The sequence below is a fragment of the Thalassophryne amazonica genome, chromosome 10 (genome assembly GCF_902500255.1).
Source record: "Thalassophryne amazonica chromosome 10, fThaAma1.1, whole genome shotgun sequence".
In the NCBI taxonomy this organism is placed as follows: domain Eukaryota; kingdom Metazoa; phylum Chordata; class Actinopteri; order Batrachoidiformes; family Batrachoididae; genus Thalassophryne; species Thalassophryne amazonica.
Window position 1 is genome coordinate 3,917,412 of NC_047112.1, and position 268,023 is coordinate 4,185,434.

The 268,023-nt window shown below is 43.3% G+C and overlaps 7 protein-coding genes and 1 long non-coding RNA gene across 19 annotated transcripts in view; 7 read left to right on the forward strand and 1 right to left on the reverse strand.

The window, feature by feature from the left end:
* patj (PATJ crumbs cell polarity complex component) overlaps positions 1-101,842 on the forward strand; it is a 254,271-nt gene extending 152,429 nt beyond the window's left edge. For 8 of the 9 annotated variants that reach the window (XM_034179316.1, XM_034179318.1, XM_034179317.1 and 5 more), the window contains 22 exons: positions 262-552; positions 629-734; positions 814-877; positions 1,421-1,501; positions 2,169-2,240; positions 2,368-2,545; positions 2,624-2,734; positions 2,816-2,875; positions 3,265-3,361; positions 47,965-48,161; positions 49,028-49,119; positions 64,928-65,003; positions 71,324-71,416; positions 72,022-72,105; positions 72,564-72,629; positions 75,593-75,683; positions 79,867-79,973; positions 80,650-80,733; positions 81,291-81,484; positions 81,585-81,732; positions 81,992-82,083; positions 82,379-82,508. In XM_034179316.1, the coding sequence (XP_034035207.1) occupies positions 262-552; positions 629-734; positions 814-877; positions 1,421-1,501; positions 2,169-2,240; positions 2,368-2,545; positions 2,624-2,734; positions 2,816-2,875; positions 3,265-3,361; positions 47,965-48,161; positions 49,028-49,119; positions 64,928-65,003; positions 71,324-71,416; positions 72,022-72,105; positions 72,564-72,629; positions 75,593-75,683; positions 79,867-79,973; positions 80,650-80,733; positions 81,291-81,484; positions 81,585-81,732; positions 81,992-82,083; positions 82,379-82,382 (2,388 nt within the window). In that variant the 3' untranslated portion in view covers positions 82,383-82,508. Of the gene's footprint in view, positions 1-261; positions 553-628; positions 735-813; positions 878-1,420; positions 1,502-2,168; positions 2,241-2,367; positions 2,546-2,623; positions 2,735-2,815; positions 2,876-3,264; positions 3,362-47,964; positions 48,162-49,027; positions 49,120-64,927; positions 65,004-71,323; positions 71,417-72,021; positions 72,106-72,563; positions 72,630-75,592; positions 75,684-79,866; positions 79,974-80,649; positions 80,734-81,290; positions 81,485-81,584; positions 81,733-81,991; positions 82,084-82,378; positions 82,509-93,924; positions 94,048-94,225; positions 94,331-97,570; positions 97,663-99,121; positions 99,246-101,539 lie in introns of those variants that run through there. The other variant, XM_034179321.1, reaches the window with a different exon arrangement.
* LOC117518243 lies at positions 92,366-108,380 on the reverse strand. Its single transcript, XR_004562926.1, has 3 exons — positions 106,483-108,380; positions 100,572-100,574; positions 92,366-92,377 (listed from the first exon to the last, which is right to left on the reverse strand). It is a non-coding gene; the product is annotated as an uncharacterized LOC117518243 (long non-coding RNA).
* A 7,266-nt stretch (positions 108,381-115,646) lies between these two features.
* On the forward strand, positions 115,647-171,147 carry thop1 (thimet oligopeptidase 1). 3 transcript variants are annotated; one of them, XM_034179323.1, is made up of 14 exons: positions 115,647-115,752; positions 118,324-118,533; positions 127,268-127,416; positions 127,548-127,655; positions 135,109-135,211; positions 135,287-135,444; positions 142,408-142,543; positions 142,815-142,957; positions 145,677-145,900; positions 146,149-146,350; positions 146,437-146,623; positions 149,462-149,590; positions 164,906-165,042; positions 170,871-171,032. In XM_034179323.1, the coding sequence occupies exons 1-14, from the start codon at positions 115,740-115,742 to the stop codon at positions 171,030-171,032; spliced, it is 2,061 nt and encodes a 686-aa protein (XP_034035214.1). In that variant the 5' UTR covers positions 115,647-115,739. The 3 variants fall into 3 exon arrangements, with proteins under 3 accessions (XP_034035214.1, XP_034035213.1, XP_034035216.1); XM_034179322.1 differs by having other exon boundaries at positions 115,664-115,752; positions 118,315-118,533; positions 170,871-171,147; XM_034179325.1 differs by having other exon boundaries at positions 115,682-115,756; positions 118,331-118,533.
* A 5,630-nt stretch (positions 171,148-176,777) lies between these two features.
* On the forward strand, positions 176,778-205,601 carry LOC117519420 (NACHT domain- and WD repeat-containing protein 1-like). The gene is made up of 19 exons (XM_034180769.1): positions 176,778-177,017; positions 178,736-178,821; positions 178,903-179,019; positions 179,518-179,872; positions 179,947-181,252; positions 181,355-181,558; positions 184,832-184,985; positions 186,267-186,384; positions 186,577-186,741; positions 196,042-196,239; positions 196,422-196,544; positions 199,239-199,410; positions 199,915-200,054; positions 200,167-200,206; positions 201,736-201,946; positions 202,223-202,496; positions 203,723-204,273; positions 204,355-204,460; positions 205,333-205,601. The coding sequence occupies exons 1-19, from the start codon at positions 176,801-176,803 to the stop codon at positions 205,599-205,601; spliced, it is 4,806 nt and encodes a 1,601-aa protein (XP_034036660.1). The 5' UTR covers positions 176,778-176,800.
* A 4,464-nt stretch (positions 205,602-210,065) lies between these two features.
* LOC117518241 (small integral membrane protein 24-like) lies at positions 210,066-214,287 on the forward strand. Its single transcript, XM_034179330.1, has 4 exons — positions 210,066-210,199; positions 211,965-212,076; positions 212,941-212,994; positions 214,007-214,287. The coding sequence occupies exons 1-4, from the start codon at positions 210,133-210,135 to the stop codon at positions 214,068-214,070; spliced, it is 297 nt and encodes a 98-aa protein (XP_034035221.1). The 5' UTR covers positions 210,066-210,132; the 3' UTR covers positions 214,071-214,287.
* Positions 214,288-214,579: 292 nt separating this feature from the next.
* Positions 214,580-241,918, forward strand: LOC117519421 (NACHT domain- and WD repeat-containing protein 1-like). Its single transcript, XM_034180770.1, is given in 27 exon segments — positions 214,580-214,675; positions 215,884-215,971; positions 216,044-216,145; positions 216,148-216,404; positions 216,406-216,640; positions 216,643-216,856; positions 216,858-217,272; positions 217,274-217,314; positions 217,316-217,339; positions 217,444-217,487; positions 217,490-217,590; positions 217,592-217,647; positions 220,906-221,070; positions 222,162-222,180; positions 222,332-222,449; positions 222,642-222,776; positions 222,779-222,805; positions 232,088-232,285; positions 232,466-232,588; positions 235,252-235,454; positions 235,988-236,251; positions 236,622-236,712; positions 237,856-238,004; positions 238,281-238,554; positions 239,781-240,334; positions 240,416-240,521; positions 241,398-241,918. Coding segments are annotated over 27 exon segments (4,404 nt in total). The 3' UTR covers positions 241,703-241,918.
* A 4,155-nt stretch (positions 241,919-246,073) lies between these two features.
* On the forward strand, positions 246,074-250,360 carry LOC117518240 (small integral membrane protein 24-like). Its single transcript, XM_034179329.1, has 4 exons — positions 246,074-246,273; positions 248,036-248,147; positions 249,012-249,065; positions 250,080-250,360. Exons 1-4 carry the CDS (start codon positions 246,207-246,209, stop codon positions 250,141-250,143), a joined length of 297 nt encoding a protein of 98 aa, XP_034035220.1. The 5' UTR covers positions 246,074-246,206; the 3' UTR covers positions 250,144-250,360.
* Positions 250,361-252,437: 2,077 nt separating this feature from the next.
* sgta (small glutamine-rich tetratricopeptide repeat (TPR)-containing, alpha) overlaps positions 252,438-268,023 on the forward strand; it is a 50,265-nt gene continuing 34,679 nt past the window's right edge. The window contains exon 1 of one of the 2 annotated variants that reach the window (XM_034179328.1): positions 252,438-252,559. The gene's annotated coding sequence lies outside the window, so the exon portion shown is untranslated. Of the gene's footprint in view, positions 252,581-268,023 lie in introns of both variants that reach the window. The other variant, XM_034179327.1, reaches the window with a different exon arrangement.

Consider the following 268,023-nt stretch of genomic DNA (forward strand, 5'->3'; position numbering starts at 1 on the left):
ATGAGTCAGGTCGAGCTCTGTTTAGGCTTCAGTCAACATTTATGTTGTCTGGTTCAGATATGCACCAAGTGTGTTTCTGACAGATGCACATGTGATATAACCTTCTTACTAGTCACTCAGGTCATGCTTTCCATGTAAATATAATCCACATACTGATCAACGCTATCACGATACAGGAAATAATTTGTGCAAAAATCTTGAATTTGTGGCTTTTGTCTTTGACCTTTTAGTGCTTTATTTCTTCTCTTATGTCCATGTCAGAGTTCCAGTGACAGCGTCATTCTACCCGAAAACCTTCACAAAAATGAGGAGGAGGAGGAGCCAGAGCTGATCTTGGATGGAGGCGTCCCCCGTTACACCTCTGTGACTTCTGACCTTCTGCCTGTGACAGCGGAGGAAGATGGGAGAGAGATGGCTGTGGATGAGGAAGAGGTGGAGGAGCTGCAGGAGGAGAAGGTGGAGAGCACAGTGGATTCCCTCCCCAGGAGAGGCCCTCCATCGTGGGAGGAGTGGAAGCTGGCCTCCTCGAGCGGGTCAGTGGGAGCAGAGGAGGTCAGCGCACCACAGGGTTTGTTTAGGAGCTGGCTGGATGTGGACTCGGCTTTCTTGAGCTGGTTTCTCCTTTCAGATTTTGAGAGAAAAGGAGCATCAGGAGTTTGGTGTGGAAGAGGAGATAAAGGAGGCCCTGCAGAGCTCAGACTACGAAACCAGCTGGACTCCTGGGAATCGTCTGGGTGAGATGGGATTGCTGCTTTATGAAGGCCAGACTTCAACAACCTGGTTCATGCTCTAACACCTTCATGTCTTTTCCAGGATTTCCAGACTTCAGAGACAGTGAAGCCAACTCGGAGCTCACTCTGACGGACACAGACACCGAGTCGGTGCCTCCTCCTCCTGTCAACACTTACATCTGTTCTTCTCTGTCTCCTCCTCTTTTTTCTTTCCCTCATTTCTTCCTGCTTCTGCTTGTCCTCCATCTCATCTCTTCCCCTCTCTTGTTTTGTCCTCATGCTGTCTCCTCCTGTGCTCCTTGTTGTTCAGCTGTTTGCAGTCCTCTGTCTCCCTCTGCTGGTTAAATGTATCTTGAAGTTTTGATGTGTGATGAAAATATTTGTCTTTTTTATTCGAAACGTTAAATTTTGTCAAATTTTAGCTGGAGATATTTGGACATATTTATAGAAACTTCGGGGTCTAAAATTTTAAGTTAATTATTTTCCACTGACAGACTTTGGAGATGAATAATGATGGATCTCAGTGTGGGAAATTCTGATCCAGACTTTGTCAGTTGGCTCACGTTACCTCTGAGTCACAGTCTGATATTTCTACCAGCATGTTGATTAACCTGGAGAGTGTGAAAATAGATTACTGTTCATCAAAGGAGGTACACTTTTTAATTTGGTTTTGATTTTTCTTTTTTGAGGTCTGTGAGGGTTCCTGACTCCAGCAGGAGGAAGAGGCGGAGCCAGGCCAGAGTTTCTCTACCAATCGGAGGAGTCCAGCGGTAGGACTTAAGATCCACCTGACATCAGTCAGTGCTGGTTTTTATTTCACACGGATACAGCTTTGGCTGGTTCTGGTCACGGCCCGCCTGTGAACAGCACTCTGGGTCCCCTGTGGGTCATCTGTCCAGGTTTCAGTTTGCGCTCTGTTCAGTCCTCATGAGGTTTTTGTTTGTTTGTTTTTGTTTGTTTGAGCAGTGAATTCTGTCCTGGGGTCTGAAGAGAACGTAGAAAAGAACCAAACTTTGTGGACAGATGTTGACATCATCAACAAAACTGAATTTATCTGAACTTTTAAAGAGGAACCACATGAACTAAAGTTTGCAGGAGAAGTCCGAGGACATGCCCACGTATCACCTGATACAGATGTGGCTGGTCCGGTGGTCTGTCTGGGTGGTTCTGTATTGTGGCACTTGACCTTTGCTGATTTAGATTACCAGGATATAAGCGATGAGTGCTTTCTTAACTTGGTAACGGTAACTTGATGCTGAATTGAGGGTTTTTTTTTAGTGGGGAGGTGATGGTCTAGTGGCTAAGCGTTGGGCTTGAGACCAGAGGATCCTCGGTTCAAATCCCAGCCTGACCGGAAGGACAGTTTGTGGTTTCAGCCAAGAAACATTCTTTCATTCTTTCGTTGCCTCTTATCCGGGCCGGTGTGTGTGTCCACAGTGACCTTCCTGAACGAGAGGATGGGGAAGGGGAGGAAACTCCCACTTTCAGCCACTGGGGGCCCCCACGCAGGTACCACGTCCATGTCTATCCATCAGTATTTGTGTCCTCGTGGGGACCTTCATCATGTGTCCATGATAACTGTAAGTGTCTGTCTGGGCTCATGTTGTTGTTGACCAAGTGTCTCTGTGCTCCACAGGGTGGAGGTGTGGCTGGAGGAGGACCAGTCTCTGGGTCTAAGCATCGTGGGGGGGCGTGATGTCATCAAGCGTCTGAGGAACGGGGAGGAGCTGAAGGGAATCTTCATCAAACAGGTTTTACCGGGCAGCCCCGCTGCCAAGACCCAGTGCCTGAAGACTGGCGACAAGATCCTGGAGGTGGGGCCAAGTCTGTCACCTGGGTGTCTGAGCCGGGTCCAAAGCGCCGTCACAGTTTCTTTAAATGTTTGTACGCAGGTATCAGGTGTGGACCTGCGGGCCGCCAGCCACGAGGAAGCAGTGGGTGCCATCAAATCAGCTCCCAGCCCCGTGGTCTTCATCGTGCAGAGCCTGTCTGCCACCCCGCGGGTACGAATACACACCTGAACATCAGCACGCGGACGCCACGTGCACAAACAGGCGGTGTAATCAGTCTGATGTGTGTTACAGCCTGTCTCTGTAATGGCTTCCAGCTACAGCAAACACAAAGCAAAGAGGACAGACTCTCCGGTGAGACCACGACTCTGCTCCTGCATCCGTCGAGTCACCTTTCCAATGAACCATCGCTCATTCCTGCCATTCCCATTGAAGGCTGTTCCTGAGAAACACCAGCAGTTCTGTGTTCTGGTTCTGGTTCTGGTTTGTGATCACAAACCAAACCTGAAACTCAGAGTCATGTGGTGTCCTGCAGAGGGTAGCAGAGCTGCAGCGCCTTCTCCAGGAATATTTTGAAATTATAAAATACATTTTTACTGAGATACCAACGATGAAACTATTCAGTGTAGTTTGAAGATGTAGAAATAAATTAAAATACTTTCATGTTTGATTATTTTACTCGTGCAGCTGTAGATTATGAGCTGATGTTCATGTTTAATCGCTCACTGTTTGTTTGTTTGTAGAAACCAGCAGTGTTGCCCCCTCTCAGGCAGCCCCCACCCTACAGACCGCCCATGCAGGCAGACCAGGACCCTAACCCTGATCTGGAGCAGGCCAAAGGTCAGCACCACACACACACACACACACACACACACACACACACACACACACACACACATACATACACTGGTGTCACGGTCTATGCAGAACCCTCAAGCAGACCAGACTCAGTGGGGTGACCCTCTGCACAGGCCATGCTACCGACACAATAGACACCACAAATTTACAGGAAATTTTTTGGCGTCCATGCACAGGACAGGAGGGTTTCAGAAACAGACTCCACACCCATCTCTGGATGGAGCTGCACCTCAAACAGAGAGAAAGAACAGAATCAGGCATCAGAAAGACAAGAAATACAGTATAATTTGTCAGCATTAAACAACAAGAAAAACAGGAAATACTAAGGTGATCGCCGGCCACTAGCCCTAAGCTTCACTAAAAGACCCAGAATTTAGATAAAGTTGAGGCCGCGGCACGCTCGGTGCACTTGCTGTGGTACTCAACACCAAGGTACCTGTGTGCTGGATCATGTTCAGGGAAGGAGACTACATGGTCATAGGGTCATAATCAGTTTCCCTTCCGAGTCTTTAAGTAATTGCTAAGTTGACACTAAGTTGTTCCAGCGGTACTCGAGGATTCTGGTGGAGAGACAGACAGCAGCCCTGAATCCTCTTCACAATGATCCCGGCACAGAGACCAGTACAGTCCAGAGGGTCATTGTTTCCTTTCCACACAGTAATATCGAGGTCTTTCCTCCAGCCTATGTGTTTAAAACAGTCTTGACAAATTAAATTTGGGATGCCGTGTCAGTGACAGTCTGGAAAGCAGTGAGACGTCTGTGCTGATTTCTGTAGAAGTCACAGTGCTGCAGGATTCAGTCTGTTTCATCACCGGTGTGGGAGTCCCGTGTCCATGGTGCTGTTCTGGTGGCTGAAACCAGACTGCAGCAACTCATAGTCTTCACATTTTACAATGTCGAGGAGCTCTGACCTATTTTTACTGTGGTTAAGATATCTGTGGGGGTGACTGGGCAGTGCATGGATGCATAGCTGCTGAGCTCTTAACAACCGATTAAAATATACCCCCTAAAAACTCAAGGATCTATCAGTTTGAGTTTAAAAAGCAGTTATGAGTGGGGGTAGACATAAAAGAGGACCGAGAAACACAAAGAAAACTGAATCCGATGAAGATATGTCAAAGAAAGACGAGGAGCAAATCCAAGAGGAAGATGGCGACGAGCTAGCTGCTGATAGCGAACAAGAGGCTAATGCTAACGCTAAAAGCACTAGCAATGAAGGAGAATCCCCAACGCTATTTGAAATTCAAAGGGATCTTCAAAGCATTAAGGGCGACTTTAGAGAAGCACTTCAAGAAACTAAGGTTGAAATGTTCAGAGACCTTAAGGCTGAGATGGTGACGATCACTCAGAGCATAACTAAAGAGCTGTCTGACCACGCGGCTAAACTCGAAAAACACGACAATGCCATTGTCGAGGCCGAAGGACACATCGCAGAAGTTGAAGAGAGCTGTGTTGTTAATAAAGACGCCTTACTTGATATACTGAGGGAACAATGCAGGCTTAGGGAGAAGGTTATCGACCTACAAAGCCGATCCAGGAGAAATAATATACGGCTATATCAGATACCTGAAGGGGCTGAAGGAGCCTCCATGGTGGATTTTGTAACGAGGTTGCTAAACACGGAGTTACAGCTACCGAAGGGTATGTTTCTCCAAAGTCAAAGAGCCCACAGAGCATCTCCACAAAAACCTGGTCTTGGCGCAACTCCAAGGTCAGTGATTGTAAATTTCTTACAGTTCGAAGTAAAGGAGACCGTCCTCAGGCTGGTGTAGAAGAAGAAGATTATGATAAACGGGAAACAGGTTTATTTCGACCATGATTATGCATATGAGGTACTGGAAAAACGTAAGGCGTATGGAGACATTAAAAAGGCGCTCAAAGAGAGGGGCATTCGCTTCCAAACGCCCTTCACCAGGATCCGCATCCACTGGAACACCGGACCGCGAACGTACAGCGACGCGGAAGACGCAGCGAGGGACAGAGAGTGAGATCATAGAGGATAGGATTCGTCGTGCTTTTCCTTGGGAAGCAGTGGACAGAGGAGACACCATAGAAAGCAGAGTGAGACACAGACTTCAAGAGTTTAGACGAGGAGACGGCTCATAAACGGGCATTGGGTATGCTCCATGGTATTTTTGCACAATTGAGGTAATAGATTAAGTTTTCTCGGTCTGTATGTCCATCCATCCATCCATTTTCTTCCGCTTTATCCGGAGTCGGGTCACGGGGGCAGCAGCTCAAGCAAAGCTGCCCAGACCTCCCGATCCACACACACCTCCTCCAGCTCCTCCGGGGGAACCCCAAGGCGTTCCCAAGCCAGCCGAGAGATGTAGTCCCTCCAGCGTGTCCTGGGTCTTCCGCGGGGCCTCCTCCCAGTGGGACGTGCCCGGAACACGTCTCCAGCGAGGCGTCCAGGGGGCATCCGGAAAAGATGCCTGAGCCACCTCAACTGACTCCTTTCGACGTGGAGGAGCAGTGGCCCGACTCCGAGCTCCTCCCGAGTGACCGAGCTCCTCACCCTATCTCTAAGGGAGCGCCCAGCCACCCTGCGGAGGAAACTCATCTCGGCCGCTTGTACCCGCGATCTTGTTCTTTCGGTCATGAGCCAAATCTCATGACCATAGGTGAGGATCGGAACGTAGATCGATCGGTAAATCAAGAGCTTTGCCCCCCTACTCAGCTCTCTCTTCACCACGATGGTCCGATACAGCGACCGCATCACTGCAGATGCTGCACCGATCCGTCTATCGATCTCACGCTCCATCCGTCCCTCACTCGTGAACAAGACCCCGAGATACTTAAACTCCTCCACTTGAGGCAAGGACATGCCACCGACCTGAAGAGGGCAAAGCACCTTTTTCCGGTCGAGAACCATGGCCTCGGATTTGGAGGTGCTGATTTTCATCCTGGACGCTTCACACTCAGCTGCAAACCTCCCCAGTGCACGCTGAAGGTCCTGATTTGACGAAGCCAACAGAACCACATCGTCCGCAAACAGCAGAGACGAGATTCTGTGGTTCCCAAACCAGACCCCCTCTACACCCTGGCTGCGCCTAGAAATTCTGTCCATAAAAATAATGAACAGAACCGGTGACAAAGGGCAGCCCTGGCGGAGGCCAACGTGCACTGGAAACAGGTTTGACTTACTACCGGCAATGCGAACCAAGCTCCTGCTGCGGTCGTACAGGGACCAGATCGCTCTTAGCAAAGGACCCCGGACCCCGTACTCCCGGAGCACTCCCCACAGGGTGCGCCGAGGGACATGGTTGAATGCCTTCTCCAGATCCACAAAACACATGTGGACTGGTTGGGCAAACTCCCATGAACCCTCGAGCACCCGATGGAGCGTGTAGAGCTGGTCCAGTGTGCCGCGACCAGGACGAAAACCACACTGCTCCTCCTGAATCCGAGGTTCAACCATCGGTCGAATTCTCCTATCCAGTACTCTGGAATAGACCTTACTGGGGAGGCTGAGGAGTGTGATCCCCCATAGTTGGAACACACCCTCCGGCCCCCCTTCTTAAACAGAGGGACCACCACCCCGGTCTGCCAATCCAGAGGCACTGTCCCCGATCGCCACGCGATGTTGCAGAGGTGTGTCAGCCAAGACAGCCCCACAACATCCAGAGACTTAAGGTACTCAGGACGGATTTCATCCACCCCAGGAGCCTTGCCACCGAGGAGCTTTCTAACCACCTCGGTGACTTCGGCCTGGGTAATGGATGAGTCCGCCTCCGAGTCCCCAGTCTCTGCTTCCTCTTCGGAAGACTTCACGATGGGATTGAGGAGATCCTCGAAGTACTCCTTCCACCGCCTGACAACATCCCCAGTCAGGGTCAACAGCTCCCCACCCGCACCGTAAACAGTGTTAGTGGAGAGCTGCTTCCGCCCCCTGAGGCGTCGGACGGTTTGCCAGAATCTCTTCGAGGCCGACCGATAGTCCTCCTCCATAGCCTCCCCGAACTCCTCCCAGACCCGAGTTTTTGCCTCTGCGACCGCACGGGCTGCGGCACGCTTGGCCTGCCGGTACCTGTCAGCTGCCTCTGGGGTCCCACCTACCAACAAAGATAAGTAGGACTCCTTCTTCAGCTTGATGGCATCCCTTACTTCTGGTGTCCACCACCGGGTTCGGGGATTGCCGCCGCGACAGGCACCAGAGACCTTGCGACCACAGCTACGAGCGGCCTCATCGACAATGGAGGTAGAGAACATGGTCCATTCGGACTCCATGTCTCCAACTTCCCCCGGGATCTGGGAGAAGCTCTCCTGGAGGTGGGAGTTGAGGACCTCACTGACAGAGGGTTCCGCCAGTCGTTCCCAGCAGACCCTCACGATACGTTTGGACCTGCCAGGTCTTACCGGCTTCCTACCCTCCCAGCGGATCCAACTCACCACCAGGTGGTGATCAGTTGACAGCTCTGCCCCTCTCTTCACTCGAGTGTCCGAGACACGTGGCCGAAGGTCAGATGATACGACTACAAAGTCGATCATCGACCTCCGGCTCAGGGTGTCCTGGTGCCACGTGCACTTATGGACACCCTTGTGCTCGAACATGGTGTTCGTGATGGACAAATTGTGACTAGCACAGAAGTCCAACAACTGAACACCACTCGGGTTCAGATCGGGGAGGCCGTGCTTCCCGATCACCCCCCTCCAGGTCTCACTGTCGCCGCCCACGTGGGCGTTGAAATCCCCCAGGAGAACAATGGAGTCCCCAGTCGGAGCGCTATCTAGTACCCCTTCCAGGGACTCCAGGAAGGTCGGGTACTCTGCACTGCTGCTCGGCTCGTAGGCCGAGACAACGGTGAGAGACCTGTCCCCAACCCGAAGGCGTAGGGACGCGACCCTCTCGTTCACCGGAGTGAACTCCAACACTTGACGACTGAGCTGGGGAGCAATAAGCAATGCGACCCCAGCTCTCCACCTCTCCCCGTGTGCGACGCCATAAAAATGAAGCGTCCAGCCCTTCTCCAGGAGTTGGGTACCAGAGCCCAAGCTGTGCGTGGAGGTGAGCCCGACTATCTCTATCAATCAATTTCAATCAATCAATTTTATTTATATAGCGCCAAATCACAACAAACAGTTGCCCCAAGGCGCTTTATATTGTAAGGCATGGCCATACAATAATTACGTAAAAACCCCAACGGTCAACGGTCGGTATCTCTCAACCTCCCGCACAAGCTCAGGCTCCTTCCCCCCTAGCGAGGTGACATTCCATGTCCCAACAGCTAGGGGCTGTGAGCATGGACCGGGCCACCCGCCCTCGACCGCTACCCAATCCTCTCTGCACCCGACCCCCATGGCCCCCTCTGCAAGTGGTGAACCCTTAGGAGAGCGGGCCCACGTCATTCTTTCGGGCTGAGCCCGGCCGGGCCCCATGGGCTAAGGCCCAACCACCAGGCGCTCACGCACGAGCCCCAACCCCAGGCCTGGCTCCAGGGTGGGACCCCGGCTCCGCCATACCGGGCGACGTCATGGTCCTTGATCTTTTACTGGTCATGGAGGTTCTGAACTGCCCTTAGTCTGACCCGTCACCTAGGACCTGTTTGCCTTGGGAGACCCTACAGGGAGCACAAAGCCCCCAACAACATAGCTCCTAGGATCATCCGGGTACGCAAACTCCGCCACCACGATAAGGTGGCAGCTAGAGGGGGTCTGTATGTAAAAAGTTTAAATATAAATCAGTTGATTGTACATAGAGATTAAGAGTTGTTGGACATATTGTGGCCACGGAATGCATTTGCTGGTTCAGCATTCCACCACAAGGGGGAGCCCCGACCCTGAAAACGGGCTTTTCTTCTTGCTCTCCAACAGAGACCCACAGGTGTCAGATGACCCTGAGGATAGGGAAGACCTTTTTCTCTTTTTCTTTTTTATTGTGTGTTCTTTGTTCAGGTTTAACAGTGGGAGTTATGTTGGTGCATTTTATTTGTGAGAAGATTATAGAGAAAGGTTGGATAAGTATAGAACAAAATTATATTAAGGGTTGACAAAATGCTTAAACGTTTTTCACTCAATGTGAATGGGCTGCAAAGTGTAATTAAACAAGGTAAAATATTGGCTAAATTAAAAAGGGAGTACATAGATATTGCATTTCTACAAAAAATGCACATGACAGCGCTGGAACATGAAAAACTCAGAAGACAGGGTTTTAATTATGTATATTACTTATCAAATGGCGTGAAACATACAAGAGGGGTGGCTATCTTAATATCCAGTAAAGTACAATTTGAGCATATGGCAACGATTAAGGACAAGGAAGGCAGATACGTTATGGTAAAAGGCAAAATTCAAGGGGAACTGATGACATTATATAACATATATATCCCACCTGGTACTAAAACTGATTATGTTAATATATTAGAAAAAGCAGTGACAGAGAGTCAAGGAATACTTATTTGTGCTGGTGATCTGAACATTTCATTAAATCCGCATATTGATTCTACTAGTAATAGATTGTTTCAATCTCAGAAAATAACAGAAGATCAATCAATCAATCAATCAATTTTTTTTTTTATATAGCGCCAAATCACAACAAACAGTTGCCCCAAGGCGCTTTATATTGTAAGGCAAGGCCATACAATAATGATGTAAAACCCCAACGGTCAAAACGACCCCCTGTGAGCAAGCACTTGGCTACAGTGGGAAGGAAAAACTCCCTTTTAACAGGAAGAAACCTCCAGCAGAACCAGGCTCAGGGAGGGGCAGTCTTCTGCTGGGACTGGGTGGGGCTGAGGGAGAGAACCAGGAAAAAGACATGCTGTGGAGGGGAGCAGAGATCGATCACTAATGATTAAATGCAGAGTGGTGCATACAGAGCAAAAAGAGAAAGAAACAGTGCATCATGGGAACCCCCCAGCAGTCTACGTCTATAGCAGCATAACTAAGGGATGGTTCAGGGTCACCTGATCCAGCCCTAACTATAAGCTTTAGCAAAAAGGAAAGTTTTAAGCCTAATCTTAAAAGTAGAGAGGGTGTCTGTCTCCCTGATCTGAATTGGGAGCTGGTTCCACAGGAGAGGAGCCTGAAAGCTGAAGGCTCTGCCTCCCATTCTACTCTTACAAACCCTAGGAACTACAAGTAAGCCTGCAGTCTGAGAGCGAAGCGCTCTATTGGGGTGATATGGTACTACGAGGTCCCTAAGATAAGATGGGACCTGATTATTCAAAACCTTATAAGTAAGAAGAAGAATTTTAAATTCTATTCTAGAATTAACAGGAAGCCAATGAAGAGAGGCCAATATGGGTGAGATATGCTCTCTCCTTCTAGTCCCCGTCAGCACTCTAGCTGCAGCATTTTGAATTAACTGAAGGCTTTTTAGGGAACTTTTAGGACAACCTGATAATAATGAATTACAATAGTCCAGCCTAGAGGAAATAAATGCATGAATTAGTTTTTCAGCATCACTCTGAGACGAGACCTTTCTGATTTTAGAGATATTGCGTAAATGCAAAAAAGCAGTCCTACATATTTGTTTAATATGCGCTTTGAATGACATATCCTGATCAAAAATGACTCCAAGATTTCTCGCAGTATTACTAGAGGTCAGGGTAATGCCATCCAGAGTAAGGATCTGGTTAGACACCATGTTTCTAAGATTTGTGGGGCCAAGAACAATAACTTCAGTTTTATCTGAGTTTAAAAGCAGGAAATTAGAGGTCATCCATGTCTTTGTCTGTAAGACAATCCTGCAGTTTAGCTAATTGGTGTGTGTCCTCTGGCTTCATGGATAGATAAAGCTGGGTATCATCTGCGTAACAATGAAAATTTAAGCAATACCGTCTAATAATACTGCCTAAGGGAAGCATATATAAAGTGAATAAAATTGGTCCTAGCACAGAACCTTGTGGAACTCCATAATTAACTTTAGTCTGTGAAGAAGATTCTCCATTTACATGAACAAATTGTAATCTATTAGACAAATATGATTCAAACCACCGCAGCGCAGTGCCTTTAATACCTATGGCATGCTCTAATCTCTGTAATAAAATTTTATGGTCAACAGTATCAAAAGCAGCACTGAGGTCTAACAGAACAAGCACAGAGATGAGTCCACTGTCCGAGGCCATAAGAAGATCATTTGTAACCTTCACTAATGCTGTTTCTGTACTATGATGAATTCTAAAACCTGACTGAAACTCTTCAAATAGACCATTCCTCTGCAGATGATCAGTTAGCTGTTTTACAACTACCCTTTCAAGAATTTTTGAGAGAAAAGGAAGGTTGGAGATTGGCCTATAATTAGCTAAGATAGCTGGGTCAAGTGATGGCTTTTTAAGTAATGGTTTAATTACTGCCACCTTAAAAGCCTGTGGTACATAGCCAACTAACAAAGATAGATTGATCATATTTAAGATCGAAGCATTAAATAATGGTAGGGCTTCCTTGAGCAGCCTGGTAGGAATGGGGTCTAATAAACATGTTGATGGTTTGGATGAAGTAACTAATGAAAACAACTCAGACAGAACAATCGGAGAGAAAGAGTCTAACCAAATACCGGCATCACTGAAAGCAGCCAAAGATAACGATACGTCTTTGGGATGGTTATGAGTAATTTTTTCTCTAATAGTTAAAATTTTGTTAGCAAAGAAAGTCATGAACTCATTACTAGTTAAAGATAATGGAATACTCAGCTCAATAGAGCTCTGACTCTTTGTCAGCCTGGCTACAGTGCTGAAAAGAAACCCGGGGTTGTTCTTATTTTCTTCAATTAGTGATGAGTAGAAAGATGTCCTAGCTTTACGGAGGGCTTTTTTATAGAGCAACAGACTCTTTTTCCAGGCTAAGTGAAGATCTTCTAAATTAGTGAGACGCCATTTCCTCTCCAACTTACGGGTTATCTGCTTTAAGCTACGAGTTTGAGGGTTATACCATGGAGTCAGACACTTCTGATTTAAAGCTCTCTTTTTCAGAGGAGCTACAGCATCCAAAGTTGTCTTCAATGAGGATGTAAAACTATTGACGAGATACTCTATCTCCCTTACAGAGTTTAGGTAGCTACTCTGCACTGTGTTGTTATATGGCATTAGAGAACATAAAGAAGGAATCATATCCTTAAACCTAGTTACAGCGCTTTCTGAAAGACTTCTAGTGTAATGAAACTTATTCCCTACTGCTCGGTAGTCCATCAGAGTAAATGTAAATGTTATTAAAAAATGATCAGACAGAAGGGAGTTTTCAGGGAATACTGTTAAGTCTTCTATTTCCATACCATAAGTCAGAACAAGATCTAAGATATGATTAAAGTGGTGGGTGGACTCATTTACTTTTTGAGCAAAGCCAATAGAGTCTAATAATAGATTAAATGCAGTGTTGAGGCTGTCATTCTCAGCATCTGTGTGGATGTTAAAATCGCCCACTATAATTATCTTATCTGAGCTAAGCACTAAGTCAGACAAAAGGTCTGAAAATTCACAGAGAAACTCACAGTAACGACCAGGTGGACGATAGATAATAACAAATAAAACTGGTTTTTGGGACTTCCAATTTGGATGGACAAGACTAAGAGACAAGCTTTCAAATGAATTAAAGCTCTGTCTGGGTTTTTGATTAATTAATAAGCTGGAATGGAAGATTGCTGCTAATCCACCGCCCCGGCCCGTGCTACGAGCATTCTGACAGTTAGTGTGACTCGGGGGTGTTGACTCATTTAAACTAACATATTCATCCTGCTGTAACCAGGTTTCTGTTAGGCAGAATAAATCAATATGTTGATCAATTATTATATCATTTACCAACAGGGACTTAGAAGAGAGAGACCTAATGTTTAATAGACCACATTTAACTGTTTTAGTCTGTGGTGCAGTAGAAGGTGCTATATTATTTTTTCTTTTGAATTTTTATGCTTAAATAGATTTTTGCTGGTTATTGGTAGTCTGGGAGCAGGCACCGTCTCTACGGGGATGGGGTAATGAGGGGATGGCAGGGGGAGAGAAGCTGCAGAGAGGTGTGTAAGACTACAACTCTGCTTCCTGGTCCCAACCCTGGATAGTCACGGTTTGGAGGATTTAAGAAAATTAGCCAGATTTCTAGAAATGAGAGCTGCTCCATCCAAAGTGGGATGGATGCCGTCTCTCCTATCAAGACCAGGTTTTCCCCAGAAGCTTTGCCAATTATCTATGAAGCCCACCTCATTTTTTGGACACCACTCAGACAGCCAGCAATTCAAGGAGAACATGCGGCTAAACATGTCACTCCCGGTCTGATTGGGGAGGGGCCCAGAGAAAACTACAGAGTCCGACATTGTTTTTGCAAAGTTACACACCGATTTAATGTTAATTTTAGTGACCTCCGATTGGCGTAACCGGGTGTCATTACTGCCGACGTGAATTACAATCTTACCAAATTTACGCTTAGCCTTAACCAGCAGTTTCAAATTTCCTTCAATGTCGCCTGCTCTGGCCCCCGGAAGACAATTGACTATGGTTGCTGGTGTCGCTAACTTCACATTTCTCAAAACAGAGTCGCCAATAACCAGAGTTTGATCCTCGGCGGGTGTGTCGTCGAGTGGGGAAAAACGGTTAGAAATGTGAACGGGTTGGCGGTGTACACGGGGCTTCTGTTTAGGGCTACGCTTCCTCCTCACAGTCACCCAGTCGGCCTGCTTTCCCGGCTGCTCGGGATCTGCCAGAGGGGAACTAACGGCGGCTAAGCTACCTTGGTCCGCACCGACTACAGGGGCCTGGCTAGCTGTAGAATTTTCCACGGTGCGGAGCCGAGTCTCCAATTCGCCCAGCCTGGCCTCCAAAGCTACGAATAAGCTACACTTATTACAAGTACCATTACTGCTAAAGGAGGCCGAGGAATAACTAAACATTTCACACCCAGAGCAGAAAAGTGCGGGAGAGACAGGAGAAGCCGCCATGCTAAATCGGCTAAGAGCTAGTAGCTACGCTAAGCTAGCGGATTCCTACAAACACGCAAAGTGAATAATGTGTAAATAATTTAGAGGTGATTCAGCAGAATGAGTGCTTTAGTTAAGGCACGTAAAGATTACACTGGGAAACAAATCGTAATCTAGATAACTAGATCAATCTAACTGCGCAGATTAAACAGCTAACAGATACAGAAAAACACCGCTGTGCTCCGGAACAGGAAGTGATACAATACCGCAGTGAGAGCCATCATTAGATAAACCTAATGATGTCAACTGGCTTAGTGGATATATGGAGATTTTTAAATCCAACCATTAGAGACTATACTTTTTATTCTGCTCCACATTCTTCATACTCAAGAATAGATTATTTCATTACTTTTGGTACAGACATGGATAGGATACAAAAGTGTCAAATTGGGGCAAGATCACTCTCCTTTATATCTGTTTGTTACCATGTCTCAACAACGGAAATTAACATACTGGAGGCTGAATAATAGTATATTAAATGATCAGATATGTGAACAAATGTCTAAAGAAATAACTGAATATTTAGAAATTAATGATACTGATGAAATAACTCCACCAATACTGTGGGATGCATGTAAAGCAGTGATGAGGGGGAGAGTGATCTCTATATCCTCTCATTTGAAAAAACAGAGGATTGAAAACTTTAAAAATTTACAATTAGAATTATTGATGTTAGAAACTAAACATAAAGGTACGTTAGATGATCAAACAAGATTTGAAATAAAGAAAAAAGAAATCAGATAGATGAGCTATATAATCAAGAAATACAACACAAGTTACTATTCATTAAACAGTTATGAAGAAGGAGTTAAACATATAAAACAACTCGCATACAAATTGAGGAAACAAAAATCAGAAAATACAGTTTATAAGATAAAAGACCCACTGACTAATGAAATTCATAACCAATCAAATAAAATTCAGGAGTTTTTTAAAACAACAACCTCTCATAAACAATGATCATATAATGGAAAGTTTGTTGGAGTCACTGAACTTGGCCTCTGTTTCAGAAAAAGAAAATGAGATCTTAACAGCACAGATTACGAAGGAAGAGATCTACTTGGCCATTGGACGACTTAAGAGTAACAAGTTGCCTGGCCAAGATGGATATACTGCAGAGTGGTACAAGAAATTAAAGGATGCACTAACACCATTATTATTAAAGACATTTAATTGGGTTTTGACAAATGCAGAGACGACTCCTTCATGGAGGGAAGCTGTCATTTCCATGATACCCAAAGAGGGAAAAGACAAGGCAGAATGTTCCAACTATAGACCAATAAGTGTGTTGAACTTGAATTATAAAATTTTTACATCAGTGTTAGCTAAAACATTGGAAAAGATTTTACCGGGGATTATAGAATTAGATCAAACAGGATTTGTAAAATCTCATCAAACTCATGACAATACGAGGGCTGTCCATAAAGTATAGGTCCTTTTTATTTTTTTCAAAAACTATATGGATTTCATTCATATGTTTTTACGTCAGACATGCATGAACCCTCGTGCGCATGCGTGAGTTTTTCCACGCCTGTCGGTGACGTCATTCGCCTGTGAGCACTCCTTGTGGGAGGAGTCGTCCAGCCCCTCGTCGGAATTCCTTTGTCTGAGAAGTTGCTGAGAGACTGGCACTTTGTTTGATCAAAATTTTTTCTAATCCTGTGTGACACATCGAAGTGGACATGGTTCGAAAAATTAAGCTGGTTTTCAGTGAAAATTTTAACGGCTGATGAGAGATTTTGAGGTGACACTGTCGCTTTAAGGACTTCCCACGGAGCGAGACGTCGTGCTGCGCTCTCAGGCGGCGTCATCAGCCTGTTTCAAGCTGAAAATCTCCACATTTCAGGCTCTATTGATCCAGGACGTCGTGAGAGAACAGAGAAGTTTCAGAAGAAGTCGGTTTCAGCATTTTATCCGGATATTCCACTGTTAAAGGAGATTTTTTTAATGAAAGACGTGCAGACGGGTCCGCGCGTCGGGACGCAGCCGGCGCGGAGCGATGGCACAGGAAAAACACCTCTGTGTTGATAACTATTTGTAAAATCCAGGCGGCTTTTGATGGCTTTCAGTGGAGTGAGTATATGAGAAATTGTTTAACAGCTGGACATGTTCCAACTTGTCCTTAAGGCTTCCAACGGAGGTGTTTTTCCTGTGGCGGAGCGTCGCGGCGGATGCACGTCTTTCATTAAAAAAATCTCCTTTAACAGTGGAATATCCGGATAAAATGCTGAAACCGACTTCTTCTGAAACTTTTCTGTTCTCTCACGACGTCCTGGATCAATAGAGCCTGAAATGTGGAGGTTTTCAGCTTGAAACAGGCTGATGACGCCGCCTGAGAGTGCTGTGCGACGTCTCGCACTGTGGGAAGTCCTTAAAGCGACAGTATCACCTCAAAATCTCTCATCAGCCGTTAAAATTTTCACTGAAAACCAGCTTAATTTTTCGAACCATGTCCACTTTGATGTGTCTCACAGGTTTAGAAAAAATTTTGATCAAACAAAGCGCCAGTCTCTCAGCAACTTCTCAGACAAAGGAATTCCGACGAGGGGCTGGACGACTCCTCCCACAAGGAGTGCTCACAGGCGAATGACGTCACCGACAGGCGTGGAAAAACTCACGCATGCGCACGAGGGTTCAAGCATGTCTGACGTAAAAACATATGAATGAAATCCATATAGTTTTTGAAAAAAATAAAAAGGACCTATACTTTATGGACAGACCTCGTACGTATTAGAAGATCACTACAAATTATAAAGCATATAGATGAGAATAAAATACAAGCTGTGTTACTGAGTTTGGATGCCGAAAAGGCATTCGACTCAGTGAGATGGGAATTTTTATTTAAAGTTATGCAAAAATTTGGATTTAATGAATTTTTTATTAAAGCACTGAAGGCTCTTTACAATAAACCAATAGCTCGGATCAAAATTAACGGGGCGCTCTCTGACTCTTTTGGGTTGGAAATATCTACAAGACAGGGTTGCCCATTAAGTCCACTCTGCTTTGCAATATTCATAGAGCCACTTGCTCAATGGATCAGACAGAACAATAAGATCACAGGAATAAGGCTGTCAAACACTGAACAGAAACTGGCATTGTTTGCGGATGATGTTTTAGTTTATTTGTCTAATCCTACAGAGTCACTGCCAGAGCTATTCACGGTCCTGAGAGAATACAGGTCATTATGAGGATATAAATTAAATGAACAAAAAACCCATGTTCTAAGTTTTAACTATAAACCCTCTCAATATCTAAAACAAACATATAGGCTAAATTGGGATAACAAATGCATTAAATATTTGGGCATATATTTACCAATTGATATATCTAATTTGGAAGAAATTAATTATGGTCCCTTAAAAAAGGAAGTAAATAAAGATATAAATAGATGGAATTTGATACCCTTTCTGAGTTTAACATCAAGGGTGGACATTATAAAGATGAATGTTCTCCCTAGAATGCTGTACCTATATCAGTCAATCCCAATTAAGAAACCAGATAAATATTTTGTGGAACTGGACAAGATTATCTCTAGATTTGTGTGGGCAGGGAAAAAAACCAAAGGTGAAGTATAAAACTTTACAGCTCTCCAAAGAGAGAGGAGGATTAGCACTTCCATGTTTCCATGATTACTACAGAGCTTCACAATTGCGCCCCTTGGTAGGTTGGTGCAAACCTAACTACAATTCTAAATGGAAGATAATTGAGTGTAAATCAACACATAATCTGCCAGTCTGTATGTTAATAGGTGACCCATCATTACTGGATAGTTTATCAACTAACGCTAAGATTTTACTTGGCTTGGAGTGATGTACTAAAAAGATTTAAGCTTCATGAATATGCAGGACTCTTCAAGTGGTTTGTGTATGACCCGGAATTTAATCCGACCAGACATGACTCAAGCTTTAAAATGTGGTGTAAAAGCGGCTTAACAACATATTGTGTTGTGTGGGCCGCTGAAGAGGAGGTACTGCTGGCCCACTACCACCAGAGGGCGCCCTGCTTGGAGTGCGGGCTCCAAGCATGAGAGGGCGCCAGACCCAGAGGAAGTGACAGCTGTCACTCATTACTCCAGCTGTCACTCATCTACACCACCATATAAGCCGGACTGCAACTCCACCTCCCCGCCGAGAAATCGACTACCAGTACCAAGGTAATTTCTCTGCTGACTGACACATTGTGTAACCAACTGAACTTCTGTTGCAGCCGTTTTCCTGAAGTGTTGCCTTGTCTGGAGGATTGGCGTTTGGTGTGACAGTGACGGCTTCACCTCGCACCCCCTCCCAGATAAGTGGTTGATCAGGAGCTGCACGAGTGTGTGTGATTTGGAGGTGGAGGTGCTCCCTCCTAACGGTGTCTGGACTGTACATTACTGAGTGTGCGGACTCACACTCATACATCCTCTTTCTGTTTTCTGCCAGCAGTACCAGGGTTGACAGCCGAAGACAGAGGCCACCTGGGGACTCGGGACTTGGCGGCTCCGGTGTTCTTCAGACCGTTGGTGGTGGAGGCCGTGTGGGACGCGGCTTCTCTCTCGTCGGGCATCTTCTATCTTCGAGCCTGCCCACACGTCACCTGGTGTTTATTGACTGTGAAAATTACGACACATTTCGTTGTGTATTATCACAACATTAAATTGTTACCTTTTGGCTTACTCATTGTCCGTTCATTTGCGCCCCCTGTTGTGGGTCCGTGCTACGACACCTTCGCAACAGGATTTCTCGGCCTTCGTCATGGACTCCGAGGGGCGTCAACTCCAGCTTGAACGGCCAATGGAAGAGCCAGGAGCGCAGGCGTCAGCGGGAGGCGGGTTGAGTGAGCTGCAGCAGATCTTAACCGCCTTCAAGGCCCGGTTAGAATTAGTGACCGAGCAGAGTGTCCTCCTTAATCGGAGGGTGGAGGCTCTCACCGCCAGGGTGGAAGCGCGCGATCAGGGCGCTGCTGCAGCCACTCCTCTGGCTGGTCCTGGGCCTGTATTAGACGTTCCACTGGTCGTTCAACGAACCCCCCCACCGTCCCCTGAAGCATACATAAGCCCTCCGGAACCGTACGGGGGCTGTGTCGAGACGTGCGCGGACTTCCTCATGCAGTGTTCGCTCATCTTTTCACAGCGCCCCGTCATGTACGCATCAGACGCTAGCCGGGTAGCTTATGTTATTAATTTGCTTCGAGGAGAGGCACGCGCTTGGGCTACGGCGCTTTGGGAGCAGAATTCACGGCTCCTAACGTCTTATACTGGGTTTGTACGGGAATTCAAACAAGTGTTTGATCATCCCAACAGAGGCGAGACCGCTTCGAACGTGCTGCTGTCGATGAGACAGGGGCGTCGTAGCGCAGCCGAGTATGCAGTCGGGTTCCGCATCGCGGCAGCGAGGTCCGGCTGGAATAACGTTGCGCTCTGCGCCGCCTTTGTAAATGGACTGTCCCCGGTCCTTAAGGAGCACCTACTGGCCAAGGAGGAACCGCGGGAATTGGACGGGCTGATCGATTTGGTTATACGTTTAGACAACCGTTTAAATGAGCATCGTCGGGAGCAGGCCGGGAGGCATGACCGGGCACGAGTCGTCCCTCCCCCTTCCGGTTCCGATAAGATGACGTCGTCCCCACGCTTCACTGCCAGAGAGCTCCGTGTGGCTACAGCTCCCCCTGCTGAGGAGGCTAGGGACACGAGCAGGGCCAAATTAAAATCAAACATCAGACAAAGGAGGCTGGCCCGCGGGGAGTGTTTCGTCTGCGGCTCTTGCGAGCACATGCAGAGGGACTGCCCTAAAACGGTCAAACTACAACGCCCATCCTTAGAAACTGGGCTAAGGGTGGGTCATAACACGCACGTGGGAAAACCCCGCAAATCTGCACGAATCCCAGTAACAATCCTTTGTGGGGATTTAACCCTTCATGCCCCAGCACGGGTCTGAAGGGAATCTGCTGGACAGCAGATGGGTAAAGGAAGTAGGGCTCCCTCTGGTGGCTCTGCCGGCACCATTGCAGGTGCGAGCACTAGATGGCACCCTGCTTCCATTAATCACACATCAGACACAACCAGTGACTTTGGTTGTGTCTGGGAATCACAGGGAGGAGATAGTGTTCCATGTAACACCTTCTACCTCCCGCGTGATTTTGGGCTTTCCATGGATGGTGAAGCACAATCCCCGGATAGATTGGCCGTCTGGGGTTGTGACGCAGTGGAGCGAGACCTGCCACCGGGAGTGCTTAGGATCCTCGGTTCCTCCCGGCACTACGGCTAATGAGGAGGTCAAAGTCCCCCCCAATCTATCGGCGGTGCCAAAGGAGTACCACGATCTTGCTGACGTTTTCAGCAAAGACCTGGCACTCACTCTTCCCCCGCACCGACCGTATGATTGTGCCATCGATTTGGTCCCGGGCGCTGAGTACCCGTCCAGTAGGTTGTACAACCTCTCACGTCCGGAACGCGAATCAATGGAGACCTACATCCGGGACTCCTTAGCTGCCGGGCTGATCCAAAACTCCACCTCCCCGATGGGTGCTGGTTTCTTTTTTGTGGGCAAGAAAGACGGCGGACTCCGTCCATGCATTGATTACAGAGGGCTGAACGAGATCACGGTTTGCAACCGATACCCGTTACCTCTGTTGGATTCAGTGTTCACGCCCCTGCATGGAGCCCAAATTTTCACTAAATTGGATCTTAGAAACGCGTACCACCTGGTTCGGATCCGGAAGGGAGACGAATGGAAGACGGCATTCAACACCCCGTTAGGTCATTTTGAGTACCGGGTCATGTCGTTCGGCCTCACTAACGCCCCTGCGACGTTCCAAGCATTGGTAAACGACGTCTTGCGGGACTTCCTGCATCGGTTCGTCTTCGTATATCTGGACGATATACTCATCTTTTCCCCGGACCCTGAGACCCATGTCCAGCATGTACGTCAGGTCCTACAGCGGTTGTTGGAGAACCGGCTGTTTGTGAAGGGCGAGAAGTGCGAGTTCCACCGCACTTCTTTGTCCTTCCTGGGGTTCATCATCTCCTCCAACTCCGTCGCCCCTGATCCGGCTAAGGTTGCGGCGGTGAGAGATTGGCCCCAACCAACAAGCCGCAGGAAACTACAGCAGTTCCTTGGCTTTGCAAATTTCTACAGGAGGTTCATTAAAGGTTACAGTCAGGTAGTTAGCCCCCTGACTGCCCTGACCTCCATCAAGGTCCCCTTCGCCTGGTCGGATCGGTGCGAAGCCGCGTTCCAGGAGTTGAAACGCCGGTTCTCGACTGCACCAGTTCTGGTGCAGCCTGATCCTGATCGCCAGTACATAGTAGAAGTGGACGCCTCTGACTCAGGGATAGGAGCCGTGCTGTCCCAGAGCGTGGAGGCTGATAAAGTCCTCCATCCTTGTGCCTTTTATTCCCGCAGGTTGACCCCAGCTGAACGGAACTATGACGTCGGCAATCGGGAACTTCTTGCGGTGAAGGAGGCTCTTGAAGAGTGGAGACACCTGCTGGAGGGGGCATCGTTGCCCTTCACGGTTTTCACAGACCATCGGAACCTGGAGTACATCCGGACCGCCAAGCGGCTGAACCCCAGGCAAGCCCGCTGGTCTCTGTTCTTCGGGCGCTTTGACTTCCAGATCACGTATCGCCCCGGGACCAAGAACCAAAAACCAGATGCATTGTCCCGGGTGCACGAAGAAGAAGCCAAAGCGGGGCTGTCGAACCCCACCGAGACCATCATCCCCGAGTCCACTGTCGTGGCCACCCTCACCTGGGACGTGGAGAAGACCGTCCGGGAGGCCCTGACAAGGAGCCCGGACCCGGGGACTGGCCCCAAGAACAGACTGTACGTCCCACCAGAGGCAAGAGCTGCCGTATTGGACTTCTGTCACGGGTCCAAGCTCTCCTGTCATCCCGGAGTGCGTAGGACCGTGGCAGTAGTCCAGCAGCGCTTCTGGTGGGCGTCCCTGGAAACCGACGTCCGGGACTACGTCCAGGCCTGTACCATCTGCGCCAGGGGCAAGGCAGACCATCGGAGGACGACGGGACTCCTCCAACCCCTGCCAGTGCCTCATCGCCCCTGGTCTCACATCGGCCTGGACTTCATCACGGGCCTCCCGCTGTCCCAGGGCAACACCATTATTCTCACGATAGTGGACCGGTTCTCCAAGGCGGCCCACTTCGTGGCCCTCCCGAAGCTCCCGACGGCCCAGGAGACGGCAGACCTCCTGGTCCACCACGTCATGCGGCTGCATGGGATACCATCGGACATCGTTTCAGATCGTGGTCCCCAGTTCTCTTCGCAGGTGTGGAAGAGTTTCTGTAAGGAGCTGGGGGCCACCGTGAGTCTCTCGTCCGGGTACCACCCCCAGACCAACGGCCAGGCAGAGCGGGCTAACCAAGAGTTGGAACAGGCCCTTCGCTGCGTCACCTCCGCGCACCCGGCGGCCTGGAGTCACCATCTGGCCTGGATCGAGTATGCCCATAACAGCCAAGTCTTGTCTGCTACCGGCCTCTCCCCTTTTGAGGCATGCTTGGGGTTCCAGCCCCCATTGTTCCCGCTGGTGGAGGGAGAGGTCGGTGTGCCCTCGGTCCAGGCCCACCTCAGGAGGTGCCGCCGGGTGTGGCGGACCGCCCGCTCTGCCCTGTTAAAGGCCCGGACGAGGGCCAAAACCCATGCGGACCGCCGACGTTCCCCGGCCCCACATACCAGCCCGGGCAGGAGGTGTGGCTGTCAACAAAGGACATCCCCCTCTGTGTGGACTCACCCAAGTTAAAGGACAGATACATCGGACCATTCCCCATCCTCAAGATCATCAACCCGGCCGCAGTGAAGCTCCGACTCCCAGCTTCACTGCGGGTCCACCCTGTTTTCCACGTGTCCCGTATCAAGCCACACCACACCTCGCCCCTCTGTGCACCTGGACCTACGCCGCCTCCTGCCCGGCTCATCGACGGGGAGCCTGCTTGGACGGTCCGCAGGCTCCTGGACGTCCGTCGTAAGGGCCGGGGGTTCCAATATCTGGTGGACTGGGAGGGGTATGGACCTGAAGAACGCTCCTGGGTGAAGAGGAGCTTCATCCTGGACCCGGCCCTCCTGGCCGATTTCTACAGACGACACCCGGACAAGCCTGGTCGGGCGCCAGGAGGCGCCCGTTGAGGGGGGGGTCCTGTTGTGTGGGCCGCTGAAGAGGAGGTACTGCTGGCCCACTACCACCAGAGGGCGCCCTGCTTGGAGTGCGGGCTCCAAGCACGAGAGGGCGCCAGACCCAGAGGAAGTGACAGCTGTCACTCATTACTCCAGCTGTCACTCATCTACACCACCATATAAGCCGGACTGCAACTCCACCTCCCCGCCGAGAAATCGACTACCAGTACCAAGGTAATTTCTCTGCTGACTGACACATTGTGTAACCAACTGAACTTCTGTTGCAGCCGTTTTCCTGAAGTGTTGCCTTGTCTGGAGGATTGGCGTTTGGTGTGACAGTGACGGCTTCACCTCGCACCCCCTCCCAGATAAGTGGTTGATCAGGAGCTGCACGAGTGTGTGTGATTTGGAGGTGGAGGTGCTCCCTCCTAACGGTGTCTGGACTGTACATTACTGAGTGTGCGGACTCACACTCATACATCCTCTTTCTGTTTTCTGCCAGCAGTACCAGGGTCGACAGCCGAAGACAGAGGCCACCTGGGGACTCGGGACTTGGCGGCTCCGGTGTTCTTCAGACCGTTGGTGGTGGAGGCCGTGTGGGACGCGGCTTCTCTCTCGTCGGGCATCTTCTATCTTCGAGCCTGCCCACACGTCACCTGCTGTTTATTGACTGTGAAAATTACGACACATTTCGTTGTGTATTATCACAACATTAAATTGTTACCTTTTGGCTTACTCATTGTCCGTTCATTTGCGCCCCCTGTTGTGGGTCCGTGCTACGACACCTTCGCAACAATATTGTTCTCTTTTTAAGAATGGCGGTTTTAGGAGCTTTCAGGACCTTAAGGACAAATTTGGATTGACAAATCACGATCATTTTAGATTTTTACAAATTCGAGATTTTGCTATTAAAAATTTCAATCAAAATATTAATTTTATCAAAGGTAATATTTTGGAAGTTTTTCTAAATGCATATGAAGATGTTCCTTATCAAAAAACTCTTTCAAAATTATATTTGTGTCTTCAAAGTTTAAGAAATCTTGATACTTATTATATTAAGACAAGATGGGAAGTAGAGGGCAACATGTCATTCACAATTGAAGAATGGGACAGAATCTGTAAACAACAGTGGTTGGTAACAAGTGCCCCATGTTGGAGGGAATTCAGCTGGAAAAATTTGATTAGATTTTTCTGTACTCCAGCTCAAACATCTAAATACTCAGGTCACAACAGCTGCTGGAGGCATGTGGTCAAGCAGAAGCTAACCATTTTCATATCTTTTGGAGTTGTCCCTCTGTGGCTCCATTTTGGAAGAAGGTTCATGGGGTCTTGGAAAAGGTTTTTGGAAAAAGGGTACAATTTAATTGTTGCATAATGTACTTAGGAGATTTGTCTATACTGCACCTCTCACAAGCAGATTTTTTTTTTAATGAGAGCATTACTAGTGGCTGCTAAAAAAGCTATAACCCGAAAATGGCTGAGATCAGAAACACCCACAATAAATGAGTGGATTGACCAGATATACAATATTTACAAAATGGAAAGGATTACTTTTAAACTCAGGTTGGAGATGGATATATTTGAAGATTACTGGTCAAAATGGTTGACATATGTATCGACAAAGAGGTCCGACTTTGTATGATGTCATATTTGGATATTGCCCCCACTGTTCTTTATCTGTTCTTGGTTTTTATAATTTTGTGTGTCTTTTTATTTGACAAAAATTTAATAAAGAGTGAATGGGGGAAAAAAGATATCTGTGGGGACAGGACTGTCCCCTCTGGGACAGTCATCACACTGGGACCACAGACAGTCACCCAGAGATTCCCTGAGGCGTGAATCCTGCCAGGTGCCACCGCGTGGCCTCAGGGCTCTAGGCGAGTCAATGCCTGTGATTCCACCTGCAGCGTGTTTCAGCCTCGTCCCTGAAGTGCATCTCCACTCTGTCGAGAATGTGGGCGGAGTCTATTTTAGCTGGAAACCGCTCATGTCAGGCTGCACAGAGCAGATCAACTTTACAAAATAATTCCAGTTTATTCCAAACCAAACGCAGCTGCAGAGCTGAGTGTAAGAACTGTGAAGACACCAGTACACAGGCAGGATGAGGATCCAGACACCTTCATAAGTCATTCTGTGGTCTGACGGAGAGCCGAGTTACTCCCACAGAGTGCAGAAACTCCAACTCTTCTTCTTTGGTTTCAGGCTGTGCAAAGGTTTTGTTTTGGCTGGATGTGACTGCCGTGACGTGTCCTCTCACACAAAGTGCATGTTCAGATCACAGCTTCTTGTTTGAGAAAATCCTTTGATGGAATATGTGAGTGTGTAAATTGGACAGGAAATGATGTTTGCTGATGATGCTGTGCTCTGTGCCTGGAGAAAGAGCTAACCTGAAGATTTAGCACTGTGGAGAGAAACAAGGACGATTAGACAATCAAAATCCAAAACCAAATGTCATAGATTCTGAAGTGTAAATTGCACTTGTCAAAAATGCCTCATGGAGAGGAAAAAACATACAGAAGTCGCATTTATTTTTGAAACATGATGCTACCACTTAATGCAGCAAGAAACAAAGAATTTTTTCTGCACTTTTTTCTACAAAACAAATACCGCGTTAAGCAGCACAAGCTAACAAGCTAAATAATATTGTATCAGGCAGAAAACCTGAGTAAACAGACAATCATGTGAGGCAAATGTGCAATGTAATTAAATGTTTGAAATGAATGAATGAATGGATTTATTCGGCACACACACAAATCTGAAAGAACAGAAACATACCAATAATATGAATGTTATATAAACAAGCCTGTGAGTCCGAAAGGGTGTGGGCAGAAGCAAAGCTAATCAACGCCCACCCCTGCTAGAATGAGTCCAACAATTATAATAGTCATAACCACATATACACAAATTCACAACACACTACATATCAACACAGACATACACTTAAATATTCAATTACATTTCAATTCATGTATAAGTAAGTTATGTATAAAGCGCCAAATCACAACAAACTTGGCCCAAGTCACTCCATATTAACCCTGCCGACCCCCAGAGCAAGCACTAGGCAACTGTGGTGAGGAAAAACTCCCTCTTAGGAAGAAACCTCAAGCAGACCAGGCTCTAGGGGGTGACCCTCTGTTTGGGCCGTGCATATATACCTCTATATGTACAAACATACACACACATTATATACGTATATACACATACACACACATATACACACTCACATATATACCTATATACATACTCACTAACACATAAATATACAATACATATATATACACATACATACATTTATACCTACATATACATACCCCTACACATATACACATATATATACACGCACACGTATACATACATACACACACACATGTATACATATATACACATACATACATTTATACCTACACATACATATACATACCCCTACACATATACACATATATATACACGCACACATATACATACATACACACAATGTATACATATATACACATACATACATTTATACCTACACATACATATACATACCCCTACACATATACACATATATATACACGCACACATATACATACATATATACACACACGCACACATATACATACATATATACACACACGCACACATATACATACATATATACACACACACACACACACGTATACACATATACACATACATACTACATATATGCATATACATATATACACACACATATACACGTACATATACATACATATTGACTGATTGATCATTTATTTTGAGTTTTACAAAATAAGCATTTCTTTGACATCTACATTTACCCACATTGGGTTGAAAAGAACAGGAGATACAAAATACAGAAATCTCTGTGTACTATGTATATGTGTATATATATATATATATATATATATATATATATATATATATATATATATGGCAATCTATGCATGCATGTGGCACGGTTTGTGTTCGCTTTGCACAGCCACAGTTATTAAGCAATTGACAAATTTGCTATGGTGGAGGTTACTGGGGCCCTTAGGTTGAAAGCATATGTGTGCGAACACACACAGCCTTATATATTAGATCACAACCCGCTCACTGGAGCCCTTATTTTCACAGTTCATGTGGTACTCAGGTCAGGTTGCAGCATCACACGTTCCTTACTATGTAGTAGCGGCTGGCGAGGATGCACTTTAATTATAATCTGAACGGTCCAACACACACTGCGTGTGCATATTTTTTCAATAAAATGCACCTGCTGTCTGTCAGTGTTGCAGTGATCTGACCTGCTGTCACCTTTTATCATCATTCACTTCATTCATTTGAGTCTCATGAACGTCACAATTTGCTCTCGGAAAATTAATGATACATACAAACAATGCAATGCAATTTACTACACCTTAACTAAAGGGACATGAAATATACAATGACATGGATAAAATTCAGCTCTATGACATGTGCGTGAACACTGATTGTGAATAAATGGAGCACTGTGACACTAATAAAACTTTTTCAGCTTTTAAAATAAGTGATTTTTTTTTTTTTCTTTTTGTTGGTGGCAGGATGAAGCAACAGGACGAAAAACACAGTTGAAGCACTGAGGGGCTTCTTCAGAAACACTGCATTTATTCACAAAGTTTCCACAATAAGGAATTAAAGTATTTCCAAAACAAGGACGTCTTATTTGGACACCAGTGTGTCTGATGGTGGATCCAGATGAAAGGAGGCAATAACAGGTCTACTCTGTGTGAGCAGGTCTGCTTCACGTGAGGCAAACATCAATTTTTGTTCCTTAAAAAGAATGAAAATACAGGATCTAAGGGCTTTATTCCTGTTTGTGGGTATTTGTTTCAGATGGAAATAACAGGTTTTGACAGAAAATACAGTATATGTGCCAACATGGAACATTTTAAAGAAATGATTTAATGCAGAACATGAAACTGTCTGAAGTCCAGAAATCCAGGAACCTCCTCAGAGTTCTATAAATTAAAGAAGGCAGAACAAGTGAGTGTGATTTGGATGGAACATGTGGAAGAAAATCACCAGAAACAAAAGGAAAATCATCACAAGACACCAGTAGAACCGCCCACGTTGACCCCAGAAATCCAACTACTGTCCAGCAGAGACGTCACCGATGGAACCCGTAAGAGGACGTTAGCGACAGACCACACAGTTTGAGTGTCCGCTGGGACACGTGACACGTGGCTGTCACAGCCGTCTGAGTGCACGTGCACGTTAGAGCATTGTGCTCCAGACCGCCCTGATTGGTTCACGTCCCTGTGTCCATTTCTGTCTGTCCGTCTCCTCAGTTCTGGTTTTATCTGTTATTATCAGCAGCGGATCAGTTGGAGCATTAAAGGACGGTCCACGTGCGTACCAAAGCTGTAATGGGTTTTCCGGCTGACCTGCTGGTGTCACGGCAGTGCCTCGCTGCTTTTTACAGCCCTTCCATCACGCTGCTGGAACATGGTTATCTACAGCCTGTGGGTGTTCTGTGTCTTGCTCTGAGGCACTTAGGCAGCCATTGTTATGGCTCAGCAGCTGCAGTAAGGGGAGAGTTTACTAGGTTATCAGTGGATGGTCCCAGTTTTGCCTCTAAGTGGGCTCAGACACCATCAGTCTTTAGGCTCTCAGGAGGCTGTTTTTTGTATTTATAGTTACGTCTTTCTTCTCTTGAAGAGGCCGATGTTTCTGATGGTCTGTCCCAGCGCCCGGGTCTGACCTGGATAAGCCTCAGGAACTGAGCGAGTGGCACTGATGCACCGGGGTCGGATGGTTCTGCATGTTGTAATGTGTTCCTCAGAGTCTGTTTGGTCACCAGTCACGTTGACTGAGGTCACAGAGGTCAGACATACGTACAGTTATGAGCCACATGTTTAAAATCATTTTTATTTACGTTTATTTAATTTTAAACATCTTCAGAGTTCCAGTATTGTGTCTGATGTTCAGAAAGTGTCCTGCTGTAAAACAAGCTTCAGTTTGTGGAGTGTCCATGATGCTCTTTATGACACGCCCACACTCTGAGGGGAGAGGTGGCCGTGGCTAATGGCAGCCACAAAAAGTTGTTACCGTGTTTTCCAGATTATAAATTGCAGGGTTTTATTTCTACTAGTTTTGGAGGTTGTGCAACTTACTGTGCATCCAGAAAGTATTCACAGCGCCTCACCTTTTACACATTTTAAGTTATGTTACAGCCTTATTCCAAAAGGGAGTAAATTCATCATAAAGTGCATTTCTCTCATCACGTCTGGAGCTGATGAAAGCACGAGTGGCCGTCTGGAAGATCACGTCTACTGAGGAAGGATTTTGCTTTAGCTAGAGATGGAGCTGGAAAAACAGTTTACTCCGGTGTGACTTACACACCAAGAAAAAAAAGAAACAAATATCATGCATTCGTTATTCATCCTTCCTGCAAATGTTTGTATCTTAAAACTCAATAACTGAAAACGTCTTCAAAATCCAAATTTTTAGAAATGCCTTTTTTTTCCCTTGAATTTTGGGCTTCAACAAGGAAATGTACCAGAACCCCTGAAATGCTCACATCGCCCGCTAGAAGGTAACAAAAGCTGCTCAAACATGTAGCAAAGTGTTGACTTTTTATTCATTTGAGAAGTTAAGTTTTGCTGAAAATAAGACAGGCTGGCCAACAAAAAATCAACTTACAGATGTGTTCTTGATCTTATGAGAAACTTGCTCAATGATAACAATGATAAATAACTATTTATAAAGGGCTTTCCAAAGAATCAAAGCATGACACAAAGTAAACTCCAAAAATAAAAAAAATTAATGCAGTAATAAAAATAGCAGCAATGCACAAAAATCTCAGATCTGATTAAAAAAAAATCTACTCACTTTGTCTTATTTCCAACACAATGGGTCAACGTTCAGTGCTCACATGAAGATTTATTTAGTCCAAACGGTGTCAAATAACATCCAGTGTGTTGTCCATCACACATTTATTTATCCGCCTTGCTTTTTTTGTAGTTTAAAAGTCATTATATTATGAGTAGCAGCACATGCTGTGGTGTGCACATGTGCCTGTCTGTTGTTAAACTCGCCTCCATGGAATCACTGTGTTACAATGTGATTTGTGCACACACACACAGAATGACTCCAGAGAATGCGGTCTGTGGAGACCTGGTTTGAATACTTGTCCAAGGTTCTTGGGGTCTGTGTGGCGTGTTGATGGTCTGTGTTAGCTTGTTGAAGAGGTGGACACGGTGTGACCCCTTTAATGTGTGTGTTTGTGTCTTTGCAGGGCTTGTTTGAACCAGCGGTCCGTCTGTCCGTCCACAGGCCCGTCACAGCACAAAGTGGACCATGGGGTTTTAATGTGCTTGTGTCTCTGTCTGTTGTGTCTCTTTTTGTGGTTTCCGCTGGGTACGTTTGGTGCTTTTGAGGCGGGCGGGCGGGCAGGCGGATGGTTTTCTGAGGGCTTTTCTGGCTGCTGGTCTGAGGGTTTAGTTCTTTGAGGGAGCAGCTGGTCTGGTGTCTCCTCGTGTTTTTGGCCAAAGATCTGCTGGACTTGTTTTAGCGATCATGTACGTTAGTGTTGTTAGCATAGCCAGAATGTTACTGGCAAATGTTTGGTAACTTACTTCTGTTGATTCTTGTTGATGCGCCAGTTTTGCTGCGAAACAGAAGCTATGCTAACGGGGACCAGCGGTGGTTCTGATTTCAGTGAAACTTGTAAAGCTGCCAGAGAAAATCAGCTTCTCGGTGACTGTTTTAAACCTTCATGCAGTGACGGCAAAGGCTCAGATAAAAACTCTTCTTCTGAAATATTAAGTGTGTAAGCAAACTGAAAACATTAGCAGACTAACCACTAAATTACTAAAGTTTTCTAAAAACAAACTTCAACATTTTCAGTCATTTTCTTTGATTGTTCAGAGCACAGTCAAAGAAAGTGATCAAAAACATCACGTATCGGATCCTGGAGCCGGTCCACTGAAAAATGTAGCTGGTTAGTTTTAATATGAATAATTTGCAGTATGTTTTTAATCTGTTTAAACATCAAAACAGTCCAGTTGATTTTTTTTCGGGGGGGGGGGCTCTTTTCTTTGTGGTGTTTTCTGCCTGTTTTTCCATTTCCATCTGTCGCACACAGGATTTTTTTTTTTTTTTTTTAATTACTGTGACTCGCTGTTTTGTGTCATGAGGACGAATCGAGGCGTTCAGGAGCAGACTGTTGTTTTTTCCTCTGCAAATAATTCATGATTTTTGGTGCAGCTCTTCTGTTTGTCTCAGTGAAAATCTGCTGCAGCAATAATAAATGATTTAGTGCAATTCCACATGATCTAGGTTTTGTCCGTGTGTGTGTGTGTGTGTGTGTGTGTGTGTCACACTGCATCATGTGGTACAAACATCACTTTGTACTGAGGTCGACAGTGAATTAAATTTTTATTGTTCCTCCTAATTTATCATTTGTTGAAGGACCTTGAGCCCTGGTGTCACCGACCGAATGGCCCCCCCAAAAATTGGTCCCCCCGTCTTCACTGTTCATGCGTCATCAGCCACAGTTCACCGATTATCACCTCGTTTCTGCTTCAAACTGCCTCCAGTCATGTCTCAGCCACAGATATCTGAAGCTTTTGTACAACAATCATTTCCACATAAATTCAGCTTTATTTCATCAGAAAAAACAGAAGATGCGATCAGAGCGCTGCAGCTATGATGAGCTGCTCCTGCTGCATTCACTGCGCCTCCGTCATTTCAAAGCGTCGCTGATTATCGCCTTGTTTCTGCTTAAAATGGCCTCATTTCTCCTTCAAACTGACTTTAGAATGATTTAAGAGGTTTCACTTTGTCATCTGATGGTTAATAATCACTTTAATCCGTTTGATTGCTTTGGGTGAAGAGAGTCTGCCTCAGACAAGCTGCTGACGCTCCGAAATGACACATGCACGGTGGAGGCAGGGCGGGCCGATTTTTAGGGGGTGCCCACTCGGTCTGCGACAGCGGTCTTTGATCTGAATCCACGTTACCTTTTTTGGGGATGGTTTGACGTCTGCTGCTGTTGGACCTCTGCAGGTGGTTCTGATGTTGCAGATTAAAGTTTTCTTTGAATTTGCAGACAGAAGATTGTGGAAATGTTCTGAACATGATGTTCGCTGAAACAGAAAGCAGACCTCCACTTTTCTAGAAACACAATAAGAAAGTCTGTGGCAGCTGATGAAACCAGATCTGGTTCTTGGAGAGGACTCTGGTTTCTCTGGAGCCATGTGACCACCACTGAAAACTGAGACAACCTGCGGCTGAGCATCCTTACCTCCAAGGACTCTGGGTCACATCCTGCCCCAGACGGATGAGTTCCAGTGTCCTGTGGTCTTAGTCACTGTCCGGGCAAACTGGATGATGGGATTTGGGGCAGTGATACAGGATACAGGAGTTGTTTTAGAGTTCTGTGGTTTGACCAAACTGCAGCAGGTAGTGCTGGGTGAGGAGGTCTGATGGCACAGTGGCTTAGTGGTTAGCACTGATACCTCACAGCAAGAAGGTTGTGGGATCACTTCCACACTTTGTGTGGAGTTTGCATGTTCTCCCCATGTTTGTGTGAGTTTTCTCCTAAAAATAAAAAAAAACATGCTTATTTTACCTCTGACCAAGGCAGCGTCTCTACATCCGGAGTTGGTCCCTGGGCGCTGGACTGTGGCTGCCCACTGCCCCTAGTGATTGGATTGTGTCTAGCTGTAATTAGGATGGTTAAATGCAGAGGACAGGTTTTGTTGTATTTATGTATATGTACAATAACAACAAAGCCTATATTATATTATTAAAGGTGCTCCGGTGTGTGTAAAGGTGCACAGTACGGTGGTCGTGCGTTGGGCTAGGAGTCCACTTGGGTGCCTCCCTCTGGAGGTTTTGTGGGTCCACCTGGGAGGAGACCTTGGGGTAGACCCAGAAAATCTTGATAAAACAGGTACCACTGTGTTTGGACATTCTGGCATCCTCAATGTTGGACCATCAAACTTTGGTGTTCTGGCTAATTATTTAAAACCAGCTGTCAAGAATTTGTGATATTTGACAGCTGTTTGAGGTTCAGTCAACAGATAAACTGTTTTTTCCAGCGTCGTCTTCTGTCTAAAGTAAAGTCCTTCTTCAGTAGACGTGATCATCAAACTGTCATTCATGCTTTCATCAGACTGGTTCCTGTAATGCACTTTGTGCTGGTGTTAGTCAGTCTTCTCTTACATTCCTCCAACTTGTGCAAAATGCTGCTGCTTGTCTTTTAATGAACACTTCCAGAAGTGAGGATATGACTGCTGTACTTAAGTCACTCCACTGGCTTCCAGCTCATTTTAGAATTGACTTTTAGATTTTGTTTTTAAAGCTATTCTTGCACCTTCCTATTTGTCTGAAATTTTAACTCTCCTCACTTACAGTTGGACATTACAGGTATCTGGTCAACTTTACTTAAATAATCTGAGGGCAATATATAAACCCTGGGGTGATGGTGTTTCCACAGTGTTTCTGTGGTCGCTGACCTCCAGACTGTGGAACATGTTACCTCCTGATTTAACGCTTGTTTTTTAAACTGGCTTTTAACACCTGGTGGTGCTGTGACATGTTTTGTTCATGCCTTTTTAATTCTATTGTACTTTTGTTTTATTTTTATGAATTCTTGCTCCTTGATTTTACTGTGAAGCACTTTGGACACCGTCTGGCTGCTGTAAAGGGCGATATCAATAAATGTTGATTGGTTGATTAGTTGAATGTGCAGATTATATATATATGGATGGGTGGATGAGATTTATTGTCAGTGTCATTATACGAGTGCAACAACGAGATTACATCCACACTCAAATTACCACAGACAAGATACAGCAATTAATCCACAATTATTACTTGTTTACCGTAATAATGGCACACACCAGAATTAAGACAACACATATACATTTGACATTGTTTATGTGCACTAAACTTGAAACAGTCCGTTTTCCGAATTGGAGTGATGTGTGTGTGTTGGGGGGGGCAGCAACATGTAGTCACGCCACCACCAGCTTGGGGGGGAATGGGGACCTAGAGTACAGCAGCTAAAACTGCGGAGCACCCTGGAGGGGGAAGGGAGTGGCGTGAGCGGGGGCCGGGATGGGGTGTGGGATGAGGACAGGAGGGGGTGTAGGGGGGAGGTGGGAGCATGCTTTCAGTCTCCTTTCCATGTGTGAGTCAAATTAGTCAGTTTCTGTCCATGTGTGAGTTGGAGAAAATAAGTAGGCAGCCGAATGTTCACCAAGGCCGTAGAAATTCTTCTGTAGGAAAACAACGGGGCATTTTGTCCTTCAGAGGCTGATAAGTCTTCCATGTTTATGGTTGAGCAGTGAAAAACACCTTTACAGCTTCAGATGAACAACCAGATCCAATTCATGAGTGTTCCCTGGTCTCCGAGATGTTATCCATTTTGCATGAGTTCATTAACGCAGTCTGAGAATGTATCCCCTTGGCCAACTCATTAATCATGACGGACAAGTGAGGGGTCGTGGTTCTGGTGGCAGCCATCTTGCCAATTTTCTGGTAGGCCAGGGCAGCACATAAACCAATAAGTTCCAGCCCTCCTACAATGAAACCAAATATAAATAAATTCTCGACGTCCTCCACAGAGAGTGGCGCAAAGCATGTGACACACAAAGTCTCCCATGCATCAAGAACATAGCCCGCAGGGTAGGTTCCATCTCGGCACACAGGGTCCCCCGGCCCTGATCTCCTTGTTGAAAAAATGGTGTCAATAGTATTCAGAGACCAGCTGATCAATTCCATGGTTAATCCAATATACTTTGAAGATTTCACAGTCTGGTGAAGTAGGGGACTTGAAGGTTGGAGCAGAGATAGAAGAGAGAGGAGGAGATGCGACCGCCCTCGCTGGCGTCCCAAGCTATATATGTCGTCTGTTCTAGCAACATTGGAGGATCCACCAGGAGGAGCTGGAGAGCACACTTACAGAGGGGACCCTTTGGGAGATCTTACTTATCCTTCTGCCGAAGCGAGTCCATCCCAGATAAGAGTTTGAACCTGGAGGACTCTGATGACCATTTCTAACATACATATGTTCAGAGAAGCTCCGCCTTAACTTTGAAAAAACACAGACCCACCTAAAACCAGCTGCACACTGGAGTAAAAGCTTCTTCAGCCAACAACAGGAGGGCACTCAGAATTCTGACATATTGAAAATGGACGTTTACGACATCATAAAGCAAGCTTTCTAGAGACAGAAATCAAAGGGAATATTTTTAGTTTCAGATTGGTACCACAGTTAGCTAAACTTTTGTCATTTGGACTTTGTGCAGACACAAAGCAGGCTAAGGTAAGTCATTGTCTGTGTAATCAGTCATTTGAAGAGTTTTTGCATTTACTGAGGTCCACACACACACACACGTTTACCTCCGTATGTGTGTGTGGTGGACATACCATATACCTAATTTTATATATCAGAAGAGTTTTGCTGCATGGACGCTGAATTCTCTTTATTTTAATGGTGTAGTGGTTTTTACTGGAACATATTTAATGTTGGCTGTTCAAAATGTTGTTTGAATGTTTTTAGCACTCAAGCTGGTAATCAAAGATTTTTAAGTAACGGCTGCTCTTTGAATGTGAAACTGTGCTCACAGTCGTTCGTTAATTAAGCCAGAAGGATCCGGGTTGTTCCTGCCACACACGAACTAGAGTGAACCCTGATGGAAGCGGCTCGCACCTCGAGACTTGTTGAGATCAATTCCTGACACACTGCACCTCCTCTTTTATCATCTCCTCCTCTCTGTTTAATCTGTTACAGTTGTACGTAAAAGTTTGGGCCCCCTGATGATTTCCATGATTTTCCTTTATAAATCATTGGTTGTCTGGATCAGAAATTTCAGTTAAATATATCATATAACAGACAAACACAGTGATACTTGAGAAATGAAATGAAGTGTATAGGATTTACAGAAAGTGTCCAATAATTCTTTAAACAAAATGAGGCAGGTGCATAAATTTGGGCACCCCAACAGAAGAAATCAATATTTAGTAGATCGTCCTTTTGCAGAAATAATAGTCTCTAAACACTTCCTATAGCTTCCAATGAGAGTCTGGATTCTGGTTGAAGGTATTTTGGACAATTCTTCTTTACAAAACATCTCAGGTTTGTTGGTTTCCGAGCATGGACAGCCCACTTAAAATTACACCACAGATTTTCAATAATATTCAGGTCTGGGGACTGAGATGGCCATTCCAGAATGTTTTACTTGTTCCTCTGCGTGAATGCCTTAGTAGATTTTGAGCAGTGTTTAGGGTTGTTGTCTTGTTGAAAGATCCAGCCCCGGTGCAACTTCAACTTTGTCACTGATTCAAGAATCTGCTGATATTGACTGGAATCCATGTGACCTTCAACTTTAACAAGATTCCCAGTACCTGCACTGGCCCCACAGCCCCACAGCATGATGGAACCACCTCCAAATTTTACTGTAGGTAGTAAGTGTTTTTCTTGGAATGCTGTGTTCTTTTTCAGCCATGCATACCACCCATTGTTATGTCCAAATAATTTTAGTTTCATCAGTCCACAGCACCTTATTCCAAAATGAAGCTAGCTTGTTAAAATGTGCTTTAGCATACCTCAAGCGAATCTGTTTGTGATGTGTACACTGAAAAGGCTTCTTCTGCATTACAGCATCATACAGCATCTCTGTGTGCAAAGTGCGCTGTATAGTTGAATGATGCACAGAGACACTATCTGCAGCAAGATCATGTTGTAGGTCTTTGGAACAGGTCTGTGGGTTGACTGACTGTTCTCATCATCCTTTGCTTCAGCTTATCTGAGATTTTTCTTGGCCTGCCACTTTGGGCCTTAACTAGTACTGTGCCTGTGGTCTTCAGTGTTCCTCACAGTGGAAACTGACAGCTGAAATCTCTGAGATAGCTTTTTGTATCCTTCCCCTAAACCATGATGTTGTACAATCTTTGTTTTCAGATCATTTGAGAGTTGTTTAGAGGCTCCCATGTTGCCACTCATTAGAAGAGATGCAACGAGGGGAAACATTTGCAAATGGCCACCTTAAATACCCTTTCTCATGATTGGATTCACCTGTGTAAGGAGGTCAAGGGTCAATGAGCTTACCAAACCAATAATTGTCTTCCAATAATTTGTGCCAAATGTATTCAAATCAATAAAATGACGAGGGTGCCCAAATTTTTGCACCTGCCTAATTTTGTTTAATTAATTATTGCACACTTTATGTAAATACTAGAAACTTCATTTCACTTCTCAAATATCAGTGTGTTTGTCCGCTATATGATATATTTAACTGAAATTTATGATTCAGACAACCAATGATTTATAAAGGAAAATCATGAAAATGATCAGGGGTGCCCAAACTTTTACATACAACTGTAATTTAAAGTTAATTTACACTCTGCATTATGTTTTACATCCATCCATCCATCCATTTTCTTCTGCTTTATCCGGAGTCGGGACGCGGGGGCAGCAGCTCAAGCAAAGCCGCCCAGACCTCCCAATCCACACACACACCTCCCCCAGCTCCTCCGGGGGAACCCCAAGGCATTCCTTATGTTTTACATTTTAGTTTAAATTTATCAGCAGTTTGTTTCACTGACTCTTTTAAGAAAACTGGGTTTCCGAGTGCTGCTTAGCCTGCTAATGTTAGCTAACAGCAAGGCTATCAAATGCTAACTTGTGTAAAATGTTACAGCTGGAGACAGAATGGAACCTGACATGTTAAGACTGGACTGTTAAACATAAAATACCTTTATGATACTATACTGTCTACAAATTACTTGGATGTGATGTCATCAGTGAAAACATATCAGCTAAAGGAGATGTTCACTTCTTTTTTTCTTTACTATCTAATGGCCCTGTCACACCTTGATGATTTAGCCAGTATATGCTGAGTGTATTAAAATGCCGGCATACTGCTGTACATCTAATAAATTATGGACAGGTTTTGTATAAGTTAAGAGTGCATTGAAGCTCGCTGATCTACGTCGTGGTACGGTGAGTCTGTGAAAACATTTGGGTATACACAATATTTTTGATGTATGCTAGTGTATGTCTCATAAGTTGTAGGTAAGTTATGCCATTGACACATTTCTCGTAAGTTACTCATAAGTTGAAATACGTCCTGAAATACTGATATGAACTTATCTGCACACATTATGTGTGCTCCCGTACCCCTCTTTTGTGTTTCTGTCTCCACCCCCTGGCCCACCCTGGCCTCCGCTCTGCCACTCCTTCCCGCTCCTGGAGGCCACGCAGCACAGCTGCAGCGTCCTCCCACCTCCACCCCCCAAACTTGGTTACACGGCATGAAGCTGCTGCAACCCACACTCACATTGCCTCAATTTCGATGACGGACTGTTCCAAAGTTTAGCGTAGATAACAGTCAGATGTTTATGTGCAATTGTTTAATTCTGATGTGTACCATTATTATGTTCAACTAGTAATAATTGTGGTTTAATTGCTGTATTTTTGTCTGTGGTAATTGGGTGTGATATGAATTGCCCTTTTAGAGATCCATAAAGTTGTTTGAATCTTGAATTGAGTCCATGGATGCTGTCCATTGTTTGGCTGAAAACTGTAGTCCTCATGTGAACAGACTGTTTCAAATATTAAAACCAGTCACACGCAGTAAATATAAAGTCTTAATCTGACCTGTTCATTTCAGTCAGATTCATCATTACAGCCTGAAGAAAATGTATCCACATACAACATCCTGATTTTGGAAAACGACATCTGAAAATACTTGAGTTCCTTATCGTGGCTGAAGAAACGCAGCGTTTTTAAAGAAGTCCCTCTGTGTTTTGTGAAAATTAACTTATTTTAAAAGTTGAAAGAGTCACAGCACCTCATTCATTCACATTAGCATTTACCATAGACATCATTCAACTCTTCAGCATTCTGCGTGCCATGAAAATAAATCCCATGATCCACCAAGACTAAAATAAATAAATGTTAAATGACTCTGTTTGGCCTCCGTGTGAAGGGTTGGGGCCGCATGACAGTGTACATGTGTTCGATAACATGCATGTCCACGTCTACATGCTCCGCCTACCAGACAGAAGGATTCGGATGGCAGTGGAAACGCAAGCCAAACCAGACTTAACTGTTCCAACTCGTACCATACTCAACTGGACTACTCGATGAAAACAGGGTTGTTGGCATACACTGGCTAAATCGTTAAGGTGTGACAGGCTTAGTAGTCATATTAAAACATTGCTAGCAATCCCCAAAATGTTCTGCTCAATTTCAGTAGTTGGTTTATTTGCAAGAAATTCTCGTTGAAATATCAAAGTCGACATGTATGCATTACATTTCTGCTGTTTGTGGACGATGTGGTTCTGTTGGCGGTGACCTCTGACGGACTCTGAGGTGGTTTAACTGGGGTGAGAATCAACACCACCAGACCTGCGACAATCGACTCTGGAGCAGGGGAGAGTTACTGCCCTGAGTGGAGGAGTTCAGGGATCTCTGGGTCTTGTTCATGAGTGGGGATATGTTGGAGTGAGAGATTGATAGAGGAATTGGGGGCGGAGTCTGAAATCTAACAGACACTGTGGTGAAGGAGCAGCTGAGTCAGAAGGTGAGTTCTCAGTTTACCAGTCCGTTTACCCTCCTGTCCTCACCTACGATCATGAACTTTGGGTAATGATCAAAAGAACAAGATCGCAAGTGAGGTTTCTCCCTCCCGGTATCTGGACTGTCTGAGAGGGTCTTACTGTGTAATCACTGGCACATTAGTGGTACAACGGGAAACCTCTCCGAGCTTTCAGTTCATCCAGATGGCAGTTTGTAGCACAACCAGCCGGCATGTTTGACTCCCCCAAAAAAAGTCCCTGGTTCGAGTCCAGCTTGTCCTCGTCTCCCTGTACATCTAGAGTAATCTTAGCAAGGGAATCTGGTGCAAAACCAGATCTGCTGTAAAAACAGCCAAAAGAAACTGGTTGACTTGTTTATTTAGTTAACCCTGCACTGGTGTTTGAAGGTACCTTTGGTTAGTTGGTTTAAGCACACTGTTAATAGCCCGTACAGTTTATAATAATATCACCAGCATCTGATTAACGATATTTCAGTGTGACTCAGACTGCGAAACAGTGAATGTGTCCTTGGGGGAGAAAGAGGGTTGGAGGAAGGGGGGACTAGGAGGGAGAGGGAGCTTTGGAAGGAGAGCGAAGGGGGAGAGAATTATAACTGAGCTGATCTGCTTCAGTATCACAGCCGTCGTCTGGCAGGAGCACATCCATCTGTCTCTGTCTGTCTCTCTGTGTCTCTCTATCTGTCTGTGTCTATTTTAGCCTCTTGAAGCTGTCTCTCTCTCTGTCTGTCACTCATGTCGTTTCCTGGACGTCTGCGTGCTGACAGAAACAGCTTGTGTCCTTCTGTCCATCGTGCTCCTCCGTGCACTTGCTCCATCATGTGGATTTGTCTCGGCGGGTTGTGAGGACTGAAGCATGGACAATGCTGCCGCTGGGTTCGTACGTTATCTCTCTGTCTCTGTGGTTATTTCTCTGCTCTCTGTCTCGGCTGCAGTAGATGAGCATGACTTCACTTTGATGGAGGTCGTTTTTATGTTAAACAGCACTTGATCCGTTCCATCGTGTCAACCTCAAAAGAAGTTCAGTCTTTCAGTGTTCAGGTCAGTCGTGCTCGTGGAGGGAATCCCAGGCCGATCTTCAGCCTCGACAGTCTACATATGAGGCAAAGTAGGAGGACAAGTCTCAGAACTGAATCATGGACTGAAGAGATGTGCAGTGAATTCGTTTGTGTCTGAATGTGGCTCTTCTACCTCGAAATGTTTGAAGTCTACATTAGAGCTTTTGAAGCCCAGGTGGTACTTACGGAACCATTCTGTGGCTGGTTGAAGATGCATCAGGTTGGAGTGAGAACTGATTCAGTGACTTATCCTGCATTGATGAAATCACTGATTTTCTCATGCAGCTTCTTTGTCCAAGATCGCGGTCTCAGCCTCCTGGTTGTCCTGTCAGCCAGCTGTCATTGTGGACACTGTTTATTTAGGTCCAGCATTTCTGTCACTGCATGTTCTGTTGTTTTAGATATGGAGAAAGCAAATAGTCACCTCACTGAGTCTGGGTGATGGTCCTGCATCCAGACTAAGATCCAGGCTTCAGTGACTTCTTGGACTCGTGCATCAGATGTTTCTCTGTATGTGATGAAAGTGTTGAACTTGTAAAAACATTCACTGATCTCAGCAGTGACATTCATATCATATGGAGTCATAAGGTCAAACATCAGAGATGTTTGGAGATATTGATGTCTTTGCAGGTCAATAAAAGTCCAAGTCTTTAGGCTCCTGGTGCTTCCTGTTTGAGTGTCAGGCTTAGACTCCAACCTAAGGTGGAGTCTTGACCTTAGGTCACAACATCCAGATGGCTTCATGTCTTTGGTTCCAGGTCTCTGTGATCACGCTGGAATGACTTTGTTTCAAAGGAACGATTTCTGAGACTCAGATGAGGAGGATCATTGACACTGTGAGGGAACATCAGTGACCACATTCTCCATGTGGTGTGTTTCTCATGTGCATTCCTTAGTGCACAGAAACCCAACAGCTGGAGAAGGCCAAGTGAACGCCCATGTCTCACCTGGCAGCAGCAGGTAAATGTTACCTTTCAGAATTAGGGATGAACTGCTTGTGGCAGAGTTGATGTGTGATATCGGTACAGCTCGCTGACCTGGTGATGGTGCTGAGGGCATCCCTTGTTCACATTCTGGCAGCAGCTGGAATGTTCCTGTTGATGGTTCCTACAGTGTTTGCTGTGCGTGCATCAGTCCCAATGGTTCCTGTTTGTGATTCCTGCAGTGCTTGCTGTGTATGTAGCAGTCACAGAGGTTCCTGTCTGTGGTTCCTGCAGTGTTTGCTGTCTGTGCAGCAGTCACAGTAGTTCCTGCGGTGTTTGCTGGCTGTGCAGCAGTCACAGTTGTTCCTGTGTGCGGTTCCTGCAGTGTGTGCTGTCTGTGCAGCAGTCACAGAGGCTGCTGTCTGTGGTTCCTGCAGTGTGTGCTGTCCATGCAGCAGTCACAGTGGTTCCTGTGTGTGGTTCCCTACAGTGTGTGCTGTCCATGCAGCAGTCACAGTGGTTCCTGCGTGTGATTCCTGCAGCGTGTGCTGTCCGTGCAGCAGTCACAGTGGTTCCTATGTGCGGTTCCTGTCCATGCAGCAGTCAAAGTGGTTCCTGCGTGTGATTCCTGCAGCGTGTGCTGTCCATGCAGCAGTCACAGTGGTTCCTGTGTGCGGTTCCTGCGGTGTGTGCTGTCCGTGCAGCAGTCACAGTGGTTCCTGTGTGCGGTTCCTGCGGTGTGTGCTGTCCGTGCAGCAGTCACAGTGGTTCCTGTCTGTGGTTCCTGTGGTATGTGCTGTCCATGCAGCAGTCACAGTGGTTCCTGTGTGTGGTTCCCTACAATGTTTGTTGTGCATGCAACAGTCGCAGTGGCTCCTGTCTGTGGTTCCTGCAGTGTGTTTGCTGTCTGTGCAGCAGTCCCAGTGGTTCCTGTGTGTGGTTCCTGCAGTGTTTGCTGTGCATACAGCAGTCCCAGTGGTTCCTGTGTGTGGTTCCTGCAGTGTTTGCTGTCTGTGCAGCAGTCACAGTGGTTCCTATCTGTGGTTCCTGCAGTGTTTGCTGTGCATGCAGCAGTCCCAGTGGTTCCTTATTGAAGATATTCTGGTAGATCCTATAGACTGTTCCGGACGAATATTAACAAATTGACGTAATGGGGAAGGAGCCAAGCCATTTAAAATCTTAAACATAAGACACAAATTAGAAAAGTTTATAATTCTCAAAACTAAGCAGCTGAAGCTTTTCTAGAATCCTCCAGTGGTGATATTGAACAGATTTTTTTATCTAGAGTTTTTAAGGTTTGTTTCTACAGAGATTTCAGTGGTTTAATAGTTGTTTCTCCATCCTGACCCCAACATATGACACAATATGACAAATGAGAAAAAAATCATAGCATGCATGAAGGTCTTTGCCGCTTCCATTGAGAGACAGCCTCTAATATGTCTAAAATGGATTAAATTATATCTGATGGTTTTGGTCATTTTTTCCACGTTACTTAAAATTAAGATTTGAATCAGTAACTACTCCAAGATATTTAAACTCCCTCACAGTGTCAATCCTCTCAGCTTTTATAATGATTTCATCACTCGGAAACTGGTTGGTTTTAGAAAAGAACATATCGCTTGTCTTACTTATGTTAAGGCTGAGACATGACCGGTCAAGCCGCTCTGTGATACTTTCCATAGCAGCTGTCAGCTTCCTGGCTGTTAGTTCAGCAGTTTTTGCATGTGTGTATAAAACAGTATCATCAGCATACTACATTTGCAGATCCATGCCCTAACACACCTGTGGCAGATCATTAATATAAAGACTAAATAGGAGGGGTTCCAAAACAGAACCTTGTGGCACACCCACTGTACACTTAATGTTATCAGAGAAAAGTAGAGAAGCTTGAATCTTCGACTGGACTGGGTTGTCGTGAGGGCGTTTTGCTTCAAATCACTGAAGCTTCCTCAGCTAAAATTCCAGCTTTTGTTGGCTTCTGGTTTATTCTTCTCTACAAGAGTCAAGACAGAAGTCAGACTACCAGAGCAAGAATTTTAGCTGAGGAAGCTTCAGTGATTTGAAGCAAAACGCCCTCACGACAACCCAGTCCAGTCGAAGATTCAAGCTTCTCTACTATGGAAACCACCTGGACAACTGAGAGCCTACACAGAAACATTATCAGAGAAAACATCATTAACTTTAAGACACTGCATCCTATCAGATAAATAAGAAGCCATCCATTGCAGCCTTTTTGATGAAATATTAAAATTTGAAAGTTTTGAGATAAGAACATTGTGATTTATCGTATCAAATGCTTTTCTCAAATCTAAAAATACGGCACCAACTACCCCCCCGTCTAGTTTAAATTTTATCTGCTCGATCAGCTGTAAAACAGCTGTTTCAGTGGAGTGATTGAGCCTAAAACTAAACTGCAATGGATGTAAACAGAACCTGCTATCTGCGAGATATGTAGTCAGTTGTTTAATTACTACCTTCTCAGCAACTTTCGAGAGCACTGGAAGTATACTTTTTGGTGTGAAATTACTGGCTTCATGACGGTCACCAGACTTAAAGATAGGAGTGACAATGGCTCGCTTCCAAGCACTTGGAAAAACATTGTTTTATTGATAAATTGATTAAGTGAGTAATTGGTGGCACTAATGGGGTTTGGTGGTTTTTAACAAACGTGGTATCGAGCTGAAAAACATCCCTACAGTTGGAGTTCTTTAAAGAGCTGATGATTTTATTCACTTCTGTGACATCTGTTGGAGCCAGAACAAAAGCTTCATCAGGAGAAGTAATGGATACAAAATCCAATTCCATTTCAGTGAAGTTTCTTCCAGGATCATTAACTGAATCAATAAAATAATGATTCAAAATTTTAGCAACAGCAGACTTGTCATCTGTCAAAATTCCATCAATGTTCAATTGAATATCTTCTGGGACAAGTGGCTCATTCCTCATCAAATTATTCATGCCCTGTCATATTAGTTTGCTATTACCTTTGGCATTATGTAGAATATTAAGATAAAATTGAGATTTAGCCTGCCTCAATTCAACCTTATTAAACCCTTATTAATTCCTTAGGCCTTTAAAAATCAGCAAGTCTGTGCTCACTTTAGATTTAATGGCTTTTTTTTTTTAGCACAGCATCCCTTTCGTTCATGAGTTTCCACACATTTTCATTTAACCATGGTAGATTTTTTCTTTTACATTTTTTCTGGATTTTAACAATAAAATGTTCTCTTACAGAGTTAATATTATTGACAAATATATTACAGTACTACCACTTTCCAGATCATCAGAGGCTATTACATCATCCCAGCTTAGATCACTGATTTTATTGTCAAACACAGCTTGTCTACTTTTGGTATGCCTGCACTGCCTTTGGTTCCTGCAGTGTTTGAACTGCTGTTGCGCTGCAGTGACCTCCAGGACTTGCTGCAGTGCTGCTGCACTCGTCCTCGTCTCTCGGTGGAAACACTTCAGCACATTTTGTCATTTGATGGATGAAACGTTTTGTTTCTGAACTTCTCTTGCTGATGTCACAGTGTGTGATGTCACAGAGAGTGGGCGTGGACGCACTGCATCAGATAAATGAACTTTAAAGGACATCAAAGCTCAGCGACATCCTTAAAGATTTTTCAGTTTCACAGCAGTGTGATGGTGAACTCCAGCTCAGTATTCATTCCTGCTGCCACCATGAGGAGAGTGACACTTTATGATGCCACCTTTGCCCTGTGGGATTTGGGACCAGAGGTCCAGTGAGAGTTCCCAGTTTGTGGATCTTATTGATGTCAGCACATGAGGCCGTTACAATACGACACCTGCTTATTAATACTTAATTAAATGAATCAGGTCTGTTCAGTCAATCATGAGCAAGCAACCATGAGGATTTGCTCACTGGTCTGGTGTAACACAAACTCTGCTTCAATTTCAATTTATTTTCATTTATAAAGCGCCAAATCACCACAGAGTTGCCTCAAGGCACTTCACACAAGTAAGGTCTAACCTTACTAACCCCCAGAGCAGCAGTGTTAAGGAAAAACTCCCTCTGAGGAAGAAACCTCAAGCAGAGCAGACTCAAAGAGGTGACCCTCTGCTTGGGTCATGATACAGACACAAATTACAGAACAATTCACAAAACGAATATACAGGAAATGTTACCGGTGCACAGGACAGGAGGGCTTCAGAAACAGACAACACACCCATCTCTGGATGGAGCTGCACCTCAGAGAGAAAAGAAACAGAATCAGACGTCAGAAAGACAACAAATACAGTATAATTTGTCAGCATTAAGCAACAAGAAAAACAGAAAAAATACTAAGGTGATCGCTGGCCACGAGCCCTAAACTTCACTAAAAGACCCAGAATTTATGTAAATTTGAGGCCGCGGCACGCTCTGTTTACTAATAAAATGAATTAAAAAGAGTAAAAAGCATAGTAACATACTATACCAGTATGCTAGCCATATGAAAGGGAAAATAAGTGCATCTTAAGTCTGGACTTGAAAGTCTCTACAGAATCTGACTGTTTTATTGATGCAGGGAGATCATTCCACAGAACAGGGGCACGATAAGAGAAAGCTCTGTGACCCGCAGACTTTTTATTCACCCTAGGGACACAAAGTAGTCCTGCACCTTGAGAATGCAGAGCCTGGGTCGGTACGTAAGGTTTAATTAAGTCAGCTAGGTAGGGAGGTGCCAGTCCATGAACAATTTTATAGGCTAGTAGCAGAACCTTAAAATCTGATCTCACTGGGACAGGAAGCCAGTGAAGAGACGCCAAAATGGGTGTAATGTGGTCGAACTTTCTGCTTCGTGTCAAAAGTCTGGCAGCAGCATTTTGGACCAATTGGAGACCCCTAATGCTGGACTGTGGTAAACCAGAAAATAGAACATTGTAGTAGTCCAATCTAGAAGAGACAAATGCATGGATCAGGGTCTCAGCATCAGTCATAAACAGAATGGGACAAATCTTCACTATATTTCGCAGGTGGAAGAAAGCAGTCCTCGTAATATTTCTAATGTGGAAGTCAAAGGACAACGTAGGATCAAAAATTACCCCAAGGTTCCTCACTTTCAGTGTGATATATGACACACAAGCCTAGGCTAAGCGTTAACTGGTCAAATTGATGCCGATGTCTCACTGGACCAAGAACCATCATTTCAGTCTTATCAGAGTTTAAAAGTAGGAAGTTGCTAGACATCCAGCTAGACATTCAGTCTTCTAAGGATTTTATGTGGATGAGATTACCAGCAGTTTTCGGCACGTATAACTGAGTATCATCTGCATAGCAGTGAAAGGTAATCCCAAAACACCGTAATATGTGCCCAAGGGATGCTATATAAAGGGAGAAAAGCAGGGGGCCTAAGACAGACCCTTGTGGAACCCATGTCAACCATGCAAGGGCACTCCCAGTAATCCCAAAATGATTCTCCAGCCTACTGAGTTAAATATGATGAGCCACAGTAATCAGACTGCTTATTTATCCTGTTATAAAGAATCCAAACAGATTGAAGAAATTTGGTGATTTTTATCACAAATCAATACATTTGTGGTCGAAACAATTAATGTGTGCAAGAGTCCAGTGTTTCTGTTGTACTGCCACCCGCTGGTCTGATGAATAATGACACCCAAGGATGTACCAGTATATGAATGTTTCACTCTGTGTGGATGTGCACGCCCCGTCATTCACCTGGCAGGAATCATGTGAATTCCTCTGAACCTGACGTGCTTGTTAAAGTTATTCTGCAGTGTTGAATTAGAGAGGAAATAAGGTGTAAATTAAAGTATTAAATGTGCGGCTGTGCACCACTGTGATAAGCCCGCTGACCTTTTAAATCTCAGAGGAGAAGCTTTTTACTGCAGATGTGACATCAGCGTGTCACAAAGCGGCGCTCCCAAAAGGTCACAAACCACACGTTCACTGAATTAATTTGTTTGTTTCTGTGTTAAAATCTGCTGATAAATAAAGTCATTGATTAGTTGCATGGCGTTGAAACGTCTGTGTGACTTTAGGTGATTAACTCGACTCCTCCTCTTCATTCTCCCGTAGAGCATTGGTGTGAGCAGGATTTGGACCTGCAGGGGGAGCTGTTGTACGTGGAGCTGGAGAAGGATCGGCAGGGTTTGGGTCTCAGCTTGGCCGGGAACCGGGATCGTTCTCAGCTCAGCATCTTCGTCGTGGGACTTCACCCCGGAGGACCTGCTGCTCGCGATGGACGGATCCGGGTTGGAGATGAGCTGCTGGAGGTGAGACCAGATTGATCCTGATTGTCCTTCAGGCATCACCTTACGGGGTGGGATGAGTCACGTTCCTAGTATGTGTTTGTCACTAACTTGACCCCAAATTGTGTGCTACCATCCAACCTATATAGTCTCTGTTGGACCCACACAGTGGTGGCTTCATGTCGCTTGTCCAGGCTCATGGATCTACTCTGAGTACCCAGACACTCGCCATCAAAGCCCCGTCAAAGGTTAGCTCCAGGACGGGGCTCCGGTTCCACCTGTTCTGGGTGAAGGTTCAACAGAATAGTTCAAAACTCTGAGTCTTTGGTATCTCAGCTGAGGTTAGGTGTCTTCAGGAGATCTGACCCGGACAGCCCAACATTTAAACAAGGACCTTCCAGAAACTGGTTGGGAGTTGGTTCTCATTCCGATGTGAGGTTAAAACGGAGCACAGGGGTTGACCGGCGCCATGCGCAGTGACATGGGTGTTGGTTTGCACCTCGCTGTTGATGAGAGACCCAAAAGGGCCAGTGAAGTCCTCAACTTGGGAAACAAACAGGGATTTCCATGGTTACAGAGTAGATCCGTTTACGTTTGTCTGCTGAGATCCTGGTGGATCTCAGAGGTGGATCTCATTTGTTGGTTTTGTGTCATTGTCACATGTGAGACACATATCCTCCAAAGGTTCATAGGAGACAGACGTAACATGTCCCCACGGCGGTTTGAGGTGGAAATGTTTGTTAGACTGTATGAGCTGAGTCAACCTGAAAGACTGAAGTTCATGAAGACCTGCGGGTTCCATCTCCAGAAGCCTCCAGAAGACTTTAGTCTGCAGACATGAGTGTTTACTGTTTGTTTCAACATGTTGCTGTTGTTTGTCTGTTTGTCAGATTAACAGTCAGGTTCTGTATGGGCGGAGTCACCAGAACGCCTCTGCCATCATTAAGAGCGCCGCTGCCAAGGTGAAGCTAATCCTGCTCAGGTAGGACCCAGAAGCATCCTAGATCAGTACTTAATCCTATGCTGTCTGTCTTCATTGGTTTATTTGTTGTTTGTCCCAAAGCTCTGGGTTTGACCCTGTCAAATGCAGCCAGTAAACACATCACAATAACTCCAAAACACTAAATGTTCTTATCTTATTAATCTCCACATTAAAAGGACACATAATGAAGATAATCTGATTAAGATTTGGTGAACTTTGGTGTGTCATAATCAGGAGAACAAGCAGTTCATATTTAATACACTGTATTCACACGTCTGGGCTCGCCGCACAAAATTCTGCCTGAAGTGGCGATGGGCATTTGCACAAACTTAGCCAATTATTCGGTTTGTTGCACCGACCATTTCAATAAAATGTCTGATTTCCTCACAAAGAATAAATCACCTGTCTGCGTCTCTTTTTTTTTCTTCTGTCCTTTTGTCATTTATTAATTATGTTTCTTGTTAGCTGATGTCTGGCGAAAAAAAAACAAAACCCTGACGTGCACAGTCAGTTTTAAATATTAACCACACAATGATTTACTTCACTGAAACATTTTTCACTGTTAAATTTACCTCTCAAAGCTTTGAAGATGAAGTGGCTTCCATCCCACACAGCTGACTTTATTTTCCCAAATTTTTCATCTGTTGGGATCTGAAGGGAATCTGTACATCTTGAACTCCTTATGTCTATTTGTGCATCCAAACGCACAACAACCTGGTGTCGCCGACCGAATGGTCCCCCCTAAAAATCGGCCCACCCTGCCTTCACTGTGCATGCGTCATTTCTGAGCGTCAGCAGCGACTCACGATTATCACCTTGTGTCTGCTTCAAACTGACTTTAGAATGATTTAAGAGGTTTTACTTTGTCATCTGATGGTTAATAATCACGTTAATCCCCTTGATCGCTTTGGGTGTGGAGAGTCAGACTCAGAGAGTCAGACTCAGATGTGCTGCTGTGGCGCTCTGATCGCTCTCCTGTCTTTTATTATGAAATATTGCTGAATTGATCTGATTGATGGATTGAATTTAAATCTTTAGTATGTTGCTTAAAGATGCATGTACCAAATCCTCTGCAAGGTTCTAAAAATCGATCACTGGTAAAGTCGTCATGCTGATTGAATGATTTGCATTCAGTCACAATAATGATATGATGAACTTTGCAAACTGTGTTGGGAGGTCAGACTGTTGGTCCCCCTGGAAGCATCTGAAGATCCTTTGTGGGCTCTTCTGCTTGTTGTCAGTGTTTGTTTGTTTGTTTGTTTGCTGTATCGGAGCAGCAGGTCCTGTTAGCGCTCGCTGTGTTCAGTCAGGTGCCAAAATCTCATTAAAGTCGTGTCCACAGGACACCCTGAATGATTTATCTCTGGGTAAAGGTCATTGGAGCCCTGAGCAATGGGATGTTGACGGGGCAGGAGCCTCACAGCCCATCACCATGGAAACCGAGGCGGTTATCCAAACGCTGCTCCCACAGCTGATTGACTGCGTAATGAAGATGGACCTTCAGCAGTCAAACGGTTAAAGCAGAAGTCAGAAATAATAATTTAAAAAAGCACTGTGGTCCTTGAGTCAAGATCATTTCACAGACTGAGGTGTCCCTGAGTTCCATGGTGTATGACCGAGCTGGTCCAGTAAATCAGGACTGATGTCTGCTCGTGGGACGGAGCCACCTCATGCATAAACTGTGCAGTGTTTTATCTCACAGCCTGTCATGATTCAGCCTGTTCTGGGCTCTTGTTATTATCTGGACTCATGTGTATCAGTCTTTGATCCTGTGTCTTTAATTTTCTGTTTATCATGATTCCAGTCCCTGGTTTGGCCATTGTATTTTAGTCACTTAAGTTTTGTTTTGGTTTTGTTCTGTATATCTCTTTTCTGTGCACATTACTTTTGTCATTGGTTTTATGCTCTGTTTATCCTTTATTTTCTGGGTAGTCATTAGTTGTATTTTCTGTTTTACTGTTGCCACTTGTTGGTCCCGTTCTAGTGTGGTTGATCACTGTCTTATGTTGGCACTCTTTTCTTGTCTTCTCTGCGTTAGGTTTTTCAGTTTTTATCACAGTTGGTTGGGGTTTGATTTTCAGTCACTGAGTCTGTTTCTTTTACTCACACTCACCTGTCACTCTACTCCTGCCTCACCTCTGTCTTGTCTGACCACGCCCCTTCCAGCACTTTCCCTGACACCTGTGTCTTGTTTTCCTAATTACTGCACCTGTTATTTAAACCCCTCACTTCCTCCTCTCCCTGCCAGTTCATTTGTGCTTTCTAGTTCACGTTCCAGGCCTTTGTCTTGCTCTGTTTTGCTCTGCAGTGTTTTTGACCATGTTCTGCGTTTGACCTTGCTCTGGCCTCAGCCCATGACCATTGCTGCCTTGTTTTGACCAGTGCATGTTTTTGGACCTCGCCTTAGCCTGTCGCCAGCTTGTACCGCCGCCTCTCTGACTGTCTACTTGTGTACCGAATCCCTGCCTGCCTTTTTGAGATAAAGCCTTTTTACTATCACACCAGTCTCTGTGAGTTTTGCATTTGCGTCCATCCACCTTCTGTGCCACGCCTAGTCTGATCCCGACAGAACGAACTGGCCAGAAATCAATCAATCAATCAATCAATTTTTTTTTATATAGCGCCAAATCACAACAAACAGTTGCCCCAAGGCGCTTTATATTGTAAGGCAAGGCCATACAATAATTATGTAAAACCCCAACGGTCAAAACGACCCCCTGTGAGCAAGCACTTGGCTACAGTGGGAAGGAAAAACTCCCTTTTAACAGGAAGAAACCTCCAGCAGAACCAGGCTCAGGGAGGGGCAGTCTTCTGCTGGGACTGGTTGGGGCTGAGGGAGAGAACCAGGAAAAAGACATGCTGTGGAGGGGAGCAGAGATCGATCACTAATGATTAAATGCAGAGTGGTGCATACAGAGCAAAAAGAAAAAGAAACAGTGCATCATGGGAACCCCCCAGCAGTCTACGTCTATAGCAGCATAACTAAGGGATGGTTCAGGGTCACCTGATCCAGCCCTAACTATAAGCTTTAGCAAAAAGGAAAGTTTTAAGCCTAATCTTAAAAGTAGAGAGGGTGTCTGTCTCCCTGATCTGAATTGGGAGCTGGTTCCACAGGAGAGGAGCCTGAAAGCTGAAGGCTCTGCCTCCCATTCTACTCTTACAAACCCTAGGAACTACAAGTAAGCCTGCAGTCTGAGAGCGAAGCGCTCTATTGGGGTAATATGGTACTACGAGGTCCCTAAGATAAGATGGGACCTGATTATTCAAAACCTTATAAGTAAGAAGAAGAATTTTAAATTCTATTCTAGAATTAACAGGAAGCCAATGAAGAGAGGCCAATATGGGTGAGATATGCTCTCTCCTTCTAGTCCCCGTCAGTACTCTAGCTGCAGCATTTTGAATTAACTGAAGGCTTTTTAGGGAACTTTTAGGACAACCTGATAATAATGAATTACAATAGTCCAGCCTAGAGGAAATAAATGCATGAATTAGTTTTTCAGCATCACTCTGAGACAAGACCTTTCTGATTTTAGAGATATTGCGTAAATGCAAAAAAGCAGTCCTACATATTTGTTTAATATGCACTTTGAATGACATATCCTGATCAAAAATGACTCCAAGATTTCTCACAGTATTACTAGAGGTCAGGGTAATGCCATCCAGAGTAAGGATCTGGTTAGACACCATGTTTCTAAGATTTGTGGGGCCAAGTACAATAACTTCAGTTTTATCTGAGTTTAAAAGCAGGAAATTAGAGGTCATCCATGTCTTTATGTCTGTAAGACAATCCTGCAGTTTAGCTAATTGATGTGTGTCCTCTGGCTTCATGGATAGATAAAGCTGGGTATCATCTGCGTAACAATGAAAATTTAAGCAATACCGTCTAATAATACTGCCTAAGGGAAGCATGTATAAAGTGAATAAAATTGGTCCTAGCACAGAACCTTGTGGAACTCCATAATTAACTTTAGTCTGTGAAGAAGATTCCCCATTTACATGAACAAATTGTAATCTATTAGACAAATATGATTCAAACCACCGCAGCGCAGTGCCTTTAATACCTATGGCATGCTCTAATCTCTGTAATAAAATTTTATGGTCAACAGTATCAAAAGCAGCACTGAGATCTAACAGAACAAGCACAGAGATGAGTCCACTGTCCGAGGCCATAAGAAGATCATTTGTAACCTTCACTAATGCTGTTTCTGTACTATGATGAATTCTAAAACCTGACTGAAACTCTTCAAATAGACCATTCCTCTGCAGATGATCAGTTAGCTGTTTTACAACTACCCTTTCAAGAATTTTTGAGAGAAAAGGAAGGTTGGAGATTGGCCTATAATTAGCTAAGATAGCTGGGTCAAGTGATGGCTTTTTAAGTAATGGTTTAATTACTGCCACCTTAAAAGCCTGTGGTACATAGCCAACTAACAAAGATAGATTGATCATATTTAAGATCGAAGCATTAAATAATGGTAGGGCTTCCTTGAGCAGCCTGGTAGGAATGGGGTCTAATAAACATGTTGATGGTTTGGATGAAGTAACTAATGAGAATAACTCAGACAGAACAATCGGAGAGAAAGAGTCTAACCAAATACCGGCATCACTGAAAGCAGCCAAAGATAACGATACGTCTTTGGGATGGTTATGAGTAATTTTTTCTCTAATAGTTAAAATTTTGTTAGCAAAGAAAGTCATGAAGTCATTACTAGTTAAAGTTAATGGAATACTCAGCTCAATAGAGCTCTGACTCTTTGTCAGCCTGGCTACAGTGCTGAAAAGAAACCTGGGGTTGTTCTTATTTTCTTCAATTAGTGATGAGTAGAAAGATGTCCTAGCTTTACGAAGGGCTTTTTTATAGAGCAACAGACTCTTTTTCCAGGCTAAGTGAAGATCTTCTAAATTAGTGAGACGCCATTTCCTCTCCAACTTACGGGTTATCTGCTTTAAGCTACGAGTTTGTGAGTTATACCACGGAGTCAGACACTTCTGATTTAAAGCTCTCTTTTTCAGAGGAGCTACAGCATCCAAAGTTGTCTTCAATGAGGATGTAAAACTATTGACGAGATACTCTATCTCCCTTACAGAGTTTAGGTAGCTACTCTGCACTGTGTTGGTATATGGCATTAGAGAACATAAAGAAGGAATCATATCCTTAAACCTAGTTACAGCGCTTTCTGAAAGACTTCTAGTGTAATGAAACTTATTCCCCACTGCTGGGTAGTCCATCAGAGTAAATGTAAATGTTATTAAGAAATGATCAGACAGAAGGGAGTTATCAGGGAATACTGTTAAGTCTTCTATTTCCATACCATAAGTCAGAACAAGATCTAAGATATGATTAAAGTGGTGGGTGGACTCATTTACTTTTTGAGCAAAGCCAATAGAGTCTAATAATAGATTAAATGCAGTGTTGAGGCTGTCATTCTCAGCATCTGTGTGGATGTTAAAATCGCCCACTATAATTATCTTATCTGAGCTAAGCACTAAGTCAGACAAAAGGTCTGAAAATTCACAGAGAAACTCACAGTAACGACCAGGTGGACGATAGATAATAACAAATAAAACTGGTTTTTGGGACTTCCAATTTGGATGGACAAGACTAAGAGACAAGCTTTCAAATGAATTAAAGCTCTGTCTGGGTTTTGGATTAATTAATAAGCTGGAATGGAAGATTGCTGCTAATCCTCCACCCCGGCCCGTGCTACGAGCATTCTGACAGTTAGTGTGACTCGGGGGTGTTGACTCATTTAAACTAACATATTCATCCTGCTGTAACCAGGTTTCTGTTAGGCAGAATAAATCAATATGTTGATCAATTATTATATCATTTACCAACAGGGACTTAGAAGAGAGAGACCTAATGTTTAATAGACCACATTTAACTGTTTTAGTCTGTGGTGCAGTTGAAGGTGCTATATTATTTTTTCTTTTTGAATTTTTATGCTTAAATAGATTTTTGCTGGTTATTGGTAGTCTGGGAGCAGGCACCGTCTCTACGGGGATGGGGTAATGAGGGGATGGCAGGGGGAGAGAAGCTGCAGAGAGGTGTGTAAGACTACAACTCTGCTTCCTGGTCCCAACCCTGGATAGTCACGGTTTGGAGGATTTAAGAAAATTGGCCAGATTTCTAGAAATGAGAGCTGCTCCATCCAAAGTGGGATGGCTGCCGTCTCTCCTAACAAGACCAGGTTTTCCCCAGAAGCTTTGCCAATTATCTATGAAGCCCACCTCATTTTTTGGACACCACTCAGACAGCCAGCAATTCAAGGAGAACATGCGGCTAAACATGTCACTCCCGGTCTGATTGGGGAGGGGCCCAGAGAAAACTACAGAGTCCGACATTGTTTTTGCAAAGTTACACACCGATTCAATGTTAATTTTAGTGACCTCCGATTGGCGTAACCGGGTGTCATTACTGCCGACGTGAATTACAATCTTACCAAATTTACGCTTAGCCTTAGCCAGCAGTTTCAAATTTCCTTCAATGTCGCCTGCTCTGGCCCCCGGAAGACAATTGACTATGGTTGCTGGTGTCGCTAACTTCACATTTCTCAAAACAGAGTCGCCAATAACCAGAGTTTGATCCTCGGCGGGTGTATCGTCGAGTGGGGAAAAACGGTTAAAGATGTGAACGGGTTGGCGGTGTACACGGGGCTTCTGTTTAGGGCTACGCTTCCTCCTCACAGTCACCCAGTCGGCCTGCTTTCCCGGCTGCTCGGGATCTGCCAGGGGGGAACTAACGGCGGCTAAGCTACCTTGGTCCGCACCGACTACAGGGGCCTTGCTAGCTGTAGAATTTTCCACGGTGCGGAGCCGAGTCTCCAATTCGCCCAGCCTGGCCTCCAAAGCTACGAATAAGCTACACTTATTACAAGTACCATTACTGCTAAAGGAGGCCGAGGAATAACTAAACATTTCACACCCAGAGCAGAAAAGTGCGGGAGAGACAGGAGAAGCCGCCATGCTAAATCGGCTAAGAGCTAGTAGCTACGCTAAGCTAGCGGATTCCTAAAAACACGCAAAGCGAATAATGTGTAAATAATTTAGAGGTGATTCAGCAGAAGGAGTGCTTTAGTTAAGGCACGTAAAGATTACACTGGGAAACAAATCGTAATCTAGATAACTAGATCAATCTAACTGCGCAGATCAAACAGCTAACAGATACAGAAAAACACCGCTGTGCTCCGGAACAAGAAGTGATACAATACCGCAGTGAGAGCCGACCACCAGTAGAGTCAAGTAAAAAAGTAAAAAAAAAAAAAATAAAAAGGTAAAAAAGTAAAAAAGTCTTGAAAAAGACTATTAGTTCAAAGTCCAAAGCAGCAGGTAGCAGTCTCTGTGTAAACAGTCCCAACAGAGAGCCAAAATTAACAGATACAGCAAAACACCGCTGTGCTCCGGAACAGGAAGTGATACAATACCGCAGTGAGAGCGGTGTTGAACTGTTCTGAAATGGACACAGCAAGCTCATACCTAACCGTTATGATCCCAGACATGGCCACCATTAAGGACATTTTTTCTCAGATCAACTTTTTCTTCAACTGTTTTCATTTCTGCTACCCCCAAAGAAGATGTTTGATTTTTTGGACAAAGCTTGGAATCTGGTGGAAGCCAATTCCTGGCTTTTTGAATTTTTTCCTGACCTAGAAGACCTGGACAGTATGTTTGCTGCAGGGCGTCTCCCAGCCTGGGTGAGTCAGCCTGAATTCCACCTGTCATCCAGCCTCCCACTCTCAGACTGTGAATCAGATTGGGAAGACATTGAGGACGACACGTCATCTGATACAGAAGGGCAGACACTGCAGGACACAGCCATGTTTCTGTTCAAGATTCAAGACTTATTTTATGAATACTGGGACAGTACTGATTGGCTGGACAGAAAGCGAGTCCTAGCAGCATTAGACCAGATCCTGCAGACCGAGCCTGAGGTTGTATCAACTTTTCCTGATCTAGGTAATATCAAGTTCTTTTTTAGGCAAGGTCAGATGCCTCCATGTGTTGAAGATCCCATGGACTTTCTGATTGAATGTGACATTTATGAGGCCTGTTCAGACATGCCACACTTCATAACCCTGTCTAGTGCAGCAGTTTCGCCATCTCAATTGGTCACACCGAGCATGCTCTGTCTGCCACCGACACCAGCACCACGATGCTGTGTTACGTGGAAGCCGGTTGTGCAGTGCCAAACAGGAGAACCAGCTCCACGGTCGTATGCCAGCACCACGTAAGCTTCGTGTGCCATCATCTGTTGCTTCCTCATCTGAAAGAGAAGCCTTGTTGTTGCCTGACCCCTCAGCCGAGATTTTACCTTACAGATCATCCGCTGAGCCGTCAGGAAGATCTATGTCTCCACTGCGCACAGCGCCACCTGCTGTGACGCCTCCAGAACAAGTAGAACCTTCTGGAAAAGTCACACCCACACAGCATTACACCATATACGTACCACAGGGCTTCCCCACAGCATGCACACATCAGGATTCCCCAGCTCTCCACACCCTATGGTGCTCGCTGTCATCAGAGAGCACTGTTCCGATGCACGCCTCACTGACAGCGCTTGCTGAATCCATCACGACACGCGCTTCCTCACAGTCAATAAATGGACTGCATTTATATAGCACTTTTCCATCTGCATCAGATGCTCAAAGCGCTTTACAATTATGCCTCACATTCACCCCAATGTCACTGCACATCGGGAGCAATAGGGGATTAAAGGCCTTGCTCAAGGGCCCTTAGTGATTTTCCAGTCAGGCGGGGATTTGAACCCATGATCTTCTGGACTCAAGTCCAACACCTTAACCACTAGACCATCACCTCCCCTCCGGGGGAGCCTGCTGAATCAGCCATGATGCGCGCCTCTCCACCATCAGTGGCATGGCCTGCTAAATCAGCCATGATGCGCACCTCTCCACCATCAGTGACGGAGCCTGCTAAATCAGCCATGATGCGCACCTCTCCACCATCAGTGGCATGGCCTGCTAAATCAGCCATGATGCGCACCTCTCCACCATCAGTGACGGAGCCTGCTAAATCAGCCATGATGCGCGCCTCTCCACCATCAGTGGCATGGCCTGCTAAATCAGCCATGATGCGCACCTCTCCACCATCAGTGACGGAGCCTGCTAAATCAGCCATGATGCGCACCTCTCCACCATCAGTGGCATGGCCTGCTAAATCAGCCATGATGCGCACCTCTCCACCATCAGTGACGGAGCCTGCTAAATCAGCCATGATGCGCGCCTCTCCACCATCAGTGACGGAGCCTGCTAAATCAGCCATGATGCGCACCTCTCCACCATCAGTGACGGAGCCTGCTAAATCAGCCATGATGCGCGCCTCTCCACCATCAGTGGCATGGCCTGCTAAATCAGCCATGATGCGCACCTCTCCACCATCAGTGACGGAGCCTGCTAAATCAGCCATGATGCGCGCCTCTCCACCATCAGTGGCATGGCCTGCTAAATCAGCCATGATGCACACCTCTCCACCATCAGTGACGGAGCCTGCTAAATCAGCCATGATGCGCGCCTCTCCACCATCAGTGACGGAGCCTGCTAAATCAGCCATGATGCGCACCTCTCCACCATCAGTGGCGGGGCCTGCTAAATCAGCCATGATGCGCACCTCTCCACCATCAGTGGCGGGGCCTGCTAAATCAGCCATGATGCGCACCTCTCCACCATCAGTGACGGAGCCTGCTAAATCAGCCATGATGCGCACCTCTCCACCATCAGTGGCGGGGCCTGCTAAATCAGCCATGATGCGCACCTCTCCACCATCAGTGACGGAGCCTGCTAAATCAGCCATGATGCGCGCCTCTCCACCATCAGTGGCGGGGCCTGCTAAATCAGCCATGATGCGCGCCTCTCCACCATCAGTGGCGTGGCCTGCTAAATCAGCCATGATGCGCGCCTCTCCACCATCAGTGGCGTGGCCTGCTAAATCAGCCATGATGCGCACCTCTCCACCATCAGTGGCGGGGCCTGCTAAATCAGCCATGATGCGCACCTCTCCACCATCAGTGGCGGAGCCTGCTAAATCAGCCATGATGCGCACCTCTCCACCATCAGTGGCGGAGCCTGCTAAATCAGCCATGATGCGCACCTCTCCACCATCAGTGGCGGAGCCTGCTAAATCAGCCATGATGCGCACCTCTCCACCATCAGTGGCGGAGCCTGCTAAATCAGCCATGATGCGCACCTCTCCACCATCAGTGGCGGAGCCTGCTAAATCAGCCATGATGCGCACCTCTCCACCATCAGTGGCGGAGCCTGCTAAATCAGCCATGATGCGCACCTCTCCACCATCAGTGGCGGAGCCTGCTAAATCAGCCATGATGCGCACCTCTCCACCATCAGTGGCAGAGCCTGCTAAATCAGCCATGATGCGCACCTCTCCACCATCAGTGGCGGAGCCTGCTAAATCAGCCATGATGCGCACCTCTCCACCATCAGTGGCGGAGCCTGCTAAATCAGCCATGATGCGCACCTCTCCACCATCAGTGGCGGAGCCTGCTAAATCAGCCATGATGCGCCTCCAGCGTGTCCTGGGTCTTCCCCGGGGCCTCCTCCCAGTGGGACGTGCCCGGAACACCTCTCCAGCGAGGCGTCCAGGGGGCATCCGGAAAAGATGCCCGAGCCACCTCAACTGACTCCTTTCGACGTGGAGGAGCAGCGGCTCGACTCCGAGCTCCTCACTCTATCTCTAAGGGAGCGCCCAGCCACCCTGCGGAGGAAACTCATCTCGGCCGCTTGTACTCGCGATCTCGTTCTTTCAGTCATGAGCCAAATCTCATGACCATAGGTGAGGATCGGAACGTAGATTGATAGGTAAATCAAGAGCTTTGCCCCCCTACTCAGTTCTCTCTTCACCACGACGGTCCGATACAGCGACCGCATCACTGCAGATGCTGCACCGATCCGTCTATCGATCTCACGCTCCATCCGTCCCTCACTCGTGAACAAGACCCCGAGATACTTAAACTCCTCCACTTGAGGCAAGGATACTCCACCGACCTGAAGAGGGCAAAGCACCTTTTTCCGGTCAAGAACCATGGCCTCGGATTTGGAGGTGCTGATTTTCATCCCGGACGCTTCACACTCGGCTGCAAACCGCCCCAGTGCACGCTGAAGGTCCTGATTTGACGAAGCCAACAGAACCACATCGTCCGCAAACAGCAGAGACGAGATTCTGTGGTTCCCAAACCAGACCCCCTCTACACCCTGGCTACGCCTAGAAATTCTGTCCATAAAAATAATGAACAGAACTGGTGACAAAGGGCAACCCTGGCGGAGGCCAACGTGCACTGGAAACAGGTTTGACTTACTACCGGCAATGCGAACCAAGCTCCTGCTGCGGTTGTGCTATAACTCCATCATGGGCTAAACAGCATGTATAATGTAACCAGAAGATTGAGCTCCTCATGGACCTTTGACTTGTTCACCAAACAGTATGGCGTTGTCCTCTTTGGCTTTAATTTGATTTTTATGCTGTGACTTTGACTTCAATCATCCAGATCCTGTTGTGTGTTTATCTGAGTTTTTCTGTCCTGATGCAGATTATACAGCAGTCTGACGATGAATACCGTTAGAGTGACTTAATCATTTTGGAAATGAGCAGTGATATGCCAAAGTGAATTTCAGAACACCAGGTCATTATTGTAAATAAGAATTTTTTTCTTAATAACTTACCTGGTTAAAAAAACCCAAAACAAACAAAAGTCTTTGACACGACCCTTTTCACATAAATGATATTCAGCTCATTATCGTGGTTGTGGTGACGTGTCTGAAGGACGGTGATGGTGGAACTGTCTCCTGTCAGCAGACTCCACCTCCTCTTCCACATCTGTCCACAGGCCTCAGTGGACTATTGATGATTTGTGTTGTTGCTGCTGAGTTCCTCCAAAAAATATAATTTCTTCCACCGTTGGCCCTTAACAGTCTCCTGATGTTGGATTTTTAGAAATCTGTCTGACATTCCAAGACTTTATGAAAAAACAATACGTTGTCTTTTATCCTGTTCTTAAAATAACGAGACAAAATGTGTTGGACAACAGTAACATAAACTGAGGGACAGCGTCACTGGTAAAAGAGATTTAAAGCTCTGCACACACTCGCCTCATTGAAAAATTTCATTTTTGAACTTAGTCTAAAATGACTCAAACAAGATGATTATAATTTTTTCCAGAGGTTGGACCTCAGCATGATTAAAACAGCAGAACCATCCTGTTTGTTTGTTTCTGCTGCTCTGTTAGTCTCCATCTCACAACCTACCTGTGGGGCATAAGCACTGACGACATTCATCATCACGCTTCAATTTCCGACTTCACACTCATCACCCTGTCAGATTTTCGCTTCACCTTCAACACACACTCAACATACTCGTCCTTTAAAATGACCCCAGCACCATTTCTCCGCCCATCCACACCATGATAAAACAACTTGAACCCACCTCTGATACAAAGTCCTGACTCTCACCTCCACCTGTCTAACGGTCCTCCTCTCCCGCTGCCTCTGGACACATTGTTCACCTCCTCTTCAATAATTATCTCAGTACCTTCAGAAGGAATTGGTTCCAAACTACAAGATCTTTATATGCTACTGTAACTTGACAGTAATGTTTTACACACTTCATATTAAAGACATGAGTCCATTTGGTTCATGTTGGATAAAATTATTCACAGAATTCTTCTCAGAACTGTCTCTTTTCTTTCTCTCGTGGCCCTGTCACACCTTGACGATTTAGCCAGCGTATGCTGACAGCCCAGTTTCCACCGAGTGGTTTGGGTCGGTACTGCACGGTGTGGTGCGGGTCAGAAGAGTTAAGTCTGCCTTGGTTTGCGTTGCTACCGCCAGCAGAGCCCTTTTGTTTGGCAGGTGGAACACTTGAATTTTGACGAGCATGTCATCGGGTGCGTACACGCTGTCGAGCGGTGTCTCTTCACATCAAAATCAGAATCCAATTTATTGCCAAGTAAGTTCTCACATACAAGCGTGTATGTGTGATCTGGTGTCATTTGTGCATAAACAACAATCAATCAATTCAATCAATCAGTTTTATTTATATAGCGCCAAATCACAACAAACAGTTGCACCAAGGCGCTTTATATTGTAAGGCAAGGCCATACAATAATTACGTAAAACCCCAACGGTCAAAATGACCACCTGTGAGCAAGCACTTGGCGACAGTGGGAAGGAAAAACTCCCTTTTAACAGGAAGAAATCTCCAGCAGAACCAGGCTCAGGGAGGGGCAGTCTTCTGCTGGGACTGGTTGGGGCTGAGGGAGAGAACCAGGAAAAAGACATGCTGTGGAGGGGAGCAGAGATCGATCACTAATGATTAAATGCAGAGTGGTGCATACAGAGCAAAAAGAGAAAGAAACACTCAGTGCATCATGGGAACCCCCCAGCAGTCTAAGTCTATAGCAGCATAACTAAGGGATGGTTCAGGGTCACCTGATCCAGCCCTAACTATAAGCTTTAGCAAAAAGGAAAGTTTTAAGCCTAATCTTAAAAGTAGAGAGGGTGTCTGTCTCCCTGATCTGAATTGGGAGCTGGTTCCACAGGAGAGGAGCCTGAAAGCTGAAGGCTCTGCCTCCCATTCTACTCTTACAAACCCTAGGAACTACAAGTAAGCCTGCAGTCTGAGAGCGAAGCGCTCTATTGGGGTGATATGGTACTATGAGGTCCCTAAGATAAGATGGGACCTGATTATTCAAAACCTTATAAGTAAGAAGAGGAATTTTAAATTCTATTCTAGAATTAACAGGAAGCCAATGAAGAGAGGTCAATATGGGTGAGATATGCTCTCTCCTTCTAGTCCCTGTCAGTACTCTAGCTGCAGCATTTTGAATTAACTGAAGGCTTTTCAGGGAACTTTTAGGACAACCTGATAATAATGAATTACAATAGTCCAGCCTAGAGGAAATAAATGCATGAATTAGTTTTTCAGCATCACTCTGAGACAAGACCTTTCTAATTTTAGAGATATTGCGCAAATGCAAAAAAGCAGTCCTACATATTTGTTTAATATGCGCTTTGAATGACATATCCTGATCAAAAATGACTCCAAGATTTCTCACAGTATTACTAGAGGTCAGGGTAATGCCATCCAGAGTAAGGATCTGGTTAGACACCGTGTTTCTAAGATTTGTGGGGCCAAGTACAATAACTTCAGTTTTATCTGAGTTTAAAAGCACGAAACTAGAGGTCATCCATGTCTTTATGTCTGTAAGACAATCCTGCAGTTTAGCTAATTGGTGTGTGTCCTCTGGCTTCATGGATAGATAAAGCTGAGTATCATCTGCGTAACAATGAAAATTTAAGCAATTCTGTCTAATAATACTGCCTAAGGGAAGCATGTATAAAGTGAATAAAATTGGTCCTAGCACAGAACCTTGTGGAACTCCATAATTAACCTTAGTCTATAAAGACGATTCCCCATTTACATGAACAAATTGTAATCTATTAGATAAATATGATTCAAACCACCGCAGTGCAGTGCCTTTAATACCTATGGCATGCTCTAATCTCTGTAATAAAATTTTATGGTCAACAGTATCAAAAGCAGCACTGAGGTCTAACAGAACAAGCACAGAGATGAGTCCACTGTCTGAGGCTATAAGAAGATCATTTGTAACCTTCACTAATGCTGTTTCTGTACTATGATAAATTCTAAAACCTGACTGAAACTCTTCAAATAGACCATTCCTCTGCAGATGATCAGTTAGCTGTTTTACAACTACCCTTTCAAGAATTTTTGAGGGAAAAGGAAGGTTGGAGATTGGCCTATAATTAGCTAAGGTAGCTCGGTCAAGTGATGGCTTTTTAAGTAATGGTTTAATTACTGCCACCTTAAAAGCCTGTGGTACATAGCCAACTAATAAAGACAGATTGATCATATTTAAGATTGAAGCATTAATTAATGGTAGGGCTTCCTTGAGCAGCCTGGTAGGAATGGGGTCTAATAAACATGTTGATGGTTTGGATGAAGTAACTAATGAAAATAACTCAGACAGAACAATCGGAGAAAAAGAGTCTAACCAAATACCGGCATCACTGAAAGCAGCCAAAGAGAATGATATGTCTTTGGGATGGTTATGAGTAATTTTTTCTCTAATAGTTAAAATTTTATTAGCAAAGAAAGTCATGAAGTCATTACTAGTTAAAGGAATACTCGGCTCAATAGAGCTCTGACTCTTTGTCAGCCTGGCTACAGTGCTGAAAAGAAACCTGGGGTTGTTCTTATTTTCTTCAATTAGTGATGAGTAGTAAGATGTCCTAGCTTTACGGAGGGCTTTTTTATAGAGCAACAGACTCTTTTTCCAGGCTAAGTGAAGATCTTCTAAATTAGTGAGATGCCATTTCCTCTCCAACTTACGGGTTATCTGCTTTAAGCTGCAAGTTTGTGAGTTATACCACGGAGTCAGGCACTTCTGATTTAAGGCTCTCTTTTTCAGAGGAGCCACAGCATCCAAAGTTGTCCTCAATGAGGATATAAAACTATTGACGAGATACTCTATCTCACTCACAGAGTTTAGGTAGCTACTCTGCCCTGTGTTGGTATATTGCATTGGAGAACATAAAAAAGGAATCATATCCTTAAACCTAGTTACAGCACTTTCTGAAAGACTTCTACTGTAATGAAACTTATTCCCCACTACTGGGTAGTCCATCAGAGTAAATGTAAATGTTATTATGAAGACGAAGATGAAGAAATGAAGACGGTGGATGAAGAACCTCCTGACGTTTCCTGTTTGTGTTTGAAGCTCTGCCTTCATAATGCACATGCTAATGTTAATTCTCTCCAGGAATGAAGATGCTATAAATCAGATGGCCGTCCTCCCTTTCCCAAAGCCACCACCGCCGCCCACCGTAAGCCCCGAGGTAACTCATCACACACACACACACACACACACACACACACACACACACACACACACACACACACACACACACACACACACACACACACACACACACACACTCTTCACCCATCCATCATTTATATTAACTGACTTCTTCCTTTTTTATCTTTGTGGGTCAATGATCCTGAACCTCCTTTTCCTCCTAGTCTTCCTTTCTTCTGTCCACCCACCTCCACTTTGGTCTTCCTCTCTTTCTCTACTGCTGTACTTCCGTCCTTAGCACACATTTAGCACCGTCTTCATCTCGCCTCATCACATGTTCAAAGCACTTTTCTGGACTTTCTTTGATATTTCTTTTACTTCTTGTTCTTCTGAATCTTATTTCTTATTCTGTCCATCTTGGTAGCTCCACACATCCATCTCAGCATTATCATTTCTGATGCATCCGTCTTCTCAACAGTCTTTCTGTGCATCTCTGGTTCTCCTTCCTCCCTTATGCACTTTCTAACCTCTTGATGTATCACTTCTTCAAAGCTCTTCACCAGATATCAGCCTTTGTGGGGGGTTTTTTCTTTTGACTTTTCCATGAGTGACCTCAAATGTGAATGTTCTTGACACCAAGCTAAGCTGCTCCTGAATTATGGTGGTCTTCTCCCGTACCTCCTCCTTTATGGTAGTAGTCCCCCTCCTCCCTTGGCTCCTCGCCTGTGGTTGTTTCCTCCCTCAGCCTTCATTCCACCATCCTTTCTCAGATCTTCTTAGGATGTGATGTCCGTTTTATCTCTCTGTAGTTTTCACAGTCCTGAATGTTTTGTTTCTTCTTGCAGACGTACATTCACCTTTTCTCTCTCTTGTGTCATCCTCAGCTCCTCCTTCATTTAAACCGAAAGGTCATCCTCCCCTTCATATCCAGCTTAGAGGAAACGTGCACGAATGATCCTAATATCAGTAAATTCCAGCAGAACAGACAACACCTCAATCATTCTACTCTTTCTTTTTTTTCTGTCACTGTCCCGATATGTAAGGTCCTTACCCCTCACCTCCAGTTTACCTCTTTCTTGCTTATTTTGGACTTTTTTTTGTTGTTTTGTTTTTTTTAGCTGTTTTCAGTAAAGGTCAAGCCTCTGTGTGTCACTTACAGCTTATGTTCTGGCATGTTCCCAGACTGAATTGATCCAACTCATCATTTTTGGTTTTGACAGAGATTTTACCATCTGGGTAAAGTTGGGCTGATTTTCCTCCCTGGTAGCTTATTGCCGGTCATGCCCAGCCCCGGCTCAGGGGCTAGGTTTTCTTTCATTGCCTTATTTTCTCTTTGAGTCTCTGGTTTTACCTTTCATTAGTTAGGCTGTTTCCCATGTTAGTCTTGAAAAAGAGTTTGTTGCTCTATAAGAAAGCCCTTCGTGAAGCTAGGACATCTTTCTACTCATCACTAATTGAAGAAAATAAGAACAACCCCAGGTTTCTTTTCAGCACTGTAGCCAGGCTGACAAAGAGTCAGAGCTCTATTGAGCTGAGTATTCCATTAACTTTAACTAGTAATGACTTCATGACTTTCTTTGCTAACAAAATTTTGACTATTAGAGAAAAATTACTCATAACCATCCCAAAGATGTATCGTTATCTTTGGCTGCTTTCAGTGATGCCGGTATTTGGTTAGACTCTTTCTCTCCGATTGTTCTGTCTGAGTTATTTTCATTAGTTACTTCATCCAAACCATCAACATGCTTATTAGACCCCATTCCTGCCAGGCTGCTCAAGGAAGTCCTACCATTATTTAATGCTTCAATCTTAAATATGATCAATCTATCTTTGTTAGTTGGTTATGTACCACAGGCCTTTAAGGTGGCAGTAATTAAACCATTACTTAAAAGCCATCACTTGACCCAGCTATCTTAGCTAATTATAGGCCAATCTCCAACCTTCCTTTTCTCTCAAAGATTCTTGAGAGGGTAGTTGTAAAACAGCTAACTGATCACCTGCAGAGGAATGGTCTATTTGAAGAGTTTCAGTCAGGTTTTAGAATTCATCATAGTACAGAAACAGCATTAGTGAAGGTTACAAATGATCTTCTTATGGCTTCGGACAGTGGACTTATCTCTGTGCTTGTTCTGTTGGACCTCAGTGCTGCTTTTGATACTGTTGACCATAAAATTTTATTACAGAGATTAGAGCATGTCATAGGTATTAAAGGCATTGCGCTGCGGTGGTTTGAATCATATTTGTCTAATAGATTACAGTTTGTTCATGTAAATGGGGAATCTTCTTCACAGACTAAAGTTAATTATGGAGTTCCACAAGGTTCTGTGCTAGGACCAATTTTATTCACTTTATACATGCTTCCCTTGGGCAGTATTATTAGACGGTATTGCTTAAATTTTCATTGTTACGCAGATGATACCCAGCTTTATCTATCCATGAAGCCAGAGGATACGCACCAATTAGCTAAACTGCAGGATTGTCTTACAGACATAAAGACATGGATGACCTCTAATTTCCTGCTTTTAAACTCAGATAAAACTGAAGTTATTGTACTTGGGCCCACAAATCTTAGAAGCATGGTGTCTAACCAGATCGTTACTCTGGATGGCATTTCCCTGATCTCTAGTAATACTGTGAGAAATCTTGGAGTTATTTTTGATCAGGATATGTCATTCAAAGCGCATATTAAACAAATATGTAGGACTGCCTTTTTGCATTTACGCAATATCTCTAAAATCAGAAAGGTCTTGTCTCAGAGTGATGCTGAAAAACTAATTCATGCATTTATTTCCTCTAGGCTGGACTATTGTAATTCATTATTATCAGGTTGTCCTAAAAGTTCCCTAAAAAGCCTTCAGTTGGTTCAGAATGCTGCAGCTAGAGTACTGACGGGGACTAGCAGGAGAGAGCATATCTCACCCGTGTTGGCCTCCCTTCATTGGCTTCCTGTTAATGCTAGAATAGAATTTAAAATTCTTCTTCTTACTTATAAGGTTTTGAATAATCAGGTCCCATCTTATCTTAGGGACCTCGTAGTACCATATTACCCCATTAGAGCGCTTCGCTCTCAGACTGCGGGCTTACTTGTAGTTCCTAGGGTTTTGTAAGAGTAGAATGGGAGGCAGAGCCTTCAGCTTTCAGGCTCCTCTCCTGTGGAACCAGCTCCCAATTCAGATCAGGGAGACAGATACCCTCTCTACTTTTAAGATTAGGCTTAAAACTTTCCTTTTCGCTAAGGCTTATAGTTAGGGCTGGATCGGGTGACCCTGGACCATCCCTTGGTTATGTTGCTTTAGACGTAGACTGTGTTTCATAATTATTGTATGGCCTTGCCTTGCAATGTGGAGCGCCTTGGGGCAACTGTTTGTTGTGATTTGGCGCTATACAAGAAAAAAGTTGATTGATTGATTGATTGATAGTCTGTTTGATTCTGTTTATTGCTTTATTTACTATTTAGTCACTGGTTTCATTCGTTACCTTATTATTTAGTTTGCAGTCATTCAGTTATTCATGGCTTTTCTTTATGTTACAACGTTAGTCCAGATTCTTTCTTTGGTTTTCTTTTATTCTGTAGTTGGTTATTGTTTGTTCACTTCTGGTCCTATAAGTCTTGTTCTGGTTTCTGTGAAGGCTCTCAGTTGTCCAGGTGGTTTCCATAGTAGAGAGGCTTGAATCTTCGACTGGACTGGGTTGAGGATGTTTCGCTTCAAATCGCAGAAGCTTCCTCAGCTAAAATTCTTGCTCTGGTAGTCTGATTTCTGTCTTGACTCTTGTAGAGAAGAATAAACAGAAGCCACAAAAGCTGCAGTTTTAAACCTAACCAGACCCCTCCTACTGAAAGGCAGACTGCTATAGGCTAGTGACTAAACAATAGCTCTAATTAGCACCTATTGTGCTCTAGTAGCACCCTCCTTCAGTCTTTTGTTTCATGGTACTGAGTCATTCACAATCATTAGGAGAGTCGTCAAGGGAGCCATCAGGAGAGGCGTTCGTCCCATCCTTAGGAGGGACAGCTGCCTGTCTTAGGAGGGTGCCAACTAGAGCCAATAGGTGCTAATTAGAGCTATTGTTTTAGTCACTAGCCTATAGGCAGTCGGCTTCTCGGTAGGAGGGGTCTGGTTAGGTTTAAAACTCCAGCTTTTGTGGCTTCTGTTATTCTTCTCTACAAGAGTCAAGACAGAAGTCAGACTACCAGAGCAAGAATTTAGCTGAGGAAGCTTCTGCGATTTGAAGCGAAACGTCCTCACATCAAGCAACCCAGTCCAGTCGAAGATTCAAGCTTCTCTACTCTTGTTCTGGTTATCACATTTCTTGTATTTGCTTTAGTCACAGGTTTTGGTTATTATTCACCTTCAGTGTTTCTTTTCATATCATGTTCCATTTGTTATTTATTCCATTTTCTGTTTATCAGTTATCTTTTATTATTGCATTATTCTGTAGTCACTGGGTTTGTTTATTCTCTGTTTATCATCTATTTTGTGTTGTATTTTATGGTTACTGAGTTTTTTTTATATTAGTTATTTTCTGCTTAGATTGTAATCAGTATCAGTCCCTGTTCTAGTTTCAGTTATAATCAAAGATCTGCATGTTTCCCACTATTTGGATTAGTCACGTTATTTCAGAGTTTTGTTTCCCCTTTTGTTTTGCTCAGCATTATTGCTTGTCTGGAACACGTCACGTTATACACTGTTAGTTTTATGCTACTTACTTTACTTGCTTCGCACCATTGGTTTTTCAGCCACTTAGTTATCTTGCCCCAGTTCACTTTGCTTTTGCCTCACTGAACTCTCTTGCACTTACCTTTGTCTTCCCCGGTCACGCCCCCTTCCAGCACCTTCTGCACACCTGCTCCTCATTTCTCTTAATTACACCACCAGTTACTTAAACCCTGACTCTCACCTACTTCACTGCCAGATTGTTGATTTCATGTCACTCTCTTGGCCATAGTTCCAAGTACTCCTTTGCCTTGTTTTTGCCTGCGGATTTTTGACCTTTCTTTGTCCTTGACCTTGAGTTTGCCTTTGTCTCTGATTGCCTCCTTGCTGTGTATTTTGACCTGTGCTTGTCTGTTGAACTATCTGTCTGTTACCGTTGTACTACTGCTGGATCACCATTGTACCGACTCTGTGCTTGCTTTGATGATTAAACCTTTTACTTACTCCATCCTGGTGAGAACCGCATTTGTTTACCACTGTTAGAGCCATGCTGTCACCCATGCCTGACATACCGGTACATTAATTTATGCTTCATTTAATATGATAACTTGAGATGCTTTGTGAGGAGAAGTAGTATTTTCATAAATGAGAACACAGTGACACTAGGAAACCAGTCTGGCCTTGTGAATTGGCAGGATCCCCGTTGAATTGCTGGAACTGCATAACTAGCCTGCACACAGGCAGTGTGGGTGCTGTGTGCAGCAGAATCTCTGACTTCTTCCCAATGTGTTCTGGCATTTATCAGGTTCTGGCTCTGTCTGTTCAGTGCCTGCATGGACTGGGTGTTTGGTAGGTTTGTTGAGTCCAGCAGCTTGGGTGGCTGTGTTGGTGAGGAAAGACTCACTGAAATGACTTTGCAGATGATGCTGTGATCTCTGTGGAATCCATGGATGCCCTGAAACTGAGTGAGATGTTTGGTGTCGCCCTGATCTGAAGTTGCTGAGAAAGTCACATATTTCGGCAGTGGCATTTATGCCTTTGAGACTGTGGCGTTTGAAATAAAGTGACATCTGGGAAGAGCTTATGAAGTCATTAGGTTGCAGTTGAATGAATGTTAGTCTTTAGTGTTGTGCTACTTCCACTCTTTACTGTCTGGTTGTGAGCCATGGATTCTAACCTGTAACACTCGGGTGACAACTGGATGTATTTGGCACTAGATCACTCCAGAGGATCCTTGGTTATCTCTGGAATGACTCGCAGCCAAAGAAGCAGTACTTAGGAAAACTTGGACCAGGTGTACTACTTGCATTCTCCACTCAGCTTGGACAGTACAGTTATGTGGTTCAGTTCTGTGAGTATGGTCAGGGACATCACCACGGACAGGCCATGAGGCTGGCCATGGATCACTTAGCTTTCAGGAGGTGGGGAATGATCCATGGTCTCCATGGGCACTTCCCAGTTGGCAGGCAAATGGGAGATGCCACAACGTGCACCAAGAGCATGTGCTCACAGACTTGAATGTCAATAAGTGGAACATAATGGTCTTCAGACAGGAAGCTTCAAACCAGTTTGACTGAAATGTTGTACCTATGAAACGGTTTGTGGAAAGTCGGCACCAGGGGGTCAAAGTGGCCACTGACAAACAGACTAATGGCACGGGTTTGAAAGAGCTTTGGATAAAGGTTTGTCCTCTATGTGTTAGTCCGTGTCTGCAGCTCCTGTCCCTGCGTCTGTCTCCAGAGAGCGGTTCCTCCTTCCTGACAGTCTCACCCTCCACCCTTCATCAGACTCACCGGTAAGTCTGAACTCAAACAGCCTTTTGTTACAGAGAATGTAAACTGAATTGATCTCTGTAAAGTTTGCCGAATGCTAAACTGATAATGGCACAATGTCTGGTGTCTTATTTCCCCTGAAACAACCTGATGTTCGCCTGCCTGTAGTTCCAGTACCTGGTTCTCTTATTGCCATCTGTGTTTGTGGCAGACCACAGCGTTGTGGTGCAGCGGTTTCCATGGATCCTGATCATCTGTCACATTCATCCGCTAACATAATGTCCAGGATGGATTGTGTGATGTTGTACCCTGGAGGACAGTCCAGAGTTTACCCACCAGTTCCTCCTTTGTTCTTGTATCTGGGTCTTCTAATCAAGCAATACTCACTAATAGCAGAACTCAGAAATCTGCAAAATGCTTGTAACATTTAAGTGTTACTGTTGGTTGGATTTTAGACTAGTTTTAAATCATCCAGAAGGTGGAAGGTCACTGGGCTGGTTGTCCTCCTGGAGAGGTTATAGGCATAAGAAGATGACCCTTTTGGTGGAGGGACAATAAAACGTCTTTGCTGTTTGAGATTTTGAGTGGCTCCTGCTTTCTTTGTGTTGATCTGTGATCTGTCTGGCAGGAGGAGGCCAACGAGCACCAACAGAACAGCAGAAGCAGCAACAGCACCCCCGAGTGTCTGACAGATTCAGATGTTTGTACCAAGGTACTGAGCTCACTAATGGCTGCTGCCAGTTCAGTTTAATAGATGTCATGTCAGAGCATCATGGACAAGAGGAAGGTCTAACTTTTCCTTGTAAGCAGGAAGCAGGCATGTTGGAATTTCGCGGATCCAGTGACCCAAATATCCATCTCTGTGATCCATGCTAGTTCATGGATGTGTGGTCGGCAGTGCAGGGGTTCCACAGTGTCATAATACCTTGTAAAATTATTGTGTGACCCATATATTAGCATGGACACATGAATAAAGTTCATGTTTCAAATTCTGCACGTGACACCTGCTTTGGAATGTGTTCACATCTGAGTGATGGGATGAATCATAGACTCAGGAGAAATGTGTGTTGCTGTATGTTGAGATGTGATGATAGATTTGATCAGTTTTGTTCTTCTAAAGGTCCAGACCTGGTGGATCTGATCATCTTTGCTGGTGTGTTACATTTGCAGGTGCTGGCTGAAGCAGAGTCTCCAGAAAATGGGCTGCAGGCTCTCAAGGCTCCACTGGAACAGCAGGTAATGAAAAAATAGCCTCTGAATGCAGATCCAGCCGGTCAGCAAAGTCAGCCAAAGCCAAATGCAAAGAAATTGTACAGCATGGCTTGTTGACCATTCTGTACCTTGAGGAGGAGGACTGTGACAGCACTGAGAGTAGAGGGAGGAATTGGTTAGAGGAATGGTGAATGATGGTCTGGAGGTTGGATCGTTGTTTTTTATACGTGCTTAGTCCAGTTCAGGGTCACGGGGGTCTGGAGTTCATCCCAGCGGTCACTGGTTGAGGGGCAAGGTTCACCATGGACTACTGCAGGTCCCAGTGTCCGGTCACACACCTTTCATGACAGCACCCTGACATCAGAAGGTCAAGTAAACACCCACTCCTCACCAAGCTGCAGCAGATAGATGGTGGCTTTGGAGAGGTGGGGATGGACCAGTTGTCTGCCTGGATGGTTGTCATCTAGGACCCAAAGTGGTTCCATGGTGGATGCAGTAAGGTGCAGCACCAGCTCATGCTGTCGAGCTTGACTTGATTGTCAGCAGGATTGTTTAAAACCATTTGAGTCTCACTTAACGTGATGTGTGAGAGATCCTCAGAATTTGTATACGAGGTCTGTCCATAAAGTATAGGTCCTTTTTATTTTTTTCAAAAACTATATGGATTTCATTCATATGTTTTTACGTCAGACATGCTTGAACCCTCGTGCGCATGCGTGAGTTTTTCCACGCCTGTCGGTGATGTCATTCGCCTGTGAGCACTCCTTGTGGGAGGAGTCGTCCAGCCCCTCGTCGGAATTCCTTTGTCTGAGAAGTTGCTGAGAGACTGGCGCTTTGTTTGATCAAAATTTTTTCTAAACCTGTGAGACACATCGAAGTGGACACGGTTCGAAAAATTAAGCTGGTTTTCGGTGAAAATTTTAACGGCTGATGAGAGATTTTGAGGTGATACTGTCGCTTTAAGGACTTCCCACAGTGCGGGACGTCGCGCAGCGCTCTCAGGCACCGTCGTCAGCCTGTTTCAAGTTGAAAACCTCCACATTTCAGGCTCTATTGATGCAGGACGTCGTGAGAGAACAGAGAAGTTTCAGAAGAAGTCGGTTTCAGCATTTTATCCGGATATTCCACTGTTAAAGGAGATTTTTTAATGAAAGACGTGCGGACGGATTGCAGCGTCGGTTCGCAGTTCGGTTCTCTGTTGGAAGCCTTAAGGACAAGTTGGAACATGTCCTGCCTGTTAACAATTTCTCATATACTCACTCCACTGAAAGCCATCAAAGCTGCCTGGATTTTACAAATGGTTATCAACACGGAGGTGTTTTTCCTGTGCCACCGCACCGCGCCGGCTGCGTCCCGACGCGCGGACCCGTACGCACGTCTTTCATTAAAAAAAAATCTCCTTTAACAGTGGAATATCCGGATAAAATGCTGAAACTGACTTCTTCTGAAACTTCTCTCTTCTCTCACGACGTCCTGGATCAATAGAGCCTGAAATGTGGAGGTTTTCAGCTTGAAACAGGCTGACGACGGCGCCTGGGAGCGCTGCACGACGTCCCACTCTGTGGGAAGTCCTTAAAGCGACAGTATCACCTGAAAATCTCTCATCAGCCGTTAAAATTTTCACCGAAAACCAGCTTAATTTTTCGAACCGTGTCCACTTCGATGTGCCTCACAGGTTTAGAAAAAATTTGGTTCAAACAAAGCGCCAGTCTCTCAGCAACTTCTCAGACAAAGGAATTCCGACGAGGGGCTGGACGACTCCTCCCACAAGGAGTGCTCACAGGCGAATGATGTCACCGACAGGCGTGGAAAAACTCACGCATGCACACGAGGGTTCAAGCATGTCTGACGTAAAAACATATGAATGAAATCCATGTAGTTTTTGAAAAAAATAAAAAGGACCGTTACTTTATTGACAGCCCTCGTAATTCATCAAGTTCCTCGTGGATGCTCCTTGATGGACTGGGTGTCAAGTAACATCATGTAATCCAGACACTTGGATGCCTTTATTGACGAGGAAACGTTCAATGAACTTGACTTTGTGGACATCACTGGATCCAGGACAGTCAAGCATTGACTGCACTACTCACTGTCTGCTCAAGGGCTACCACCTGACTACCCCCTGACTGCCATCTAACTACCACCTGACTACCCCTGACTGCCACCTGACTACCCCCTGACTGCCACCTGACTACCCCCTGACTGCCACCTAACTACCCCCTGACTGCTATTTAACTACCAACTGACTGCCACCTAACTACCACCTGACTGCCACCTAACTACCACCTGACGACCCCCTGGCTGCCACCTGATGACCCCCTGGCTGCCACCTAACTACTACCTGTCTGCCACCTAACTACCACCTGGCTGCCATCTGATTGCAACCTGACTACCCCCTGACTGCCATCTAACTACCACCTGGCTGCCATCTGATTGCAACCTGACTACCCCCTGACTGCCATCTAACTACCACATAACTACCACCTGACTGCCATCTAACTTCCCCTTGACTGCAACCTGACTACCCCCTGACTGCCATCTAACTACCCCCTGACTGCCACCTAATTACCACCTGACTGTCATCTAACTACCCCTTGACTACCACCTGACTGCAACCTGACTACCCCCTGACTGCAACCTGACTGCCATCTAACTACCCCTTGACTACCACCTGACTGCAACCTGACTACCCCCTGACTGCCATCTAACTACCCCCTGACTACCATGTAACTACTTGACTACCACCTGACTATCACCTAACTACCACCTGACTGTCATCTAACCACCCCCTGACTACCATGTATCTACCCCTTGACTACCCCCTGACTGCCATCTAACTACCCCCTGACTGCCATGTATCTACCCCTTGACTACCACCTGACTGCCATCTGACTGCCATGTAACTACCCCTTGACTACCACCTGACTCCTCGCTGCAGGTTGTCCAGCACCTCTGTTTTTCTGTTTGTGTTCTGTTGTCTTGTTCAGTCCTGCAGGTCGTCTAGTGACTCCAGGAACCAGACGGCACCGGCACCTTCACCTCCCCTGATCAGCCCCGACCTGCAGACTGCCAACAGAGGTAGGTTCAGTTTAAAACGTATTTTATTAACAGAGGTACGTTCACTTTAAAACACATTTTATTAACAGAGGTACGTTCACTTTAAAACACATTTTATTAACAGAGGTACGTTCACTTTAAAACACATTTTATTAACAGAGGTACGTTCACTTTAAAACACATTTTACTAACAGAGGTAGGTTCACTTTAAAACACATTTTACGAACGGAGGTACGTTCACTTTAAAACACATTTCATTAACGGAGGTACGTTCACTTTAAAACACATTTTCCGAACGGAGGTACGTTCACTTTAAAACACATTTTCCGAACGGAGGTACGTTCACTTTAAAACACATTTTCCGAACGGAGGTACGTTCACTTTAAAACACATTTTCCGAACGGAGGTACGTTCACTTTAAAACACATTTTCCGAACGGAGGTACGTTTACTTTAAAACACATCTTACGAACGGAGGTACGTTTACTTTAAAACACATTTTACGAACGGAGGTACGTTCACTTTAAAACACATTTTACGAACGGAGGTACGTTCACTTTAAAACATTTTACTAACGCAGGTATGTTCACTTTAAAACGCATTTTACAAACGCAGGTATGTTCACTTTAAAACGCATTTTACTAACAGAGGTATGTTCTGTCATGATCCGGCCCTTTAGGGCATCTGCCATTAGTATGGAACTGTATCCACATTTGTATTCGGTGCCTCCTGTGTTTTATCCATGCTTTGTCATATGTTATCATTAGTTTTGTTTCTGTTAACCTTGTATTTGTTCACTCTTGGTCACTTAGTCACTCCAGTCTTAGTTTGATTCTGTTTATTTCATTTCTTGTGTTACGCTTTGGTCACCGGTTCTGATTTCTTTTGAGCATCTTGTATTCTTAGCTTAGTTCTGTTATCACAATTTGTATTATGCTTTGGTCACAGGTATTGGTTATTATTTATCTTCAAGTGTTTCTTCTGATTATGTTCTGTTTGTCACATATTGCTCATCAGTTAGTTCTCTTTATTTATTGCACTATTCTGTAGTCACCAGTTTTGTTTATATGCTGTTCTTATTTCTGTTGTTTTCTCTTGTACTTTTATATTGGGTTTTTGCTTTCTGTTAATTAGTCAGTTTCTGTTTAGTTTTGCTTCAGTATTGATTCTCTGATCAGTTCTCCTAGTTTTTTCTTTTGTACTTATTATATCTTGTTTGCTTTTAGTTCCCATGATTCTTGCTCTGTCCTGGTCCCCTAGTATCTATCATATTCTGTTTTTGCTCTGTTTTCACGTCGTCCTCATTTGTTTGTGTTCACTCCACTTCCTGCACCCACCTCATGTCTTTGTCTCCCACACTTTGATTTTGTCTGTTTTACATTTTCATTCACTCCCGCTCTTGCACCTGCTCACGCATCTTTGTACCTGACATCACTCCACTTTGTGCACTCCCTTCCCCATTATCTTGCCCATGCTTAATCTTTGTTCACTAGTCACACCCCCTTCCAGAACTTTCACTGACACCTGCATCTTGTTCCACTAATTACACCACCAGTTATTTAAGCCCTCACAGTCTCACAGCTCACTGCCCGATTGTTGAATGTTATTCACTTTCCAGCCGTTCCTCGTCTTGTTTTGCCTGCTAGTGTTTGACCTTGCTTTTCCCTTGACCTTGAACTTGTCTTTGCCTCTGGACACCTCCACGCCGTGCTTTTTGACCTCAGCCTGTTTTTTGGACCAAGCCTCAGCCTCACGTCTGTCTGTACCTTTGCTTCACTGCTGGACCTCCCATGTACCAAATCCCTGCTTGTTTAATTAAACCTTTTTTTTCACCAGTCTGCCTGTGAGACTTTTGCATTTGTGTCCTCCTCTGTTTGTGCCTCGCCTGACATGTTCACTTTAAAACACATTTTACGAACGGAGGTACGTTCACTTTAAAACACATTTTACGAATGGAGGTACGTTCACTTTAAAACACATTTTACTAACAGAGGTACGTTCACTTTAAAACACATTTTATGAATGGAGGTACGTTCACTTTAAAACACATTTTACTAACAGAGGTACGTTCACTTTAAAACACATTTTACGAATGGAGGTACGTTCACTTTAAAACACATTTTACTAACAGAGGTCGTTCACTTTAAAACAACATTTTACGAATGGAGGTACGTTCACTTTAAAACACATTTTACTAACAGAGTACGTTCACTTTAAAACACATTTTATGAATGGAGGTACGTTCACTTTAAAACACATTTTACTAACAGAGGTACGTTCACTTTAAAACACATTTTACGAATGGAGGTACGTTCACTTTAAAACACATTTTACTAACAGAGGTACGTTCACTTTAAAACACATTTTATGAACGGAGGTATTTCTTTCTTTTATTAACAGAGGTGTTCCGTTTAAATGCATGTTATTAACAGAGGTACATTCACTTAGAACACATTTTACGAATGGAGGTACATTCACTTTAAACGACACATTTTACACGGAGTACGTTACTTTAAAACACATTTACGACGGATGTAGTTCACTTTAAAACACATTTTACTAACAGAGGTACGTTCACTTTAAAACACATTTTACGAACGGAGGTACGTTCACTTTAAAACACATTTTATTAACCGAGGTACGTTCACTTTAAAACACATTTTATTAACCGAGGTACGTTCACTTTAAAACACATTTTATTAACCGAGGTATTTTCACTTTAAAACACATTTTATTAACAGAGGTAGGTTCAGTTTAAAACGCATTTTATTAACAGAGGTACGTTCACGTTAAAACACATTTACAAACGGAGGTATGTTCACTTTAAAACACATTTTACTAACAGAGGTACGTTCACTTTAAAACACATTTTACGAACGGAGGTACGTTCACTTTAAAACACATTTTATTAACCGAGGTACGTTCACTTTAAAACACATTTTATTAACCGAGGTACGTTCACTTTAAAACACATTTTATTAACCGAGGTACGTTCACTTTAAAACACATTTTATTAACCGAGGTACGTTCACTTTAAAACATGTTTTATTAATGGCTGCTCCTCAAATAAATCAGACTGAGCTGAAGCTCATGTTGTCTCTTCCTTCTCTAATTCTACTTTATTCTTTGCCTGGAAACCTGCATAAAAATGTCTCTGCCGTCTGAAGGCATCTTTAACCTCTGACGGAATAAAGGATGGGTTCCTCTTGGAATTTTACTGTAGAGGGCAGCGCTTTACCCTCATTTTTATATATAAGAGGGTATTTTCACCGTCTCTTCAGGGTGATTTTGTGTGTTCAAATAAAAGTAATTTGTTTAATTTCTGCACATGCAGCTCAAACTTCATTACTGTAATAACAAGAATTCTATCACCTTGAATTTTTCTCAGGCCTGTTATACTCCCCCCCCCCCCCCCCCCAAAAAAAAAACACAAAACAAAACGGAAGAAAAGTCACAAGGCTTGCTGCATGAAAAATCTCAGATCTCAGGGTGCACGTGCACTCACTTTTTCTTAAAAGTGTAAGTCTACACATCCTGGTAAATTATGTGCACACAGCAGTCCCACAAGTCGTAACTCAGACCACATCAAGAATCGCACATTTTAATAGTTGAGGTTTTTTTTGGTTGGGGGCCGGGGGGGTTGTTTTGTTTTTACTGATACATTGGCTTTAGCAGCACAGGTATCTGGTGTGAAGCAGGAGGCACTGAGGAGTTTTAGCAAACTTGAGAGTGTTTCATGAAAAAAAATCTGAGCAGTGCACACGTAGAGGTGGAGGGTAAAGTCCGGCTTCTTTTTTTAACTAGTCAAAATCTGTGGAGCAGTTGTTAGATTCTGACACCTGACACTTGCTGTTAAAAACTGACTCTGATGATGATGATGATGATGGACAGCAGTGGGAGTGTTTATGCTGTGCTACTGTCAGGTGACCAATCAAGATGGTGTACCAAGTGAGAGGCTTGATGACCGAGCCAAAGGATGTTTGCACCAGAACGAATGTAAAGGGTTATTACACCAACAGGTTGGGCTTGTCGAGGGTGTTTTCACACCAGCGTGGCATGTTAAAAGGGGGAAAGTGTGTGTGTGTGTGTGTGTGTGTGTGTGTGTGTGTGTGTGTGTGTGTGTGTGTGTGTACATGCAGCTGCAGTTATTTTGGGAACCCTGTTTGGATTGGTTATGTTATGCTCCTGTTCCTCCTCTTCCTCAGACCCATCTAGTTGTGCCATTGTTCCTGGTCAGGAGACTGTGTTGGAGATCTGTAAAGGTCGATCGGGGCTGGGTCTGAGTATTGTTGGAGGAAGAGACACTCAGCTGGTAAGAGTTCAGTCAAAGCACATTTACACTGAAACATTAATGCTTCAAGCAAAGAGTCCCATTAAACTTTACTAAAAAACACCAATGGACAGGACACCAGCAGTACCTGTCTGCCCTCTAGTATGTTTTATGATTAGTCTTACCAATAACCAAAGTACGACTGCAGGACAGCAGGTGATTTTTACTCATCAGCTTGGTTTGTGCTCCATCCGGGCCCTTCTAACTGCTCTCGCCCACCCTGAATCAACTTAAAGATGACTAACAGCAGGAGCCTTAGACCTGGTAGTGACAGTAATTAACCTGAAGTTAAACTCGGCCATCATCATGAAACATGTTCCATGGAACAGGATGTTGTTGTTCTACAACCTCTTATGTTGTGTCAGATAAGACTTTATTGATCAGTATTTTGTCCCCTGAAGAACACTGGGGTCCTTGCTGCAGTAATACAACGCAGCAGTAATTCTGGTCTGTGTAGAGTCTGTGACAGCCTGTCGTGTGTAAAGACGTGACTGACGTGTGCTGAGTGTCGGCAGGATGCCACTTCCTGTTGGTCAGTTAGCTTCCACACAGAATGACCCGTGGCTGTACCTCAGCGTGAGCCTAATGACTAATGTTCGGTCCAAATGTGTCTTTGTGGCAGTTCATCACATTGTTGGGAATTTTGTCTTTCCACCAGGATGCCATAGTGATCCATGAGGTATATGAGGAAGGAGCTGCAGCCAGAGATGGAAGACTCTGGCCTGGAGACCAAATCCTAGAGGTACTTCACACACCTATAGTTCTGTTTTAACTAGACAATATTGCTAACTTATTAAAATAAAAACTGGGCTAGGCTAGTTAGCATTTTTTTAACTGGTTCATTTGCTAGTGAAATTACAGTATCCAGTATTAGAGTGTATGCAGTGGACACAGGGAGTCTGGTGTGCGTACAGTGAAGCAGATTTAACAGAAGTACTGCACAGTCTGCTGACCTGGAATAGACATGAGTAAATATATACACACTCACTGAGAGCAGCGCAGACTGTCCATGCAAACACTGAACAGTGTATGACCCAAAACACATCCCTGATGAACGGCAGAAATCCCTGAGAAGAAATCAGAGATTCTTTACCGTGCTGATATTACCCAAGAGTTCAGGATCTACAGACATTCTATGAACTCAGTGCCGTGCTACAACTCAAATATCTTCAAATCTAATGGGTGCTGATCCAGACAAGCTCTTAAATATTGACATGAAGTGATAAAGTAAGAGTGTGTGTGTGTGTGTGTGTGTGTGTGTGTGTGTGTGTGCGCGTGTGTGTGTGCGTGTACACATAGGTCAACGGCGTGGACCTCCGCAGTGCCTCTCATGAGGAGGCCATCAAAACGCTGCGGCAGACCCCAGCCAGGGTGCGTCTGGTGGTCCTGAGGGATGAGGCTCAGTATCGTGATGAGGAGAACTTGGACATCTTTAAGGTGGAACTACAGAAGAAGACCGGCAGAGGGCTGGGACTCAGTATTGTCGGGAAAAGGTCAGCCTTAAAAAAAAAAAAAAAAAAAAAATAATACAATTTTTAGTAGATGAAAACATAAATACACAGGACGTGTGTGTGTGTGTCTGCCTGCCTGCAGGAGTGGCAGCGGTGTGTTTATCTCTGAGGTGGTCAGAGGGGGCGCTGCTGAGCTGGACGGTCGTCTGATGCAGGGGGATCAGATCCTGTCCGTTAACGGCGATGACATGAGACACGCCTCACAGGAAACTGTTGCTGCCACGCTGAAAGTACTTAACTATTTGTGTACTGATGATTTTATTGAAGTAATGAGTCCTATTAAACTAAACCAGGACTGGAACTGACCCCAAAACTAACCCTGAACCCAGTGCGAACCTTACCCCTAAACTCAGTCTCATTGTGAGCCTGATGACTGATGACTGGCCCTAATGTGCTCACGATGACGGACACCACTCGTGAAGACAGTTGTTCAACAAGCAGCAGTTTTCGGTTCTGGAGGTTTTGTTAACATGTGTTTATCTTGTGCAGTGTGCTCGGGGGTCCAGTTCTGCTGGAGCTCGGATCGCCCTCAAAGCTGCTACCTGGCATCTCATCCAGACACACCCTCCAGGGAAAGCCCGGTGTGTGTGTGTGTGTGTGAGACTTTACCTTTTTTTTTTTTTTGTCCTGTTTTTCACCACAAAGTATTCATATAACCCGTCAACTGGTTTCCTGCCTTGTGGACTTAAAGCTTTAATTCAGAGTGTTTGTTAAAAAATGACCGTTTGGGGATTTGAAGTTTGTGTTTTTGGTTCCCATTTTCAGAGCCGTTGCAGTACTGTGGTTGGCCACTGGGGCAGCCTACACTCTGGTGTACTTTTCTGTCTCTCCATCCAGTGACTTCAGCAGATTCTTTTCTTCATATCTTGTTCTCAGATGAGTCATTTTAGTGGGAACAGTCCCGGCATTGTGGCTCCGCCCCTCATGCAGAACGCAGCATCATCAGGCTCTCCAAGCTTGACATCAGCTGACCCCGTACCCACCAATGACGGCGGTGACATCACCTCTCCGTCTTACGACGCAGGTACTGAAACATATGAACAGGAACTTTTTAAAACATCTGCCGCAAACACGGCTGAAGTGACGGTGGCTTCAAGCTGCTCGGTGGCGGTGCTGCGACAGGCCGATGTCCACACTGTGCACGTCGAGGTTCTGTGACCGCCGTCACAAATACTCACTTTACATCGTTTTATTGTCAGCAGGGGTGGTGGCCAAGTGGTTAAGGCACTTGGTTTCAGTGCAGAAGGTTCCCGGTTCAAATCCCACCCCTGCCACATTTCTCCATGTAATGTGGAGTTGCTTCAGGAAGAAGTTCAACATGCAGCTCCACCTTGGATTTGCTGTGGAGACCCTGAGTGAAAACAAGAGAGCAGCTGAAGGGACTTACTTTACATCATTTTATTGTCCTCAGATAAACAAGAAATCTAAGAATAAAATTCAGTCTTCTTTGGCAAAATGTTGATATTTATGATCTGACATGTCAAAGTAAAAGCAGATATGATCTGAATAAATAAAAACATACAGTGAGCATCTACAGTCAGATGGTGGCGCTGTGACTCTGATGACATACTTAGAGCGGAGACAGTCCGTGTTATTGGGTTTGGACTGACAGGCTCCGTATTGTTTCCAACCCCAGCGTGATGTCACATTCTAAATCAAAGACAGCAGGGTGTTTGTTTCATGGTTTTACTCTGCAAAAGTGTCTAACTGGCTCCTGCCAGTTCGTCATGGATATGGAGGCAAAAATTGATGTGAAAATTTATATCAAATGGAATGATTTCCCGCACACACAGAAATGAGAAAAATGTGGAAAATAAATAAACATCCAGCTGATGTGTCCATCAGGCGGGTTCACGTTCCGGCTCAGACACCATTAGGTTCTAACTCTGAGCTTCAGGCTGCTAATTTTGAATTCACTTATTTTGCCATAAAGTCCCGTTCAAAATTAATATAATAACATAAAATTAGCAAGATAAAGTCCAATAAAAATGAAACAAATATCTGCACATTATTATTGTTGTTGTTGTTATTGTTGTTATTTCCATAGTGGACCTTACAACTGTCAAAATAACAGGTTCATTTAGATTAAGATAACATAAGATAAGAAAAGCCTTTATTCATCCCTCAATGGGAAAATTTCAGTGTCACATCGCAGCATAGAACAGTAGGAATAGACAGAAGGGCATGAAATAAAACAAACAAGTATCTCTTAAAAACAAGAACTAAAAAAGCACTGAGTGCCGGGTAAAGCTGAGGCTACCATTGTTCAGTCCAATGCTGCACTGCCGGGATGTAAAAGTGATCAGATAAAGTGACTTCTAATGTAAAATAATGAATAAATAAATAAAAGCTCATCAGTTCTAGAATGATGTATTTTTTAATAGTGCAAATGAAAAATACCTGCATTAGCATTACTGAGGAAATAAAATTGTTTTCAGCACATTAGCAGAAAGCAGCAGAATAAAAATCTGCTTTACTATCTTGACAAAACAAAGTTTATATTGGTCAATATGTATGTTTGGGGTTTTTTGGGGGGTGGGGGGAGGGAGTTGTTTGTTTGTTTGTTTGTAATCGTTGCATTTTTCACCTTTAACTCGTTGTGCAGCACACAGTTCACATCACAGATTCTAGCAACTTCGCATATAGCAGCCCCAGCAAGATACCTTTCAACAAACAAAAGGATCAAAGTCTAAGGTCAAGGTCACAGTAAGGTCAAACACTAACTTCAACGAAACAACTTTTTGGGTTGCAGTTTTTGAGATTTTGCCTCCTAATTGGGCATAAACACAGTGCTAGGCCTCGTCCATAGGCTGTTACCTGGGATAAGCAATTGACCTTGACCTTCAGGGTTTCGCTTGAGGTCAAAGGTCACCAAAACTAGGTCAAACATCAGATTAAACCAAATTAAAGAGGTCAATATGAGCATCCAGAATATAGCAAAGGTTTTAAGATATGACATAATTTGATGACATCATCATGAAAACATGCAGAATTTAGATTTTTTTAAGGATTTGTCAAAGCATGTAAATCATCATTGCAGACTCTTGTAAGTTCACATATAGCAGTCGTATCGACATACCTTTCAGCACACAAAAGGACCAAGGTCAAGGTCACAGGAAGGTCAAACACTAAAATCACCAAAAACAAGCCTTTGCTGCTCGCAATTTGTGCTTTTTATGCCTCCAAATTTGGCATGAATGTACAACCCCAATTCCAATGAAGTTGGGACGTTGTGTAAAATGTAAATAAAAACAGAATGCAATGATTTTCAAATCCTCTTCAACCTATTTTCAGTTGAATACACCACAAAGACAAGATATTTAATGTTCAAACTGATAAACTTGATTGCTTTTTTTTTGTTGCAATATTTGCTATTTGAATGGATGCCTGCAACATGTTTCAAAAAAGCTGGGACAGTGGTATGTTTCCCACTGTGTTACATCACCTTTCCTTCTAACAACACTCAATAAGCGTTGGGGAACTGAGACACTAATTGGTTGAAGCTTTGTAGGTGAATCTTCCCATTCTTGCTTGATGTACGACTTCAGTGTTCAACAGTCCGGGGTCTCTGTTGTTGTATTTGTGCTTCATAATGCGCCACACAATTTCAGTGGGCGACAGGTCTGGACTGCAGGCAGGCCAGTGCTAGTACCCGCACTCTTTTACTACGAAGCCACGCTGTTGAACACGTGCAGAAATGTGGCTTGGCATTGTCTTGCTGAAATAAGCAGGGACGTCCCTGAAAAAGACGTTGCTTGGATGGCAGCATGTGTTGCTCCAAAACCTGGATGTACCTTTCAGCATTGATGGTGCCATCACAGATGTGTAAGTTGTCCATGCCATGGGCACTAACACACCCCCATACCATCACAGATGTTGGCTTTTGAACTTTGCACTGGTAACAGTCTAGATGGTCTTTTTCTTCTTTTGTCCAGAGGACACGACGTCCATGATTTCCAAAAACAATTTGAAATGTGGACTCATCAGACCACAGCACACTTTTCCACTTTGTGTCTGTCCATTCAAATGAGCTCGGGCCCCAGAGAAGGCGGCGGTGTTTCTGGATGTGTTGATGTTTGGCTTTCACTTTGCATGGTAGAGTTTTAACTTGCACTTGTAGATGTAGCAACGAACTGTGTTAACTGACAATGGTTTTCTGAAGTGTTCCTGAGCCCACAAGGTAAGATCCTTTACACAATGATGTTGGTTTTTAATGCAGTGCCGCCTGAGGGATCGAAGGTCACGGGCATTCAGTGTTGGTTTTCGACTTTACCGCTTACGTTTAGAAAATTCTCCAGATTCTCTGAATCTTCTGATTATATTATGGACTGTAGATGATGGAATCCCTAAATTCCTTGCAATTGAATGTTGAGAAACATTGTTCTCAACATTGCTCCTTTTATACCCAATCATGACACTCACCTGTTTCCAATTAACCTGTTCACCTGTGGAATGTTCCAAACAGGTGTTCTTCGAGCATTCATCAACTTTCCCAGTCTTTTGTTGCTCCTGTCCCAGCTTTTTTGAAACATGTTGCAGGCATCCATTTCAAAATGAGCAAATATTTTGACAAAAACAATAAAGTTTATCAGTTTGAACATTAAATATCTTGTCTTTGTGGTGTATTCAATTGAATATAGGTTGAAGAGGATTTGCAAAACATTGTACTTGTATTCTGTTTTTTACATTTCACACAACTTCATTGGAATGGGCTTGTAGTATGTTCCGTTGCAGGTCAGTCCATCTTCATGGTGGTTTGTTCCTCATGTTTGTCTCTGTTGTTGATCTTTTGGCAAGATACCGGTCACTCGCAGGGTGACAGTTTTCATTTTTCCGTAGCGTTGCTGCACACTTTCTGTTTTTGTGGCTGCTTTCATTAGGGGCACCACAGCAGATCAGTTGTTTCCGTCTCACACTGTCCTCTGTATCTTTCTCTGTCTCACCAACCACCTGCATGTCCTCTCTCAGCACATCCATAAACCTCCTCTTTGTCCTCCCTGTTCTCCTCCTGCCTGGTGGCTCCATCCTCAGCATCCTTCTCCCTATATACCCTGGGTCCCTCCTCTGCACATGTCCAAACCATCACAATCTCGCCTCTCTGACTTTGTCTCCAAACCGTTCCACCTGTGCTGTCCCTCTGATATATTCATTCCTAATCCTGTCCATTCTCATCACTCCCAAAGAGAATCTCAACATCTTTAGCTCCGCCTCCTGTCTTTTTGTTAGTCCCACCGTCTCTAAGCCGTATAACATAGCTGGTCTCACTACTGTCTTGTACTGTCTTTCCCCTTCACTCTTGCTGATATTCTTTGGTCACAAATCCCTCCTGCCACCTTTCTCCACCCACTCCACCCTGCCGCTTCTCTTCTTCTCCTCTCTACAAACACTCTCCATTACTTGAACCATTACACCAAGGATCAACTCGAGTGGTCGTAGTGGTGATGGACAGGTTGACTGATGAGATCAGACAGGACTCTCCATGGACTATGATGCTTGCAGATAACATTACGATCTGCAGTGAGAATAGAGAGAAGGTTGAGTCTTGCCTGGAGAGGTGGAGATATGCTCTGGAGAGAAGGGGAATGAAAGTCAGTAGGAGTCAGACTGAGTCCATGTGTGTGAATGAGAGGGAACCCAGTGGCTCACATACTTCTGTACTACAACCCCTGCAAAATTATGGAATCCACCGGCCTCGGAGGATGTTCATTCAGTTGTTTAATTTTGTAGAAAAAAGCAGATCACAGACATGACACAAAACTAAAGTCATTTCAAATGGCAACTTTCTGGCTTTAAGAAACACTATAAGAAATCAGGAAAAAAATTGTGGCAGTCAGTAACGGTTACTTTTTTAGACCAAGCAGAGGGAAAAAATATGGAATCACTCAATTCTGAGGAAAAAATTATGGAATCATGAAAAACAAAAGAACGCTCCAACACATCACTAGTATTTTGTTGCACCACCTCTGGCTTTTATAACAGCTTGCAGTCTGAGGCATGGACTTAATGAGTGACAAACAGTACTCTTCATCAATCTGGCTCCAACTTTCTCTGATTGCTGTTGCCAGATCAGCTTTGCAGGTTGGAGCCTTGTCATGGACCATTGTCTTCAACTTCCACCAAAGATTTTCAATTGGATTAAGATCCGGACTATTTGCAGGCCATGACATTGACCCTATGTGTCTTTTTGCAAGGAATGTTTTCACAGTTTTTGCTCTATGGCAAGATGCATTATCATCTTGAAAAATGATTTCATCATCCCCAAACATCCTTTCAATTGATGGGATAAGAAAAGTGTCCAAAATATCAACGTAAACTTGTGCATTTATTGATGATGTAATGACAGCCATCTCCCCAGTGCCTTTACCTGACATGCAGCCCCATATCATCAATGACTGTGGAAATTTACATGTTCTCTTCAGGCAGTCATCTTTATAAATCTCATTGGAACAGCACCAAACAAAAGTTCCAGCATCATCACCTTGCCCAATGCAGATTCGAGATTCATCACTGAATATGACTTTCATCCAGTCATCCACAGTCCACGATTGCTTTTCCTTAGCCCATTGTAACCTTGTTTTTTTTCTGTTTAGGTGTTAATGATACCTTTCGTTTAGCTTTTCTGTATGTAAATCCCATTTCCTTTAGGCAGTTTCTTACAGTTTGGTCACAGACGTTGACTCCAGTTTCCTCCCATTCGTTCCTCATTTGTTTTGTTGTGCATTTTCGATTTTTGAGACATATTGCTTTAAGTTTTCTGTCTTGACGCTTTGATGTCTTCCTTGGTCTACCAGTATGTTTGCCTTTAACAACCTTCCCATGTTGTTTGTATTTGGTCCAGAGTTTAGACACAGCTGACTGTGAACAACCAACATCTTTTGCAACATTGCGTGATGATTTACCCTCTTTTAAGAGTTTGATAATCCTCTCCATTGTTTCAATTGACATCTCTCGTGTTGGAGCCATGATTCATGTCAGTCCACTTGGTGCAACAGCTCTCCAAGGTGTGATCACTCCTTTTAGATGCAGACTAATGAGCAGATCTGATTTGATGCAGGTGTTAGTTTTGGGGATGAAAATTTACAGGGTGATTCCATAATTTATTCCTCAGAATTGAGTGAGTCCATATTTTTTTCCCTTTGCTTGGTCTAAAAAAGTAACCGTTCCTGACTGCCACAATTTTTTTTCCTGATTTCTTATAGTGTTTATTAAAACCAGAAAGTTGCCATTTGAAATGACTTTAGTTTTGTGATCTGCTTTTTTCTACAAAATTAAACAACTGAATGAACATCCTCCAAGGCCGGTGATTCCATAATTTTTGCCAGGGGTTGTACTCTAGACTTCTTCATACAATACCGCAACTCTTCTCTTGGCACCCTGCCAAAAGCTTTCTCTAAATCCACAAACCTTGTGCTCCTTCCTTTTCTTAAAGTAGGTATTCACCACAGCCATTTCCTTCCTTTTTGCTAAATCAACTACCATCTGTCCTTCCACATTCCTGTCCTTGATACCATATCTACCCATTACTTGCTCATCAGCTCTGTTCCCTTCATCAACATGCCCATTGAAGTCCACTCCTATCACCACTCTTTCATGCCTGGGTTCACTCTCCACCACCTCATCTAACTCACTCCAGAAATCTTTCTCCTTCATCTCACAACCTACCTGTGGGGCATATGCACTGATGATATTCATCATCACCCCTTCAACTTCCATCACACTCTTCACCCTGTCAGACACTCACTTAACCTCCAACACACTCTTAACACACTTTTCCTTTAAAATAACCCCATCACCATTTCTCTTCCTATCCTCACCTTAATGCAACTTGAACCAACCTCCTATGCTCCTGCTCTTACTTCCCTTCCACTTGATCTCTTGAACACACATTATATCTTCATTTCTCCTCTCCATCATGTCTCCCTTTACCAGTCAAACTGCCAACATTCAAAGTCCTGACTCTCACTTCCACCCTTCTAGTTTTCCTCTTCTCCCGCTGTCTGTGGACACATTCTCCTCCTGTTCTTCTTCCCACCAGCACCCTGTTGGGCAACGGCACCGGTGGCAGTTGTTGTTAACCCAGGCCTCCACTGATCTGGTCTGGAAATTCGATTTGTAATCTGCATGGTAATCTTGGCTTGTTTTACGCTGAATTCCCTTCCTGATGCAACCCTACTCATTTACCCGGGCTTGGGACGCGCACTCAGAGTGTACTGGCTGCACACCCCGTGTGGCTGAGTTGGCTCTGCTGCACATATTCATGTTAATTACTCTCCTTATTGAAGTAATGCTTTAATCTCATGGAATTATCTGAAATGTGCTTAAGTCTTAAACGACCATTAATTAAACACAGTCACAGATCTCTGAAACATGTTTTTTTTCTTCAACTTGAAAGTCAGATTTCCATACTTTCTGTAGCTTAAGCCCCACGTGTTTAAAAAATGCCTGTTGAAGAGGAAAACTATGTGAGTTGCACCTTTTTTCTGTTTTATCAGCTCATTAATTAGATTTTTTTTTTTGCATTGTTGTCATGTACGTAGTTTTTATTCTTTGTATTTATTCTTTTATTATTTGTTTACTGCTTTGATTCCTGTGAAACTAAACTGTCATTATCGTTGTTATTATTATTATTAGTCCTGGTGGTGTGATTTTTCGGTGTAAGTGCCACGACCTCCCAAACTAGTGAAAAACCATGACTTATACTCCAGAAAATATGATGTGTAAATATGTTTTCAGATGTGGTTTCTGGATCTAAATGAACCCTGTTGCATGATGATGAGACTTTTATGACTGTGAGGTTTCGGTAAACGCAGTGTGCAGTGGATCGAGCTCGGAAACAATATGGCTTCAGATCGCAAGTTGTTGGCGTGAAGCTGTTAAAGAAATGTCCAGCACAGTCGCAGTATAAGGGTTTTTTATTTTGCCTTATGTGTATGTTTTTATATTGATTTATTTAGAATTTATTGTTTTTTTTGTTTGTTTTTTTGTTTTGTTTTGTTTGTTTTGTTTTGCTTATTTTTGCATAAAAAGCTTAATTTATGATCTGACTGTATAAAGTCTGTGAACTCCAAAAGTCCATGTGTTTTTTTTGTTTTGTTTTGTTTTTTTTCCTGGTTAATGTTCATGACTCTGTTTGTGTGCAGGTGCAGACACGGACATTCGTACCGTGACCATCTCGAGGGTAAAGTCCACACACACACCTATGTCTCTTCTGTCATAAGACTTTCTGTAAAACAGCCTGACTACTGCTGTTGTGTCACTGTGGAGCTTCACAGAGCTTCACCTCATTTCTTTTTTTGTAATTCAACTTTCTGTTTTATTTTCACATTTAAAAAAACAAAACAAAAATAAATAAGAATGGTACACAAAAATGACATTAAATTGTACACCATTAGAATAGACAGCATTTGTATTTTTAAGTAACATGTCCCTGATTCCACCATAAATATAACCGAACAATGAGAGAGATAATAAAAACAGCAAACAAACTGAGCAACCCTTTAACAACCTCCTCACAGCACAGCCACAATTCCATGCAGAAAAATGTGGTCCCATAACATCTTAAAATTCTCATTTTCATTGTTGATCTCCCTAATACGTGTTCATAAGACACTATCTCTAACACAAGTTCCAGCCATTGTTTACATGTTTTTTTTTTTTTTTTGGGGGGGGGGGGGTACGTTCACTTAATCTAAGCATCAGTCGGGTGGCTGTTATATCCCCAACCTTAATTACACCAGTCATACTTTGATGCCTTTGGCAACTCTTTGTAATCTCCTAGCAGGCACAACCTTGGAGATTTAGGTATTAAAGGGGATAGAGAATCAAAATCATCTTTTTCTTGTTTTTGGTGTTAGTTCAGAGTCTCCCCGCTGTGGGGAAAACACACGAAGTGCCAGCAAGTTTCAGAACCTCTGTTTCAAGTATTTCTCCTTTTTTGAATTGCCCCTAGAAAACAGGCCAATCTGTTTTTGAGAGAAAACTTGCGTCACTTTTTCACCAATAGCCCCCCCCCAGCACACACACACACACACACACACACACCCACCCCCTTTCACACACGCCCCTTCGAAATTAATTATTCATAAGGTTGTGCCCACCCATTCGTAACACTCGAAGAGAAGCAATGGCGAGCTACAGGTGTGCTTTCCCAGGCTGTTTTAGCGGACTACGATCTTCCCACGGAAAGTAATGTACGCGATCACTGGCTTTTATTCATTTTTAACCGCATCCCCAGTACATACAACCACCGACTATTTCTTTGCTCTGCGCATTTCACGGAGGACTGTTTCACAAACCTTGCATGATTTCGAGCTGGCTTCAGTCAGCATTTAATACTCAGTAGAGGGTCAGTTCCGACTCTGCGACAAAATCAACCCCATCAATCAGAACAGCCTGTGAGTATCACATTTTCTTTTGTTTTAAATTTGTGTTGCGCCATATTCCTGTTGTAAGAATTGCACGTTAGAATGACACGTTAGCTCTGGTTTGTTCCTCTAAAGGGAATGAGCTAACCCCTTAGCAGCTAGGGATGTGTATCGAGAACCGGTTCCTTTTGGGTATCGTTAAGAAATGACTCGATCCACCGACATCAATAAGCTTTGTGCTTAACGATTATGTTATCGGTCCTTCAGAGTGGCCGTTGTTTTTGGGGGTGTTTGTCAGGAAAATGATCATTTCTGTATTGATTACAGACCCTGCAGCGGGTCCGTAAACAACTTTTCTGCAGCGCGGCTTTGCTTTGAACCTTGAACCAATCGAAGCAGTGCTTCGCAGATTGAAGCAATGCTTCGATTATTCTTTCTTTGTTTTGCTTAATTTTCTCCTGCTAAAACCCTAAAGAGCATACGTCTGTGTGCTTTTCTATGTTAAACCGACCTGTTATGTTCTTCTGAAACAGTTGATGTATTTTATAACTTAAAAACGGGAGCGATGCTAACTTGTGAGCATGTCTATGGCATTTTCAATGTTAAAAGTTAGCATTGCAGCTGTCATCACGTTCGGGTGCATTTGTTTTCAAATTGTAATATTTCTTAAATTTATTTTTGTTTTCTAATGATTATTATATACAATTTTAGAGAAAGAGGCAAAAAAAAAAACTGAATAGAAACACAACAGAAAATATAAAAGCAATGAAAATAAATAAATGCTTTCTTTTCAGTGAGAGCAAGGGCAGCCAATCAAACAACAGCAACCGATCAGCGCCACCTACTTGCAATTCATAATGAGGTTGCCAAATAAGCTCCAAAACGACGCCATTAAAGGCAAACAAGGCATTCTATACCCAGCATAGTAACATAGCTGTTTCAGAGAGCCTTTTAGGAAGGTTCTTAGCCATTACAGACCCAACCAATTTTTTGGGGGCTACATATCACATCACAGAACAAGGATTAATGCCCCATTCAACCTCTCTCTGTCACCTTTAATGTACCCGGCCCTTTCCCCGAATGTTCTATAACTTTTTCCCAAAATGGGTTTATCAGTTTGCTTTCCCAGAAAGTGTGCACCAAGGTTCCTGTCTCTGTATGACATTTCCAACATAAGTTATTGGCCAGAAAACCCATCCTATGGAGTTTAGGAGTAAAGTAAAACCTATGTATGAATTTGAATTGTCTTCACCTCTTAGAACTCAGAACTGATCAACTTTATGCCTCTCAAAAATTTATCTTAAAAATCAGACCAGCATACTACTTCTCCACTTCTCACGCATCCGCTCACATTCCAAGATTTTATTAAACAGTGTGGTTAGAAACTCCACTGCCATCTCTCTTAAACATTTTCATGTACCCACTGGAATGTCATCTGGGCCAACTGCTTTTTCACTCTTCATCCTCTTCATCATTGTCCTCACTTCATCCTTACTATCTGTCAACTTCTTGATTCATTCTCTCATCGTCCTTCTTTCTCTATTTTCTTCATTTATCAGTTCCTCAAAGTACTCCCTCCACCTTCTCGACACACTCACCTCACTTGTCAGCACATTACCATCTGCAGTTTAACTTCACAATTCTAAAAGTTAAATTACATAAAGTCTGTCTGTCAGAAGAATATGTCATCTGGTCACACACTCAAGCTAACTAGTTCCATGAGCTGGAACTGTGAACTCCCATGATGCTCTTCTTTGTTGCTATTCTTCTTTCATGCAACTGATCTCCTGAGTTGCCAATAAGGTGCAGGTAAGTGCTTTGGGCCAGAAGTTATGAGGAGCAACTGGACAGTTTTCTTCTGACAGACTCAGAAGCTCTGATTAAGCATGTTGTGTGTGTGTTTTGTTCGATTGTCCTGCATTCTCCACTTTCAGTGAGAAGCAACAAATTCTTATGAGCGACAGCCAGTAAACATGAAGAGGAGAAAATATGAAATCTACACTTTTTTTCCTCTCTGCCATCATTTTCTTTCGCTCAAGTTGATTTTTCTTTCTTCAGGGTGTTGGTGACTCCCTTGGGGTGAGTATAGCGGGAGGAAAGGGCAGTCCGCTGGGGGATGTGCCCATCTTCATTGCTATGATTCAGGCTAACGGCGTCGCTGCGAAGACACACCAACTCAAAGTACGAAGAAGTTCTGTGTGATGTACAAGTGTGTCAGTGTGTGTTTTTGCCTCATGCTCTGTGTGTGTGTGTGTGTGTGTGTGTGTGTGTGTGTGTGTGTGTGTGTGTGTGTGTGTGTGTGTGTGTGTGTGTGTGTGTGTGTGTGTGTGTGTGTGTGTGTGTGTGTGTGTGCATTCAGGTGGGCGACAGGATCGTCAGTATAAACGGTGACTCTGTGGATGATCTCACACACAGCAGTGTGGTCAACATGCTGAAGAACAGCTACGGAATCATCAGTCTGCAGGTAAAACTCCCGTTTGAGTGAGTTCTTCCACTTATGCAATCCCATGATTCTTGGCTGCCATGTTGTTGGTGAAAGCAGTGGATTTCCACCGCTGAGCGAGTAACATCTCAGAAAGCAGCCCAGCCCAGTGTCACACATTTTTTTTGTGCTCCCGTAATGAAATGAGTCACATTTTCGTGACGCAGTTTTTTTTTTTATTTTATTTTACTATTTCTAACATTTTCCCTAACCATAACAATAAAGCCCCAGACCCCCCCGCATCACCCTTCATTTTATGGTCCCATCATGAAATGGCATGAGATTGAGTTGGAAAGCGCCTTGGGGCAACTGTTTGTTGTGATTTGGTGCTATATAAATAAAATTGATGATGATGATGATGAATCATCCGGTCGAGCCACAGCAAACTGGACAAAAAAATGCTGTTTGTCGGGGAACCAAAGCACATGTTACTCTGCTTTCTGTGCCAGGAAACATACTCATGAGCAGGGTTCTAGCTAGAACCATTTTAGTGCCGGGTGAATTACGTGATCACAACTCACGGCCGGAGGTCCAAGGGGCACCGGCGGGGGTCAAGGGGGCAGAGCCCCCTATACCAAAGTTCTTTTTTAAATATTTCTGTCAAAATCTAAGTTAATAAAATAAATAATGTTGAAAAGGTTAAAAACAGATTAATATTTGATGGACATATAGCATTTGCTCTCTTGTTCAAAAATGACACACTGTACCTTTTAATCCTGTGAAGCAGGAGGAGTTTTTTGTCATGACAGTTTTTTTCCAACAGCATTATTAATATTTTTTAAACAATATAACCTCTAATTGCCTTGTGAACAAGAGCTGAACCTGGACAGTTTTTCATCTTATTTCCTCCCCCGCCCCTCCTCTCCTCTCGCTCTCTCTCCTCTGCCCCCCCCACTCTCACCGTCTGTTTTCCTTTGACCTTTTTGGAAACAGGGAGCCTTTAAACTGTAGAATAAGCCATACATTTCTGAGTATATTATCAGCATCTGTTGACACAGAACTCTGGATTGTGAAGTATTTTTTTGGAGGATTTTTTTTTTTTCCTTAAAGTCAGAAAAGTCAGAGCGGAATGCGCGTCTGTCCGCTCTGATCTCTGCTTTCAGTGTTCTGCGGCTTCATAGAGCTTATCTTGGGTCTTTAGGTGTACTGGCCTCGTAGAACCCAGCTCTACTATCCAGGAGTTAAACACCTCCACACAATAAGTCACTGACACCAGGATGGGTTTAGACTGTTCTTTATATGGCAGGTGTGAAACTGTAATGACATAATATAGTATATAATATAGTATACATGAGTGGAAATGCACAGAAAAACAGCAACCACGTTTGTTTATGCTAATGCTAACCAAATGTACTTAAAAGAACCACACATGTTAGCATAGCTTGTAAGTTGTAAATAACTTGTAAATAGTTTTTTAACCTCATGAAATTACCTTTAAACACATCTTATTTATGTAAAACCTTAACTTAAGACTTATTTATTGTATACTCACAGGGAATGCCTGTGAGTATATATATATATATATATATATATATACGAGGTCTATTAGAAAAGTATCCAACCTTATTTTTTTCAAAAACCATATGGATTTGAATCACATGTGATTACATCAGACATGCTTGAACCCTCGTGGGCATGCGAGAGTTTTTTCACGCCTGTCGGTTACGTCATTCGCCTGTGGGCAGTCTTTGAGTGAGGAGTCGTCCACCCTCTCGTCGTTTTTTCATTGTTTAGGAATGGCTCAGAGACTGTTGCTTTGTTTGATAAAAATTTTTTCAAAACTGTAAGGCACAACTGAGTGGACACCATTCAATAAATTCAGCTGGTTTTCGGTAAAAATTTTAACGGCTGATGAGAGATTTTGGTCTGGTAGTGTCGCTTTAAGGACGGTCCACGGCGCCTGACGGCGATCTGCGCTTCGAGGCGGCAGCGTCTCGCCGTTTCAAGTTGAAAAGTTCCACATTTCAGGCTCTGTTGACGCAGTAAGTCGTCAGAGAACAGAGAACTTTCAGAAGAAGTCGGCATGAGGAGTTTATTCAGACATTCCATTGTTAACGGACATTTTGTAATGAAAGAACGTGTGGGCAGAGTCGCATGTCGGGCCGGACCCGACCGCGGGGGGTCGCGGCAGGAAAAACACCTCCGTTGGAAATCTTAACGGGCAAGTTGGAACATGCCCAAGCTGTTAAACAATTTCTCAGTTACTCACTTGTTGAAAGCCATTAAAAGCCGCCTGAATTCTACAAATGGTTTTCAACACGGAGGTGTTTTTCCTGTCGCGGCGCACACAGATTTGCCGAGTCGTCACGGAAACGACTCGGCGAATTTGCGCGTACGTCTTTCATTAAAAAATGTCCTTAAACAGTGGAATGTCCGCATAAATTCCTCATGCCGGCCTCTTCTGAATCTTCTCTGTTCTCTCACGATGTCCTGGGTGAATTAAGCCTTAAATTAGGATGTTTTCAGCTCGAAACAGGCCGACGACAGCGCCTGGAAGCGCTGCAGGACGTCCCGCTCCGTGGGAAGTCCTTACACCGACAGAAACACCCCATAATCTCTCATCAGCCGTTAAACTTTTCACAGAAAACCATCTTAATTTCTCGAATAGTGTCCACTCGGATATTCCTCACAGGTCCAGAAAAAATTTTGATAAAGCAACGCGCGCCGTCTCGAGCAGCGTGTGAAACAAAGGAATTCAGCCGAGAGGGCGGGACCACATCTCACTCAAGGCCTGCCCACAGGGAAATGACGTCACCGACATGCGTGAAAAAACTCACGCATGCGCACGAGGGTTCAAGCATGATTGGTGTAATCGCATGTCATTCAAATCCATATAGTTAAAAAAAAAAATAAAAGGGTCGGTTTATTATCTAAGAGACCTCGTATATATATATATATATATAAGTGCGGAAACACACACGCACACACAGAGCCACTAAAAACAATACTTCACTCCCCCTCTGGAGGGGAAGTAACAAAGTCTGAATCAGCCTCAAAATGTTGTGAAGTCTTTGCTGACCCAAGAACAACCAAATCTTGGTTTTGAGGTCTTGAGGACACAAACAGAAACAGTCACATGACCTCCACCTGCCTGGTGGTGGGTGGAGTTAATGACGGAAAACAATGAGGGGCAACAAATTGTCTGATTATTGATGGTAAAAGTCGGTGAAGTGATTGTTAGCTGTGATTTCAAGCAGTCACCTGTTTGTTTGTTGGTTTTAGGTGGTCGCAGACACAAACATCAGTGCCATCGCCAGTCAGGTGGAGAGTTTGACCAGCAGCTCCAACACAGACGCACACACAGCAGAGCCTGAGTGAGTGCACACATACACGCTCCTCATACACACCGTCAACGTGAATCCAAGTGTCCATCCACACCGTCAACGTAAATCCAAGTGTCCATCCACACCGTCAACGTAAATCCAAGTGTCCATCCACACCGTCAACGTAAATCCAAGTGTCCATCCACACCGTCAACGTGAATCCAAGTGTCCATCCACACCGTCAACGTGAATCCAAGTGTCCATCCACACCGTCGACGTAAATCCAAGTGTCCATCCACACCGTCGACGTAAATCCAAGTGTCCATCCACACCGTCGACGTGAATCCAAGTGTCCATCCACACCGTCGACGTGAATCCAAGTGTCCATCCACACCGTCGACGTAAATCCAAGTGTCCATCCACACCGTCGACGTGAATCCAAGTGTCCATCCACACCGTCGACGTGAATCCAAGTGTCCATCCACACCGTCAACGTGAATCCAAGTGTCCATCCACACCGTCGACGTGAATCCAAGTGTCCATCCACACCGTCGACGTGAATCCAAGTGTCCATCCACACCGTCAACGTGAATCCAAGTGTCCATCCACACCGTCAACGTGACTCCACCTCCTGAGTGGAAACAGACTGAAGAAAAAAAAATCACTTCAGTGAAGGTCAGGTCACAAACCCACGGTGACTGTTTCAGTGTTTGAGTGTCCAGCTGACTGAGACCCAGATGGAGAACCTTATTAGCTTCACAGAAACTCACGAGATAAACTCTTTCCTACATGCTGATTCCTTCCTTCCTTCCTTCATTAGGAGGAAGCTGTTTGTTTCAGGCTGTGTTCCAATCTGGCGGCTGCACACTTCGAAGGCAGCTTGTAAAATGACCATGTTCAGCCTTCTTTCCCCCCAAAAATGTGAAATACACCAAGTGGCCCAAGAGTCACTGTGTGACACCACCCCCCCCCCCCCCAAAAAAAAAGCACGCAGAAAGACACTTTTACGCCTCATATATACTCTTGTAAATCAGTAATATTCATAAGTGTAATAAGTAGTGTAAATAGACCTCATTTATAAAGCGCTTTTCCATCCGCATCAGACACTCAAAGCGCTTTACAATAATGCCTCACATTCACCCTGATGTGAGCAAAAGGGGATTAACGATCTTGCCCAAGGAACTGAGGATCTTCTGGTCTCAAGGCCAAGGCCTTAACCACTAGACCATCACCTCCCCCAGTGTAAAATGATGGCTGAGGTACAGGTTAGGCCCACTACACCAGCTTGTCCCCTGCGGCAACAAAACAGCAGGTGGTAGAGCCGAAGAAAGTTCATGTCTCAACAGTAACACACCGTGGGACAGATGTCTCCTTTCAGAACTGTTTGTTGTGGCCTCCGCTGGCTCCACTGATGACCTTAGAAGGGTGCAGACCCTGAATTGGGACACAGCCACTGTGGTGCTGATGCAGACAGGAAGTTCAGGTCTAACTTTAAGCTCCTCCTCCTCAGGGGTCCACAGCCCCGTAGCATCCGTCTGGAAAAAGGTTCTGAGGGCCTCGGCTTCAGCATCGTCGGAGGCTTTGGGAGTCCACACGGAGACCTGCCCATCTACGTCAAGACTGTCTTCAGCAAGGTCCGAACTCTGGATTTACTGCTCTCACACAGTTTTTTTGGTGTCACCTGTAATTTAATGAAAACAATATGTTCATATGCAAACAAAATACAGGTTTCAGCTGTTTGTTTCATTTAAAGTTATACTCAACAAAAATATAAACGCAACACTTTTGGTTTTGCTCCCATTTTGTATGAGATGAACTCAAAGATCTAAAACTTTTTCCACATACACAATATCACCATTTCCCTCAAATATTGTTCACAAACCAGTCGAAATCTGTGATAGTGAGCACTTCTCCTTTGCTGAGATAATCCATCCCACCTCACAGGTGTGCCATACCAAGATGCTGATTAGACACCATGATTAGTGCACAGGTGTGCCTTAGACTGCCCACAATAAAAGGCCACTCTGAAAGGTGCAGTTTTGTTTTATTGGGGGGGGATACCAGTCAGTATCTGGTGTGACCACCATTTGCCTCATGCAGTGCAACACATCTCCTTCACATCATCCATGAAGAGAACACCTCTCCAACGTGCCAAACGCCAGCGAATGTGAGCATTTGCCCACTCAAGTCGGTTACGACGACGAACTGGAGTCAGGTCGAGACCCCGATGAGGACGACGAGTATGCAGATGAGCTTCCCTGAGACGGTTTCTGACAGTTTGTGCAGAAATTCTTTGGTTATGCAAACCGATTGTTTCAGCAGCTGTCCGAGTGGCTGGTCTCAGACGATCTTGGAGGTGAACATGCTGGATGTGGAGGTCCTGGGCTGGTGTGGTTACACGTGGTCTGCGGTTGTGAGGCTGGTTGGATGTACTGCCAAATTCTCTGAAACGACTTTGGAGATGGCTTATGATAGAGACATGAACATTCAATACACGAGCAACAGCTCTGGTTGACATTCCTGCTGTCAGCATGCCAACTGCACGCTCCCTCAAATCTTGCGACATCTGTGGCATTGTGCTGTGTGATAAAACTGCACCTTTCAGAGTGGCCTTTTATTGTGGGCAGTCTAAGGCACACCTGTGCACTAATCATGGTGTCTAATCAGCATCTTGATATGGCACACCTGTGAGGTCGGATGGATTATCTCAGCAAAGGAGAAGTGCTCACTATCACAGATTTAGACTGGTTTGTGAACAATATTTGAGAGAAATGGTGATATTGTTTATGTGGAAAAAGTTTTAGATCTTTGAGTTCATCTCATACAAAATGGGAGCAAAACCAAAAGTGTTGCGTTTATATTTTTGTTGAGTGTATTTAAATTTATAATGAAAATGTCAAACAGTTACCAAAACATTATGATGTAGTACTAACAGAAGTGTGTACTCCCTACCTGAGTACTCCCTGTTGAAGTACACAGCGCTCAATGTGGTGACCAGCCACAAATATCGCCAGCGCATCCATTTCCAAAATAGATCACCAGTCAGTAGTTTGTATTTTTTGTCTGAACAGAGTGCCCTGTTTTTCTTTTTTCTTGTTTTTTTCTGGCTGCACTGAGCACTTTAAGTTGAACTTCTCTGACAGGCAGCGTGTCATTACCGGGCGTCTCTTCAGGCAGCCAATCAGAGCAGAAAGGGAACTGGTTTTGCCGTTTCTCTCTTCAGTCATCTGATTTGCTGAAACTCCTACTACAGCTGTCAACAGATGGCGCCAGACGTCAGAATCTGTCATCAACTCCACAGATTCTGACTCGCACCAACATATATTTACAGAACACCTCCAAATATATTGTTGCTCTGCAGATGTTTGTTGATGAAACACTGTTAGCGCAATCAGCTGGTTTTATTAAAATCAGACAAAAAAGAACCCGTTGGTTCATGGGAGGACGTAAGTCTGATCTGAGCCCTGAGTCTCCCTGGTGATCATCTATAGATTGGAATGACACAGACGGGCCGCATGAGCAGGATTCAAACCCATGTCTACCTATTGGCAAGCCGACTCCTTACCCACTCATCCACCTGCTCCACTCACGGGAGGATGAGGTTGTTCTTTTTTCTGTAATTTCACCTCAGGAGGAACCCTGAACACGAGGGGTTTGGTTTTAGTCCCTTAGTGGTTCCTTGAATCGCTGAGTGGCCTCTAAATGTTTCGAGCTGTGAGCCAGCTGAAAACGTTTGAATCGAGGTCTGAGAGTCCACATGCCTCTGTGGACGACGTGCAGCGCTGCACGTCTCTGATCCTCCAGGTGAAATGTTTTCTTAAATTTCAGTCCGACTTTTGTTGACTGAACATTTGATTCTTTCAGTTTGTCGAGAGCACGATCCGCTGACCTCACTGTTTGATTCTGACATAAACGCTGTGTGTCGCAGGGCGCCGCAGCCATGGATCGGCGGCTGAAGCGTGGAGACCAGATTCTGTCAGTGAATGGAGAAAGCCTGCAGGGGGCGACACACGAGCAGGCTGTTGCCATCCTGAAGAAGCAAAAAGGAAGCGTCACGCTGGACGTCCTCTCCTAACACACACACACGAACACGGATGCTCACAGATGGATTACAGCGAAACATGACTACAGCACGATGCTCCATCATGGATCCGAGCGCTCAAGTTACTAACATGCAAAAAAAAAAAAAAAACAACCTTCTGACCGTTTCCAGCATGGACATACTGCTTCTTTTGGGGGGGGGGCAGAACAGTGCTTCCATAGCAACGCAGACTGACATCTGTCACCCCTTTAAAAGCTGCTGGTTAGTCTGAAGGTCAAAGGTCATATGAGAGGTCACGCTGCTCAGTCAGAGTTCAGATGTTCGTGTTCTCAGACTGAGTTTGAGGAGCACTCAGAGAGCGCACACCTCCACCAAGACCACCGGCTCAACCTGAAAGTTCATCAAAAAAGAAAAAAAAATGAAACAACGAAAAATCCACAAACAGACAGACGTCAAGATTCTGACATGTTCCCGTCATTCCGCTTTACTGACAGCACAATCATCCGAAACCTCACACAATCAAATCCGACGCAAAAGGAAAATCCGCCACAGCCAACATGGACAAAAGGGATTTTATTTTATTTTATCTGTTTTAAATTCTGTTTATTGCTTTAGTTTGATGCCACCGCGCGGAGCAACAGGAAACGCACCGCCAGCTCGGGAATCGAACCGCCAGCTGTGATTGATATGATGATCTTATTCATGCCGCCGCCTGATTCTGAGCTGGAGACACATTAATCGGAATTAACGGGAAAATTTGCTTTTAGCGCACAAATTTGTAACCGTGAGGGAAAAAAAAAAAAGACATTTTCAGAAAAACCAGCAAAAAGAAGATGTTCCCAGTGGCTTCAGTGCAGCTAAACTGGGAAAAGAAAACCGAAATATCGTTATCGTTGAACGTGGGCGTAGTATGGTTTTCCTCTGCTGCTGTTGCCTTGGTGACCACCATGTTTTGGAGCGTTGTGGCGGTGGGGGTATGAGCTCAGAGTCCTCAAAAACCTGAAGACTGACCTGGTTCCACTTAGATAATTAACCACATGGGGTGGAACAGAGATGGACTGTTCGTTTGCTAGTTAGCATAGCGACCCCAGGTACGAGGCTTGTTAGCTGTTAGCCGTCGATTAGCTAATCCTGTAAATGTGAAGATGATGGAGGAGGACAGGTGGAAGCTTAGAATTTGGGTTTTGTTAAAAACTGTAACACTACACTCTGTTTCAAACCTCATTAATGTAATTTGTTCACCGTTAAATCAGACAAAAGGTAGTTAGCAAGTTAGCATCCAGAAATAAATTTTGTGCATGTTGTTGCTCATTGGTCTCGATGTGTCAAAAAATGAATTATACTTTAGTTTTTGCTAAATATGTGTAATTATATTGATGACTAATGCAGATGTTGAAATCAGATAAAATTAGTAGAAATTATTGATGAACTCTGAATTGTAATTACACCTTAATTGCTTCAAAATTAAAATTTATTAAGTCTGTAAGTAAACATGACAAATCATGTTGCTTTTTCCTAACAGAGTAGAGAAGCTTGAAACTTCGACTGGACTGGGTTGCTTGACGCGAGGACGTTTCGCTTCAAATCACAGAAGCTTCCTCAGCTAAAATTCTTGCTCTGGTGGTGACAGAAGTCAGACCACCAGAGCAAGAATTTTAGCTGAGGAAGCTTCTGTGATTTGAAGCGAAACGTCCTCGCGTCAAGCAACCCAGTCCAGTCGAAGTTTCAAGCTTCTCTACTATGGAAACCACCTGGACAACTGAGAGCCTACACAGAAACTTTCCTAACAGATTTTCTTCCATGCCTCTGACTTTGTCCACCAGGGGGCAGATTAGTGCAAATCGTCCTCATTGTCTCAGTCCGGTGTGAGGGACTCAGCGCCTGCCTAGACTGAGTGATCCGCTACACTAGTCTGCATATGCGCGAACCTGGTGTTACAGTCTGATCGGTCCCCCTGCCGTCAGTGCACCTACATCATGTTGGAGCGTCAGCAGCAATTTTACAGATTATCGCTTTGTTTCTGTTTAAAGGACATGTCGCACTGAAATCATAGCCATTTAGATTTAGGCTGTTAGTGACCATCCCATGATCCACCGGGATACTTTGTGCACTTTTGTGACCGGTTTCAAAGTGTACGGCATTTGCAGCAAACAGCTCCGGAGACGTCTGAAAACCAAGTACTCGTGTGTTTCTGACAGGTGACATCACTACTAGAAGCGTCCCAGCATGCGCTTCAATGGAATGTAGCTGATAACGTTAAGAACTGAGGCACAGATTAATTGCACAGTTTACATAAGTAGGGATGGGTATCGATAAGATTTTATCTATTGATACCATTACAATTCCGCTTATCGATCCGATTCCTTATCGATACCTCTTGTGAATTTTTTGTGTACTAAAAGTAGGCTTTACAGGTTTTCTGTGTCAGCGGGTCAAAGAGCTTTTTCCTATCATGCACCCGCTCTGTGGAATGGTCTTCCTGCAACCGTGAGACAGTTGGAGTCTATGGACATTTTTAAGACAAGACTTAAAGCCTATTTTTATCTCTTTCTTATGAATAATTTTTATTTTTATCTGTTTTATTCTTTTACTTTTACTATTTGAATTTTTTTATTTTTATTTATTTATTTTAATTTTCTTTGTGAGGCGCCTTGAGACGCCGTTTATTGTGATTTGGCACTTTATAAACCAATTAAATTGAAATTGAACAACATTTATTGAGTCTTAAAGTAAATAAATGTGAAATTGGTCACTGGATCCTTAAACTCTGGACATAATAAACTCTACATGGTGGATCCTTGATCCCTCAACATAAATAGAAATAAACAAAATCTGTAGTTTTTGTCAAAACCATTTCCTTTCAGACATTATTGGCATGAATGTCTTTCCATACATCTGAGCTGAGCTCTTGCAGCTGTGCTTCATGTCAGGATGTAATTCATAAAGAAAGCAAGACGTCTCCTTTTGGGAGGAAAAAAATGTTTTAGTCAACTGTAGTTTCTTGTCTGTATTACAGTGTTTGTAAGAGGTGTCATTTTATTTAAAACAGCGATTTGTTTTGAAGTTATTAATTCTGACCGGACTGTGTGTCTGCAGAGAGCCGCACAGCATTTGGGCCTGTTTTAATGGAATGAAGGACGGTTCTCGTTTCTTGACTGCAACAAGACAAGAGTCCCAGTTAGTGACTTTAATCCACACAAAAGTGACTCACGATATTTTAATGGCTTTGAGAGGGGTTAAGAAGTGGACTTTCTGCTTCTGAAGAGCAGCAAATCAAAGAACCAACGAGCTAGTGGATTGAAGCACTGCTTCATTGGTTCACACTTCAAAGTGGAGTCGTGCTGCAGAAGCGGTTGATTACAGAGCCGCTGCAGGGTCTGTAATCAATGTAGAGAAATGATCATTTTCCCGATAAATACTCTCAAATACAATGGCTGCTCTGAAGGACCGATAATGAATCGTTAAGCAAAAAGACTATTGTTATCAGTGGATCAAATCATTTCTTAACGATACCCAAAAAGAACCAGTTCTCGAAACCCAACCCTGTACATAAGTGTGATGTTGTGTTCTGATGACTCGTTTTTAAGTGATAACTCTTCATTTTGATGCAGTCACAGTAAAAGCAGCAGCTGTGAGAAGGTTTTTTGCACCTGCACGGCCACAAGTCATAAACGCAGCCTGTTAAAAACACTAGTAACTGTTGTATATAACTGTGAAAAATCTAATATGTGTGTGTGTGTGTATGTCTCATCACAAAGACATTCCATGTCCATTAAGCAGCAATAAACAGCTGACGTGGGTTAAAGCAGAGTAACAGCCATTTGAACCCACATGTCTGCTGTTTTTTAAAGGATTATTCAACATTAATTCTCTTTTAAAAGTTCCTTATAGAGATTGACAGTTTTATGACATTTGACAGAGTCTACAAGCTTAATACTGATTATATATTGTTTAAATTCATCCGAGCTGCTGCTTTCAAAGAAAAGCTCTGAAGCTTTGTGATCGGACAGAACTGTATTTGTTTCCCTCAGTCTGTCTGTCTGGGATGTTTCTGTTTTGCTCTTAACTACGTCACAAGCAGAGAAATGCCGAGGATTGCAGAGTGAGACATTTTCTGGAAATGCACCTGTTTCCTCACTTCAGGAGAGGAATAAAAAAACATCAGAAACCACTAATTATGAGCGCATGTGCGCAGAGAGACGTACAATCATGAGAACTTTGATGTGTTGCTAACTGGGACATTAAAAAACATCCGACATGTCCTTTAAAACTGTCTTTAGAATGATTTAAGAGGTTTTACTTTGTCACCTGATGGTTAATAATCCCATTATTACCTTTGATCAGCAGAGAGTCAGACTCAGAGTCAGACTCAGACGTGCTGCTGTGGTGCTCTGATCACTTCCTCCGTCTTTTCTGATGAAATAAAGCTGAATTTAAGTGGAAATGATTCTTGTAGAAAAGCTTCAGTTAACTGTCGCTGAGACAGATGATGACAGGAGGCAGTTTGAAGCAGAAACGAGGTGATAATCAGTAAATCGCTGCTGATGCTCCGAAATGACACATGCGCAGTGAAGGCAGGGGCAGACCCATCAGACGGGGGGGGTGCTGAGCCCCTCATACTGGGTCTCCCCTCAAGCCTTTACACTGAACTCTGTGTTTGTAGTTTAGCATAAAAACTTAGATTTTGTTTGCTTTACAGCTCTTCTTCTTCCTCCGTGTCGTGATCACACAGTTATTTCTGCCCCCTGTGTTGGACAAGAGAATTACAGCTGTTAAACTTGAAGAGTAAAGCGTCTCACATCCATCCTGCGTGAACTGAAACATTTTACTTTTGCTGCTTGCTCACATTCAGGAATTTATTCATGCGGTCTGGAGGACGCCGGGCCGCGCCAGCACCACCATGTGGCATGCTCTCCTGAGCGTGAACCTGCACACCTGTGTCCCATGGCTGAGATATTTACTCTCAGGACAGGGTTTTTGACCCTGGTTCTGTTTGGCTGCTTCCAAGTCTAGACCCAAGTCTGCTCTGAGATGTGATGGATCCTCCATTTTCCCAAACCTTCACTGGTCTAAGGACCTGAGTTGGACTGGGAGTCTGGAGACTTTGTGACTTTTTGCTGGTCGTACAGTGACCTTTGTGATTTGATCAAGCTGGGCATGTCTCGGTGCCAAACCAAAAATTCACCGGGAATGAACAAAAGAATACAATCAAGATCATCAGGAAGACTGAGAGTGTTGTGATGTCAATTACAATCGATAGGACATTCTGAGAGAACAGACCTCGGCCAGCCAGCAGAGGGCAGTCACAGTTCTCGCTTCTGTGAAACATGAAAAAACAACCCTCTATTTATTCTGGTTTTTCTGAACTCAGAACATTTTTCTGTAAAGTGCCACTGAAATGACACTTTTTCAGCTATCGTCCTCCGTGTCTGGCTTCTGCTTGTTCCACAGCCACAGGGGGGCGCACACCTGTCTATTTTTGTGTGTCTTTCGCCCCGCACGAGTGACTTCAAGTGGTTTTTTTTGGGGGGGGGGGGGCAGCGGATCCTGAACTTGGACTTTTGTTCATTCTGATCAGGTTGTGTTGGTCCAGGTCCTCCTGGCACATGAATAAAATTCCCACTACAGTATTCCCGATGTGATGGAGCCATTGGATCAGTGAACCCGTCAGGATCCAGTTCTTCCTACATAATCAGTCCTCGTGTAATTACAGTCTTAATTTTTGTGATTTGTTTTTAGATGAATGTAATTTATTTCACTCAAGAGTTGATGCATTTTTGTCTTTTGTTGTTTGTTTGAATTATTGATTTGTTTGCTCACGTACTTTTGTACACGTCCTCAAACCTTTAGAGAACAAAAACTAGAACCTGCGCCATGGACATGGAGAGCTTCCTGTAAAATGTGCACAGCACCGCGTTCTTCTGACCAGCTTCACGGTGGAACAGAAGCAGATTAAAAAATATATATATACATTTCAGCTACAGTTTTCCAGAAGGCACATGGGAGAACAGAGCCTCAATTAAATCTGTTTTTTGCTCTGTGAGTAAATGCAGCCAGAATTCTGATGCTGAGCCTTTGTTTTTGTTTTTTTCAAGATCAAGAATGTAAATGAAATAAAAGTGAAACTTCCCTCATTGGACAGTTTTGGCAGTGATTTGACTGTGAAGATGATGTGCAAAAAAAAGACCTTGTAATTTGAGGAAAAGCAAATAAAAAAAAAAAAATTATAACATGAATATAAAGTTATTAAAAATGAAAAAATCATTTCCATCATTCAGGAATGAAGTCAAGAATAAAATCAATTTGAGTTTATAGAAATAATAAAAAACTCATAATAAAGTGACATTTGTTTAACTGAAGAAGGAATGTTTGTTGGAAATAATTATCGCCACTTTGTTCTCAGCAAATCTTTATTATTATTATTTTATTTCCCAAATCTTTGTTGATAATAGAACTTTTGTATTGACTCGATTTGTTTTTTTTTTTGTTTTGTTTTTTCCCAGTTTGAAATTCTGTCAAAACAAATATGTTGAAGCATTTTGTAGATTTTCAATTAAGGTTTTTATTTCTTTTTGTGAGGTCAAAGGTACGTTAGAGAGGAACTTCACAAGTCTGGAGGAACTGCAGTACCACAGTTCCCCTCAGAGCTCCGTCCAGAATGACTTTAGTTCTGATGGTCTGAGTCGGTTTGTTTGTAGCGGCGCCCGCGGGTTTTTCACACCTTCATTTTAACACCAGAAATAAAAAGTCCCCATTTGGATCCATATGAAGAGTTGATTTTTTTTTCCCACTGGTGTAGTGAGTCTGAGTGTTTTAAAAAGAAAAAAGTATCAGTTTCTGTCTGTAAGAGCAGTTTGAGAGACTGATCCAGATCCTGAACCTTCAGTCTCGACCAGCGTGCACGTCATTGCTGGTGTCACTCCAGGTTTTGTGTTTCGGGGTCATCTGTCTCACACAGTCCGGTTTGGCAGCCATCTCGGATTGTATGGTGGACCCAGTGTGGATCCACAGTGTCCATGAGGACATCCAGAGCTGTGAGGAGAAAGAATCTGAGGTGCCACGTCCTTGTACACGAGGCCCCTGTGGTCATCTTCAGATTCAATGGCAGCATTCAGCATTTCACAAAGCAAATCACCGTATTTGATCAGGCCAGTCCTGAAAAAGAATTCTATTAGTTAACGTCAGAACACTGGGACAGAACAGGGAGGTTTAGCGGTTAAGACGTTGGGCTTGAGACCAGAAGATCCTTGGTTCACATCCCTGGAAAATCACTAAGGGCCCTTGGGCAAGGTCTTTAACCCCTTATTGCTCCCGGTGTGTAGTGAGCACCTTGTATGACAGCACCCTGACATTGGGGTGAATGTGAGGCATTATTGTAAAGCACTTTGAGCATCTGATGCAGATGGAAAAGCGGTATATGGAGTGCATTAATACAACCCCTGGCAATAATTATGGAATCACCGTCCTCGGAGGATGTTCATTCATTTGTTTAATTTTGTAGAAAAAAAAAGATCACAGACATGACACAAAACTAAAGTCATTTCAAATGACAACTTTCTGGCTTTAAGAAACACTATATGAAATCAGGAAAAAAAAAATTGTGGCAGTCAGTAACTGTTACTTTTTTAGACCAAGCAGAGGGAAAAAAATATGGACTCACTCAATTCTGAGGAATAAATTATGGAATCACCCTGTAAATTTTCATCCCCAAAACTAACACCTGCATCAAATCAGATCTGCTCGTTAGTCTGCATCTAAAAAGGAGTGATCACACCTTGGAGAGCTGTTGCACCAAGTGGACTGACATGAATCATGGCTCCAACACGAGAGATGTCAATTGAAACAAAGGAGAGGATTATCAAACTCTTAAAAGAGGGTAAATCATCACGCAATGTTGCAAAAGCTGTTGGTTGTTCACAGTCAGCTGTGTCTAAATTCTGGACCAAATACAAACAACATGGGAAGGTTGTTAAAGGCAAACATACTGGTAGACCAAGGAAGACATCAAAGCGTCAAGACAGAAAACTTAAAGCAATATGTCTCAAAAATTGAAAATGCACAACAAAACAAATGAACAAATGGGAGGAAACTGGAGTCAACGTCTGTGACCGAACTGTAAGAAACCGCCTAAAGCAAATGGGGTTTACATACAGAAAAGCTAAACAAAAGCCATCATTAACACCTAAATTGAAAAAAAAAAACAAGGTTACAATGGGCTAAGGAAAAGCAATCGTGGACTGTGGATGACTGGATGAAAGTCATATTCAGTGATGAATCTCAAATCTGCATTGGGCAAGGTGATGATGCTGGAACTTTTGTTTGGTGCCTTTCCAATGAGATTTATAAAGATGACTGCCTGAAGAGAACATGTAAATTTCCACAGTCATTGATGATATGGGGCTGCATGTCAGGTAAAGGCACTGGGGAGATGGCTGTCATTACATCATCAATAAATGCACAAGTTTACGTTGATATTTTGGACACTTTTCTTATCCCATCAATTGAAAGGATGTTTGGGGATGATGAAAACATTTTTCAAGATGATAATGCATCTTGCCATAGAGCAAAAACTGTGAAAACATTCCTTGCAAAAAGACACATAGGGTCAATGTCATGGCCTGCAAATAGTCCGGATCTTAATCCAATTGAAAATCAATCAATCAATCAATCAACTCTTTTTTTATATAGCGCCAAATCACAACAAACAGTTGCCCCAAGGCGCTCCACACTGCAAGGCAAGGCCACACAACAACCACGAAAAACCCCAACGGTCAAAACGACACCCCGCGAGCAAGCACCCGGCAACAGCGGGAAGGAAAAACTCCCTCCCAACAGGAAGAAACCTCCAGCAGAACCAGGCCCAGGGAGGGGCAGTCCTCCGCTGAGACTGGTTGGGGCTGAGGGAAAGAACCAGGAAAAAGACATGCTGTGGAGGGGGGCAGAGATCGATCACTAATGATTAAATGCGGAGTGATGCATACAGAGCAAAAAGAGAAAGAAACAGTGCATCATGGGAACCCCCCCACAGTCTACGTCTAAAGCAGCATAACCAAGGGATAGTCCAGGGTCACCTGATCCAGCCCTAACTATAAGCTTTAGCAAAAAGGAAAGTTTTAAGCCTAATCTTAAAAGTAGAGAGGGTATCTGTCTCCCTGATCTGAATTGGGAGCTGGTTCCACAGGAGAGGAGCCTGAAAGCTGAAGGCTCTGCCTCCCATTCTACTCTTACAAACCCTAGGAACTACAAGTAAGCCTGCAGTCTGAGAGCGAAGCGCTCTATTAGGGTGATATGGTACTACGAGGTCCCTGAGATAAGATGGGACCTGATTATTCAAAACCTTATAAGTAAGAAGAAGAATTTTAAATTCTATTCTAGAATTAACAGGAAGCCAATGAAGAGAGGCCAACACGGGTGAGATATGCTCTCTCCTGCTAGTCCCCGTCAGTACTCTAGCTGCAGCATTTTGAATTAACTGAAGGCTTTTTAGGGAACTTTTAGGACAACCTGATAATAAAGAATTACAATAGTCCAGCCTAGAGGAAATAAATGCATGAATTATTTTTTCAGCATCACTCTGAGACAAGACCTTTCTGATTTTAGAGATATTGCGTAAATGCAAAAAGGCAGTCCTACATATTTGTTTAATATGCGCTTTGAATGACATATCCTGATCAAAAATGACTCCAAGATTTCTCACAGTATTACTAGAGGTCAGGGAAATGCCATCCAGAGTAAAGATCTGGTTAGACACCATGCTTCTAAGATTTGTGGGGCCAAGTACAATAACTTCAGTTTTATCTGAGTTTAAAAGCAGGAAATTAGAGGTCATCCATGTCTTTATGTCTGTAAGACAATCCTGCAGTTTAGCTAATTGGTGTGTGTCCTCTGGCTTCATGGATAGATAAAGCTGGGTATCATCTGCGTAACAATGAAAATTTAAGCAATACCGTCTAATAATACTGCCTAAGGGAAGCATGTATAAAGTGAATAAAATTGGTCCTAGCACAGAACCTTGTGGAACTCCATAATTAACTTTAGTCTGTGAAGAAGATTCCCCATTTACATGAACAAACTGTAATCTATTAGACAAATATGATTCAAACCACCGCAGCGCAGTGCCTTTAATACCTATGACATGCTCTAATCTCTGTAATAAAATTTTATGGTCAACAGTATCAAAAGCAGCACTGAGGTCCAACAGAACAAGCACAGAGATAAGTCCACTGTCCGAAGCCATAAGAAGATCATTTGTAACCTTCACTAATGCTGTTTCTGTACTATGATGAATTCTAAAACCTGACTGAACCTCTTCAAATAGACCATTCCTCTGCAGGTGATCAGTTAGCTGTTTTACAACTACCCTCTCAAGAATCTTTGAGAGAAAAGGAAGGTTGGAGATTGGCCTATAATTAGCTAAAATAGCTGGGTCAAGAGATGGCTTTTTAAGTAATGGTTTAATTACTGCCACCTTAAAAGCCTGTGGTACATAGCCAACTAACAAAGATAAGTTGATCATATTTAAGATTGAAGCATTAAATAATGGTAGGACTTCCTTGAGCAGCCTGGCAGGAATGGGGTCTAATAAACATGTTGATGGTTTGGATGAAGTAACTAATGAAAATAACTCAGAAGGAACAATCGGAGAGAAACAGTCTAACCAAATACCGGCATCACTGAAAGCAGCCAAAGATAACGATACATCTTTGGGATGGTTATGAGTAATTTTTTCTCTAATAGTCAAAATTTTGTTAGCAAAGAAAGTCATGAAGTCATTACTAGTTAAAGTTAATGGAATACTCAGCTCAATAGAGCTCTGACTCTTTGTCAGCCTGGCTACAGTGCTGAAAAGAAACCTGGGGTTGTTCTTATTTTCTTCAATTAGTGATGAGTAGAAAGATGTCCTAGCTTTACGGAGGGCTTTTTTATAGAGCAACAAACTCTTTTTCCAGGCTAAGTGAAGATCTTCTAAATTAGTGAGACGCCATTTCCTCTCCAACTTACGGGTTATCTGCTTTAAGCTACGAGTTTGTGAGTTATACCACGGAGTCAGACACTTCTGATTTAAAGCTCTCTTTTTCAGAGGAGCTACAGCATCCAAAGTTGTCTTCAATGAGGATGTAAAACTATTGACGAGATACTCTATCTCACTTACAGAGTTTAGGTAGCTACTCTGCTCTGTGTTGGTATATGACAATAGAGAACATAAAGAAGGAATCATATCCTTAAACCTAGTTACAGCGCTTTCTGAAAGACTTCTAGTGTAATGAAACTTATTCCCCACTGCAGGGTAGTCCATCAGAGTAAATGTAAATGTTATTAAGAAATGATCAGACAGAAGGGAGTTTTCAGGGAATACTGTTAAGTCTTCTATTTCCATACCATAAGTCAAAACAAGATCTAAGATATGATTAAAGTGGTGGGTGGACTCATTTACATTTTGAGCAAAGCCAATAGAGTCTAATAATAGATTAAATGCAGTGTTGAGGCTGTCATTCTCAGCATCTGTGTGGATGTTAAAATCGCCCACTATAATTATCTTATCTGAGCTAATCACTAAGTCAGACAGAAGGTCTGAAAATTCACAGAGAAACTCACAGTAATGACCAGGTGGACGATAGATAATAACAAATAAAACTGGTTTTTGGGACTTCCAATTTGGATGGACAAGACTAAGAGACAAGCTTTCAAATGAATTAAAGCTCTGTCTGGGTTTTTGATTAATTAATAAGCTGGAATGGAAGATTGCTGCTAATCCTCCGCCCCGGCCCGTGCTACGAGCATTCTGACAGTGTGACTCGGGGGTGTTGACTCATTTAAACTAACATATTCATCCTGCTGTAACCAGGTTTCTGTTAGGCAGAATAAATCAATACGTTGATCAATTATTATATCATTTACCAACAGGGACTTAGAAGAGAGAGACCTAATGTTTAATAGACCACATTTAACTGTTTTAGTCTGTGGTGCAGTTGAAGGTGCTATATTTTTTCTTTTTGAATTTTTTTGCTTAAATAGATTTTTGCTGGTTATTGGTGGTCTGGAAGCAGGCACCGTCTCTACGGGGATGGGGTAATGAGGGGATGGCAGGGGGAGAGAAGCTGCAGAGAGGTGTATAAGACCACAGCTCTGCCTCCTGGTCCCAACCCTGGATAGTCACGGTTTGGAGGATCCAAGAAAATTGGCCAGATTTCTAGAAATGAGAGCTGCTCCATCCAAAGTGGGATGGATGCCGTCTCTCCTAACAAGACCAGGTTTTCCCCAGAAGCTTTGCCAATTATCAATGAAGCCCACCTCATTTTTTGGACACCACTCAGACAGCCAGCAATTCAAGGAGAACATGCGGCTAAACATGTCACTCCCGGTCTGATTGGGGAGGGGCCCAGAGAAAACTACAGAGTCCGACATTGTTTTTGCAAAGTTACACACCGATTTAATGTTAATTTTAGTGACCTCCGATTGGCGTAACCGAGTGTCATTACTGCCGACGTGAATTACAATCTTACCAAATTTACGCTTAGCCTTAGCCAGCAGTTTCAAATTTCCTTCAATGTCGCCTGCTCTGGCCCCCGGAAGACAATTGACTATGGTTGCTGGTGTCGCTAACTTCACATTTCTCAAAACAGAGTCGCCAATAACCAGAGTTTGATCCTCGGCGAGTGTATTGTCGAGTGGGGAAAAACGGTTAGAGATGTGAACGGGTTGGCGGTGTACACGGGGCTTCTGTTTAGGGCTACGCTTCCTCCTCACAGTCACCCAGTCGGCCTGCTTTCCCGGCTGCTCGGGATCTGCCAGAGGGGAACTAACGGCGGCTAAGCTACCTTGGTCCGCACCGACTACAGGGGCCTGGCTAACTGTAGAATTTTCCACGGTGCGGAGCCGAGTCTCCAATTCGCCCAGCCTGGCCTCCAAAGCTACGAATAAGCTGCACTTATTACAAGTACCGTTACTGCTAAAGGAGGCCGAGGAATAACTAAACATTTCACACCCAGAGCAGAAAAGTGCGGGAGAGACAGGAGAAGCCGCCATGCTAAATCGGCTAAAAGCTAGTAGCTACGCAACCTAGTGGATTCCTAAAAACACGCAAAGTGAATAATGTGTAAATAATTTAGAGGTGATTCAGCAGAAGGAGTGCTTTAGTTAAGGCACCAGACAGGCCATGAAGCAGCACAAGTAACGCACGGCAACAGCGAACGCACGACAACGGTGCAAAAATAAAATAAAAATCCACTGGACAGGCTGTGGAGCAGCACAGGTAACGCACGACAACAGTGGTAGAAAATAAAATAAAAATCCACTAGACAGGCTGCGGAGCAGCACAGGTAACACACGACAACAGTGGTAAAAAAAATAAATAAAATAAAATAAAATAAAAATCCACTAGACAGGCCGTGGGAAAACACCAAAATCTTTGGTGGAAGTTGAAGAAAATGGTCCATGACAAGGCTCCAACCTGCAAAGCTGATCTGGCAACAGCAATCAGAGAAAGTTGGAGCCAGATTGATGAAGAGTACTGTTTGTCACTCATTAAGTCCATGCCTCAGAGACTGCAAGCTGTTAGAAAAGCCAGAGGTGGTGCAACAAAATACTAGTGATGTGTTGGAGCGTTCTTTTGTTTTTCATGATTCCATATTTTTGTTTTCCTCAGAATTGAGGAATTGGTCTAAAAAAGTAACCGTTACTGACTGCCACAATTATTTTTCCTGATTTCTTATATTGTTTCTTAAAGCCAGAAAGTTGCCATTTGAAATGACTTTAGTTTTGTGTCATGTCTGTGATCTGCTTTTTTCTACAAAATTAAACAACTGAATGAACATCCTCCGAGGCCGGTGATTCCATCATTTTTGCCAGGGGTTGTAGTACAGGGTTATTTCCTCCTCCTTTGTTTCTTCCTCCATCTCTCCATTTCATTATTATCAGACTGTTAATGCTGCACACCGAACAGTTGGTGGCGGTAATGCGCCGTGTCGGTTTGCAAACCCCCCAAAAGAAAAGAAAAGCTCGAAAGAAGATCCTGATTCTGCTCGTGCTTCTGATTCTCATCTTCAGCTTTGTCAGATTGTTGGACGGATCATCAGTTTGTTGGATTATGGCGCCGACAGGTGAGTTTGGTACCGGTTTGTTTCGGCTGTTCTGATCGGTCGCCGTGTGTCGGTTAGCTAACGGAGCTAATGCTCACCGGTGTTCTAATTCAGATGTTTGTTCGTTACGTATTAAAACTTTTGACAGCAAAGTTTTCGCTGCCGTTACACCCGCCGCCTTTAAAATGTGACATCCGGCTCTTTTTCGGGCGTCAAATGGTCAACGGGTCAAATCATGCAAGACTAAAATTGGAGTGCTCCCATATTCGAACCTGCATGGTAAAAGAGCGCCAGAAGGCATTTCAAATTAAAAGTCCCACACTGGATCATTATTTATGAATACAGAGCTTTTCATTAAAACTTTTGTATTTGTTTATCTCGACAAACCCCGTTTGTCATAATCAATTTCAGAACAATAATAAAGTCAGCTGTAAAATCAGGCATTTCCCAGCACTGATCCTGGCCTGCACCTGCGTGTCTGCATTTGTCTTTGTTCGAATATAATGAAAATAAATAACAGGGTGGTGATCTGGTGATCTGTGGATGCAACATGAAGGAATAATTTTGTCTGAAATGAAATGAACTTTGAACATATATGCAGGTTATTATGCAAATTCAACACAAGGAAAAAAATCCAGCTGAGAGCAAATAAATTAAAACAGAAAAGTTAAGGCCTAGAATAGATAAAATATAAGGCCTTGAATTAATCAGTCTTAAGAGTTGTTAATGTTAATCACAGTGGCTGATGCTCTCACTTATTTTATTCTAGGGTTTCATTTGCCAGAAATTATGGAGTAATAGTGCAGCAGATTATACAAATAATGTTTTTTCAGTCATGCAATGGAAAGTATTTCAAGAGGTGAAAGAAGAAATGTTCCATTCCACTAAGCCACCACAGTAGCTTTGTGGTTAACAGTGTTGCCCCACAGCAAGAAGGTCATGGGTTTGATTCCCACCTGTGTCCTTTGTGTGTGGAGTTTGCATGTTCTCCCTGTGTGTTTAAAGACATGTAGGTTTGGTGAATTGGAAACTTTATAATTTAGATAAAGTTGCTCCAATTTTGGCAAAAAAGTGGTGCAAATTATTGGTTGAGCTACTAGGATTAATAAATGGAATAATTTTGACTGTGTTGAATGTTTAGTCTCCAAAGTAAAGGTCAAACAAGGTTGATGTCCATTGGATTCTGTGACATGATGTGACATATTTTACCCCATAACATAACTAAGCATGACACGTGGTTCCCTCTTTAAAACTCTATTAATTCAATCAGTAATTTTCAGCACTTTTACTAAAATCAGAGCAACTTTAACTTTGTCCCCTGACCAAACTGAAATTGACCTTTGTCACCATTTTAGCTATTTTTACCTCATAACTCCTGAATGTCCTGCATAATTCTTCAGTTTGACCCCTACCTGGCTGAAAATTCAAGTGGACAACGTTTGTTTTGTCTTTTTTTGTCAAGAGTTAGTTATCTTTTCCCCTATAAATGTGTTTTTACAGAACCCCAAAATTGTTTGTTTCAAAGAAAGCCCAGTGTGGGACTTTTACTTTTAAATTTCTCTAAATTGGTGCAGTTATGTTTTTGCTTCTTTTGCTTCTTCTTCAGATTCTGGGTAGTTATTTGTCCTGATTCTGATAAATCAGTGTTTGCCAGAAATGATAGTGAAATTTTTTAGTTTTAACCCTGTTTATCAGCTCGCTTTGGGTCGTCTCGGTCCATCACATCAATTCTGTATGTAGCCATGGCAACGATGCCAAATTCTCTTCCGTGTTAGTGGTCATGGTTAAGATTTGGTTTCAAATGCTTGGTTTCAAAAGCTTACTGCTGGGGGGTTCCCATGATGCACTGTTTCTTTCTCTTTTTGCTCTGTATGCACCACTCTGCATTTAATCATTAGTGATTGATCTCTGCTCCCCTCCACAGCATGTCTTTTTCCTGGTTCTCGCCCTCAGCCCCAACTAGTCCCAGCAGAAGACTGCCCCTCCCTGAGCCTGGTTCTGCTGGAGGTTTCTTCCTGTTAAAAGGGAGTTTTTCCTTCCCACTGTAGCCAAGTGCTTGCTCACAGGGGGTCGTTTTGACCGTTGGGGTTTTACATAATTATTGTATGGCCTTGCCTTACAATATAAAGCGCCTTGGGGCAACTGTTTGTTGTGATTTGGCGCTATATAAATAAAATTGATTTGATTTGAAATGTAGTTTAAAGTTTGTCCACTGGCATGTGATGATGACTTTAGGTTGTGACTTGTTGACCTTTTGAGCAGTGTCACAGGATTATCTCTCAATCATATTAAAGGGGTCATTTTCATTTAATTTCTAAGTAAAGATCTTACATCTGGAGGAGGAACCTCGGGATTTGGGAATGTCTGTGGGTTCCAGCCTTCTGTCAGTGACTGCAGGGTTTTCATCCAGACGTTAACAATAACTCCTGTATTTACATTTCATTGTTTTTGTCACATCACTCATGGACTTTGAAAATGAGAAACGGAATAAAATGTTGCTGCAACTTTTTGTTTTTTTTAATCTTTCAAGCTGATGGTCGACACTGGGAGACTAAAGGCTGAACTTCTGTCTCGTTTGTTGTGGTTCTTCAGGTCAGAGGGTGGTGATGAGCAGTCAGGTGTCCACCTGCTGTAAGAACAAGCTACGGTGGAACCTGAGTCCTGAGCAGATCCAGCAGCATTCTGAAGAGCTCATCACCAGAACCAAGAAGGTCTATGACCAGGTTGGTGCGCTGAACCTGGATGAGGTTGCCTATGAAAACACTCTGAAGGCCCTGGCTGACACGGAGGTGGACTACACGGGTCAGTACCTCAAACCCACAGCAGGTGTTTACTTACTGTTCTTGTGGTAGAGCAGGGAGCTCAGCGGTCTGCCAGTCTGTAGACCTGGGCTTGAACAGGATCCCAGTTAACCAGCTTGAGTCATTGACCTGGAGCCGGTACCAAACCATTGTCCTTTTGCAACATGAACACTCATTTAAGCGAATTCTGTCCATGCAGTAAAAAAAGGAGGTGTGGCTGGACCAAAGGTCATCATCCTCTTCCAAAACCCTTCAGAAAGACCCAGGTCAGGAGGCTCCGGGCCTGGATTTGGTTTGATGTTTGGTGTCGCTGTCCTCCTGGGAGACAAACCCTCGGAGTCTCTGGTTTCTTATAGACGACGGCAAGATTCTCATTGATGTTGGAACGTTCCTGCTCACTGGGTCTTTGCTGTCGTGTTGGACTTGGACCTGATTTAGTTTTCTTGTACAGAGGTGTGCGTGTGTGTCTCCTCGTGGTTATCGTGCATGTGGAATTCACAGAAACATGGTGACAGACAATTTGGCAGACACATTTGTGGACACAGGTCCGCGGTCCATGGTCGACCTGACGCCCTTATGCTTATTTAATGACAACCTTGTGGAGGTGTGAAGGTTTTCCTTCCCTTGTGTTTGACATAATGGAACCATCCAGAACACCAAAGTCTTCATCGCTGGTCAAGTCCCAGATCAACAGACTTGAGTTGCGGGAAATCATTGCGTCCAAAACACGCACGCAGTCAAGGAAATGTTAGCAAGTTTGACTTTGGGTGACATGGAACCATTCAGCAACTGGAAGTGATAAAAACATCAGGAGCCTCATTCATAACAAAATGGGACCAAAAAGATCCAAACAGTTTTAACACAAACATTGATTTCTAAAAACAAGCTAGACAGTAGACTGTGACCACACGTACCAACATTCTGAAGTGTGGAAGAATTCATTCATTTTCATTTTAATTCCTCTTAATATAGAATAGAATAATTCTTTATTATCCACCAATGTGGAAAATTGTCTTGTAACACATCACACATTCACATGCTACGAAAACAATCTCATTTCTGATTGTGAGTCATAATTAAATATTGGTCGACTCGGTGACTGAAGCATAAATGTCTCAGTGGACATGACCAGAACATCTCCAGTGTTTGAACCATTATAGTCCTGCTTGCTTAAGTGACATAAAGTAATACAGATCTCTTCCTTCCTGTAAATTTTTATATATATTTAAAAAAAAAAAAAGGACTCATTTTTACTCATCAAACCTATAATTATTCATGATTAAAGCTGAATAAAAACTGCAGCACAAAGGATTCTGGGACAGCTGTCATTACGTCCTTTCATCTTCTCCCTGTCTTCACTCAGGGTCCACAGCAGATCCACAGTGGTTCTGTAGGTTGATTTGGCACAAGTTTTACACCGGACGCCCTTCCTGATTCAGCTCCATGTTACATGGAGGATGGGCAGGGGTGGGGTTGTTCCAGGAACCTTCTGCCCTGGAAAAAACGTACTTACCGGCAGTGGTGGGCAAAGATGACCAAAAAATGAACTTCAGTAACAGATAATCAGATAACTGAAAAGTTATCTTTGATAAAGATAAAACGATAAACCACCCAAAAATGTATCGGAAGTTACAGATAACCGATAAATTCCAGTATTGTCTCCGGTACACTTGCAACTACTAACAAGCTGATTTCGAGTTTTAACACCATGATCGCTTTTGGAAACATCAAAAGCGACAACAGACCCAAATAACGAGTCATCACATCTGTCTTTGAGCGTCCTGCCCCCTGCTGGAAGCTCCAGTTTACTACATGGCTTCCAACACAGAAGGAGCTGAGAGGAGCCACAAAGCTCAACTCTCTCCCCAATCACACCACTGCCATCAGGCCGAGGTCTTCTAAAATAAAGCAGTGCTGAGTTATGGATTGGTGTACAAATAAAATGAATACTGATAGAATAACTCCATTAATGTCAATTCTGTCATTTGTGCAAAGTTAAGATATAACATATATCTTTTAATGTTGAATAATGCACTAATTCTGAAGTTTTGTAACAAACAGACAGATGGCATTCTGGGTAAAATGTGCCTCCGCTAACACTGATTGGCTGATTCATTCTATGTAAACCAACATGTTAATGTGAGGTGTGTCGTGTGTTGGTGTTTACAGATAAATGTGCTTTTTAAAATATGCCATTTTTTATTTGTTAAAAAAAAAAAAAAAAGCCAAGTTGTAATTAGATAACAGTCTGATATAACCAGTGTCAAAATAAATAGAACACTGCCATGATCTACTGGTGCCAGTGTGAGTTTTGGCCCTTTTTCAGCTGATTTTTCATTCGTGCGAGAATTTTTTGGATCGCACAGAGTTTCAAGTTGATCGCGCATCCTGCATCGTTTAGTATACATGGAGTAACGAGCTGCGTTTAATAGCTCACCACCACCTCCTCAACGCCAATCATATGTTCAGATGAAAATCAAACCTGTTTGGTATTCTGTTCGGCCGTTGTGAGGGTATCCTGCTGCTGAAGAGCTACAAGTGTCCAACCGCTGGCACTGTGAATGTGCAAACACCGCAGTCCTGTCTTGTAATGTTTTTTTTTTTGTTTTTTTTACTTTGATGTTTCCCACTAGAGTTTAATGCTGTTGTCCGTGGAGCCTGATCAGAGTGTCTAAAATGCATTTTTCCTGTCGTGAATGTACTGAGATTACCCTATCACCCATAATGCATCTGGACACAGCATGTCCACACTAAAACCTTAAAAATTAGCGCATTGCTTTAAAACTAAAACATATATCTGATATTTTCACTTTATAAAACTTCAGATGTGATGTTAATTTAAATAACTTGTCTGAAATAAGTTTGGTTAAAATTTGAACCATAAGTTAAAAATGTATGCCTCTGGATGACTTGGGTGATATTGCCCTCGTATCAGTATGGGGTTAAAAGAAATTAGTTTTTTTTTTGTTTTTTTTTTGGTGACCAGTTCTCCTTTGCCTGCAGAGGATAGAGCATTTTTTTTTTTCTAGAAGCAGCTCTCCTCTGTTTGCAGAGGGTAGAACTACACATCTGTTCACCTTTGTTTCCCATGTTAACAGTCTAAAAATGATCAAATTATCAAGAACAAAGAGACCAGACAAACAGGAGATGGAGCCAAGAAGAAGAGTGTCTCTTCCTTATTTAGCAGGAGTAGGGGAAAAACTACAGAGGATCTTCAGACAGCACAAAATCCCAGTTTACTTTAAACTTAACACCTAGAGACAGAAATTGGTTCACCCTAAGGACAGGATCCCTAGTTACAAACAGAGCAATGTAGTGTATTCTATCAGATGTCAGGAAAACGGTAATGAACACTACATAGATGAGACTAAGTAGCCATTACACAAAAGGCTATACCAGCTGTCAGGTTTGACTTCGCCTAGACATACAAGAAAGAACTCAGAGTTGAGATGTCTTTAGTGAGCTTTGCAAAGGGAGACACAGCAGAGGCTGGCAGCTTGTGCAGTTCTCCAACTGTGACATCCTCCGCGAGGCTCTTTTATTGCGTGTAAAAAACAAAGATAAGGGTGGCTACATGAGTCCACGGTTACAACATGTCATGTGCAGATATGTTTGCAATCAACTGAATCATTCCAATCTTAGGTACAGAGTGAGCGGTTTTGTTGAAGCTTGCTAAATGTCAAACTGTAAACAGGCTGACCTGGCTCCTGCAGCTGTGCTATCTATCTGGGAATATCTGAGAGAAAAAGTTTGCAGAATTTAAAAGAGCAGATGTAATAATATGATAATAAATGAATCATGTTTGTACAGTACATTTTATCTAACACCAGCACCGCAGAGAGGGCACCAGTGGACCTCAGTCTGCAGTTCATCTCCACCTTAAAGACACTAACCACACATTTGAGGACAAGGAAGTTAAAATCTTAGTCAGAGAAAAGAAATGGTTTGAGAGAAGGGTGAAGGAGGCATTGTATGTGAAACAGTTGAAACCCAGCCTTAACCGGGGAGGGGGTCTGAGACACGCTTTGTCCCCTGTTTACAATGGGGTACTCAGGTCTAAGCAGTTTCGGTCCTTTGTTCATGGTAATGAGTCATTCACGCCATCAGGAGAGCCGTCAGTCCCATCATTAGGTGGAACAGCTACCCTGTCATTAGGTGCTAACGAGAGCACAGTAGGTGCTAATTAGAGCAATTGTTAAGTCACTAGCCAATAGCAGTCTGCCTCTCGGTAGGAGGGGTCTGGTTAGGTTTAAAACTCCAGCTTTGTGGCTTCTGTTTATTCTTCTCTACAAGAGTCAGACAGAAGTCAGACTACCAGAGCAAGAATTTTAGCTGAGGAAGCTTCTGCGATTTGAAGCGAAACGTCCTTGCGTCAAACAACCCAGTCCAGTTGAAGATTCAAGCTTCTGTACTATAAAATGATAATGAAAACTTTATCTTCGATAATTATCGTTTATCGTAACTGTGCCCACCACTGCTTACTGTTCGGCCGCCATACTGTAATTTGGGTCAACTATAAGGAGAAATAATTGTCCAGTTGCTGTTATTTGGACAGTTTTCTGCTGGTTCTTGAAGTGAGTTTGTTAAAATTCTGCGGCAGAATCAGTGGTTACCAGTGGTTGGGTTCAAAGCTACCCACGACCTTGCCGTCGCCACCTGGTGTTGCCACTTGCTGCATGTATTGTTTATTGTCATGTCACTGTTGTTCTTGACTTCTGTTTCAGAAACGTTTCTTTTCCTGCTCTCGGTTTCTATATGTTGATGTTTTGGGCTTCGTGTGTCTTTGAAGATTTGTGAGATGTTTTGTGTTGAAACATCTTGTTTTTGAATGTGGACATATAGAAGGCGGGGCATGAGGCTCCGGGACAGCTGCAGGGCAGCAGATGCCTGTGCACAGGTTTTCCCTCCAGGGCTCAGGCAGCTGAATCCAGAGCCATGGATGTGCCTGGAACCAACACCCCGCCGTGCCGCGGCTCCATTGTGGAAGCTGCTGGAACGCTCTGACTGTGCAGAACTTCATGATGTGGTTTTTGTTCACAAAGCAGCTGAATCAGCTGCTGCTGCAGTCCGACCTGAAGCTGACACACAGAGACCACGAGGACCAGGATCACATGTCCATGAGGACCAGGTTTCCCCAAAACACACACGAGCGCTGACCTGCGGCACCCTCAGGCCTTGGTGAACTGGAACTACAACCCCTGGCAAAAATTATGGAATCACCGGCCTCGGAGGATGTTCATTCAGTTGTTTAATTTTGTAGAAAAAAAGCAGATCACAGACATGACACAAAACTAAAGTCATTTCAAATGGCAACTTTCTGGCTTTAAGAAACACTATAAGAAATCAAGAAAAAAAGATTGTGGCAGTCAGTAACAGTTAGTTTTTTAGACCAAGCAGAGGGAAAAAAATATGGAATCACTCAATTCTGAGGAAAAAAATATGGAATCATGAAAAACAAAAGAACGCTCCAACACATCACTAGTATTTTGTTGCACCACCTCTGGCTTTTATAACAGCTTACAGTCTCTGAGGCATGGACTTAATGAGTGACAAACAGTACTCTTCATCAATCTGGCTCCAACTTTCTCTGATTGCTGTTGCCAGATCAGCTTTGCAGGTTGGAGCCTTGTCATGGACCATTTTCTTCAACTTCCACCAAAGATTTTCAGTTGGATTAAGATCCGGACTATTTGCAGGCCATGACATTGACCCTATGTGTCTTTTTGCAAGGAATGTTTTCACAGTTTTTGCTCTATGGCAAGATGCATTATCATCTTGAAAAATGATTTCATCATCCCCAAACATCCTTTCAATTGATGGGATAAGAAAAGTGTCCAAAATATCAACGTAAACTTGTGCATTTATTGATGATGTAATGACAGCCATCTCCCCAGTGCCTTTACCTGACATGCAGCCCCATATCATCAATGACTGTGGAAATTTACATGTTCTCTTCAGGCAGTCATCTTTATAAATCTCATTGGAACGGCACCAAACAAAAGTTCCAGCATCATCACCTTGCCCAATGCAGATTTGAGATTCATCACTGAATATGACTTTCATCCAGTCATCCACAGTCCACGATTGCTTTTCCTTAGCCAATTGTTACCTTGTTTTTTTTTTTTGTTTTTTTTTTTAGGTGTTAATGATGGCTTTCGTTTAGCTTTTCTGTATGTACACTCAACAAAAATATAAACGCAACACTTTTGGTTTTGCTCCCATTTTGTATGAGATGAACTCAAAGATCTAAAACTTTTTCCACATACACAATATCACCATTTCCCTCAAATATTGTTCACAAACCAGTCTAAATCTGTGATAGTGAGCACTTCTCCTTTGCTGAGATAATCCATCCCACCTCACAGGTGTGCCATACCAAGATGCTGATTAGACACCATGATTAGTGCACAGGTGTGCCTTAGACTGCCCACAATAAAAGGCCACTCTGAAAGGTGCAGTTTTATCACACAGCACAATGCCACAGATGTCGCAAGATTTGAGGGAGCGTGCAGTTGGCATGCTGACAGCAGGAATGTCAACCAGAGCTGTTGCTCGTGTATTGAATGTTCATTTCTCTACCATAAGCCGTCTCCAAAGGCGTTTCAGAGAATTTGGCAGTACATCCAACCAGCCTCACAACCGCAGACCATGTGTAACCACACCAGCCCAGGACCTCCACATCCAGCATGTTCACCTCCAAGATCGTCTAAGACCAGCCACTCGGACAGCTGCTGAAACAATCGGTTTGCATAACCAAAGAATTTCTGCACAAACTGTCAGAAACCGTCTCAGGGAAGCTCATCTGCATGCTCGTCGTCCTCATCGGGGTCTCGACCTGACTCCAGTTTGTCGTCGTAACCGACTTGAGTGGGCAAATGCTCACATTCACTGGCGTTTGGCACGTTGGAGAGGTGTTCCCTTCACGGATGAATCTCAGTTCACACTGTTCAGGGCAGATGGCAGACAGCGTGTGTGGCGTCGTGTGGGTGAGCGGTTTTCTGATGTCAATGTTGTGGATTGAGTGGCCCATGGTGGCGGTGGGGTTATGGTATGGGCAGGCGTCTGTTATGGACGAAGAACACAGGTGCATTTTATTGATGGCATTTTGAATGCACAGAGATACCGTGACGAGATCCTGAGGCCCATTGTTGTGCCATACATCCAAGAACATTACCTCATGTTGCAGCAGGATAATGCACGGCCCCATGTTGCAAGGATCTGTACACAATTCTTGGAAGCTGAAAATGTCCCAGTTCTTGCATGGCCGGCATACTCACCGGACATGTCACCCATTGAGCATGTTTGGGATGCTCTGGACTGGCGTATACGACAGCGTGGACCAGTTCCTGCCAATATCCAGCAACTTCGCACAGCCATTGAAGAGGAGTGGACCAACATTCCACAGGCCACAATTGACAACCTGATCAACTCTATGCGAAGGAGATGTGTTGCACTGCATGAGGCAAATGGTGGTCACACCAGATACTGACTGGTATCCCCCCCAAATAAAACAAAACTGCACCTTTCCGAGTGGCCTTTTATTGTGGGCAGTCTAAGGCACACCTGTGCACTAATCATGGTGTCTAATCAGCATCTTGATATGGCACACCTGTGAGGTGGGATGGATTATCTCAGCAAAGGAGAAGTGCTCACTATCACAGATTTAGACTGGTTTGTGAACAATATTTGAGGGAAATGGTGATGTTGTGTATGTGGAAAAAGTTTTAGATCTTTGAGTTCATCTCATACAAAATGGGAGCAAAACCAAAAGTGTTGCGTTTATATTTTTGTTGTGTAAATCCCATTTTCTTTAGGCGGATTCTTACAGTTCGGTCACAGACGTTGACTCCAGTTTCCTCCCATTTGTTCCTCATTTGTTTTGTTGTGCATTTTCGATTTTTGAGACATATTGCTTTAAGTTTTCTGTCTTGACGCTTTGATGTCTTCCTTGGTCTACCAGTATGTTTGCCTTTAACAGCCTTCCCATGTTGTTTGTATTTGGTCCAGAGTTTAGACACAGCTGACTGTGAACGACCAACATCTTTTGCAACATTGCGTGATGATTTACCCTCTTAAGAGTTTGATAATCCTCTCCTTTGTTTCAATTGACATCTCTCGTGTTGGAGCCATGATTCATGTCAGTCCACTTGGTGCAACAGCTCTCCAAGGTGTGTTCACTCCTTTTTAGATGCAGACTAATGAGCAGATCTGATATGATGCAAGTGTTAGTTTTGGGGGTGAAAATTTACAGGGTGATTCCATAATTTATTCCTCAGAATTGAGTGAGTCCATATTTTTTTCCCTCTGCTTGGTCTAAAAAGTAACCGTTACTGACTGCCACAATCTTTTTTTCTGGGTTTCTTATAGTGTTTCTTAAAGCCAGAAAGTTGCCATTTGAAATGACTTTAGTTTTGTGTCATGTCTGTGATCTTTTTTTCTACAAAATTAAACAACTGAATGAACATCCTCCGAGGCCGGTGATTCCATCATTTTTGCCAGGGGTTGTATTAATTATAGAACAATTGAACAAATGACCATATCTGGTTTAAAAAAAAAAAAAAACCTGAAATCTGCTTCTTTTTTTCCGTTATTGAATTTCAGGTGTGATTCTTTGTGTCTGTTCTGGAAGATAATTTCTGACAGGAACATTAAAACAATACAAGGTTCAAACGTGCAGGAAGGCGACATTAAGATCTCAGTCTGGTGTGTTTGTGGCCCCGCCCCCTCTGTCTCAGTCCAAAGGAACATGCTGGACTTCCCTCAGCACGTGTCGCCCTGTAAGGAGGTGCGAGCGGCGAGCACCGAGGCGGACAAGAGGCTGTCCGAGTTTGACGTGGAGATGAGCATGAGGGAGGACGTCTACCAGAGGATTGTGGCTTTGGAGGTGCAGTCTTGCTTCCTTCATCCTCTCGCTCCTCATTTCCTCCCATCTCTCTTAGACCAGTTTTCATGAACTACAAAGTCCAAATCTGCAACCATGTCCTGGTTCTTACTGTGTCCCTTCCATTATTGCAGAAGAAGATCAACAGTGAGAGTTTGACTGCAGAGAGCAGACGCTACATGGAGCGACTGCTCAAACTGGGGAAGAGGAACGGCCTGCACCTGGCCAGAGACACGCAGGAGGTCAAACACCACACGTCTGACACACCATGCTCCCCATGCACGACCTTCTGCTCACGTCTGCTCATGTTTGTTTGCGGTTTATAGCGTAGCAGTTTTTGGCGACAGCATCATTTGTGTTTGATGTAATTAAGAAAAGGAGAAAAACAAAACAAATGTGCAGTTTGAGCAGCAGGTCAAAAAAATGAAAAGGACTCCCAGAATATCCAGCGGGTTCCCGAAGGACGGCGGTAGAAGTTAAAGTAAGAGTTGCAGCCACGACGGACTCCAGAGCCGACTTAATGAACGCCGATAATACGAGTAAATCTGACATCGGTGCACTTTATTTCCTCAGTGGGACTGAGTGAGTGCGAAACCCGTTCAGTGTGTTTGAAAACTTTGAGCAAAACGTCTGAAATACTTAAACCTCATGGAACAGAGTCCATCTGCTGAAGGTTGAGCTCCTCACAGATCCTCAGTCTGATAAACTAGGCTTTGGGTAATTTCTTATCATTGACAGTTATCTCGTTTTAACGCGGCTAGTTTTTCTCTTGATGAGCGCTCCTGCTGTAGGAAGAATGGGAACGAAAACCCTCTTTATTTATGTTACAAAACTCTCCAAATGACTGATCCATCCATCCACTTTATGAACCTGCTCATTCTGGTTAAGGGTAACGGGGTGGAGCCTATCCCAGTGGTCATTGGCCAAGTGGCGGGTTTTAACTTGGACAGGTCACCAGTTGATCGCAGGGCCGACAGATGAACACGTTCACACCAAAGATCAGTTTAGAGCGGGGGGGGACAGCGAGGGCCGAGACAATCAAATCAATTTCATTTATATAGCGCCAAATCACAAACAGTTGCCCCAAGGCGCTTTATATTGTAAGGCAAAAGCCATACAATAATTACGGAAAAACCCCAACTGTCAAAACGACCCCCTGTGAGCAAGCACTTGGCAACAGTGGGAAGGAAAAACTCCCTTTTAACAGGAAGAAACCTCCAGCAGAACCAGGCTCAGGGAGGGGCAGTCTTCTGCTGGGACTGGTTGGGGCTGAGGGAGAGAACCAGGAAAAAGACATGCTGTGGAGGGGAGCAGAGATCAATCACTAATGATTAAATGCAGAGTGGTGCATACAGAGCAAAAAGAGAAAGAAACACTCAGTGCATCATGGGAACCCCCCAGCAGTCTAAGTCTATAGCAGCATAACTAAGGGATGGTTCAGGGTCATCCTAAATGAACGGTCAATGGGAATGCAAGAATAACAATTTAATGTTGTGAAAAGTGCACAACGAATACAGATACAATTAATACTACAGTCAATCTCAAGTTGGTGTAGTGTGGGCAGGCTCGAGAATAGGAGACGCCCGTCCAGAGAGGAGTCGGAACCCACACGATTTCCACCGCCAACGGATCTGGAACACCCCGGAGCCGCCAATCCTGGGTCCCCAGGTGGCCACCGTCTCCAGCTGTCAGATCGGGTACTGCTGGCAGGAAACAGAAACAGTTAAGAGTGAGTGTGAGTGAACACACCCAGCAAACAGTCAGCAAATGACTCCTTTTTGGGAGGAGAAGAACGCCTCCACCTCCTGCTTTCACAAGTCCTGTGAGTTACCGTGCAGACCCAGTATACACTTGTCGAGTGCTGGAGTGCAGAGTTGAAATGCCGGCTCCAACCAACTCCCTCAGACTTGGACACAAGTGGATAAGCTGCAAACTCAAAAGTCACTGATTATCAGCTACCAGCTCAGATGCAATGAACGTCACAACAAAAGCTTAGCTGCAAAGACGGCTGAGAGTCTACCTGTACGGGTAGACGATTTCTCGGCGTGGGTGTGGTGTCTTCTCCAGGCTTTTATGGGTGCGTCATGATGAGTGGATGAGTGACAGCTGTCAATCCGAGTTCCAGATGCTCCTGGCGGCGACTGCGCCGTCTGGTGCCTGAAGCCCGCCTTCAGGCAGGGTGCCCTCTGGTGTTGGCCAGCAGTACCTCCTCTTCGGGCGGCCCACACAATAGGGTTGTTGAACAGCGTCAGCATGTTGACGGACTCGTGGTTCTCTGACTTTGTGTCGATAGCGAAACTGTGCAGACTCGTTATTCCTGTTGAAACCAGCTGGTTACACCTCTTTCTGTGTTGACTCAGTCATTCCCCAAATAATTATTAAGAAATACCCGAATAATAAATCGTATGTCACACAGGAAATACGGGAATGTATTAATAGGAAGAAAGCTGCTTTTAAATCAAGGGACATTGCAGGGGTCAGGGTCACACAGAAAGACCTGAACCAGAAGATGAGAGTTGCTTGATTGCAGCATAAGGAGCGCACAGAACGGAACCTTTCCAGAGCAAACAAGAGACTGTGGGATTCTGTTTGGGGCCTGACACACATGGACACAAAAAGGAAACCTGTCATTGACAGTAATGAATTTGCAAAAACCAATGAGCTAAATGATTTTTACTTGCGTTTTCAGAGTGATAACCAGGAAGAGTGCAGGGACATTTTAAGAGATTAGGTGTAATTTGCATGAGAACAGAATTTTAACTGACCCACAATCAGTTACTCAAGTTTTTAAATCAATGTATACTAATAAAGCCACAGGGCCAGACAGTATGTCTGCTTTTCTTTTAAAAACATTTGCAGAGGAGCTCACTTCAGCCTGGCATCAACTCTTCCAGCTCTCTATTGATATTTATTCAGTACCTGAGCTTTGGAAGAGATCAGTTATTATTCCAGTCCCCAAGAAATCACACCCTCAAGTGAATGATTTTCGGCCAGTGGCCCGAACCTCTAATGTAATGAAGGCACTGGAGAAACTGTTAATTCAGGAGCTTACTGCAGAGGTGGAGCCACACCTGGATCAGTATCAGTTTGCGTACAAAAGGAAGCGGAGTACGAGTGATGTCATTTTAACTATAATGAACTTGGTTTTAAAGCATCTTGAGAGTTCCTCTGCATATGCAAATTAGTTTTTATTGATTTTAGTTCTGCTTTTAACTGTATCCGGTCACATATCCTTCTTCAAAAAATGATTCGGCTGAATGTGAGCCCTTTTTTAATTAAGTGATGTTACTCTTTTTTGACAAACAGGTCACAGCAGGTGAAGGTCAATTCTGTCTGCTCTGATATTGCATTAAGCAGCACTGGAGTCCCTCAGGGCTGTATTAGTTCACCTTTTTTATTTACACTGTATACCAATGACTGCATCAGCTATCAGCCAAACCAGTATGTTGTTAAATTTTCAGATGACACTGTAATACTCAGTCTGCTAAACTTCTTTGTCTTTTGGCTGTTCCCGTTAGGGGTCGCCACAGCAGATCAATCGTTTCCATCTCACCCTGTCCTCTGTATCTTCCTCTGTCACACCAACCACCTGCATGTCCTCTCTCAGCACATCCATGAACCTCCTCTTTGGTCTCCCTCTTCTCCTCCTGCCTGGTGGCTCCATCCTCAGCATCCTTCTCTCTATATACCCTGGGTCCCTCCTCTGCACATGTCCAAACCATCTCAATCTCGCCTCTCTGACTTTGTCTCCAAACTGTCCCACCTGAGCTGTCCCTCTGATATGTTCATTCCTAATCTTGTCCATTCTTGTCACTCCAAAAGAGAATCTCAACATCTTCAGCTCTGCCACCTCCAGCTCTGCCTCCTGTCTTTTTGTTAGTGCCACTGTCTCTAAACCATACAACATAGCTGGTCTCACTACTGTTTTGTAAACTTTCCCCTTCACTCTTGCTGATATTCTTCGGTCACAAATCACTCCTGCCACCTTTCTCCACCCACTCCACCCTGCCTGCACTCTCTTCTTCACCTCTCTACCACACTCGCCATTACTTTGAACAGTTGACCCCAAATATTTAAACTCATCTACTTTCACCACTTCTACTCCTTGTAACTGCACTATTCCACTGGGCTCCCTCTCATTCACACACATGTACTCAGTCTTGCTTATACTGACTTTCATTCCCCTTCTCTCCAAAGCATATCTCCACTTCTCCAGACTAGACTCAACTTGCTCTCTACTCTCACTACAGATCACAATGTCATCTGCAAACATCATAGTCCATGGGGACTCCTGTCTGATCTCATCTGTCAACCTGTCCATCACCACTGCAAACAAGAAAGGACTCAGAGCTGATCCTTGGTGTAATCCCACCTCCACCTTGAATGAGTCTGTCATTCCGACTGCACATCTCACCGCTGTCACACTATTCTTGTACATGTCCTGCACTACCCTAACATACTTCTCTGCCACTCCAGACTTCCTCATACAATGCCACAACTCTTCTCTTGGCACCCTATCATAAGCTTTTTCTAAGTCCACAAACGCACAGTGTAACTCTTTCTGTCCTTCTCTGTACTTTTCCAACAGTATTCTCAGAGCAAACATTGCATCTGTAGTGCTCTTTCTCGGCATGAAACCATATTGTTGCTCACAGATCTTCACCTGTTTTCTAAGCCTAGCTTCTACTACTCTTTCCCATAACTTCATGCTGTGGCTGATCAGCTTTATGCCTCTGTAGTTACTGCAGCTCTGCACATCACCCTTGTTCTTGAAAATAGGAACCAGCACACATCGTCTCCACTCCTCAGGCATCCTCTCACTTTCCAAGATTTTATTAAACAATCTGGTTAGAAACTCTAGTGCCATCTCTCCTAGACATTTCCATGCCTCCATTGGAATGTCATCTGGACCAACTGCCTTTCCACTCTTCATCCTCTTCATAGCAGCCCTCACTTCTTCCTTGCTAATCTCTTTTACTTCCTGATTTACTCTCACCACATCATCCAGCCTTTTCTCTCGCTCATTTTCTTTATTCATCAACTCTTCAAAATATTCCCTCCACCTTCTCAGCACACACTCCTCACTTGTCAGCACATTACCATGTGCATCTTTTACCACCCTAACCTGCTGCACATCCTTTCCAGCTCTGTCCCTTTGTCTGGCCAATCGGTACAAGTCCGTTTCTCCTTCCTTACTATTCAACTTCTTGTACAGCTCGCAATATGACTTTTCCTTTGCTTTTGCCACTTCTCTTCTCGCCTTACGCCGCATCTCCTTGTACTCCTGTCTACTTTCTTCATCTCTCCGACTATCCCAAAACTTTTTCGCCAACCTCTTTCTCCTTATGCTTTCCTGGACCTCTTCATTCCACCACAAAGTCTCCTTGTCTTCCTTCCACTGTCCAGATGTCATACCCAGTCTGCCCTAGCTGTCTCCCTCACCACATCTGCAGTACTTTTCCAGTTGTCCAAAATTGCTTCTCTCACCTGCTCGCTAAATTTCACACGTCTTCCTCCTTCAGCTTCCACCATCTGATCCTTTGTTGAGCTCTCTCTCTTCTTCTTCTTTACCTCTAAAGTCATCCTACAAACAACCATCCTATGCTGTCTAGTGACACTCTCTCCTGCTACCACCTTACAGTCTGTGATTTCTTTTAGCTTGCATCTCCTATAAAGAATGTAGTCCACCTGTGTGCACCTTCCTCCACTCTTATGTTACCCTGTGCTCCTCCCTTTTCTTAAAGTAGGTATTCACCACAGCTATTTCCATCCTTTTTGCAAAATCAACTACCATCTGTCCTTCCCCATTCCTATCCTTGATACCATATCTACCCATTACTTCCTCATCACCTCTGTTCCCTTCACCAACATGCCCATTGAAGTCTGCTCCTATCACCACTCTTTCATGCTTGGGTTCACTCTCCACCACCTCATCTAATACACTCCAGAAATCTTCTTTCTCCTTCATCTCACAACCTACCTGTGGGGCATATGCACTGATGATATTCATCATCACCCCTTCAATTTCCAACTTCACACTCATCACCCTGTTAGACACTCGCTTAATCTCCAACACACTTTTAACATACTCTTCCTTTAAAATGACCCCAACACCATTTCTCTTCCTGTCCTCACTATGGTACAACTTGTACCCACCGCCGATGCTCCTGCTCTTACTTCCCTTCCACTTGGTCTCTTGCACACACAATATGTCTACCTTTCTCCTCTCCATCATATCAGCCAGCTCTTTCCCTTTACCAGTCATACTACCAACATTCAAAGTCCCCACTCTCATTTCCACCCTTCTAGTTTTCTTCTTCTCCCGCTGTTCGTGGCAACGTTTTCCTCCTCTTCTTCGTCGTCTTCGCCCAGCAGTAGCCCAATTTCCACCAGCACCCTGTTGGGCAACAGCACCGGTGGCGGACGTTGTTAACCCGGGCTGCGACCGATCTGGTATGGGAATTCGATTCTGAGTCTGCGTAGTTGGGTTGGCTTGTTTTACGCCGGATGCCCTTCCTGACGCAACCCTCCTCATTTATCCGGGCTTGGGACCGGCACTCAGAATGTACTGGCTGCACACCCCATGTGGCTGAGTTACTCAGTCTGCTAAACACTAGTACTAATTCAAGTTGTCACAAATCTGGAGTGGACAGGTTTGTGAACTGGTGTGATGTCCATCATTTGCAGATTAATGTTAATAAAACAGTGGAGATGTTGGTGGACCCTCGGGCTGTTGGAGACCGTAGTGTGGTCACCATACATGGACATAACATTGAACAGGTGGATTCATATAAATATCCGGGGGTTTATATCGATAATAACTTAAGCTGGCACATGCAAGTGTCAAGTGTTTGTGCCCGAATCCACCAGCGTTTGCACTTTCTTCATCGACTCTGAATGTTTGGTGTATGTAGGAATATTATGTTGATTTTCTACAGTCAATGATTGAGTCCGTGTTACGGTATGGTATTACTAGCTGGTTTTGTAATTTAACGGTTAAATCAAAAACTCAAATATTTAATCTGATTAAGACAGCTGGCAAAATCATGGGTATGGTGGAACCTGTAACTCCCCAATATTTTAACAGATGTGTCTCATGTTCTGCACACTGAATATATTTTACTGTACTCAGGAAGGAGGTTCAGGGTTCCTCTTTGTAAATATAATCGATATAAACATTCATTTATTCCATCGTCAGTGAAGCTCATAAGTCAGCAGATAGTTCAGGGAAGATAGTATAAGGTTATGTATTGAAGAGTTTGCACAAAGATGTTAATGTTGTGTATTTATATTTTAACATGATTTATTATGTTGTTATTTTTGATGTATAGGTGCTATGTATCGGATGTGTTGTTTTGCAGCAGACCCCTCTGTCCAAGGCAAATTTCTCCTTAGGGAGACAAATAAAGACACTTTGACTTTGAGCTGTGACGGCTGCTGGACACGATGTCCGGGTCCGTCTGTGCAACAGCAGTCACCATATGACCTGTACAATTATTTCTGAATGTGATAAAACTGTTGATGTAAATTTCTGTCAGTAATTTATTTCCGAATTATTAGTTTGTAAATTCTCAACAAAAGACATGGTTAGTAAATTGTGACATCAGGTTTTTTTTTTCTTAATGGTGATTTAAATCTGGTTTGCCCAAAGTGTTTCCAGATCCTGAAGTTCTCACCACGTTAATTCTCAAACAGGAGATCAAAGCCATCAAGAAGAAGCTGAACAACCTGAGCATCGATTTCAACAAGAACCTGAACGAGGACACCACCAGCTTGTCCTTCCTCAGAGACGAACTGGGTGAGCCTGGACTGACTTAACGCACGCCGCAGCGGGTTTCCTGACCTGTTAACATGTTAAACATCTGTGATTCAGGTGGACTCCCTGAGGACTTCCTCAACTCTCTGGAGAAGGACGGTGAGAAGCTGAAGGTCACACTGAAGTATCCGCACTACTTCCCCACTATGAAGAAGTGCTTCGTCCCAGAAACTCGCAGGAAGCTCGAAGAAGCCTTCAACTCCCGCTGTAAAGAGGTGAGACAGGCCGACGTTTGGTGACAGTCGCATCTGCTGCCATAAGCCCTGGAGGTGTGGCCCGGGTTTCCCAATGCTGTGTGTGTGTGTGTGTGTGTGTGTGTGTGTGTGTGTGTGTGTGTGTGTGTGTGTGTGTGTGTGTGTGTGTGTGTGTGTGTGTGTGTGTGTGTGTGTGTGTTGGGGGGGTGCTTTGTGATTGTCATTGCTAGGAAGTACCTGTGTGGGCGTGGCCTGTGTGCCCTGCTGGGGGTGCCGGTGGCTGGTTGCCTTGGTGACAGGAGTGCTACACTCTAGGGCTGGGCGATATTGAAAAAATATGTGATATAAGTGCAGAATATTGCGATATCGATATTATTGCGATAATCAACATGCCCCTAAAGAAATATTTTTCATTATTTGTAATAAAAAATACATTTTAATGTAGCAAAATAAGTATGTGATATGTATTATTCATATTATGTATTAAAACATTCTGAAACGTTTCACGGGCAAGATGGGCAAGATAGCGCCAGCAGTGTGCACGGCGCTCCGTCTCCCTGCTCTATTCTTCTTGGTGTTCATTCCATGGATTTGGTTCTGCTGTTCAAATGGATCTGCTCTGCTTGTGTATGATCGCCAGACTCTGCTAAATATTCAGGTATCACATGAAGCTTTCTGGAAGAGCTGTAATTTTCAACAATTTTCATGCCCCCCGCCGCCACTCCTGGCATCTCTTCCAAGTAACCTGCGTATTACACCTTTTGCTGTGCCACAGAGGAGACGCCCACGTAGGAGGCGTAAGCGTGGTGGAGTGTTGGTGAAAATCAGAACTTTCCTGCGAAAGAATTGCAGTTATGGATGCCCTGTAACAGCGATATGGATGAAGCGCTGGCTTGTTCCTGTTTTGCCCAGTGGTACCGATGCCGGGTATCAGAGGGCGCCGCTGTGGACTTTGGAGCGGCTCGACACTAGCAGGTTTCAAGCGAGTTGCTGCGGTGTCAACCAGGAAAACCTCTGTATGCCAGCTCGTTCTTCATCCATGAAGGAGGACACACTTCGTTAAATGTTAGATCGTTGGCAAATAAGACTTTCATATTAAACAACTTTTTACGCTCTCGGCATTTGGATGCTATGTTTTTGACTGAGACCTGGATTCGCACGGGTGAGTGTTCGGCTTTTTCTGAGCTCTTTCCACCAGACTGTTCTTTATAGCTCTCCCCGTACCTGTGGAAAGGGTGGGGGGTTAGCCTCGGTGTTTAAATCCAGTCTTAAATGCCATCAACTAGGAGTAAACGCTTTCTCCAGTTTTGAATTGCAGTTGATTGAGCTACAGAGTAACTTGCCTGTCCTGTGTGCGCTGGTGTATAGACCTCCAAAGTTTAACAAAGATTTTATTATGGATTTCTCAGACTTGTGGCTGAAATTGTTCTTAAGTGTGACCGTTTTTTAATAGTTGGTGATTTTAACATACATGTCTGTTGTGAATCTAAGCCTCTGGTCAAGGACTTTTTAAATACTATTGATTCTTTTAATCTTACACAGTGGGTCACTGGGCCCACGCGCATGAGAAAGGGCACGCTCTTGTTCTGTCTTATGGCATGAATGTTTACATTGAGGACCTCTGTACAACGCAGATTTCAGACCACTTTCCTGTTTTATTTTCGGTAAAATTGCCTTGTGCTCCATCTATGCCGTGCGCCCTGACGTGTATGCGGCGCGTAATTAACTCTTCAACGGCAGAGAAATTCTCGAGCGCATTTATTTCCCTGGTGCCGACTTTGGATTTGTCATCTAGCTCAATTGAAGAGACTATGGAAATGTTCAATTCAACTTGCATCTCTATTTTGGATTTGCTTGCGCCTTTGAAAATCCAAAAGGCTCAGTCTGCAGCTGAGCCTTGGTTAAATGACACCACTCGTGCACTGAGGCGAGAATGTAGAAGGGCTGAAAGGAGGTGGAAAAAGGATAAACTTCGTGTGTCATTGGACATTTTAAGGGACTGTTTGTCAAATTATCAGAGAACAGTCAAATCTACGAAAGCTGATTACATGTCAAATTTAATTGTGTCAAATATTAAGAGACCCCAGGTCCTGTTTAATGTTTTAAACAAATTAGTGAATCCTGTGGAGTTAAACAGTGTTGTTTACTTTCAAGCATTGTGTGATAGCTTTCTTAACTTTTTTTATTGATAAAATATCTGCCATCAGGGCTTCAACCTCTGTCTCTTTTGAGGCAAATCCCTCCGTGAACATAGTCTGTTCTACGGCTTTTGAGTGTTTTGAGCAAATTACTCTGTGATCTGTCTGTTGCTGTGCAAAAGCTCTGACCCTCTAACTGTCCACTTGATTGTCTTCCTCCCAAATTGCTCAGATATGCATTTGATGTGGTTGGCCCTTATTTACTGAAGATCATGAATCTATCGCTGACTTCTGGCTGCGTCCCTAGTTCTTTTAAGCGTGCGGTTGTTCAGCTCTTGCTTAAAAAGCAAAATTTGGACTCTGAAGTCCTTGCAAATTATAGGCCAATTTCTAAGTTGCCTTTTCTGTCCAAAATATTGGAAAATTTGGTTTTTAAACATTCAAACTTACTTGGGGGCTAATGGCATTTTTGAAAAATTTCAATCTGGTTTTAAGTTGCGCCATAGCACTGAAACTGCACTTTTAAGAGTTTTTAATGATTTAATTTTAACTGTTGATTCTGGTCATTGTATTGTTTTAATTCTTTTCGATTTAACCGCAGCGTTTGACACAGTTGACCATAAAATTCTGTTGTCGCGCCTTGAAAACCATGTTGGCATTAAAGGTACTGCCTTACGTTGGTTTACATCCTATTTGGAAAATCAGTCATTTGCTGTGCACCTTGGCCCTTATTCGTCTGATGTTGCCCCACTAAACTGCGGAGTACCACAGGATTCCATTTTGGGCCCTTTGTTGTTTTCTCTGTATATGCTGCCACTCAGGTCAGTTTTTAGAAAATATAATATTCCTTTTCACTGCTTTGCAGATGATCTGCAAATTTATCTTCCACTGTACCCGAGCAGAGACAATTTTAAACTTTTGAATAATTGTTTGAAGGAAGTGAAGGACTGGTTGACCCATAATTGTCTTAATCTTAATGACTCTAAAACTGAGATTGTGGTATTTGGGAACTCATTTGATGCCACTGCTCTGGGCTCACTGAGTAACCACTGCCACCCATCTGTAGTTCTTTTAAATTTGAAAAGCGAATTAACTCTGTAATCAAGTCTAGCTTTTTTCAGCTTTGTCTCTTGGGTAAAGTTAAACTCTATTTGTCCCGGGCTGACTTGGAGAGAGTGATTCATGCTTTTGTCACCTGTCGTTTGGACTACTGTAACTCCCTGTATTGTGGGCTAGATCAAATGTCCATTCACCATCTGCAATTGGTCCAAAACGCTGCAGCACGGTTGCTTACGGGCACCAGAAAGCGGGACCACATAACTCCTGTACTGGCCTCTCTGCACTGGCTTCCAGTCAGTTACAGGATTAATTTCAAATTGTTGCTGTTGGTTTTTAAATGTTTAAATGGATTGGCTCCCTCTTACCTCTCCGAGCTTCTGTCGGTTCATGCTCCAGGTCGAAATATGAGATCGGCCAATCAACTGACTCTGGAAGTGCCGAGATCCCGGCTGAAAACCAGGGGAGACTGTGCATTTTCAGTGGTGGCTCCGAGACTCTGGAACAGGCTTCCTTTGAATGTCCGTATGGCCCCGTCTTTAAACATCTTCAAGTCTTGGTTAAAAACTCATTTGTTTGCTCTGGCTTTCGACTCGGGCTAGCTGATTCCTGATTTGGTTGTGATTATCATTTTAGCCATTTTGTTCCTGCTGTGTTTTTTATTATTATTATTATTTTTCGTGTGTGTGCAGCACTTTAGGCAGTTTTTCTGTATTAAATGTGCTATATAAATAAATTTGACATTAATCAATCAATCAATCAATTTTTTTTATATAGCGCCAAATCACAACAAACAGTTGCCCCAAGGCGCTTTATATTGTAAGGCAAGGCCATACAATAATTATGTAAAACCCCAATGGTCAAAACGACCCCCTGTGAGCAAGCACTTGGCTACAGTGGGAAGGAAAAACTCCCTTTTAACAGGAAGAAACCTCCAGCAGAACCAGGCTCAGGGAGGGGCAGTCTTCTGCTGGGACTGGTTGGGGCTGAGGGAGAGAACCAGGAAAAAGACATGCTGTGGAGGGGAGCAGAGATCGATCACTAATGATTAAATGCAGAGTGGTGCATACAGAGCAAAAAGAGAAAGAAACAGTGCATCATGGGAACCCCCCAGCAGTCTATGTCTATAGCAGCATAACTAAGGGATGGTTCAGGGTCACCTAACTATAAGCTTTAGCAAAAAGGAAAGTTTTAAGCCTAATCTTAAAAGTAGAGAGGGTGTCTGTCTCCCTGATCTGAATTGGGAGCTGGTTCCACAGGAGAGGAGCCTGAAAGCTGAAGGCTCTGCCTCCCATTCTACTCTTACAAACCCTAGGAACTACAAGTAAGCCTGCAGTCTGAGAGCGAAGCGCTCTATTGGGGTGATATGGTACTATGAGGTCCCTAAGATAAGATGGGACCTGATTATTCAAAACCTTATAAGTAAGAAGAAGAATTTTAAATTCTATTCTAGAATTAACAGGAAGCCAATGAAGAGAGGCCAATATGGGTGAGATATGCTCTCTCCTTCTAGTCCCCGTCAGTACTCTAGCTGCAGCATTTTGAATTAACTGAAGGCTTTTTAGGGAACTTTTAGGACAACCTGGTAATAATGAATTACAATAGTCCAGCCTAGAGGAAATAAATGCATGAATTAGTTTTTCAGCATCACTCTGAGACAAGACCTTTCTGATTTTAGAGATATTGCGTAAATGCAAAAAAGCAGTCCTACATATTTGTTTAATATGCGCTTTGAATGACATATCCTGATCAAAAATGACTCCAAGATTTCTCACAGTATTACTAGAGGTCAGGGTAATGCCATCCAGAGTAAGGATCTGGTTAGACACCATGTTTCTAAGATTTGTGGGGCCAAGTACAATAACTTCCGTTTTATGTGAGTTTAAAAGCAGGAAATTAGAGGTCATCCATGTCTTTGTCTGTAAGACAATCCTGCAGTTTAGCTAATTGGTGTGTGTCCTCTGGCTTCATGGATAGATAAAGCTGGGTATCATCTGCGTAACAATGAAAATTTAAGCAATACCGTCTAATAATACTGCCTAAGGGAAGCATGTATAAAGTGAATAAAATTGGTCCTAGCACAGAACCTTGTGGAACTCCATAATTAACTTTAGTCTGTGAAGAAGATTCCCCATTTACATGAACAAATTGTAATCTATTAGACAAATATGATTCAAACCACCGCAGTGCAGTGCCTTTAATACCTATGGCATGCTCTAATCTCTGTAATAAAATTTTATGGTCAACAGTATCAAAAGCAGCACTGAGGTCTAACAGAACAAGCACAGAGATGAGTCCACTGTCCGAGGCCATAAGAAGATCATTTGTAACCTTCACTAATGCATTATTAAGTAATAATGGTTAAAACCTAAAGAAATGTTACCATATAATCCTGCTAAGTACAAAAATAAAAAGACATTTCTCTTAGTCAATTATTTTATTCTTGCATAACCATTCAAAAATATACCAATATAAAATATAAGCACTCACCAATGGCCAGATGTAGGCGATGGCCAAAGTACTGTAGTCTGGTCCACTTTTTCAATTCTGTAGCCTTTACTACATTAGCGCCATTGTCTGTTGTGATAGCCACTTGTTTGTCACTTGTTGTCCCGGTTTACAAAAACATCCCGCAGAGCGCTGGCTATATTTTCCCCAGTGTGTGATTTGGGGAAATATGCAACTTCCAGACACCGTGTTGTCAGTTCAAAGTCAATGTTGAGAAAATGAACAGTAAAGCTCGTAAAGGGCTCACTTTTGCGACTGGACCATAGATCCGTAGTGCTGGCGTAAAAGTCCACTTGACTCAGCTCAGTCTTTACAGTCACTACACATACGTTGGAGAAGTATGTTTGCGACTGAACTTGATATCTGCGGTCCACTTCCTTCATTAGATCCAAAAAACCTTCTTTTTCCATGGTGGTATCATGCATTTAGCAATGTAACGTGCAACAGCTGCGGTAATAGCTTTGTGGCACTTTGAAGTTTTCTCATACGGGGTGATACTTGCAAAACTGTCATTTCTGGTTTGGCGGTATTTGACTTGAAAACTGCATATAGCTTCTTGTGGTTGTGCTCCATGTGACTGTAGGTTGGTTGTATTTCCTGTGGATGTAGCCACTATTTTTCGACATGACTTGCACAGTACCTGCGTCTGTGCTATGTCCTCTCTCCTGAAGCCGAAATAGTCCCATATTCCAGACGTGCTATTCTTTTTAGGTACAAGTTGTTCGCTGTTTTTTTTTTTTCCTCGCTCAGTTCATCCAATCCCGTGTCCGCCATTGCGTCTATCTGTGCTCTGCTGTTGAGCGGCTTTAGCCAATAGGAGAACAGTACATACGAGGGTGGGAGACTGGGAGCATTTACGGGCGCATCTGATTGGTCAAACGCAGAAAAACACAAAACTCGTGCTACAAAGCAAACAATAACATATACAATTCCAAATTTATCGCACGTGTCTGTGATAGACGTGTTGTACGTTCCATCATCGCAATGACGATATTTTTGCGATATATCGCCCAGCCGTACTACACTCCACCCCTTAGTTCCAGCGGGCTTGTAGCGCTGCTCCTGAGTGTCGCCTGCATCGGGCTCGTTTGTGGGTGAATGTCGCATGGTCTTCATCCTGCTGGTTTTAGAACCCGGACTGTGGAATCTGGTTGAGTCTGCTCCTGCGTGAGTGTTGGGTCAGTGTACTGGTGTAACGGAGTGGTGTCCTTATGACAGAAGTCATCATGTTTTATCCTGAACTGTGATGTGTTCTCTCAGAGCTGGTTCTGTGGGTTTTCAGGAGAACTCCGCTATCCTGAAGGAGTTGGTGGAACTTCGAGCTCAGAAATCTTCTCTGCTCGGCTTCAGCACGCATGCCGACTTCGTCCTGGAGATGAACATGGCCAAGTCTGGAAAGAAGGTGGCCAACTTCTTGGGTGAGTTTCTGCAACACTGAAACAGCTGCCTGTGTGTGTGTGTGTGTGTGTGTGTGTGTGTGTATATATATATATATATATATATATATATATATATATATATATATATATAAATAACAGCAAAACTCCACCAGGCTGTGTGCGGGTGAAGGGCCAGGAAGGAGAAGGGACAAACGACTCCACCACACAGAGGATCTTCAGTTCAAGTAGCTGTCAGAAAGAACCTCGCTCCCGCTGAAAGCGCCTCATGAATCGTGTGTGTTCATTTCAGAGGAGCTGGTCTGTAAACTGAAGCCACTGGGTGATGAAGAACAATCAGTCATTCTCAAACTAAAGGAGAAGGAATGTGAAAAAAGAGGTTTACCTTTCAACTGGAAGCTGTATGCTTGGGACACACGCTACTTCATGACCCAGGTAAGTCCTGCATCTGGGCAAGACTGACTACATCCTATTAGTTCCTGAAGCAGGTTAGTTAGTTAAATCACTTATGCATCCACAGTTCATTGATCATGTAAGAGCTGCTACACCTGGTACTCCATCAGCAAGGAAAGTCCTGGTACACCTGGACCACTTCTTTGAGTCTGAGAAAGACCTGCTGCTTCCACCACCTGGGTGCCATGAAGGGCCCATGTAATGGCCTCATCGCACTGAGCTATCTGCTCTTTAACATCCTGCTCTTACTTCATGTCCTTTGATTCCTGCTGATGGTATGCACCTCAAAATACCACCTCAATGTCACCCAGACTCCCAGGGTCAGCTCTTTCCTGTCTCCTCCATCTGCTGAATCTGTTTTTGTGCTTTGGCCTTGATGTGTATCTGCTGTAAAATGTCATGGTTTCTATTCCAGATATGGATTATATTTAATGGAAAACTATTCATGAGCTTCTGAAGAACTAAACAATACTTCTTGTTTTAGCTGCTGCCATTAGGGGGCACCACAGCAATCACTCGTCTCCATTTCACCCTGTCCTCTGGATCTTCTGTCTTTCCAACCACCCACATGTCCTCCCTCAGCACATCCATAAACCTCCTCTTTTCCTCCTGCCTGGTGGCTCCATCCTCAGCATCCTTCTCTCTATATACCCTGGGTCCCTCCTCTGCACATGTCCAAACCATCTCAGGCTCACCTCTAACTTTATCTCCAAACTGTCCCACCTGACCTGTCCCTCTATGTTCATTCCTAATTTTGTCCTTTCTCATCACTCCCAAAGACAATCATAACATCTTCAGCTCTGCCTCCTGTCTTTTTGTTAGTGCTGCCGTGTCTAAGCCGTCTAACATAGCTGGTGTCACTCCTGTCTTGTAGACTTTCTCCTTCACTCTTGCTGATATTCTTGAGTCACAAATCCCTCCTGCCACCTTTCTCCACTCACTCCACCCTGCCTGCCCAGATTGAGGGAGATTATCAATGGTCTTGTATGTCTTCCATTTTCTTACAGTTGCTCCCATAGTTGAGTTATTCACACCAACCTGCTTGACTATTGTAGATTCACTCTTCCCAGCCTGGTGCACATCTACAATGTTCTTCCTGGTGTCCTTCGACAGCTCTTTGGTCTTGGCCATGGTTGAGTTTGGAGTCTGACTTTTTGAGGCTGTGGACAGGTGTCTTTTATACAGATAGAGTTTAAACAGGTGCCATTAATCCAGGTAACAGGTGGAGGACAGAAAAGCTTCTTAAAGAAGAAGTTACAGGTCTGCTTGTTTGTGGGTGACCAAATACTTATTTTCCACCACAGTTTACAAATACATTATTTAAAAATCCTACAATTTGATTTCCTGTATTTTTTTTCTCGTTTTGTCTCTCATAGTTGAAGTGTACCTATGTTACAAAATTACAGACCTCTCATCTTTCTAAGTAGAACTTGCACAATCAGGGGCTGACTAAATACTTTTTTGCCCCACTGTAACACACTCCAGAAATCTTCTTTCTCCTTCAGCTCACATCCTACCTGTGCGGCATATGCACTGATGATATTCATCATCATCCCTTCAACTTCCATCTTCACACTCATCACCCTGTCAGACACACGCTTAACCTCCAACACACTCTTAACACACACTTCCTTTAAAATGACCCCAACACCATTTCTCCTCCTATCCTCACCATCATACAATGACTTGAACCCTCCTCCTATGCTCCTGCTCTTACTTCCCTTCCACTTGATCTCTTGAAGAGACAGTATGTCTACCTTTCCTTTCTCCTCTTCATCATGTCAGCCAGTTCTCTCCCTTTACCAGTCATACATTCAAAGTCCTGACTTACTTCCACCATTCAGCCTTTCCTCCTCTCCTGCCTCCTCTGGACACGTTCTCCTTTTCTTTGCCCAGCACTCACCCAGTTTTCACCAGCACCCTGTTGGACAGCAGTACCAGTAATGACCTCGTTAACCCAGGCCTTGACTGATCCAGTATGGAAATTTGATTCCAACTCAGAAAGCACCGGCTGTACACCCCATGTTGTGGAGTTAGGAACCACTCACTCACTCATCTTCAACAGCTTACTCCATTTAAGGGCCACAGGGAGCTGGAGCCTATCCCAGCAGTCACAGGGTGTGAGGCAGGTTCACCCTGGACAGGACCCCAGTCTGTCACAGGGACACATGTAGACAAACAAACACACCTATGGACAATTTAAAGTTTCCAATCCACCTAACCTGCATGTCTTTGGATGTGGGAGGAAGCCAGAGCACCCGCAGGGAACCCACACAGACACGGGGAGAACATGCAAACTCCACACAGAAAGGCCACAGGTGGAAATTGAACCCATGACCTTCTTGCTGTGAGGCAACAGTGCTAACCACTAAGGCACCGCACTGCTCAGTTAGGAACCAAATATAACAAAAGTCAAATTTGGAGGGGAAAAAGTAAGAACAGCTGATGACCAACAAACTGAGAGGAAGACAGCATTTAGACTGTCATGTCTCCTGAGGTGTGCACAGGTTTTCTGGCTTTGTGCTGCTCAGATTACAAAATGAGCACTTTAAAGTTCTGTTCTTATCTTCATTTTTGTCATCGTCTTCTCTCTCCTGTTCTTTCTTCTTCTCTTCTGCTTCATCTTCCAACTTCTACATGGCTGCTTCCTTCACCTCCTTTCCTTTCTTTTCTCTTTGCTGTTTGTGTCCTTTCCTCCCAGGTCGAGGAGCTGCACTACGCTGTGGACCAGAACAAGTTAAAGGAGTATTTTCCCATGGAGGTGGTGACTCAGGGTCTCCTGGACATCTACCAGGAGCTGCTGGGTCTGAGCTTTGAGCAGGTTGAAAATGCTGCCGTCTGGCATCCTGACGTCACGCTGTACTCTGTGAAGGACTGCAGCAGCGGGGAGATGATTGGCCAGTTCTACCTGGACCTGTACCCCAGGTGAGGAGCCCAATGAGTCGAGTCTCGTGGAGATGATTAATGACTTATGCTTACTTCCCAAACTGTTGGTCCAGAAGACTGGATTCTCTTGACATTTGGATCAAGCGTTCATGGATCTCTAAGAATGGATCTTCATCACTATTGATTTTGTTGCTCTCCATCCGGCACACAGTTTGATCTTGCTGTCATTGTCTCTGTGCTCGTATCTTCTCTGCACTGATCTGTGTGTTGACCCTGTGTGTCGGCAGAGACGGTAAATATGGACATGCCGCCTGTTTTGGACTGCAGCCGGGCTGTCTCCTGTCCGACGGCACACGTCAGATGTCTGTGGCAGCTATGGTGGCCAATTTCAGCAAGCCCATGGCCGATGCCCCGTCGTTGCTCCAGCACGATGAGGTGGAGACCTATTTCCATGAGTTTGGACACGTCATGCACCAGCTGTGTGCCAAGGTGAGCTCTTGAACGCGTCGTAACAGCAGCGTAATGTTTGCAGATAGTGTTGGAGGATTCACACACAGTCGGTGTTTGAAATGCAGGCAGACTATGCCATGTTCAGCGGGACGCATGTTGAGCGGGACTTTGTGGAAGCTCCGTCTCAGATGCTGGAGAACTGGGTTTGGGAGAAGGAGCCGCTGCAGAGGATGTCCCGACACTACAAGACCGGCGACGCCATTCCTGACGACTTTCTTGACAAACTTATTAAATCCCGCCTCGCCAACACAGGTGGGTACTACGCAGTGAGCAGTACTACTACATAACCAGTACTACACTGGCTGTAATCCAGAGGATAAACTGACTGAGAGCTCTAAAGTTCAGAGGGTCTTGTGGTTTAAGGAAGGACCGTCTGAGATACAGTAGTGTTCAGAATAATAGTGCTATGTGACTAAAAACATTAATCCAGGTTTTGAGTATATTTCTTATTGTTACATGGGAAACAAGGTACCAGTAGATTCAGTAGATTCTCACAAATCCAACAAGACCAAGCATTCATGATATGCGCACTCTTAAGGCTATGAAATTGGGCTATTAGTAAAAAAAAAAAGTAGAAAAGGGGGTGTTCACAATAATAGTAGCATCTGCTGTTGATGCTACAAACTCAAAACTATTATGTTCAAACTGCTTTTTTATCAATCCTGTGAATCACTAAACTAGTATTTAGTTGTATAACCACAATTTTTCATGATTTCTTCACATCTGCGAGGCATTAATTTTGTTGGTTTGGAACCAAGATTTTGCTGGTTTACTAGTGTGCTTGGAGTCATTGTCTTGTTGAAACACCCATTTCAAGGGCATGTCCTCTTCAACATAAGGCAACATGACCTCTTCAAGTATTTTGACATATCCAAACTGATCCATGATACCTGGTATGCGATATATAGGTCCAACACCATAGTAGGAGAAACATGCCCATATCATGATGCTTGCACCATCATGCTTCACTGTCTTCACTGTGAACTGTGGCTTGAATTCAGAGTTTGGGGGTTGTCTCACAAACTGTCTGCAGCCCTTGGACCCAAAAAGAACAATTTTACTCTCATCAGTCCACAAAATATTCCTCCATTTCTCTTTAGGCCAGTCGATGTGTTCTTTGTCAAATTGTAACCTCTTCTGCACATGTCTTTTATTTAACAGAGGGACTTTGTGGGGGATTCTTGCAAATAAATTAGCTTCACACAGGCGTCTTCTAACTGTCACAGCACTTACAGGTAACTCCAGACTGTTTTTGATCATCCTGGAGATGATCAATGGGTGAGCCTTTGCCATTCTGGTTATTCTTCTATCCATTTTGATGGTTGTTTTCCATTTTCTTCCATGCGTCTCTGGTTTTTTTGTCCATTTTAAAGCATTGGAGATCATTGTAGATGAACAGCCTATAATTTTTTGCACCTGCCTATAAGTTTTCCCCTCTCCAATCAACTTTTTAATCAAACTACACTGTTCTTCTGAACAATATCTTGAACGTCCCATTTTCCTCAGGCTTTCAAAGAGAAAAGCATGTTCAACAGGTGCTGGCTTCATCCTTAAATAGGGGACACCTGATTCACACCTGTTTGTTCCACAAAGCTGACGAACTCATTGACTGAATGCCACACTACTATTATTGTGAACACCCCCTTTTCTACCTTTTTTTTACTAATAGCCCAATTTCATAGCCTTAAGAGTGTGCATATCATGAATGCTTGGTCTTGTTGGATTTGTGAGAATCTACTGAATCTACTGGTACCTTGTTTCCCATGTAACAATAAGAAATATACTCAAAACCTGGATTAATCTTTTTAGTCACATAGCACTACTATTATTCTGAACACTACCGTAAGTGACACGACAGAGTTACAAGATCCTCAAGAAGATGTAACTTAAGTTTTGTATTTTGTTACGTTGTGTGCAGCTGAATGATTTAAGTGTGTCCACCAGGGGGCAGCGTTGAACTGTCTCTGGCAGCAGAGTATCTTCATGCTGATAATCTGACAGCAGTTATTCTGACATGTTTCTTAAAACTGCATATCAACAAACTCACTCAGTATCTCACCAAAACCACCCGCTGTTTTGGTGGTCTTGTTGGTTTCGCGGACAGATGACGGGATGGTCTGTCCACCATGTCTTCAATCTACGTGTGATCAGCTGAGCTGTTTGCTTGTTTTTACTCAATCTCTATAATAACTTGAAGTCTTTTCCTATGACGCCGTTTTTCTGAGCAGCAACAGATAACAGCCGCTGAAGTTAGCATAACGTCGTCCTATAGGTTCCAATCAATGTTTAGCAGAACGTATTTGGATGACGACAGACGAGAGAAGGTCCGCAGAATTTCTTCTTATTCTCCAGTTAATAGTAGAGTTTGTTGTTGGACTTGTTGTGTATTTTTCATTGGTATCTATAGCGATAAGGAACGACATCATGACTTTTCTGTAATATGTGAGGATATTTTATGCCCTCTGTGTTTTTGAAGTAATCTGATTACAGTTTGAACCGTGGACAGCGGTTACTACAGTTACATCAAGTAGGTTACAGCAAATAGGTCCTTGGTTCAATTACCCCGATGACCACTTCCTGTGTGTGGGCGTCCTCTCGCCATCTGTGTGCGTTTCCTCCAGTCATCAAAATGTGCACATTAGGTTCGTGCGGAGTTCAGCAAGGCGTCATGTGGAGACCTGGAGTCGGACCCCGGCTGCTCCCCCTTGTGGTGGGATTGTGTCTGACTGTAAGTTGGGTAATTAAATGCAGAGGACACCTTTTTAAAAAATAAAACCTTACTTCAGATCCTTCAGCATCGATTTTAAACTGCAGTAAAGTTAAAAATCATGTTTTTTGTACATGTGTGTTGCTGTTCATTTGACTGTCAGACCTTCTGTTTTTGTGTGAACATCTCACTGCTATTGCAGAAATATTTGAGTTTTCATTTATTTTTTTTTAAGTTTAACTTTGTTTTGGATCTCTTGACTGGATTGTTTCCCAGATTGCACCTGGGTGTATGTGTGTGGAATTTCCTGTTTTTCTGTGGGGAGGGAGTCCAGACTGTCATGGTTTTGGGTCCTGATGGACGGGTTCACTGTTCCCCTGCAGGACTCTTTAACCTGAGACAGATCGTTCTGGCCAAGGTGGACCAGGCGCTCCACACCGGGAGCGGCCTTGATGCTGCCGAACTGTACGGACATCTGTGCCAGGAGATCCTGGGAATTCCTGCTTCTGCAGGTGTGTGTGTCTCACGTCAGTTTGTGAACACTAAAACAGATATTTAGGAAAATGAGAGAAGGCTGTAATTTTTTGTTCTGTTACAAGATCCAAATCAAATACAGGTTAGAATATCTAAAATGAAAAGATCAGTAACCCTGCAAAAACAGAGTGAATTTACAAAAATATGTTAACAATTGATAACTCACTCAACTACATTTGGAGAAGAGCTCATGCCCATTTTCTTTGCGCTTGATTTTATGTTCTCAACTTCTACTCTAGCGGTTAGTTGGCTGTCCGGTAGTGTTGACCTCCTTAAAAATCTGGAACCAATTAAGGAAACAATTTGGGCTTGTAGGCCCCTCTGTTCTAATTTCTGTATACAGAAATTGTCTTTGAACCATCGAGAACAGATCAAGCATTTCGGGCCTGGCACAGTAATGGTATAAATTCAGTGAATGACTTATACATAGGCAATATATTTTCATCATTCGAACAACTGTCTACTACTTCTAACCTCCCAAATAGTCATTTTTTCCGTTTTTGTTTTTTTTTTTCCAGATCAGGGCCTTTGTTAAAAAAAATATTCCCACATTTTCCGAACCATCCTCCAGAAACCTTATTAGAAGCCCTACTCTCTACAGAGCCGATAGCTAAAGGATGTATCTCGGTTTTATATAAGTCAATCTGGTCAGCATCTTCAGCGTCCCTCAACGCAATCAAGAATGCATGGGAGGAAAGCCTTAATATTACACTTACTGAGCAACAGTGGAAATCTGCTTTGTCTCTTATTCAAGCATCATCTATTTGTTTCCGTCATAGATTGATTCAATGCAAGGTCTTTTTTAGGGTTCAATTATACGAAGGCGAGATTAGCAAAAATGTTTCACTCTGTTAGCGATACATGTGACAAGTGCAATATGACACTAGCAAATCATACACATGTTTTGGCTGTGTTCCAAGCTGGGACCATTTTGGACATACGTTTTTGATGTGCTGAGTAGGGCCTATCATTGCACTATTACCCCCAATTCCATTTCAGCAATCTTTGGTATTCCCCCTATTTCAGGCCTGCCAAAAGCACTTAAACGGGCCCTGGCGTTCACTACGCTTCTGGCCCGGATTCTTTTGAATTGGAAATTGCCCCATGCCCCTTCACATGCCCGCTGGGTTCGTGAAGTACTTTACAACCTTAGATTAGAGAAGCTGAGGTTTTCAATTAATGGCTCTGTTAAAACTTTCCATAACACCTGGGATCCTTTTTTTTTTACAATATATTGACTCACTGAATATTGTATACGTTTTGGAGGATGATTAGAATGGATGTGTTTTTTGTTTTTTGTTTTTTTGCGATGGGTGTCTATTTGGCCCTTAGAAGGGGAGAGGTGGGTGGGTGGGTTTTGACATGTAGCGATTTTTGTAAACTGAATTAATGTTTAAATTGTTCTGTGCTATATGTTAGGTTCAATTTAAAAATGTTCAATAAATAAAGTTGGAAAAACAAAAAAAAAAACAATTGATAAAACTCAAATCCCACCCCTGCCACATTTCTCCATGTAATGTGGAGTTGCGTCAGGAAGGGCATCCGGCGTAAAACTTGTGCCAATTCAATATGCAGAACCACCTTGGATTTGCTGTGGCGACCCCGAGTGAAAACAAGGGAGCCGCCGAAGGGGCTTACTAGGACAGGAGGGTTACAGAAACAGACACCACACCCATCTATGGCTGGACCTGCACCTCAAACAGAGAGGAAAAAACAGAATCAGGCATCAGAAAGACAAGAAATACAGTATAATTTGTCAGCATTAAGCAACAAGAAAAGCAGAAGAAATACTAAGGTGATTGCCGGCCACTAGCCCTAAGCTTCACTAACGAACCCAGACTTTAGGAAAGTTGAGGTCGCGGCCCATTCCGTTTACTAATAAAATTAATTAAAAAGGGTAAAAAGCATAGTAACGTACTATGCCAGTATGCTAGCCATACGAAAGGGAAAATAAGTGCGTCTTAAGTCTGGACTTGAAAGTCTCCACAGAATCTGACTGTTTTATTGATGCAGGGAGATCATTCCACAGAACAGGGGCACGATAAGAGAAAGCTCTATGACCTGCAGACTTCTTATTCACCCTAGGGACACAAAGTAGTCCTGCACCCTGAGAACGCAAAACCCGAGCCAGTACGTAGGGTTTAATTAGGTTAGCTATGTAGGGAGGTGCCAGTCCGTGAACAATTTTATAGGCTAGGAGCAGAACCTTAAAACCTTAAAAAGACAGGAAGCCAGTGAAGAGACACCAAAATTGGTATGATGTGGTCAAACTTTCTGCTTCCTGTCAAAAGTCTGGCAGCAGCATTTTGAACCAGTTGGAGACCCCTAATGCTGGACTGCGGTAAACCAGAAAATACAACATTGCAGTAGTCCAGTCTAAGAGACGAACGCATGAATCAGGGTCTCATCATCAGCCATAGACAGGATGGGACAATTCTTCACTATATTTGGCAGGTGGGAGAAAGCAGTCCTAATAATATCTCTAATATGGAGGTCAAAGGACAACGTAGGATCAAAAATTACTCCAAGATTCTTCACTTTGTCAGTGTGATGTATGACACACGTACCTAGGCTAAGTGTTAACTGGTGAAATTAATGCCGACATCTCACTGGACCAAGAACCGTCATTTCAGTCTTATCAGAGTAAAAGTAGGAAGTTGTTAGACATCCAGCTTCTCACTGATGCAAGGCGATCTTCTAAGGATTTTATGTGGATGAGATTACCAGCAGTTATCTGCATGTGTAACGGCGTATCATCAGCATAGCAGTGAAAGGTAATCCCAAAATGCCACAATATGTGCCCAAGGGGAGCTATATAAGGGGAGAAAAGCAGGGGGCCTAAGACAGGCCCCTGTTGAACTCCAAATTTCATGTCACTAAGGTTAGAGGTAGTGTTACTGTACAAAACAGGTAGAACGACTGGTCAGGTATGATGTCAGCCATGCAAGGGCACTCCCAGTAATCCCAAAATAATTTTCCAGCCTATCAAGTAGAATATGATGATCCACTGTATCAAATGCAGCACTGAGATCTAACAGCAACAGAACCGTAGTGGTGTCTGAATCCATTGTAAGCAGAAGATCATTCACCACTTTAGTGAGAACCGTCTCTGTGGAATGATATTTTCTAAAAGCAGACTGCAGTGGTTCAAAGAGATTATTCTCAGTAAGACAGTCCACGAGCTGCCGTGACACCACTTTTTCCAGAATTTTAGAGCAAAATGATAGATTTTATATCAGCCAATAGTTTTTCAATACACTAGGGTCAAGATTAGATTTCTTAAGTAATGGTTTAATCACTGCAGATTTGAAACATTTAGGAACAGATCCAGAAGTTAAAGAAAGATTAATTTCCAGCACAGTCGGCCCAAGAGTGGACCACAGGTCCTTAAACAGTTTTGTTGGTATAGGATCAAATAAACAGGTTGTGCTTTTTGCAGATGTAGGAGTTTCATCAGCATGCCCAGTGTGATACTATCACATTTTGTAAATCTAGGTAATACTTCAGTAATTGTGCCCACCTCAATAGCAGGGTGTAGTGGCTGGGTTAAGGCATGCTGGGATATGTTTAACCTAATGTCTTCTATTTTCTTCTCAAAGTAATCCAGGAAATCCTGTGCTGTTAAAGGAGAGTGAACTACAGGTGGTTGTCCATGAATAATTGTTGCCACTGTGTCGAACAAGAACTTTTAGTCGTGCTTGTTTTTGTTGATCAAATCAGAGTAGTAGGTCCGGTTTGTAGCCAATAATGCATGCTTATAGTCTAAGATAGCATCACGCCATGCAAGGTGGAATACTTCTAATTTTGAACTATGCCATTTCCATTCTAGACCTCTAGCCTTATGCTTGAGGTCATGCAAGTAATCATTGAACCAAGGTGACTGTGTTTTGGGGGGTCATGGTTTTAATAAAGGTGGTGCAATCGTGTCAAGTGTAGTTTTGAGCACTGAGTTTAAACTATCCACAAGACTGTCTACTGATTGGGCATTTTCTAAACATGAAGCAAAGATATCAGGCAGTGTAGCTTTGAGTTCAGTCATAGTTGAGGAGTTGATGCATCACAGGAGTGATATATTGTAAGATTGTTGTTCCACTAAACATGGCAGCAAAAGTGTAAACCTAATAAGTGAGTGATCAGAGGCCACCAATGCAAGAGGGGTGATATCGATATTCGTGACAGCAATACTACGTACGAGAACCAAATCCAGGGTATTTGCACTAATGTGCATCGAATCCTGAATGCATTGCTGAAATCCTAATGCATCCACAATTTTCATAAATGATTTGCAGAAGGGATCAGAAGGCTTATTTGAATGTTAGTCACCAATAATCAGAATGTTATCTGCACTAGTTGACAAGTTAGAGATGAATGCACCAAATTCATCTAAGAATTCAGAATATGGGCCAGGAGGCCTATATACAGTGACAAAGTAATACGGCTGATTTTTATTCTTCTGACCCTGGCAATACGTAGCATCGTGAGCAGAGCAGAGAATCAGATGCTCAAACAAGTTATGTTTGTGAACCCCAACAGCTAATAAACTAAACCTAGATTTATAAATAAGAGCAACACCCCCCCCCCCCCCCTTGCTTCGCATCATGAGGGACGTGACTAAATGTGTATGCCGGTGGGCAGGCCTCATTTAAGGGGAGGACAGCTCTAGGTTTAAGCCAGGTTTCACGTAACCCAATCATATCTAAGTGATGATCAATAATTAGATCATTAATCAACAATGATTTTGAGGATAGTGATCTTATGTTAGTGAGACCCAGACTAAGTACCTCAGTGGGGTTGACAGTTGGACTGTTTGTATTTAGGGGTGGTTCCAGAGTAGCATATATAAGATGCCTGTAAGTAGGTTTAGGTTTGAAACATTCCATGCGGGTTGTATGTAGCAGACAAAATATTTGATATTGCTGGAACAATTTCAACGCCATCCAGTGTAGTAATGGGTATTACGTTTTCAAAGCATATCCCTGTCTGAATTTTATGGACACGTCTACGGAAACAGGCCAGAGTCTCAACTTGTTGAGTTTCCCTCCCTGGCTGATAAACTGCACTATCACCATTGTGGATTATCTGCACTAATTTCAAACACAAAGTGGAATTACCATTTAATAGAAACTGAATAAACACAAATGGTTCCAGAACATTGCGTTGGGACAGTGCTTAAGGAGTGAAACTGGGGTGGTGGTCCCCATATTTTAAAAAGGGGACCAGAGAGTGTGTGCCAGTTATGTGGGCATCACACTACTCAGCCTCCCTGGTAAAGTCTACTCCAGGGTGCTGGAAAGGAGGGTTCAGGCGATAGTCGAGCGTCTGATTGAAGAGGAACAATGAGGGTTCCGTCCTGGTCGTGGAACAACCGACCAGCTCTTCACTCTCACAAGGATGCCTGTCCAGTCTACATGTGTTTTGTGGAATTGAAGGCGTATGATCGGGTACCGTGGGAGATACTGTGGGAGGTGCTGCGGGAGTATGGAGTGAGGGGGTCCCTTCTCAGGGCTGTCCACCCTCTGTATGCACAAAGCGAGAGCTGTGTTTGGGTGCTCAGCAGTAAGTCGGACTCGTTTCCGGTGGGGTTTGGCACCTGCCAGGGCTGCGCCTTGTCACCAATCCTGTTTGTGATATTCATGGACAGGATATGGAGGCGTAGTCGGGGGGAGGAGGGTTTCCAGTTTGGGGGGCTCAGGGTCTCATCACTGCTTTTTGCAGATGATGTGGTCTTGTTGGCTTCATCGGCTGGTGACCTCCAACACTCACTGGATCGGTTGCAGCTGGGATGAGGATCAGCACCTCTAAATCTGAGGCCATGGTTCTCAGCAGGACACTGATGGATTGCCTACTCCGTATAAGGAATGAGGTCTTGCCCCAAGTGAAGGAGTTCAAGTTGTACCTCGGGGTGTTCACGAGTGAGGGGACAATGGAGCGTGAGATTGACCGGAGAATCGATGCAGCAAGGGCGGTGTTGCATTCACTCTACCATACTGTTGTGACAAAAAAGGAGCTGAGCCAAAAGGCGAAGATCTTGATCTACTGGTCAGTCTTTGTTCCTACTCTCACCTATGGTCATGAGGGTTGGGTCATGACTGAAAGAACTACATTGCAGGTACAAGCGGCTGAAATGGGCTTTCTTAGGAGGGTGGCCGGTGTTTCCCTTAGAGATAGGGTGGGGAGCTCTGAGTAGACCCGCTGCTCCTTCACGTTGAAAGGAGCCAGCTGAGGTGGTTCAGGCATCTGGTAAGGATGCCCCCTGGGTGCCTTCCTAGGGAGGTGTTCCAGGCACATCCACCTGGGAGAAGACCCTGGGGAAGACCCAGGACTAGGTGGAGAGATTATATCTCCACACTGGCCTGGGAACGCCTCGGGATCCCCCAGTCAGAGGTGGTCAATGCGGCCCGGGAAAGGGAAGTCTGGGATCCCCTGCTGGAGCTGTTGCCCCCGCGACCCTACACCAGAAAAGCGGTTGAAGTTGAGTGAGTGGTTATAGAGAAACGTGTTCACAGGAGACAACAAACAATAGCAGCTGGCATGTTTAGGGCTTTAAGAGCTGCCACTTGTGAAAACATCATGACCTCACAGCAGCGTGACCATACCAGCTTTATTTATAAAGCACCCTAAGACAGCCAGCTCTGACAAAGTGCTGTACACTAAAAACAAAACAAGTTAAAATACAATACAATGAAGATAAGAAGCAATAAATGCAACTTAAAACATTATCAAACTCAGCCTCATTTGTGTCAAAAGCCAAGGAATAAAAATAGGTTTTTAAACAAGCTTTGAAACTGACCAATGAGCATGTCTCCCTCATACCCAGAGGCAAGCTGTTCCACAGTTTGGGAGCAATGACAGACAAAGCCCTGTCCCCTCTGAGCTTTCTTTTCAACTCGGGCACTAGTAGGAACAGCTGGTCAGCCGACCTAAGAGACGGACTAGGTGCATAAGGCCGAAGAAACCCAGAGAGGTACAACGGAGCTTGACCATGGAGAGACTCAAAAACGAACATAAGAATCTTAAAATGGACCCTAAAATGAACCAGCAACCAATGAAGTGTGGCCAGGACAGGGGTCATATGTTCCCTCCTCCACTCTCCTATCAGAAGCCGTGCCGCAGCATTCTGGACCAACTGTAGATGGGAGAGAAGTGTATGATTTCCTCCCACATAAAGCGAATTGCAGTAATCCAGATGAGATGATACAAAAGCGTGAATGACCGTCTGGAAATATTGCCTGGAAAGAAAAGTTTTCAATGTTATACGCCGCAAGTGATAAAAACCAGATTTCACTACTGCTGCAATTTGACTGTCCAGTTTAAGATCATGATCCATCTTAAAACCAAGATTAAGAATAACTGGCTTAAAATATGCCTCCAGGGGTCCCAAAACAACAGAGGAGGACTCACAAAGCATACTAGGTCCAAAAACCGCCTACTCTGGTTTCTTTTCATTAAAACTCAGAAAATTCAGGGCAAGCCAGGCTTTAATATCTTCTAAACACTCCAAGAGCCGTTTTAAAGACTGACCATGCCCCTGAGCCACCGGCAGATAAATCTGACAATCATCTGCATAGCAGTAAAATAAGATCCCATGTCTTCTGAAAATAGTCCCGAGAGCCAGTAAATATAAAGTAAACAGAGGCCTCAAAATGGAGCCCCATGGGACACCATGTGCCAAAGGGACTGCAAAAGATTCAAAGCCATCGACATACACAGAAAATGACCTGTCTGTCGGACAGGACCAGAACCATTCAAGCACGGTACCACCAATGCCCACCAAGTGATGTAGTTGGGATAATAAAATACTGTGGTCAGCTGTGTCAAAGGCAGCCGTTAGATCCAGCAAAACCAAGACAACAGAGTTACCTGCGTCACATGCAAGAAAAATGTTATTAAAAACCTCAAGTAACATGGACTCTGTGGTATGAAGTGGCTTAAAACATGACTGAAATTCTTCCAAAATTCCATTTTCATTCAAAAAATTGCTTTGTTCACAATAACCATTTTTTTTCTGAAACTTTAAACAGGAAAGGCAGTTTAGAAATGGGTCTGTAATTGAGCAAAACAGAGTGATCGAGACTGGGTTTTTTCAGCAAAGGCCGGAACACTGCACATTTGAATTTTGCCGGAACCACCCCAGAAGACAAACTATGACCCATGTTTATATTATAAGCCAATACTGGGGTAGGACAGGGAATGTCTTTCACCGTCCAGCGTCCATCCTTTTTGGAGGACACAGACACCTCCCGTGTATCAATCCACTTTAGAAACACCAGAGGCCCCCATCTTATAGATCTTTTTTCAGATTTTTTTATTTATTTATTTATTTATTTATTTTTTATGAGAGCATTTGCCCTTCCTCTGGGGCATCCTCGTCTGTTCTCACTGTATGTGCCACATGCCCCAAACTTCATGTTAGCCAGGTCCATGAACAGTTTAGGACTCGTGTAAAAATTGTCCATGTAAATGTGATACCCAGTACCAAGCGAGGATGGCTGGATCAGGTTCATGACCACATCATACGACAGCCCGTGCTCACTTGTGGTGAGCGTGTCTCTGCTGCGCATCTGAGCGTAGATCTGGATGTGGAAACAGAAGCGCACGCTCCAACCCTCTGTTCAGATCTCCGTGTGCATGTTGGTGGATCCACCTGTTTTGGTTGCTCCTCCAGCACCAGAATCCTCACTGTCTGTTTGACTCTGATGACGCGCTGCACGATCCGTCTTCCTTCAGTTCAAAAAATAACTGAAGTGCTTGCTCCACATTCATAACGCCTCAGTTTTACAAAAAAAAAAACAAACAACAACAAAAAACTAACCACACACACTTTCCACCAGTAACAAAGAGAAAGCGACCACACAATCAGACCCACGTGGGGTGGGTCGGCGGGCTGTGATCAAACACACATGGGGTTAGTGAACACATGGGGTTAGTGACTTCTGATCAATCAATCAATCAATCAATTTTTTTATATAGCGCCAAATCACAACAAACAGTTGCCCCAAGGCGCTTTATATTGTAAGGCAAGGCCATACAATAATTATGTAAAACCCCAACGGTCAAAACGACCCCCTGTGAGCAAGCACTTGGCTACAGTGGGAAGGAAAAACTCCCCCTTAACAGGAAGAAACCTCCAGCAGAACCAGGCTCAGGGAGGGGCAGTCTTCTGCTGGGACTGGTTGGGGCTGAGGGAGAGAACCAGGAAAAAGACATGCTGTGGAGGGGAGCAGAGATCGATCACTAATGATTAAACGCAGAGTGGTGCATACAGAGCAAAAAGAGAAAGAAACAGTGCATCATGGGAACCCCCCAGCAGTCTACGTCTATAGCAGCATAACTAAGGGATGGTTCAGGGTCACCTGATCCAGCCCTAACTATAAGCTTTAGCAAAAAGGAAAGTTTTAAGCCTAATCTTAAAAGTAGAGAGGGTGTCTGTCTCCCTGATCTGAATTGGGAGCTGGTTCCACAGGAGAGGAGCCTGAAAGCTGAAGGCTCTGCCTCCCATTCTACTCTTACAAACCCTAGGAACTACAAGTAAGCCCGCAGTCTGAGAACGAAGCGCTCTAATGGGGTAATATGGTACTACGAGGTCCCTAAGATAAGATGGGACCTGATTATTCAAAACCTTATAAGTAAGAAGAAGAATTTTAAATTCTATTCTAGAATTAACAGGAAGCCAATGAAGAGAGGCCAATATGGGTGAGATATCCTCTCTCCTTCTAGTCCCCGTCAGTACTCTAGCTGCAGCATTTTGAATTAACTGAAGGCTTTTTAGGGAACTTTTAGGACAACCTGATAATAATGAATTACAATAGTCCAGCCTAGAGGAAATAAATGCATGAATTAGTTTTTCAGCATCACTCTGAGACAAGACCTTTCTGATTTTAGAGATATTGCGTAAATGCAAAAAAGCAGTCCTACATATTTGTTTAATATGCGCTTTGAATGACATATCCTGATCAAAAATGACTCCAAGATTTCTCACAGTATTACTAGAGGTCAGGGTAATGCCATCCAGAGTAAGGATCTGGTTAGACACCATGTTTCTAAGATTTGTGGGGCCAAGTACAATAACTTCAGTTTTATCTGAGTTTAAAAGCAGGAAATTAGAGGTCATCCATGTCTTTATGTCTGTAAGACAATCCTGCAGTTTAGCTAATTGGTGTGTGTCCTCTGGCTTCATGGATAGATAAAGCTGGGTATCATCTGCGTAACAATGAAAATTTAAGCAATACCGTCTAATAATACTGCCTAAGGGAAGCATGTATAAAGTGAATAAAATTGGTCCTAGCACAGAACCTTGTGGAACTCCATAATTAACTTTAGTCTGTGAAGAAGATTCCCCATTTACATGAACAAATTGTAATCTATTAGACAAATATGATTCAAACCACCGCAGCGCAGTGCCTTTAATACCTATGGCATGCTCTAATCTCTGTAATAAAATTTTATGGTCAACAGTATCAAAAGCAGCACTGAGGTCTAACAGAACAAGCACAGAGATGAGTCCACTGTCCGAGGCCATAAGATCATCATTTGTAACCTTCACTAATGCTGTTTCTGTACTATGGTGAATTCTAAAACCTGACTGAAACTCTTCAAATAGACCATTCCTCTGCAGATGATCAGTTAGCTGTTTTACAACTACCCTTTCAAGAATTTTTGAGAGAAAAGGAAGGTTGGAGATTGGCCTATAATTAGCTAAGATAGCTGGGTCAAGTGATGGCTTTTTAAGTAATGGTTTAATTACTGCCACCTTAAAAGCCTGTGGTACATAGCCAACTAACAAAGACAGATTGATCATATTTAAGATCGAAGCATTAAATAATGGTAGGGCTTCCTTGAGCAGCCTGGTAGGAATGGGGTCTAATAAACATGTTGATGGTTTGGATGAAGTAACTAATGAAAATAACTCAGACAGAACAATCGGAGAGAAAGAGTCTAACCAAATACCGGCATCACTGAAAGCAGCCAAAGATAACGATACGTCTTTGGGATGGTTATGAGTAATTTTTTCTCTAATAGTTAAAATTTTGTTAGCAAAGAAAGTCATGAAGTCATTACTAGTTAAAGTTAATGGAATACTCAGCTCAATAGAGCTCTGACTCTTTGTCAGCCTGGCTACAGTGCTGAAAAGCAACCTGGGGTTGTTCTTATTTTCTTCAATTAGTGATGAGTAGAAAGATGTCCTAGCTTTACGGAGGGCTGATTAGTGGAAAATTCACAAGCCAGCCAAGCATTGAGGAAGAACGAGTCATATTTCTTCCCACCGCTGTTGCTGCTTGCAGTAGAGAAGGAAATGATCCTTTTGGCTGTGTGTGTGACATAAACGCGCAGCGAAAAATGACAACAGTATTCATGAAAACGAATGGCGTAAAAAATACTCATAAGTCAAGTTATACTAGGCCTATTAACAAAATTTAAAAAGTGCTATAAAGGTTGAAGTCTCCACGTTCAACACGCATTTAAAGGGAGCCTCAGAGTGCAGCAGATTGAGTGTTATGTCAACTTAATTAAGTCATGTGACTTTTTACATGAGGGTATGTCATTTGACTCCAGAGGGTTAAAAAAATGTGGAGAGACAGGATCATAAAAAGAACCAGATTTAATATGCCCTACCACAGCCTCCAAAAATGAAAAGGTCACCAGTTCAAAATGAGTAAAAGTGACAGGACAAGAAACCAAGGCCTGAGGGTCAGACGTAGGATCCAAAATAGAAGCCCTAATATTATCAGCTTTTTAAACTTAAAAAAGCGGGCAAACTTGTTGCATGTATGAGGACAGGCAGCTGGTAGGGCAGGCCCAGAACACACATCCTGTGCAGTATCTAGTACAGAATCAGTGATCTTACACGACACGTGGGTTGTGGCCATGAGAGGAAATGATATTCCCTTCTTGCCTCCTTTACTGTGGTCTGATAACAATGCCAACAGTTTTTCAAGGTTTGAAAACAGTCCTGTAGTCTGTCCTTTTTCCCCACTGCCACAGTCTGAAGTCCAACATGACCTCTGACCTTCTCCTTTAAAGTGTCCCTGCCACGCTATGACGTCTTTACATATTCTTGAAGAATAAAAAAAGCTTTTTCCACGTTGTCTTTTTTTTTTTTTTTTACCATAAAATTACACTGAACAAGGATTTAGACGTTTCGTTAGCCATATGAGAATTTGAATTTTCCGCCTGTGAGTTGACCTACTTTTTCGCTGCGACGGAGGTGACGTCATTCGAGTAGATGTCTCGCAGTGCCGCTCTGTTTACCAACACGGCAGACACGGACAGCGAAGGCATAGTGCGCGGTTATAGCGAAGATTTAAGTGACATATCGATTGTTTTTGAAGAAGATGAAGTTTCTGATGAAGATATTAACGATGTAAATAATGAGCGGCTCCAAACCGTGTATGTTCCAGCCGAACGCGACAGAAAGAGGATGAAGCGCAGCTGACAGCAGCAGCGTTGTGGAGGATGGCACAGAATGGTTTGTTCACTCACCACTTTCTTATAAATGATCATTTATTCCTGACACGGTGTGTTTGTGTATGAACAAATATTATTTCAGCAGCACAGCGTGCTTAAATTCAGGAGTTTGTTCTAAAATCACTGAAAATAAAGTTTCTGTACATTCTGTATATATTTAATCATTTATAAGTCAGTTTCTTGTGATTTCTAATTCTTCACTTTTTATTCAAAGCAAATGATTGAAAATCTTTATCTGAAAAGCTGTAGACCCACATGGGATGGGGAAAAAAAGATTTCTAAATAAAATAAAAAATTTACTTCTATATCTGTCAAATTTTATCAGGATAATATTGTAGAAAAATGTTTATGCTAAATGGAGACTTTAATGTCTAAAATACACATACAGAACATCTGTAATCATAAATTGTATCACATCTAATCTACTTTGAATGAACAGACATCTGAACAAAAAACAGGCTGTTCTGTTTACATGCATATGTATATTTGGAAAACACAAAAATGTCAATGTTCTGTTTTCTTCAGGTGCTCATGTGCACACAGTCAGCCGATGCCTCTCGTGATCGAGTCTCGCTGTTGCAGGGAAATTTCTGCAGTCTTGGCGGAGATGCAACGTGGTGGTGAAAATCCTCAGCGTGTCACACAGCTGGCGAGTTTCTCGATTGTGTGTTTGGATGCAGATGTCCTCAGAGTGGCACACTATGCCCACATGATGCTCCACAGTACGAGTCAGCACATGAAATAGTTAGAAAGTTTAATTTACATGGTTTATAGAAAAAAGTATAAAATATTCAAATACAAAAAGAATGAACTGTTGTTTTGAACATCAATCCATGCTAGTTTTTGGTTGCAGAAAGTATCATCATATCGCATATCGACAATTTGTGCGGTTGTGCTGGGGACACTTGGGAAGGCACAGAAGGGTGGCACTACCAGCTTGTGTTGTATTCAAAATAAGGAGGACTTTTCCATCACCATCATCCGACTACACTGGCTTCCAGTTTCCTCCTCTGGAGTGAGGGGTTGGGCTCATCAGTGGTACCTGGTCCACTTGGCAGCATCAGCCTCAGCTTTGTCCGTTCACGTTGGCTGCTCAGTGGAGGAGAATCATTGGTGGGGATTTCTGTTCGGTTTGGTGTTCTGCAGATCTGAAGAACCTCTTTTGCTGTCACTCATATAGACTGAATAAAATGTTTAACAAATTGTAAAACACTTAACATTTAAATGAAACAAAGTGAAACTTATGTGAAATTGTATTTTTATTCATTTTATCATGCTATATAAAAATATACAAATCTGTTTTGTTTTTCCACATATCACATGTTGGATATGTGGCTAACTTTCTCACTGTGAATCCTCCTCTCTTCCACTAAGGAAAGTATATTCTGAACCGTGGTCTCTCTTGCTTTGTCTGCTTTTGTTGTCAAAATGAAAATGCAGGGAGACAACAAAGTCCTAAAACAGAAGTTAAAACATTAATAAAAACATTGCTTATATACATTAAAAATGCTGTTTGAAAGTTAGGGTGTTATTGAGATAACAGAAGGAGACTCGATCACGAGTGGCATTGGCTGAATGTGTTCACATGAGCACCTGAAAAAAAACAGAACATTGACATTTTTGTGTTTTCCAAATATACATATGCATGTAAACTGAACAGCCTGTTTTTTGTTCAGACTTATTTTCATTCAAAGTAGATTAGATGTGATACAATTTATGATTACAGATGTTCTATATGTGTATTTTAGACATTAAAGTCTCCATTTAGCATAAACATTTTTCTACAATATCCTGATAAAATTTGAAAACAGATATAGAAGTAAATTTTTTCTTTTATTTAGAAATCTTTTTTTCCCCATCCCATGTGGGTCTACAGCTTTTCAGATAAAGATTTGCAATCATTTGCTTTGAATAAAAAGTGAAGAATTAGAAATCACAAGAAACTGACTTATAAATGATTAAATATATACAGAATGTACAGAAACTTTATTTTCAGTGATTTTAGAACAAACTCCTGAATTTAAGCACGCTGTGCTGCTGAAATATTTGTTCATACACAAACACACCGTGTCAGGAATAAATGATCATTTAGAGCAGGGGTAGGCAACCTGTTCCAGAAAGAGCCATGAGGGTGCAGGTTTTCTTTGCAGCCACTGACTCCACCAGGTGATTTTACTGATTATCACTTTGAGCAGATGGAATCGGTTAATCAGTGAAATCACCTGGTGGAGTCAGTGGCTGCAAAGAAAACCTGCACCCTCATGGCTCTTTCTGGAACAGGTTGCCTACCCCTGATTTAGAAGAAAGTGGTGAGTGAACAAACCATTCTGTGCCATACACCACAACGCTGCTGCTGTCAGCTGCGCTTCATCCTCTTTCTGTTGCGTTTGGCTGGAACATACACGGTTTGGAGCCGCTCATTATTTACACCATTAATATCTTCATCAGAAACTTCCTCGTCGTCTTCAAAAACAATCGGTCACTTAAATCTTCGCTATAATCACACACTATGCCTTCGCTGTCCGTGTGCCGTGTTGGTAAACAGAGCTGCGCTGCAACACATTTACTTGAATGATGTCACATCCGTCGCAGCGAAAAAGTAGCTCGCCTCAGAGGCGTAAAATTCAAATTCTCAGATGGGTAACGAAACGTCTAAATCCTTGTTCAGTGTAATTTTATGGTTTTAAAAAAAAACAAATTACAAAGACAACATGTGGAAAAAGCTTTTTTATTCTTCAAGAATATGTAAAAACGTCATAGCGTGGCAGGGACCCTTTAATGAGCTAGTCTTGTCCTTTGTCCTCTGACCTTTCCTTCATGCTCTGCAGGTACCAACATGCCAGCGACCTTCGGCCACTTGGCTGGCGGTTACGATGCGCAGTACTATGGCTACTTGTGGAGCGAGGTTTACTCCATGGACATGTTCTACACTCGCTTCAAGCAGGACGGCATCATGAACCCAAAGGTCAGAGCAAATCAGCACGACTGAAGGAAATCAAAAGAAAAAGCAAAGCTATATTGTAAAGAATTAAACAAATAATTATTAAAATAAACAGTGAACGTTTAATGAGCAATTTGTTACTGTGGACGTGACGACGTCAGACTTGACACAAACTCCTTTCGTTAAATTTGCAATAAATAAAAATCTGAAATGCTCAAACTGGAAGCAGTCCATCTTAGTACAAAGATAAACTTGTAGCTTAGCACAAAGACTAGTAACGAGGTAAGCCACTAGGTCGCTGCACTAGCCTAGCTTAGTGCAGCGACTGGAGGCAAGGTAAACTGGCAGCCTAGCTTAGCAGTAAAATAAGCAGTAGGGTAACCTGCTAGTCTACCTTAACCTAAAGACCTGAAAAGTTGGGGGAAAGTACTGACCTAGATTAGCATAAAGCCCAGAAGGCAGGGAAAGTGAGCCTATCTTAGCATAAAGACAGAAGGCAAGGAAAGTGTAAGCCTAGCTTAGCGTAATGTCCAGAAGGTGGGAAAGTGCTAGCTTTGTTTGTTCAACAATTCCAAATGTCAAGTTTAAATCAATTCAAATCAAATCATTTTTATTTATATAGCGCCAACTCACAACAAACAGTTGCCCCAAGGCGCTTTATATTGTAATGCAAAGCCATACAATAATTACGTAAAAACCCCAACGGTCAAAACGACCCCCTGTGAGCAAGCACTTGGCGACAGTGGGAAGGAAAAACTCCCTTTTAACAGGAAGAAACCTCCAGCAGAACCAGGCTCAGGGAGGGGCAGTCTTCTGCTGCGACTGGTTGGGGCTGAGGGAGAGAACCAGGAAAAAGACATGCTGTGGAGGGGAGCAGAGATCGATCACTAATGATTAAATGCAGAGTGGTGCATACAGAGGAAAAAGAGAAAGAAACACTCAGTGCATCATGGGAACCCCCCAGCAGTCTAAGTCTATAGCAGCATAACTAAGGGATGGTTCAGGGTCACCTGATCCAGCCCTAACTATAAGCTTTAGCAAAAAGGAAAGTTTTAAGCCTAATCTTAAAAGTAGAGAGGGTGTCTGTCTCCCTGATCTGAATTGGGAGCTGGTTCCACAGGAGAGGAGCCTGAAAGCTGAAGGCTCTGCCTCCCATTCTACTCTTACAAACCCTAGGAACTACAAGTAAGCCTGCAGTCTGAGAGCGAAGCGCTCTATTGGGGTGATATGGTACTACGAGGTCCCTAAGATAAGATGGGACCTGATTATTCAAAACCTTATAAGAAGAAGAATTTTAAATTCTATTCTAGAATTAACAGGAAGCCAATGAAGAGAGGCCAATATGGGTGAGATATGCTCTCTCCTTCTAGTCCCCGTTAGTACTCTAGCTGCAGCATTTTGAATTAACTGAAGGCTTTTCAGGGAAGTTTTAGGACAACCTGATAATAATGAATTACAGTAGCCCAGCCTAGAGGAAATAAATGCATGAATTAGTTTTTCAGCATCACTCTGAGACAAGACCTTTCTAATTTTAGAGATATTGCGTAAATGCAAAAAAGCAGTCCTACATATTTGTTTAATATGCGCATTGAATGACATATCCTGATCAAAAATGACTCCAAGATTTCTCACAGTATTACTAGAGGTCAGGGTAATGCCATCCAGCGTAAGGATCTGGTTAGACACTATGTTTCTAAGATTTGTGGGGCCAAGTACAATAACTTCAGTTTTATCTGAGTTTAAAAGCAGGAAATTAGAGGTCATCCATGTCTTTGTCTGTAAGACAATCCTGCAGTTTAGCTAATTGGTGTGTGTCCTCTGGCTTCATGGATAGATAAAGCTGGGTATCATCTGCGTAACAATGAAAATTTAAGCAATGCCGTCTAATAATACTGCCTAAGGGAAGCATGTATAAAGTGAATAAAATTGGTCCTAGCACAGAACCTTGTGGAACTCCATAATTAACCTTAGTCTGTGAAGAAGATTCCCCATTTACATGAACAAATTGTAATCTATTAGATAAATATGATTCAAACCACCGCAGCGCAGTGCCTGTAATACCTATGGCATGCTCTAATCTCTGTAATAAAATTTTATGGTCAACAGTATCAAAAGCAGCACTGAGGTCTAACAGAACAAGCACAGAGATGTGTCCACTGTCTGAGGCCATAAGAAGATCATTTGTAACCTTCACTAATGCTGTTTCTGTACTATGATGAATTCTAAAACCTGACTGAAACTCTTCAAATAGACCATTCCTCTGCAGATGATCAGTTAGCTGTTTTACAACTACCCTTTCAAGAATTTTTGAGAGAAAAGGAAGGTTGGAGATTGGCCTATAATTAGCTAAGATAGCTGGGTCAAGTGATGGCTTTTTAAGTAATAGTTTAATTACTGCCACCTTAAAAGCCTGTGGTACATAGCCAACTAATAAAGATAGATTGATCATATTTAAGATCGAAGCATTAAATAATGGTAGGGCTTCCTTGAGCAGCCTGGTAGGAATGGGGTCTAATAGACATGTTGATGGTTTGGATGAAGTAACTAATGAAAATAACTCAGACAGAACAATCGGAGAGAAAGAGTCTAACCAAATACCGGCATCACTGAAAGCAGCCAAAGATAACGATACGTCTTTGGGATGGTTATGAGTAATTTTTTCTCTAAGAGTTAAAATTTTATTAGCAAAGAAAGTCATGAAGTCATTAGTAGTTAACGTTAAAGGAATACTCGGCTCAATAGAGCTCTGACTGTTTGTCAGCCTGGCTACAGTGCTGAAAAGAAACCTGGGGTTGTTCTTATTTTCTTCAATTCGTGATGAGTAGTAAGATGTCCTAGCTTTACGGAGGGCTTTTTTATAGAGCAACAGACTCTTTTTCCAGGCTAAGTGAAGATCTTCTAAATTAGTGAGACGCCATTTCCTCTCCAACTTACGGGTTATCTGCTTTAAGCTGCGAGTTTGTGAGTTATACCACGGAGTCAGGCACTTCTGATTTAAAGCTCTCTTTTTCAGAGGAGCTACAGCATCCAAAGTTGTCTTCAATGAGGATGTAAAACTATTGACGAGATACTCTAGTCCATCAGAGTAAATGTAAATGTTATTAAGAAATGATCAGACAGAAGGGAGTTTTCAGGGAATACTGTTAAGTTTTCAATTTCCATACCATAAGTCAGAACAAGATCTAAGATATGATTAAAGTGGTGGGTGGACTCATTTACATTTTGAGCAAAGCCAATTGAGTCTAATAATAGATTAAATGCAGTGTTGAGGCTGTCATTCTCAGCATCTGTGTGGATGTTAAAATCGCCCACTATAATTATCTTATCTGAGCTAAGCACTAAGTCAGACAAAAGGTCTGAAAATTCACAGAGAAACTCACAGTAACGACCAGGTGGACGATAGATAACAACAAATAAAACTGGTTTTTGGGACTTCCAATTTGGATGGACAAGACTAAGAGTCAAGCTTTCAAATGAATTAAAGCTCTGTCTGGGTTTTTGATTAATTAATAAGCTGGAATGGAAGATTGCTGCTAATCCTCCTCCTCGGCCCATGCTACGAGCGTTCTGGCAGTTAGTGTGACTCGGGGGTGTTGACTCATTTAAACTAACATATTCATCCTGCTGTAACCAGGTTTCTGTAAGGCAGAATAAATCAATATGTTGATCAGTTATTATATCATTTACTAACAGGGACTTAGAAGAGAGAGACCTAATGTTTAATAGACCACATTTAACTGTTTTAGTCTGTGGTGCAGTTGAAGGTGCTATATAATTTTTTCTTTTTGAATTTTTATGCTTAAATAGATTTTTACTGGTTATTGATGGTCTGGGAGCAGGCACCATCTCTACGGGGATGGGGTAATGAGGGGATGGCAGGGGGAGAGAAGCTGCAGAGAAGTGTGTAAGACTACAACTCTGCTTCCTGGTCCCAACCCTGGATAGTCACGGTTTGGAGGATTTAAGAAAATTGGCCAGATTTCTAGAAATGAGAGCTGCTCCATCCAAAGTGGGATGGATGCCGTCTCTCCTAACAAGACCAGGTTTTCCCCAGAAGCTTTGCCAATTATCTATGGAGCCCGCCTCATTTTTTGGACACCACTCAGACAGCCAGCAATTCAAGGAGAACATGCGGCTAAACATGTCACTCACGGTCCGATTGGGGAGGGGCCCAGAGAAAACTACAGAGTCCGACATTGTTTTTGCAAAGTTACACACCGATTCAATGTTAATTTTAGTGACCTCCGATTGGCGTAACCGGGTGTCATTACTGCCGACGTGAATTACAATCTTACCAAATTTACGCTTAGCCTTAGCCAGCAGTTTCAAATTTCCTTCAATGTCGCCTGCTCTGGCCCCCGGAAGACAACTGACTATGGTTGCTGGTGTCGCTAACTTCACATTTCTCAAAACAGAGTCGCCAATAACCAGAGTTTGATCCTCGGCGGGTGTGTCGTCGAGTGGGGAAAAATGGTTAGAAATGTGAACGGGTTGGTGGTGTACACGGGGCTTCTGTTTAGGGCTACGCTTCCTCCTCACAGTCACCCAGTCGGCCTGCTTTCCCGGCTGCTCGGGATCTGCTGGAAGGGAACTAACGGCGGCTAAGCTACCTTGGTGTGCACCGACTACAGGGGCCTGGCTAGCTGTAGAATTTTCCACGGTGCGGAGCCGAGTCTCCAATTCGCCCAGCCTGGCCTCCAAAGCTACGAATAAGCTACACTTATTACAAGTACCATTACTGCTAAAGGAGGCCAAGGAATAACTAAACATTTCACACCCAGAGCAGAAAAGTGCAGGAGAGACAGGAGAAGCCGCCATGCTAAACCGGCTAAGAGCTAGTAGCTGCGCTAAGCTAGCGGATTCCTAAAAACACACAAAGTGAATAATGTGTAAATAATTTAGAGGTGATTCAGCAGGGGGAGTGCTTTAGTTAAGGCACGTGAAGATTACACTGGGAAACAAATCGTAATCTAGTTATCTAGATCAATCTAACTGCGCAGATTAAACAGCTAACAGATACAGAAAAACACCGCTGTGCTCCGGAACAGGAAGTGATACAATACCGCAGTGAGAGCCAACCACCAGTAGAGGCCAAAAAAAAATTGTTTAAATTGAGCCTGTGTTTGGACGGCGAGCGCTCAGACTCACGGTGCGTTAGAACGATCTCGTCCTTGGACTCTGGTGCTTGTGCGTTCTGTCGGTTTGTAACAACTAGGCTTGGGTATTGAGAACCTGTTCTTTTAGGGTATCATTAAGAAATGATTTGATCCACCGATATCAATAGTCTTTTTGCTTAACGATTCCCTTATCGGTCCTTCAGAGCGGTCGTTGTTTTTGAGGGTGTTTGTCGGGAAAATGATCATTTCTCTACGTTGATTACAGACCCTGCAGGATCTGTAATCAGCCGCTTTTGTAACAGCTCCACTTTAAAGCTTGAACCAATGCAGCAGTGCTCCGACCCATTGCTTCGTTGGTTCTTTGCATTGCTGCTTTCCAGAAGTGACAAGTCTGCTTCTTAACTCCTCTCAAAGCCATTAAAATATGTCAAACGTGAGTCACTTTTGTGTGGATTAAAGTCACTAACTGGGACTCTTGTCTTCTTGCAGGAGTATCTGAAAGGAAATGCTTTTGACAAAAACTACAGATTTTGTTTATTTCTGTTTATGTCCAGACATCAAGGATCCAGTGACCAATTTCATATTTATTTACTTTAAGACTCAATAAAATGCCTACTTTTAGTACACAGAAAATTTACAAGAGGTATCGATAAGGGAATTGATAATGGTATCGATATTGATAAAATGTTATCAATACCCATTCGTAATAACGACTGTGTCCTGGTGTGTCTGCAGGTGGGTCTGGACTACAGGAAGTTTATCCTGCAGCCTGGTGGCTCTGAAGATGCCTCCGAGATGCTGAGGAAGTTCCTCGGGCGGGAACCCAAACAGGATGCGTTCCTACTGAGCAAAGGACTTTCACTGGAGCAGCAGGCGAGCACGCCATGCCCCTGCTGACCAATCACAGCAGCCCACCCACGACTCAGCCACCGAGGAGCACAGGGAAAAGAACGAGCCTGTAAAATATTCACATGGAAAGAAATTTTTAGCAAATAAAGAAATTTTAGCCTCATTGGTTGCAAATATGTTTTTACACTCAAGTAAAGGGGGCGCCATTGAGTCTGAAGCAGAAACATGAGTTTGTTTGCATCACAGGAAACACACCAATCGCAGGGACAGTGGGCGGGGCTTCAACACATGCTCATTAAAGCCTTTTTCTAATCTGTTTAGTTGGTGATCTTTAATTTTAAAAAACTGCAGCAAAATCTTTTTTGCTTTAACTCTCTGGAGTCAAATGACACGCCCTCGTGTAAAAAGTCACATGACCTAATTAAGCAGACGTAACAATCTGCTGCACTCTCAGGCTCCCTTTAGATGTGTGCTGAATGAACCTTTATAGCACTTTTTAAATTTTGTTAATAGGCCTACTATAACTTATGAGTAATTTTCCATGAATATGGTAAATGGACTACATTTATATACTGCTTTTTCATCTGCATCAGATTCTCAAATCACTTTACAATAATGCCTCACATTCACCCTGATGTGAGGCTGCTGCCATGCAAGGTGCCTGCTACACACCGGGAGCAAAGTGGGGATTAAGGACTGGTGGCCCTTAGTGATTTTTCCAGTCAGGCTGGGATTTGAACTGAGGATCCTCTGGTCTCAAGCTCAACGCTTAACCACTAGGCCATCACCTCCCCAAAGGTCACTTTTTGCTGCCTGTTTATGTCACACAGGCAGCCAAAAGGATCATTTCCTTTTCTACTGCAGCAGCAACAGTGGTTGGCTGGCTTGTGAATTTTCCACCAATCAGAAGTCACTAACCCCACATGTGTTCACTAACCCCATGTGTGTTTGATCACAGCCCACCCACCTCACATGGATCTGATTGTGTGGTTGCTTTCTCTTTGTTACTGACTGAAAGAGTGTGTGATTAGTTTTGTTTGGGGGTTTTTTTTGTTTTTGTTTTTTGTTTTGTAAAAATGAGGCGTTTTATGAATGTGGAGCAAGTGCTTCAGTTATTTTTTGAACTGGAGGAAGACGGAGCATGCAGTGCATCGTCAGAGTCTGAAACAGACAGTGAGGATTCTGGTGCTGAAAGAGATGATCCCTCTTTTGTTCTGGAGGAGCAACCAAAGCAGGTGGATCCACCAATGTGCGCACGGAGATCTGAACAGATTCGGAGTGCATGCTTCTGTTTCCAGACCCAGATCTCTGCTGGGACACGCAGCAGAGACACACCCCAGCACTGTCTGCTGGAATATGGAGGAGGATGCAGACACCCGTCCAGCGGTAAGCAGATTTCAGCCACAGACCAATAGGAGTCCAGGTTGATGCACTCTCCACCCAAAGTCCAAAACAGCTTTTTTTTTTTTTTTTTGACACAATTAGAACAATCTCCACCAACACCAATAAAATTGCTGCAAAAAATAAGGCATTAGGGAAAAAAATACAACTGGGCAGACATTGAAATGGAAGATCTGTACAAATTTATTGGACTTCTGGTATACATGTCATAGGTGTCACTGCCAAGTCTCCAGGACTACGAGAAACAAAGTCCTATTTTGTGCCTTTTGGAGTGAAAGTAATTTCTAGAGACAGATTTAGATTGATATTCTGGAACATCCACCTAAGTGATCCAGATGAGGATGTAGAAAATGATAGAAAAAGGGAACAGCAGGTCATGACAAACTGTTTCACGTCAGGCCTCTGTATGATGACATTCTCAGTGCTTTCCAGGCTTATTACCATCTGAGGAGGGAGCTGGCAGTGGATGAAAGGATGGTGGCGATGAAGGCAAAAACTGGAATTACTCAAGATTTGAAGGACAAGCCAACAAAATGGGGCATGAAACTTTTTTTGTTGGCTGTTTCAAGTAATGGTTACACACTCAAGTTCACCATTTACACTGGCAAGACTGACCACAAGTGAGCATAGGCTGTTGTACGATGTGGTCATGAACCTGATCCAGCCATCCTCGCTTGGTACTGGGTGTTAAGGATTTTATATATATATATGTTATCACTGTTAAACATTTGTACCTTTGTCTTCTTTCTTATGAAAACGTTATTGTGCTGTTATGCACCTGTCTTAAAAGTAACCCTGAGAATGTACGTGTTATTCAACCTTGTTTTAGCATGCTGGGGTCAATCTGAACTGGGAATGAAGAGCTGGATGTACTTATTATTATTATACAACTTGTTTTTGTAGCCGCTAACGACTGGGAGTGAAGCATGACGGGGTCAGGCTAAACTGGGAGTAAAAGAACTGAAGGTTGTTTTGACTGTTGTGATGTGATGCTTAGTGTGAAGACCAGGACACTCCAGGCAGATGCACAACAGCTGATAACTGCAACAGACGAACGGGATGTGCTGACCTTTGACGATAAGAGTAAAAGAAAGAAACTGTTTTTCCTTACAGCTGCACTTACTGACGTATGTGTTTATGTTACGGGAAGAAACTTGTCTTGCGTCATCCTTCCCCCACCCTTAGGACAAGTTTTATGATGTAATGAGGGCTTCTGTAATAAAAAGAGCGGGAGCACAGGCCAGACTTTAGTGTAGCCTTGGTGTACAGCCTGGCCGCACTCCGCGCGTGATTAATTTGACTTTCTGTCTCACTGGTGTTTCTTGACTCTGTCTTATCAAAGGTTTTAAGAATGTTTGGAGGAGAAAATACCCAACACTGGGTGCCACATTTACATGGACATTTACATGAGTCCCAAACTGTTCATGGACCTGGCTAACATGAAGTTTGGGGCATGTGGCACATACAGGGAGAACAGATGAGGATGCCCCAGAGGGAAGGCAAATGCTCTCACAAAAAATCTGAAAGAGGATCTATAAGATGGATAAGAGAGGGGCCTCTGGTGTTTGTAAAGTGGATGGACACACAGGAGGTGCCTGTGTGCTCCACAATCCATCATGTGTTTTCGAGTGAGACAATGCGGAGAAGGGTGAAGGATGGACGCTGGATGGTAAAAGACATTCCCTGTCCTACCCCAGTGTTGACTTGGGTGGAGTTGACCTATCTGACCAGCTCATCCAGTACTACTGGACGCTGGTACATGACAGTGTTACTGCACTTCCTTGACATTGCAACCACAAATGCATTCATCTTGCATTGTGAGATCAGCAGTGTCAAGCAAGTGGAGCTGGTGTGCCAACTGTGTGGCACAGGCAAGATAGGTGTCTCACAGAACAGGAGCCAGAACCACGTTCCTGTGCCAATTGTGACAGACACAGATCCTCACCAAAAGGCTACAAAAGGCAGATTGAGGCACCAAAGGTGCCTTCAGGTGGACAACAAGCGGAGTGACACACCGTGGAAGTGTCAGGCCTGTGATGTGCCCCTGTGTTGTGTTGGACATGAACTTTTTTTGAGTGGCACAAATAATTGTGTTGGATCTTATTTTGACATCTGATTGTTTTGTAAATAGATTAGCATTAGCATTTCCTGCACTATGTGTTTTTAATGTATATTTACATTCTAAATATTATTGTGATATGTGATTGTTTTGTAAATGATTGTACAAAAAAACACCTGAAGCATTTCCTGCATTTATCAAATCAAATCAATTTTATTTATATAGCGCCAAATCACAACAAACAGTTGCCCCAAGGCGCTTTATATTGTAAGGCAAGGCCATACAATAATTACGTAAAAACCCCAACGGTCAAAATGACCCCCTGTGAACAAGCACTTGGCTACAGTGGGAAGGAAAAACTCCCTTTTAACAGGAAGAAACCTCCAGCAGAACCAGGCTCAGGGAGGGGCAGTCTTCTGCTGGGACTGGTTGGGGCTGAGGGAGAGAACCAGGAAAAAGACATGCTGTGGAGGGGAGCAGAGATCAATCACTAATGATTAAATGCAGAGTGGTGCATACAGAGCAAAAAGAGAAAGAAACACTCAGTGCATCATGGGAACCCCCCAGCAGTCTAAGTCTATAGCAGCATAACTAAGGGATGGTTCAGGGTCACCTGATCCAGCCCTAACTATAAGCTTTAGCAAAAAGGAAAGTTTTAAGCCTAATCTTAAAAGTAGAGAGGGTGTCTGTCTCCCTGATCTGAATTGGGAGCTGGTTCCACAGGAGAGGAGCCTGAAAGCTGAAGGCTCTGCCTCCCATTCTACTCTTACAAACCCTAGGAACTACAAGTAAGCCTGCAGTCTGAGAGCGAAGCGCTCTATTGGGGTGATATGGTACTATGAGGTCCCTAAGATAAGATGGGACCTGATTATTCAAAACCTTATAAGTAAGAAGAAGAATTTTAAATTCTATTTTAGAATTAACAGGAAGCCAATGAAGAGAGGCCAATATGGGTGAGATATGCTCTCTCCTTCTAGTCCCCGTCAGTACTCTAGCTGCAGCATTTTGAATTAACTGAAGGCTTTTCAGGGAACTTTTAGGACAACCTGATAATAATGAATTACAATAGTCCAGCCTAGAGGAAATAAATGCATGAATTAGTTTTTCAGCATCACTCTGAGACAAGACCTTTCTAATTTTAGAGATATTGCGTAAATGCAAAAAAGCAGTCCTACATATTTGCTTAATATGCGCTTTAAATGACATATCCTGATCAAAAATGACTCCAAGATTTCTCACAGTATTACTAGAGGTCAGGGTAATGCCATCCAGAGTAAGGATCTGGTTAGACACCATGTTTCTAAGATTTATGTATTTATGTAAATTTTATGTATTTAGCAAATATAGCAAATAAATAAAATGTAGATTTATGTAAATAGTTTGTTTTTGTTTTTGCTACATTTGTACATATGTTTTTGAAATTTATAATTTATATTGACATTTTAAGTTATGAAAATGGTTCATTAAACAAGTTTGTGGTTTTCATAGTAAAAAAAACAACCTTTTTTCTACTTAGATTTTATGTTTTTGTGTGATTTTAGGTTCACTGTGTTAATACAGTAGATCAGAATGAATGAGAAACTGTACAGTCACACAGGTGAGGTTGTGTTTAAAAAAAAAACAAAAAAACAAACAAACCACCAAACAAGGCCAGGAAAACACTTTTTAAAGGTAAATTATAAAGGTAAAACCAAAAGTAGTCAAAGACGGCCAATTGTACCCTGGACTCCAGAGGGTTCAAACCGAAGATATGAAACGAATCAACGTCCAACGTCTGAAAGTGTCGGTAAAACACCTGAAGCTCTTTTTGGTCACAGTTTGTCTGAACAGAAGCCGCAGGTGCAGCAGATGTTTGTTTGATGCAGCTGACACCTCGGGGGGGGGGGGGGGGGGAGGCCCCCAGGGTCCCCCCATTAAACACCTTCCAGTTCAACTGAACTGAACAGGATTCAGGAAATCAACCATAATGTCTGTCTGATCAACACACACCCAGAGGAAGCACCTGCTACTGTGTGTGTGTGTGTGTGTGTGTGTGTGTGTGTGTGTGTGTGTGTGTGTGTGTGTGTGTGTGTGTGTGTGTGTGTGTGTGTGTGTGTGTGTGTGTGTGTGTGTGTGTGTGTGAGGTCTTAACTGTTGGTGTTTCAGAGCAGGTCCTTCCTGTTCCATGCTTTTCTCCAGTTGTGGTTGTTTGTTAGTAACACTATTCACAGTTTGCTATATGAGCACCTGAGCCGGTGGAACACCGGCTCAGGTGGGAAAACTGGTTGTCTTGGAGGAAACTCTCAGAGGTAAACCAAGAGGCTGCAGACAAAACATCAGCAGGTGATCAGGATACAGAGGAGAACGTGGAAACAGGATGGAGACCACGGAGAACCCAGCAGGAGAACATAGTGCCAGACTGGACATGACCGAGGACCAAACATCTACTGCCAAAAGTGACAACAGGATGGGGTACCAAACAGCAGCAGACACCACATTACAGAACATCCTGAAAGGAAAGGTGTTATCTGGACCTCAGATAAAATCACTGAAGTCCAACATGATCCGAGTGTTTATCTGCTCTGCATTCACAGGTCAGTGTTCATCTTCATTTTAACACTTTCTAAAGATCATGATTTTCATCTCCACTGAAGTTCATAAGTTTGAATGTCAATGATTATACCATGCTCCCGTTATGGGGCGCCACAGCACATCATCCATCTCCATCTCACCCTATCTGCATCTTCCTCTGATCAACCACCTGCACGTCCTCCCTTAGTACATCCACAATCCTTCTCTTAACCCTCCCTCTTCTCCACCCTGCCTGCACTCTTCACCTCTCTACCACACTCTCCATTACTTTGGACAGTTGACCCCAAGTATTTAAACTCATCTACTTTCACCACTTCTACTCCTTGTAACTGCATTATTCCACTGGGCTCCCTCTCATTCACCCATATGCACTCAGTCTGGCTCCTACTGACTTTCATTTCCCTTCTCTCCAGAGCATATCTCCACCTCTCCATGCGAGTCACTCAACCTGCTTTCTACTCTTACTACAGATCACAATGTCGTCTGCAAACATCATAGTCCATGGAGACTCCTTCTGATCTCATCAGTCAACCTGTCCATCACCACTGAAGACAATAAAGGACTCAGAGCCCATCAGTCTGTGGCCAAGTTTCACCAAATTGTTACCAAACAGTACTAACAATCAGTGACTAAACAACACTTAAAATAGTTTGCATCAGCTTTTTTTTTTAACCAAAATCAGAACTTTAACTTTTCATTTGTATTCCTTTCTAGCTTTGTCAAAAGTTGTCCAAACTTTACTGTTTTGGAGTCTTTATTATTAGACAAACAATGTGTAAATTTCAATATAGTTGGAGCATTTTATATTTTGATGCCTGTGTAATCTTTAATTGACCCCCACCTCACCGTAGTCGTGACTCTGGGATGTTTCGTTCATTTTCTGCTGTTGTTTGTGAACAGGATTGGTGATGAGGTGCAGCCCTGGCCAGAAACGGTTCTGATGAAATACAAAGAATACGGACACAACTCCTACTTTGCTTGTATTGTGTGTTCATTGACTAGGTACTTTACACTTCGACAGGAGTCCAAACAGAATACCTAAAAGGATCTGGTTGTTGGCCTTTTCCAAGTCCATAAATTGCATGTCGACTGGTTGGGACTACTCCCATCCCCCCTATAATATCGCTGCATAGGTCCTCAACCAGGACAGAACCCACACTGCTTCTCATTCCACCACCAGACAATATCCCCAGTTCACATAGCTGGTTCTCCATCCCGGCTGACAACAGGATGGGCTAAGAAGGGCCTCCTTTTCTGGACTCATCTGATGGTCTGATGTTGGTGTCACATAAGGCTAAAGTCTAATGTTAGCCCTTAGCATGAGCTAAGTGTCTCCATTGTGACAAACAGGGTTTATAATGCGTGAAAAATAAATAAATAAAATGCAAACTTGTGGTTTTTGAGGACCTGAGTGAGGGGAGCACTGTACAGCTGTGACTCACTGTGGATTAAATCATTCACGTGCCTTGAACAGCCTCTGGTGTCATAATGCAATGATAATGGGCTAATGTTAGGATGAAATGGGCCAACAGTGGCCTAAAAACTCGCTAGCATAACATAATTCAACACTCGCAAGTTAACGTTGGCGTGAACTGAGTGCCTCCGTTATGAGCAACGGGATTCACAATGTGCCAAAAAAACAAAACAAAAAAATAGCTGTGGGCCTGGTGTCTCCGACTCCGGCCCGATGAGTCTGATCCTGGAGTGTTTTGTGATGCAGATATGAGCAGCGAGAGGAAAGTTCTGCTGGAGAAAGCTTACCCAGAAGTCCTTGCTTTCTGCCGCGGTCTGGGGCTGGTGTTTGAGGTCAGTTCAACATTTTCAGCTTTTAATTTACACTTAAATTTTCCAAAAGGACAAAATAATCCAGCGGTTTGTCCTGTGCAGGTGGTGGATTTGCGATGGGGCCTCCGCGGTGTCCCGGCAGGAGACCATGAGGCCTGTGAGCTGTTTCTGCAGGAGATCGAGATCTGTCAGAGGATTTCAGCCGGTCCTGCTTTCATTGTGAGTGCACTCATACAAGCAGTGGAACATTTGTCAGCCGCAAAAACTCTACTTCAAATTTCTGGAGAAAGAAATGAATCCTGAAGCTGCAAAATAAATCTGTAAAATCTGTGACAACTCAAACATTCCCAGGAAGATGTGAAGGTTCTGATCTGCTGATCAATCAGGATTTAGTTTGTATTGATTGGCTGCTGCTGTTTCTCGGAGTCAGTAGAGCGGCGCTCTGAGCGCGCACCTCAACCACGCTCCATTGCCACATGGGGGCGCCACATTTTCAGACTGTTCCTCCTTTGAGCTCTTCTCCAGCATTCTTGCTTTATGACATCAGACAGTTCCCTTTCATCTCATTCTTTTTCTTTGTGCAGCAGTTTGTTTGATCTGCTGCCTCGACCCGAAGCTGACCTCTCCACAGACCATCAGTGACACCGGTTCAGGTGGTTCTGAGATGTCCTGATGTTCTCTCTGACTGTCTCTTCTGTTTTTGTCTTTGGTCCAAAGGCGCTGCTGGGGAACCGGTACGGTCATCGAGCTCTTCCTCGGCTCATCCCACAGAAACACTTTGAGGTGTTTTTGTCCAAACTGTCCAAAAACTCTGAAGGCATCAACCTGCTCCAGCGGTGGTACTTGTTGGACAACAACGCCATCCCGCCCACTTATGTCCTTCAGCCAGTCACGACCCACTTTCCCCACTACAGTGACCTTCGACCTGAGAAGAAGCCGCAGCGTGACGGTGACAATCTGTCGTGGCGGTCCGTAGAGACACAGCTGTTGAAGCTACTCCGCAACGCTGCTGCACACGCCGAAACAGATGGTGACATCACAGCTGAGCAGAAACAGCATTTCTACAAATCAGGTCAGAGGTCACCGCCTCAGTTTGTCGGACGTGCTCGAAGGTGAAATCTAAAGTTCTTCTTGTCCTGTCTGCAGTCACGGAGCGTGAAATCGAGCAGGGCGTGTGGAAGGTTGACGGCGAACAGTCTGCGCTGCTCTTCATCCGAGAAACCTCCCGCCAGAAGGTGAGGGAGGGGCCTAAACGTTTTGCCAAGTACATGGATGTGGCTGTTGATGGCCTGTTGGATGGCGAGGCCCGGGAGCTCCTCAGCAGCCTGAAGTCACGCTTGAACGCCACCTCGCAGAACATCCTCAACCTTCACGCCGTGGAGCTCAGCAAGGGCGTCATCGACCTGAAACGCAGGGAGCACGTTCAGTACCTGGACAGCGTCTGCGAGCAGTTTGTGGCACAGATGCAAACCAGAATCACTGCAGCGCTGGAGTCAGCGGCGCATGGGTGCCCGAAGAAGAACGGCACTGCCACAGTAGAAGGTGCTGTTTCAGAGCAGGCGACGGAGGAGGTCAAGCGCCACATTGCTCTGAGCGCCAAGCTCAGCGCAGGAATCCAGGGGAGACAAGGAATTCTGGGTAAACTCTGTCTTGCCATGTGGGAATCCACTAAAGTCCACCATCCCCCGCTGGTGGTCCACGGCGCCTCTGGGGCGGGAAAGACGTCTCTGTTGTGCAAACTGGCACAGGAAATGCATGGCATCCTGGAGGCCAGGGCGCTGGTGGTGATCAGGCTCCTGTCTGCGAGTTATCCTCGCTGCCCTGATATCGACTGCATCCTTCTCAGCATCTGCTTCCAGATCTCCTCAGCTTCTGGTTTGGCTCCGCCTTCTCCACTCATCACCAACAGCCATCAGGAGCTTGTCCAGTTTTTCCAGAATCTTCTGGCGGATGTCTCCCAGCAGAGCAACATGTTGCTCATCATCCTTGACTCGCTGGATTGTCTGTCTGACAGACACCACGCCCACAAGCTCAGGTGGCTGCCCGTTGCCATGCCGCCAAACGTCCACATGGTGGTTTCCATGGACACCAGCAGTGAGATGTTGGTGGCCATGCGGCTGAAGTTGGACGGCGTGGATTCCTTCTTTGAGGTGGGACGCTTGTCGCGTGATGAGGGCCAGCAGATGGTGGACTCATACCTGCAGGCTGTGCAGCGCACTCTAACCCCTGAGCAGAGTGGCGCCGTGCTGCAGCGCTTCGAGCACAGCGGCTGTCCGCTTCACCTCAAACTCATGCTGTCCACCGCCAAACGCTGGGCGTCCTTCACCCCTCTGACAGAGCTGTGGCTTGGTGACAGCGCTCAGGAAGTGATGTCACTGCTCTTAGAGAAGCTGGAGGAGAAGCACGGGAAGGAGGTGGTGGGCGGAGCTTTAGGATACATCACTTTGACGAGGTGAGACACTTCCTGTATCCAACGGTAGATTAAACATAATTTGGAAGATTTTACTTTGTTTTCTTTAAACTGTCTCGTGTCTCCGCCCTCGTGTCCTGTCAGGGAGGGATTGCTGGAGGCGGAACTACGTGATGTCATGTCACTGGATGATGATGTCATCAGGGAGATATACACGTACGCCTTCCCGCCCACACCCTCCTTGATACGGCTGCCTCCGCTGCTCTGGTCTCGTCTGCGACGCGACCTGGAGGACCATCTGGAGGAGCGCTGGGTGGGCGGAGCCGTCGCCATCGTCTTTCAGAATCGGTAAGAAACGAGTCCAACTTCAGCTTCAAAGCTTCATTACGTCCACAAAGGACAAATAACATCCAGCTGACAGTTTAAACACACTGACATCATCTAACCTAAAACGAAATTAAACTTTCATTAAATTTAGTAATTTAAATTTTTTTTTAAAAATTCCATCATAATTACTTTCTTTTTTTAAAAGGGATTAAAGAGTTGAAAGTAATCTCTTAACTTTTTCTTTTGGTCTATTTTATGCCGTCACTTTTGGTCAGAACGGGTTCAGTGGATCTTCCTCAAAGTTTTGCTCTTGATGTGGATTCTGGAAAGTTTTTGCTGGATTTATGTTCCCCTCAGCCGAGTCACAAGTCCAGACAGGATTAACATGATCATCACCATCACTAAAGCGCCACCAAGTGGTGCGTGGCTGAACTTCAGTTTGTGAACACATGAAGGTAAAGCAGTCCTGGAGGTCTCTGTAACAGAGTACTGAGCCACGGACCCGTACATCTCTGTAACAGAGTACCGAGCCACAGACCCAGAGGTCTCTGTGTTCCAGACCCGCAGATCTCTGTAACCGAGTACCAAGCCACGAACCCGGAGGTGTCTGTAACAGAGTACCGAGCCACGGACACGTACGTCTCTGTAACCGAGGACCGAGTCACAGACCCGTATGTCTCTGTAACCAAGTACCGAGCCACGGACCCGTACGTCTCTGTAACAGAGTACTGAGCCACAGACCCGGAGGTGTCTGTAACCGAGTACCGAGCCATAGACCCCGGAGGTCTCTGTAACAGACAGTGGTGGGCACAGTTCCGATAATCCGATAACAGATAATTATTGAAGATAATATTTTCATTATCGGATTATCTTTTTAGATAACTTTCATAAACATTATCGGACTAATTATCTTCCAATAAATTTTTGTCCGATAACTTTTAGACCGATACGTAGTAAACAAAGCTGAACAGCGGCAAACATTTTTAAAATTTAAAATCAGTTGAGCACCTACCTGTTTCCTAAGAGATGTATAGTTCTACCCTCTGCAAACAGAAGAGAGCTGCTTCTATGAGAAACTGCTCTATCTTCTGCAGGCAAAGGAGAACTGGTCACAAAAAAAAAATTTCCTTTAACACCATACTGATATGCTGGCAATATCACCCAAGTCATCCAGAGGTGTACATTTTTAACTTATGGTTCAAATTTTAACCAAACTAATTTTGGACAAGTTATTTAAAATTACTGTGATGTCTGAAGTTTTATAAAGTGAAAATATCAGATATATGTTTTAGTTTTAAAGTAATGCGCTAATTATTAAGGTTTTAGTGAGCACATGCTGTGCCCAGCAGTGCATTATGGGTAGGATAGGGTAATCTCAGTACGTTCATGACAGGACAAATGCATTTCAGACACTCTGTTCAGGCTCCACGGACAACAGCATTAAACTCTAGTGCCTAAAACTCTCGGGAATATATTCTCTGGGTTTATAGACGTTATTGTATTTGCGTTTGTTAAATTCCATGCATCTTAAATGTAGCAGGCACGGATTATCTGGAATTTTGTTTTGGTAAGTTTTCAAGGCCTCTACTGCCATCTACTGGCCAGTAGTGTTCATGGCAGTTCCTGGCAGTAAGTATTCGTCCTGAAGCTGAGCAGACACTGTATGATATTTTTAATCACTGTACTCGGTTTCAGTTCAAACTGTACTACAGAACCGCACGGTGTAAAAGTTCAGAGTGCCCAATTTGTTCTCACACACATTGTACATTCAAAAACCACACGTTGAACTTGTGTTTCCAGACGCAAAACATAAGCTTTTTTTTTCAAGCTTAATTTACGAAAACTCTCAATGGGAGACATCAAAGTTTAAAAACAAAACAATAAAAAACATTACAAGACAGCTCTGCGGTGTTTGCACATGCACAGTGCGAGCGGTTGGACGCTTGTAGCTCTTCAGCAGCAGGATACCCTCACGACGGCTGACCAGAATAATATCAAACAGGTTTGATTTTCATTTGACCATATGATCGGCGATCAGGAGGTGGTCGTGAGATGTTAAACGTAGCTTGTTACTCCATGTACACTACACGATGCAGGATGCGCGATTAACCTGAAACTCGGTCCAAAAAATTCTCACACGAATGAAAAATCATCTGAAAAAGGGCCAAAACTCGCACAGTGTAAAGCCAACATTTATGTGTCAAGACAAGATTGAGTGAACGTTTTACAACATCATAAAACGTGCGCACGGCACTAATAAAATGAGCGCACATTCTCTCCACATGCAAAACATTTTGCGATGACAATTCCAGGGCTCCGTAAAAATGCCTGTTTATACAAATAAAAAATGGAATATTTTACAAAAGCACATTTATCTGTAAACACCAGCACATGACACACGTCACAATTAACGTGTTGGTTTACATAATGAATGACTCAATCAATCAGTGTTTAGCAGAGGCACTTTTACCCAGAATCCTTTGTGATCTGTCTGTGTTTGTTACAAAACCTCAGAATTAGTGCATTATTCAACATTAAAAGAAATATGTTATATTTTAACTTTGTGCAAATGACAGAATTGACATTAATGGAGTTATTCTATCAGTATTCACACCAAACCATAAGTCAGCATGACTTTATTTTCCAAGACCTCCGCCTGACCGGAGCGTTGTGATTGGTAGAGAGCTGGGCTTTGTGGCTCCTCTCAGGGTGCTTCTGTGCTGGAAGCCGTGTAGTAAACAAGAGCTTCCAGCAGGGGGCAAGATGTTTAAACATAGAAGTGTGGACTCATCGTTTGGGTCTGTTGTCGCTTCTGATGCTTCCAAAAGAGATCGTGGTGTTAAAACTCAAATTCAGCTTGTTAGTAGTTGCAAATGTACCAGAGACAATACTGGAATTTATCAGTTTTCGGTTATCTGTAACTTCCAATACATTTTTGGGTGGTTTATCGGTTTATCTTTATCAAAGATATTTTTTCAGTTATCTGAATATCTGTTATTGAAGTTAATTTTTTGGTTATCTGTGCCCACCACTGATAACCGAGTACCGAGCCACAGACCCAGAGGTCTCAGTATTAAATTTATTTTCAGTGTTGGATGTGTTCTGAGCCTTTAAAAGTTCAGAGGGTACTGGGGCATTGTAGGGACCGTGTGGGCGTGTCCCAGATTAAACGCGGTTTTAGGAACATTTATTTCCAAACGTGTGTGTTTTTACTGCAGGACAGAATGAAAACCTGTGTAGAGTCTAAACTGAGTTGAATTAATCTGTTCTGACGCTGTGTGTTTGTGTAACTAGGCATTTCTCTAAGGCAGTAGCGACTCGGTATCTGACATCAGAGCGGCGTGGGCGGTACCGGAGGAACCTGGCTGAGTACTTTCTGGGTCGCTGGTCTGGGAAGCTGAAGCCGGTCGCTCTGCCGGGTCTCTCGCTCCTTGTCTCTGACAGAAAGGTTCACGCCAGAGTTTTAAGGATTTATTTACTCTGTGTGTGTGTGTGTGTGTGTGTGTGTGTGTGTGTGTGTGTGTGTGTGTGTGTGTGTGTGTGTGTGTGTGTGTGTGTGTGTGTGTGTGTTTCTCTCTGATAAATGTTCGAAGTGGAATTTAATTTAGATTTAAGTTGTTTTGTCTGTTTAATCAAATCCAGGAAGTTAGAAAGAACTTTACCTGAATGTAAAATGTGGCTTTACAACATCACTTTTTAAAATTTGGTGTGATCGTGCTCTAAAATCTAAACTCTGTCCAAATATTTATGGTTTGAAATCTCGCTCTCTCTCTTTCTCTCTCTCTCTCTCTCTCTCTCACACACACACACACACACACACACACACACACACACACACACACACACACACACACACACGTGTCATGTGTAGAGTAAGGCCTGGTTCACACGGCAGGATAATTAGGTCGATATCGGACATGATCTTCCCCTTCTGACAATCTTAAGGACGCCCCGACAATCGTGATGACGCTAAATATAATTTTATTAGATATTCTTGCTGTGTGTCGTGTGTTCAGAGCGCTCTGATCTGCTCGGAAGGACATCAGGGGCGCTTCGATCACAAATCGGGGATATTCAACATGTTGGATTTTTTTTGGCCTGATATCGCAGCGTGTGTTGTGTCCTCCGACCACAAATGAGCACGCAGCCTGCTGAATGTGATGTGCAGCCAATCAGAAAGCGAGGTGACGGATGCACGGAGCAGAAAATAAAATCAAAACAGCTGTTCTGACTCCGGTGGTCACGTTGTCTCCACTCCTTTAAAGAACACCTTTTCTTTTTCTTTTTGTATTGTTTTTTTTTTCCTCTGTTTTAAATAGTCCACAAAGTATCTTGTTTAATCTCGAGAGATTTTGCGAGATTTCCTGTCTGAGCTGGGAATGTTGGTGTGTGAAATCTGTTGGTGTGTGGTGGTGTTGTCCTCACCGTGTGGCTGAACACCACACACTGTACCACCAACACTGTTAGATCTATGATTTTTTTTTTTTAATCTCCATGTGTGTGGTCTCTCTGGTTTTGGAAACCTAAAGATAACTTTAAAATCCCGTCATGTGAACCAGGCTTAATATCTGTTCAAATGTGGAGTCACGGATCAGAAACCATCCACTGTCCACAGAAACCATAAAAATAAAACATCTGACCACGCTGCTGACGCACTGAATAGTTGTTCTTCTGCTGTTTATTTCAGCTTTGTTTAGTTTGATTTCTGATTGGTTCTGTGATGTTAAAGGTCCCACCCCAGCCACTGTGGTTTGCTCCAGGATTGGCTAATGTGAGGAAGCTGCAGGAGCTGCCCTATCACCTGCTGCACGCTGGCCTGTGGGAGGAGCTACGTCAGGAAGTCATCGGTAAGTAAGAAGCCGTTGATCTAGCACTAGTAATTTCATGGGCGTGTTTTCTCTGCACATCAATGATGGCAAGAAAACACGGGGTGATGCTAACAGACCTGTAAGTTGCTTACAGAAGGGGGGCGGGGCTTAAACACTGATGTTATTGATTGACATGTCTGGAGTGCAGCTGGCAGATTGTTTGTTTTTCAGGCAGTGCAGAGTGGCTGTTCTGTAAGAGCCGCGTGCACGGCGTGTCCAGTGTAATCCAGGACCTGGACCTGTGCTCCCAGTACATGAACTGCACTGAGACCGGGTTAGTCCGAGATGCTCTGGTGCTGCTCAAACCCAGCCTGGACTTCCTGGACGGAGACGTGGGTCAGTTATTTATAGTGTTTTCCTTTATGGTATTTAGCTTCGAGTTTTGAATTCAGCATCATTTTAATCTTGGACTTTTTCAGATAAAACTAAAAATCCTCCAAACAGCTGCTGGATTTTAAAATGTAACTGGTCTGAGTGGAAACGATTTCATTATGAACTTTTATTCTCTCTCAGCTATTTGACTGCAGCAGTCAATGGTTTTTAAACGGAACAATTTAAATTTCCTCAGAGGGAATCTTTAAAATGAGATTTGGACCAAAATAATCTATTTTATGCAGACTACAAAAAACAACCAAAAACAAACCCACACAAATAAATACATTCAAAATAAAAAATTGCAAAGCTCACATTAAAATACAACTACAGTAAAAATCCAAATCAAACTCAAAAAGGCATTCAAACAAATAAAAATCTCTCTTTTTACTGACATTTTAATTTCTTTTTATTGTGATGGTGTGTCATACATCATACTGACAAAGTGAGGAACCTTGGGGTAATTTTTGATCCTTCGTTGTCCTTTGGCCTCCGCATTAGAGATATTACTAGGACTGCTTTCTCCCACCTGTGAAATATAGTGAAGATTGGTCCCATCCTGTCTATGGCTGATGCTGAGACTCTGATCCATGTGTTTATCTCTTCTAGATTGGACTACTGCAATGTTCTATTTTCTGGTTTACCGCAGTCCAGCATTAGGGGTCTCCAATTGGTTCAAAATGCTGCAGCCAGACTTTTGACATGAAGCAGAAAGTTCGACCACATTACACCCATTTTGGCGTCTCTTCACTGGCTTCCTGTCCCAGTGAGATCAGACTTTAAGGTTCTGCTATTAGTCTATAAAATTATTCATGGACTGGTACCTCCCTACCTAGCTGACCTAATTAAACCTTACGTACCGACCCAGGCTTTGTGTTCTCAGGGTGCAGGGCTACTTTGTGTCCCTAGGGTGAATAAGAAGTCTGTGGGTCACAGAGCTTTCTCTTATTGTGCCCCTGTTCTGTGGAATGATCTCCCTGCATCAATAAAATAGTCAGATTCTTTGGAGACTTTCAAGTCCAGACTTAAGACGCACTTATTTTCCCTTTCATATGGATAGCATACTGGTATAGTATGTTACTGTGCTTTTTACTCTTTTAATTCATTTTATTAGTAATTGGAGCGGGCTGTGGCCTCAACTTTACCTAAATTCTGGGTCTTTTAGTGAAGTTTAGGGCTAGTGGCCGGCGATCACCTTAGTATTTCTCTGTTTTTCTTGTTGATTAATGCTGACAAATTATACTGTATTTCTTGTCTTTCTGATGCCTGATTCTGTTTTTTCTCTCTGTTTAAGGTGCAGCTCCATCCAGAGATGGGAGTTGTATTTGTGTTGGCGATCCGCCTGTCCTGTGCGCCAATAGCATTTCTTGTATATTTGTCCGTGAATTGTTCTGTGAATTGTTCTGTAATTTGTGTCTGTATCATGGCCCAAGCAGAGGGTCACCCCTTTGAGTCTGGTCTGCTTGAGGTTTCTTCCTCAGAGGGAGTTTTTTCTTACCACTGTTGCTCTGGGGGTTAGTAAGGTTAGACCTTACCTGTGTGAAGCGCCTTGAGGCAACTCTGTTGTGATTTGGCGCTATATAAAGGAAAATAAATTGAAATTGAAATTCCCAAAATATGTGCCAATGATTGGCATCTTGGCTTCCACACTGTCTCCAGCACTTAGGCTCCTCCCCATTATAATACGTTTTTAGCTTTGGAGTGATTAAAAAATCTAATTAAGCATTTCCAATTGAATTCTCTCCAAGAATGTGAATTTGTGCACTTCCACACAGATGTACAGTAACCCCGCCCCTCTTCATCAGTCATTATAATGGAGCCATCCTTTTCCCATTTCATTTTTACATATTGTGTTGAATATGATTTTTTACTCATAAACCCTTTATATAATCTAGATATTAGACCTTTTTTTGATTTTGCATTGTATGAATGTAATATTTCCTTGAGCACCGGTTCCTGCACATCTAGAGGGAAACTTATTTCTTTATTAATCTAGTGGCGCACTTGCAAATATCTATTAAAATCTTGTTTTCTCTGGTTATGACTGTTCATGAGAGTCTGAAAATCCTTTAATATTCCTTTATCTGTTAAAGAGTAGTATGTTGTTATGCCTTTAAGTATCCAATTGTGAAATCCAGTGTCTATTTGGTTGGGCTTAAAGTCAGGATCGTATACACACCATCTCACGATCTTCAAATTATGTAATTTATATTCCTCTTTAATTTTTGACCAAGATTTTAATGATGACTTCAGCCATGGATTTCATTAAGGATTCTTCCTAAATCTTTGTTCCCTAATATTGCCGGCAGCAGGGGGTCCGACAGAACACGAGATTCAATGTCCTTCCATTTAGCTTGATTCTCAGGTTTGATTTGCGCTGAGTAATAATAGTCTTTCAAATTAGGTACTGCCATTCCTCCATTCTCTTTAGAAAGTTGTAATTTCTTGACTCTCACTCGTGGTTTTTTTCCCAGCCATATGAACGTAGAGATTATTTTTTCCCATTCCACGAACTGCTTTTTAGTAACCTCTACAGGGAGAGCTTGAAAAAGAAATCTTGGCAATATGTTCATTTTTACTGACTCAATTCTTTGAGTTAGACTCATAAAGGGAACAGCAGACCATCTCTGAATGTCTTGTTTGATTTTTGCAACAAGTTCATCGTAGTTATGTTTAGCTATAGTCATAATTTCAGTGGGAATTACAACTCCTCAGTATCTTAAAGTATTTTAGTCCCATTTTAGTTTTAGCACTTTGCGTAAATTTGTTGGAGGATTGTAATTTAATGTGATTATGTGTTTTATTCACATTCAGTTTATATCCAGCATAGTTGCCAAATGTTTTTAGACAATTAAATAATATAGGCAATGATTTAGTTGGTTCCTTTAGATATATAAGGACATCGTCGGCGTACAGTGCCACCTTATGTATGTCTCCAGAGATGTCTATTCCCATTATTTCATTTGTTTGTCTTATCATCTGTGCAAGAGGTTCTATGTAAAGGGAGAACAAAAGAGGTGAGAGCCCACAACCTTGCCTAGTCCCATGTTCCAGTTCAAATGAATTTGTTAAATGTCCATTTATCTTTATCCGAGCAATTGGTTTTGTATATAGTGCTCTAATTGTTTTTATTAAATTACTATGAAAGCCAAATCTCTGTAGTACTTTATATAAAAAGCACCAGCTCACAGAGTCAAAGGCCTTCTCTGCATCAAGGCTGACCAAAGCTGCCTGAATCTTCCTCTTTTTAATGTGGTTCATTATGTGCACAGTACGTCTTATATTATCATATGCTTGTCTCTGTGAGATGAAGCCTGTTTGATCAGTTAATAAGGGTCGGTAAGATTTTTTTATACCATTCAGCAGGAAAACCGTCTGGACCAGGTGATTTGTTTGCTTTCAGACTTGATATCACACAGGACAGCTCTCTTTCCGTTATTTCAGCCATAAGTATTCTGTTTTGATTTTCAGACAGAGTAGGTACATTGAGCTGTTTCACAAAAATTGTTTATCTGTTGAACATTTTGTAAATTTGGTTGTGTGTATAAGTGCTTATAATAATTCTGAAAAACACCTTGAATTTCAGATTGTTTATACACCCACATTTTCGAAATTGGATCTTTTATTTTGTATATTGTATTGTCGGCTTGTTGTTTTTGTAATTTGCTTGCAAGTAATTTGGCGAATCTGGAACCTGACTCATAATATTTTTGTTTAGTGTAGATCATCTTCTTTCATATTTCCTGTTGGTACATTGCATTTATTCCATCCATTCATCCATCCATTTTCTTCCGCTTTATCCGGAGTCGGGTCGTGGGGGCAGTAGCTCAAGCAAAGCCGCCCAGACCCCCGATCGACACACACCTCCCCCAGCTCCTCCGGGGGAACACCGAGGCGTTCCCAAGCCAGCCTAGAGACGTAGTCCCTCCAGCGTGTCGTGGGTCTTCCCCGGGGCCTCCTCCCGATGGGACATGCCCGGAACACCTCTCCAGCGAGGCGTTCAGGGGTCATCTGAAAAAAAAAAAGCCCGAGCCACCTCAGCTAGTTCCTTTCGATGTGGAGGAGCAGTGGCTTGACTCCGAGCTCCTCCCGAGTGACCGAGCTCCTCACCCTATCTCTAAGGGAGCGCCCAGCCACCCTGTGGAGGAAACTCATCTCGGCCGCTTGTACTTGCGAACTCATTCTTTTGGTAAAGTAAATCCCTTCGGCTGCTCCCTTGTTTTGTACTCGGGGTCGCCACAGCAAATCCAAGGTGGATCTGCATGTTTAATTGGCACAGGTTTTACACCGGATGCCCTTCCTGACACAACTCCACATTACATGGAGAAATGTGGCAGGGGTGGGATTTGAACCAGGAACCTTCTGCAGTGAAACCAAGCGCATTAACCACTTGGCCACCTTTTGGTCATGAGCCAAATCTCATGACCATAGGTGAGGGTCAGAATGTAGATCGATCGGTAAATCAAGAGCTTTGCCCCCCTGCTCAGCTCTCTCTTCACCACAACGGTCCGATACAGCGACCGCATCACTGCAGACACTGCACCGATCCATCTGTCGATCTCACGCTCCATTCGTCCCTCACTCGTGAACAAGACCCCGAGATACTTAAACTCCTCCACTTGAGACAAGGACACTCCACCAACCTGAAGAGGGCAAGGCACCTTTTCCAGTCGAGAGCCATGGCCTCAGATTTGGAGGTGCTACAACCCCTGGAAAAAATTATGGAATCACCGGCCTCGGAGGATGTTCATTCAGTTGTTTAATTTTGTAGAAAAACGCAGATCACAGACATGACACGAAACTAAAGTCATTTCAAATGGCAACTTTCTGGCTTTAAGAAGCACTATAAGAAATCAAGAAAAAAATAGTAGCAGTCAGTAACGGTTACTTTTTTAGACCAAGCAGAGGGAAAAAAATATGGAATCACTCAATTCTGAGGAAAAAATTATGGAATCATGAAAAACAAAGAACGCTCCAACACATCACTAGTATTTTGTTGCACCACCTCTGGCTTTTATAACAGCTTGCAGTCTCTGAGGCATGGACTTAATGAGTGACAAACAGTACTCTTCATCAATCTGGCTCCAACTTTCTCTGATTGCTGTTGCCAGATCAGCTTTGCAGGTTGGAGCCTTGTCATGGACCATTTTCTTCAACTTCCACCAAAGATTTTCAATTGGATTAAGATCCGGACTATTTGCAGGCCATGACATTGACCCTATGTGTCTTTTTGCAAGGAATGTTTTCACAGTTTTTGCTCTATGGCAAGATGCATTATCATCTTGAAAAATGATTTCATCATCCCCAAACATCCTTTCAATTGATGGGATAAGAAAAGTGTCCAAAATATCAACGTAAACTTGTGCATTTATTGATGATGTAATGACAGCCATCTCCCCAGTGCCTTTACCTGACATGCAGCCCCATATCATCAATGACTGTGGAAATTTACATGTTCTCTTCAGGCAGTCAGTCATCTTTATAAAGCTCATTGGAACTGCACCAGTTCCAGCATTATCACCTTGCCCAATGCAGATTCGAGATTCATCGCTGAATATGACTTTCATCCAGTCATCCACAGTCCACGATTGCTTTTCCTTAGCCCATTGTAACCTTGTTTTTTTTCTGTTTAGGTGTTAATGATGGCTTTTGTTTAGCTTTTCTGTATGTAAATCCCATTTCCTTTAGGCGGTTTCTTACAGTTCGGTCACAGATGTTGACTCCAGTTTCCTCCCATTTGTTCCTCATTTGTTTTGTTGTGCATTTTCGATTTTTGAGACATATTGCTTTAAGTTTTCTGTCTTGATGCTTTGATGTCTTTCTTGGTCTACCAGTATGTTTGCCTTTAACAACCTTCCCATGTTGTTTGTATTTGGTCCAGAGTTTAGACACAGCTGACTGTGAACAACCAACATCTTTTGCAACATTGCGTGATGATTTACCCTCTTTTAAGAGTTTGATAATCCTCTTCTTTGTTTCAATTGACATCTCTCGTGTTGGAGCCATGATTCATGTCAGTCCACTTGGTGCAACAGCTCTCCGAGGTGTGATCACTCCTTCTTAGATGCAGACTAATGAGCAGATCTGATTTGATGCAGGTGTTAGTTTTGGGGATGAAAATTTACAGGGTGATTTCCTGACTGACACAATTTTTTTTCCTGATTTCTTATTGTGTTTCTTAAAGCCAGAAAGTTGCCATTTGAAATGACTTTAGTTTTGTGTCATGTCTGTGATCTGCTTTTTTTTCTACAAATTAAACAACTGAATGAACATCCTCCGAGGCCAGTGATTCCATAATTTTTGCCAGGGGTTGTAATTTTCATCACGGACACTTCACACTCGGCTGCAAACTGACCCAGTGTACGCTGAAGGTCCTGATTTGACAAAGCCAACAGAACCACATCGTCTGCAAACAGCAGAGATGAGATTCTGTGGTTCCCAAACCGGACCCCCTCTACACCCTGGCTGCGTCTAGAAATTCTGTCCATAAAAGTAATGAACAGAATCGGTGACAAAGGGCAGCCCTGGCGGAGGCCAACGTGCACTGAAACAGGTTTGACTTACTACCGGCAATGCGAACCAAGCTCCTGCTGCGATTGTACAGGGACCAGATAGTCCTTAGCAAAGGACCCCGGACCCCATACTCCCGGAGCACCCCCCACAGGGTGCCCCAAGGGACACGGTCGAAAGCCTTTTCCAGATCCACAAAGCACATGTGGAGTGGTTGGGCGAACTCCCATGAACCCTCGAGCACCCAATGGAGGGTGTAGAGCTGGTCTAGTGTGCCACGACCAGGACGAAAACCACACTGCTCCTCCTGAATCCAAGGTTCGACCATCAGTCGAATTCTCCTATCCAGTACTCTGGAACAGACCTTACCAGGGAGGCTGAGGAGTGTGATTCCCCCTATAGTTGGAATACACCCTCCGGTCCCCCTTCTTAAACACAGGGACCACCTCCCCGGTCTGCCAATCCAAAGGCACTGTCCCCAACCGCCAAGCGATGTTGCAGAGGTGTGTCAACCAAGACAGTCCCATTACATCCAGAGACTTAAGGTACTCAGGACGGATTTCATCCACCCCAGGAGCCTTGCCACCGAGGAGCTTTCTAACTACCTCGGTGACTTCGGCCTGGGTGATCGATGAGTCTGCCTCTGAGTCCCAGTCTCTGCTTCCTCTTCGGAAGACGTGACAATGGGATTGAGGAGATCCTCGAAGTATTCCTTCCACTGCCCGACAACATCCCCAGTCAGGGTCAACAGCTCCCCACCCGCACCGTAGACAGTGCCGGTGGAGAGCTGCTTCCGCCTCCTGAGGCATCAGACCGTTTGCCAGAATTTCTTCGAGGCCAACTGATAGTCCTCCTCTATGGCCTCCTCGAACTCCTCCCAGACCTGAGTTTTTGCCTCTGCGACCACACGGGCTGCAGCACGCTTGGCCTGTCGGTACCTTTCAGCTGCCTCCAGGGTCCCACTTACCAACAAAGACAAGTAGGACTCCTTCTTCAGCTTGACGGCATCCCTTACTTCCGGCGTCCACCACAGGGTTCAGGGATTGCCGCCGCGACAGGCACCAGAGACCTTGCGACGACAGCTACAAGCGGCCGCATCAACAATGGAGGTGGAGAACATGGTCCACTTGGACTCCATGTCTCCAACCTTCCCCGGGATCTGGGAGAAGCTCTCCCGGAGGTGGGAGTTGAAGACCTCGCTGACACAGGGTTCCGCCCGTCGTTCCCAGCAGACCCTCATGATACGTTTGGGCCTGCCAGGTCTGACCAGCTTCTTCCCCTCCCAGTGGATTCAACACACCACCAGGTGGTGATCAGTCGACAGCTCAGCCCCTCTCTTCACCCGAGTGTCCCAGACATGGGGCTGAATGTCAGATGATACAACTACAAAGTCGATCATCGATTTCTGGCTCACGGTGTCTTGGTGTCATGTGCACTTATGGACACGCTTGTGCTTGAACATAGTGTTCATGATGGACAAACTGTGACTAGCACAGAAGTCCAACAACTGAACACCACTCCCGCCTCTGCATTTATTCAATTTCTTAAAAGTTTTAGTTTTATATCAAGCTCTGGATTCAGTTCTCTCTTGTGTTTTGTCTCGAGCTCTTTTAATTCTTTAACTCCTTCAATTTGGCTTGTCTTTCTCTCTTTTTATATGAACAAAAATTCATTTTTTTTCATGAATTTTACCTCTCATGAATGCCTTTCAGTGAGTCCTTGACAATTTCTGGCCGTACTTCTCCATTCTGGTTTTCATTTTAAAAAATTGTGATATCCATTTTAGTTAATTTGGTGAACTGCAAATCATTTAACACATTTGTGTTCAGTTTCCACATCGTATTCTTGGGTTCACTGTTAATTTCTAAGGTCAAAAAATTGGGAGCATGATCTGACAGATCAATGTCAGGTCTATGTCAGCTTTTTGTATCCAGTGGCAATCCTGTTTAAAAAATAAAGAAATAATCAATCCTTGAGTATACCGTGTGTGAAAGAGAGTAATGGGTATAATCCGGATTTGTTGGAAAGAGATTCCTCCAACTATCTATAATACCATGGTCTGACATTAGTATTTTAATTTTCTTTTGTAAGGAGTTCTGAATAACGAAGTTTGACGAGTCAAGCCTTGAGTTGAGTCTCATGTTCCAGCCCCCCCCCCCCCCCCCCTACAGATAGCAATGCCATTTGCTTGTTCTTCTGTTTTTCTTGTTGTTTAATGCTGACAAATTATACTGTATTTTTTGTCTTTCTGATGCCTGATTCTGTTTTTTTCTCTCTGTTTGAGGTGCAGCTCCATCCAGAGATGGGTGTGGTGTCTTTTTCTGAAACTTTCCTGTCCTGTGCACCAACAACATTTCCTGTATATGTGTTTTGTGAATTGTGTCTGTATCATGGCCCAAATCTGGTCTGCTTGAGGTTTCTTCCTCAAATCATCAGATGGGGTTTTTTTTCTTACCACTGTTGTCTGTGTTGTCTGGGTTGGTAAGGTTAGACCTTATTTGTGTGAAGCTCCTCGAGTCAACTTTGTTGTGATTTGGCCTTTTGTAAATGAAAATAAATTGAAAGTTGATGGTGAAAAGGTGTAAACAAACTAAAATTAGTTTAAAATATTCTTTTAAAAATCCTTACCAATGTCATTTTTTGAACAAATACAACAAGAAAAATAAAAACAAAAGTAATATGAAGTTGTGTAATGATGGTGGGACATTTACAGCAAAAAGTATCCGTAATGAAATTTTTGTGTTTTTTTTCCAGAAATGTTGCTCTTCTGCACAGAGTTGCTGGCCAGGCTCTCCCACTTAGCCACGCCCTTCCCCTCTGTGATTGGCCGGCTCTGTAGCCACTGTGAGGACTGGTTACTCGCGCACACTGAGCCAATCCTGATCCCCAAATGCAGTTTCCTGCAGCAGCCAGGCGGGGCGCTGCAGCACACACTGAGTGGACTAAACGGAGGTCAGAAATACTCCTGTTTTTTGTTTTGTTTTTTTTAGGGATAGACTGATCATTGGCTGGGCCACAAGCAGGTAATAAGCGGATAATCAGCCAGCTGATGATCAGCTGATAATTGATCTAGCTCTAGTTTTGTGAAAGAGGTGTCAGATTTCCCGCAGGTGACAGGTGTCTTCTCTCCATAGGTGTTCTCTGTCTGGACATCAGCACAGAGGCAGAGCTTCTGATCACAGGGTCAGACGATGGCGTGGTGGCGGTCTGGAGCCTCGCCGACATGCAGCTTACACACACTCTGCTGGGACACACCTGTGAGGAAACCAAAGTCATTAATTAATTAGTCATAATCGGTAGCTACGGTAGCGACAGTGGAGCCCAACAGACAGACTCGGGCTGCCCACTAGAGGGCGTACTTATCGTCATGAAGTGCTTCATCCAGGTGAATCCCAGAGGATCCTCCTGATGAAACAGCAAGCTGCTTCAGACCAGAGCGACACGTTTGAGACATGAACCCAAGAAACTCATCATGAGAGAATCAGTAAATGTGATATTAATTAACACCAGAACATTCTGAGTGCTGGTCCCAATCCTGGATAAACGAGCCGGCTCGTGTCAGGAAGGGCATCCGGCATACAGTAGTGTTCAGAATAATAGTAGTGCTATGTGACTAAAAAGATTAATCCAGGTTTTGAGTATATTTCTTATTGTTACATGGGAAACAAGGTACCAGTAGATTCAGCAGATTCTCACAATCCAACAAGACCAAGCATTCATGATATGCACACTCTTAAGGCTATGAAATTGGGCTATTAGTAAAAAAAAGTAGAAAAAGGGGGTGTTCACAAAAATAGTAGTGTGGCATTCAGTCAGTGAGTTTGTTAATTTTGTGGAACAAACAGGTGTGAATCAGGTGTCCCCTATTTAAGGATGAAGCCAGCACCTGTTGAACATGCTTTTCTCTTTGAAAGCCTGAGGAAAATGGGACGTTCAAGACATTGTTCAGAAGAACAGCGTAGTTTGATTAAAAAGTTGATTGGAGAGGGGAAAACTTATAGGCAGGTGCAAAAAATTATAGGCTGTTCATCTGCAATGATCTCCAATGCTTTAAAATGGACAAAAAACCAGAGACGCGTGTAAGCAAACGGAAAACAACCATCAAAATGGATAGAAGAATAACCAGAATGGCAAAGGCTCACCCATTGATCAGCTCCAGGATGATAAAAGACAGTCCAAGGGCCGCAGACAGTTTGTGAGACGACCCCCAAACTCTGAATTCAAGCCACAGTTCACAGTGAAGACAGTGAAGCATGGTGGTGCAAGCATCATGATATGGGCATGTTTCTCCTACTATGGTGTTGGGCCTATATATCACATACCAGGTATCATGGATCAGTTTGGATATGTCAAAATACTTGAAGAGGTCATGTTGCCTTATGCTGAAGAGGACATGCCCTTGAAATGGGTGTTTCAACAAGACAATGACCCCAAGCACACTAGTAAACCAGCAAAATCTTGGTTCCAAACCAACAAAATTAATGCTTCGCAGATGTGAAGAAATCATGAAAAACTGTGGTTATACAACTAAATACTAGTTTAGTGATTCACAGGATTGATAAAAAAGCAGTTTGAACATTATAGTTTTGAGTTTGTAGCATCAACAGCAGATGCTACTATTATTCTGAACACCCCCTTTTCTACTTTTTTTTTTTTTACTAATAGCCCAATTTCTGTTGTGTGTTGGGGGGGCGTGGTGGATGTTTTGGTGTTCTTTTCTTTTCTTTGCTCTCCAGGTGGCATGAGGGCTGATTTGTCTGTGAAGAAGGTGCTGGCTGAAGAGTCTTCACCCTCATCAACATCAATCAATCAATCAATCAACTTTTTTCTTATATAGCGCCAAATCACAACAAACAGTTGCCCCAACATCATGGAAAGCACCTGTGATTGGTGCTCACGTGCAACCTGGACGACTTGCAGCTGAAGCAGATAATTGGATGGCGTTCTGCATTTAAGTCATGTGTGATTTGAGCAGAACTGCCGGGAACTCGACCTTGTGACGTTCGTTTGTGAGACGCTGAGGACCTCGCCTGGGTTTTGACACATCGAGCCCGTGAAGCAGGGAGGGTGAGGACACATGCTGTCAGCACGCACTAAAGGTAATTAAGTGTTTAAGTAATTGTTGATAGTAACTTGGTGTTTTGTTACACAGTATACTGGAATTGTGAAGAGAATTGTGCAGTTTGCTTCTCACTGCTGTGGCGTGAAGGATAAGTGATCCTCCACTTGTTGTGAGAAGCTGCTCATTTGCATAAAGTAAAAAAAAGGACACTGACCTGAGTGTGTTTGCTGATAGCGTGGTTTATTGGAAGGTATAGTTGTATCTGTTTGACTTACCTCACCTTCTCTTTGCTTCACAGAGAATCAGTTTGTCGTGTCCACCTGGGGGTGTTTGGCGGTGGTAGGAAGTCCAGGAGCGCCGGCTTTAATCCTTGCGGGCGCTGGAGAGCGAGCCACGAATCACTCCACCAGAGGGACGTTGTTTTTATGTTTTTACACTTTTAAGCACAGGTGAATAATAAATAGTTTCTGTTTGGAACCGCTTTCTGGTTATTTTTAGCACTGGGTCCTGTCTGACGCAGCTCCGCTCCTCAACCCGCGTCGACACATAACAATTTCATAGTCTTAAGAGTGTGCATATCATGAATGCTTGGTCTTGTTGGATTTGTGAGAATCTACTGAATCTACTGGTACCTTGTTTCCTATGTAACAATAAGAAATATACTCAAAACCTGGATTAATCTTTTTATTCACGTAGCACTACTATTATTCTGAACACTACTGTAGATTTTCACAAACTAAACATGCAGATCACAAATAGGACAGAAGGACAAGGGGGCGTAACCGAGGCTAAAGAGAGAACGCACAGGAAGTGAAACTCTGTTCCAACTTTAACCATCATTTCTGTTTTAATCTGCAGCTGAGGTTCTGTCCATCAAGCTGATTGACAGCTCTGCTCACTGCCTCTCATTGGCTGCTGAAGGGTCTCTCAGGGGGTGGGAGCCTGCTCCATGGAAAGCAGCTGTTCTGCATTCAGGAGGCGGTGCCTGTTGATGGTATCACTTCCTCCGTTCACCTGCACCTGACCGAGAGAGGTGCGTCTACGCCTACTCCACCACTCAGGTACGACTACTACTACTACTACTACTACTACTACTACTACTACTACTACTACTACTACCACCACCACCACTACTACTACTACCATGCATTAGTATCGTTGGTACTGTCGGTACTCTTAGTAGCTGCCTGTGCATTAGTACCGTTGGTACTGTCGGTACTCTTAGTACTGCCCGTGCATTAGTACCGTTGGTACTGTGGGTACTCTTAGTACTGCCCGTGCATTAGTACCGTTGGTACTGTTGATGCTTTTTGTTCCAGCACTCACAGAGCTGCAGGTCCAACCAGAGACAGTTTTCTGCAGTAATTAAAATTATTCTAGTATCTGAGTAGTATGACTGGTATTCCTACTGTTCCTTCTTTTTCTGCAGTATTCTAATGGAGTGTGGTTTACTCTTGGTGGCCAGACAAATAAGAACCCTGTTCCTCTTTGTTCTCATCCGCTTCCCGTAGCTGATCAAATCTTCACCTGTTTCTGTCTGTCTGTGCCTGTTTCTATGGTAACAGGGAGCTCAGAGACCTGTGGTTTGTACAGGTGGTGGTCTGGAGTCTGGACAGAACCGAGCTGCTCCTCAGACACAGCAGCGGTGCTGGGTCTGTGGTTCTGGGAGTTCTGGATGACCGGGTGGTTTCGGTGTCCGGTTCCGGTCTGCTCCGGTTCTGGCATCCTTTTGAACAATGTGCCTGCGGTTGAGACTCAGGCTGGGAAAGACACCAAAACGGTTTGGCTTTGTGGCGTCTGTTATTTTACCAAAACAGAAGATGGTGTTGTGGTTCCAAAGACGGCGTCCTCCATCAGGTACGTCCTGCGGTGATTGGTCAGTTTGAAGCGGAGACCACCTGCTGTAGTCGGTCGTGTTTTAAGACGGAGAATAAGAAAGTCCACAAGGTTCCTCATGTTCTCATTGGTTGTTGTGTTTGAGACCGGGCCACCAGGGGGCGCCAAAGCATGGGCCCTCCTGGGTAGTAATTTTAAAAATAATTGACACTGTGTTTTTGCTGTTGGTGTGGGTGGAGGAGGGGCCGGATCAGCTGATGCAGTTTTTTTTTTGGGGGGGGTTGGGTAAATTTAGATAAATGCAAACAGATAAAAGCAGTCAGTGGAAACACAGGTAGGGAGCAACAGGATGTGGGCGTGGCCTGATGGTGATGTTTTGTGTCCTGCAGATTTCCAGCACAGGAAAACAAACGGCTGCGGAGTTCCCACTGCTTCCTTCTTTACTGTCAGTTTCTGCAGATGAAAAATCATGTTGGCAGGTACTAACTAACTAACTCACTGACTAACTAACTAACTGATGGCACACTCGAGGGGTGCAGAGCTCTGTCAACCCCCCTCCTGTCCAAAGATCTCTGTGATGTCATAGAGCTGTTTTCTTTTTTCTGGGGGGTTGATGGGGAATTTTCAAGACATTATCAGTTATTAATGTCTTTACTTTGATTTACTGTCTTTGATTTTGTCTTTGATCCTGTTCTTCATATACACACACATATATATACATGTGTGTGATTTCACTTAATATTAACTCTTAGTTAATCACTGAACTGCTAAAGTAATCATTAAACTGCTCACAGGGGAACTTTTGCTCACATGGAAAGTGTGAGCAGTAGAGTAGCCTTGTTTTTCACTAAGCACAGATGTACATTTTAATTAACAGTCCAGCCTTGAGTAGAGAGCGGTGTCACCTGCACACCAGCTCAGGGTTGACGCTGTTTTCTTGTTATGAGAAGACCGTGAGACTGGAGGCTTAAAGTCATAACAATTTTCATATCGATGTGAGAACAGACTTCGAGTCGCCACTGTATTTTTGTATATTGTCTCTTCCATATGTCTGTATGCAACTTTATTTTAATAATACAGGAGGCTAGTGGGCTGGACCCTTCAGAGCTGACGGGATGGTCGGTGACGAGGGTCACGTTCGTTTATTCTCTCCTGATTCAGGAAAATAATTCTGTGTCTCCTGCGGGATTATTTTCTGTATTAATTGAGTTGTTCTCCTTTTCAGGCTGAGCTCTGACAGGGGTTTACAATGTTTAGTCAAGAACATTGAACTTTTTTGTAATTTCTTGAAAACAGACAGGGTTAGTTGATCACAAACTCCGTCCTCCTCTGGCAGTTATTGTCACAGTCATGATTGTTTTTGTTTAAATTGTGCTGTTATTACTATTATTATCATTATTATTGTTGTTGTTGTTTTACTTCCTGTTCAGCTTTGAGATGTTTTCATCTCATATCTCTGCCGTTGTAGTTTAACACGTTCATCGAGCAGGTGACCAGATAAAATATCACCTGGCTTTCTAGAAAATCAAAAGTTCCCTCCAAAATAAAAGCTGTCAAATATACAATTCAAAATGTCGAGAAATAATGAAAAATTCAAAACGTGTTCCTGCAGGCAGCGAGAGAACTCTGAGTCTCTTTCATACGGACAGAAACTCTGTGGACAGATTCCTTGTCCTCCATCACCATGATGACGTTTTGTCTGCCTGCGTCTCCTCGGACGCCCGGCTCCTCGCCTCCGGAGCCGCCGACCACCTTGTACGAGTAAGAGCCCAAACTGTGACGACAAGAACCAACACGTGATGCAAAACTTAAAAATGAGTCCAAACTCCATCATTTTCAGAATAAAAGTCCTTCCCATTTAATCACATTTAAAGACCACTTAAGTTGTTTCAAAATAAAAGCATCATTTTCACATTAAAACTTTGTCTTCAGGATTTCCTTGAAACAGATTCAGAGTTTTTCAAAACATTCAGTTAGTTTATTTAATAAACATTAATCAAATCAACATTTGTTTGATTATTTGATCTGATCTGGCAGATCTGGTCGGTGACCACGGGAGCGCTGTTGCACACTCTGTGTGGTTCCGATGCTCCTGTCTCCTCTGTGGTGCTGTATGGAGGTTTCGTGGTCTCGGCCTCGACAGCCGCCGCCGGCATCCATGTGTGGAGCCTGAAGTACGACACCTGCCACAAACCCACAGGCCACATCCCTGCAGGCTCCACCCATGTTGCCATCTCCAAGGACTGCGACCAGGTGTTCTACGTCCAGCAGCAGAACCAGACAGAGGTCATCTGCTGGGACAGTGAATCAGGTCAGTGATGGCGAGAAGCTTCGCAGATGTGTTTTAGTGATTCAGGTCCATCTTAATGTAACCAGGCGCTGTTCAGTTACACCTGAACAATCCTGGATATTAGTTTTAGGAGTAAAAACCTCATTCTAATCCAATTACATTTTTTCCACAAATCTGATTGATTAATGGTGTGAGATTTCAGACCGTATAATATCAGGCTAACGGTGGCAAAATATTCGACCATGTTGCATTTGGATGTATTACTCTACGCCCTGACCGCTGTTCTGATGAGATGTCATTCCTGTCCTCCGCACATGCACAGTATTGTCGGGACGCAGAACTGTTGATTTATGCGACGAGATGCACAATTTGACAGCTGACGCTGCTAGCTGTCAGCTGAGAGCGAGAGAAAGTCACGTGCTGCCGCCGCTGAAGTAAGTGAATTTAAGCTACCATATGAAAGTATTGATGTGGATTCTGAAACAGAATCAAATCCAATCCATTTGATGGATTTTCACGTTTGATGGATTACTCCGCGCCCTGACTGCTGTTAGAGTGACGCTGCCTCGGCTCGACGGTAAACCTCACCGACCGAATTACCTACAGAAAAATAAACAGTGCAAACAATGGAATTGAATTAGAACGGTAATAACCCTGTTGTGTCTGATGATTTGTGGACGTTCGTGCTGTTATACGGTCACAAATAGCGGTTTTACGGCTCCACTTAGGCATCGTTGGTAAAGCTCAGTTTGCTGCCGTATAACAGCATGAACGTCCACAAATCAGATACAACACGGTTATTCCCTAAATGAAGGTTTGTAGCGTCTTTACGTCTGTCCTGTATAAATCCCGATCCTGATCCTGATCCAGTCCCCTTCTGACAGGATTCATGAAGATTAGTGAACTCGAATTAGAATGAATGAAAATGTCTCAAATTAGCTCCATTAAAAAAAAAAAAAAAAAATCAGATCCAGTGTTTAAATTCAGACCACTTCAGTTTTTTGCTCCATAAACAGAAAATGTTTGAAATTATTCTGTAAACAGACGCTGGTGATCACATGACCTCATCTGGAGGTCAGCTGGCCAAATCTCATATTTATCCACAAGATGGTGATGATGTCATTAAGAGAAACAGGGAGGCTGCTTCCTGCAGCCCCTTTGGCCCAGTTCAAACCGCTTCTAGTTGTTCCGTTCACACACGTAGGTCCACAGCTGGATCCTGATCCATGACCTGGGTTTGTGTGCAGGCTCACCATCGGACCTCTTCCCTCTGTCTGCTGAGGTGCTGCCTGGACGTGGCTCAGAGCAAACGGCTCTGCTGTGCGGCCTGACGACCGGCACCGTCCTCATCTACCCGTTAGCGCTGCCCCAGGAGACGCTCTGCATCCCACCTCCGGAGGACCTGCCCCGCGTCTGCTGCCTGGCCGTCAGCCCGCTGGAGAAGCACATGGCGGTGGCCTACGATGACGCCGTGCGTCTGTTTGAGATCACCTCCAGGGATAACTTCCCCACGGTGGAGGGGCCTCTGGAGAGGTTCCCCCTGCCCCTCCTCCAGGGCCCACTGTCCTCCATGGCGCTGCTGGCTGACCGCCGGGTGCTGTACGGGACGAGCTGCGGCGAGGTGACCCTCTGCGACTTCAGCGACGGCAGCAGCTCTACTCTGGATCCTCACCGCAGCCGAGTCACCTGTGTGACAGCCAGCAGCCGGGGGACGCACGCCTTGGTGGGGTCCGAGGACGCTGTGCAGAGGCTGTGGGCTCTGAGGCCGGTGGCTCTGGACCACACCATGGAGTACAAGGTCAGAGGTCACACAAATGAAGAACTTTGCTGTGGTTGTAAGTGCGCAGAACATTTGAGGTTTGGTCTTTTTTAATTCCAGGGGTTTTTCTTCGAGGGCGTCCTCTCCGCCTGCTTCTCTGACTGCGACCAGTTTGTCTTCACGGGATGTCAGGACAGCACGGTGAAAGTCTGGGGCGTGGCCACAGGTGGGCGCCAACACCCGTCACTCAGGTGCACGATAACAACACAGGAGTCCCACGGCGCCTTAAAAACTCTTTAGTCTAGCTGTAGGAACCTGGAAAGTGACGTGCCGTAATTTAAACGCTGAGATTTGGGTGTATTTAAATAAATTTGCATATTAATGAGGGTGATGGGATTTTTCTGGTCAAATTAATGGACTTAATGTTCTTAAACTGCACAGAAATATGACAGCACATGGAAGAGAGAATTACAACCTGTCCAGCGCTTAGCTTCACTTAGCATGCAACCTTATTTCCTACTACTTTTTACTCTCTATTTTACTTGTCTTTTATCTGTTTTTGCCTGTTGAAATTTTATTGTTATTTTTAATTCATTTATTTACTATTGGGGGTAACTTGGTGCCCATTTTTTAATTACCTACAGCACCTTGGTTGACTGCTGTTGTTTTAAACGTGCTTTAGAAATAAAGGTTGAGTTAAACCAGACCTGGAATAAAGAGCAACAGTGAAAACTGAAGCTAAAATATGTTTAACACCCCCTAGTGGTGTGTGTTACTGTATGGGTTATTAACCCCGCCTCCTTCACATGAGCCACTGGCAGATAGGGAGGATGACTCCGCCCCCTCAGTGTATGATGGCGGGAATTCAGGTGCACTTCATTCTGTATTAACATTTTTTCCTCCAGTTTGACCACACTAGTGTTTTTTTTCTTCTTCTTTTTTAATGGCAATGATTGGTTTCTAGTTGCAGCTCTAACGATAGCCTGTGATTGGTCAGTGTGAGTTTTAAAATTCAACAGCACATTCTTACCTCATCACCGTAAGTGGTCCTGTGTGTGATTTCTGAAGCAGTTCTGGTTTTGTGTGTCCGGGTTCCAGGAAGCCTCCTGTACGTCCAGTACGTCTACTCCCCCGTGGTTCGAATGTTGACTGACGGAAACGGGTTCATGGGGTTGTCACAGCAGGGATTCATCATCAAAGAGGCATTCCACTGTCCGGAACATGTCAGTCCAAACTACAACCCTCTCAAGAACATCAAGGCTCAGTACCGGGTCACATCCAGAGAAAAGGCACAGGATTGTGGACAGATGATGGTGACAGACCTCCAGGACCTGGCCCAGTTCACCCCGAGCCAGCTGGCACGCTGAAATCCAAGTACCTCCTGCACGTGTCAAATTCTGTAGGACTCTTTTTTTATATTTATTATTTGGTCTGTCTCTACTCTTAATGCATTTTTTTCAATATCTTGTTTTTATATTGCTGTCAATGTCACTGTATAGATGTTATAAATGTTCCATGGGGTATTTAGGGTTATTTGTTGCACGGTTGCTCTTTTTAACTACGTATGTGGATGCTCCAGACGTAATTTCGTTGTTCTTTGTGGCAGTGACAATAAATGCTTGAATCTCTGGGTCTAAACATGGATCCTGTTTGTAAAATGCTACCTGGCCTGCAGCTCTGTACGTCGTTACCTGCGTTAGTGAAATCAGAGCAGGTCCAGCAACTGTTTGGCTCCATGTCTGACTGTCTGTCTGTGATATCGTGACAAGACTTTGTGTATCAAGGTAAGACTTGGTACATAAGGTTGCCTCACTAAGACCTTGGACATGGCCAGCATTGGTCATGTTTTGATTCTAATTGTGGCCACCAGAGGACAAAGTCTCCTAAATCCCCTCTATGTGATATCATGATAAAGACTTCCTATATCAAGGTGAAACGTTCTGAATGTCACCTCACTAATCCCTTGGACAGGTCAAGCATTAGGTGCATTTCACTTCTAATTTTAGCGCCGCAGTCTCTGAAACCATAACTCTGAGAACTCCTCAAGGTCTTTATGGACCATGAACAAACACTGTTATACAACCCCTGGCAAAAATTATGGAATCACTGGCCTCGCAGGATGTTCATTCAGTTGTTTAATTTTGTAGAAAAAAAGCAGATCACAGACATGAGACAAAACTAAAGTCATTTCAAATGGCAACTTTCTGGCTTTAAGAAACACTATAAGAAATCAGGAAAAATAATTGTGGCAGTCAGTAACGGTTACTTTTTTAGACCAAGCAGAGGGAAAAAAAATATGGACTCACTCAATTCTGAGGAATAAATTATGGAATCACCCTGTAAATGTTCAAATTTACAAGTTTTCCCCAAAACTAACACCTGCATCAAATCACATCTGCTGGTTGACATTGACCCTATGTGTCTTTTTGCAAGGAATGTTTTCACAGTTTTTGCTCTATGGCAAGATGCTGTTGGGAAAGTGTAGGAACACGGACCCACAACAGGGGGCGCAAATGAACGGACAATGGAATAGGTCAATAACAACACTTTACTGTTGCGAACGTGCACAACAAACACAACAAATTACAACAATGGACAAAGTTCAATTCACAAAGGTGTCGTGTGGGCAGGCTCGAAGATAGGAGACGCCTCTCCAAAGTAGAACCGGAACCACACGGTTTCCTCCGCCACAGGACCCCGGGAATACTGGAGCCGCCAAGTTCCGAACTCCCAGGTGGCCACTGCCTCCGCGTGTCGGACCTGGTACTGCTGGCGAGGAACAAGAACACAATTAACGTGGGCGCGTTTGCACCCAGCAACCTGTACGGCAGGGAAGCTACCTCCACCTCTCGTTGGAGAAAAAAGTCTGCAATCACTCACAAAAATCACAAAGGTTACTGTCAAGCAGTCAGCTGAGATTATTACCTTCCAGGTAGAACGATATCTCGGCGATGAGGTGGAGATGCCGTCCTGCTGATATACCCCAGTGATAATTGTCGTCAGCTGTCTCAGGTGATGGGTGACAGCTGTTACCGAGGCAGCTCCTGTGGGGCGGCGGCGCCCTCTGGTGGTGGTGGGCCAGCAGTACCTCCTCTTCAGCGGCCCACACAACAGATGCATTATCATCTTGAAAAATGATTTCATCATCCCCAAACATCCTTTCAATTGATGGGATAAGAAAAGTGTCCAAAATATCAATGTAAACTTGTGCATTTATTGATGATGTAATGACAGCCATCTCCCCAGTGCCTTTACCTGACATGCAGCCCCATATCATCAATGACTGTGGAAATTTACATGTTCTCTTCAGGCAGTCATCTTTATAAATCTCATTGGAAAGGCACCAAACAAAAGTTCCAGCATCATCACCTTGCCCAATGCAGATTCGAGATTCATCACTGAATATGACTTTCATCCAGTCATCCACAGTCCACGATTGCTTTTCCTTAGCCCATTGTAACCTTGTTTTTTTCTGTTTAAGTGTTAATGATGGCTTTTGTTTAGCTTTTCTGTATGTAAATCCCATTTCCTTTAGGCGGTTTCTTACAGTTTGGTCACAGACGTTGACTCCAGTTTCCTCCCATTCGTTCCTCATTTGTTTTGTTGTGCATTTTCATATTTTGAGACATATTGTTTTAAGTTTTCTGTCTTGACGCTTTGATGTCTTCCTTGATCTACCAGTATGTTTGCCTTTAACAACCTTCCCATGTTGTTTGTATTTGGTCCAGAGTTTAGACACAGCTGACTGTGAACAACCAACATCTTTTGCAACATTGCGTGATGATTTACCCTCTTTTAAGAGTTTGATAATCCTCTCCTTTGTTTCAATTGACATCTGTCGCGTTGGAGCCATGATTCATGTCAGTCCACTTGCTTCAACAGCTCTCCAAGGTGTGTTCACTCCTTTTTTGATGCAGACTAACGAGCAGATGTGATTTCATGCAGGTGTTAGTTTTGGGGATGAAAATTTACAGGGTGATTCCATAATTTATTCCTCAGAATTGAGTGAGTCCATATTTTTTTTTTCCCTCTGCTTGGTCTAAAAAAGTAACCGTTACTGACTGCCACAATCTTTTTTTCCTGATTTCTTATAGTGTTTCTTAAAGCCAGAAAGTTGCCATTTGAAATGACTTTAGTTTGTGTCATGTCTGTGATCTGCTTTTTTTTCTACAAAATTAAACAACTGGATGAACATCCTCAGAGGCCGGTGATTCCATAATTTTTGCCAGTGGTTGTAGATCAGACCTTGCTTAAGTTCTGGGTTGGGCTCTGTGAGGGTTGGGTAAGTGTAGCCTCATTCTGTTTGGGTACAGAGACATTTGTAGTACCACTGAAGGTCCATACCCCCATTATGTGCACTTGAAGGTATCTGTGACCCTCTGGTCACATGGCCGCTCCCCCTCCTTACTGAGATCTGGTAACAGTCTGACCCATCGCAGGCAGCACCAAGAGAAGGCTGTGGTTTTGGTTCCTGTCCCACCATCAGAACTTTCAGGTTCAGGTTCCACCTCCAACCTGTCACTGTAAAACTGCTCAACCAGTTTGTAGCAGCATGAGGGCGCTACGTGTTTGTCATTGGCTCACGTTATGCAACATGGTCAGTAACCGCCATCACACGTTTTATTACCTCCACCAACAAAGTAAGAGGACGTCATGTTTTTGCCCATCTGGACTCCACAGTTGTTCATATATTATGAATCTTTTTTTACTGAAGATTCATATCCTGATAGGCAAGAACTGATTAAATTAAGGTCAAAGGGCAAAGTCAGGAAAAATCTTGGAAATCAGAAACATGCCTATCTTTAACACTGAATGAATGATCAAAAACATCAGAACTCTGTCAACAAAGATCAAATTTCTTTCATATTTGAGAGCGTTATGTAGCATGGTATTCTTCATCAGATGTTAAAATTTGATCCGGATCTGATCCAGAGTACAGATTTTGTGGCCATATAAATTTAACATTGAAAACCCAGTTTAATGTATATTTTACATTACATCTTAATCAAACGTGCCCCAATCACTCTTGTATTTGAAAGTGAGGTGCAGACTGACACTATCACCTGACAAAGTTTGATCTGGATCTGATCTGAATTGTGGATTTTGTGGACATTTGAATTTAATATTTTCAAGCCCATTTGATGTACATTTTGTACTATATCTCAAACAAAAGTGTCTCAATCACTCTTATTGGTGACAATGAGGTGCAAACTGTCACTCTCAATGAACAGACTAAGTTTGATCCACATCTGCTCCGTATGCTGAAAAGTCACTTCTAACAGGACTTTGACCTTGAAAATTTTTTCCAAGGTAAAATTTGTGGAATTGGAAATTATGAGCATGGTGCTCTAGTCTTTCTTGATTACCACAGATTTTATAATCTGGATTAACAGATTTTTTTTTTTTTTTCCAGTTTGAAGAACCAACACAAATTATTATTAAAGATACAAATCTGATTTTCCACGATGACATCACTGCGGTGCCCCCTGGTGGATGTTTTTTAATTCCTCGAGTGTGTATTTTTAATAAGCGAACATTAGTTCTGTAAGATGTGTGATTAGTTAAATGATGTACTTTAACTGCATTCGTGTATTAAATAATAATAAAAAAAATCAGAAGGGAAAATATTTGTTTCTTTAAGACAACAAGAAAAAAGTTTAAAGAAAATCTTCGGCCAGTGTTCGCAACAGAATAAATGATTCAAACCACTTCGGTATTATTTCAGCTGTGAGCTCTTCTGTGATTGATGGAAGAGCGTTCTTTGACGTCATAATGACGCCGCACGAGCTGGACTTTGAACCAAGGATCATCAAAGTGTCTTCAGTTAAGATTAAACCGATCTCCAGGAAATAACCTGATCCCACTCAGTCGATTCTTGGTTTATTGAATTTTTTCGCCATGGGAAAAGTTTCTGCCGTGTTTTCTTGTTTATTGTTGACCTTCGGCGGCGTGACGTCACAAACAGGTACAAGTTTTTACAAACATCAGTTTAACAATTTCCACTCCGTTCTTCTTCACAGCTGAAGCCACAAATCTTAGAAATATCTCGAACCCTCTGGTAATAATAATAATCAGAAAATACATTTAAGTATTTCTGAAAAGCTGCTGAGATTGTTGCCGATGGTTCACGTAGTTTTTTTTCTTTCTCGTTCGTCATGTTTTTGTTTGTGTTGAACGACACTTGATTTGATATTCAGTTTTGACCTGTGGTGTTTTTACATAGTTTGTGTGCGCACCAAATCTGAGTGTGTGCGCCTCCGTCAATGTGTGTGTCTGTGGGTGTGTGTGATTTTGTCAGTGTCGGTGATTTTGTAAATTCATACATTCATTCTTCAGCCGCTTTTACCCGAACCCGGAAAAGCGGTTGAAGATGAATGAATGTATGTATGTCTCTCTGTGATTTTGTTTTAGTGTGTGTGGCTGTGTGATTTTGTTTTGTGTGTGTGTGTGTGTCTGTCTGTGATTTTTTTGTGTGTCTGTGATTTTGTTTTGTGTGTGTGTGTGTGTCTGTCTGTGATTTTTTTGTGTGTCTGTGATTTTGTTTTGTGTGTGTGTGTGTGTCTGTCTGTGATTTTTTTGTGTGTCTGTGATTTTGTTTTGTGTGTGTGTGTCTGTCTGTCTGTGATTTTGTGTGTGATTTTGTTTTTGTGTGTGTGTGTGATTTTTCTGTGTAATTTTTTTTCTCTGTGATTTTTGTGTCTGTTTTTTCTTTTCTCTGATTTTCTCTCTTCTCTCTCTCTGTGATTTTGTTTTAGTGTGTGTGGCTGTGTGATTTTGTTTTGTGTGTGTGTGTGTGTCTGTCTGTGATTTTTTTGTGTGTCTGTGATTTTGTTTTGTGTGTGTGTGTCTGTCTGTCTGTGATTTGTGTGTGATTTTGTTTTTGTGTGTGTGTGTGATTTTTCTGTGTAATTTTTTTTCTCTGTGATTTTTGTGTCTGTTTTTTCTTTTCTCTGATTTTCTCTCTTCTCTCTCTCTGTGATTTTGTTTTAGTGTGTGTGGCTGTGTGATTTTGTTTTGTGTGTGTGTGTGTGTCTGTCTGTGATTTTTTTTGTGTGTGTCTGTGATTTTGTTTTGTGTGTGTGTGTCTGTCTGTCTGTGATTTTGTGTGTGATTTTGTTTTTGTGTGTGTGTGTGATTTTCTGTGTAATTTTTTTTTCTCTGTGATTTTTGTGTCTGTTTTTTCTTTTCTCTGATTTTCTCTCTTCTCTCTCTCTGTGATTTGTTTTTTTGTGTGTGTGTCTGGTGATTTTCTCTCTCTGTGTAATTTTTTTTCTCTGTGATTTTTGTGTGTCTGATTTTTTTCTTTTCTCTGATTTTCTCTCTTCTCTCTCTCTGTGATTTTGTTTGTGATTTTTTTTGTCTCTCTCTGTGATTTTTCTTTGTTCTGATTTTTTTTCCTATTCTCTGATTTTGTTCTCTTCTCGCTCTCTGTGATTTTGTGTGTGTGATTTTTTTGCTCTCTGATTTTTTTCTCTTCTCTCTCTGTATGATTTTGTTTGTGATTTTTTTTTTGTTCTCTGTGATTTTTTTTTTGTTCTCTGATTTTTTTTCCTATTCTCTCTCTCTGATTTTTTTCTCTTCTCGTGCTCTCTGTGATTTTGTGTGTGTGATTTTTTATTTTTTTTTGGTTCTCTCTCTCTCTGTGATTTTTTTTTCCCTGTTCTCTCTCTCTCTCTCTCTCTCTCTCTCTCTCTCTCTCTCTCTTATTTGTGTGTGTGTTTCACTTCCAGCTGATGGACGCGCACTGCCTCAGTGGCTCACCGGCATCATCGCCGTTGTTGGTTTCCTCTTCCTGACCTTCATCGCCTTCCTGGTGAACAAGGCCTGGTGTGCTGGGTCCAGGTCAGCGGGTTCGGGGTCCGGTTGGGGGGTCTGATCTGGGATTCTGGTATCTTCTGCAGGAAGCAAAGATGAATAGAATCACAGACAGAAATCAGTGAAAGTTAAATGTTTCCACATCAAGTTTTGTGGTGGTTTTTGAAAGAGGACATGAACGGCTCCAGGACATATTTTACTCGTCCTGTGAACCTGGAACAACTTTGTGTCCATCATTTACAAAGAGAGACCAAGATGAGGAGGATCACTGACGTGTGAAGGAATATCAGCTTCCACGTTTTGGCCTTGTGACCAACCCCAGTGGCTGTAGGTCAAGGACACACCCACCTCACCTGGTTACTTTGGACCGGTGGGGATGGACCAGTTGTCTAGCTGGGTGGTTGCCATCCAGGACCCAAGGTGGTTGCATGGTGTAGTGTATTTTGGTGCAGCATGCGACCAGACTGCACTTATGAGCCATCAAACATGGCGGCTTTATTTCAGTTACTCACCGGGTTTCACCGTTTATGTCCTGGATAAGAGAATTCCTGAACATGTTAGAATTCTCAGAAAGAAAATAACTGTCAGTTGTTTTATTTCTGGTCCTCTTGAAGTGGTTCTGATTCAGTACAGTCAAAACTTTGATTGGGTGAAAATTGGTTGACTGGTTTTCAGAAATCTTACTGTTTTTGTTTATGTCTTCAGAATCTTTCAAAAAAAAAAAAATTATGTGTCACTTCAGTGTCTTCGGAATTTTGATTGCAGATCCGTTTTAATGTAACGGGAACGTTGATCCTTTAACACACTAACTTTTATTTTGAAATGACAAAACATTATCTGAATCCAAACCCAGGTTCTGGTTCTGACCCTGATTTTTTAAACTGCCTGCAGAACCTCAGAGGAGGCAGTGATGGATATGGAGGACATCTCGCACAATGCGGTCAGGTAGGACAGCGCCCCCTACTGTTCACGCTGTTTCACCCTCCCACTCAGGTGGTGATTAGAGGTGGAAGATACCGGGAATTTTGGTATTGATCCGATACCAAGTAAATACAGGCCCAGTATCGGCGATATCAATACCGATACTGATACTTTTTCATATTTAAGCTTCATAGATCCAAAGGATCCAAAAGACCTAGTATAGAATTTTGCCAAACATCGTACATGACAACAAAATACTTTATTATCACAATCAACATTTTTGTTTAAAAAATATCACAACACAACTTAAAACAAAATCTCCTGAAGTAGAGGGTTGACAAACCACAATACAAGGGTGCGCTGCTCCGTGTTGTGTGACGCAGCGCTGCTCTTACAGACAGAGTAGACTTTGATGAATCTGCGTGTGCAGCAGTCAGTGTGTGCGGGAGAGAAAAAAAAGCTTGAGTATCGATCTTTTTACACAAGGATCGTTCAGTATCAATACCAGCATTGGTACCGATATTCGGATTGATCCGCCCACCTCTAGTGGTGATTGACATTTTAAAACCACACGAAGGCACGAGTGCCACTAGCTTAGTGTATTTATTTATTTATTTTTACTCATTTTATTAACAAATTCCGGCATTACAAAGTCATAAAATTTAATCAGAAAGTAGCAAAACATGAAAATAAAAGTAGGAACAGTATAACAATGTGGTAACCACAAAAATAAATTACAGTATAAAGAAAGAAAACAAACAAAAGAGAAAAAATGGCAAGCTAACGAGAGCGGCGCGCTGAGCAAGTGCACGCGCCTCTCACACAAAAACTTTGTAAAGTTAAAAATTTATCTAGACAAGTGGGTGGGGCTAGCAATTTTTAAGTATTTGTTGGCATGGTGATGGTTTTAAACCTGAGTGAGAGAGTGCAATTTAATTCATGTTAAGGAAAAAACACACACACACACACACACACACACACAAAAACCTTTTGTTGTGTGTAAAAGCCCGCGTGTTGTTGGTGTTTTGTCCTTTAGGAGCAAAGACTCCGTCTACAACACGGTGATTGACAGCTCTGTGGAGAAAGCCACGGCCATGTGACCCTGCTGCACGGACGCCATTGGCTGCCCGTTCTTCCTCTTAACTTTTTAGTTAATTGTTAAAATGAGTTTCCTAAATGTTTGTACCATCAAATGCAGCTAATTTCTACTAACAGCATCTTGTATCTTCACTTCATTTAAGTCTGATTTTTAATGTCTAATTATACTAAATGTCAGTTAAGTGAGATTAAATTCATTTTCTTATAAGTGTCTGATTAAACCAAAAATGCCATTTGAGTGATTTAAATGAATTTCGAACTGTCTAACTGAGCGTAATTGGAGTAAGTAGGTAGAGAAAATGGATGGATGTCTAATTAAATTAAATGTTCCGGTTTAGTGATATTAAGTGTTGCTCCACAGCAGAATATCTGTTTTGATATTTGTTTTTAATGAGCTGTGAAGTTGTCTGAGGAAATGTGACCTTTGTGTTTTTACATCATGCTGACTAATTAATGAATCACCAATGACTGAACATGTGTAATAAGGAGATAAATTAAGCCCCTCCCACACATGGAGGATGCGGGGCATTTGTGCCAGTCCCCTGCTGGTCAAAGGCCCGAAGGGGGATTATGTCGTGATTTCTGTCCGTCCACCCACCCCAAAAAGGTATCAGTGTTCTGGAATTAACTCCGCTTACATTTTTAGTAGGAATTTCACGTAACTTGGTACAAGTCCTTGTTACAGGTTGGTAATACGCATATTTTCATATTGATCCAGTTGGGCTCATTTTATCAGAATTATGGCTCTTGATAAACAAACGTCCACACTGTCAGTTTCATGAGTTGGTTTCTGCATTCTAACATCAACTCATCTCACATTTTTAGGAGGAATTTCAGTAAACTTGGTTCAAGTCCTTGAAATGTTCTCAGAATGTAGCAAGCACTTGCACCTCAGCAGCATTTGAAAGTGGGACATTGTGCTCTCAGAGCACTCTTGCTGTTTTATAGATTTTCTCTTCACACATTTACAGATCTCTACTCTGACGTCATGATCATGTTGATGTCTGTGTTTCTAACTTGCGAAAAAAGAATTCAGTGAGATGTCACATGGAACTCGAAAACAAACATTACTATTGAGGACTCCAGCAGCTACAGAAGGTCAAGGACACGCCCATGCCTCACCTGACCAAGGACACGCCCATGCCTCACCTGACCAAGGACACGCCCATGCCTCACCTGACCAAGGACATGCCCATGCCCCACCTGGCTGCAGCAGGTAGATGGTTACTTTGGCGAAGTGGGGATGGGCCGGTTGTCTGCCTGGGTGGTTGCCGTCCAGGTGGCTCTGTGGGTGATGCTCCTTAACGGCGCACCACCAAGACTGAACACTTCAGCATAGAGAACGACTTGTACAAATGGCCAGACAGGTCAAAAGGACTTGAGGGATCTGTTCCAGAACCAGCAAAAGGCCAGCAGATTAAAACAGAAGCTCAAGTGCTGATTGATTAAACAAAAAACCCTTTGTTGCTGAAATATACAAATATTAAATCTGTCATGAAGCAGAAATCATGCATAAATTAAGAAACAGGCACGACACCACATTGTCCTGATCACTGCTCTGCTGCTTTTATTATGTTACTCTAGTCCTTTGTTTCTCTGGCGTTACTTCCTGTTCAAGGGCACTCGGGCTGTTCATGTACATGCTAATTTCTGTGTTTACGCAGTCACACTATGGACCCATTCACCATGCCAGCACCAGAACCGTTGTTACCAGTCTTATGTTGATCTCTTGTGTTTTACCTCCTGTGGCTGACCCATGACCCGGCTGACCCTTTACGCAGCGTGACGGTGACAATCTGTCGTGGCGGTCCGTAGAGACACCTGTTGAAGCTACTCCGCAACGCTGCTGCACACGCCGAAACAGATGGTGACATCACAGCTGAGCAGAAACAGCATTTTACAAATCAGTCAGAGGTCACCGCCTCAGTTTGTCGGACGTGCTCGAAGGTGAAATCTAAAGTTCTTCTTGTCCTGTCTGCAGTCACGGAGCGTGAAATCGAGCAGGGCGTGTGGAAGGTTGACGGCGAACAGTCTGCGCTGCTCTTCATCCTAAACCTCCCCGAAGTGAGGGAGGGGCCTAACGTTTTGCCAAGTACATGGATGTGGCTGTTGATGGCCTGTTGGATGGCGAGGCCCGGGAGCTCCTCAGCAGCCTGAAGTCACGCTTGAACGCCACCTCGCAGAACATCCTCAACCTTCACGCCGTGGAGCTCAGCAAGGGCGTCATCGACCTGAAACGCAGGGAGCACGTTCAGTACCTGGACAGCGTCTGCGAGCAGTTTGTGGCACAGATGCAAACCAGAATCACTGCAGCGCTGGAGTCAGCGGCGCATGGGTGCCCGAAAGAACGGCACTGCCACAGTAGAAGGTGCTGTTTCAGAGCAGGCGACGGAGGAGGTCAAGCGCCACATTGCTCTGAGCGCCAAGCTCAGCGCAGGAATCCAGGGGAGACAAGGAATTCTGGGTAAACTCTGTCTTGCCATGTGGGAATCCACTAAAGTCCACCATCCCCCGCTGGTGGTCCACGGCGCCTCTGGGGCGGGAAAGACGTCTCTGTTGTGCAAACTGGCACAGGAATGCATGGCATCCTGGAGGCCAGGGCGCTGGTGGTGATCAGGCTCCTGTCTGCGAGTTATCCTCGCTGCCCTGATATCGACTGCATCCTTCTCAGCATCTGCTTCCAGATCTCCTCAGCTTCTGGTTTGGCTCCGCCTTCTCCACTCATCACCAACAGCCATCAGGAGCTTGTCCAGTTTTTCCAGAATCTTCTGGCGGATGTCTCCCAGCAGCAACATGTTGCTCATCCTTGACTCGCTGGATTGTCTGTCTGACAGACACCACGCCCACAAGCTCAGGTGGCTGCCCGTTGCCATGCCGCCAAACGTCCACATGGTGGTTTCCATGGACACCAGCAGTGAGATGTTGGTGGCCATGCGGCTGAAGTTGGACGGCGTGGATTCCTTCTTTGAGGTGGGACGCTTGTCGCGTGATGAGGGCCAGCAGATGGTGGACTCATACCTGCAGGCTGTGCAGCGCACTCTAACCCCTGAGCAGAGTGGCGCCGTGCTGCAGCGCTTCGAGCACAGCGGCTGTCCGCTTCACCTCAAACTCATGCTGTCCACCGCCAAACGCTGGGCGTCCTTCACCCCTCTGACAGAGCTGTGGCTTGGTGACAGCGCTCAGGAAGTGATGTCACTGCTCTTAGAGAAGGCTGGAGGAGAAGCACGGGAAGGAGGTGGTGGGCGGGCTTAGGATACATCACTTTGACGAGGTGAGACCACTTCCTGTATGCCACGGTAGATTAAACATAATTTGGAAGATTTTACTTTGTTTTCTTTAAAACTGTCTCGTGTCTCCGCCCTCGTGTCCTGTCAGGGAGGGATTGCTGGAGGCGGAACTACGTGATGTCATGTCACTGGATGAGATGTCATCAGGGAGATATACACGTACGCCTTCCCGCCCACACCCTCCTTGATACGGCTGCCTCCGCTGCTCTGGTCTCGTCTGCGACGCGACCTGGAGGGACCATCTGGAGGAGCGCTGGGTGGGCGGAGCCGTCGCCATCGTCTTTCAGAATCGGTAAGAAACGAGTCCAACTTCAGCTTCAAAGCTTCATTACGTCCACAAAGGACAAATAACATCCAGCTGACAGTTTAAACACACTGACATCATCTAACCTAAAACGAAATTAAACTTTCATTAAATTTAGTAATTTAAATTTTTTTTTAAAAATTCCATCATAATTACTTTCTTTTTTAAAAGGGATTAAAGAGTTGAAAGTAATCTCTTAACTTTTTCTTTGGTCTATTTTATGCCGTCACTTTTGGTCAGAACGGGTTCAGTGGATCTTCCTCAAAGTTTTGCTCTTGATGTGGATTCTGGAAAGTTTTGCTGGATTTATGTTCCCCTCAGCCGAGTCACAAGTCCGACAGGATTAACATGATCATCACCATCAACTAAAGCGCCACCAAGTGTGCGTGGCTGAACTTCAGTTTGTGAACACATGAAGGTAAAGCGTCCTGGAGGTCTCTGTAACAGAGTACGAGCCACGGACCCGTACATCTCGTAACAGAGTACGAGCCACAGACCCAGAGGTCTCTGTGTTCCAGACCCGCAGATCTCTGTAACCGAGGGAAGAGTCCCAAGCCACGAACCCGGAGGTGTCTGTAACAGAGTACCGAGCCACGGACACGTACGTCTCTGTAACCGAGACGAGTCACAGACCCGTATGTCTCTGTAACCAAGTACCGAGCCACGGACCCGTACGTCTCTGTAACAGAGTACTGAGCCAAGACCCGAGGGTGTCTGTAACCGAGTACCGAGCCATAGACCCCGGAGGTCTCTGTACAGACAGTGGTGGGCACAGTTCCGATAATCCGATAACAGATAATTATTGAAGATAATATTTTCATTATCGGATTATCTTTTTAGATAACTTTCATAACAGTATCGGACTAATTATCTTCCAATAAATTTTGTCCGATAATTTTTAGACCGATACGTAGTAAACAAAGCTGAACAGCGGCAAACATTTTTAAAATTTAAAATCAGTTGAGCACCTACCTGTTTCCTAAGAGATGTATAGTTCTACCCTCTGCAAACAGAAGAGAGCTGCTTCTATGAGAAACTGCTCTATCTTCTGCAGGCAAAGGAGAACTGGTCACAAAAAAAAATTTCCTTTAACACCATACTGATATGCTGGCAATATCACCCAAGTCATCCAGAGGTGTACATTTTAACTTATGGTTCAAATTTTAACCAAACTAATTTTGGACAAGTTATTTAAAATTACTGTGATGTCTGAAGTTTTATAAAGTGAAAATATCAGATATATGTTTTAGTTTTAAAGTAATGCGCTAATTATTAAGGTTTTAGTGAGCACATGCTGTGCCCAGCAGTGCATTATGGGTAGGATAGGGTAATCTCAGTACGTTCATGACAGGACAAATGCATGTCAGACACTCTGTTCAGGCTCCACGGACAACAGCATTAAACTCTAGTGCCTAAAACTCTCGGAATATATTCTCTGGGTTTATAGACGTTATTGTATTTGCGTTTGTTAAATTCCATGCATCTTAAATGTAGCAGGCACGGATTATCTGGAATTTTGTTTTGGTAAGTTTTCAAGGCCTCTACTGCCATCTACTGGCCAGTAGTGTTCATGGCAGTTCCTGGCAGTAAGTATTCGTCCTGAAGCTGAGCAGACACTGTATGATATTTTTAATCACTGTACTCGGTTTCAGTTCAAACTGTACTACAGAACCGCACGGTGTAAAAGTTCAGAGTGCCCAATTTGTTCTCACACACATTGTACATTCAAAAACCACACGTGAACTTGTGGTTTCCAGACGCAAAACATAAGCTTTTTTTTTCAAGCTTAATTTACGAAAACTCTCAATGGGAGACATCAAAGTTTAAAAACAAAACAATAAAAAACATTACAAGACAGCTCTGCGGTGTTTGCACATGCACAGTGCGAGCGGTTGGACGCTTGTAGCTCTTCAGCAGCAGGATACCCTCACGACGGCTGACCAGAATAATATCAAACAGGTTTGATTTTCATTTGACCATATGATCGGCGATCAGGAGGTGGTCGTGAGATGTTAAACGTAGCTTGTTACTCCATGTACACTACACGATGCAGGATGCGCGATTAACCTGAAACTCGGTCCAAAAAATTCTCACACGAATGAAAAATCATCTGAAAAAGGGCCAAAACTCGCACAGTGTAAAGCCAACATTTAGTGGTCAAGACAAGATTGAGTGAACGTTTTACAACATCATAAAACGTGCGCACGGCACTAATAAAATGAGCGCACATTCTCTCCACATGCAAAACATTTTGCGATGACAATTCCAGGGCTCCGTAAAAATGCCTGTTTATACAAATAAAAAATGGAATATTTTACAAAAGCACATTTATCTGTAAACACCAGCACATGACACACGTCACAATTAACGTGTTGGTTTACATAATGAATGACTCAATCAATCAGTGTTTAGCAGAGGCACTTTTACCCAGATCCTTTGTGATCTGTCTGTGTTTGTTACAAAACCTCAGAATTAGTGCATTATTCAACATTAAAAGAAATATGTTATATTTTAACTTTGTGCAAATGACAGAATTGACATTAATGGAGTTATTCTATCAGTATTCACACCAAACCATAAGTCAGCATGACTTTATTTTCCAAGACCTCCGCCTGACCGGAGCGTTGTGATTGGTAGAGAGCTGGGCTTTGTGGCTCCTCTCAGGGTGCTTCTGGTGCTGGAAGCCGTGTAGTAAACAAGAGCTTCCAGCAGGTGGCAAGATGTTTAAACATAGAAGTGTGGACTCATCGTTTGGGTCTGTTGTCGCTTCTGATGCTTCCAAAAGAGATCGTGGTGTTAAAAACTCAAATTCAGCTTGTTAGTAGTTGCAAATGTACCAGAGACATACTGGAATTATCAGTTTTCGGTTATCTGTAACTTCCAATACATTTTTGGGTGGTTTATCGGTTTATCTTTATCAAAGATATTTTTTCAGTTATCTGAATATCTGTTATTGAAGTTAATTTTTGGTTATCTGTGCCCACCACTGATAACCGAGTACCGAGCCACAGACCCAGAGGTCTCAGTATTAAATTTATTTTCAGTGTTGGATGTGTTCTGAGCCTTTAAAAGTTCAGAGGGTACTGGGGCATGTAGGGACCGTGTGGCGTTGTCCCAGATTAAACGCGGTTTTAGGAACATTTATTTCCAAACGTGTGTGTTTTACTGCAGGACAGAATGAAAACCTGTGTAGAGTCTAAACTGAGTTGAATTATCTGTTCTGACGCTGTGTGTTTGTTTAACTAGGCATTTCTCTAAGGCAGTAGCGACTCGGTATCTGACATCAGAGCGGCGTGGGCGGTACCGGAGGAACCTGGCTGAGTACTTTCTGGGTCGCTGGTCTGGGAAGCTGAAGCCGGTCGCTCTGCCGGGTCTCTCGCTCCTTGTCTCTGACAGAAGGTTCACGCCAGAGTTTTAAGGATTTATTTACTCTGTGTGTGTGTGTGTGTGTGTGTGTGTGTGTGTGTGTGTGTGTGGTGTGTGTGTGTGTGTTGTGTGTGTGGTGTGTGTGTTTCTCTCTGATAAATGTTCGAAGTGGAATTTAATTTAGATTTAAGTTGTTTTGTCTGTTTAATCAAATCCAGGAAGTTAGAAAGAACTTTACCTGAATGTAAAATGTGGCTTTACAACATCACTTTTTAAAATTTGGTGTGATCGTGCTCTAAATCTAAACTCTGTTCCAAATATTTATGGTTTGAAATCTCGCTCTCTCTCTTTCTCTCTCTCTCTCTCTCCTCTCTCACACACACACACACACACACACACACACACACACACACACACACACACACACACACACGTGTCATGTGTAGAGTAAGGCCTGGTTCACACGGCAGGATAATTAGGTCGATATCGGACATGATCTTCCCCTTCTGACAATCTTAAGGACGCCCCGACAATCGTGATGACGCTAAATATAATTTTATTAGATATTCTTGCTGTGTGTCGTGTGTTCAGAGCGCTCTGATCTGCTCGGAAGGACATCAGGGGCGCTTCGATCACAAATCGGGGATATTCAACATGTTGGATTTTTTTTGGGCCTGATATCGCAGCGTGTGTTGTGTCCTCCGACCACAAATGAGCACGCCAGCCTGCTGAATGTGATGTGCAGCCAATCAGAAAGCGAGGTGACGGATGCACGGAGCAGAAAATAAAATCAAAACAGCTGTTCTGACTCCGGTGGTCACGTTGTCTCCACTCCTTTAAAGAACACCTTTTCTTTTTCTTTTTGTATTGTTTTTTTTTTCCTCTGTTTTAAATAGTCCACAAAGTATCTTGTTTAATCTCGAGAGATTTTGCGAGATTTCCTGTCTGAGCTGGGAATGTTGGTGTGTGAAATCTGTTGGTGTGTGGTGGTGTTGTCCTCACCGTGTGGCTGAACACCACACACTGTACCACCAACACTGTTAGATCTATGATTTTTTTTTTTTTAATCTCCATGTGTGTGGTCTCTCTGGTTTTGGAAACCTAAAGATAACTTTAAATCCCGTCATGTGAACCAGGCTTAATATCTGTTCAAATGTGGAGTCACGGATCAGAAACCATCCACTGTCCACAGAAACCATAAAAATAAAACATCTGACCACGCTGCTGACGCACTGAATAGTTGTTCTTCTGCTGTTTATTTCAGCTTTGTTTAGTTTGATTTCTGATTGGTTCTGTGATGTTAAAGGTCCCACCCCAGCCACTGTGGTTTGCTCCAGGATTGGCTAATGTGAGGAAGCTGCAGGAGCTGCCCTATCACCTGCTGCACGCTGGCCTGTGGGAGGAGCTACGTCAGGAAGTCATCGGTAAGTAAGAAGCCGTTGATCTAGCACTAGTAATTTCATGGGCGTGTTTTCTCTGCACATCAATGATGGCAAGAAAACACGGGGTGATGCTAACAGACCTGTAAGTTGCTTACAGAAGGGGGGCGGGGCTTAAACACTGATGTTATTGATTGACATGTCTGGAGTGCAGCTGGCAGATTGTTTGTTTTTCAGGCAGTGCAGAGTGGCTGTTCTGTAAGAGCCGCGTGCACGGCGTGTCCAGTGTAATCCAGGACCTGGACCTGTGCTCCCAGTACATGAACTGCACTGAGACCGGGTTAGTCCGAGATGCTCTGGTGCTGCTCAAACCAGCCTGGACTTCCTGGACGGAGACGTGGGTCAGTTATTTATAGTGTTTTCCTTTATGGTATTTAGCTTCGAGTTTTGAATTCAGCATCATTTTAATCTTGGACTTTTTCAGATAAAACTAAAAATCCTCCAAACAGCTGCTGGATTTTAAAATGTAACTGGTCTGAGTGGAAACGATTTCATTATGAACTTTTATTCTCTCTCAGCTATTTGACTGCAGCAGTCAATGGTTTTAAACGGAACAATTTAAATTTCCTCAGAGGGAATCTTTAAAATGAGATTTGGACCAAAATAATCTATTTTATGCAGACTACAAAAAACAACCAAAAACAAACCCACACAAATAAATACATTCAAAATAAAAAATTGCAAAGCTCACATTAAAATACAACTACAGTAAAAATCCAAATCAAACTCAAAAAGGCATTCAAACGAATAAAAATCTCTCTTTTTACTGACATTTTAATTTCTTTTTATTGTGATGGTGTGTCATACATCATACTGACAAAGTGAGGAACCTTGGGGTAATTTTTGATCCTTCGTTGTCCTTTGGCCTCCGCATTAGAGATATTACTAGGACTGCTTTCTCCCACCTGTGAAATATAGTGAAGATTGGTCCCATCCTGTCTATGGCTGATGCTGAGACTCTGATCCATGTGTTTATCTCTTCTAGATTGGACTACTGCAATGTTCTATTTTCTGGTTTACCGCAGTCCAGCATTAGGGCTCTCCAATTGGTTCAAAATGCTGCAGCCAGACTTTTGACATGAAGCAGAAAGTTCGACCACATTACACCCATTTTGGCGTCTCTTCACTGGCTTCCTGTCCCAGTGAGATCAGACTTTAAGGTTCTGCTATTAGTCTATAAAATTATTCATGACTGGTACCTCCCTACCTAGCTGACCTAATTAAACCTTACGTACCGACCCAGGCTTTGTGTTCTCAGGGTGCAGGGCTACTTTGTGTCCCTAGGGTGAATAAGAAGTCTGTGGGTCACAGAGCTTTCTCTTATTGTGCCCCTGTTCTGTGGAATGATCTCCCTGCCTCAATAAAATAGTCAGATTCTTTGGAGACTTTCAAGTCCAGACTTAAGACGCACTTATTTTCCCTTTCATATGGATAGCATACTGGTATAGTATGTTACTGTGCTTTTTACTCTTTTAATTCATTTTATTAGTAATTGGAGCGGGCTGTGGCCTCAACTTTACCTAAATTCTGGGTCTTTTAGTGAAGTTTAGGGCTAGTGGCCGGCGATCACCTTAGTATTTCTCTGTTTTCTTGTTGATTAATGCTGACAAATTATACTGTATTTCTTGTCTTTCTGATGCCTGATTCTGTTTTTTCTCTCTGTTTAAGGTGCAGCTCCATCCAGAGATGGGAGTTGTATTTGTGTTGGCGATCCGCCTGTCCTGTGCGCCAATAGCATTTCTTGTATATTTGTCCGTGAATTGTTCTGTGAATTGTTCTGTATTTGTGTCTGTATCATGGCCCAAGCAGAGGGTCACCCCTTTGAGTCTGGTCTGCTTGAGGTTTTCTTCCTCAGAGGAGTTTTTTCTTACCACTGTTGCTCTGGGGGTTAGTAAGGTTAGACCTTACCTGTGTGAAGCGCCTTGAGGCAACTCTGTTGTGATTTGGCGCTATATAAAGGAAAATAAATTGAAATTGAAATTCCCAAAATATGTGCAATGATTGGCATCTTGGCTTCCACACTGTCTCCAGCACTTAGGCTCCTCCCCATTATAATACGTTTTTAGCTTTGGAGTGATTAAAAAATCTAATTAAGCATTTCCAATTGAATTCTCTCCAAGAATGTGAATTTGTGCACTTCCACACAGATGTACAGTAACCCCGCCCCTCTTCATCAGTCATTATAATGGAGCCATCCTTTTCCCATTTCATTTTACATATTGTGTTGAATATGATTTTTTACTCATAAACCCTTTATATAATCTAGATATTAGACCTTTTTTGATTTGCATTGTATGAATGTAATATTTCCTTGAGCACCGGTTCCTGCACATCTAGAGGGAAACTTATTTCTTTATTAATCTAGTGGCGCACTTGCAAATATCTATTAAAATCTTGTTTTCTCTGGTTATGACTGTTCATGAGAGTCTGAAAATCCTTTAATATTCCTTTATCTGTTAAAGAGTAGTATGTTGTTATGCCTTTAAGTATCCAATTGTGAAATCCAGTGTCTATTTGGTTGGGCTTAAAGTCAGGATCGTATACACACCATCTCACGATCTTCAAATTATGTAATTTATATTCCTCTTTAATTTTTGACCAAGATTTTAATGATGACTTCAGCCATGGATTTCATTAAGGATTCTTCCTAAATCTTTGTTCCCTAATATTGCCGGCAGCAGGGGGTCCGACAGAACACGAGATTCAATGTCCTTCCATTTAGCTTGATTCTCAGGTTTGATTTGCGCTGAGTAATAATAGTCTTTCAAATTAGGTACTGCCATTCCTCCATTCTCTTTAGAAAGTTGTAATTTCTTGACTCTCACTCGTGGTTTTTTTCCCAGCCATATGAACGTAGAGATTATTTTTTCCCATTCCACGAACTGCTTTTAGTAACCTCTACAGGGAGAGCTTGAAAAAGAAATCTTGGCAATATGTTCATTTTTACTGACTCAATTCTTTGAGTTAGACTCATAAAGGGAACAGCAGACCATCTCTGAATGTCTTGTTTGATTTTTGCAACAAGTTCATCGTAGTTATGTTTAGCTATAGTCATAATTTCAGTGGGAATTACAACTCCTCAGTATCTTAAAGTATTTTAGTCCCATTTTAGTTTTAGCACTTTGCGTAAATTTGTTGGAGGATTGTAATTTAATGTGATTATGTGTTTTATCACATTCAGTTTATATCCAGCATAGTTGCCAAATGTTTTTAGACAATTAAATAATATAGGCAATGATTTAGTTGGTTCCTTTAGATATATAAGGACATCGTCGGCGTACAGTGCCACCTTATGTATGTCTCCAGAGATGTCTATTCCCATTATTTCATTTGTTTGTCTTATCATCTGTGCAAGAGGTTCTATGTAAAGGGAGAACAAAAGAGGTGAGAGCCCACAACCTTGCCTAGTCCCATGTTCCAGTTCAAATGAATTTGTTAAATGTCCATTTATCTTTATCCGAGCAATTGGTTTTGTATATAGTGCTCTAATTGTTTTTATTAAATTACTATGAAAGCCAAATCTCTGTAGTACTTTATATAAAAAGCACCAGCTCACAGAGTCAAAGGCCTTCTCTGCATCAAGGCTGACCAAAGCTGCCTGAATCTTCCTCTTTTTAATGTGGTTCATTATGTGCACAGTACGTCTTATATTATCATATGCTTGTCTCTGTGAGATGAAGCCTGTTTGATCAGTTAATAAGGGTCGGTAAGATTTTTTATACCATTCAGCAGGAAAACCGTCTGGACCAGGTGATTTGTTTGCTTTCAGACTTGATATCACACAGGACAGCTCTCTTTCCGTTATTTCAGCCATAAGTATTCTGTTTTGATTTCAGACAGAGTAGGTACATTGAGCTGTTTCACAAAATTGTTTATCTGTTGAACATTTTGTAAATTTGGTTGTGTGTATAAGTGCTTATAATAATTCTGAAAAACACCTTGAATTTCAGATTGTTTATACACCCACATTTTCGAAATTGGATCTTTTATTTTGTATATTGTATTGTCGGCTTGTTGTTTTTGTAATTTGCTTGCAAGTAATTTGGCGAATCTGGAACCTGACTCATAATATTTTTGTTTAGTGTAGATCATCTTCTTTCATATTCCTGTTGGTACATTGCATTTATTCCATCCATTCATCCATCCATTTTCTTCCGCTTTATCCGGAGTCGGTCGTGGGGGCAGTAGCTCAAGCAAAGCCGCCCAGACCCCCGATCGACACACACCTCCCCCAGCTCCTCCGGGGAACACCGAGGCGTTCCCAAGCCAGCCTAGAGACGTAGTCCCTCCAGCGTGTCGTGGGTCTTCCCCGGGGCCTCCTCCCGATGGGACATGCCCGGAACACCTCTCCAGCGAGGCGTTCAGGGGTCATCTGAAAAAAAAAAAAGCCCGAGCCACCTCAGCTAGTTCCTTTCGATGTGGAGGAGCAGTGGCTTGACTCCGAGCTCCTCCCGAGTGACCGAGCTCCTCACCCTATCTCTAAGGGAGCGCCCAGCCACCCTGTGGAGGAAACTCATCTCGGCCGCTTGTACTTGCGAACTCATTCTTTTGGTAAAGTAAATCCCTTCGGCTGCTCCCTTGTTTTGTACTCGGGGTCGCCACAGCAAATCCAAGGTGGATCTGCATGTTTAATTGGCACAGGTTTTACACCGGATGCCCTTCCTGACACAACTCCACATTACATGGAGAAATGTGGCAGGGGTGGGATTTGAACCAGGAACCTTCTGCAGTGAAACCAAGCGCATTAACCACTTGGCCACCTTTTGGTCATGAGCCAAATCTCATGACCATAGGTGAGGGTCAGAATGTAGATCGATCGGTAAATCAAGAGCTTTGCCCCCCTGCTCAGCTCTCTCTTCACCACAACGGTCCGATACAGCGACCGCATCACTGCAGACACTGCACCGATCCATCTGTCGATCTCACCTCCATTCGTCCCTCACTCGTGAACAAGACCCCGAGATACTTAAACTCCTCCACTTGAGACAAGGACACTCCACCAACCTGAAGAGGGCAAGGCACCTTTTCCAGTCGAGAGCCATGGCCTCAGATTTGGAGGTGCTACAACCCCTGGAAAAAATTATGGAATCACCGGCCTCGGAGGATGTTCATTCAGTTGTTTAATTTGTAGAAAAACGCAGATCACAGACATGACACGAACTAAAGTCATTTCAAATGGCAACTTTCTGGCTTTAAGAAGCACTATAAGAAATCAAGAAAAAAATAGTAGCAGTCAGTAACGGTTACTTTTTTAGACCAAGCAGAGGGAAAAAAATATGGAATCACTCAATTCTGAGGAAAAAATTATGGAATCATGAAAAACAAAAGAACGCTCCAACACATCACTAGTATTTTGTTGCCACCACCTCTGGCTTTTATAACAGCTTGCAGTCTCTGAGGCATGGACTTAATGAGTGACAACAGTACTCTTCATCAATCTGGCTCCAACTTTCTCTGATTGCTGTTGCCAGATCAGCTTTGCAGGTTGGAGCCTTGTCATGGACCATTTTCTTCAACTTCCACCAAAGATTTCAATTGGATTAAGATCCGGACTATTTGCAGGCCATGACATTGACCCTATGTGTCTTTTTGCAAGGAATGTTTTCACAGTTTTTGCTCTATGGCAAGATGCATTATCATCTTGAAAAATGATTTCATCATCCCCAAACATCCTTTCAATTGATGGGATAAGAAAAGTGTCCAAAATATCAACGTAAACTTGTGCATTTATTGATGATGTAATGACAGCCATCTCCCCAGTGCCTTTACCTGACATGCAGCCCCATATCATCAATGACTGTGGAAATTTACATGTTCTCTTCAGGCAGTCAGTCATCTTTATAAAGCTCATTGGAACTGCACCAGTTCCAGCATTATCACCTTGCCCAATGCAGATTCGAGATTCATCGCTGAATATGACTTTCATCCAGTCATCCACAGTCCACGATTGCTTTTCCTTAGCCCATTGTAACCTTGTTTTTTTTCTGTTTAGGTGTTAATGATGGCTTTCGTTTAGCTTTTCTGTATGTAAATCCCATTTCCTTTAGGCGGTTTCTTACAGTTCGGTCACAGATGTTGACTCCAGTTTCCTCCCATTTGTTCCTCATTTGTTTTGTTGTGCATTTTCGATTTTTGAGACATATTGCTTTAAGTTTTCTGTCTTGATGCTTTGATGTCTTTCTTGGTCTACCAGTATGTTTGCCTTTAACAACCTTCCCATGTTGTTTGTATTTGGTCCAGAGTTTAGACACAGCTGACTGTGAACAACCAACATCTTTTGCAACATTGCGTGATGATTTACCCTCTTTTAAGAGTTTGATAATCCTCTTCTTTGTTTCAATTGACATCTCTCGTGTTGGAGCCATGATTCATGTCAGTCCACTTGGTGCAACAGCTCTCCGAGGTGTGATCACTCCTTCTTAGATGCAGACTAATGAGCAGATCTGATTTGATGCAGGTGTTAGTTTTGGGGATGAAAATTTACAGGGTGATTCCTGACTGACACAATTTTTTTTCCTGATTTCTTATTGTGTTTCTTAAAGCCAGAAAGTTGCCATTTGAAATGACTTTAGTTTTGTGTCATGTCTGTGATCTGCTTTTTTTCTACAAATTAAACAACTGAATGAACATCCTCCGAGGCCAGTGATTCCATAATTTTTGCCAGGGGTTGTAATTTTCATCACGGACACTTCACACTCGGCTGCAAACTGACCCAGTGTACGCTGAAGGTCCTGATTTGACAAAGCCAACAGAACCACATCGTCTGCAAACAGCAGAGATGAGATTCTGTGGTTCCCAAACCGGACCCCCTCTACACCCTGGCTGCGTCTAGAAATTCTGTCCATAAAAGTAATGAACAGAATCGGTGACAAAGGGCAGCCCTGGCGGAGGCCAACGTGCACTGAAACAGGTTTGACTTACTACCGGCAATGCGAACCAAGCTCCTGCTGCGATTGTACAGGGACCAGATAGTCCTTAGCAAAGGACCCCGGACCCCATACTCCCGGAGCACCCCCCCACAGGGTGCCCCAAGGGACACGGTCGAAAGCCTTTTCCAGATCCACAAAGCACATGTGGAGTGGTTGGGCGAACTCCCATGAACCCTCGAGCACCCAATGGAGGGTGTAGAGCTGGTCTAGTGTGCCACGACCAGGACGAAAACCACACTGCTCCTCCTGAATCCAAGGTTCGACCATCAGTCGAATTCTCCTATCCAGTACTCTGGAACAGACCTTACCAGGGAGGCTGAGGAGTGTGATTCCCCCTATAGTTGGAATACACCCTCCGGTCCCCCTTCTTAAACACAGGGACCACCTCCCCGGTCTGCCAATCCAAAGGCACTGTCCCCAACCGCCAAGCGATGTTGCAGAGGTGTGTCACCAAGACAGTCCCATTACATCCAGAGACTTAAGGTACTCAGGACGGATTTCATCCACCCCAGGAGCCTTGCCACCGAGGAGCTTTCTAACTACCTCGGTGACTTCGGCCTGGGTGATCGATGAGTCTGCCTCTGAGTCCCAGTCTCTGCTTCCTCTTCGGAAGACGTGACAATGGGATTGAGGAGATCCTCGAAGTATTCCTTCCACTGCCCGACAACATCCCCAGTCAGGGTCAACAGCTCCCCACCCGCACCGTAGACAGTGCCGGTGGAGAGCTGCTTCCGCCTCCTGAGGCATCAGAACCGTTTGCCAGAATTTCTTCGAGGCCAACTGATAGTCCTCCTCTATGGCCTCCTCGAACTCCTCCCAGACCTGAGTTTTTGCCTCTGCGACCACACGGGCTGCAGCACGCTTGGCCTGTCGGTACCTTTCAGCTGCCTCCAGGGTCCCACTTACCAACAAAGACAAGTAGGACTCCTTCTTCAGCTTGACGGCATCCCTTACTTCCGGCGTCCACCACAGGGTTCAGGGATTGCCGCCGCGACAGGCACCAGAGACCTTGCGACGACAGCTACAAGCGGCCCGCATCAACAATGGAGGTGGAGAACATGGTCCACTTGGACTCCATGTCTCCAACCTTCCCCGGGATCTGGGAGAAGCTCTCCCGGAGGTGGGAGTTGAAGACCTCGCTGACACAGGGTTCCGCCCGTCGTTCCCAGCAGACCCTCATGATACGTTTGGGCCTGCCAGGTCTGACCAGCTTCTTCCCCTCCCAGTGGATTCAACACACCACCAGGTGGTGATCAGTCGACAGCTCAGCCCCTCTCTTCACCCGAGTGTCCCAGACATGGGGCTGAATGTCAGATGATACAACTACAAAGTCGATCATCGATTTCTGGCTCACGGTGTCTTGGTGTCATGTGCACTTATGGACACGCTTGTGCTTGAACATAGTGTTCATGATGGACAAACTGTGACTAGCACAGAAGTCCAACAACTGAACACCACTCCCGCCTCTGCATTTATTCAATTTCTTAAAAGTTTTAGTTTTATATCAAGCTCTGGATTCAGTTCTCTCTTGTGTTTTGTCTCGAGCTCTTTTAATTCTTTAACTCCTTCAATTTGGCTTGTCTTTCTCTCTTTTTATATGAACAAAAATTCATTTTTTTTCATGAATTTTACCTCTCATGAATGCCTTTCAGTGAGTCCTTGACAATTTCTGGCCGTACTTCTCCATTCTGGTTTTCATTTTAAAAAATTGTGATATCCATTTTAGTTAATTTGGTGAACTGCAAATCATTTAACACATTTGTGTTCAGTTTCCACATCGTATTCTTGGGTTCACTGTTAATTTCTAAGGTCAAAAAATTGGGAGCATGATCTGACAGATCAATGTCAGGTCTATGTCAGCTTTTTGTATCCAGTGGCAATCCTGTTTAAAAAATAAAGAAATAATCAATCCTTGAGTATACCGTGTGTGAAAGAGAGTAATGGGTATAATCCGGATTTGTTGGAAAGAGATTCCTCCAACTATCTATAATACCATGGTCTGACATTAGTATTTTAATTTTCTTTTGTAAGGAGTTCTGAATAACGAAGTTTGACGAGTCAAGCCTTGAGTTGAGTCTCATGTTCCAGCCCCCCCCCCCCCCCCCCCTACAGATAGCAATGCCATTTGCTTGTTCTTCTGTTTTTCTTGTTGTTAATGCTGACAAATTATACTGTATTTTTTGTCTTTCTGATGCCTGATTCTGTTTTTTTCTCTCTGTTTGAGGTGCAGCTCCATCCAGAGATGGGTGTGGTGTCTTTTTCTGAAACTTTCCTGTCCTGTGCACCAACAACATTTCCTGTATATGTGTTTTGTGAATTGTGTCTGTATCATGGCCCAAATCTGGTCTGCTTGAGGTTTCTTCCTCAAATCATCAGATGGGGTTTTTTTTCTTACCACTGTTGTCTGTGTTGTCTGGGTTGGTAAGGTTAGACCTTATTTGTGTGAAGCTCCTCGAGTCAACTTTGTTGTGATTTGGCCTTTTGTAAATGAAAATAAATTGAAAGTTGATGGTGAAAAGGTGTAAACAAACTAAAATTAGTTTAAAATATTCTTTTAAAAATCCTTACCAATGTCATTTTTTGAACAAATACAACAAGAAAAATAAAAACAAAAGTAAATATGAAGTTGTGTAATGATGGTGGGACATTTACAGCAAAAAGTATCCGTAATGAAATTTTTGTGTTTTTTTCCAGAAATGTTGCTCTTCTGCACAGAGTTGCTGGCCAGGCTCTCCCACTTAGCCACGCCCTTCCCCTCTGTGATTGGCCGGCTCTGTAGCCACTGTGAGGACTGGTTACTCGCGCACACTGAGCCAATCCTGATCCCCAAATGCAGTTTCCTGCAGCAGCCAGGCGGGGCGCTGCAGCACACACTGAGTGGACTAAACGGAGGTCAGAAATACTCCTGTTTTTGTTTTGTTTTTTTAGGGATAGACTGATCATTGGCTGGGCCACAAGCAGGTAATAAGCGGATAATCAGCCAGCTGATGATCAGCTGATAATTGATCTAGCTCTAGTTTTGTGAAAGAGGTGTCAGATTTCCCGCAGGTGACAGGTGTCTTCTCTCCATAGGTGTTCTCTGTCTGGACATCAGCACAGAGGCAGAGCTTCTGATCACAGGGTCAGACGATGGCGTGGTGGCGGTCTGGAGCCTCGCCGACATGCAGCTTACACACACTCTGCTGGGACACACCTGTGAGGAAACCAAAGTCATTAATTAATTAGTCATAATCGGTAGCTACGGTAGCGACAGTGGAGCCCAACAGACAGACTCGGGCTGCCCACTAGAGGGCGTACTTATCGTCATGAAGTGCTTCATCCAGGTGAATCCCAGAGGATCCTCCTGATGAAACAGCAAGCTGCTTCAGACCAGAGCGACACGTTTGAGACATGAACCCAAGAAACTCATCATGAGAGAATCAGTAAATGTGATATTAATTAACACCAGAACATTCTGAGTGCTGGTCCCAATCCTGGATAAACGAGCCGGCTCGTGTCAGGAAGGGCATCCGGCATACAGTAGTGTTCAGAATAATAGTAGTGCTATGTGACTAAAAAGATTAATCCAGGTTTTGAGTATATTTCTTATTGTTACATGGGAAACAAGGTACCAGTAGATTCAGCAGATTCTCACAAATCCAACAAGACCAAGCATTCATGATATGCACACTCTTAAGGCTATGAAATTGGGCTATTAGTAAAAAAAAGTAGAAAAGGGGGTGTTCACAAAAATAGTAGTGTGGCATTCAGTCAGTGAGTTTGTTAATTTTGTGGAACAAACAGGTGTGAATCAGGTGTCCCCTATTTAAGGATGAAGCCAGCACCTGTTGAACATGCTTTTCTCTTTGAAAGCCTGAGGAAAATGGGACGTTCAAGACATTGTTCAGAAGAACAGCGTAGTTTGATTAAAAAGTTGATTGGAGAGGGGAAAACTTATAGGCAGGTGCAAAAAATTATAGGCTGTTCATCTGCAATGATCTCCAATGCTTTAAAATGGACAAAAAACCAGAGACGCGTGTAAGCAAACGGAAAACAACCATCAAAATGGATAGAAGAATAACCAGAATGGCAAAGGCTCACCCATTGATCAGCTCCAGGATGATAAAAGACAGTCCAAGGGCCGCAGACAGTTTGTGAGACGACCCCCAAACTCTGAATTCAAGCCACAGTTCACAGTGAAGACAGTGAAGCATGGTGGTGCAAGCATCATGATATGGGCATGTTTCTCCTACTATGGTGTTGGGCCTATATATCACATACCAGGTATCATGGATCAGTTTGGATATGTCAAAATACTTGAAGAGGTCATGTTGCCTTATGCTGAAGAGGACATGCCCTTGAAATGGGTGTTTCAACAAGACAATGACCCCAAGCACACTAGTAAACCAGCAAAATCTTGGTTCCAAACCAACAAATTAATGCTTCGCAGATGTGAAGAAATCATGAAAAACTGTGGTTATACAACTAAATACTAGTTTAGTGATTCACAGGATTGATAAAAAAGCAGTTTGAACATTATAGTTTTGAGTTTGTAGCATCAACAGCAGATGCTACTATTATTCTGAACACCCCCTTTTCTACTTTTTTTTTTTTTTACTAATAGCCCAATTTCTGTTGTGTGTTGGGGGGGCGTGGTGGATGTTTTGGTGTTCTTTTCTTTTCTTTGCTCTCCAGGTGGCATGAGGGCTGATTTGTCTGTGAAGAAGGTGCTGGCTGAAGAGTCTTCACCCTCATCAACATCAATCAATCAATCAATCAACTTTTTTCTTATATAGCGCCAAATCACAACAAACAGTTGCCCCAACATCATGGAAAGCACCTGTGATTGGTGCTCACGTGCAACCTGGACGACTTGCAGCTGAAGCAGATAATTGGATGGCGTTCTGCATTTAAGTCATGTGTGATTTGAGCAGAACTGCCGGGAACTCGACCTTGTGACGTTCGTTTGTGAGACGCTGAGGACCTCGCCTGGGTTTTGACACATCGAGCCCGTGAAGCAGGGAGGGGTGAGGACACATGCTGTCAGCACGCACTAAAGGTAATTAAGTGTTTAAGTAATTGTTGATAGTAACTTGGTGTTTTGTTACACAGTATACTGGAATTGTGAAGAGAATTGTGCAGTTTGCTTCTCACTGCTGTGGCGTGAAGGATAAGTGATCCTCCACTTGTTGTGAGAAGCTGCTCATTTGCATAAAGTAAAAAAAGGACACTGACCTGAGTGTGTTGCTGATAGCGTGTGTTTATTGGAAGGTATAGTTGTATCTGTTGACTTACCTCACCTTCTCTTTGCTTCACAGAGAATCAGTTTGTCGTGTCCACCTGGGGGGTGTTTGGCGGTGGTAGGAAGTCCAGGAGCGCCGGCTTTAATCCTTGCGGGCGCTGGAGAGCGAGCCACGAATCACTCCACCAGAGGGACGTTGTTTTTATGTTTTTACACTTTTAAGCACAGGTGAATAATAAATAGTTTCTGTTTGGAACCGCTTTCTGGTTATTTTTAGCACTGGGTCCTGTCTGACGCAGCTCCGCTCCTCAACCCGCGTCGACACATAACAATTTCATAGTCTTAAGAGTGTGCATATCATGAATGCTTGGTCTTGTTGGATTTGTGAGAATCTACTGAATCTACTGGTACCTTGTTTCCTATGTAACAATAAGAAATATACTCAAAACCTGGATTAATCTTTTTATTCACGTAGCACTACTATTATTCTGAACACTACTGTAGATTTTCACAAACTAAACATGCAGATCACAAATAGGACAGAAGGACAAGGGGGCGTAACCGAGGCTAAAGAGAGAACGCACAGGAAGTGAAACTCTGTTCCAACTTTAACCATCATTTCTGTTTTAATCTGCAGCTGAGGTTCTGTCCATCAAGCTGATTGACAGCTCTGCTCACTGCCTCTCATTGGCTGCTGAAGGGTCTCTCAGGGGGTGGAGCCTGCTCCATGGAAAGCAGCTGTTCTGCATTCAGGAGGCGGTGCCTGTTGATGGTATCACTTCCTCCGTTCACCTGCACCTGACCGAGGAGAGGTGCGTCTACGCCTACTCCACCACTCAGGTACGACTACTACTACTACTACTACTACTACTACTACTACTACTACTACTACTACTACCACCACCACCACTACTACTACTACCATGCATTAGTATCGTTGGTACTGTCGGTACTCTTAGTACTGCCTGTGCATTAGTACCGTTGGTACTGTCGGTACTCTTAGTACTGCCCGTGCATTAGTACCGTTGGTACTGTGGGTACTCTTAGTACTGCCCGTGCATTAGTACCGTTGGTACTGTTGATGCTTTTTGTTCCAGCACTCACAGAGCTGCAGGTCCAACCAGAGACAGTTTTCTGCAGTAATTAAAATTATTCTAGTATTCTGAGTAGTATGACTGGTATTCCTACTGTTCCTTCTTTTTCTGCAGTATTCTAATGGAGTGTGGTTTACTCTTGGTGGCCAGACAAATAAGAACCCTGTTCCTCTTTGTTCTCATCCGCTTCCCGTAGCTGATCAAATCTTCACCTGTTTCTGTCTGTCTGTGCCTGTTTCTATGGTAACAGGGAGCTCAGAGACCTGTGGTTTGTTACAGGTGGTGGTCTGGAGTCTGGACAGAACCGAGCTGCTCCTCAGACACAGCAGCGGTGCTGGGTCTGTGGTTCTGGGAGTTCTGGATGACCGGGTGGTTTCGGTGTCCGGTTCCGGTCTGCTCCGGTTCTGGCATCCTTTGAACAATGTGCCTGCGGTTGAGACTCAGCTGGGAAAGACACCAAAACGGTTTGGCTTTGTGGCGTCTGTTATTTTACCAAAACAGAAGATGGTGTTTGTGGTTTCCAAAGACGGCGTCCTCCATCAGGTACGTCTGCTGTGATTGGTCAGTTTGAAGCGGAGACCACCTGCTGTAGTCGGGTCGTGTTTTAAGACGGGAGAATAAGAAAGTCCACAAGGTTCCTCATGTTCTCATTGGTTGTTGTGTTTGAGACCGGGCCACCAGGGGGCGCCAAAGCATGGGCCCTCCTGGGTAGTAATTTTAAAAATAATTGACACTGTGTTTTTGCTGTTGGTGTGGGTGGAGGAGGGGCCGGATCAGCTGATGCAGTTTTTTTTTTGGGGGGGGGTTGGGTAAATTTAGATAAATGCAAACAGATAAAAGCAGTCAGTGGAAACACAGGTAGGGAGCAACAGGATGTGGGCGTGGCCTGATGGTGATGTTTTGTGTCCTGCAGATTTCCAGCACAGGAAAACAAACGGCTGCGGAGTTCCCACTGCTTCCTTCTTTACTGTCAGTTTCTGCAGATGAAAAAATCATGTTGGCAGGTACTAACTAACTAACTCACTGACTAACTAACTAACTGATGGCACACTCGAGGGGTGCAGAGCTCTGTCAACCCACCCTCCTGTCCAAAGATCTCTGTGATGTCATAGAGCTGTTTTCTTTTTTCTGGGGGGGTTGATGGGGAATTTTCAAGACATTATCAGTTATTAATGTCTTTACTTTGATTTACTGTCTTTGATTTTGTCTTTGATCCTGTTCTTCATATACACACACATATATATATACATGTGTGTGATTTCACTTAATATTAACTCTTAGTTAATCACTGAACTGCTAAAGTAATCATTAAACTGCTCACAGGGGAACTTTTGCTCACATGGAAAGTGTGAGCAGTAGAGTAGCCTTGTTTTTCACTAAGCACAGATGTACATTTTAATTAACAGTCCAGCCTTGAGTAGAGAGCGGTGTCACCTGCACACCAGCTCAGGGTTGACGCTGTTTTCTTGTTATGAGAAGACCGTGAGACTGGAGGCTTAAAGTCATAACAATTTTCATATCGATGTGAGAACAGACTTCGAGTCGCCACTGTATTTTTGTATATTGTCTCTTCCATATGTCTGTATGCAACTTTATTTTAATAAATACAGGAGGCTAGTGGGCTGGACCCTTCAGAGCTGACGGGATGGTCGGTGACGAGGGTCACGTTCGTTTATTCTCTCCTGATTCAGGAAAATAAATTCTGTGTCTCCTGCGGGATTATTTTCTGTATTAATTGAGTTGTTCTCCTTTTCAGGCTGAGCTCTGACAGGGGTTTACAATGTTTAGTCAAGAACATTGAACTTTTTTTGTAATTTCTTGAAAACAGACAGGGTTAGTTGATCACAAACTCCGTCCTCCTCTGGCAGTTATTGTCACAGTCATGATTGTTTTTGTTTAAATTGTGCTGTTATTACTATTATTATCATTATTATTATTGTTGTTGTTGTTTTACTTCCTGTTCAGCTTTGAGATGTTTTCATCTCATATCTCTGCCGTTGTAGTTTAACACGTTCATCGAGCAGGTGACCAGATAAAATATCACCTGGCTTTCTAGAAAATCAAAAGTTCCCTCCAAAATAAAAGCTGTCAAATATACAATTCAAAATGTCGAGAAATAATGAAAAATTCAAAACGTGTTCCTGCAGGCAGCGAGAGAACTCTGAGTCTCTTTCATACGGACAGAAACTCTGTGGACAGATTCCTTGTCCTCCATCACCATGATGACGTTTTGTCTGCCTGCGTCTCCTCGGACGCCCGGCTCCTCGCCTCCGGAGCCGCCGACCACCTTGTACGAGTAAGAGCCCAAACTGTGACGACAAGAACCAACACGTGATGCAAAACTTAAAAATGAGTCCAAACTCCATCATTTTCAGAATAAAAGTCCTTCCCATTTAATCACATTTAAAGACCACTTAAGTTGTTTCAAAATAAAAGCATCATTTTCACATTAAAACTTTGTCTTCAGGATTTCCTTGAAACAGATTCAGAGTTTTTCAAAACATTCAGTTAGTTTATTTAATAAACATTAATCAAATCAACATTTGTTTGATTATTTGATCTGATCTGGCAGATCTGGTCGGTGACCACGGGAGCGCTGTTGCACACTCTGTGTGGTTCCGATGCTCCTGTCTCCTCTGTGGTGCTGTATGGAGGTTTCGTGGTCTCGGCCTCGACAGCCGCCGCCGGCATCCATGTGTGGAGCCTGAAGTACGACACCTGCCACAAACCCACAGGCCACATCCCTGCAGGCTCCACCCATGTTGCCATCTCCAAGGACTGCGACCAGGTGTTCTACGTCCAGCAGCAGAACCAGACAGAGGTCATCTGCTGGGACAGTGAATCAGGTCAGTGATGGCGAGAAGCTTCGCAGATGTTGTTTTAGTGATTCAGGTCCATCTTAATGTAACCAGGCGCTGTTCAGTTACACCTGAACAATCCTGGATATTAGTTTTAGGAGTAAAAACCTCATTCTAATCCAATTACATTTTTTCCACAAATCTGATTGATTAATGGTGTGAGATTTCAGACCGTATAATATCAGGCTAACGGTGGCAAAATATTCGACCATGTTGCATTTGGATGTATTACTCTACGCCCTGACCGCTGTTCTGATGAGATGTCATTCCTGTCCTCCGCACATGCACAGTATTGTCGGGACGCAGAACTGTTGATTTATGCGACGAGATGCACAATTTGACAGCTGACGCTGCTAGCTGTCAGCTGAGAGCGAGAGAAAGTCACGTGCTGCCGCCGCTGAAGTAAGTGAATTTAAGCTACCATATGAAAGTATTGATGTGGATTCTGAAACAGAATCAAATCCAATCCATTTGATGGATTTTCACGTTTGATGGATTACTCCGCGCCCTGACTGCTGTTAGAGTGACGCTGCCTCGGCTCGACGGTAAACCTCACCGACCGAATTACCTACAGAAAAATAAACAGTGCAAACAATGGAATTGAATTAGAACGGTAATAACCCTGTTGTGTCTGATGATTTGTGGACGTTCGTGCTGTTATACGGTCACAAATAGCGGTTTTACGGCTCCACTTAGGCATCGTTGGTAAAGCTCAGTTTGCTGCCGTATAACAGCATGAACGTCCACAAATCAGATACAACACGGTTATTCCCTAAATGAAGGTTTGTAGCGTCTTTACGTCTGTCCTGTATAAATCCCGATCCTGATCCTGATCCAGTCCCCTTCTGACAGGATTCATGAAGATTAGTGAACTCGAATTAGAATGAATGAAAATGTCTCAAATTAGCTCCATTAAAAAAAAAAAAAAAAATCAGATCCAGTGTTTAAATTCAGACCACTTCAGTTTTTTGCTCCATAAACAGAAAATGTTTGAAATTATTCTGTAAACAGACGCTGGTGATCACATGACCTCATCTGGAGGTCAGCTGGCCAAATCTCATATTTATCCACAAGATGGTGATGATGTCATTAAGAGAAACAGGGAGGCTGCTTCCTGCAGCCCCTTTGGCCCAGTTCAAACCGCTTCTAGTTGTTCCGTTCACACACGTAGGTCCACAGCTGGATCCTGATCCATGACCTGGGTTTGTGTGCAGGCTCACCATCGGACCTCTTCCCTCTGTCTGCTGAGGTGTGCTGCCTGGACGTGGCTCAGAGCAAACGGCTGCTGCTGTGCGGCCTGACGACCGGCACCGTCCTCATCTACCCGTTAGCGCTGCCCCAGGAGACGCTCTGCATCCCACCTCCGGAGGACCTGCCCCGCGTCTGCTGCCTGGCCGTCAGCCCGCTGGAGAAGCACATGGCGGTGGCCTACGATGACGCCGTGCGTCTGTTTGAGATCACCTCCAGGGATAACTTCCCCACGGTGGAGGGGCCTCTGGAGAGGTTCCCCCTGCCCCTCCTCCAGGGCCCACTGTCCTCCATGGCGCTGCTGGCTGACCGCCGGGTGCTGTACGGGACGAGCTGCGGCGAGGTGACCCTCTGCGACTTCAGCGACGGCAGCAGCTCTACTCTGGATCCTCACCGCAGCCGAGTCACCTGTGTGACAGCCAGCAGCCGGGGGACGCACGCCTTGGTGGGGTCCGAGGACGCTGTGCAGAGGCTGTGGGCTCTGAGGCCGGTGGCTCTGGACCACACCATGGAGTACAAGGTCAGAGGTCACACAAATGAAGAACTTTGCTGTGGTTGTAAGTGCGCAGAACATTTGAGGTTTGGTCTTTTTTAATTCCAGGGGTTTTTCTTCGAGGGCGTCCTCTCCGCCTGCTTCTCTGACTGCGACCAGTTTGTCTTCACGGGATGTCAGGACAGCACGGTGAAAGTCTGGGGCGTGGCCACAGGTGGGCGCCAACACCCGTCACTCAGGTGCACGATAACAACACAGGAGTCCCACGGCGCCTTAAAAACTCTTTAGTCTAGCTGTAGGAACCTGGAAAGTGACGTGCCGTAATTTAAACGCTGAGATTTGGGTGTATTTAAATAAATTTGCATATTAATGAGGGTGATGGGATTTTTCTGGTCAAATTAATGGACTTAATGTTCTTAAACTGCACAGAAATATGACAGCACATGGAAGAGAGAATTACAACCTGTCCAGCGCTTAGCTTCACTTAGCATGCAACCTTATTTCCTACTACTTTTTACTCTCTATTTTACTTTGTCTTTTATCTGTTTTATTGCCTGTTGAAATTTTATTGTTATTTTTAATTCATTTATTTACTATTGGGGGTAACTTGGTGCCCATTTTTTAATTACCTACAGCACCTTGGTTGACTGCTGTTGTTTTAAACGTGCTTTAGAAATAAAGGTTGAGTTAAACCAGACCTGGAATAAAGAGCAACAGTGAAAACTGAAGCTAAAATATGTTTAACACCCCCTAGTGGTGTGTGTTACTGTATGGGTTATTAACCCCGCCTCCTTCACATGAGCCACTGGCAGATAGGGAGGATGACTCCGCCCCCTCAGTGTATGATGGCGGGAATTCAGGTGCACTTCATTCTGTATTAACATTTTTTCCTCCAGTTTGACCACACTAGTGTTTTTTTTCTTCTTCTTTTTTTAATGGCAATGATTGGTTTCTAGTTGCAGCTCTAACGATAGCCTGTGATTGGTCAGTGTGAGTTTTAAAATTCAACAGCACATTCTTACCTCATCACCGTAAGTGGTCCTGTGTGTGATTTCTGAAGCAGTTCTGGTTTTGTGTGTCCGGGTTCCAGGAAGCCTCCTGTACGTCCAGTACGTCTACTCCCCCGTGGTTCGAATGTTGACTGACGGAAACGGGTTCATGGGGTTGTCACAGCAGGGATTCATCATCAAAGAGGCATTCCACTGTCCGGAACATGTCAGTCCAAACTACAACCCTCTCAAGAACATCAAGGCTCAGTACCGGGTCACATCCAGAGAAAAGGCACAGGATTGTGGACAGATGATGGTGACAGACCTCCAGGACCTGGCCCAGTTCAACCCGAGCCAGCTTGGCACGCTGAAATCCAAGTCCTCCTGCACGTGTCACATTCTGTAGGACTCTTTTTTTATATTTATTTATTTGGTCTGTTCTTACTCTTAATGCATTTTTTCAATATCTTGTTTTTATATTGCTGTCAAATGTCACTGTATAGATGTTATAAATGTTACATGGGGTATTTAGGGGTTATTTGTTGCACTGGTTGCTCTTTTTAACTACGTATGTGGATGCTCCAGACGTAATTTCGTTGTTCTTTGTGGCAGTGACAATAAATGCTTGAATCTCTGGGTCTAAACATGGATCCTGTTTGTAAAAATGCTACCTGGCCTGCAGCTCTGTACGTCGTTACCTGCGTTAGTGAAATCAGAGCAGGTCCAGCAACTGTTTGGCTCCATGTCTGACTGTCTGTCTGTGATATCGTGACAAGACTTTGTGTATCAAGGTAAGACTTGGTACATAAGGTTGCCTCACTAAGACCTTGGACATGGCCAGCATTGGTCATGTTTTGATTCTAATTGTGGCCACCAGAGGACAAAGTCTCCTAAATCCCCTCTATGTGATATCATGATAAAGACTTCCTATATCAAGGTGAAACGTCTGAATGTCACCTCACTAATCCCTTGGACAGGTCAAGCATTAGGTGCATTTCACTTCTAATTTTAGCGCCGCAGTCTCTGAAACCCATAACTCTGAGAACTCCTCAAGGTCTTTATGGACCATGAACAAACACTGTTATACAACCCCTGGCAAAAATTATGGAATCACTGGCCTCGCAGGATGTTCATTCAGTTGTTTAATTTTGTAGAAAAAAAGCAGATCACAGACATGAGACAAAACTAAAGTCATTTCAAATGGCAACTTTCTGGCTTTAAGAAACACTATAAGAAATCAGGAAAAATAATTGTGGCAGTCAGTAACGGTTACTTTTTTAGACCAAGCAGAGGGAAAAAAAAATATGGACTCACTCAATTCTGAGGAATAAATTATGGAATCACCCTGTAAATGTTCAAATTTACAAGTTTTCCCCAAAACTAACACCTGCATCAAATCACATCTGCTGGTTGACATTGACCCTATGTGTCTTTTTGCAAGGAATGTTTTCACAGTTTTTGCTCTATGGCAAGATGCTGTTGGGAAAGTGTAGGAACACGGACCCACAACAGGGGGCGCAAATGAACGGACAATGGAATAGGTCAAATAACAACACTTTACTGTTGCGAACGTGCACAACAAACACAACAAATTACAACAATGGACAAAGTTCAATTCACAAAGGTGTCGTGTGGGCAGGCTCGAAGATAGGAGACGCCTCTCCAAAGTAGAACCGGAACCACACGGTTTCCTCCGCCACAGGACCCCGGGAATACTGGAGCCGCCAAGTTCCGAACTCCCAGGTGGCCACTGCCTCCGCGTGTCGGACCTGGTACTGCTGGCGAGGAACAAGAACACAATTAACGTGGGCGCGTTTGCACCCAGCAACCTGTACGGCAGGGAAGCTACCTCCACCTCTCGTTGGAGAAAAAAGTCTGCAATCACTCACAAAAATCACAAAGGTTACTGTCAAGCAGTCAGCTGAGATTATTACCTTCCAGGTAGAACGATATCTCGGCGATGAGGTGGAGATGCCGTCCTGCTGATATACCCCAGTGATAATTGTCGTCAGCTGTCTCAGGTGATGGGTGACAGCTGTTACCGAGGCAGCTCCTGTGGGGCGGCGGCGCCCTCTGGTGGTGGTGGGCCAGCAGTACCTCCTCTTCAGCGGCCCACACAACAGATGCATTATCATCTTGAAAAATGATTTCATCATCCCCAAACATCCTTTCAATTGATGGGATAAGAAAAGTGTCCAAAATATCAATGTAAACTTGTGCATTTATTGATGATGTAATGACAGCCATCTCCCCAGTGCCTTTACCTGACATGCAGCCCCATATCATCAATGACTGTGGAAATTTACATGTTCTCTTCAGGCAGTCATCTTTATAAATCTCATTGGAAAGGCACCAAACAAAAGTTCCAGCATCATCACCTTGCCCAATGCAGATTCGAGATTCATCACTGAATATGACTTTCATCCAGTCATCCACAGTCCACGATTGCTTTTCCTTAGCCCATTGTAACCTTGTTTTTTTCTGTTTAAGTGTTAATGATGGCTTTTGTTTAGCTTTTCTGTATGTAAATCCCATTTCCTTTAGGCGGTTTCTTACAGTTTGGTCACAGACGTTGACTCCAGTTTCCTCCCATTCGTTCCTCATTTGTTTTGTTGTGCATTTTCATATTTTGAGACATATTGTTTTAAGTTTTCTGTCTTGACGCTTTGATGTCTTCCTTGATCTACCAGTATGTTTGCCTTTAACAACCTTCCCATGTTGTTTGTATTTGGTCCAGAGTTTAGACACAGCTGACTGTGAACAACCAACATCTTTTGCAACATTGCGTGATGATTTACCCTCTTTAAGAGTTTGATAATCCTCTCCTTTGTTTCAATTGACATCTGTCGCGTTGGAGCCATGATTCATGTCAGTCCACTTGCTTCAACAGCTCTCCAAGGTGTGTTCACTCCTTTTTTGATGCAGACTAACGAGCAGATGTGATTTCATGCAGGTGTTAGTTTTGGGGATGAAAATTTACAGGGTGATTCCATAATTTATTCCTCAGAATTGAGTGAGTCCATATTTTTTTTTTCCCTCTGCTTGGTCTAAAAAAGTAACCGTTACTGACTGCCACAATCTTTTTTTCCTGATTTCTTATAGTGTTTCTTAAAGCCAGAAAGTTGCCATTTGAAATGACTTTAGTTTTGTGTCATGTCTGTGATCTGCTTTTTTTTCTACAAAATTAAACAACTGGATGAACATCCTCAGAGGCCGGTGATTCCATAATTTTTGCCAGTGGTTGTAGATCAGACCTTGCTTAAGTTCTGGGTTGGGCTCTGTGAGGGTTGGGTAAGTGTAGCCTTCATTCTGTTTGGGTACAGAGACATTTGTAGTACCACTGAAGGTCCATACCCCCATTTATGTGCACTTGAAGGTATCTGTGACCCTCTGGTCACATGGCCGCTCCCCCTCCTTACTGAGATCTGGTAACAGTCTGACCCATCGCAGGCAGCACCAAGAGAAGGCTGTGGTTTTGGTTCCTGTCCCACCATCAGAACTTTCAGGTTCAGGTTCCACCTCCAACCTGTCACTGTAAAACTGCTCAACCAGTTTGTAGCAGCATGAGGGCGCTACGTGTTTGTCATTGGCTCACGTTATGCAACATGGTCAGTAACCGCCATCACACGTTTTATTACCTCCACCAACAAAGTAAGAGGACGTCATGTTTTTGCCCATCTGGACTCCACAGTTGTTCATATATTATGAATCTTTTTTACTGAAGATTCATATCCTGATAGGCAAGAACTGATTAAATTAAGGTCAAAGGGCAAAGTCAGGAAAAATCTTGGAAAATCAGAAACATGCCTATCTTTAACACTGAATGAATGATCAAAAACATCAGAACTCTGTCAACAAAGATCAAATTTCTTTCATATTTGAGAGCGTTATGTAGCATGGTATTCTTCATCAGATGTTAAAATTTGATCCGGATCTGATCCAGAGTACAGATTTTGTGGCCATATAAATTTAACATTGAAAACCCAGTTTAATGTATATTTTACATTACATCTTAATCAAACGTGCCCCAATCACTCTTGTATTTGAAAGTGAGGTGCAGACTGACACTATCACCTGACAAAGTTTGATCTGGATCTGATCTGAATTGTGGATTTTGTGGACATTTGAATTTAATATTTTCAAGCCCATTTGATGTACATTTTGTACTATATCTCAAACAAAAGTGTCTCAATCACTCTTATTGGTGACAATGAGGTGCAAACTGTCACTCTCAATGAACAGACTAAGTTTGATCCACATCTGCTCCGTATTGCTGAAAAGTCACTTCTAACAGGACTTTGACCTTGAAAATTTTTTCCAAGGTAAAAATTTGTGGAATTGGAAATTATGAGCATGGTGCTCTAGTCTTTCTTGATTACCACAGATTTTATAATCTGGATTAACAGATTTTTTTTTTTTTTCCAGTTTGAAGAACCAACACAAATTTATTATTAAAGATACAAATCTGATTTTCCACGATGACATCACTGCGGTGCCCCCTGGTGGATGTTTTTAATTCCTCGAGTGTGTATTTTTAATAAGCGAACATTAGTTCTGTAAGATGTGTGATTAGTTAAATGATGTACTTTAACTGCATTCGTGTATTAAATAATAATAAAAAAAATCAGAAGGGAAAATATTTGTTTCTTTAAGACAACAAGAAAAAAGTTTAAAGAAAATCTTCGGCAGTGTTCGCAACAGAATAAATGATTCAAACCACTTCGGTATTATTTCAGCTGTGAGCTCTTCTGTGATTGATGGAAGAGCGTTCTTTGACGTCATAATGACGCCGCACGAGCTGGACTTTGAACCAAGGATCATCAAAGTGTCTTCAGTTAAAGATTAAACCGATCTCCAGGAAATAACCTGATCCCACTCAGTCGATTCTTGGTTTATTGAATTTTTTCGCCATGGGAAAAGTTTCTGCCGTGTTTTCTTGTTTATTGTTGACCTTCGGCGGCGTGACGTCACAAACAGGTACAAGTTTTTACAAACATCAGTTTAACAATTTCCACTCCGTTCTTCTTCACAGCTGAAGCCACAAATCTTAGAAATATCTCGAACCCTCTGGTAATAATAATAATCAGAAAATACATTTAAGTATTTCTGAAAAGCTGCTGAGATTGTTGCCGATGGTTCACGTAGTTTTTTTTCTTTCTCGTTCGTCATGTTTTTGTTTGTGTTGAACGACACTTGATTTGATATTCAGTTTTGACCTGTGGTGTTTTTACATAGTTTGTGTGCGCACCAAATCTGAGTGTGTGCGCCTCCGTCAATGTGTGTGTCTGTGGGTGTGTGTGATTTTGTCAGTGTCGGTGATTTTGTAAATTCATACATTCATTCTTCAGCCGCTTTTACCCGAACCCGGAAAAGCGGTTGAAGATGAATGAATGTATGTATGTCTCTCTGTGATTTTGTTTTAGTGTGTGTGGCTGTGTGATTTTGTTTTGTGTGTGTGTGTGTGTCTGTCTGTGATTTTTTTGTGTGTCTGTGATTTTGTTTTGTGTGTGTGTGTGTGTCTGTCTGTGATTTTTTTGTGTGTCTGTGATTTTGTTTTGTGTGTGTGTGTGTGTCTGTCTGTGATTTTTTTGTGTGTCTGTGATTTTGTTTTGTGTGTGTGTGTCTGTCTGTCTGTGATTTTGTGTGTGATTTTGTTTTTGTGTGTGTGTGTGATTTTTCTGTGTAATTTTTTTTCTCTGTGATTTTTGTGTCTGTTTTTTCTTTTCTCTGATTTTCTCTCTTCTCTCTCTCTGTGATTTTGTTTTAGTGTGTGTGGCTGTGTGATTTTGTTTTGTGTGTGTGTGTGTGTCTGTCTGTGATTTTTTTGTGTGTCTGTGATTTTGTTTTGTGTGTGTGTGTCTGTCTGTCTGTGATTTTGTGTGTGATTTTGTTTTTGTGTGTGTGTGTGATTTTTCTGTGTAATTTTTTTTCTCTGTGATTTTTGTGTCTGTTTTTTCTTTTCTCTGATTTTCTCTCTTCTCTCTCTCTGTGATTTTGTTTTAGTGTGTGTGGCTGTGTGATTTTGTTTTGTGTGTGTGTGTGTGTCTGTCTGTGATTTTTTTTGTGTGTGTCTGTGATTTTGTTTTGTGTGTGTGTGTCTGTCTGTCTGTGATTTTGTGTGTGATTTTGTTTTTGTGTGTGTGTGTGATTTTTCTGTGTAATTTTTTTTCTCTGTGATTTTTGTGTCTGTTTTTTCTTTTCTCTGATTTTCTCTCTTCTCTCTCTCTGTGATTTTGTTTTTGTGTGTGTGTCTGTGATTTTTCTCTCTCTGTGTAATTTTTTTTCTCTGTGATTTTTGTGTGTCTGATTTTTTTCTTTTCTCTGATTTTCTCTCTTCTCTCTCTCTGTGATTTTGTTTGTGATTTTTTTTGTTCTCTCTCTGTGATTTTTCTTTGTTCTGATTTTTTTTCCTATTCTCTGATTTTGTTCTCTTCTCGCTCTCTGTGATTTTGTGTGTGTGATTTTTTTGCTCTCTGATTTTTTTCTCTTCTCTCTCTGTATGATTTTGTTTGTGATTTTTTTTTGTTCTCTGTGATTTTTTTTTTGTTCTCTGATTTTTTTTCCTATTCTCTCTCTCTGATTTTTTTCTCTTCTCGTGCTCTCTGTGATTTTGTGTGTGTGATTTTTTATTTTTTTTTGGTTCTCTCTCTCTCTGTGATTTTTTTTTCCCTGTTCTCTCTCTCTCTCTCTCTCTCTCTCTCTCTCTCTCTGTGATTTTGTGTGTGTGTTTCACTTCCAGCTGATGGACGCGCACTGCCTCAGTGGCTCACCGGCATCATCGCCGTTGTTGGTTTCCTCTTCCTGACCTTCATCGCCTTCCTGGTGAACAAGGCCTGGTGTGCTGGGTCCAGGTCAGCGGGTTCGGGGTCCGGTTGGGGGGTCTGATCTGGGATTCTGGTATCTTCTGCAGGAAGCAAAGATGAATAGAATCACAGACAGAAATCAGTGAAAGTTAAATGTTTCCACATCAAGTTTTGTGGTGGTTTTTGAAAGAGGACATGAACGGCTCCAGGACATATTTTACTCGTCCTGTGAACCTGGAACAACTTTGTGTCCATCATTTACAAAGAGAGACCAAGATGAGGAGGATCACTGACGTGTGAAGGAATATCAGCTTCCACGTTTTGGCCTTGTGACCAACCCCAGTGGCTGTAGGTCAAGGACACACCCACCTCACCTGGTTACTTTGGACCGGTGGGGATGGACCAGTTGTCTAGCTGGGTGGTTGCCATCCAGGACCCAAGGTGGTTGCATGGTGTAGTGTATTTTGGTGCAGCATGCGACCAGACTGCACTTATGAGCCATCAAACATGGCGGCTTTATTTCAGTTACTCACCGGGTTTCACCGTTTATGTCCTGGATAAGAGAATTCCTGAACATGTTAGAATTCTCAGAAAGAAAATAACTGTCAGTTGTTTTATTTCTGGTCCTCTTGAAGTGGTTCTGATTCAGTACAGTCAAAACTTTGATTGGGTGAAAATTGGTTGACTGGTTTTCAGAAATCTTACTGTTTTTGTTTATGTCTTCAGAATCTTTCAAAAAAAAAAAAATTATGTGTCACTTCAGTGTCTTCGGAATTTTGATTGCAGATCCGTTTTAATGTAACGGGAACGTTGATCCTTTAACACACTAACTTTTATTTTGAAATGACAAAACATTATCTGAATCCAAACCCAGGTTCTGGTTCTGACCCTGATTTTTTAAACTGCCTGCAGAACCTCAGAGGAGGCAGTGATGGATATGGAGGACATCTCGCACAATGCGGTCAGGTAGGACAGCGCCCCCTACTGTTCACGCTGTTTCACCCTCCCACTCAGGTGGTGATTAGAGGTGGAAGATACCGGGAATTTTGGTATTGATCCGATACCAAGTAAATACAGGCCCAGTATCGGCGATATCAATACCGATACTGATACTTTTTCATATTTAAGCTTCATAGATCCAAAGGATCCAAAAGACCTAGTATAGAATTTTGCCAAACATCGTACATGACAACAAAATACTTTATTATCACAATCAACATTTTTGTTTAAAAAATATCACAACACAACTTAAAACAAAATCTCCTGAAGTAGAGGGTTGACAAACCACAATACAAGGGTGCGCTGCTCCGTGTTGTGTGACGCAGCGCTGCTCTTACAGACAGAGTAGACTTTGATGAATCTGCGTGTGCAGCAGTCAGTGTGTGCGGGAGAGAAAAAAAAGCTTGAGTATCGATCTTTTTACACAAGGATCGTTCAGTATCAATACCAGCATTGGTACCGATATTCGGATTGATCCGCCCACCTCTAGTGGTGATTGACATTTTAAAACCACACGAAGGCACGAGTGCCACTAGCTTAGTGTATTTATTTATTTATTTTTACTCATTTTATTAACAAATTCCGGCATTACAAAGTCATAAAATTTAATCAGAAAGTAGCAAAACATGAAAATAAAAGTAGGAACAGTATAACAATGTGGTAACCACAAAAATAAATTACAGTATAAAGAAAGAAAAACAAACAAAAGAGAAAAAATGGCAAGCTAACGAGAGCGGCGCGCTGAGCAAGTGCACGCGCCTCTCACACAAAAACTTTGTAAAGTTAAAAATTTATCTAGACAAGTGGGTGGGGCTAGCAATTTTTAAGTATTTGTTGGCATGGTGATGGTTTTAAACCTGAGTGAGAGAGTGCAATTTAATTCATGTTAAGGAAAAAACACACACACACACACACACACACACACAAAAACCTTTTTGTTGTGTGTAAAAGCCCGCGTGTTGTTGGTGTTTTGTCCTTTAGGAGCAAAGACTCCGTCTACAACACGGTGATTGACAGCTCTGTGGAGAAAGCCACGGCCATGTGACCCTGCTGCACGGACGCCATTGGCTGCCCGTTCTTCCTCTTAACTTTTTAGTTAATTGTTAAAATGAGTTTCCTAAATGTTTGTACCATCAAATGCAGCTAATTTCTACTAACAGCATCTTGTATCTTCACTTCATTTAAGTCTGATTTTTAATGTCTAATTATACTAAATGTCAGTTAAGTGAGATTAAATTCATTTTCTTATAAGTGTCTGATTAAACCAAAAATGCCATTTGAGTGATTTAAATGAATTTCGAACTGTCTAACTGAGCGTAATTGGAGTAAGTAGGTAGAGAAAATGGATGGATGTCTAATTAAATTAAATGTTCCGGTTTAGTGATATTAAGTGTTGCTCCACAGCAGAATATCTGTTTTGATATTTGTTTTTAATGAGCTGTGAAGTTGTCTGAGGAAATGTGACCTTTGTGTTTTTACATCATGCTGACTAATTAATGAATCACCAATGACTGAACATGTGTAATAAGGAGATAAATTAAGCCCCTCCCACACATGGAGGATGCGGGGCATTTGTGCCAGTCCCCTGCTGGTCAAAGGCCCGAAGGGGGATTATGTCGTGATTTCTGTCCGTCCACCCACCCCAAAAAGGTATCAGTGTTCTGGAATTAACTCCGCTTACATTTTTAGTAGGAATTTCACGTAACTTGGTACAAGTCCTTGTTACAGGTTGGTAATACGCATATTTTCATATTGATCCAGTTGGGCTCATTTTATCAGAATTATGGCTCTTGATAAACAAACGTCCACACTGTCAGTTTCATGAGTTGGTTTCTGCATTCTAACATCAACTCATCTCACATTTTTAGGAGGAATTTCAGTAAACTTGGTTCAAGTCCTTGAAATGTTCTCAGAATGTAGCAAGCACTTGCACCTCAGCAGCATTTGAAAGTGGGACATTGTGCTCTCAGAGCACTCTTGCTGTTTTATAGATTTTCTCTTCACACATTTACAGATCTCTACTCTGACGTCATGATCATGTTGATGTCTGTGTTTCTAACTTGCGAAAAAAGAATTCAGTGAGATGTCACATGGAACTCGAAAACAAACATTACTATTGAGGACTCCAGCAGCTACAGAAGGTCAAGGACACGCCCATGCCTCACCTGACCAAGGACACGCCCATGCCTCACCTGACCAAGGACACGCCCATGCCTCACCTGACCAAGGACATGCCCATGCCCCACCTGGCTGCAGCAGGTAGATGGTTACTTTGGCGAAGTGGGGATGGGCCGGTTGTCTGCCTGGGTGGTTGCCGTCCAGGTGGCTCTGTGGGTGATGCTCCTTAACGGCGCACCACCAAGACTGAACACTTCAGCATAGAGAACGACTTGTACAAATGGCCAGACAGGTCAAAAGGACTTGAGGGATCTGTTCCAGAACCAGCAAAAGGCCAGCAGATTAAAACAGAAGCTCAAGTGCTGATTGATTAAACAAAAAAACCCTTTGTTGCTGAAATATACAAATATTAAATCTGTCATGAAGCAGAAATCATGCATAAATTAAGAAACAGGCACGACACCACATTGTCCTGATCACTGCTCTGCTGCTTTTATTATGTTACTCTAGTCCTTTGTTTCTCTGGCGTTACTTCCTGTTCAAGGGCACTCGGGCTGTTCATGTACATGCTAATTTCTGTGTTTACGCAGTCACACTATGGACCCATTCACCATGCCAGCACCAGAACCGTTGTCTTACCAGTCTTATGTTGATCTCTTGTGTTTTACCTCCTGTGGCTGACCCATGCTGACTCCTTTTGTTTTCTGAGCCTGTCCTGCTGATCACTGAATTGTTAGCCTGAGAAGATTGACTGTGTATTAATCTTTTATTTCCCACATGGACGATGCTGCTGCCTGACAGACGGACCTCTATTACTGTGTACACTGAATTATCAGCTGTGAATGAATAAATTTTTTTTTGCCTGTAGTAATGAAAGTTTAATCACAAAATACTGATTACATTTTCTAAAATAAACCAAAACAAAAGTAAAGTAAAAATATCTACAGACACGGTCAATGATAAATTTACTGAAATCTTGGGTGTGTGAGCTGTGCAGCACTGTTTGTGGGTGACCCTCGCAAAAGGAACATGTTTTTTTTAATTTAATGAATGAATTTATTCAGCACACACACAGTCCAAAACAACAACAAAAAACTTACAGCGAAGAAGCAACATGGTGATGATTTTGTGCGGACAAAATGAGTGGGACAAAACCACAGATATATATATAAGGGTTAGGGTTTACTATACCTATGGGACAAAACATTCCCGCAGCGGGTGCTTTAAAGTGACGTAGTGACAAAGCGACGAGCTAATCTGTTAGCTGTTTGGGGGCTACATGGTCGAATCGGGGAGCGGAGTTGTAAATTATTTGTTGTTGGGAGAGAATCAAGATCCAGCTGGTAGGAAAACACCTCGCTTTGGTAAACACCATATTTCTGACCGTGATAAAGACTCATAGAGGTCTCGGTGTGGCGTTGGTTTATATAACACACGTCACGCTAAACTCTGAAAACTCCGACCGTATGAAATTATTTCTGTTTCCCGCGAAACATCGCGTCAGCTAGAATAAAATTTAAAGGATAAAATTGACTTGGAAATCTACCTTTAATTCGTCTTTTGTTTCGTTTACTAGGTTCTATTTATTTTAAATTTAGTTATCCGCGTTCTGGTTTCAGCGTCCTGAACGGAAGAAATCAGTAAAAGGTTTGAGAAGAGTTAAACTGGTTTGACCTAACGTATTTGGTGTTTTTGTTCATCTTTTCTCTGTGGTTATCTGTGCATTTTTGTTAGCAGCGATAGCCGGCTAAGCTAAATTTAGCTAACAGGTTCTTTACTGTAATTTGGCTAATGTTAGCCACCTCGCTGTTAGCGTTGTTAGCCATCTGATGTCGGTAATTAGCACCTCTAATTGGTCGGTCTTTGTCACATGATTTGTGACCTGTCTATACATGAGACCAGTTCATAGTGAAGTCACCCCACAATTCTGATATGGTCATATAATAAATTAATACACACCAGTGGCATCATACACTGTTCTTCAAGTTTTGTAAGCGAGATTATGATTTAAGGTAGGGGAATGTAATTGTCAGGTAAAAAGCACATTGATGGGAGAAGCAGGGTGCATTGCCCAGTTCTATACATCACACTGGCAGGTCCCTAACTGTAAACTAGTCATTCTTAATTATTTAAGAAAATCAACATGGGAGCACAACGGGCACATCCCATTGGGAGGAGGCCCCGGGGAAGACCCAGGACACGCTGGAGGGATTACATCTCTCAGCTGGTTTGGGAACGCCTTGGGGTTCCCCAGGAGGAGCTGGGGGAGGTCTGGGCGGCTTTGCTTGAGCTGCTGCCCCCGCGACCCGACTCCGGATAAAGCAGAAGAAAATGGATGGATGGATGGATGAATCAACATGGGTAGCTGGAGTGGAGTGAGTACACCTGGTGTGAGTTCACAGTGGGGTGACTTCACTCGCTACCCGTGAGACCGATAGTACATTTTTAAGTAGTATTGGCCAGTAAAGAGCTGGCTGATCCTCCTGAGAGGACAAGCCATTGGCTGTGGCTAAAGAGGAACTACAACACCTGGGTTGCTAAGGCTAACAGCTAACCACCGGATGCACACCCAGGCTTGATCAACCTGTGGTGGTCCTGCTTCAGCAGATGGTGTCTTGTAATAATTGGACGAAACTCCCAATGATGCTGAGGTACACAACTGACGATCTGTCCCACTGGTAAAGCCTTATACAGCTGTCCCTGAAGTACTTAGGGTTCAGAAGCAGTGACAGAGAGATATAGAACAGCTAGTCCTTTCAGTCGCGCTTACACATCTTTTTTTTTTTTTTAAAGGAAGTGACTCCGTAGCCGTTTAAACCATTATAATCTTATAAAAGTAAGTCCCTTTGCCTGCTCCCGTGTTTGCACTTGGGGTTGCCACAGCAAATCTGAGGTGGATCTGCATTTTGAATTGGCACAAGTTTTTGGGTGATTCTTTAACTACGGGCACTATTGGCCTTGTAAATATAATTTCCACCACACCATTGCCTTACAATATAAAGCGCCTTGGGGCAACTGTTTGTTGTGATTTGGCGCTATATACATGTGCTCTGATGTCACTGTTTATCTCCATAGAAACTACCCAAACAATCTTTCATACAAACTGTTTAAAGGGACATTACAGTGTTGTGGTGGAAATTACGGCAATAGTGTGAGACAACTACATTTTGTTTAAAAAAATCACAACAGTTGTATGACATTGAATACCCCAATTATGTTTTGATTATTTTACTGCTATTTTATTCAGAGATATTTTAAAACATTAGAAAAAACGTTTCTTTACCATTCATTTTTATCATTGAAGATCAAAAGTCTGGGTGTGGGACAAGCACAAAATGGCAATATTTGCATACAATGATGCCGAAAAAAGGTGAAAAAGTCATCATAGACTACTAGAACAAATTTCTTAACACACTTTCATTGTAAAGATAACTATAAAAGTATGAAATTTCCCGTTTTTTCTGTTTTTCATAAATATGATCAAAGGACATAATAAGTGCCCGTAGTCTAAAATTCACCCTTTTACGCCGGACGCAACTCCACATTACATGGAGAAATGTGGGAGGGGTGGGATTTTAACTGGGAACCTTGAAAAAATATGATCAATCTATCTTTGTTAGTTGGCTATGTACCACAGGCTTTTAAGGTGGCAGTAATTAAACCATTACTTAAAAAGCCATCACTTGACCCAGCTATCTTAGCTAATTATAGGCCAATCTCCAACCTTCCTTTTCTCTCAAAAATTCTTGAAAGGGTAGTTGTAAAACAGCTAACTGATCATCTGCAGAGGAATGGTCTATTTGAAGAGTTTCAGTCAGGTTTTAGAATTCATCATAGTACAGAAACAGCATTAGTGAAGGTTACAAATGATCTTCTTATGGCCTCGGACAGTGGACTCATCTCTGTGCTTGTTCTGTTAGACCTCAGTGCTGCTTTTGATACTGTTGACCATAAAATTTTATTACAGAGATTAGAGCATGCCATAGGTATTAAAGGCACTGCGCTGCGGTGGTTTGAATCATATTTGTCTAATAGATTACAATTTGTTCATGTAAATGGGGAATCTTCTTCACAGACTAAAGTTAATTATGGAGTTCCACAAGGTTCTGTGCTAGGACCAATTTTATTCACTTTATACATGCTTCCCTTAGGCAGTATTATTAGACGGTATTGCTTAAATTTTCATTGTTACGCAGATGATACCCAGCTTTATCTATCCATGAAGCCAGAGGACACACACCAATTAGCTAAACTGCAGGATTGTCTTACAGACATAAAGACATGGATGACCTCTAATTTCCTGCTTTTAAACTCAGATAAAACTGAAGTTATTGTACTTGGCCCCACAAATCTTAGAAACATGGTGTCTAACCAGATCCTTACTGTGGATGGCATTACCCTGACCTCTAGTAATACTGTGAGAAATCTTGGAGTCATTTTTGATCAGGATATGTCATTCAAAGCGCATATTAAACAAATATGTAGGACTGCTTTTTTGCATTTACGCAATATCTCTAAAATCAGAAAGGTCTTGTCTCAGAGTGATGCTGAAAAACTAATTCATGCATTTATTTCCTCTAGGCTGGACTATTGTAATTCATTATTATCAGGTTGTCCTAAAAGTTCCCTAAAAAGCCTTCAGTTAATTCAAAATGCTGCAGCTAGAGTACTGACGGGGACTAGAAGGAGAGAGCATATCTCACCCATATTGGCCTCTCTTCATTGGCTTCCTGTTAATTCTAGAATAGAATTTAAAATTCTTCTTCTTACTTATAAGGTTTTGAATAATCAGGTCCCATCTTATCTTAGGGACCTCGTAGTACCATATCACCCCAATAGAGCGCTTCGCTTTCAGACTGCAGGCTTACTTGTAGTTCCTAGGGTTTGTAAGAGTAGAATGGGAGGCAGAGCCTTCAGCTTTCAGGCTCCTCTCCTGTGGAACCAGCTCCCAATTCAGATCAGGGAGACAGACACCCTCTCTACTTTTAAGATTAGGCTTAAAACTTTCCTTTTTGCTAAAGCTTATAGTTAGGGCTGGATCAGGTGACCCTGAACCATCCCTTAGTTATGCTGCTATAGACGTACACTGCTGGGGGGTTCCCATGATGCACTGTTTCTTTCTCTTTTTGCTCTGTATGCACCACTCTGCATTTAATCATTAGTGATCGATCTCTGCTCCCCTCCACAGCATGTCTTTTTCCTGGTTCTCTCCCTCAGCCCCAACCAGTCCCAGCAGAAGACTGCCCCTCCCTGAGCCTGGTTCTGCTGGAGGTTTCTTCCTGTTAAAAGGGAGTTTTTCCTTCCCACTGTAGCCAAGTGCTTGCTCACAGGGGGTCGTTTTGACCGTTGGGGGTTTTACATAATTATTGTATGGCCTTGCCTTACAATATAAAGCGCCTTAGGGTAACTGTTTGTTGTGATTTAGCGCTATATAAAAAAATTGATATATATATATATATATATATATATATATATATATATATATATATATATATATATATATATATATATATATATATATATATATATATATATATATATATATATATATATATATATATATATATATATATATATATATATATCTTGCAGTGAAAGCCACCTCTCTGAGATTTTGTGAGATTTGAAACCTCAGTAGCGTGAATTGGTTGCCTGCTACAGAGAGTGTTGCTTAACAGCTACGGAGTCTCACTGTTTTTTTTTTTTTAAAGTATGCGTTCTGTTCCCATTTTACAGTGAGCCCACTTTCATTCTGCCGACTCTTAAGTATCTATGCATTTATTTAAGCATTTATTTTCTGTAGCTTATAATTAATTTGTGATTTTATCTGATTGTAGCTCCATTTTTTTGGTTTCTATTTGAGATTTAATTAATTTTTAATGTTTGTTTAAATATTCTTGTGTTTTTGGTTGTTTTGTTATGAAGAGCACTTTGAAAAGTTTTAACTGAAAGTGCTTCAGTATCAGAATCAAATTAATTGCCAAGTAAGTTCTCACATATGAGGAATTTTATTTGGTGTCATTGGTGCATAAACAACAACAACAATAATAATAATAATAATAAAGAAAAGGGAAAAAACAGCAATAAAAAGCAAAAGTAAAAAATACTTCTGGAAGAAGTAAAGGAGTCAAATAGACAAAACTATGTTCACTGTCTTATAAATATATCACAGTGGAATAGAGCTGTGCAAAGGCATGCAGATGTGCAGTACATTTCATGTGCAGGGATGATCTGTACTTTGGGGGAGTGGGAGAGCAGGGTAAATGGGGGTCTCTGACATTATTTTGAAGTCTAACTGCAGATGGAAAGAAGCTGTTTTTGTGTCTTGAGGTTTTAGTCCTGATGGACCTCAGTTGCCTCCCAGAGGTAGGGATGCACCGATCCCAAAGCCAGTATCGGGTATCGGCTCGATCCCGTGTTCATTTACTTATACTTGTAATCATAAAACTTCTCCGATACTACAACACCCAATGCCCCTTTACAGCAGTCTGATGTCAACCTCTCAGTGCATTGTATTGTGTTTGTATTGTGGGTCGATCGCAGCAGCCCGGGGGCAGGTGGTCGTGGTTTGACTGAACTGCCCACTTCGCCCATGAAGAGTTTGATGCTGTGAGCTTTTCATCTGAACAGTTATCTCTTAAAGCTCGGTGACGGCAACACACCTGCATTTAGCTTTGCAAAGACATTCTATGTTATTATGCTTTTTTTTTCTTTAAAACTCTGCCGCTCTGTGTGGTCCTCGCTAAAAACAGCTGATCTGCACACTTTAACAAATGCTAACCCTTGGTTTTTTCCACCTAAATGTGCCTAAAGTCTCTTTCTGAGGATGGTGTGACGTTAAAAAAAAACCCCCTGAAAAATGTAAAAAAAATTTCCTACCTGTCAATCTGGCTGTGTTTTTTCCATAAATGCACAATGTCAGTTCTTTCTGCTCAGATGGCAAACCAGGGGCGAATCCAGGTGGAGGGGGGCACGCTCCCCCACCACACCCCTAGATTAAAGGTCCACTTTTGAAGACAGTTTTTCATACTACTACTAATACTATAATAGATAGATAGCTAGCTAGCTAGCTAGCTTTTATTATCATTGTCATTACAACAACGAGATTTCCACACTCACATTCCACATACAACAGCAATTGATCTACAATTATTACTTGTTTACCGTAATAATGGCACACATCAGAATTAGGACAACACATATACATTTGACATTGTTTATGTGCACTTGAAACAGTCCGTTTCCCAATTGAGGCGATGTGAGTGTGTTGATAGCCGCTGCAACTGTCAAGTCGCACAGCCTGCCAGCTTGGGAAGACGGAGGCCTGCCGCAGGGAGGGAGGGGCAGGAAAGAGGTGAGAGGAGAAAACTGGAGCATGCTTCGGTCCATGTGTAAGTCTGTCAGTTTATTGTCCTTGTGGGTTGAGATAAGAATGGAGCCGAATAATCTCACCAGAGCCTGGATAAATTCATCTGGAGGTAAACAGTGGGCAATTGACCTTGATGCTAGATAGCCTGTAGTGTTGCAGCCGAGCGGTGAAAAACACTTTTTACAGTTCACTCGCACAGCCAAATCCCAGTTATGAATTAAGAATATTCACCGGCCTCCGAAACCTTCAGCTTCAACTGCAAGGCACGCATCAGCTCCAAGGTGTCATCCAATTTGCGTCTAAGTTCAAGAGTCAACGCAGTCTGAGAATGCACTGCCTTGCCAACCTCGTTAATCATGATGGACAAGTGAGGGGCCGTGGTTCTTGATGCCGCCGTCTTGCCAATTTCCGGTAGACCAGGGCAGCACATAAGCCAAAAAGTACCAGCCCTGCTACCATGAGATCAAAAATGAATAAATCCTCGACATCCTCAACAGAGAAAGGCGCCAAGCATGCAACACGCCAGGAACTCCAGGAGTCGAGGACATAGCCCACAGGATATGTTCCATCTGGGCAGGCAGGATCCCTTCTTGTAGAAAAAATGGTGTCAGTAGCATTCAGAGACCAGCTGATCAATTCCATGGTTAATCCAATAGTAGTCCAATAGATCCAGAATCCAATATAGTTTTGAGGAATTTAGTCTGGTGGAGTAGGGACTTGAAGGTTAAAAGCAGAGAGATAAGGGAGAGTGGAGGAGATGCGACCGCCCTCGTCGGAGTCCCAAGCAGAAAGCAATAATAATAATAATAATAATAATAATTTTAACAATTAAAATGTTGAGAAAGAATTTAAATATTAGAAAAATGTTAGAAACAATTTAATAGTTACATTTATAAACAATATGGATTATGAATTGTAAGTTTTACTGTTACAGTGCTGTCAGCAGTTAAAAATGAGGACAAGAAAGATGTCTTTATTTTTATCAAACAAGTATTTATGTTCATTGAAGTCACGAAAGGGTGACTACAACCCCTGGCAAAAATTATGGAATCACCGGCCTCGGAGGATGTTCATTCAGTTGTTTAATTTTGTAGAAAAAAAGCAGATCACAGACATGACACAAAACTAAAGTCATTTCAAATGGCAACTTTCTGGCTTTAAGAAACACTATAAGAAATCAAGAAAAAAAGATTGTGGCAGTCAGTAACGGTTACTTTTTTAGACCAAGCAGAGGAAAACAATATGGAATCACTCAATTCTGAGGAAAAAATTATGGAATCACCCTGTAAATTTTCATTCCCAAAACTAACACCTGCATCATATCAGATCTGCTCGTTAGTCTGCATCTAAAAAGGAGTGATCACACCTTGGAGAGCTGTTGCACCAAGTGGACTGACATGAATCATGGCTCCAACACGAGAGATGTCAATTGAAACAAAGGAGAGGATTATCAAACTCTTAAGAGAGTAAATCATCACGCAGTGTTGCAAAAGATGTTGGTTGTTCACAGTCAGCTGTGTCTAAACTCTGGACCAAATACAAACAACATGGGAACGTTGTTAAAGGCAAACATACTGGTAGACCAAGGAAGACAAAGCGTCAAGACAGAAAACTTAAAGCAATATGTCTCAAAAATGGGATTTACATACAGAAAAGCTAAACAAAAGGCATCATTAACACCTAAACAGAAAAAACAAGGTTACAATGGGCTAAGGAAAAGCAATCGTGGACTGTGGATGACTGGATGAAAGTCATATTCAGTGATGAATCTCGAATCTGCATTGGGCAAGGTGATGATGCTGGAACTTTTGTTTGGTGCCTTTCCAATGAGATTTATAAAGATGACTGCCTGAAGAGAACATGTAAATTTCCACAGTCATTGATGATATGGGGCTGCATGTCAGGTAAAGGCACTGGGGAGATGGCTGTCATTACATCATCAATAAATGCACAAGTTTATGTTGATATTTTGGACAATTGAAAGGATGTTTGGGGATGATATTTTTCAAGATGATAATGCATCTTGCCATAGAGCAAAAACTGCAAAAACATTCCTTGCAAAAAGACACATAGGGTCAATGTCATGGCATAGGGTCAATGTCAATGAGCAGATCTGATTTGATGCAGGTGTTAATTTGGGGGATGAAAATTTACAGGGTGATTCCATAATTTTTTCCTCAGAATTGAGTGATTCCATATTTTTTTTCCTCTGCTTGGTCTAAAAAAGTAACCGTTACTGACTGCCACAATCTTTTTTTCTTGATTTCTTATAGTATTTCTTAAAGCCAGAAAGTTGCCATTTGAAATGACTTTAGTTTTGTGTCATGTCTGTGATCTGCTTTTTTTTCTACAAAATTAAACAACTGAATGAACATCCTCTGAGGCCGGTGATTCCATAATTTTTGCCAGGGGTTGTATAAAGCAAGTACTGGCAAAACGGGTTCATCACTTTCATGTTGAGGTGGTGGGGGGTGTTGTCGGTAGCTGCTGAAAGTAATAAAGTAACCAGTAATCTAATTTAGTTACTTTTAAAATTGAGTAATTAGTAAAGTAACTAAGTTACTTTTTCAATGAGTAATCGGCAAATGGATTACTGTTTCAAAGTGACTGTGGCAACACTGGTGCTCACAGACATAAGTAAAGTTAGTGATGGACAGTTTCAGTTCAGTTCCTGTTGTATATTTTGTCCACAGGTTACATTTCAGTGAGATGTCCGACAGCGTCATGTTTGTTAAACACACGGTTAATGTTCAAAGGACAATTTGTTGTAGTCAAAAAGTGATGTTACATGATTTAAGTTAAATTTTTAAGTTTAAATTTAACCTTAAATTTAAGTGAAAGTGAAATTTTTGTAAATAAAAACAAAGCTAATGATATTGGTAGCAGTTAGTCAAAAAGTAAGGAACAACTGATGAATAAAACATTATCAAAGTCATCATAAAACTGTAATGTATCATTATGTATTCGTATCGGTACTTGGTATTGACATGTACCCAAGTGTATGTACTTGTACTTAGTCGGCGAAAAAGTGGTATTGTTGCGTCCCTAGCCATAGGGCAGGGTGACAAAGTTTGTGTCCTGGGTGGGAGGGATCGGCCACTAACTTTCTTGCTCGCCTCAGGGCCCTGGAGGTGTACAGGTCCTGTAGGGATGGCAGACTGCAGTTGATCACCTTCTCCTGTGTGGATGATGGGCTGCAGTCTGCTCCCATCTTTAGCAGTGGCAGCAATGTGTCAGATGGTGATGGATGAGGAGATGATGGACTCAATTATGGAACTAAAATAGAATAATACTTATTACTGTTAGCAGCTGTTATCATTTCATTAGTTAATATTATTTCTTAAATTTTTTGTATATTCCACAATATTGTGTTATACAAAGTCACAGGTGCCCCCCCCCGACTTTGGGCTCCTGGTCTTCAGCCTGTGCACGCCCCTGCGTTATTCTATCCCTGGTGCTGGTTTAGATCCAAATGTTACTTCAGTCTCAGATGTGGTGCATATTTTCTTTGTGTATTTAGGAAACATTTTGAGCTCTGAATGATTGGATTTATATCGTTTTGTGGTAATGATTAACTAAACATCTGTTAACGAGCGGTGAAATGTGTTTTATGTACAGTACAGTGCAAACATTTTAGGCACATTTAATGCATCATAAAAGCATTACAAATGATCAAAACTTGATACATATTCATAAATGAATCAATTTAATTTCAACTTTCATGGTAATATGAAAATTGAGTTCCATTTACATGTGATTTTATTTCATTTATTTTGGCATATAAATCACACCAGAGTATAGAGTTCTTACTCGTGTTAGAATTTTTGGTGCGCCAGCCATTTTTGCCATCTTGCATTTTTGCATTGGCGAGTACACAATAGATAGAGGAAGTATACGTTCTACTCTCTCCGATGGCGAAAGTTCGTGAAAACATGGCAGAACTTCATGAGACACCTGTGAAATATAGAGTGACTCAGCAATGAAGCAAGATCACGCTGTGGATGAAGATGAAGTTAATTGGCGATGAAGATCGTGTGCAGTCCCGTCATCTGAGTGGTTGGAGGGTGGAAGCTTACTGCCTGGTGTTATGTATATGGACATCATTATTTATTATTTTCACCTGGACTTCTCAGAGGATTTAGAAGAACTACAAAAGCTTGGAAGTCTGTGACCAGTTTATTTGTGGCTGGGTCCAAGGAAAGAAATGTCACAGATTATGGAGGATGCAGGGATTATCTTTGTTGTTCTCTCCTCGTTAATGTTTCCTGCCGCTCATGCAGGCAAAATATATGTGAAATATTTTTCATACCAAAGTTAACTTGCTTTAATATCTGTCACTGTTAAATCTGAAATGTGGGAGTTTGTGCTTTTACCACATTCAGGTTCTGTTCAGCTTTAACGATAGTTAATTAACAGATCTGAGACAAAGAGAATATAGTACCAAGAGGTGATGCTCAATACAACGCCCATAGCAACAGATTCCCCCATGGCTTCATTCTGCCACCGCTGTGTTGGACTGTTTTAAACCCATCAGACCCACACACTGTGGTCACACCGGCTGCAGCTGTTTTACTTTGAAAAAGTAAAATGAGTACATAGTAGCCTTAACACATTCATAACATGTAATGAGTCAACACTTCAACCATAGTCACTTTCAAATGGTGTCAAATCTGATGTATCGGAATAATATAGTTTGACATCATAAATATAAAGCATATTCCAGATAACTGACTATACGTCACAGACAAACCAAACGGTTCATGCAAACTGTGACTCTACCTTAGAAATCAAAGCTAACATTGGAATATTACGCTTTACTTTGCATTTGTGTTGCTTCACGTTAATCATTAGAGTGCACGTTGTCTGAACTGTGGTTCATATTTCTGTCCAAACCCAACGTTGCTAATGTCTGTTTGTATTCCAAACAAATCCCCAGTCAGCAAACAGGAAGAATTGCTGTTAGATCCTGTATTTTAATTTTTTTAAATGAACATAAAACAAAGTTTACATCTGTTGGCAGCACACAGTCAATTAAGTTTTTTAATCTGACCTGTTGGTGTTGTTTCTCTCAGTTAACAATCACAGCTTGATGAAAACTTATATAATATACAAAAGACGTCTGGAAGCACTTTATTTCCTTATCATGGAATTTCATGTGAAGAACTGCATTTTTAATGAAGTATCTCTGTTTGCGCTCCGGGTGTGTTTCTCAGCTGCCAACAAGCAGAAAATAAATCACTTATTTCAAGCGCTGAAAGTCTTTTTATTTTTATTAGTCACAGCAGTCCCATAATTGACCATGGCTGTCCATCGTGTCTTCGGTATTCTGCTCGCGATGAAAATAGATCCCACTGATGATCCATCAAGACAAAAAAGTGTGTTAACTTACACTATCATGAATGCTGATGCTATCATCAGCAGTCCAAGATGGTGGCAGCGTCGGTCATCTCTTAGTATCTATTCTCTTTGCCTGAGATCTCCAACAGGTTTAAAACTGTGGTTTTCAAACTGTGAAAGATGTTTAAATGTTAAACAAGTGATGTTTAAAATATGGCAAAATGTAAAAATAGAAGAAGAGAAAGTTCTTTAAAAATATGTTTAAAATGTTTACAAAGCCTGTAAAATGTGTAAATGCATCGACAGTTCCTTAAAAACACACAAATACGCTCAACAAAAATATAAATGCAACACTTTTGGTTTTGCTCCCATTTTGTATGAGATGAACTCAAAGATCTAAAACTTTTTCCACATACACAATATCACCATTTCCCTCAAATATTGTTCACAAACCAGTCTAAATCTGTGATAGTGAGCACTTCTCCTTTGCTGAGATAATCCATCCCACCTCACAGGTGTGCCATATCAAGATGCTGATTAGACACCATGATTAGTGCACAGGTGTGCCTTAGACTGCCCACAATAAAAGGCCACTCTGAAAGGTGCAGTTTTATCACACAGCACAATGCCACAGATGTCGCAAGATTTGAGGGAGCGTGCAGTTGGCATGCTGACAGCAGGAATGTCAACCAGAGCTGTTGCTCATGTATTGAATGTTCATTTCTCTACCATAAGCCGTCTCCAAAGGCGTTTCAGAGAATTTGGCAGTACATCCAACCAGCCTCACAACCGCAGACCACGTGTAACCACACCAGCCCAGGACCTCCACATCCAGCATGTTCACCTCCAAGATCGTCTGAGACCAGCCACTCAGACAGCTGCTGAAACAATCGGTTTGCATAACCAAAGAATTTCTGCACAAACTGTCAGAAACTGTCTCAGGGAAGCTCATCTGCATGCTCGTCGTCCTCATCGGGGACTCGACCTGACTCCAGTTCATCGTCGTAACCGACTTGAGTGGGCAAATGCTCACATTCGCTGGCGTTTGGCACGTTGGAGAGGTGTTCTCTTCACGGATGAATCCCGGTTCACACTGTTCAGGGCAGATGGCAGACAGCATGTGTGGCGTCGTGTGGGTGAGCGGTTTTCTGATGTCAATGTTGTGGATCGAGTGGCCCATGGTGGCAGTGGGGTTATGGTATGGGCAGGCGTCTGTTATGGACGAAGAACACAGGTGCATTTTATTGATGGCATTTTGAATGCACAGAGATAACGTGACGAGATCCTGAGGCCCATTGTTGTGCCATACATCCAAGAACATCACCTCATGTTGCAGCAGGATAATGCACGGCCCCATGTTGCAAGGATCTGTACACAATTCTTGGAAGGTGAAAATGTCCCAGTTCTTGCATGGCCGGCATACTCACCGGACATGTCACCCATTGAGCATGTTTGGGATGTTCTGGACCAGCGTATACGACAGCGTGTACCAGTTCCTGCCAATATCCAGCAACTTCGCACAGCCATTGAAGAGGAGTGGACCAACATTCCACAGGCCACAATTGACAACCTGATCAACTCTATGCGAAGGAGATGTGTTGCACTGCATGAGGCAAATGGTGGTCACACCAGATCCTGACTGGTATCCCCCCCCCCCAATAAAACAAAACTGCACCTTTCAGAGTGGCCTTTTATTGTGGGCAGTCTAAGGCACACCTGTGCACTAATCATGGTGTCTAATCAGCATCTTGATATGGCACACCTGTGAGGTGGGATGGATTATCTCAGCAAAGGAGAAGTGCTCACTATCACAGATTTAGACTGGTTTATGAACAATATTTGAGGGAAATGGTGATATTGTGTATGTGGAAAAAGTTTTAGATCTTTGAGTTCATCTCATACAAAATGGGAGCAAAACCAAAAGTGTTGCATTTATATTTTTGTTGAGTGGATATTTAAAATGTGTTTAGCATGTGTAAAAGAATAAAAAGAAACACACAGATATTGAAATTGTATGTGTATCAGTGGGGTGGGGGGCAAATCTATTAATTTGTTCTCCGAAAACCCTTGGTTTAAAATGTTTGATTCATTAAGTTTTTCATCCAGATTTTAATGTTCAATGGACAGATTTAAAAATGAAATGGTCTCACATCCAGTAAGATAATTACTAAAGCGGTCACATTGTAGAACATCACCTTTTACATTATTGAGCAGTTTTTCCACAAACTTCACCCTGATCACCTTCAGCAATCTATAGGAATGCAGGTTGGCTCTCTGACCAACTGTGGCAGCAGTTAACATGCTAATCATTCACCGTGACAGCATGTGAATGCTAAGAATAGATGTTGGTATAAACAGAAGGGATACCGCCAAGATGGCAACTTCCAGGTTCATGAAATCACATGAAAACACTCTTAGTCACAAGAACTCAAAACTATTTTAAGGATGATACGATATAAAGTCTGAGAAATTGTTTTACAATAATTTTAACATTGCATGATTACGTGCAACTGTGTTTGTGGTATTTTACTGCCCAGTACACTTAAGAGATTATTATTGTTGTTGTTGTTGTTATTGTTGTTATGGAATGAAAATTATAGCTCACATATTCACTTTTGTTGGAACTGATTAAATGTCGACATGCCAGTAAAAAGGGGGAGGGGTATAAAATGCTTTTACAACCCCAATTCCAATGAAGTTGGGACGTTGTGTGAAATGTAAATAAAAACATAATACAATGATTTTCAAATCCTCTTCAACCTATTTTCAATTGAACACACCACAAAGACAAAATATTTAATGTTCAAACTGATGAACATTATTGTTTTTGTGCAAATATTTGCTCATTTTGAAATGGATGCCTGCAACATGTTTCAAAAAAGCTGGGACAGTGGTATGTTTAGCACTGTTACATCACCTTTCCTTCTAACAACACTCAATAAGCGTTTGGGAACTGAGGACACTAATTGTGAGTGTCATGATTGGGTATAAAAGGAGCATCCCCAAAAGGCTCAGCTGTTCACAAGTAAAGATGGGGTGAGGATCACCACTTTGTCAACAACTGTGTGGGGAAAAAATAGTCCAACAGTTTAAGAACAATGTTTTTCAATGTTCAATTGCAAGGAATTTAGGGATTCCATCATCTACAGTCCATAATGTAATCAGAAGATTCAGAGCATCTGGAGAAGTTTCGACATGTAAGCAGCAAGGCCAAAAACCAACACTGAATGCCCGTGACTTTTGATCCCTCAGGCGGCACTGCATTAAAAACCGACATTGTGTAAAAGATCTTACCTCGTGGGCTCAGGAACACTTCAGAAAACCATTGTCAGTTAACACAGTTCGTCGCTACATCTACAAGTGCAAGTTAAAACTCTGCGAAAGTCAAACATCAACAACATCCAGAAATGCCGCCGCCTTCTCTGGGTCCGAGCTCATTTGAAATGGACAGACACAAAGTGGAAAAGTGTGCTGTGGTCTGATGAGTACACATTTCAAATTGTTTTTGGAAATCATGGACATCGTGTCCTCGGGACAAAAGACAAAAAAGACCATCCAGATTGCTAGCAGTGCAAAGTTCAAAAGCCAGCATCTGTGATGGTATGGGGGTGTGTTAGTGCCCATGGCATGGACAGCTTACACATCTGTGATGTCACCATCAATGCTGAAAGGTACATCCAGGTTTTGGAGCAGCACATGCTGCCATCCAAGCAACGTCTTTTCAGGGACATCCCTGCTTATTTCAGCAAGACAATGCCAAGTCACATTCTGCACGTGTTACAACAGCGTGGCTTCATAGTAAAAGAGTGCGGGTACTAGACTGACCTGCCTATAGTCCAGACCTGTCGCCCATTGAAAATGTGTGGCGCATTATGAAGCACAAAATACGACAACGGAGACCCCGGACTGTTGAACAACTGAAGTCGTATGTCAAGCAAGAATGGGAAAGAATTACACCTACAAAGCTTCAACAATTAGTGTCCTCAGTTCCCAAACGCTTACTGAGTGTTGTTAGAAGGAAAGGTGATGTAACACAGTGGTAAACATACCACTGTCCCAGCTTTTTTGAAACGTGTTGCAGGCATCCATTTCAAAATGAGC

Excerpts from the sequence above, each read along its gene's own strand:
- thop1 (XM_034179322.1), top strand. Across the intron at positions 118,534-127,267 it reads CACGGAGGTGGACTACACGG|TCCAAAGGAACATGCTGGAC; the intron begins GTCAGTACCTCA and ends CCTCTGTCTCAG. Across the intron at positions 142,544-142,814 it reads GAAGGTGGCCAACTTCTTGG|AGGAGCTGGTCTGTAAACTG; the intron begins GTGAGTTTCTGC and ends TGTTCATTTCAG.
- LOC117519420 (XM_034180769.1), top strand. The coding sequence starts at position 176,801 with ATGGAGACCACGGAGAACCCAGCAGGAGAACATAGTGCCAGACTGGAC. Across the intron at positions 179,873-179,946 it reads ACAGCATTTCTACAAATCAG|TCACGGAGCGTGAAATCGAG; the intron begins GTCAGAGGTCAC and ends TCCTGTCTGCAG. Across the intron at positions 204,461-205,332 it reads AGTCTGGGGCGTGGCCACAG|GAAGCCTCCTGTACGTCCAG; the intron begins GTGGGCGCCAAC and ends TCCGGGTTCCAG.
- LOC117518241 (XM_034179330.1), top strand. The coding sequence starts at position 210,133 with ATGGGAAAAGTTTCTGCCGTGTTTTCTTGTTTATTGTTGACCTTCGGC. Across the intron at positions 212,077-212,940 it reads GCCTGGTGTGCTGGGTCCAG|AACCTCAGAGGAGGCAGTGA; the intron begins GTCAGCGGGTTC and ends AACTGCCTGCAG. Across the intron at positions 212,995-214,006 it reads ATCTCGCACAATGCGGTCAG|GAGCAAAGACTCCGTCTACA; the intron begins GTAGGACAGCGC and ends TTTGTCCTTTAG.
- LOC117518240 (XM_034179329.1), top strand. The coding sequence starts at position 246,207 with ATGGGAAAAGTTTCTGCCGTGTTTTCTTGTTTATTGTTGACCTTCGGC. Across the intron at positions 248,148-249,011 it reads GCCTGGTGTGCTGGGTCCAG|AACCTCAGAGGAGGCAGTGA; the intron begins GTCAGCGGGTTC and ends AACTGCCTGCAG. Across the intron at positions 249,066-250,079 it reads ATCTCGCACAATGCGGTCAG|GAGCAAAGACTCCGTCTACA; the intron begins GTAGGACAGCGC and ends TTTGTCCTTTAG.